General features: G+C 29.5%; 2 protein-coding genes across 3 annotated transcripts; both read left to right on the forward strand.

Annotated features, from left to right (window-relative positions):
* Positions 1 to 47,595: 47,595 nt before the first annotated feature.
* On the forward strand, positions 47,596 to 49,806 carry LOC129960098 (uncharacterized). The gene is made up of 2 exons (XM_056073209.1): positions 47,596 to 48,983; positions 49,748 to 49,806. Exons 1-2 carry the CDS (start codon positions 47,726 to 47,728, stop codon positions 49,777 to 49,779), a joined length of 1,290 nt encoding a protein of 429 aa, XP_055929184.1. The 5' UTR covers positions 47,596 to 47,725; the 3' UTR covers positions 49,780 to 49,806.
* A 1,213-nt stretch (positions 49,807 to 51,019) lies between these two features.
* LOC129960097 (probable nuclear hormone receptor HR3) lies at positions 51,020 to 172,065 on the forward strand. Of its 2 annotated transcripts, XM_056073207.1 has the most exons (10): positions 51,020 to 51,992; positions 144,219 to 144,304; positions 148,542 to 148,683; positions 160,156 to 160,357; positions 163,413 to 163,636; positions 164,270 to 164,391; positions 164,742 to 164,874; positions 166,750 to 166,857; positions 167,623 to 167,739; positions 169,329 to 172,065. In XM_056073207.1, exons 1-10 carry the CDS (start codon positions 51,923 to 51,925, stop codon positions 169,589 to 169,591), a joined length of 1,467 nt encoding a protein of 488 aa, XP_055929182.1. In that variant the 5' UTR covers positions 51,020 to 51,922; the 3' UTR covers positions 169,592 to 172,065. The 2 variants fall into 2 exon arrangements, with proteins under 2 accessions (XP_055929182.1, XP_055929183.1); XM_056073208.1 differs by lacking the exons at positions 51,020 to 51,992; positions 144,219 to 144,304; positions 148,542 to 148,683 and adding an exon at positions 148,940 to 148,956.
* The last annotated feature ends 91,293 nt before the right edge of the window (positions 172,066 to 263,358 follow it).

Genomic DNA, 263,358 nt, shown 5'->3' on the forward strand with positions numbered 1-263,358 from the left:
AGAGTAGGACAAGTTTCATGGTACCCACTGGACTTCATATCACAATCATAAATCTGCCACTTATTTGAGGAGTACTAACTTGATACTTGGTTTATCATTCGACGCACTCTATAAATAGCTTTGTTCGAGGCGCAAAGATTTCATTTCGGGGAAAATACCAGTGACATCAATCTCTCACCTTTCTTCACAGCTTTTAGGTCGTTAATGGACAGTTCATCGAAAGAAGATTCTGGGAAGATAAGTGCAAAAAATGATGGCTATATCTCGAACTAAACCGCAGACATGAGGCTAGTATTAGATCGTTTCCCGATTCAGGACAAAGAGGCTATTTGCAGCATGCCACTGACAGGTCAGCAGCGGTTCAGCATTATGAAAGTTGGATTTGATGTAGCACTTTTGCTTTCCTGTCTTAATCTGAATGAATATTTAGAGAGAAACTTCTTTCTTTTATTACAAAAGAATGTATTTGACTAAGAGAGTCCTATTGATTTTTCTCACTGTAATCTTCAACCTTTTTCGACTGGAGTAACATTTACAAAGAGAATAATTAAATCTCAGATTTGAAATTGTTCAAAAGTATAGACTTCGTTAATGAAACAAAGAAAAATGAAAAATAAATGTCATAAAGAATATTGTACAAAGTTATATACTTTGCTGATGCATCTCCCAGGGGGAGGTAAATATGGGCACTTGCCATTTTCGGGACTAACCACGTTAGAACGCAAACTAAAGAATTGACGGGAAAGCAGTTATTAAGTTATTGTTATTATATTTTGAGAATAAGTACGGAACCTTCAAAACTCAGAAATTTAAGTGCTTTTAAGTTTAAAATTAACAGAATAGAAAATAATTAATATTTAGAATATATATATATGCTCGTGTGTGTTTTCGAAGGGAATAAGACAGAAGAGACGTTATCTTTAGGTCATATCTTTATTTTTTTTTCATAATCAAGTAAAAGTTATTTTTTAACAAGTTTTAAAAGCTTCTTGTTAAACACATGATTCGGAATTCAAGCGAAACACACACCACAACAAGGCAAATATCAGAAAAACCGATCTCATGAAAGCACTTAGAGCTTATATAATTCGAGAAGGGGATTTTACCAAAATCTAGAAGAGAAAGAATTTATTTTAGATGAGAGATTTTCACGTGATATTGTAGTTTCACTTTGTACAATTAAAGTTACATTCCCTGAGAAGCATGGAAATACCAGAAGCCCGAGCAGTTCAGAAGTGCAGTTTGAATCCGAGGGATGAGAACACAATTAATTTTAAGAACAAGAATAAAAAGGTTTATCTTTTGCATGCTGAAGAAACACCCTAGAAAATGTTTGAAAATATAGATTTTTTGAAACTTGTCTGCAAACGCCATGCAATGATGTTTTTCCAATTCATCAATAACATTTTTTCAACTTTCTTTCTTGCACTTTTTAGAAATTACTTCAATTTACATGTTGGGAAAACTCATAAAACGGTAAATGTATATATGTTTAAAGTTTGAGTAAATTCATAACATAAAAATTGAAATAATTTTGAAATAAAAAATCACTTCAACTTTTTTTGTTATGTTAAAATGTTAACATATCAAAAGAAATCATTGTTGGCTATACTAAAACTCATTGTTTTTAACATAGCCTTTTTAGAAAAATCATTAATAAGAGAAAAATAATAGATTAAATAGAAAAATTATAGAAACACTTTACTTGAAACGCAAGAACAAAAAGAATCGTGTTAAATCAAATACACTTTTTGAGCGCATAAAACTTGATGTAAATCTTAAATGTCATAGAAAAAATCCCAAACGCTAAAAGCACTTATTTATCAAATCACTTACATAAAACGGCACTAAAAAGTTTGCGTAAATTTTCTAAATTGAGTGAAATGCTTTTAACAAATGCAGCCCATATGCGTCAAAATCTGATTTTCAGCAGGAAAGCTACTCCGACTAATTATATCTCCAAGAAATTCAGTTGGAAGTCTTAATGAAATTGTAGCAGAAGAAGGGATGCGATCTGTGTACATTCGGAAATAAATGTTACAAAAAGTAATATTAAATGTCAAAATGTATTGAGAAGACCCTAATAAATCTTCTCTTACTGGGAAAGATGCCAAAGACGAAAACAAGAAAGAAAAATTCGATTCAATTCTATTCTAAGATTCGCTAGCTGAAAACTTTGCATTCAGACGTTCAAGTTTTCTCTTTCTTTTCACTCTATACTTCCTTACATGTCTTTCTTCTTTTTCTTTGACTTCCTTTATTTTTTTTTCTATCTTTCTTCTTTCTTTCTTCTCGAAACCAGTGAAGAAAGCTGATGAAAACGTAATGTATCAAAAACTCGCTTCTCATCGAAAAATCATTTAGGGGGGTATTTTTTTTATAGCTGCGTTAACAGCATAACTGCTCTTGAGTTTGTCCATTTCGAAATGTGTAGCTGAAAGAAAGACCTAAAAATATTTTAAACCCTTCCATCTTCTTATGCTTAGAGTGTTTTTGTTTTTTTTCGGAAGCGATTCGATGTTTTGAAAATTGCATCAGTTAACTTTGAATGTCGAATTGTAAATTTTTAATCGAAAAAATTGTAACATTTCATCATGCAGTAGATAATATTAGTGTATTCAGGAAATTCTTTAAATTAAGAAGAATTCTTTTTTTTTTTTCTCTCTTTCTACTTCTGAAGACAATACAATAAAGTATTCTGAAGACAATACAATAAAGTATTCTGAAGACAATACAATAAAGTATTCTGAAGACAATACAATAAAGTATTCTGAAGACAATACAATAAAGTAACATTTGATGAAAACTGTTGCTAATCTTTAGAGCTAGACTCCACAGCTCCGGGAATATTGGACTGCCTGCATATCTTAGACTCAAAACATGCATAAAACTATTTTTTATTAAAACAATATAGACAGATATTCATTGGCATCGTATCTATTAATTTTATTTATTAATCAAAATAATTACGTTTTATTTTAAAGAATTTATCCGACGAATGCGACCAGCAAAACGTATAAGCATCTAGTTTTGTGGATGGCAAAAGAGCGTTAAAGTTTTTAACATTCGACAGTTTTTGAAATTCATTTTGGAGATAGATGAAAAAATAAACTGTCCTTCAGAGAAATTTCTATTTATTATTTATTTTCTTTAAATTAGCTCCTACTTTTTATGATAACATTATAATTGATAATCATTGATAATTACTACTAGACAAAAAGCAGTTAATTTTAATGACTTTTAAAGTTGCTGAAACATGATTTTCCAATCAAAAAATAACTGCATACGTGAAATTTTTCCGAAAAATTCTCATAATTAATGTTTTATCAAAAGATCATTATTAATTATTACTTACACAGCGTAAGTCTTTTAAGTTATTGTGAAGTCTTAATCAATTGTGAAGAAATATCAGCATATATATAAAGGTGAATACTATGACTAGGTACGGATAAAATTCGTGAAACATTGGTGAATAGATTAGGTTCATTATATACCACGAAGCCACAATAATCACTCAGCCACAATATTCACAATATACCACAATAATCACTTAGCCGCAATATTCACAATATGCCACAATAATCACTTAGCTACAATATTCACAATAATCACTTAGCCAGAATATTCACAATATACCAAAATAATCACTTAGCCACAATATTCACAATATACCAAAATAATCACTTAGCCACAATATTCACAATATACCAAAATAATCACTTAGTCACAATATTCACAATATACCAAAATAATCTCTTAGTCACAATATTCACAATATACCAAAATAATCACTTAGTCAATATATTGGTCTAAGTGATCCCAAGGAGCTACTTCTTATTTTATTCAAGTTCTTACAGGTGAAAATCATGATAAAAAAAATGTTATTTTCTGGAAGCAATTGATTTGTAGCTACTCAGCTACAGCATTTATTCAACATTTATATTATTATATTATATTATACAAATTATACAACATTTATTCATGTTATCAATCAGTAGTCAACCATTCTTATGGTTTGATGTTAAAAATATTATTATAATAACTTTTTTAAATTTAATTTTTTACTATACATTTAACTTACACATTATAGAATCATACGTAAAGGTATAGTGTCTTGAAATAATAAAAAAATGGATTATAGCTATTTATAATTTTTAAAAAATACCTAATGAAGCATTGTAGAGTAGATTTTCAATTATGGATGAAATGGAAGCAGGACCTATCCAAATAATCAAATATTCGAATAATTGTCGGGAAAAAGGTTATTTCTTAGAATATAAGCAATATATGCACTTTCATTGCATTTAAATACCGTTGCTTTAACATAAAAGTCTGTTGTTTCTTTGCTTTTATATACTTTTGCTTGGGACGCATTTTTTTTTTCTTTCGATCAAAGCGATCCAGATAACTGGATTTCGAATAACTGAAGTTCTACTTTTTTTAATATATTGCTATTTAAGTTTTAAATGAATGTATCGCATAAAAGATTTTCATTTAAATGCTTTGCAATAACCTATAAAAGATAAATATGAAGCATTACTGATTTTCTTATAAATGAATTCAGAAAATGAGGTTTTGCATAATACCTTAATTAATTAAGATTTTTAACTTGTTTACCTTCCAAAATGACACCTGAGATAGATTATTAGCAAACTGTATTTAAAAAAAAAGGGAAGATTCCTATAAACATTACATGCCAAGGTCTGAGGCCTGGTCAAGCAAAAAAATTAGTATTTTTGAAATAATTGTGATCATCTTAAATTTTGGTTATTGAAACTGAAAATATAAATAGATTTATGGTGAGCTTCTAAGAAAAATGCCCTAGTATTACGTATCACTAGTTACTATTAATGCACTAGTACTAGTATCACTAGTTCTTACGTTTCTAAACCTTTATAATTTTAAGATAAATCGAAATCGAATGAACCTGATAAACTTCTAGTGAAGCTCCATTATTATTGTGCTTTAAGAGTCAGAGATTTTAAAATTTGTAATTGATGCATATTTGCTTAACTTTACTGCTCTTTTGTTTAAACCATGCTGTGGTATTATTTGGTCACTTTTTCCACAACTAACTGTAACTTTGACAAAAAGTATCAAATAAAGTTGAAATAAGTAGAGTAAATAGGTGTTTACTGACGAAATGTACAAAGGAAATGTAAATTTTCTAAATAATACCCCGTTTTAAAGCAACAGGGTGGCTGTTTGGGTCGGCGCAATGATAAAATTTAGATGAAACTTGCATTACCTTACAGCCAGCAGCGTTTCGGCAAGAAGACAGAGTGTGTGTGTGAGGGGGGGGGGGACGTGTAGATGTACCGGCACACGTTTTAGGGCCCACCTGGGAAGGCAGTGAAAAAATATCATACCCCTAATGTCACATATCCACCCTGTGCCACTGGATCTAGCACACCAATCTTCCATATTAAAAATTTACGTTTAAGCCTCCAAAATTAACATGTATCAGTCAGATGCATAGATGGGAATTTATATAGAATGGGCTCGAATCCGAAAACATTTTATTTCAAAGCTGAGATTTTACTGCAAGCCACCACATTCTAAGGATCTAAAAAACCTACGTGCAATAGTGTATTATATAAATAAATCTTATTTAGCAACTATTGCTATTCTTTTTATCATTCCCGTTGCTCATTTATAAGAACAACTCAGCATGGTAAGTTTTCGGTAAAATCTGTTCTAAAACTCATCAGGATAATTTTTCTTTTTTAAACATTTTTAAAAGGCACCTATTATTAACTAGTAAGAAATAAATAAGTTTGATTTCCAGAAAAAGCTTTCAAGTACGTAAATTGAAGGTGAAGTAACTTTCAATTTTCTGTGCAAGATTATGAATGACGTAATTAGGTAGTTAATACCGTAAACTTCAGTTCATTAAACTGAGGCTGCAACAAGCCAGCTCTCCTCAGGGTTTTAAAACTGGTTTACTTTAAAATGTTATGAAAGAAGGTTGTTAAATAATTTTCAGAATTATTTTTATTCTTTTATGCTATTTATTTTTAAAAAGACTGTGAATAAATTTATCAGTTGAATTTGTTGGCAGTTCACTAGAAATATATAAAGCAATTGTACTTGAATAAAGTGAAATAATGATGCCGGTTTGCCCAAAAAATTTTAAATGGCGCATATTGGTTATGAATAAACTTTAATTTGTTTATGTAGATATAAAAGTCATGGCTGAAATTAAAATTAAAATATTAGATTCAATAGTTATTATATTTATTACTCTTTATTTAAATGATTTTAAGTGCTTTAATTATTAGTTAGTTATCTGTGTTAATTCATGCTCCGGATCTGAGCATTGATTAAGTGAAACCTAGACTCTGTTTAAAACCATACTGGTCTCATTCAATCATAAAGGGTCTACTTTAAGTCCAATAATATTCCTTTTATATTACAATGCCGTGTGTCAAAAGTCTCACACAATGAAACATATGAGATTTTAATTGAAACATTTGATACAACAGACAATATATGGCATTTTATGGTAATATACGGCAATCACATATCACTTACAACAATTTGAGAGCAGATGTAGTCAACCGACACAAATGTTTTCCATAAATAAAATGCTTTGGCAAATTTCACATACGACATTTTGATATAACAGTGACAATTAATCCAATGAGACAATCTTAATTTTATTCATTCGCAGTGCTCAATTTCTCTTCTTTCTCCTGCTGCATAATTCGTTTAACTAACTTCGTAGCCAAAGTTCACTGGAAGTATTTATGTTTATCAACTGTGTTTAAAAAGTAACTGCCTTTAAACAATATATAATAATTGCGCTCGGTTTCCACAAAGAAGAATGAGGCAAGCAGCTGAAGCGGTATTTGAACTGGGTGTGGAGAAACTCTCAGTTTTCTGTGTAGATGTGCCTTAGAATTAAGAACAAGATAATTGTGCGTTGAAAAAGATAAGTGTTCCCAGAAAAACGATTTGGTATCACTAATGAGAATCGTATGGCCGTTCTTCAGCGAGAAGACTTTGCATAAAAAAAGGCAGTGGGGAAAGAATAAAAAAATTCCCTCATTCTTGAATTATCGCGACTTTTTTTCATTTGTTTACTTCGTTTGATGGGAACGATAATACTTTAAATTGGTAATTAGCGCTAAACGTTATCTGACATGTTGAAGACAAATTGCTTCTTTGTCATTTCCTGATGCAAGAGTGAAGTATAATCTCCTCCATTCACTCCTTTCTGTGTTTACCATTTTTTTTTATATTCCTTTAGAGAACTCTTTAACTTATGCTAATTGTACCTTGTTTTGAAAGAAAGTTTGGGATCCTCCTATATTTCAATTAAGGAGGGTATATCACAAAATGTACTTCTTAAACTTTGTATCTTTAGAAATCAGTTAAATTTCGCTAAATACCTATCAGGAAAATGTGTTTAAATCTTTAAAAGCATCTTCTTGCAAACCTTATTTAAAATTTAGATACAAATGTTTAAGCATAATGTACATAACGCTATCTTTTTTGCACTTAGATACGTTATTTAAACAAAGTCAAATCGCATAAAATAATGATTCATATAGATTGCATTGATCTTATAACAATAGTTATTGAGAAAATATATTATATCAAATTTTGTATAGTTTAAAAATAATGAGTTTTTATTAAAAATCTCTAAATTTTAATTTTGCTTCGACCTCCATTCACATAAAATGATTTTTGCTTATTGTTTTTCTCACGTTTTTTTTTTTTTTTTTCTGATCAGACAGACAACTGCTTAAGGGCCCTGAAGTCTTGATATTTTTGTTGCAATATTTCCGAGGTAATTTAATTTAGTGATTTCATTTGACCTATAGAAGACATGTACTTGAATATAATACAAAATATTATTGTACAAATAATAATAAAATGTTACTTAAATTTAAGAAAAATATTCTTAGGAATTTTTTAATTTTTAAAATTTTACTTACAAATAAGTGTAGTCTCTTTTTTTTTTCTTTGTTGTTGACTGCCTGATTTCCAAATCTTTAATACCGGCAAATTTCGCATTCGGGTATTCAAAATGCGTTAAAAAAGGGGGTTTTTTTGTTAATTTTTTTACTAATTTGCTTAAAATTACATTAAATTTTTTTTAAAGTGAGATACTGAAACCAACTCTTTTAAAGGTGACCCAAAACAAAACAAAAAATATTTCAGTTTATCGTAATATTTCTTATTTAAAAATTACACAATAAGTTATTAAAGTTATACAATAAGTTTTGAAATCAATAAAAAAAATTAGTTTTGGAAGTTTGAAAGGGTATTGGAAAGCCCCTATATTTAAGTTGCTTAAAGGCATCCAAAAAGTTTAATCCTGGGTTTTCTAAAAGTTCTAAAAAATGAATGGTAAAACAATGCTATCAAATTAGAAACAAAACTTTACTACAAGAGGATTTATATGAAGAAAAATTTTGAAATTTTTGAAACTGAATTCAGTATTTAGATAGCTAGATAATGGGTTGTTAAACATTAATTGAAGCAAGTATGTGGATAATAATACAGAGGAGTCTGTTTGAATTGTAAATGCGGTTCTTTTACAAAGTCATATATCAAGAATAAATAAAATGGGCAAACCGTCTGCGAAATTTCCATTTAAATCTTAAGGATATGTTCATATAGATCATTTAGGAGACGCTGCGATTACCACACGAAGTCGCTTTTTTTGAGGTGAATGACCTGTTTGATTAAAATAAAAAAGCAGAATCTCATTAATACAGCTTAGGTCTCCCTTTTCTCATTTTTTGTGCCTTTAATAAGAAGATTTCTATGCCCAGGTGCAGCAAAGCATGTGTATAGGTTTGTATGAAAATGCAGTTTCAAATAATCATTCTTGAAATAAAACTCTTCCTTAAAAAGGCATTTTATGAGTAAAAAAATGTTATAAAAGTCATTCGAAATGATTATCAAAATTGTGTAACGATATTTTCATATTTATACGTGAATAACAAAAAAAAATCCAACGAAATTTAAATTAAAAATAAATATCAAATTTAATAGTGCCCTATCCCGTGATGTATGCTTGCATCCTCTATATTTTTTTCGTTTTAAAATAATTTAATGACTAATAAATTAAATCGAATTAATTATTGCTTCTTTTACTGGAAATAGGAAAGATTAAAAAAAATTTAAATAAAATTATTTCATTTTAAATAAAATATTTTATAATTTTTTGCAATCCTTAAAAATATTTTAAAATTTAAGTTAAAATTAAATTTAAATATATTTGCCGGGGTTATTTATACAGATTTGCAAAACTTTGGCGGAAAAATAAAGTGTGCAATGTAGAGTTAAAAATCAAGCAGGAAAAAAATACCTAAAATCACATCTTACTGCTATGCTTAGCATTTTTTTCTATTATTTGTATTTTCTGTTATTATTTTCGTCCAACATTTTCCGATGATTTTATGAAAATCTGCATTTATCTGATATTTGATAAGTATGACAAAGTAAATTCCTCATGCGAATTTCTTTTGTTGCATTTAGATCAATGATATTTGTAATTGACTCATTATCCTTTCTCGGAAGGAAAATGTATAAATTTTCATGCTTATACGTTGTGCATTATTGCGCCAATAATGAACTTAAGTTATGCATTATTGGCGCAGATCTTAAGATAATAAAAGCTTTTAGGTTATAGATGCGGCGCTGATTTCATTCTTAATTCTGGTAGTAGTTTCATTTCTCAAAATTCTTCTATCACTTTTCGTTTCGGAATGCTCTTTTGCATCATTTACTCATGTCAATAAAATTACCATTTCTAAAATAGTTTCTTTTGTAGAATACGTTTGATAGTCTCAAAAATTTAAAAATGAAACACAAAAATCTACAGCAATTACGATAAGCAGTAGGAAACTTAAAAACACATGTAATACCTTGCACGAATGCAGAAATTATGTGAATACCTACAAAAAATGGCAGGCTTTGTGCTTCATAGAATAGGGAAGAAAAATAGATTGTAATATAGAGACTTTGTGTTTTTTCCTTTCTTCCTAAAATTTGGGAGAGATGTAAAATTTTGGCAGTAAACTTCCATTTCATTTGGCTTCTTTCACAATTTTCTTTATCTAGGTTGTTGTGATTTTGAAACATCTCGTTTTCATATGACGTATCTATACAGGCAATCAGCCCTTTTAATTAATTTGGTCTAATGTCTGATACAGATCATCATTTCTAATGATACAACTATGTGCTAAATTTCACCTATCTAGTTATTTCTGTTTTTATCGTGTTCAGATGGACATCTATAGACGCACAGACAGGTAGGTTCATGCAGAATAATTTTTAAAAAAAATTTTGTAAGGTCTCATATAAAATTTCATGTTGCCGTTGAGTGTTGTTTCTTATTTTTTTACGGTTCACGGACATTATTTAAAAAAAGTGTTTTTGGGCTTTTATATGTTTTTTTCATTTATTTCATACATGAGAATGTAAAAAATAATAAGATTATGTATCTGATTTACAAAACAAATTTCCAAGTAACAAATATACGATATATTTTATGTATCTGGTATGTAGTCAGATTGTACATTTTGCTTGTTTGTGGGCATGACGTTTGTGAGATTTTCGAAAAAAAATTATGTATATCAAAATTATTGACATCCATATATATATTTATAAATTTGTATTTTTTTTCAAAACATTTCCAAGTGCTTGTGACAATTTTAAATTACATGTATTAGCCATATTATATACACATATACATATTATTTATACCTGCATATAGAAGAAAACCCTGCGTTTTCCTTTTCTAAGTTATAAAAAAGTGTGCCGGTCGAATAAGAGCTGTGAAGAAAATTAAAGTGCGGGAAAAATATAGTTTAAGAGTGTATTAATAACAGCTTTATAATCAAAGCAAGTAAACGTATAAGAAATGTCTACAACAAAAAAGGAAAAGCCGTATCATCCGAGCGAGATGAAGAATCTGAGATCAATAAGTAAGGAACTCAAGTTTTAGAGCTACTAGAAATTCTCGTAAGGAGTAAATAATGAACTTTATTCTGAAACTCCTGAAATTTTGCTTAGAGCTCTCAGTTTTTGGATATTTTTATATCTTTAAAAAAATCTATAGATCCTATATTTACACTTTGTAAGTATGGCGAAAATATACTTTCTGACTATTTGAGATATAATTTATTTATGTATGCTATGATGAAATGTAAAAATTTGTTTACAGAAACAAAAACAAAGTTGTTTAAAATTAATAAATGAACTTTTAAAATTACCGTTGTTTCTCTGGTATAAAAAGGGATTTAACAGAGGAACAGCTTTTCTATATTTCTCCTGTATTTTCAGCAGAGTTCAGTAAAATTAGTAGTTAAAGAATAAAATGTGTGTATTCACAAGCAGTTATTTACATAGAAAACTCCACAAGGCATAAAATATTTATTTGCTGAGTTTTCAAGGATATTGATTATTTATTACATTGTAAGTGTTTTTAAAACTTAAATAGTGTTTGCTAGCATTTCACATGAAAAAAACAGTAAGTTATCTTTGTCAATAAAATACACACGTAAATGATTTAACATTTTAGTATCGATTTCCAACCGGCGATAGTAATTTTTTTTACATTTCTTAATAAATCTTTTTTCCAAACAAATCCGTGAGATGGTTGAAACTTCTTTGAATTTATTTACCGTATAATTTCAGATAAAAATAACTGCTTTCTATCTAAACCGTGATTTTTTTCTTTCATTATTTATTGCAATTCTTCTTTACTCTAATTCATATTACAGGTGTTCTGACTATCATACCATTTGCTTGTTTTACAAATTTTTGGTAATTTTCCGATAATTGTTTATGCTGAAAATTGAAACTTTAAAATTAGGAGGTTTTGTGACAAAATTGAGATCGAAATCCATCAGTTTTAGGATTGATTCGGAAATTACAAACGTCGAAATACCAGCAAAGTTAACTGACTGGTGTATGGAAGAAAGGTTAATATTAAGATATCCTCCCAATGTTCCAGTGCTTGTCCCACTTGGTGAATTGTTTAATTACTGGGATCATGGGGATAAATTTACTGCGTGAGTCTTTATGATATAAAAGCTAATAAGATTTAACATAAAACTGTGTTCATCTTTCCATATAAACTGAAATACATAAAAATACTTTACGAAAAACCGGATTTCTCAATTGCCTTTACTTGAGCTTTGTATATATTAGAAAAACAAATTATTTATATATTTTTTATAATAAATATATTTGTTTTTATAATAAAACAAATTATTACCTGAAATTATTATTATCCACTAGATTCCATTATCATTCACGATGGTCAGTATTAAAGGGCCTGATCTTAAGGTTTCAGGCTCGAGACGTCGAAGCTAAATGACCTCCCTCTGGTGTGGTGGGAAGTCAGAAGAGGGGGGGGGATGCCAGCTCAGGTGTCGTCCTCGTCATCTGTCTGCAGTTCTAAATTTCATCCTAAATTCTAGGTCCGTCCCAAAATAGCCCTAGAGTTGATTTAAAACGGAACGTTAATATAACTGAACTGGTCAGGAATAATTCGTATGTATAGGGACTTGTTGTCTGCTATTTGAGCGATTTTATTTGCCACTTACTTCAGTACTAGATGCGGTCACCTTTCGTTGAAATCCAAAGACTGATAAAATTATCAAAAGTTTGTTTAAGAAATGTCTTTTTGCAATAAGTCGAGATTTTCAATTTGCTAATGACATAAACTAAGTTGTATAAGAATTTTATTTGCTTTAATTAATATTGCAATTCAAAAATGTTCAGTGGATAAAAGAAGAGGTATACAGAGAGTTAATTAACATTAAGTTATGATGTACTGAAAAGTCAGTTTTTTCCAAACATATAATAAATAGTATTTTTTTTACTATGGATCTCAGTTGGAATATTAATAATGGATTAATCAAGGTTCAAATAATTTATTTGAAAGTGATTTATTGAGTTTTCCTCCTTTATATTGAAGAATAAGCTAAATAGAGAGAAAACTATGAATAAAATGGAAAGATTTTGACTGAGCATTTTTTTACAAATAAATTTAGAATGTCTTTTACTGTTTAATTCTCCTAAACAATAACACTAATTTGTAGGCTATTAAATAGCCTGAACTTTTATTGCGCATGTTTGTTTTCGCGCAAATGCAAAGTATGATATCCTGCTCTTGAAAATACATCTATGCACTTTTATTCATTTCATTTTTTTTCCCTCCCTTTTCTTTCTTTCTTTCTTTTTTTTTTTTTTTTTTTTTTTTTTTTTTGCCAATTAAAAGAGTCTTCTTTTTGACCTTGAGAATGAACCAATACGAACTTCTGATATCTACATCCGTATCTTGTATTTCGAAAAATAGGTCATATATTCCCATAAATACCATGAAACATTAAGCCGAAGAGATAAAAAATAAAATTCCATCATCTATTTTCAAAACCTTCCTTAAATTCTTTTTAAGGTACTAATCGCGAAAATAGGATATGTATAAAGCCCATTATAATTGGGTCAAATTGCAGTTATTTCATGAAGCCTTATAAGCCAACCTATAGCCAAAGGGTGTATCCTCGCTTCTGAAGGAAGAGTTAGTTGTGTATTGCGCAACGCTGTCCAAACTTTTCTTTTCTTCAACTTCATTTTACTTTATCTTGAAGGGAGGGGAGACACTTCCTGTCCCCTTTTCAAAAGATTTTTATATTTTAGCTCATTTCGAGAGGTGGGATGCCGTAATGCTTCCTAATGAGCGAATAGTCCTCAAAAGAAAATAACGCTTAAGTCTTAACTAAATGCTGTTAAGCTGCAACACCCCGGCGCCAATTAGGTAACGAAATTTTCTCGAATAAAATGATTCCATCCATAAACAGAAGAAGACAGGAACATTAAAAATTGTAAGAAACAAAAGAAGAAACTGTATAGTTAAAATGATATTTAATATATGATAAAGTCTATGCAAAAAATGGACTGTAAAACTTGTCTCATATTAAAATAAGTTAATAAATTTTCATCCATTTTATCGAGTTAAATATTTTGTTTTAGAAATAAAAATAAATTTTAAGTATTTTCCCTGACATCTATAAAAGAAAACGATGAGTTCGGTTTTTTAATCAATATTTTTTTAGACTTCATTATATCTTTTCTTGAACTGATCATATATTTTGTTTTCTTGCCTTTCGTGTTTGTCTTTAATTATTTCAGTTTAGTCGTCTTAAAATAAATAAATAATATAACTTAATATAATATAATAACTCTTATAACTCTTAATATATAAGGCAATAATAACTTAATATAAATAAAAGTCATTGTGGCTATGTATGCATTTCAGAGCAACTTTTCGCATTTATTCGTTAATACGAGAAAAAGAATACTGTCAACTTTTCAAAGTCGAAAAGTTAATTAAATATTCAATTAATAAGAAAATAATGGAAATTTTACCGTCTTTCAGCAGCAACTTCGGTGCAAATAATCTTACAAGAAATATTTGAATACCAATTTAAAAGACAAAATTTTACCATTTTAATGATATCGATTTTATCGTTGCGCAAAATTTCTTTCGATTGTTGATATTTAAAAAAAAATTAAACGCATTAAAATTAAAGTAAACCTTGAAATATTCTTCCCCTATTTTTTAAAAATTCTTTTATTTCAATGCATTGTCCTACATTTTTATAATATCATTTTGCCTAGTTTTTAATTTGCTTCAACGTATTGATTTATTATGCATATAAATAAATGTATGTCAATCTTTGGAATGTAGAGGAAAAAATGTAAAGAAGCCCTTGGGAGCAAATGAAACAAATGCAGCGTCTTCAAGCTGTGAGAAATCAAACAATAATTTACCTTAAAAAAAAACTTGGGAGAAAATTAATCCGAAAAAATTCTCACCATTATAAAATTAAAATTTTTTACCTTTTAAATGATATCAGTTTCATTTTTGTGCAATTTTTCTTTCAATGTTTATTCATTCCATTGAAAATTTAATAAAAATGGTATCGAAATTAGGCAATTTGTAGGGAAGTACTCTTTTGTCAGACGACGTTAAGACTTTAAACTATTCTACCGCTATTTTTTTTTCTTTCTTTTTCATTTCAATACACAGTCTTAAAACGGGATTTGTATATTGTAATACTTTATATAAAAGGAATACATGTTGCTATGTATTCCTTACATGTAAAAATAATATAAAATATAATATTTTATATAAAGGAATACATGTTGCTACTATAAAAGGAACAGTGTTTACATGTTGCTATGTATGCATTTACGCATGTTCCACGTCATCTCCTTGAGTTGATTTCAACTAAATTTTTCACACTTATTTTTTAAGATGAGAGAAAAAACACTGTCAACTTTATATATATATATATATATATATAAGGTAATACAATATATATAAGTAATACAAAGATCATTTTGAGACAGATTTTGCAATTCTAAGCCGTAATCAGACGAATTTTTTTAACAAAGCCGAATTTACTTTTTTAAATTAATTTAAATAATAATTTTATTCTTTTATATAGCCGAAGACTAAATTTAATTAAATTTAGGTTTCATATATGTGGCGCCTCTGATAATTAACTTGAGAAAAATTAGTCTTAAGATTTCTTACTGCAGATTAATAAAATTCAGTCGATTTTGAAAGAATTTAATCTTCGACCATATTTCATAAATAGCCAATAGCAATACAAATTTTTTCTATGAAAATAGTGCCTCTTGTTGTTTATATGAATAGTTTGGTTTCATCATAAATAAAACTTCTTTAGGATAATTTCAATGTAGCAAAACTATTTCGAATTAAGATATATGTCTTCATTACACTATAATAAGATATATGTATTCATTACACTTATATATATTATATATACACTCTGTGATATATTTTGATTTTTTTAAAGGTTTGAATGAACTTAAAGAAACGTCACCTTTTAGAATATTACATCCACATATTTATATTAAAACGAAATAGTTAAAAATTTTCTTAATCCATTAACTTCTCTGAACATTCATAATGGATAATGCAACAAATATTTGAACACCTTGAGTGGTATTTCCTATTTTCAACAGCTCTGTTTTACTTCCACTTCTCAGAATTTTTCCGGTTCCAACCAGTTTTTGTTCTTCATATCGATAAATCTCCTCTGTTATCGAACCAATTAAAGAACAGTAAAACTACCATTGGTAGAAATGGGCTTCTTCTTCTTTTATTAAAAGTAGATATATTAAAATTGCAGTAAAAATCTATAGTAATTTTAAATTGTAGTTCGGTGATGGCCATTTTAAACTGGCCATGACAAAGAACTGGGCAACATAATAAACGCTTCTAGTATAATAAAGTAGCAAACAATCTAGAAAATGTTATTTGCAAGTGAATTTCTGTAATAGGTAAATAAACAGACAAATAACAAGCGCGGAACTTCTCCTTTGGATTTCTCCGAAATATTTATATAAAAAAAGTACAAATGTATTTAAAAAACATAGTTGCCCATGAATTTTAAATACTTTTACAAATGTAAAAATTAAATTTTATTTATTTTTAGACTCATTTTAATACTGAAAACGAAAAATTGATACATTCAATTTTATTTGATCATAACATTTTCCAAGTTTCTTTAATGTTTTGTGTTTCAAGAACTCTTATTATTAATTTCATCGTTACATTTCACATTATAATTCTGCAATTTATTTGATGTTTTAGACGCTAATATAAAATTAATGCTTAAAACTGCAACGTCATACGTAAGCATTGTTTTTCATATCTTTGAAAAAAGAGTTTTCCTAAAAATTCCAGGCATGTTAAAATGATTTAACTTCTTAAAATTCACCAAAAGCTTTGTGGCCATCTAAGATAATGTTAATCTAAACTTTAGTTAATACATAATTTTATATTGTAATTATAAAATCCTGGTATTTATTTTGTTCCAATTGCGTCTAGCATTAATTTTTATACATATTCATTTATGAAATGTTGGGCCTGTGTTTATATTATTTAGATATTTTAAGGAGTGGTCATAAAAGGTTTATGTTTCAAGGCATCTGCAGCTAAATTTAAAGGTGGAATTAGACGAAGACATGGTAAAACGAATTCCGGAAAAGAATTCCTTCAAAAAAAATTACAAAAAAGTAGCAAAAATCGCCCATAGAAGATTTCGGTGCTGCCGCAATGAAAATATTTCTATTGACATTTATAACAAATGCACAGAAATGGGATTATAAAAAATTTCTTTAATATTCAAGTCATAACAAATGTACATAGAGAAATGAATGATGTATATTATGAAACTCACACACGATTTATCTATTTATTTATTTTTTTATGAATCAACATTAGGCTTTCATTTTCAGTGGTCGGTTCTTACCTTTGTGTGTAAGATTCTGCATAGACCTTTTTATACGGAATTTAATTTTTTATCCTTCCATATTCTGTATATAAAATTCCGTTTTATTCGTTTATTCGTTTTATTTATTCATTAGTTTTAATTGAAAACTAAATGTCTCTAAACAGGAAATGGGGCCAGGTTTGCATGTTAGTAAAAAAATGGCTTCAAGACCCGATTCAACCGAAGAACCGCCGTGTGAGTAGGCCAAGTGTGTACCGAATCCGTCTGGATCAAAAACCCTCTCGCTGGTGTGACGCGGAAAGGGGTGTCAGCTCTGGTATAATCCTTGGCATCTGGCTGCGGTTCAAAATTACGAGCTCTGTCTCAAAAAGCCTTAAATAGGCTTGGAGAGAAGGTGTCATCCTAGGTATCGTTCTCGTCATCGGATACGGTTCAAAATCACCAGTTCTTCCCCTTAATAAACCTTGTGTTGCTTCAAAACAACACATTGTTTAGACTAAAATAAATCCTTCCTATTGCTATGCGTGGATTTTTTTTTTAAATTTTCGTCTCAAGAGCAACGCAATTCAGCAATACTAACATATTCAATATCATATTTTTGTTAAATTATATACGGAATGTTAATTCTTATTTTTTCTTTTTTGAAAATAAAATATTTCGTACACGTTGAAAGAAGTTGAGACATATTTATTTAACACGAAGTTTATTTCATAAAATAATATTTCAACCAATGTAGATCTTGTTCATTGGATTGTTCTGCTATTGTTAGAAATCTGTAAAAACGCAAACAAAACCTTATCTAAATAGTACCTAGGTAGAGAATTAATTACCAGCAAAACCTCTCAAAGGACATTTAAATCTAAATAATAAGTTTCATTTTTCGCAGTTATTTTAACAGTTGAAAGGGTAGATAAAACATTTCTAGAATCTTAGGAAATGAAAACAATAAATGGATTATTTTTAATCTATTTTCATTATTTAATTCAACCGTTGATGCAGCTATCCAATGGCCAAAATATACTGTATTTATCATGTTATAAAAGCTTTTTCTGGGGTAATAAATTTTAAAAAAATGTTGGTTTAAAATATGAACCATCAACAACAACAAAAAATAAAAGCGACTTAAAATGACGTAAAGTTCAAACATCATTTTGACACCTTTTCTTTTTTTTCTTTTATTCCCCCCCCCCCCTTCGTTCTTTCTTCTTTTCAAAACTCAAAATGCCATATGTTACTACGAATTTTTTAAACACCTTTTTGTAACATTTTTATAGTTATCATCTCTCTTTTTCTTTCTTTTTTTTAACACGTCACCTCGCCTCAGGTGAACTTCTGTCGCTTACGGCTACGAAAGGACAACTCCCAAATGTGCTACTAACCTTTCTCATCTAACCGGGTTCAACACTAAAAAAAATTCTAGTTCTGTCTCCTTCGACTTAAAAAAAAAAGCGAGAGAGCGAGATACGAATAAAAAATATGAAAACTAGAAATCAAAGTTTAAATAAAAATAACAATAAAAAATACTTCTTCGTTCAGAAATCCTCTCGAAATATTATCGGTTAAAAAAATTTTTGAACCGTCTTTCATACCCAGGAAGAACGTCTAGGCAGGTGTGCCTCTTCTGATTCGTGAATAAAAAAAAGTAAAATAATAAGAAAGAAAGCGAAAGAGTGTTCGCTGCACCAACATCCTGGTACTAAAAGATGTATCAAGCCCCAATAGTATGGCCCCTTTCACATTTTATTTCGCTTCCTCAACTTTTCGCTTCTTCCATGCCGGAACATAAAGTACAGTGCTTTTTTCCCACGGATTTGGCCTTTACAATGTCGAGCGGTAACCCAGTCTATCCAATCACCTCCTTTAGGGGGGAACCCCACAAACCCCGTCTAGAAGCAAACATGTGGGGAAAGTCCTTTTTTTTCCTTGTGTGCACTTTTTTTCACCTTTCGGGTCTGAAGCATAACTGTACTCTCCGTTAAGGTAGCAGTAACCGATTTCAGGGATTGCGTTTTTGATCTTAAGGGGAAGTTGTAGACATTTTTTTTTTCTCTTCACGCTTGCCCCTTTTAGCAACGGAGTGAATGTCCGCCATATTAAACTAAACGCCCCTCTATTAGATAAATATGAACATTTATAAGAGATAATAACTTAAGCTGCTAGTATTAATAGCCTTATTTCAAGTAGATACGTGTAAATAAAAATCTCAGAAATTTTTGGACCGCGTTTTTATTCCTAAGGAAAAGTTACAGTCTTTTCCCTTTTAGAGTGAATATCCGCAGGCCGAGGTGTTAAATTGTGCGCTTTTTCTCTATTTCATAGCATATGGGCTATTAGCATATGAGAGATTATAAGATAAATTATTAGAGTTAGTAGTTTTGCTTTTAATGGCCCCTTAGATATATGAGGGTCTCAGAATTTCTCTTTGGAAGATTTATTCTGATTTTCTTCATCATCCTTTAGATTCTTAGGAGAAATACTTGCTGGTCATTTTTCCTTCTTATTCTTGCTCCTTTAGGAACGGAATGAAATCAGTCATCTGTGATATTACACTATTGCGAAACTATATATGGAAATTGAGAGTTAATAGCTTACTGTTGTTAATAGTTCTGTTTTAAATGGAACCTTGTAAATATAAGAGTCTCAGAATTTCTTTATGAGACATTTATTCCGCTATCATCGATGGCATTTATGATCAGAAGGGGAAGTTTTTGCTGTTCACTTTTTCTTCCTTTTCTCTCCTCTGTTGTTCCTTTTAGCAAGGGAGTTAACGTCTGCAACCCACGATATTAAACTATATTCCCCTTCATTGGATATCTCATCACTATTTAATCAAGATCTTGAGTGTCACATAGCGAATAATTTTTATTTATACAAAAACTTCTATAGGTAAGCTGCATATGCTCTCAAATTTTTATATATGATCAACATATACTACTAAAACTGTGATCAAAAGCAAAATGACTTATGTTTCATGTGATTCTAGCTGTTGCAGCAAACGTCGTAATGTAAACGTCGTATAAAGGCGATTATGTGTAAATCTGAGAGATAATAAATTAACTTTCTGTTATCAATAGTCCAATTTTCAATGCATCTTTATAAATATAAGGTCACCGAATTTCTCTCGGAAATATTCATTCCGACTTTTCTGTTAATAAGAGGACATTTTTTTGCTCTTTCACCCCTCGTTTTTAACCCCTTTAGTAAGAGAATGGATGTCCGCCATCTGTGGTATAAAACTATACATCCCTCCATCAGATATCTAAGACAATTTTAGAGATAATAAGTAAACTTGATAGCATTAATAATTCTATTTTAAATAAATTCTTGTCAATACACGAAGCACAGAATTTCTGCACGAGAGAATTAAAGTTGCAATATTATCGATAACTCATAGCCTTTTCTTTTCCTAAATTCCCTGTTGCAGAGCCCCTGTTGTGGCTCCCCTTTGCGTTTCCTACCCCCTGTTCTGTTGCAATAATGACTTATTTCTCTCTGTCTGACGCTATACCCTACGCTACAAGCTACACCCTAAATTGAAAATGAATAGCGCCATCTTTGTTGTTCAAAATGATCCCAGTCTTTGCCTCGAATTCAATGTGTAACTACATAAATACATGATAAATATGAAACGGACCTTATTACATAAAAATCTAAACTGTTTTGAGCCTTCCCAGCGTATTTGCTGAACTGGAAAATAACGAATGTCAGCATCATTTCAGTTCAAGACGTCGTAACCAATGCGATCATTCTTCCGAATTTAGCTATTATCATTTCAAATTGATGTTGATTTGCAAATATTGACAATGAGCAGAAAAGACATTTTGTGGATTTGATTTTAATCGGCTCCAATTTTTTTCTCTTCGAGTTTCTAAGACGTTCTGAATCGCACTAATATCAAATTGCATAATGAATGTATTATTGCTAAGCATACATTTCAAAAATATTAACACCTGGCATTCGGGCGCGATTTTCCACTTTTTGAACGTGTAGTGGGCAATTCCGGTTTTTTCCGCATCCTAGTCAATTTGAATATGAATTTCTAATAATAAAATATACGAATACGAATACAACACGAATTTCTAATAATAAAATATACAAATACGAATACAATACGAATTTCTAATAATAAAATATACGAATACGAATACAATACGAATTTCTAATAATAAAATATGCGAATCTCTAATGAAATAAATTAAATTAAACACAAATTCCTTCAAAGTCACATAATGTGAGTTCACTGCCGTCTACCACGCAAATGAAATTACAATATTCCGCTTTCAACGTTTGTTCTTTTCCGGACAGTGATCACAGTCTCCGTCTGTAATGCATTAAGGAGCAGAGATGAAAAGTCGGTTTAATAAGCATAAGAAAAGCACAACAAAAACTTCAGTATGCTCGGAGTTTCGTTATTAGATATGAATACAGAAATGTAACCTGTTACCATAAGTTAAAAAATTATCAACTGAATTCCCATCACAATTTATTTCTCAGTGTCAGCGTATGTGAAAAAATATCGTCATCAAAAGGCTTTAATAAATTAAATGGATAAATTCTCTTTATATTTATTAGCATCATTTCATAAAAGAATTAATGTTTCCTGCTGTTGTGTTGTGAAAGTTTAGAGTGAGGGATATATTCTTTTTTAAGTTGACTATTGTTCAAGATTACGAGATTCATCTCAAAATACCGTTTTGATGAAAAACGTTGCGTTTATCTAAGCTATATTAAGGATTAAGCTCTTCACTAACTTTATATCACTTTTTTTGAATAACTACTTATTTTCAACATTTTATTTTTTATTTGTATAACTCATTTAACGATTTTCAACAAAAGAGCCATAAAAAGAGTGTTTTGATAGAGCTTGCACAAACTTTTTAACGAGATATAGAGTAATTGAAGATGAATTGGAATCCAACAGAAACGCAAGGTGGGAAGTCACAAACACCACGAAAGATTCCTGCGTTATTTTTGAAAGCTGTAGCAACTACGGGTATCTTTATATCCATGTTCTCTGCACTATCCATGTGGGAATAATAATATGTCGTTATCTTTTAGGTGACACTCCAAAAAATAATCTGGGCTAGATAAACCTGTTGACAATGTCGGCCCGTGTGGAACCACCAAATCCACTTCACCTATGTGCATGTTCCGTGTTGACGAACATGATTGTTGAAATGGGCGCAGACCTTATCATACTGGAACCAATTTCTCAGAGCAATGACTGCTGTGCCTGTTATTTATCCAAATGTCAAATGTTTTTGTAAAACTTCTCCTGAAAATATTAGCAATTCCTTTCGTTCAAATGTTCCGGCCTGAGTTACGGGCATCTTCAGTGGCTCACAACTGATCCATAGTATATCCACTATGGATATACTAAATGGATGGATAAAAAAACATTGGAGACTGACAATGCCGTATCAAACATATGCTGAAAGTAATCGTGGGCTTTCCAGTGCCATCAACAGATAAAGATGCACACGATGAAGATGCATAGCGCTATCAATTTCAGAAACTGAACATATTGTTGAAATACCTTGTATGGTTTCAAAAATGAATAAACCGATTCGAAATGTATGATATTTTTATCAAAACTTCTTAATTATTTACTCTTTTAAGTTTGAACCTGCAATTCAGAGAACAGTTAAGATCAACATAATACAAAAGTTGCCGTAAATTGAATAAGTGTAATGAGTTATGATTTTGTGTACTTTTCGATGAGTGACTTCCAACAAAAGAAAAAAGAATGCGTATTTAGCTTTACGTTTTTCCGCCGTGGTAACGGTAAAGCGGGGGGAGGGGGGTAAAACATCTAATAAAAGGAAGCAAATAGAGACAACTGAAAGCAACAAATGGAACTAACAGCAGTGGGAGTGAGGATAAATAAAACATCATGAGATCATCAGAGTCACACGACAGCTACCGTAAATCCAGTTCGGACGAAGATGAGTTCAAAGGGAGTAAGCAATTATGATGGTTTTCCTATAAATCAACCAATGAGAGAACTTCGGTCCTTTCGAAAGCTACTCAATGCGCGCCTCTTCATGTGTCTCTCTTAGTTGTTGATTCATTTTCTAACTTAACTTTCGCTTTATTTGTTTATTTATTTTTCATTTTCGTTGATCATTAACTCTGAGAATGAAAAAATAATCAAATTAAATTAAAAGCTAAAGTTCAAATTTTTAAAAGAATTTCAGAGGGTGCTGTAGCCCAAACGGACTAGCCACTACTGATGTGAAACAAATTATTTTGAAGAATGGAGAAAAGAAATTCGTAATATTTCATATGTTGTGTTCCCTTATGGAAGCTAAAATTTCTTAAAAAAATGTTCGAATATATTTTAAGGTGTTTTTTTTTTCTTTTTGTTTTTTGCTTTAAATAAGAATAAGAAAAGAAGTCAGCGACAAATTTTCATTCAGTAGGCTTTTGGAATAAATGGTGTTTTAGTATGCATTGCATAGGTGTCTGTTATTAAAGTTTTTTTGTTTTGGACTCATTGGCTTCAGTTCAGTTTCCTCTTGAAACTTGTTCCTAACAATTAGGTCGGCACTCGGAAGTGTGATTTGAAAACATTTATCTTATGTCAACCTGTCATCTAAATGCCTACACCCAACTCTCGCCTCAAGACGTGAATCTGATGCACCTTAAGAATATTAGTAGGAAGGTCACGTAGATTTGATAAAACTAATTCATAAACTGAGCACTAGTGACAAATTTTCATGAAAATATGGGAGAAAGGAAAAAATTTTGTATTTCCTCTTCCATATTTAAAAAAAAAAAACATTTGGCATTGTTAAAAAATAAACAGAAGTAATTAAAAATAAAGAAAAATTTTCTAAACTTTTGTCGGATTGTTTTTTTTTTTTTTGTTTTTTTTGAGGGGGAAGTGCAAAGAATTAAGTCGAAACAGAGAGTTAAAAACTAGGGGAATATGAGTCAATTTCTTTCATATAGGCATTAATAGGATAACACGAAAAAGAGAAATTAATAAGGAGTCACAATACTGAATTACTATTAATTAGTGAAACCGGATAAACAATGTTTAATAGTGAATAACAAAATTTCGGAAAATTAACTCTTCAAGAGCTAACATTTTAATATAAAATGCAATTAACATTAAACAGTCTATTTACTGTAAGCTATTTATTTACCTTATAAAAACATAAAAAAAAATATGATACACTTTTTTTAAAACCCAGACGAAGAGTCAATGATATGGTTTCTCTTGTTTTATTTGAAAGGTTTATCAAATCAGTTCATGAAAAAAACCGAAAAAGTATGACAGGTTCTTGATATTATCATTTTTATAAATTCTGTACTGAAACGGAAAAATTATGGTTAGGTGTAAAAGAGACGATATCATTGATTTAAAACGGCCAACCAATTAACATTTGCACTTTCTAATGATGAACAAAACTAAATAGCTAACTGAAGAAAGTTTGCTTTCAACAGGACAGTAGTTTTAACAGAAGAACAAAGATTGGAGATTTAATATAAGGAACAACATAATTACATCTATTACCAAACTGATACTAGTTCGAAATTCTTGTTTTTTGAACAAGTGTTTCTAGCAGTGGTGAAGTACTGGAATTCTTGAAGCAATAGCAGTTCTGTTAATAGCTCGATGGACGGTATCTCTGTTAAGAATATCTAGAGCAGTTCAGTAACAACATATGACGAGAGCTGGATTAAGCTTTGAAGGCGTCCTTAAGGCGTTTCAAATTTCGGGACCCACTTACCTCAACTAAAGTTCCAAACTAGATATTTTTTACTGCTTTTAATTTGATCTCTGACTAGTTTTTAAGAAACAAATATTATGACAAATTAAAATAATCAATATTTAATTGCACTTCGCTTTCAATAGAGTTCGTTTCAATATTTCAAGTATAAAAAATTAAAAATTATTTTAAAATAAAATAATAATGAAAAAATCGCGAACTTTTTTAACACCTAAATACTCAAACACAAAGTTTACCAGTGTAGTTAACTTGAAAGTCAGTCAATCAAGTAGAAAAAATTGATGGTTTGTAAGCTAATTTGAAAACAAGAAACAAATATGTAAAATAACATTATTTTTTTGTTTTTCCGTTTATTTTATTCTGAAATTTAAACTTTTCCTTATTTTAGATTGATTATGTTCAACTACATGGCTTTTGTAAACCAAATGAAATCATAAAACTTGATTATCCTAGAAATACCTCAAAAAGAAAAACCCTCGAAACTTTTGGGGCGTCCAAAGTTGCGAGGCCCCTTTGCAGTCTCTTACTTTGCATATTTGACAATTCGACCCTGCCTATGCTTTTTTTTTTTTTTTTTTTTTTTTTGTCTTTTTGAAGAACTTGGAGTTGCTGTACTTGGATTTATGTCGCTGTACTTATGATTTAATCCTGACGAAGGAACCAGTTCTCGGCATCTGCCAACGAAGTGTTCCGAAAATTTCTAAATCTCCATTCGAAACATCAGTAGAACTACTACTGCTTCAGGTTTTCTACGACTTGGAAACAAGATGTACAAAGCGTTGGCGACTAATTTGAGGGCTTATTGCGACGTCCCCCGATAGCAAACCAAAGAAATGAACTTTCTCCTGCCCCGGAGATAAGATTTTTTGTTGAAGGACAAGGAGTGTAGGAGAGTGGGCAGCTGACTCAAACGAACGCCCACTTCAGATTCCCAGTGGCCCAGAAAGAAGAAAGCTGATTTGCGAGGATTTATAGCAAATCCCCTTTAGTCACCGACAGGGATGTGACAAAGTTAAAAATATCACTACCACCAAAATATTACCACACAATATGAGTTTGAATGTTATTGTTGTATATATATGCTGTAATTATATAATTATCGCTATTAAATTTCCAAATCATCTATTATATTAAATTACAAAATTTGAATAAATAAGGGCGTTATGTTGAAATTTAGACAAAGCGTTATACAACAGCGTTTGGTTCATCTCTGCTATTTTATTTTCTTACATTTAAAACATATTTTATGTTTAAATAATTACTTTCGGTTTTGAAGTTCAATGCAGATTTTAATATAAAATTTCAGTTCTCATTCATTATGGGTAAGATGATATGTATGACATAGTTGCAACGATAAAATCATAAATAATCTCGCCGTCCTATCCTACACGGATATACGATGTATCTGAACGATTGAATCGCCGCAAATTTGTATACGGAAAGCTACGAATCTAACAAAACAGGCCCTGATTACCAGAACCGGAAGACTCTATTACACACCCCATTTCTGTCCCAATTTAAGCACTTTAGTTAAAATTATTTATATTCTTTCCCTTGTCTTTCTAATTAATTTTGAAAAAAAATCATTAGTGCAAACAATTTTCCATTGCTACCAATTTAGGCTGATTTTTCCATTTGCTACTAATTGTAGTCAAACGAATTTACTGAAATTTATTGTTAACCATATTGCTCACAAAAATTAGGAACAATTTTAAAATCAATATAAAACGGTAAAAAAAAAGTATTATAATCATCATCATCATTGTTACATCTTGGGATACATCTTGTCGTTCGTTTTTCTGAAATTCTTGCTTTAAAAAAAAATCAAATTATTCTTTTTTTTAATTGGCATTTTGAAATACCTCTTAATTTTTCTGAGCTGTGTAGGTAATTGTGGGTCAGTGTACGAGGACGTTTCATTACTTTTTTATGTTTATACATTCATTTATTCAAAACTCACCCCCATGAAATCTAGTCCACAGGGTTTAAAATATACTGGAGGGGACAGCATGTTTACACATTAGTTAGACAGTTATAGATCCGAACTGGCTCAGCCTATCCAAAAAGATGTAGGGCTGAAAGAATGGAAAGATGGGAGAAACAGGCCCAATTTCAGCACATCTGGAACAATTTAAATCTTTAAAATGCATAATATAGAAACGAAATATTAAAACATCAAAAACTCCACAAAAAACATTAAATTTAGTGATACAATTAAAATCAGACTATAAAATACTAATGGCACACAACAAAGCCTTAAACAACCAAAGTTTACACATTATGTTTTATGATGTTGTGGCATGATGAAGTCAGTTTTTAGCAGCATAGCTGTACTATAAGTTGCGGCAATCGCAAAATTTAATTCACCCTTGATTTTATTTATTTATTCTGACTATTTTTGATATTTATAATTATTGATATGAAAGCTTCATCACATAAAAATATCATTTAAGATGTGAAGAGATGTAATTTAAACATTACACACACACAGAAACGTACGCACGCGCACACACACGCACACACACACACACACACACACACACACACACACACACACACACACACACACACACACACACACACACACACACACACACACACACACACACACACATGTTTCATAAATTTGATATGGAGATATTGCTGATTATAAAACTAAATTCAAAAGATTTTTCTAAAATAATTTTTTGTTTTATTTATTTCATTTTTATTTGTTTTTATTTTTATTTATTACTTATACGTTTTAAAATAAACTAACGTAGGTTACTGTAAGCACAAGCATAGATTACTGTAAATATTAAAAGTGTTTAATCTATTAATTATTTCATTTTTTTACTTTTCAGTTAGATGATATTTCTGTTTAATAAAGCTGCTATTGTATTCTTACACCTAACAATCTAAAGAAAACTCTAAGTGTTTTCGAGTTGCATGTAATTTTGTATCATATTATAATAAGTATAAATTATTTCTAGTTTAAAATTTTAAGAATTGCATTAATTCACTGTAAGTATGAAGAACAGATACAGAAGTTGAGGAGTTGATAACCAGTTCATAATAATGCCTTCTTCTATTAAAAGCTTATAACAAGTACCTATAAAGGCCTTTCTAAAAAAGTATTGCAGTGAAACCGATTTTTCTGTTTTCTAAGCATCTGATATAGTCTTACTTCTTAACTGAATTCTTTTTCATAAGCTGCATATCATTCCTTTATAATGAATTTTTTAAGCAATAAAGATAGGGACATTTAGTTGTGCAGCCCTTTTGCCAAAAATAATTCATATACTGTTGCTTTCGTTCCAACGCATATACACATTGCAAGTAAATAATAATAATAATAATAACTCAACTGATAAAAGATTTAAGTCAAAATAAAAAGAAACTTTAAAATTATACCAAACCGTAAGTTCCTTACTATAATTCAGAGAAAAATAAACTTTTTTAAAAATGAAAACCATTTTGATGAGGATATACGTAAGAGTTGAATATATCTGATGCTGCAGAATGTTAAATATAAAACCCAATCAATACTTTATGTGGTATTCAAACTCAATAAAAACTTTGCTTCTCAGAAATAGGCAGCATTAAATGGCAACAAAATATGCACAAACAGTTTATAGTTGCGTGCATTTTTTAACTGTTACGTGGTTTATAAATTTGATCGTTTAAAGATGATAAATTTAATTTATCTATGGCAAGAAAGCTTTTTTAAGGAGCTATAAAAAGAAAAAGAAGGAGAGAAAAAAAAACTGATTCACTGATTTAACCGCGAACAAACACTTGAATTTTAAAATTACCCAGCCTAATCGAAGACATTTGGTCACATTAACTATATAGTCCTAGATACTGCAAGTTTGACAGAATTTCTTTTAAAAACTCTAAAAGGAGTGTGACCACAAAGTAGTTTTTGACTGACAAAAGTGATAAGAAGATAAGTGTGACACAAATTCCAAAAGGTCGGGAAATTGCATTCAAAGATTTCCAGTTTCGATAGCCAGTCAGAAGGATGGAAGAATCCTCATGTCTGTGTCTTAAAACTTTCAGCTAGTTTTTTTAGATTTGCTTTATAAGTGAAAAAAGTTTAAAGTGGAAGGATTTATTATATCTCAGTTATTATATTCCATCAGCATCTACTATTTTTCGTTTATTAGTTCTTCGCAGTGTCCTATAACATCAGAATTTTTTGGCAAGAATACGGTAACTTTTTTTTTTTTTTTTCAAAAGCAAGCAGAAAAAAAAAAAAACCCAGTTGTAATGGTCTCCCCTAAACTTTCTCACTCCCTCTCCAATAAATGTGTCATCTTCCTCTTCCTGGATAAAAATGGCAGACCATGAGCAAAGTCGTGAATGACATGAGTGGTCGGATTTTTAGTTTGGGCCTCACTATGAGCGCATTGTGCTTCGTAGTATCGATTAGCTCAAAATTTGATGCGGATCTGTATTTTAGATAATAAAACAGAATAACAAATTACATTCATCCAACTCTTTGCTTTTTGTAGTTATCATGTACACGTGAACTCGGACGGACAGAGAGACAAAAAAAACTTTCTGTGTATGTATTTTGTTCAACATTTGATGGAAATTTACAAATTTAGTGTAAAGATTGCATGCCAAATTTCATTTGAATAGCTCAGAGCCCTTTAGAGTTTTCGTGTTCGCAGATGGACCAAATTCCAAAAATATATTTTTGGTCCCAGAGAAGTCCGAAATATGGATATTTGTCAAAATCAAGAAGCAGAATTTTCTTTGACGATTTGATTTCAATTGAATAAAAGAAACATCAAAAGTTGTAGCTTGTTATCAGAAGTTTTAATTTTGAACTTTTGGCCTTTTGATTAATTTATAAAAGCTGTAATAAAAAAAAGAAACTTCCTTTACATCATGTTCAACTGAACAAGTTTTTCTCTACGATAAATAAGAATATGCGGTTGTAGATTATTTTTTCATTTTTTTTCCGTCATATTTCTATGCACTTTCAGTTGATATGTTTCAGGTCATTTAATATCTTTCTTATGATTCCAAATGTGTATTTGGAATAGAGGCAATTTCTTTTTACTCAACAGAATAAGTTTGTATTGCAACTTAGTGAATAAAAAGACTTTCTCGGGAATTTGTGCAGTTTAAGCGGAATTAAAGGAGATTACGAGATTTAAGAAAGAAATTAAAGAAAGATCGGAAGATAAACAGTTTAAGGAGATTCCATTACAACATCCATGAGATATATTAAAAGTAAGCTTCGATACTGTAAAACTTTAACAATTCTTCTTACACGTTTGAGATATATTTTAAGGAAGTTATAAGATCATGATTAAGAAAAAGAAAAAAAAGCATGAACTGTTTTTTTTTTTATGTCTTTTTAAAGTTCTCTGATTACATTCACATCGCCACTGTTATGTCAAAATGTCATATGTAAAAAATCCCATACAGCAAAAAATACGAAATTTTGATTATTGTAGTTGCTAGTGACATAAAGCCTTTTGTGACACATACAACAGTAACAACATTTTGTCAAATTTGACTTAAGACATTTTGACATAACAAAAATAATATGTTCTAGTTGCTTGTTATACAGTAAAAAATGTCTAGAAAAAATTGTGTTTATGGTACACGACAAAATTAAAAGAATATTAAACATTTTAGGGTGACCTTTAATTGTTTTGCAAGGGTTTATCAGAATATAAATATTTGGGTTTGTTTTCCACTTGACATACATGGGATACTTTACTTCTAAATCTTCTTCTTACTTTCTTACAAGTTGCCAAACTTTACTTCTAAATATAGTCTACTAGATATGAGGATGATATGAACCATTATGATGCTGCAAAAAGTCAAACTTAAAAGGTATGATTCAAAAAATTCAAATTTAATCCCCATATTCAAAGCGTGGTAGAATGCAGTAGTATTTATTCATCGTGAGATCTTAATGAATCAATTTATAATTATATAAATGATTCTATACTTTCATCAATGATTTGGATGACAATTTTAATCTGATGAATTAATTTTTTTTCTATTGTTTTCGGCGCATTATATGATTTTATTTACGGAATTTGATTAAAAACAGATGGAGAACTCACACCGTTTTAGCACTGCATTGCATTGCTCAACATTTATTTTGTTGCCAATGATAGTTCAGAGATTTTAGGGCAATTTCATGGCGTTGATACCGAATCTGGTATCGTTTTTGTAAAACTGATTCTCATTTTCGAAGGGAAATAAAATTTAAATTTCAGAAATGATATGTATGCTGGTCTCTTATCGCATTGAAATTGTTTCAAATGCAAGTCGGTAATAAAATTAAAACAATTCATTAAATCAACTTATTCCTAAAGTGCAATTATCTATAGATCAGAAAATAACTGCATATATAAATTTGTTGAATTGCAGACTCCAGCAGTAAACAGGCCATTATATATGTGTCCTACCCGTCTTAATATTTTTGTTCTTACTTTGATATCCAGGTACAATCTCTTTACTTTTTACTCAATAAAATGCCCCAAATTCTCTAGAAATTTGTCGAAGTGTCTGTAGAAAATCAATGCTCTTGCTCATATTAGCATCCAGTTTTTTAAAACTCTTAAGCATATTTTGCCTTCATTCTTCATAGTTCTCTGCTTTGCAATGATCCAAAAAATTCTTAACAACTAAAATAAAAAAAAAAGCTCAATATTAATCATAAATGCTGAAAATTATGAATCCATCAAGTTTACGACTTTGAGGACCATTAAAAATCTCGGCTAGTAACATTTCATTGCTCAGTCCAGGAATCGTTTCTCAAATATATAGGAAGCATATCTGTATTGAGTGCCCTAACGAATTATTTCATTAAGCCAAGTTTTATATAAAGTGTAGAGGCGGATATCGGCAATTTGCGGCTCTAAGCTAGGGTTTGACGGTTTTACAAACCCGATTTTAAAAAACCGGTTTTTTAAAGTAAATTTGTTACATTTGAAAATATGTTTTCCGGAACGCTTGGATATTCCTCTTCTTCAATAAAAACAAACAAATATTTTGAATTTTATCGGTTGGGACCGATTCGTCTAGCTGCTGAAGGCTTAGGGCGACGAGATGCCAATTTATTAACAAGTGAAGGTATATTTGAATTTCTGTTAAATGAACTAAAAAATTTAAACACTGAAATAAGTTTCAAATTATTATATGCTTTAGAAGAACGAATTCAAAAAAGAAGACCAGTAGAATTGGCAACTCTTTTGCTGTATTCCACAAAACATTTCTAGGTCAGCGAAGAAATCTAGTGTACTTTCTTTAACTTCAAAAACCGAAATTGTCACGTTATCTGGAAAGATATTGTCTAGAATAATGCCGAATTCTTACGTGGAAACCGATTCTGATGAAGAGTAAACCGAAGAAACTACACAACAGAGTAATGTTTTTTCAAAGGAAGCCATGGAAAAATAAATTCATAAGTTTCTTCAAGAACCTGACGGAAAACTTACAAATCCAGAGACACTGAAAGTTGAATTTTCTTTATTTGAGGCAACGAACAAAAGAACAAAAAACTTAGATTTGTTATTTGATGGCAAGAAAACTATAAAATCAAGCTCAGGAACTAGTGAACGAATATTTTCAATTTCAGGCAATATTGTCCCAAAAATAAACTTAAGACTTGGCTACCGTTCAGTGGATATTTTATGTTTTTTAAAATCCTATTTTCTTAGGAGAAATGAAAATTAGTGAAAATAATATAAATATTATTTGAATTTTTTGTTTGAGTTTTCGTTATTTTGTGTAAGTAATATGTATATGAATCCTTATTTTTTTAATATTTTGACTTTGATAATGATTTCTTTTATATATATATATATAAATTAAATATTTTTCCCTGTTCTATTTTTTTTTTTTTTGACAAAAATTCGAAAACCGGCTAAAACCGGTTTTTTGGAAATATTGAATTCGAAAATCGGTTTTTTAAAAAGTCGGTTTTTGTATAAACCCTACTCCAAGCAGTGCGTGAGTCTCCTCTTCTTTTTGACTGGTGGATTTAGTGTCGCATTTCATCAGAATTTTGACATAACAGTGTATTAAAAATTTATTTTTGGTTATTTTTTTAAGCAGACATTCGGTGTTTGTAAGTAATGTAATAATCAATCGAACATTATAAAACAGATATGAGCCTGGGCAATTATACTTGGCAAAATATTAATATTATTTTTATAATTTATAATTGATGTAAATTGTATTGTATTGTATTTTTTTTTTTTTTTTTTGGCAATTTGGCAAATAAATTTTCATTGATTTGCTTGCCCCTCGCCACCAGACCAGATGCATTAGGCAGTTGTCTATTCTGCCTGATGATGAGGTGGGAAAATGGTTTTATTTCTTTCAATCTATGGTTTTTGGATAACGTTCGCCGTACCTATAATCAGCATTTATCTGAAAGATAATTTAACTTTTGTTCCAGTGATCTGTGTGTGCCCTACTCTCTCAGAATCAAAATGAAACAAGGATATTAAAAATATTCGCTTTGTTGTTCAAATAAGAATATGGCCATCTTTTGATCTACACAAATAAGCCAATAAAATTCCAGGCAATAGAACTTTAGAAGAAAATTTTTTTTCTTCAAAAAGAAAGTTTTAGAGAAAGAACCATTGATTGATCGGGCAGGATAGTAATCACTCTGCGTAAAGCATACATTTCAACTTCTAACCGAACTGTCTATAAAATGACTTCATTCTTCTAATTCATACTTTTTGTTAACTTGCTGAAAAGATGTTTAGGGATATAATGCAGTACACAAGTTATTTATATTGAAATGAGTATGGAAGACCTTTTTCCTCTTTGATTCGTTAAGCTATTATTTATCAGGATTTAAAGAATTTTTTCCTTTAATGCAGTTTTGGACCATTCTTTGACTAGTCAAGTTCTCTTATCAAATTATTGAATTCTTCTTCAGAGAACTGCTGTAGTGTGGTAAAGCTCATTTCCGCTATTAAATTCAGAATTCTGTGTATCTTTGTCTGACAAAAGAATATTAATGCCATATCATATCCGCAAATGTCGATCCGCTGATTCCAAATCAGGATATTTCCATTCACTTTTCTCATAACGATTAAAACCTTATACATTCACAAGACAAAAATAACAGATCGTCGGGGTGATTTCTCTTTGCTCTTCCTCTTACTATAGAAAATGGTAGTTCACAGCAAACTTTGTGTGAAACCGAAGACTTACCTTGGAAGGAATCTTGAGATTGTATTGAGTATAATAATCGTGGAATTGTTCATATTCGTTAATATTTTACTTTGACAATCTCTAAAGCGGTATTAAATATATAAATGAAATTAATAAAATTGGCAAATAAAAATATATAAAAATTAAAAACAGCAGCATGCATAAGTAATTGTAATCCCCAGTGAAATATGGAGAATATGCAATATTTCAAAATCCAGAACCAATTTACGAAAATAACTTTGCAGAATCAAGCTGAATTAAAACCGTTAAATTTAAACCGTTATCATTAACTTATACGTATCTAATTTTTACTTACAAATATTTCTCTGCTGAGGATAAATCTCTGCTTTCTGCGAGAATACACAATTTATAATTATAATGAAATAAGAAGACTCGATTTTTTTGCATGAAAAGTCCCTCATTTCCATTTTTAAGGCTCAGAACTAATTTCATCCTATTACAAAAAGGTAAAAAGTTTCAAAAAGAGCTTTTTGATAAATAATTAGTTATCCCTGAAATCGAAAACTCCAAAAAAGACAAAACTAATCAAATCGCTTCCTAAGATAAAATAAAGTTAATAGATTCACTTAATTACGAGAAACGTATAAAGTTGTCATCAACTCATCTTTGCAAATCATCGAAATTCGACCATTTTTCAAGAGCATCGGCAGAGGAGAGAAAAAAGTTGATCGATTCGTGTTCATCCAATTTTTATGGTAGTTTATGGTAAAACTATTTCACTGTCAACTTTGTTGTTTAAGAAACGATTAAAAACTTGTTCTAGCGAAAAAGAAAAAAATAATGAGAGTTATCAGATTCTTACATGGAAATTTTGAAACATTAAATAATATAAGCAGGTGCCTTTTAATTAAAATAAGAATATCAATTTGACTTCGAAAAAATAATTTTCTCTAAATAAGGAGACCATAATTTTTCATTCTTTAAGCTTTTAATGTTTTTACATCATGTTATTTTCCATTTATCAGAAATATTAGAGGCTTGATTCGTAAGTTGACGGAATTGCCTGATGTGTGATATATCTAAGAAAAATGTTTTAGCTGTTCGAATTATTCTTAAAAAAAGGAATCGCTTATTTCTTTTTAGTTCAATTTTTTCATTTTATTTCAACGATGTACTTTAAATGATTTATCTTGGAATGGAATCATTGCTGTGTCCTATCAATGGAAACATGAAATCAACTTGATTGATGATCTAGATGAATCCATCTGAAAAAATTGGCTAGTTTATAAACAAATAAATCAAACTAGCTTACATTATATTTATTAAAATACTTATAAACATTTTATATCATTTTTTAAAAATTCAATAATAATAAGTCATCCTTCATATTCAAATTATGAGCGAAACAAACGAGATCCAGTTGTCTTCATTGTTTCAACCAATGTATTAACAAACCAGAGAAAGTGTTAATTTCAAAACTTTTTCATATACTCCTCCTTCCCAAGGAAAGGTATTCCCTTCCCCTTTCCTCCTGCATAAAAAAGTGGTCCTTGGACAAGGGCGTAAGCACCACGAATGCTAAATACCTTTCCCTTTTTCTTGTTTGTTTTCGGAGTGCTACGCATGAGTGTTTAATCTTCGTAGTATAATGAAAAATACTGAGTGCCATTCGGACACCTCCTTTTTTCCTCCTTTAAAGCGAAATTAGATACAGAACTTTAATTTTAGCAAAAAGATCACATACCATATTTCATTCATATAAGTGGTTGCATGTTTAATTTATCGCGTTAATTTACATGAATGCGGCAGATTTACCTCTGCCGCATTCATGTAAACGCGATAAATTTATGGATTTAGTTCTAAATTTGATACGAATTTTCAATTTAGATGATAAATCAGAGCACCAAATTTTACTCAGTTAGCTCTTAGCCTTTATCGTGTTCTCTTGTATTTGGACAGATAAACTTTAAGGGATTTCGTTCAAAATTTGATAGAAATCTATAAATTTGGAGTAAAGACTAAATAAACAAATTTCATTTGTCTATTTTTTTATTAAACCTCTTTGAATTATCGTGTTCATATACAGAACTCCAAACTTTTTCGGACTCAGCGAAGTCTGAAACGGTTAGATTTCTCAAAATCTCGAATTTTTTTTTGACGGTTATAGTACTCTCGCTTTGTATACTTCGTATACAAAAAAATAAAAAGTATTCTGATGACTTGGAATGCGGAATATTTCTTGGAACTCATTGAAAAAAAATTTATAGTAACTCATTGAAATGAAATCACTATACCTCATGAAGTTAGAAAACTAACAGCTGACGGCATATATGCACAAACGCTTGGTTCTCAGCTGGCTCGAAATCTGCGAACAATATAGTTAGGAAGTGACTACCAAAGTAAAGATTTTGGTACTATTTGATGTGAATCCAAAATGGAACCAGCAGTATTGGTTTAGAATGTTAAAAAGTTTCATTTTTGAGAAATTCTATATTTTTCTAAATTTTTCCTTTTTTATGTATTAATTAGCATATTTTATTTTTTTATTCCATATAGTAGTTGAAATCTCAAAAATTTGATAATCCTATGTTCAAAAAAAAAAAAAAAAATGAGGGCATGAAATTGTCTTTTATCACCAAAAATAACAGCCTTGAATGAATGTATATTGATATGTTTTAATGATAATCAATGGAAATTGAGTAGATGAATAATGATGAAAATTGGAGCGAAATGACAGATTTTTACTTCCTTATATACGAAATATACAAAAAGTAAATATTGTAATCGTCAAAAATTTCGAAATCGATATTTTAACTAATATGCAACTTTCAGAATTCCTGAGTCCAATAAATGCAAATCCTGTTGATACTGCTTTGTTCAGTGGTGGGGAGGTGGTCGGCTGTACGCAAGAAGAAAAAGTCCAAAAAATGCATTTTTAGAATTATGTTTTTCTGTCTGTGGACACGATAAACTCAAAAACGCTTTGAGATAGGCGGATGAAATTCGGTTTCTGGTTTCTACTCTAAATGTGTAGATTTTTGCCAAATTTGGAACAAACTCATTCAGAGAAAGTCTATTTATCCAGTTGTCCGAATATAAGTTAACACGTTAACTACCAAAGCGAACAGAGCTAGAGGAAAAAAAAAATTGTTTATATAAATGGAGCACTTAAAGTGCAGATATATGTCAAATTTGAAACAAATCTATCAAGGGGATTACAGTCTATCGATCCATACTTTCGCATGCATGTGAAAGCGATAACTGAAAAATGCAATGACTTAAATAAATAAAAAAAATTATGTGGTATTATGATTGCAATTGCGCTTCTGTGTCAAATTTTATTTTCAATTGGATGAGAAAAAATTTCCAAAATACACATTTGACTTTCTGGTATTTGGGTATTAACCACATTCCAACGATTAAGCGCCAGAGATTGTACGCTAATATGCTCTTTCGTAACTATTGTTAACAAAGTCATGCGATTAATAATGCAGAAATATATTTATTAGAGAGTATGGGGGAAAATTTTTAGGATACCTCTGCCACTGGTTTACTAAATAGTATATTGAACTATTAAAAATTTTCAATTAGAACTAGATTGTACAATTCATAAAGGTAAAATCAATTCCAGAAAAGAATAGTAAAAAATCAAATTGCGAAGAAGTCTGAAAGCGTGCTCTTATTCTTCTGTATCGCCTCTTTGTGGAATAAAATCGTCCAAAAGCGACAGGCACGAAATTTTAAAACAACAGCAAATTTAGATATTTTTGTTTGCCATTTTTTTTTTTTTCAATATTCAAAGTATTCAACGATATCGAGCTGACAAAAATCAGCTTGCCCGAAAACCAACATAAATTAAGAACAAAAAAAAATCATGTTTAATTTTGAGCAGCATTCCCTTATACAAAATTCAATATTTGATTAATGGCGTAACTATAAGGTGAAAGAATAGCTAAAATGCTTATAATCTAAAATTTCACTAATCCTAGGAGTTAATCCTAAAATTCTCACTAATCCTAGGATCCTAGGAGTCACTAATCCTAGGAGAACGTAGGATAAGTAATTAACTGTTCTAAATTAAAAGCTCAAAAGAAACAATTTTAAAATTAGTGTTACTTTGCAAAAATAAAAGAAGACATGATAAAAATGTTAATAAATGCTGAATTATATCCTTACTTCTTAACTTGATTCAATATAAATGCGCACTTCGCTCAGTATAGCCAACGTCCTGGTTATTGTGTTGTAAAAATCTCAAACCTAATCAAGCCATACTCCTTCTAATTCTTTTTGATTTTTCCTCACTAATTCTAAAGTTCTTTAAAAACAAGAAATAAGCATTACAAAGAAAATTTCGAAATAAAACGCTTTTATAATTATAAATAATGATAAATTCTAAGTGCGCCATTTCGAACATCCTATGCTATCTTGTTACACCAGTCATGTTACTCTAAATGCAACAAATTATTTAACATTGTAAACAGTAAAATATTGTTGCATCAAATACAAAATGCCTGAATTTATTACAATACTATATTAGAATGAAATTTATACTTCCATTGAAGTAACATTTTCTCACTACAAACTCTTCGTGTTAACGAACTGCCTGGTATCTGTGGAAGCCAAAGAAGTCGGAAAATTTGCTGTGTGGGCAAAAAGTCCCCCTTTTGCTTGCACGTGGATTCTTCATAAAAATGAGGAAGCGGGGAGGGGGGAGGGATGTCTGAGGTCTTAGTGAAAGAAAGGGTTTCCCTTCCAAAAAGAGAGCAAAAGAGTTGATCGGGGTTGGAGGGGGGGGGGCTGTAAATGGGAGAGTCAAGTGAACAGAGCCTCAAGGCTCAGGGGCAGAGAAAGGGGTGAACACCTTGCCTTTTCTTAAGGTTGGGTTGGATTAGGGGGAAAAGGGGTTTCTTAGGACTTCCTTCTTTGAATATTTCAAAAACTTCCGGATAGGGTCAAGGCCGTTTTTGTAGATCTTTGAGGACACTGAACTTCACTGCGCGCTTTTACTTTTACGATAAGACTTTCAATATTTGCAAGCCTTTCGGTTTAAGGTTCAACCCTTTATCACTGTCTACTGAAATCGGCTATCGGTTTTATCATAACACTTTCGGATTTCCCGATGGCCTTTTAAGTTGCGGCATTTCGATGACGTTGAAAGGCTTTATATCATCGGGGTAATCGACATTGCTCTAGTGCCCCCCCCCCTATCCAATCATTCATGATTCGATTGCTTTTCAATTTCGTGATGAAAGAGTTCGTGAGTTGAGATGGAAACTCAAATAAATTTAGGTTTCTATCATTGGTAATAGCAGTTTACGTATAATTTTTACGGTTAATTTTAGCAAAAATAAATTAATTTAAATATTACAAGAACGTTAGTAAAAAGCACAGTCCACATTATTCTTGCAAAGATAAATTATACATTCATTTCTGCGAGCTGATTCTGTTAACCATTACTATTCTACCTAAAAATTAAAAAAAAAAAAAATGGAAACTTAAGAAATTGTCCGTCAATATCAAATAACGAATTAAGTTGCATAGGAATTTTTAAATAAAACCTATGCAAAATCTGCTCCGTGATTATATTTTTTAATTTTCACTCTCAATTAAATTTAATAAAACAATCATATCTCAATTGAAACTTTTTAAGTATGATTTCACATTTATGTTGCAGTTAGATATTTTTCGTTTCTTCTATTAAGGCATGGATGAAGAATCTTTCAGAAAGTAATATGGATTTGCAAAGCTTCAGTTTATTTTTCATCCACTTAATCTTATGATACATGAATTTATGAATTCCTCCACTATTTTTGATTTTTTTTTACTTCAAATGAAAATGCTATAAAATATAACTATTCATCTTCATTTTATTAAACTTCACTTATAAGTTATACTAAATATTAAATTTTCAACTTTTAAGCTGCTTTTGTTGGATCTGAAGCTTTCATTTTAGCACCTTAAAATTACTTTTTCAAATTAAATCATTCTGTAAACATTATGCTACGAATACAAACACAAATTCAACTGCACTTTTTGTATATACTACAATGCTTGGCAAGTGCTTAAGAAAAAATTCTAAAAATTTCTAAGGTAATTTTTTCCCATAATACTGTTATCAATTTAAAAAAAAAATGTTATCGATTCAAAATTTACTTTTCTCCGAACCTAAATTTTGACGTATTCTATACCAGAGAGCAAATTAGGACTTCCAGCTTATCTTACTGACTTTAAAAAATTGCTTATCTTTATTTCATTGAAAAAATATATATTATCGAAATGTTACACGATTTATCATCGACAGAGACTCAATTTCGTCATTCAAACAATTTTCAAGATATAATGCGAGCATTGAACTTCAGATGGTAAAGTTTCCTGCGAAAGTTGAAGGCAACGAAGATGCAGGGCGAAGGACTTTGGTTTCTTCATTAAGTTGCTTAAAAAAAAAGCATTTATTGTAGGGAATTCTGACAGCTGGTCTCTAAACATTGCTCTTTTCCCAAGGACAAATTTTCTTATCCAAAGGCTAAAGTTTTTGTTTATATTAATTTATGTATGAGGTCATAACCTTTAGGTCACAGTTTGTTGTGTGGATTTCCACAAAAACAGGATTTTATCTTTATAAACAAATAAAGCAAATAAAATGTTAAGATTATTAACTATAACACATTTTAATATCTGAAGTTTTTTTTTTTTACATTTTAAATATAAAATCACCCTTTAATTAATATTTTCACATATAATGTGTCAAGTCTCGTTTTATTTATTTTATATGGATAATAAATTAAAAGATGGGCATTTATTTAAAGGAAAAAAATTCAGAATTAATGTATCCCAGTTTCTTGATATTTTTGTGAATCGAACTGAGTATTCTGCAGAAATACGATTCTAAGGATCGCATCTCTTTGCACAAATTATTGAAAAAAGTAATAAATTGAGGGAGAAAAATATAAAAAGAGTAATAATTGAGGGAGAGAAATGTAGCAATATTCCTCAGAGAAATTAATCTTTATTAATTTTCTATTAAGGACATGCATTTCTGAAATAAAAACATAGTAATTTAATAAATACATCAATTTTTGTTTTTTTATTAATTTGATTCAATTATTCTATATTACTGTTATATCAAACAATCGTCAAATTTACCGAAACATTTTATTAGTGCAAGAAAATAATATAGGTTAATTAAATCTGCTCTCCTCTTATTGAATGGTATATACGATTGCTGTATGTTGTCATTGATGCCATATGTCTATAGAGGTTTTATTTGCTAGATCGGAGTTTGATGTACTTTTCTTTCTGTGACTTCTGACATACAACGTTTTGATATGACTACGGTAATATGTTTTAATGTTCTAATTTTGACATTATATATGCAGATATACATAAAATATGCATTTTATATCATATAATATATTAAACATATTATATATAACATTTAAAAACAAAGATTGTACTAATACAGTACTTTTAAGAATAAAATACATTAAACCTATTTCAGACATCATTAACTCGAAATATTCTATTTCATACCTTAACTACAGTTTTAAGGAAGCGGCTGCTTTGCTGACAGAATCTGTTGACAAGTAGTAAGGCGAATCGATAAGGCAATTTGCCTAACTACCACAATTTATTATGTTTTTAAGCCAAGATATAATATACAACTTTTCTTTCAATCGATTTTCAGAACTAAAAATAAAAAATAGGACGAGTAGTTTTGATACGATACTTCAAAATAGAAAAATATGCCTTCACAAGTTAGGTAATATTACTCAAGGAAATCAAAGCGAATCGAAAAATCTGCCAAACAACTGTTTAATTGAGAAAAGAAAATGACACTGCTCCTTATCCTAATTCCGCTTTTCTTCTTTAAAGGAAGAATTTTTTTTCCACGTATTTTAGTCCCTTTTTATATTTTTCTTCGCTTCATTTAAGCCTAAATTTGTAATGTAATTACGAAGAAGTCATCAGTGCCGCAGGTAGCAAATATGATCCACGTGAAGAAATAAAGATAGCGATCATAGAATTTTTCTGTTCCCAACTACCTATTTATTCGTTAGAGGATTAATTACAGTACAGAAAAAAAAAAGAGAGAAAAGATATATTTTACTTTCCATCGAAACTTCAGGTGGAGAAGACGCAAATTTATTGAGAGCATTCCGTAATTAACTCATTTTCGAACTAATTTTCTCTCAATATACTGTTACGATGGACGCTTTAATTAGAGCAAAAAATAAGCCTTTAAATTTTGGCTTAAGATTATTATTTATTCCTTTTACAAAACGCATAAAATCAAAATTAAAGTTAAAGTTTGAAAGATTTCTTTTTATAAAGTTGATTATAACTGAAAGCCTTCTTCCTAATTGATTACAATACTCTCGAGTTACTTGGAAAAACAAGCATTTAAATATTCTTGCTTATATGTAAAAGAAACTAGTACAAGTAAGAATTCTATGCTTATTCATTATTTTATTTCTCTAGCTCAACGGTTTTATTTTATATATTTAAAAACCCTCATATAAGACAATCTATTTCATTTTATAATCACCTATAGATTGCCTTTTCCAGACTAACCAAATTTATTATCAAAAATGTAAAACAAATGCTAATTCTGAACTTAAATATTTATAAAGAACAAAAGAATACTCTTAGATTTTAGCATATTGAAAAAGCTTCTAGAAATTTCTGAAAAGACAAATTTGATACACGATTGCCAATGAAGGTACATAAATACGAATATTATTTGCATTAATACCAAAAAAAAATGAATGAAATTTTGATCTAAATGGATATCAACCTTTCATTTTAAGGTTGGTAGTTATAACTGAATAAATTTTTCTTTAAATGCGGTATCATTTCATGTTATTCGATTATGGCATTAACTCATTTCCAGTTACTCTGAAGTCTTAGATACTGCGCTATTTCCCCTTAAAAAAATTTCGGGAGGTGCATTATAAAATAAGATGTTTAGTTTTTGCTTTCTCGTATACAATAAGAAAGTACCGTAATCGCGAAAAAATTCACACACGAATCTCCACGTTGTAGAACCTCACCTGAATTCGAAAGACACATTTTTGGAATTATGCTCCTCTGTGAACATGATAACGTAAACACGTTTGATATGGACAGATGAAATTTGGTACACGGTCTTTACATTAAAGTTTTAGATTTCTGTAAAATGTTAAATGAAATATATTAAAAAAAGTCTGGCAGTCCTGCTGTCCGAGTATAAGTTAACATGTTATCTACAAAACGAAGATGGGTAAAATTTGGTACACAGATTTAACTGAAGTGTAGACACCTATCAAATTTGGAACCAAATCCATCTAAATCCAAGGCGTTGGTCATCTCTTAGTCTTTATTTTCACAAAAATGTAATCACAAGTCAAAAAGACAGTGATTTAAATACATAAAATGTGGAGTATGATTTTGTGACTACAATTGTAATTTGGCAAATTTTGGTTTTAGTCGTTGGGTAAAAAGTCCAAAATGCACATTCGTTCTTCTTGTGCGACTAACCGCCAGCGGTTCCAACGAATTCCAGCGATTAGCCGCCAAACAAAACTTCAAAGATTGCACACTAATACACTATTTCGTAACTATTGTTCGCCACGGCATGTGGTTAATAATACACTTAAATTTATTACAGAGTATACAACAAAGTCTTGGCGAGACCGCTCCTGCTGGTTTAAAATTTTTAAAAAATTGAGATTTAAAAATCAGAACGGAAAAACAAAATGCAAAAATGAACCATATTCATATAGGAATGAAAGAAAGGAAATGGCAAATTTATATGTCGAAAGATACATTAATCATCCGAAAGCCCATTTATGTTGATTCACTTGATAAACATTTTTAAAATAAGTTTTTGAATAAAATAAGCCATATTTTTCTTACATTAAATCTAAACTTTAAATATTAAGAATAATTTGCTCTTGAAATTTATAAAAAAATTGATTAAATAGGCATTTACTTTTGAAATGGATATGAAAGACGGATGCTTAGACGGTAAGATACAAAATAATAAAATTTAAACAATAAAACATATGTAGTGAAAAATCTTCAATACGTTATAGACTATTTAGCTCATAGTTTCAGTATCTTCAAGGAAATGATTAGACAGGATCTGTGAACTTGACCATGATGTAGGATCCTCTGTATCCAAAGAAATATTGCACCCCCTGGTTTTCATTCCACAAAATATCAATCGCTATGAGCTGGATTAGTGAGCACAATGTTTGGAAAAATTCAGATATCGTCATTTCAGTGAGGTGTTGGTGTTGGAGGAGTAAGCTGTCGATACAGATTATGCTCTTTTTTTATTATTATTATTATTATCTAAAAAAGGTTTACGATATCCGGTCCGTACAGATTTCTTTTGGCTACAAAATGATTCGTTTATCAAAAAAATTGGTTAGGCTAGCATAATAACATAATCGAATTGAGGTAATTATTCACTCAATAGAGCTATCAAAATCGTATTTTAGGTGAAAACATTTAATCAGTTAAGATATCCTGGTTGTTGGTGCTTCTGATGCTGATATTACATAAATTCGTACTAGAAAAATGCTTTTTTCATTTCAGTTACGAAAAACGTATCGATCTTTTAGTATCCATGAGCTCTTAAAACTGCATATGGAGTATATACATTGTTACATTCTTAAGCTCTGTCTATTTTTTCTTTATTAATTACCCCTCTTTTACTTCCCTAAACCATTTAGACGTCAACGGTCCACTTAGACGGCATGCTATAAAAATATGGATATATTTATTTATAAATGTAAAACATTTTTTGAAGAAGCAGATGTAGAGTTCTTTAAATTTTTTTTTACTCTTCAGGATTTAACGAAACAATCCAATTCGTATACGTTATCAAGATTTTATTTTAAAGCCATGTCGAACACGGTACAACATATCGAATAAAAAGGCAGAAAGCAGGAAAGAGCTAGCTTGAGAATATATTTTGAACTTATGTAATTTCAGAAAAGAATTTACCGATGGAACGTTTTGGCTTTGTGGGTAAATCCAAGCCCGCTCAGTTCTTAAATTAAGTTACTGTGAAGCCAGAATTTGAGTGATTAGGAAATTATTTTTAAGCATGTAGATGAATTAGAAATTATATTACACTCGCTCCAAAATATCAAAAAGTTTTTATTTTAAATTTGAAATTGTTTTTATATCAAAGAAGATATAAATTATTAGAATAGATTTTTTAAACTATTCTATTTCATGCACATCCCAATAATGAAAAAGGTTAAATTGCGCGTTCACCGGCAATCCTGAAATAGTAGAAAGAGAGCACCGAAATGAGCAGTGCGTTTTTTGCAACTTCGAACCAGGGATTACACGAATTCGATAGGCACTTTGTTAATGAATTGTTGAATCAGTATTTTTAAAAGTTTTGCGAGTTTATCAAAACAACAAATTAAGCAAGGAAAGCGAAAATTGAAGAAATTATATTTTGAAAGGCGCAGGTAAAAAGGAAATCCATACACGTCCTTTCTGTTAACATCAAACATTTCCCTGTTATTTCCCCCCTTCTGTTCTTCAGAAGTTTTCAAGAGTACTTGGAAACTACATAAAGATTAATCACTGTATTTTAATTTTTCACTAATTTCGTCTTATGTAATGAAATGAAATGGTTCTTTATTTAATTATTATTTAAATATTGCCATTAGATTACCATAAAATATTTGTTTCTCTCAGTACTAAAAAAATTGCAATTAAAGGTATCGCCATTATTAGACTAACTCAAGTGTTTTAATAGTTCGCCAAGCAATGAAACTATTAAAATGTCCATCATCTTGAACTGAAATTAAAAATCCTTTATAAATACTTTAAGGAGCATTTATGATGAGTTTGAAGAAAATCGAGCGACACATTTGACAGCGTAATAAATAAATAAATAACGTGACGTAATAAATAAATTTACAAATTAGAATTAAAAGAATTAAAATTACTTAAAACTAACTATTAAAATTAACTAAAGAAATTAATTTAATTAAAGATAAAAAAAAGAATTAAAACTAACTAAAATAAATATTTATGAAATATGCTTTTAAATAATATATCATTTTCACAAAAAGATTCTTAAAATTATATCAATCTGTATATGGTTAATGCTAAGTTAATTGCTTTAATATATTAAACATATTATTGTAATAAAAATAATTTTGGAAGAAGATATATATACAGAATTTTTCAACCCTTTCTGCAAAACGGAGCTCTTCTAGTGATTCACTAATGTTGATCAATTTTGTCGTTCTCTTTTTTTCAATCGATGATTACAGATAGGGTTGCTGACTTCTAAATTTCACCGCACGCAGTGGTATTATCTTCAATATCTGATAACATGTGAGTGCTTTTGTATACCAACACTTTCCTTCCGTATCTCTTTTTATTTTCGTTTTAAATTTATCTTGCTTGCTCAAGGCTTAGGAAATACCTTTTCTCTATTGCGCAATTTTCTAGACTCGTCAAACTTAAGCGTCGCAGAATGCCGGAAATTTTTCGAAAGTGAGCAACGTTTTCTGAAAGTACCTATGAAAGTAAATAAAAATTTTGGAAATACGTTATCATTTTCTTTGACGAATTTTTAATTTACACAGTATGAAATAGCCACTTCTCTTTTTAATAAAAATAAATAAAATTTTGGATATTTAAAACTATACTAAAAATTATTTCGTTTTTAAATATTATTATTGCTTCGATTTTATAAGCGTTCGAGAAGACTGGATTAAAACCATATAAAAAAAATGACGAAAAATGATATTGAATTATAACTCTAATCCAAAATATTTTCGCTAAAATTTTTATTAATTATTTTTTAAAGATGAGGCCTAAAGATTATTTTGAAAAGCTAAAAGGCCTAAAATGTGAACTATACTACTCTATTTAGAATTCTTAATTTCAGGTTTCTTATTCTTATTCTTAATTTCAGATGCTTTAAATTAATAGCTATTGATAAATGATCAAAATACTTAGTTAATTATAAATACCTTAATTATAAAAGTAGAATTTACTTTTCTTTCAAGAGCCAGCCCCATATATGGTAGTTTCTAAAGTATTTTTTTCAGGTTAAAGTCTTATCGTTTTGACCTCTGCTTGGCAATATTTTTTTTTAGAACTAAATTGGGCAACAGTTGGCGTCTCATCTGTTATAACATCAAATAATCTCGTCTTCTAATAAATATTTGTTTATTTTGCAATCTTATTTTGTCTTCTATCAGTGTTATCGTGGAATCGAATTCCATGTAAGTAAGCAAGTGTGGGACCTGATCCAATAAGAGTAAGTTTGACTCGCCTTGAACCTCTCAAGTTCATTGGCAGTTATCTTTTTGTGAAAAAGGTACCTAAGTCATGACATTTTGCAGGCTTTTGGAAAGAAAATTATCAAGTGTGTCGATAGATTTGAGAGACGTTCATGAATTCTTATGATATTTTGATATCAGCTCTCTAGGCCGACAAAGGAAAACGGAAACTATAAGAAGGCCAGCACTGCGAGCAAACGTTTATGCTTTGCAGTATTTAAGGACTGTCATGAGCTCCCTTATCAGACGTCTGCCAGATCCTAAGATGATCTTCAAGAAAAGTGTTTGCAAATATTTCGGTGTTGATGAACAGAATGGTGAAGAAGCTTGGAGAGAAAATGCTGATCGAAAATACAAAAGGAATGGCGAAGGAATTTACGAAAAGTCGGGCAGTTTTATAAACGATAAACCTCTCAAATTATTACGCGAGCCAGTCAGTCTGATTCGCGGAAAGCTCAGTCTAATTAATATAGATGACGGAAAGAATAGCAGTCTCACTAGTGGAAAAGTTATCAATTTAGATTGCGAAAAGAATCTTAGTTTAATTAGCAAAAATGTAATCCCTTCAACGAGCAAAAATCGTACTAATTTAATTTGTGAAAAGATGGTCAGTTTAGCATACAAAAAAGATGTCAATTATAATTGCGAAAATCTAGCCGATTTATCACTCGAAAAGCCTGTCTATCTAAAGAGTAAAATGATAGACGATTTAGTATGCGAACGGGATGTCAATCTAGATAGCGAAACGATCGATATCTCATGCGAAAAAAATGCCAACGTTGCTACTGAAACGGAAGTCATTTCAGCAAACGAATTGTATCCAAGTTTAACTTATGAAATGGTGTTGAGTATACTATGCGCGAATGATATCAATCTGACTCACGAAAATGTTAGCAATTTAGCATGTGAAAATAATCTCAACGGATCCTGCGAAAACGCTATTAAATTAGCGGGTGAAAATAATCTCAATCGAACTTGTGAAAATATTACCAATTTAGCATGCGAAAATAATCTCAATGGAACCTGCAGAAACTCTACCGCTTTGGTATGCGAAAATAATCTCAATCTGTTTAACGGGAACGTAATCGATTTAGCATGCAAAAAAAATCTCAATCTAAATAGTGAAAACGTAATTAATTTAGCCTGTGGAAAGAATGCTAATCAACCATGTGCAAAGACTATCAACAATGGCATTGTAATTTATCCTAGAGTAGGAAGCTTCCTAGAATATAAGAAAAAAGCAGAAAAATCGATTAAATACCCAGTTTTAAAAAGCATCCTCAAATGTGAGAGAAATATTGAACAAACAAAGAAAAAGAAAGTGAGATTTAACAGACTAAAGTATTTTGATGATGGCGAGACGCAAGCGACTGAAGCATCGAAGAAAAAGATGGGAAGAAGAAAAAAAAGGTGCAATTTTTGTGAAGATGACGAGAAGGAAGAAGATGAAATCCTGAAAAAGTGGAAAGGACTTCAATTCCTACCAAGTAATTTTTTTTTTTTAAATTTCACTTCATTTAAAAATTTTGTTGTTATATAGTAAGTAAAAATTAAAAGTTTCTTCTTAAATATATTATTTGAATAACTATCTTATATAACGCAGATATATAATAACCTTTTGACCTACGAATTTATTTTACTTCCTAATTAGATTACACGTCCTATTTGGGACATTTATTGTTATTTTAATTCCTATAATAATATAGAAATATTCAATCATTCCTAAGTGATTTCTGTATTTAAAGTTTTCTAATATTTTTGCTTAATTACAGATTTAAAATTAAAAATTCAGTAATTCGATTAAAATATGTCATTGTATTTGAAGAGGTTAAAGCAGAAACTCATGAATTAAATTTAGAACTTTTTATCTTGAAACAGAAATTCATTATTTACTGTGTGAATTTAAATTCAGCTTTATAGAAAGATCAAAATATTTCAAAATTCAATTTCGGTCTAATGCCCATTAGTTAATTTATTACTACTATAATAATAATTGATAATTTATTACTATTAAAGAGTCTACTTAAATTCAACTTTTGAAGAGTTTTTGCTTTAGGATGTTATTATCTGTAGCCAGTGGACTTTTATTTATTTACAGGTAAAGCATTAGATACCTTCAATTTAAATTCATGTGATTTATTTGTAAACTAAATTGCTTATTTGATTCATGATAATTAATAATATAATATATTTGTTTTGTTATGTTTGAGTATTTAATATTAATGATTTTGCTAATTTTTAAACTTTACAGGTATATTTATTTTGTGTTCGAAACAAGCATAAACAGAAAAAGAAAAAGCAGAAAATAAGGCAAAAAAAAAAAAAAAAATGTAAAATTTCTTGTAACTTTACCGTGAAAGCTTAATAAATAATCAGAATTTACAAATGTTGTTGAGAATCATTTTATAAAATATATAATTGTAAGCATACTCTACAAAAGACGCATCATTTCCATTGCTATTTATTTAATTTTACTGAGTAAAGACACAAAAAATATTTACTTCCAGCTTTTTACATTCATCAAAACAAGTAAAGGTAAGCTCTTAAAATGATTGTAATTTTGCAATAATTCATGCACTCTGACCCAGTAAAGTGTTTTTATACCGACTAAAGCAGATTATTATGCAAGCGAAGTCTCAAGAATAGCTTTTAAAGCAAGTTTTTTTCATCAATTTTATCAATATTTTGCTAATGACTCTTCAGCCGGAAAATTATATTAATGAAAGAAGGAAAAAAATTAATTTAGAGTTGCCATACGTTATACATAAATACGTTCAATTTCTAAAGAAATGGATAGCGAGAAAATGTTTAATTAAATAAATATTATGAATAAATATATTGAGAATGCATACTTTCATCTTATACAAAATATGTATCTATTCAACTTTTGGAAAGATATTAATTTTAATTATACAAATTATCTAGTTACAGTGTATAAAATCGTTTAAAAAGTTCCTTATTTGTGATTAGCTTTTAGTAAATTAAAAAAAAAAAAATCTTAATTAGAATTTTTCCGACATAATTTTAAGGATTTTTGATAATGTTTCTTTATAATTTTGTTAAAATAACAGCATATTATTAATAATGCAATCAACTTCTTTAATGTCGTTTTTGTGTATTTAATAAGTAAACATTACAATGTTTATGTTCAGAATGATGTTCCCTTAAATTAATTCTCATCGTGAAAAGTTTTTCTCAAACTGCCTGAATGATAGGCAAAAACTTTCAAATATTCCATTTTCACAAATTCATGTTCAGTAATAAATTATCCAGTCTGCCCGTTTTGCCCTTACGCCAAAATTCAAAATAGCTCTAATGCCCCGTCCTCTCTGTGTGCTCTCTTCCGAAGTTCGCATCCTCTTCATCCTATTCGAAGTAAAAAAGTTTCATTAGGAAGAAAGTCAGTTTCATCCCACCCCATCCGCGATAGTAGCTCCCCCTTTCGTCGAATGGATTCGTCCAATGTGGCCCGTACACACGAGACTGACGAACGGAATTCAGCCTGCATACGGAAGAAGACAGCTTTCGAGAGCAGGTGGTTGAAAATGTCCTCGCTTTAAACTTTTCGTAACGTGACAACGACCCGACTTCGTTTCAATCCGGAAGAAGAGAAAAACCGCTGAATAATTAGCACGGAGGCGGAATAAACATTAGAACGTCATTCTTCTTTTTTCGACTTGGAATTATCTTTCGTTCTGTTCGGTTTCGTTCTTTTTTTTTTTTTTTTTAATCGAAAGACAATAAATATATCATTCACATTTTTTTCTCAATACCAAATAATTTGTCATTCTGTTGTTGAAAAGGAGAGAAGTTCGACAGTTTTCGCTGCTTCAATTTTATTTTCGAAGTGATAAAATTATATTTGCTTTGATAATTTATAAGAGTGTTTGATGAGACTGAAAAAGAAACTTGCAAACTTTTCGTTTTGTTTCGAATATCGTCCCGCTCGGAAAAGAGTGTGACTGTGCCGTAGTTTGACTGTTTGTGAAGAAGAAAAACTATTTAATTGTGAACTGTTTTACTGTGTGAAGTATGCTGTGACTGCAAAAATTTGAGCTCTTGACTGTGAAAAACTGCAATTAATTCAAAGTTCGACTTCAGCCAGGAAACTGCTCGTTTATGCCGCGAATTCGAATACGGTCTTGGATAATCCATGCGACCAAAATTCTTCTGGCCGGTGTTGGATGAGAAATTCTCCAATTCATTAACTGAGAGGAAGAGAGACAAGACCAAGTTCATTAACTTTTCGATTCGTTGGATTGTTTGTAATCAAAGAAATCCACATTTCGACCCGGCGCTTCACGTGAAGTTTTCGCGCGCTTTTAGTCGCGGAACTTTGTAACTGTAAAATTCATTCAGCGGTTAAAAAATAATAAAACTTAAGGATTCTGTCGTTTTCTGTTGATATTTGGAGGACAAGGAGCTGATGTCTTGGGCAACCAGTTTGCCAAAAGTGGAGGTAGCGCAGCCCCAAACATCCTCTGGATCCATTAAAGGTCAGTGACTTTTTGTCTCTGTTTCACATAATTGTGGATGTCGTTGTGTTCAAAGGCTACGTAACTGAAAGGCGCGGATTATTTATTTTGAATTACTGACTCCTGAATTTAATTCTTTTATCTGAATTCGGTGATGAAAGGAGTTACTCAATATTGTACTAATTGATTATTTAATGCATTAAAGATAGAGTTGCTCATTTTTACAAAACATGACAAATGAATAATCAATTATTATCTTATTTAATTTATAGATATGTTTGATACATACTTTTTTTTTTTGCATTCAGTATTGTTATAGCATAATTTTAAATATTAAAGTGAGATCAGGCTGCATCATGCTTATTCATTATATTTCAAAATTATTTAGAATAAAACTTTTGAAAATACAGGTTTACATTACTAAATATTTTCGTATTTATAAATGTTATTTTTCTGGCTAAAATAATTTTTTTTAATGAAAATTGTTCCTAAATTTATTTTCTCTTATTTAATGATACTTCGTTTAAATAATAATATTATTTTAATTGAATATGGTTTTAATCATTTAATTCAACCGGTACTGATTTTGTAGTATCTTTAATATTAAAATGTAACGATTAATTTTATAAATAAATATCTATAGTTTAAAAACTTAATAGTGAAAGATTGAAAATATAAAAATTACTTGATCTGTTAAAGGATTCTAAATGTTTAGTAAAAAAGTATTTTTTTTTTTTTTTTAAATAGGTACTATATTTTTCATTTGCTCCTCGATATTAGTTATCATTTGAATTTTGTAATGAAAACATGAATATAAAATTTTAATATTAAATATGTACGAATTCATAAACAGGAGTCAGAGATGTATTTAAAAAGTTATCATCTTAGCGAAATTTCAACTTATTTTCTTCATTAAGTTTAACATAATTTTATTATTTCAAGGGGGAAAAAAAGACGGAGAAATATTTGCAATAATAATAATAAAATTTTATGAGTGAGCTGCAGGATATCAGTAATTATGTTTTTTTCCCCCTGAAGTTTTGAAGCGTAATAAGCCATGTGAAATAATTAAATAGCTTTCATCACTAATTTTCCACTGTTTTTAACTATTCCTTATTGGTTTGAATATTCGAAGAAATAAATTTTTTATCAAGTATTTGTCTAGTAATTAACTTGCGATTTTAAATGGAATTTATCAAAATTTTTCACCGCATTTGCGGCACCCAGACTTTGAACTAAACGACATCCATAAGGCTTTACAGAACATGTGACTAACGAAACGCAAACGATTCCCGCAGCCGGCACCGGACTAACAGAAAATTATAGGGCTCTATTTTCTTTAATTGCCGCCACTGGATTTCTTTTTAAAAATGTACATATTTGATAACAAAAGCAGTTAGTCGTTTTTGTTAGTTGTTTTGTTTCTTAGCTGCATGGTTTTTAGTAACGATTAGGTTAATGTTGACACGATTTGTTTATTCTTTCATTTTTCAGAGGTGAATGCAAAGACGTTTTATTAGTTTTTGCTATTAAAACTTATTTGTTTTGAAAAAATTTTATATTATCATTCATTTTATATAACAGTTTTATATTAATTGTGTTGTACATGTCAAACTTCTTTTTTCTTATTAAAATAATCAAGTTATCTTTACAAAAATTTGTTTGAGGGAAAAAATTTTGAAAACTAATGACTTTTATAGTGATTTTGAAATTTTAAAAAGAAATGTATTGATTAAAGAAGGCTATGGGCGAAATTGCTGTCACTGGATTTCTTCAAAGTATTTCTGTAGATCATCTCTTGAAAAACCATTTTTATTGTTACATCTTAATAAAATATAGCAATGTTATTCTTACTTTTCTGAAAATAGAAAATGAATGACATTTTGGTAGAAAATTTGTTTCTACAAGCATGATTTGTAGATTCTTTTTTTTATATACAATTTTGTTTTACAGAATCCTTATATTTCCTTTCGTACATGTTAATTATATAATTTTCTTGATTATTTCGTGATTCGTTATATAATTTTCTATTAATGAATCAACCAAAATTTGAATAAATTTTGTTTGATTTTATAATTGGAAAACAATTTTTTTTTTCGTATTTGTTGTGATGGTTTCCGTAAAACAGATAAGAATTCAGGTTGCTCTAGAATTTTCTTATCTATGGTGCAGATTTTGAAGAATGAATAATGGAAGCATATAAATTATGTGTTGTTGATGTGCATACATACAAATGAAGCATAAATAAATCATCAATGATAATCATTATTGCTTCATCAATTAGAATTGTTTGTATTAAATCTTAAAAATTAATCAACACGTAAAGTTTCCTGCCTTTTCTAAAACACCTCTCTCTTCGCGTAACTTTGAAATCAAAACGACTATTATTTTACAATCTACTTTCGTAGTTTCATTATTCGGTCATATTTTCCCAGAAGCTTATTTCTAATGTATATTGATCGAGACGTGACGTAACGATTATTTTTTATATTTTTTTATTATTTCTTTTAATTAATTACCGTTAAATTATTATTTTTTATTGATTTTATGATTTATTAACATTTTTATTATATAATTTTTTATGAATTTAATATACGATATTATAGAAACTTATGTACGGAGAACGAGGAAAAAATAAATCCGCAAATTTTTTTTAAAAAATGTTTCTCTTTGTATTATTTTATATTTGAGCATCTTCATTTCTTTGTAAAATAAAGCTTCCAATTACTTTTTTTCGATCAGATTTTTAAATTTTTTTATTTCTATATTTAAGTATGGATTTTTTTGTGAAATTTTTTAAACTTTTGAGAGGAATTATTATTACTTAGTGTTTGAATAAAATTTTAAAGAAAAAATGTTTTCTTCCATCATATCTGTTTTTGCTGTATCATCTACGCAATCTGTTATAAACGAGATTAAAATTATCTCCTTGAGAATTTGATGATTTTCGGATTGGCTTATTAAGGTCTGCGTTTCTGACGGTATTCATTCATTTTATTGAGGAAATTTTGGCCAAGTTTGTATCGTGTAGAGAAAAGATATCGAAATATCGTCAAGAAGTTTTATGTCTTGAATTGTCTAAATGAATTTGCAAAGTCTTGGCTCAAAGAATTGCGTTAAAGCACAGTAATTAGTGAACTAAAAATATTTCGCAAGTTCAAAAATGTAAAAAAAAAAAAAAAAAACAGTAAAATAGTAATATCCTAATGGCATTTTCGTAAATTTTTTGAAAACTTTAACAGTTATAATGTGTGCTTAGTTGATACATGCGTTACTATTTATTTTTTCAAATATTATTGAGCTAATAAAGTAATACATGAAAGAGAATTATCGAGAAACATTTTGTTAAAACAATATGATTTTGTTCTATTTAGGACGATATTTTTTATATTTTATTTGAATGGTAAGATTTGCCAAAATTTCAACAGAATTAACACAGCTGCAGTTTCTTTTGCGCATTCTTGAAAGCTTAGTTAATAAGTGAATAATACAGTAAATTTAATTAAGGAAAAAAGAAATAAGGAATAAAGCGCAAGTTAAAACACTATTTTCCTACACTCGTGACTATAGCTAACGATACAATGTTCGAGTTTTTCTCCTTACCGCCGCGCAACGCTCTTTCCTCTTGTGCTTCCCAATGTATTGCAGTAAAAACATCCGCTTTAAATGTTTCGTACTCAACTATTATCTTAAATTTCTAACTACTTAATATTTAGTTTAGTAATATAAAGCAGCGCATTCTAGGGTTTAAATACTTCATGAAGCTTAAAAGCTCAATAAAAGGAAGAAAAAAAAATAAGCTGATATTCTGTCCTTTAATTCTTTAGTTATTATTTTTGTATGTATCCATGAAAGCTTTGATTCAAATGAAGTAGAAATATGACATGTCTATAATAAAAACCAACGTCGCGATGTGTTATCAATCATTATTTAAATTATAAATTCAAAATTAAATAAAATTTATTCGTTATTTATTATCTTAAATTATAAGACTCGTTTATATATTTCGACAGTTTCAAATTCCTTACAAATTTCTCTCACCAATTTTATTTTTTGTTATTGTCATTTAAAAGCATTTTTCAATTTCTAAAAAATGTGTTTGGGCTAATTTATTATTTTTTTTTCTCGTTATTGGACGAGCTTGATGCTTTAAATGAATGTAGCTGAGTCATAATAAAAATGTAATTGATTGAAAAACCCTTAGGAACCTATGGTATAAGAATGTTATAAAGATTATTCAGATAAGATTTTCAAGATTATGATTTCAGATAAGATTTATGAATCGAATCGAAATTTATTTATTTTTATATGCTCATAAACTAATAACTATAGAATATATTTCTAGGGGCTTAAACTTTGAGGGAATCAAAATATTTTCAAGTTAAAAATTTATCCGCCTAATTACCTTCAACAATCACCTACTTAAATGCAATTCGGTAGATTTAAAAAAGGAATGATTAAAACTTCACTACATGTTAAAATTTCTTCTTTTAAACTTATCTACATTCAGCCATTAAAAATTATTTTAAACCTCAAAACTGCATTTCAATATTCGTTTTTTCTGCTACCGTAGCATTGTCGATGTGAATGCTGCTGTTTCTTTTAAACATTGTTGCAAACATTTCGTTTGATTCGCGATAAATTTAGACAGTTCTGAATCACACATTCATTATTGAGTTTTAATGAGCCATTAAATTTGCATCCGACATCATTAGTATTTATTTTATCGTGACATTTACGGATTATTTTATGTCGTGAAATTATTGATGTTGAAGTGGCTTTAAAATTATTGATGTATGCATAATTTATTTTAAATCTGCTATTGCTTTCAAAATGATCTGTAAATATTCAATCTTAACAAATCAATAACACCAGACTTGGTTTTAAAAATTTACTTTGTTACCCAACGGCTGTATTGACGTGATAGATACTAGCATTTGAAATTTTTCATAAAATCGGTATACTAATATCAGCAGTAGTGGCGCGTCTATTAAGGTTGTAGAACTACAGCAGTCCCTGGTTTTTTTTTTTTTTTTTTTTTTTTTTTTACAATTTAATTTGCTTGCTTTTTCTCTCTGAGAATTCTATGCTCTTTGCTTAGTTTTTTTTTTTTTTTTTTTTACTTTGCGAGTTCGATGCTGAAGGAAAATGAAAGAAAAAAAAAGGCAATAGAAACGTAATAGGGAGACAGAAAGTGAAACAAACAAGAAAAAAGCATGTCGGGGCGTTCGACCAGCAGCTCATAAAAGCCCAATTCGCCAACAACTGATTGATTGATCTGGAGATCAAAAGCAACCTTTTCTCCTTTTGAATTTAGAGATACTAGAGAAGAGCTCCGGCTTAGCGCGCGACAAACTGACACATTTGATTTTTCATTTATATATATGTGTTATAATTGCCTGTTTATGAGCTTTGTTTCAATTTTTGTTGTCCGGACAGAAGCGTATTTGGTTTATTGAATATTAATTTTCTTTGGAGAGAAGTCATTCTCGAAAAAACGTTCTTGGACAATTTTCTAAAATATTATTCAGGTGAGAATTTGTTTAAGAAGATATCAATTATTTTTAATTTTTGGATGTAATGAGCAATGAATGTTGCGGATCATTGACTGGTCTTAGAGAGAAGTGTGTCTGGGATGGAAGTACTGATACTTTTATCAGCGGAATCGTCAACATTCACATAATTTTCTTTTGACAAAACTACAAAGAATTTATATCGTATACTGATTTTTCTTAATGCATCAAACTTCATATCTTGTTTTGAAATTTAAAATATTAGGCTAATTATGGATAAAGTAGATTTTTTTTTTCAAAATTGCAATCTTGATAGATATTTTTTGCAGCTCTGTTGATTTCTGAGCTGACGTGTCGCCACTGAATGTCAGTATCAGCTCTCTGCAATCAGTTTGTACATGTGAACAATTTTAACGGACTCCTGAAGAAATATTTCCAACGCCCAATATTTGCATCAAGACAATAATTACTAGCTACTGTATCATGGTGTTTACTATTCTTGAAGAAAGAATACTCACTAGTTATTGAAAATATTTTCAGATGAAGAATGCTAGTTTCTTCCTGCTAACGACCGGATGGCCAGATGGCTATAATGATGCTTAAAAACAGTTTTTCAACACCTCTAAGCCAGATGCGTTAGGACAGTCGAAAATGACTGCATCAAACTATTACTTTGTTATGGTAATGCATTAATTATGACATTTGGAATTATATATACATCTCTGTATTGTAGAAATAATTTTGACATCCGGGGTGTAGTACTAACGATTTTTCTGAATAATGGTGGGTTTTGTTTCCTAAAGCAAGGCATTATGGGCAATTATATAATTCGTGCCTATTTTTTCCCTGAAATTTTACATTAAATATTGAATTCATTGTATTGTATTAAAATATGAGGATAATATTTTAAAACTATATTTTTCAATTAAATAAAATGAAATCAACAAGAATGGTCTCCCGAGACTTTCTCGCCTTCTAGTGTAGGTGCTATCTTCAGACTTCTCATGTACCATTACAAAAATGTTATTCATCCTCTGCCATATAAAAATTGTGAGGCCGTGAAAGCCACGAATGCTCAGATTTTTATTTTCAAAGCCAATTCATGAGCGTTTTGTAGTATAGTAAAGAAACTCAACGATGCATTTTGGACGACTTTTTTTCGATTGATTGAAATCAAAATTTGATCCAGAATTCTGTTTTAATTAAAAGATTACATACCAAATTTCGTTTATCTAAGTTGTTGCGTTTTGAAATTATTGCATTTACATGCACGTGAATGAGCAGACCGACGAATGGTCAACCCCAGGACGTATTTGGTTTAGGTGCTAAAACTGGGTACCAAATTTTATCCACAGCCCTCTTTAAGTTTTGAAGTTATCTTGTTCAAAATTTCTTTCAAAATTTTATAAAAATTTGCCATTTTGATGTAAAGACCGCATTCCAAATTTCATTCATTTAGCTCAAAGATTTTTTGAGCTATCATGTGCATAGATAGACAGATATAATTCGAAATATTTGTTTTTCAGATTCAGAGTGATCTGAATTATGGAGATTCGACAAAATTCCGAGATAGAATTTTTTGACGATTACTCTACTTCCTCTTCGTTTACGAGAAAATAAATATGCTCAAGATAACGTTATTTAATTGGGTTAAGCGTATGAAAATGCGTGAAACTGACCAATTGTATTCTCCTGAAATGTCGATTTAATTGGAATACTTTTAGTATAATTGAGGTTATTATTACTATTGCAATTGGTGAATAAAATAAACTATGTTAAATATTTTCATTTATTTTTCGAGCCAAATGGCCACATATTTCTGTGGTGACTGGCACAAAAATATAGAAAATCTATCAAAATAAATATAAATGAACAAATTTGCAGATTTTATTAATTTTTACGATTTAACCCAATAAAAACTATCACATTTAAAAAGCTCTTCCCGAATAAACTTATATAGATTTACATAGAAATTGAACTTCTGCCTATGGGTTACGGTCATGCAAAGGTCGATGAACCATCTTAAAATAAAATTTATGTTTGGCGGATAAATCGATAGAAAAGCAAAATACTTCACTAATGAATTCCATGATTTAGTATATAATCCAATAATAGGATATTGAACTTTATAGATATCATACTTTCGTCATAATTTCCACGATATTATGATCATTGGCTACCTATGAGACATTTAGCGGGTTGTACTTTTTGCAGCTAGATCCGATCATAGTCCCCCAAAAAAAGTTACCTTTGTAACTTTCTCGGAAATAATATTTTCAACTTTTATTTATTAATCGATAATTTTTTACAAAAATTATCGATTATTATTTTTGTAAAATTTTCGATTTATTATTTTTGTAAAATAAAAATAAAATTGATGAGAATTTATAAATTATTGTGGAATTCAGCTTTTACGCGATTAAAAAAAATACGCGATTGTTATAAAAATAATTTCTTATCCTAAACCCTCACAATTTGTGAATTTCTTTTATAATAAAAATATTTTGCCATCACGCCTTTGGCTGAAATTTACAATCTCGACAGTATTATTCCTTGGGATAGAATTTCGTTAGAATGTGGCTTTTAAGGATATTTCTTGTTCAAAATTTCCCAATTGCAATTTTTAAATTTTGCTGAATTCTAATTTGACGTCTTTTATTTCTTCTGTGAACTATTTTGGATAAAAAGGATGGAATGAGTTTTGACAATAGTCTCTTATATATCATAAGAAATAAGAATTGTAGCATTTAGGCTCTTTATTAAGAAAATGTATAAAAAGAAAAGGGAACTTGAACTACCGCGCGATATATAAATAATGATATAAATCTATAGGAATGAGTGCCATTATCATTTTTTAACTCATGAAGGTTAAATATCTTGTGCAAAGATTTCATCTGACCAAATATGTTTCGAAATTCTTGCTCTTATAAAGGGGATGTTTATTTTTTTTTTCTGGTCACTATTCTATTGCTCAGTATATACCTGGTCTCCATATATAATAAAGTATAAAATTAACCTTATAATTTCCATTCTGAAGTGTCTTATGGCACTTTAATAAATGTTAAAATAATTGACATGTTTCCATAAAGCGACAGAAGTCCAGGCCTGGTCACAGAGTTCTGAAGTATTTAATTTTTTTATGCATTATACATTATATTCTTTTTAAAAAAATATTTCTGTCATTTAAGTTCAAATTAAATATTGTTCTAAGCTCGCCATCGGCACTTGGTATTATATTTAATTGCAATGTAAATCATCTATTGTTCTAGTCTAAGATGCTATTGAAATGCTCTTTGTATCTGCTACGATAAAATGTTTTAAAATATTTCATTGATAGAAAAAAAAAACGATCGAAATCCAGTGCCGGCAGTTTTGCCCAGTGTGTAATTTTAATTATAAGTTGGTTATTCATTTCACCTTCTGTTTCGTCATTATTTTTTAATTATTTTTTTCTGTGGTCGACCGCGGGAATTGTTTGTGTGAGGGTTACAAAACTCATCCAGGCCTGGGCTTATGTCGACGTTAAAAACAAAGGTAAGGAAAATAGCAAAGACGATTATATATGCCAAAAATATTCCAACTATTTACTGAATTATAAAATATCAAAAAGGAGCAACATAAACAAACACTTCAGCAAATTAATACAGAAAGAGATAAAGTGTAGAAATTTATTCCAGGCAATTACAATTATTTTTCACAATCTGCTTAATTCTATGATTTGAAAAACAATTTTTAAACAAAATCTTTATTTCACTTTTTATGAAATTTGTTGTATATATATGCATTTATAAATATTTCCTCTTAATGCGTAGGTTTCAGTAAAACACTACTAGAACTATATACCCAATATTTAGAAAGCTTGCTTTCTCCGTTTAAATTTTTAACTAAATTTGCTTTCATTTTTAAAACAATTTAAATATTAAGGATTAATGTATACATGCCACACAACATCAATCTTTGAATTGATCTAATATATCTAAAAATGCGGTAAATAGTTTATAAATAAAATACCATTCGAATAGTGAAAGAAACGAAAATTCTACATATTAGTATCTATATTTACAAAATAAAAATTTGTTTTTTTGCACAGAATTTCGTTTTTAAGGAATATAAATTTTATGCCATCAAATTAATGCAAGCCAATGGCTAAGAATGAGACAATTAAGCAAGTTCTATTTATATCAATAAACTATTCTTAGAAAAAATTCAAAGATTTTCAGCAAAACATAGGTGTAAATTATTTCATCTACGAATATATGAACAAATTTCTTTCAAATTATATAGTCTTCTAACATTATTAGAATGGTACTGCATTAGAATCAAAACAGCTATCTCATTGTGGATCTTGAGAACTTTTTAGTTATTTAATAACTTATTGTTGTTTAAATATCTGGTTAGCCACATTAATAAAATTGTACTATTAGAGCATTTCTTCTTTCATTGCTGTTTTAATGTCGCAAGAACCTAAAATTTACACACTTACAAAACTCCACAAATATTTTTTCCTTCTAGGTTTGTGTGTTTTGCATTTAAAACTAATGATGAAATTAATTCAATCAATCTTTGGATCTTTATTCTTTTATGAAGTTCTTCAGACCACAGTGAAAAATTGATTACAACTTTATACTTAAATTTTTCTTGATACTAGCAGCTGGACCATCATCTTAATTCGCAGTGGTAATGATTCATAAATCTCCAATCAAAAACAAATACGACCAGTTGCTGGATAATAAATAAAATGGCTCATTATACTTGAGGAGCAAAGAGAAAGATTTCTTGCCGAATAATAATCTCATCTTCATTGAGAAAGTTGCTTTATTGTCATCAGAATATTTATTTGTACCTGGCTATTTAATTATAGCATAGCTTTCTGAATGATCCAAAAATATGAGAGTTATGTATTAATAATTGCGGAAATATAATTTCGCTGGCACTATAGCAATTGTCTTGAATCGATTCCTCTATGTCAGATTTTGAATAACCGTTTTCACTCTTTTAATAATAATCTATATTTAGAAACAAATCAGCATTTTTCGATGTTTAATTTGCATATATGCCTTGTTAGCGTCACATTTCTGTACTCTTAACTGAAAGTTAACCGACGGCAAGCGTATTTAGTAACTTACTACAGGATTAAATACTCAAGTTCGCCTTTGATTCTGAACTTGAACCTTTGATCAAATTACCTCATTGCTATGACAACAGGCCACCATTTTGTTCTTTTAATGACATTAACTAAAACAATAAAAAAAATCTTGAAAGGAAAAAAAAAAAAAAAAAACACGCCAGCTTTTGTGATTCTTTATTTCTTGGTGTACTAGTTGTATATAATAACGAAGTAAGTAGCGAATGTTTTTCTTAATACTTTAGGAATAATTTGTAAAACGGTTTGTTATAAGTAAGTGTTACTGTTTCAATAGATTTTATGCTTACTTTGTATTTGCGATGTATGGCAAGGTGTGTATTATAACTAATTTTAAATAAATATTTTTCTTTCTTTGTGATCTTTATAATAATTTATATTTTCACGTAACATCAAGAATTATAAATTTTTTACATTTTCATAATGGTATTTCAAAACGAGTAAGCTTCTCAATTTATAATGAACGAAATATGGAAAATACGAGAAATAATAAATTATGTCCAATTAAACACTAATATTTCTTATAAAGGTTAACCATTTTTGGAAATGTAGATGACTATCATAAAAAGTAAGAATTGAAATTGTAAAATTTTTACAAGCAAAACGGGAAGAAATTGAAATGAATTTGACTTGAATGACCATGCAACGTATTTAAATGCGAGATTTTTAAAGTTAGATTTCTTACAACCTTTTTATTCATCGATCATTATTTTTTACAAAACATAGTTATTTGAAGTTTTAACCCCTTAACTGTCAAGCTCTTGCTTGCTGCCTTCTATAAAAGTAATCTCCAACTGATAAACGATTGCTTTTCTCTTCATGCTGGCGACAATTATACAAAAAAAAAAAAAAAATAGAGACTGTCAAACTGCTACTAAAGATATATGCCGCTAAATTGAAATATATCTTAAGTATAATTTAAATTTCTATGATTTGGAAACATTTTGCAGATGAATGAAGTATTATAGAAAAACATTTCGTCATTAAGGTAACAACACACAAAAAAAAAAAATGTGTGTCATACGAAAATTTCTGAAAATTGTGCTTTTTGAGAATTTAAACTGCAGTTTAAGCACAAAAATATTTAATAAACTGTCAAACTTTTACCGAAGATATATGCCGATAAAATGAAATATATCTTAAATATTGTTTAAATTTCTATGATTTGGAAACATTTTGAAGGTTAATGAAGTATTATAGAAAAACATTTCATCATTAAGATATAACTAAACGAAAAAATTTTGTTTTATACTGAAAACTTCTGAAATTTGTGCTTTTTGAGAGTTTAAATTGCAAATTAAAGCAATTTTTTTGCACGGTAACGTTTTGTATTTTTGTATTTCTTTATTACATTCATAATTATTTTTTGGAAAAAAAAGATTAGTTTGTAGTCGGCCTTAGTTTGCTTATTTCCCTAAATTCTCATTGACTGAAACAATTTTCTCAGATATCTTGCCAAAAGATAAAAGGAGATTACAAATCTAATGTCGAATAGTTCTAATTCATTTACCATAAATATTCCGTGGTAGAAAATACAAAAGAGCTCAAAAGAATGCTTTTCTTCTTGATTGACTAAGCAAATTGCATTGCAAACTATTACAGAAAAGTTGGTAAAAGTTAGTAATTGGTCTTAGGTAGCTTATTTCTCTAAATTCTCACTGATAGAAACAATTTTGTCAGATATCTTGCCAAAAGATAAAAGCAGATTACAATTCTAATATCAAATATTTCTAATTCATTTATCAGAAATATTGTGTGGCGGAAGATTATCCCTAGAGTATGATACCGGGCTTCATAAAAATAGCTTTGAACTAGAGTACACTGAACCCACACTACTTATAAGACTCAAGCTTCCTCGCTTAAACTCATCGACCGATACCAAAATGTGAGTAGCATGGAGTGCGTGGATTGAGTCAAATCTATCCGAACTCTCTAGAGGTAAGAGGTTTCGCTTTGCGATACAGTTTGCTTTGTCAATCAAGAAGAAAGAGCATTCTCTTGAGTCCTTTTGTATCCCCCCCCTCTTATTTCTTTACCTTTTCTTCTTCAATACCGAAATCCATTGAGAGGGTGTGGCGAGCGTAGGTCTATATTATCTAATAGGTGTCGGTTAAAAAAAAAGGAAAAGGCTCAACTGTTAGAAATAACCGTTTCACAGAAGGAAAGAAAGAACCCTTTTTTATTAATCTCTGGAAGAAAAAACACTGTTGCAGAATTTATACCTGCTTTCACTTTCAAAAATAAATGTATTTGTGTTCAGCCAGCACTTATTTTAAAATTATATACATGTACATAAAATATATACCTTTATTAACTATATTATATATATACCTGTATTAACTATTTTTATTAATTCTAAATTTTCCTCTGAGGCTGCCGATTAAATAAATGATTTGAATAAACTATTACAGAAAGGTTCGTATATAAGTTTTTCATTTATTTGTATTTTTATCATTTGGAAAAATAAAGGGAAAACTTTCTAACACATTATAAACAGCATCATTTAAGTACCACCGGGATATAAAGAATTAAAAAAAGAACGTTTCGCGGAGGAGGTAAACTGAATTCAGCTGTTCAACTGTCATTTATAGCAATTTCGTTTAAAAAACGTTATTTAATTTCACCCAACGGTTCGTTTTGGGTTTTAAAAAATAAACGAAACACCCATTATAGTGATTTGTATACTCGAAATTTTTTTTCTATGTAAATTAATTCAGAAAGACAAGAGAAAGTTTTCGTGCTCTTAATGCTATTTTAAATGCACTTTAATTGGACGGATAATGAGATCTTTGCATTTAGAGCAATCGAGTTTTCTCTTCTATTAACGTGAAATTTCATTGGCACAAATTTTATCATAAATCAAGCACTTCACATAGTAGTTGCAACAAAGAGCTATAAAATAAAGAGTAAGAAAAAAAAGATTTCCTGGAGTAACTTATTTGATTAGATTTTATTAAAACCTGACCATATATAGCAATTTTGTTTCATCCTTTTATTCTGTTTGCAAGTACAGGATATAATGACTTGTACGTGTGCTCATAAAAGCCTGATGGTAAATTATCATGTGTTTTTTCAAATCTTTCATAATGTTTTCAATTTTATTTTTGTGTTCTTTATTTTGAGTCATGATCAGAGTCAGCAAAATAGCATGTGATATTCTTCTTTTTGCGAACAGAATAAAAAATCAAAAGGGATCGGAATGAAAAATTTGGAAAGATGTTCATATTGCATTATATATACATATTATTATTTTATTAAATGTGGCACTACTGTGGTGTAGGTTTACTTGTTTACTTGAAAGCATAATTGCCTCATCTCAAAATCTAGGGATCGAAGGGTTACAGGTTCGATACCGAATTCCTCTTGCCTGGTAGAGGTTTATAATTTTGGTTAAACGTTCCTTCCCTGATGTGGTGTGAAATTTTAGAAGGGGGGGTGCAAACATTTTACTTTTAATCTGACTCGGATTCAAATTCACGCCATTCCTTAGCCTTTGTATAGAAAATAGCTTTTGAAATAAGACGCTAGATTGATCAATCAATTTTTTTCATATTCACAATATTGTTTGTTTCTGTCTAATAGAATCAGTAGTTCATTTTCCAATTTTGAAGTTTAGACAAAAAATTTTAGGTGAAAATGGAGTTATGATTTTTTTTTGGCATTAAAAAATTGCAATGAGATAACAAAAAGCTTTTGGGGCCCTATTTTAAATTATTAATAACGTAATGATAAACAAAGAGTGTATGAATAATAAAACGAAATAGTTATGCCACTTTGACTTTTCTTACTCAAGGTTAAAAAACTAGTGTATTCTAGTATGAAAAAAAATTTATTTTGCGCTCAAGCTTTATATTTACGTACAGGTTTATATCTTTTATAAATTTCAAATAAATATGTCAATAGTACTGCCACTTGTTATATTTATCGCTTTCAACCTTATTAAAACCAAAGGTTATTTACATATTGTTGAAATGGAAAATATCTCTCACTTTTCAAGATTCAGCATTTCCTTCGTTCGAAAAGTGGTCACACGCTGAAAATTTTTAGAAGTCCTTGAGCACAGACATTTCTATCAATTATTATTTTTGTCTCTATGCCGTTATGTGGAATTGAAAATTAGGAAGGAATTAAAGAGACTAATTCGTACACTATGGAAGGCCTGGAACAGTTAATCCGATTGAAATTGGAATTTCCAAATGTTGATGCAATGCTAAAAAGCTCGGGAGATAGATTGCCATCGCCAAAAATTGCCCTATCGATTGACTGCAAGTTCGAATCAAACTATTATATTTTATTTTGTGGCTTCAAACTTTCAAACGTTGATCTAACAAATCAAGTCGGTGTCTGTTCTTAATACTTATTTCCAAATGTTGATGTGTAAAAAGCTCGGAAGTTAGTATATCACGGTTAAATGTTATCCTCTCTGTTGACTGCAAGGTTAAAAGCCTACTGAAATGGTTTATTTCGTGACTTCAAGCTTCAAATGCTAATCTATATTTAAGTTATAATTATAACATAAACTGTACCCTCCAGGAAATCCCGATTTATCCCCTAAATGTCACGTGGCTGCTCTTTCATCTCCATTTCTCATTACGAATTCAAAATGAAATTAGAAGCGAAGATAGTTACAACCAGGATGGCGTCATCACGCATCTTGCAGAATAATGACTTCAGCACCTCTGTCAAAACAGGCCATGTGACTATATTAATTGCAGTAATGACGTTTATAGCTTTCGTGTTTACATTTATCACCTCTTAGAACTCGGGAAAGCCGCGAAGCTATTCATCCGTTCCTTTGACCACTCGTTTCCCGCTCTTCGGTTGAGATCGTTTAACAACCGGCTTTTTTCGCCATTCTCTGAAGCACGTGGTTGCAACTCAAGGCCATCTGAGGAACATCTGTTTCAGCTTTTAACCTGAAAATTGGAGAGGGAAATTAGGATGTAAACCAGTTGGGGATGAACTCTCCCCTTCTCTCCCTCACATCATCAGTTTGTTGGTCGACCCCCCACCCTGTTACGGTCGGATCTTGGCTTTCAAGAGTTAATTATGCTCGCCCTCAGTAGAAATAGGGATTGATGTCTTGGAGCGAGATGCGGAAATGGTGTTTTTTCTTTGTTTTATTTATTTGATGAGTGAGTGTTAGGGAACATTTTGAATCAATAGGTAACGGAGCAATGAATGTCCGAATGACAGGAAAATAGGGGACTTTTGATGGACAGTTAAAATGACGTGACGTAGCAGGATAGGGAGATGAATGATGGTTTTGCTTTCCGTCGATATTTCAATTGTTTTGAATGGAAGGAAGAGAAATGAAGTAAAATAAATGAGTTACATTATTGCATATGAAATGTTGAATGATAGATTGTCTGAAAAAATTAATTTTAGTATTTAATGTGAAACATTTGTTGAAAATGAAACTGACAGATGGCACATTTTCAAAAAGTAGGTACAATTTAATGAAAATGTTTGGTTTTTAGCAAATGGAAATGATGTGAAATAGAGTATGTCGCTAAATACTGTTCAATACTGTAAGAAAATTATACAATATAACAAATACAAATAACAATACAAATACAAATTGTACAATATAACAAATTAATTTCTTTAGCTGATATAATACATTAATATTTAATTATTACTTTTCAGTTTCAATTTAAAAAATAAGTTTCCATTCAATTAACTTCTTATGTAAGAAGCCGGAATTCATTAATAATAAAATTAAGTTATTTTCACGCAAGCTGCTTTATAGCATTGTCTTTTTCCCTATTAGTTTGTGCTTTTTTTTAATTCACGCTTTATTTTTAACTTTACATTGCAAAGGATATGAAAAGAAAATATTCCGATTTATAACGTTAAACATTTGTAAAACTTTAGTCTCCCCCCCCAAAAAAAAATTCATCTTTTTATAATTTTTTTATTATCGATTGCGACATTTCTAGTGCACGATCTTGTAGTATGATAATTTTAATAATATCATCTTAGAATTTGAGAGTAATAAGAATTTTGAAAAACCAGAATGGCATTGAAAATTTGTGAACATTGAATTTTGTGAAATCAGACAAGTTAGTGTCAGTACCAAAAACGAAGTTCAATTTTACTACAAAAGCAAACATCTTTTTTTCTTAAACTTAGATAAATAGAGTACTTTAAGAAACAAACATAGATACAGTGACCAATATGACATAAGAAACTACTACTTTAACTTTTAGTAATTCCGTTCTTTTTTTCTATGAATTTAAAATTTTGCGCCCTTTGTCAATATATTTTGCCACTTGCTTCAGTTTTCCTCAATTAAATAATTGTATTAAACTGTTTTACATCAAAGTAATTTTACAATGAAATTACTGAATTACAGATGAGAAGTGTGGATATTCAAAATTTGGATATCGCCTAAGTGGAAGAAAAAGGAGAGCTTCTAAGGAACCAGAATTGATGAATCAGACTGGGTTACCTGAACCGAAGCGCAAATTTACTTATGATAGTTTCCATCATTAATGACTGTGTAGTAGACAGTCAGCATTAGATATTGTGATTTAATATGGCAAAGAAACTGCTGTCTTATTGTTTGGCAATTTTTATTCATGTTTATTTTATAGTCCAAAATTTATAACCCATTTTTAGTGTATTTTATTTTTATTTTATTAATAAAAGATTTGTAGTAAATTACTATCTTGATAATTTTACAGTAAAAATTCTGAAATTCATATATGAAGATTGCCAGTGATCAATCACTTCGAATCCGTCATTTACTTCGAATTTTCAATGCTCTACTTTTTAAAATTTTCAACTTCTATGGTTTGATAAAATTTCACTAAATATTAAATGCGTATTTGAAATTAATTTTTTAGAACTTTTTGAGTGAAATGTTACACATTTCGTTAGCTTTTGCCTATTTTGAGTAACGTAAACTACCTAAACATTTTTGGAAACACACTGGAATCATTCACAGCTAGAAATTCTAAATTTTTCTCAAAATTTTCAATTTCAAATGAAAACAAAAATGCGAAAGTTTTTTTTAATGAAATTTCTTAATTTATCTCCTAATTTTTATTTGAAATACCAATTTTGAAAACAATTTTATACGGCTTTTAAAATCAGCATACTTATTCCATGAAAAATCCCCATGAGTTTTATTTCCATTTGTTTTCAAATAATTTCCTTTATTTATCAATAAAAATCATTTTTAAATTTGAAAGAAAACCCTATGTTTAAATTCTGAAATTTTTAATTTATTTTTATTAGAAATATTCTAGGTTAATTTTATGAATTTGGTATTGATTTAAGAAGTTCGTCGAAGAAAAATGGTCAATCGAAAGCAATTATTCTTTATAAATAAAATTTGTTTTACAATCAGTTTATTATTAATATTCATTTAACGATCACTTCACAGATTGCGTTGCAGTTCAATGAATGTAAGTTTCTACACCGAGCTCTTTTAAACTCTAGTAAAGGTATTTGTAATGTGACATTTCCCATTTCAAATCAATGCCATCAGTATTACATAACCTCCCAAATTCCAACTGTAGGTGGAACTATGCTGATGTCAGATTTAAGAACCGCCCTTTGTGGTTGTACTACAAGCCTCCCGATTTCGGGCGCTGACCTTTGGGTAATCCCTTTTCGACAAATTACAACTACGTTTGAGTTCCACATAATGCAAAGGGTGTTGTCATTGTAGCTGAACTCAAGACTGCCTGGAAAAATGTTAAGAATGAAGTAAAATTAAGGCGGAAATGATATTTTCACAAGTTTGAAAGCTTGTTTCAATAATATTTATTTTGGGGTAATAAAGAGTACAGAGGTGGAAATTGTTTCTTTAAGTGATGCAGTTGAAGTGAGGATGACGTATCATATTATATTTAGAATCTGCGTGGAAGTAGGAAGAAAAATTAAATAAAATTGAAGCAAGTATTCGTCTAAATAAGAGATATCCTGCGTTTAAAATATTTTCAGTGAAATGGAGATAAAGAAGAGGAACAATAAACGAATGGTAATAAAATGAAGCAAAATTGGAAAGGAATTCGCATTCTCAAAAGTCTGAAAGCTCGTTTGAATAATGTTTATTTTAGAGCAATAAAGGGCCTATAGGTGGAAATTGTTTCATTTAAACAATATAACTGAAGTACGGAATACGTACCGTATTGCAATTAAAATCTGCTTTGAACTAGGAAGAAAAATTATATGAAATTAAATAAATTGGTAGACGGAATAAGAGATATTTTGTATTTAAATTTTTGTAAAGTACTTACGATTATGAAGAAGAAATTTTTTTGGAACGTTTCAATTCGCTCAAACTTTGCACTTACTTCAACACTTTAGTCAAAAAATTATAATTTAGAAAGTAATCATACTTATTATAAGAATTTCTTCACGATAATTTATAAGACAATTGTTTATAAAAATGAAATGACTCAAACTATGACAAAGGCCGGCTATTTTTTTAAAAAAAATATCTTTTATACAAAAGAAAAGTTGAAAGCGGAAGAATTTATTTACTGGACATTAAATTTTATCACTGAAATAAGTCAAGTTATTGTAAAAGTTTTCTAAAAGGGAAGGAAAAAGCGTACTGTAACTATATCCGTTTTAAATTTTGTAATCCCAAATTTAAATTTTTCGTTTTGTCTGATTTTCACGACACATTGTGTTTCTATTTATTTTCATTATTCTCTTGCTATCTGTTGTGGTCCTATTTACAAAGATTCTTTTGCGGTATAGGGTTCAAAAAATTGTAACGCTTAAAAAAACTCGCACTTTGTAAAAGTATTTTAAACAGTTTAAAAAGGCTATTCTGTGTGTTGTAAATTATTATTTCAAATCCTTGGGCTTTGGGCAAAATATGCCAGTTAGGAATACTGTATATGTAGCAATAACATAGCTATAAACGCAATTTTGTAAAATATATAAGTAAATAAAAAATTACGAATGCATCACGTTTATCAGTCTTTAGTATTAAAATAATTAGTATTATTATCCTGGTATAAAAGGGATCGCTTCTTAAAATAATGTGTTCATAGCGTTTTTAGGATTCAGGTGGAAATTGTTACAAAATAAATCTTATTTTTATAAATCTGTTTTTCAATTTAAAAGATTCGAATCCCCTTTCTGTTTCTTTCACGCTTTTAACTGTATTAGCAGATGAGTATTTACTATCTAAATGATCTCTTATCATTTATTTAAAAAATATTCCGTTTTATGAAATCAATTTTCTCTTAGTTGATATTCATCTGTTATCTGATCACAATGGTATAAAATGTTTTAATAAAGTGATTTTTAATGATTTTTAAGTATTTAAAATATAAATTTTCGGGATGACCAATAATATTAAAATGATGTTAATTACCACTAATCTTTGTTTCAGACTCTAATGGAATCCCAATAATTAATTTATAAACAGGAAAAAGTAGGTACAGTCATAAAAAATAGGACACCTCTGTAATTTTTTTTATTATTATTAATCGGGTCCTAACAAATTTCATATCAATGGAAATGACCCGAAGGGTTCAGCTCTAAGTTTGTTCCAGACAACAAATTGATTAACCGAGTTAATTGGCATAGTTAATTAACTCGGTCAATTAACCCAAGATAATAGTTAATTAACTACTGCCTCAACATTTTCCTATAACAGATTTTTTTTTGCTCAATCGATTTGATATCATAAAATTAACTTCTCAATAAAATTTTATGGAATCCTGATGATAATTTTGAAAGTAATAGGGTTTTGAAAAATAACTCTTTCAATGTTAAATGAGCCTTATGAACTTTCGGCAATAATTCGGAAATCAATCTATCATATTTCTCAATTTTTTTCACTCACTTAAAAAAAGTTATCATATTTCATAAAATCACTAAATAAGTGTATAAATAACATAAATTTAATATCTTTTATGAATTTTTGAACATAAATGTGGAAAAAAAGGGAATTCAAACACAGTAAAATTTTTCCATAAGTACAAAGTTGACATGCTAAAATGCCGGAATCCAAAAAATTGTGCTCATAACCTAAATAGTTTTTGAAATATTCACAAAAATTGTAAATTCCCTCAGTCGATCTACAACGTCCACTTTTTAAGGGACCTTTTACAAAATTTAGTTGCATTTAGAGATCTTTTCTTTATGAAGCACGAGTTGTAATGGCCATTATAATATCATTAATAAAATTAAAAATTTTTAATATTAAATTTATTTTCAGATTAGATTATTTTAATTTAACACGAATACTTTTGCTTCCTTTTAAGAAAATAAATATTTTTCTTTTTCACTCAGACGATATAAAATTTGATTGTAGGGCAGACTGATTATAAGAATGTTTAATTAATTTTTACTCTTTACTAGCAGTTGTCGTTTGCAAGTAAATGAAGTAGGGATCCAAAGAAATCCGTATCATTTCTTATAATTCAGCAAATTAATTAACGCTTAAGTAAGGAAATTAATTAGCACCTATTATGTATTTACTCAATGGCTTAATGATGAACACTCATTCATAAATTTCTTAAATTCATTAAGATAATATTTTCAAAATATTTGCAAAATGATTCCTTTAGAGTTATGAAATATTCTCTTCTTTGCAATTACGTTTTTTTTAAACAAAGTTTCGAACCTCTAATTCGAAAAATTGTAGCACTATAATATACTTGGTTCAATCCTTTTTTATTTATTTGTTTTGATTGCGTAACAGAAAGAACGCCCATCACTCTGTCATTCTTACAGTAGCTCTTTATAGTTCTAATTATTTTTCCTTAAGTTTCAAAGTCTCATCACATAGTTACAAACAACATGCCAATTTATAAATATTAACATATTAAAAAAAGACTTAAAAGTATCATATAGTCCATCAAGAGTTTTCAGCGAACTTACGATTTTGAACTCCACAATTTTTCCGTATGGTATGGTTCTATTAAGCTTCTTCATTTATGGGCTTCAATTCAATATATCTTCTCATCTCTTAGACGGATCGAATTAAAAGCTCGATAAAGAACACTTTAGGTGTCATGATTAATCTAATCATCTTCTAATAGAACTGGTATTATAAAATTTTACACAAATATATAAATTTGATGATAAAGCCAGTACAAAATTGAATCAATCTAGTTTTTTTTAAATTTAATTTAATTTATTATGTTGAAACAGATTTAGGCGGTAAGATAGACTTCTTTTGAACCATTTCATTTAGAATTTTATTCAAACTAATAATTTTGTTGTAAAAAACATGTAACAAATTTTATCCTTCTGACATGTAACATTTTTGAGTTAGCGTACTCGTAGCCAGATGGAAATAATTCGCATCTTTTTCCTTTGGACTCCACAGTTTCCCAAAATGTGAAGATTCGCTGAAATCTAGCGGTAATTTCATTTGAAAACTGCAGTTCTTTGCCTTGTTTAATTCGTATAAGGAAAAAATAATATTTAATCCAAATATTGTTTCATCACCATAAATATTACCCTCATGCAGTTCTATAATCAGACAACTAGAATTTCATCTCGCTAATTAACTTTTACTTCCGTAATATTTTCATAATTTAAAATTTTAATTTTAAAGTATTAATAGATAAATATTTAACATTTCCTTAGAACATGAAATGATTAAAATATTTTTATATAAAAATATCAGAAGTGTGATATTTTTATTATAATAAAATAAATAATAAATCTTTAATCCTCAAATAAATCTTTTATCCGATTAACAATCTTTTCAGTCTGACAATAAATTGTCCTCTGTTTAATAAACACGGCTAATTTCATTGCCTTAAAATGATTTTACGATGTACGCATCTCATCGGTCGGCGATTTAAAAATAAAATGGGGTAAACAATGTATTTAATTCGCCATAAGAATTAAGATAGTTGTGAGTTATTTAGGGCTGGATCAATTAAAAAGGCTGGATGAAGAATTTAAATGTAATGGAAATGACTCAATATTTAAATAAAAACAAAAACATAATACTCATATTAAGGATATATCTGAATCGTGCTATTGTTTATTCTTCCAAAATTCCTGTTAAGAAAAACGTCTTATTTTGCTATTAACAAGCTGGGATTTACTTAACATAATGTCTCTGGTGGATTGCCTCTTTTTGATCTGAGTTTTCAGCAAACATAATTAAGTATATCTCGAGAGCTACTGCGAATTTCGGAACGAAATTTGATATGCATGCATAAAGAGGCCCGCTGAATCGAATTATTAAAACGATTTCGATTTTCGTAATGGAAAATTTCGAGATAGTAGTTAATTTACTATGTTAATTAATTCGGTTAATCAGTTTGTCTGTGCCATTAAACCTGTCCCTTTAAATCATTTCCATCAACATCAATCTTGTGAAGAGGCGATAATAAATAACAAAATTACGCAAGTGTTCCATTATTTTGTACGACTGAGCACACATTTGGATGGAAAAAAGGCTCTAAATGATGTGCAGAAAATTATATTTTATGTTATTTCATTTTTAAAAAATCCTAGAGAATGAAGAAATTTAAAATTTTGTACTTTGTTCTACTCCTATCAAATATATTTACCTAAATATTCTTACCACTGACATTTTAAACTAAAAAAAAAAAAAAAAAAAAAAAAGTAAAATTTTTCTGCAATTAGAACCGGCCAACCTCTGAAGATCTTTATTGTAGTTTATTTCAATAACCGCTTCGGGGAAGATCCACCAATATATAGTGCGAACTTTATGTTGATAGCTTGAATATATTAGCAATATATTTGAAGTTGCCGTTGATCGACTTTATATAATGAAATTCAAGGCTTCTTAACTTGGACAGTTTTAAACAGAATGTCGCAGAATATTTTGCTAACTAATACTATTAGGGCCTCAGTCTGTATAAATGTTTGTAATTTTTTAACGGGTACATTTATTGACTCAAGTAGCATAAAACATAACTTTCAACGTCATCTAAAACTTTTTCCACCCCTTCTTCTAACGGTTTGGAAAATAACTACTGGGCCATTATTAGAGTAAACAATCTGTATATACATGCGTCTCTGTTACTTTTCAATAAAACGCACATGAGTTGCAGGGTATTAATAATGAATTACTTGTGAGCCTTACGGTTCAGACATGTTAAAAAAATTGTTAAAATAAATTGTCTTTGTCACAATTTCAATCATCATGCATCTATTCAAATTATGAATAGATGCGTGAAAATTAACAGTTTAGAAATTATGTTAATATTAATTGTTGTAAAAAGAAATTACCATTTTAGATCGAATTTAGGCAAACAAATTCTTCGGCTTCAAATTAATTATTGCTGAATTTTATGGAAAATCCACTAAAGTGGAGAAAAGCAGTTTTCAATCTTCCCGCAATAATGAAAATTAATAAAGCTCCGTTTTAGGTCAACCAAATTAATTGTTTCTGACGGGATTAGTGATAATTTAATTCGGTGTAGGCAAAAGCTCTTTATATGCAGTAATATGAATCAAATTAACCTGTTCTTAACAAGTTTAATACTAAATAAATATTATTTTGGATGGAGTGACGATTAAAGAGCTTCATATTATCAATTATTATTATTATATATATATATTTTTAGCCATCATTTATTAATATTATCTAGCTAATGAAAAAATTAAATTATTTGCAGTACGTGCTATTTAAGAGTGTAAAAATATTCTATTTCGGTATTCTATAAATTGCTGATTATTTAGAAGTGCCGTACTAGTCAATGTAAATAGCTGCATTAGCAAACGTGCCGAAAAAGTTTTTAGAGCCTTTTGAAGTGCAAAAATAATTTAATAATCGCGTGCATTAGCTGAAAGTTAAAAAGTTTCTTTTATCTAGCTATAATTACATTCAAATAAAGAATTTTCCAGGAAGAGCATTCCATTTTTTTTTTTCTATCTGAAAGACTTCACTAAATATCCATTAGTACAGCTTGAAATCTTATAAATGCAACATCTCTTATATTTTTTAGATAGAAATCTGCATCAATCAATGTTTATTACTGTATTTGGCAAGGGAGCGGGAACCTGTTCTGATTAATTGATTAGATTTTAAGTATAATAAAATCAGCTTTATCATTTATGTCTAAAATCCCCTTTTCTTCTCATGAAATAAATGCAATTCTCTTTCACAAACAAGGACTGCAAGTTCAATCTCTTAGGTGCTAAGTGACCCCATTTAGGCGTGGTGAAGGAAGTCGAATATTGGTTAGGAGGCTTTTCTGAATATCTAATTTTATCTCAAAAAGTCCATTTCTATTACTCCTCACGTATTTTTATAGCCTTTCGACAATTAGCAATAAATAAAACTAGTCAAATGTTATTACACAATCCAAACTTGTTTCTTGATTCTTGAAATATATTTATTAGTTTTGATATTAATAATAAAAATTAGTCTGTCAAATGAAAAATCGAGCCTTCAATAATTATATTTTTTGAAGTAATGAAGCGTTTGATAAATTTTATCATGATAATTATTGAAAATGGTTTTTAGCTCGGATTCACTTGAAGGTTCATTATATTTGATATTAAATATACATTACTATAAATGGCCTGAGTTTCGAGCAACCCATGAATATATGCTGTTAAGTTTAATCTTTTGTACATTTTTTAACCTTGGCATTTATGTTTTCTGTATTTTTTAGTACATTAGAATGATGCTTCTGTTCATATATTCTTTATTATTTTTTGTTTATTCTCTGAATCCACGTGGAATTTTTAATTACTCTGTATACACAATTTTATGACGTTCTGAAAACTTAACCCATTAACCGTCGTGCCCGTGAGTCATACGTGCATAAAATTATTGCTTCTCAAACTTTTAAGCTAAAATTAAATCATTTTAAGACGCTATAATTTGATGCAAAAATCACAGAATATCCACAACACATCTCAAATATTCTGTATATTTCCTAAATGAAGGTATCTATTAAAACAGCAGATAAAACATCACAGTTAAAGAGATTAAATTATATTAAGACCCCCCCCCATTTAACTGTCTTCTGTATGCATGAAGAGGGCTCTATAAGGCACAACAAGAACCTGAAAGGAAAACAGGCCGAAGTAGTTCTTTGCTATGCAAAACACTACTTTAAAAATAAATGCAGCTTTTCAAATATATTTTTCTTAAAAGGATGTCTGAAGATACCATATGTAAGAATTGAGAATCGGGTTTGTTTTTATTCCAAGATTTTGGTTGGAATAATGTATACATATTTGTTTATATCGTATTGTATTCCTCCTTGTATTCATCTTCAGCGGAAGATACTGTATGGATAGGGAACTGTTGATCGCTAATGCTGGTGGATAAAATAACGGAAATAATCTTGGCGAAGAAAGAGAGCCAGCAGAAAAAAAATCAAAATGAAACGCACCAATGAAGAATAACGCATTTTTCCTATTCTTTTATTCTTTTCCAGTTTAGATCGTCTTCATTGCATTTTGCAGCACAAAAGATCCCAGAAAAAATTTAATACATATTTTAAACCCTATGTATGGTCTTGACACTTCGTGAAAAAGAAGGAAATCTATTGATTTATTTGTAAGTAACATGCTCTGCATAAGGCATTGATTTCAGTTTTTTTGCTGAGAGTTGTTTATTTCGGGCGTAGTTAAAGGATAGCAGCTCATTTGACTGGGAAAAATGCAATTTAATTCAAATACGGAGCGATTCCTTTTTTTTTTTTCTTTTTTTTTTTTAGCTTTCTTTTTATCCCTGGCATTTTATGCATTGCTCTATGCTCTTGCTATGAAAACACTAAAGATTTTACGAAAGCTTAAATTCAATGAAATGATATCAAGTGATTGAATGCAATTCTATTTTCGTGAAATGATATTTTTCGGGTTATTCATATGTTTTCTTATTCTCATTATGCAATTCAGAATACGTTTATTATAAGAATAGCGATCGCAACAGTAGGATAATTATTTTCAAATTGTTAATTTTATTCCGATAGATTAGCTTTCTATACATTTGACGGTAGCAAATCTTTCAAGAAACGCGCTCTCGTTAACTATTATATTTTTTATTTTGTTAACTATAACTGAAAACTTTATTACGCTTTAAGAATTTCCTTCAACAAATAGAAGCAATTGTTTTCTCTTTTAAAATATATTAATGAACTATGAATTTCACTTGATCTCTGAAATGCTAAAAGTGATTAGTTTCCTTCAGGCACATTAATCTAGTAAGGCCGATTAAAAATTCATATTGGAATTGTAATAAAGGCTTTTATAAGTTTTTTTTTGTTTTATGATTAAATTCATTATATATAAGATTTATTTCACTGTAATTCCCGTAAATGATAATATAATTAAAAGTTAAAAATCTTTCACTGGTCTTTTTTCAAATTTTAAACATATATGTTGAAACCCTAATACGAACTTATAAATTATAAAGCATTACAGTATATATGATCTTTTGGTTAAAGTGAATAATTATTTTAAATATCGAATAATATTATAACTTAGCTACATGTATGCTTCATTATTTTGAATAAAAGAGTTAGAACTAGACTTAAGACCTGGCAATGACGCTAAAGAAGTACCTGGAATCAGAAAGAAAAAAAAAAGTATCTCAGTTCGTAATTTCAGAAGATCTTATTTTAATTAATATAATTTATGGTAGACCCAAAAACAAGACAAAATATTAATGATCTCTATTCTTACCGGGAATTTAGAATACACAGAAATTTGATATCCACCATTTGTTAAATGGGAAATGAAGTAATTGCTATGAATTTATTATTAAAATCCACAAAAACGATTATTCCCATTAAATATTCAAAATAATTCATTAATATAAATTAATAATATAAATATAATGTAAGGCATTAATATAAATAAAATAAATATTCAAAATAAGGCATTAATATAAATTAATAATATAAATATAATATAAGGCATTAATATAACTAAAATAAATATTCAAAATAAGGCATTTTAACTAAAAAATCGTAAACAGCCATGAAAATTTTTTTAGCAGAAAACGAAACAAAAAAATCCTGTTTAGTTGCATTTGTTTTTTATTGCTACACCGAGATCCTCTATTCCTACTTAATTTGTGACATAAAATTTGGTGCTTAAATTTGCGATGTATGAAACGTGCTGTAGAACAATTTTCAGTGCTCTACTTTTGTACATTGCTTTAGTGGAAATCATACTACCATGGTAACTCGACGGAACACAGAACTATTCACATTCCAGCAATCATATAAATTACCGATAAGTCACACTTTTATAACAATGAATTACAAGAAGTTTCACACTTCTCTGCAACAGTATTTCATAAGAAATCAATTTAGAAAAGCGCTACTGCCTCCATTAGCCACTGTCATCTTTAAATTATTCGCTCGTGTTTTCCGCAAATTCTTTTTGATATCTTTGGTTTCATCTATGCAACATAATTAAAGTTCCATTGTATATCTGATATAATATACATGCAATTAATGTAATTTTATTTCCATAATAAACGTGATACTGGATAATTATGTAATGTTATATGTGTGTCCTTTTTTGGACTTTCTTCAACGAGCTCCTGCAGTGGGTTCAAACAAAAGAATTGATCGCGCTAATATTTGTTCCCTTCTTTATAAAACAATGGAACAAAGAAAAAAAACTTTGCTTTTATCCATTGTAACTGATAAAACAATAGAGGAGCAATAGAAATCATAAATTGTTACTTCGCTTCTGTTTTCAGAGCATTTAAAATGAAATGATCGAGAAGCTAATTCCGATGAAAAGTGTGTTATTTTTCACAATAATAATAAAAGGAAGGTTTTGGGTGAACTGTTGAATTTGGGCGGATTCTTTGAAATGACATAATGAAATCTTTCACTAGACTTTTCTTATGTTTTCTTTATTTTTGGATTCTGATTTTGTTTTTTACTTCATATCTAGCTATACAAAAATTTAAATGTAGGAAATTCTTGAAAAGTAAATAATTTTGTCTACCAATACACGGAACGTAGGGTTTCTAATTTTAGGAAAAGGGCCCTCAATGATGATGCAACTTTTTAAAATAAAAACATCTAGGAATATCTGTCTAATAAACTTACTTTTCACATAAACTCCTTCGAAAATGTTATTTTAGCACTTCTTAAGTTCTAATTAAACAGAGTATGCATGTGAGCTTAATGCTGGCGTTTAGATATCTTGAAGAATTAGCAATCACTAAAATTTAGAAGACTTTTCTTTATAATAATCTGGAGGACATTCTTTTTAATCTACAAAACATTGTATTAAAATCTTTATAAGACATTTTAGAGATTTCCATGCTATGATCATTGTGAAAATATTTTACACGGAGAGTAGCAGATAACCTTAAAAGGTCAACCGCAGGAAGTTAAAATCCATTTTTTTGTTTGTTTTTGTTTTTATAATTTTCAAAAGGGAGATCTCCAGAAAAGTGTTTAATCGATATGTTTAAGATGATTGAGAGGATTAAAGGTTAGCGAATATCATTATTTAAAATAGAAGTGTTTTTATTTTTGATGTTAAGGTGTATTTCAAATGAAAAAAAATAGTATCTTATGTATATATATCAACATGACTGTGTAATGGAATTTGCAATGCTAAGACTGATCGAAATTACATCTTAGTATATATTCAGATTAAAAAGAATGAGGGAATTAGAAATCAATGATCTATTAGTAATGAGTGTGCACATTAAAAGTGTGAAACATTATTATTATTATTATTTTTTTTTTGCATTGAAATGCTATCAAAATCAGGTGATTTCAGTTTTAGTCCAAAATCTGAATTATACCTGTCCAAAAAATTTAACTTATAAAGATTACTATAATTATATTGATGAATTATAATTCGGAATAGTTTTGCTTTCTTTTATGATTGTTGAAACCATAGAGAATTCAGCTTATGATTCAAAATTCACTTATATGATTATTTTAGTAATCATGTTAGGGTTTATAATATTTCTACCTTCAGAAAGGAAGATTATTCGCAGAAAAAGAATTTTCATCGGAGTAATAATAAGTAATTTTTTTAAATTTAATTATTATGCATTTTTTTTACTTTAATTTATAATTAATTATTATTATGTTACAGAATTTTTTTTCACAAATTCACTACCTACTGCCTTCACTCATATGGAATAAAAATTTAATTATATTGGTCGATTACCTGTCAATTAAGTTTTGAAAATATTAAAGTAGTATATTGTCATCGAGAATGCATAAGTAAATAAAATGTCAAAATTGCAGCATATAAGGAATTGATTTAAGAAAATCTCAACATTACAAACAACAAAATAAATCAAGTTAAATAAAAGTATAAAAATAACATATACCAAATTTGTTTCCTTATTTTGTCTTCATTATTACGTTCTTTTAGCTTTATTTTTAGTTAGACTGGTTCTGACCTGGCTCTAGAAATTAAGTTCACAGACAAGTGAAAAAAAAAAAGATTATTTAAAGTATTTAAAGACAACTAGAAAATAATCGAGATTTTTTCTACCAAATTTAGATTAAATAAATAGTCTCTGTTATATCACAATGCCGTAAGTCAAAATTCATTCACAGAAAGAAACATACAATTTTTTATTGTTTCTACTAGAACTGCTAACAAGTATGGTACCTTGAGAGCAGATGTATCTGACCTTTACATTTTACATCAATAAAATGTTTTAGACATTTAACGTACGGCATTTTCATATAAGAGTAACGCTATGTCCATCTTCACACTATATCTCATTGTAAATCAATTAAAAGTAAAGCCATTTGCAGCGCATATTTAGCATAGTTAAAAGTGGATGTTACGAATGAGATAACACTGTTTACCATTAAATTTCGCAAAATTCTTCAGGAAATAGCGTCACTCATTTTTTTTATCAAATTTTTTTAATCTCACAATTGAGAATTAATTTTAATCATTTTTTAGGGCTGTAGTTTTTTGCTCTTGTCTTAGCTTCGCCATTTTTCTTAGATACTGATAAGATCAGTTTTAAAAAATATCAGAAACTTTCAGTGCTAATTCCAATTATTGGAAAATCATTAATAGTGGCTCCGCTTAATTGATTACACCTCTCATATGTGGATGGATTCCTTGGCGATGGATGAAAAAATTCCTAAACTTTAAACGTTGGTTCGTAGATCTCATCTGATTTTGATAATTAACGCGTTGTCATTTTAATCTCGATGGTCGAGGTAGTTTTGATCAAGACGAATTAGTTGATTCACCAATGACCTTTGTATTGATGTTCTGAAAAAATGCTTTTTGAGGGTCATATTTTACATTAAAATTTGGGAATATTTAAAAAATTTAATAATAATAAAGTATTTTTTTTAAAATTTAGTAAAATAAATTAATTGTTTTGGAAATAAAAGAGATTTTACAATATGTGTAGTGAAAAGGGGAAACATGACAGTATTGGCGATAAAACCATCATTCGCTGATAATCTTATACTCTATTCGAATGCCATAATAATCGGCATTTTTCTAATAAATACCTGTAATTACATGACCAAATTATGTGATTAAAATAGATATAATTTTAGGTTTAATTCCTTCATGATTTTATTTTACTTCTTCTGAAACAAAATGGCAGTGCTTGAGACTGTGTGTTAGAAATATCACTGATTATTTGATAAAAATATAATTTTATTCTGAAGATGTTTGAGCTCCTTTTCTTTTCAAAAAATTATAAATGAAAAACTATTATTATTTCAAATTATAGGTGTTAAATTTTATGTTTAAAAACTATATCAGAAGCTTAAAATAATATTTTTGGATGGAAATGTAACTGGAGGGATGAACTTTCAATGAAATGCAAGCTTTGTATTCTTTTCTTTGTTTGATATTTTTAGCTGCCACAGATTGTTTTCTGCTTACATCTGAGACAAAGACATAGCGTTTATTATTTTACCAATAAACAAATACGCAAGCCCTTAATCAAAGGAATATAAGCATTCCATAAAATACAATATTAATATCCCTGAATTCATAGCATGATGCTAATGTCAATATTCAGTACGAAACATTTACGATACGAACATTTACGATTACGAAACAGATACGTTTTTAAATCTGCTTAGTTTCTAATAAAATCAATTTTGCAACCAGTCGGAATTCTCTTTTCTCGTGTACTAACACAATATACCTCTTTTATGTTTAGTTTAGTGCGAAAAATAAAATGTCTGTTTCAACCTTTTTCCTTTCACTGATTCATCCAGATCAACAATTTTAGTGTCACAATTATTTGCAAAATTTCATTTATTTATACCATTGAGTTTCTCGCTTATCGTTTTCACGTGAATACAAATAAAGATGATTTTCACACGAATACAAACAGAACAATATACCATTGACTTATTTAAGCCAAAATTGAATGCATATTTTAAAAGCATATTAAAATCCATTCATCTGGCTGGCTGTGTTTTTTACTTTCTCGTATACGAAGGATACAAAGAGGAAATATTGTAATAGTCAAAAAATTCGACCTTGAGATTTTGACGAATATCACGTCTCAAACACTGTGAGTTCGAAAAATGTATTGTTTGAATGATCTCTGTCTATCTGCGAAGATGATAACTCACAAATACTTTAAGTGAGGCTGATAAATATTGGTATACGGTATTTACACCGAATTTATGGAATTCCATCAAATTTTAAACAAAATCTATTTGTATTAAATATGTCTATATGCCCAAAATGCGTTTTTCACAATCAAGGAGGTATTAAATGTGGAGATTCGTCAAAATCTCAAACTCGGAGTTTTTGATTAAAACACTTTCTCTTTTCATATTTCGTATACGAAAAAGTAAAAAGCTGGATGAATAAAATTTAGTACACACATCTGACATCTAAAGTGTAACTGTATCAAATTTTTAACTAAATCCGTCCATGAGTTAAGCGTCTGTCTGTCTCTATATTCTCGGGCATGTAAAACGCGATAATTCAAAAACGTAAAAGCTTATACAATGAAAATTTGTATGTGAATGTGTTATTAAATGTATAGTTTTATACCACATTATGGTTTCAATCGGTCGGAAAAAAGTGTACAAAATGCATACTCAGTTTTTTTCATGATACTAAGAAACACTAAACACATATATGCAATATTTTGGAAATGAAAATCTGAGTTTTCGTGACTCTGCCCAAGGTCCGCGATTTTTTTAAGTGTAGGTGGGATAGCATTTTCATAGGGGATATATTAGAGTGTTTCAGGATGACAACTCTAGCTGGTTAAGTTCTAGCGTTCATATATACACGAACAGACCGAAAAACCTGGTTTTGATTCAAAATTTCGTATAAAAACTACTATTCAAGCGATAAAAACTCATGGTAAAGGTTATATATTTTCTTATTTTGGCTGTTTACGTTTTCGAATTTTCATGTTTATAAACACATAGACGGACAGTGAGGAGACAGACTTTTGTTCAGTTTTTGACAATTGCACTGCGTAGTAAAGTGATAAGAGGCATATATTTTAGAATTCTTCTCATTCATTGATTGTATTCAGAATTTGAAATAGCTGTACAATTTTGGTGTAAATACTATATACCAAATTTCATTCCTATAGTTGTTTGCATTTAATAGTAATAGTATTATTCGTCAAATCGAGAAAGAGACAAAGAATTTTAAAATTATTTTTCTTTCGCCTCATGGAAATCTAAAATGTGAATATTTATGAAATTCTTTCTCTTTGTTTATATATGAGAAATTAAAAAGAAGATATATCTTCGAAGACTTCTGAAATTCTTCATTTTAACTGATTAGATTAACTGATTTTGGTGTAAAAACTATATACAAAATTTCATCCCTACAAACAGGTTGCATTTTATAGTAATCATATTCTTCGTCAAATCGAGAGAAAAGCAGACAAAATTCCACAAAGTAATTTTTCCCAGACTCATGGAATTCTAAAATTTGAATATTCATGAAATTCTTTCTCTTTTTTTTTTTGTTTTTTTTTATATTTCATATACGTGAAATTAAAACGAAGAAATATCTACGAATATTTTTGGAATTCTTTTTAATTTATTCGAATTAGAAATAGATATCACTCGGCAATTTTGCTGTAAAAACTGAATACCAAATTCAATTCCTGTAATTGATTGCTCTTTATAATAATAGTATTTCTTCGTCTAATAAAGAGACAGACAGACACAATTCCAAAAAAATATTTTTTCAGACACAATTCCAAAAAAAAAAAAAAAAAATTTTTTTTCAAACACAATTCCAAAAAAAAAATATATATATATTTTTTCAGACACAATTCCAAAAAAATAATTTTTTTCTAAAACATGGAGATTCGTGAAATTCTATCTCTTCATATACTAAAAATTATAAAAGGTGGGTATCCACGATTCTGTTGCAAGTTTTTTATTTGACATGGAGAAAAAAAACTAGCTAACTTGACATAGTATTCAACCAATAGCCTCTCTGAAAAAAATGATAACTTTTTATTCTGATACTGACCAATAAGATTATTTGAGATTTTTCCAAAACGAATAACTGCTACGTTAGCCGCTTCAATCCGGTTGTATTTTAGTGATGGTACGATATTTCCTGTTTAGTATCAAAATATTCATATTTGATTGGATGAGAATAAGTAATGAATTGTGCGTTATCTATGAAGCTGAAAGTTCCTATAATATAGAAGTTATTTTAGGAACAGTAGGGGGAAACGTTGATAAAACGAGTAAAAAAAATCCTTAGAAAAGACTCTATGACAGTATTGCATTCTGATGACTTATACATGCAAACTGCCAGTGTACTGCTGTGTATTAATGAAGATATTTTCCTATTGAAACTAGCTGTAGTGGTCTCACTGAAACTTTCTCACATAATTTCCCATAATGATCTTACACACCTACCCTCCGTATAAAATTGTAGTTTCGTTAAGGCAACGAATGTCATGTATGACATTGGCGAATAAAAGTTACGGAATATAGATGTTTGACGTAAAAGCATTTGTACTGTACCTATGCTAATATGCATTTTGGAAGCCTTTTTCTCAACCGACGGAAAACAAAATTTGACTTGGAACTATCCTTGTAGTCATAAGATCACACATAGAACTTCATTGACTTAAGTCATTTGCTTTTGCTAGCGTAAGGAAATACAGACCAATATAACAGTCAGCTCAATGACTGATATGGTACAAAAAGAATCTACACGTTAGATGCTAAACTTGTGTACCAAATGCTATCTATCTAGTTCTGTACGTTTTATAATTATCATGTACACTTGTGCTCGAACAGATAGACAGACGAACTTCCTCTGAATGGATTTCGTTTAAAATTTGACAGAAATTCACAAATTTGGTGAAAAGTTCATATAGCGAATTTCATTTGTCTAAAGCAAAACTTTTTTGAGTTATTGTTTTCACAGACATATGGATAGAAAGATAAAAATAATGCCAAAGAGCGTTTTTTGAACTTAAGGAGGTCTCAAACATAGAGATTCGTCAAAATCTCGAGTTCAAATTTTTCACAATTAAAATACGTTTTCTATGCTTCGTACACCAGAAACTAATAAAAATGAAGAATTTTGTAAGTATATAACGACGCAAGAAAGTCATTGACATTTCATACATAAAAAATGATTACAATAAAACAATATATTTCACTCGTTTTAAGAAAACTTCATTTCATTTGTGTTCAAATAACAAAAAACGATTACGATTCTCAAAAACAAAAATCAAACCATATTAGAGATTTTATTCATTTTCCAGATATTATGCAGTTTAAATTTTTATCGATGTATTTCAGTGGTTGCAAAAAATATTATGCGTCTACCATGAATTATTTATTTAGAATTAAGTCTTAATTTGATTATCAGAGTTGCAAAAATTTCTTCAATTATTTTTATTTCCTAAACCAATAATATTTTTTTACAAATTTTTTTCCTTATTATTGAGTGTAAACTATTAAAATTATTTAAATAATTATCAAAAATAGCTATATGAAAAATTTCTTCGGAGTAAAAATGGAATACGGTGCTGTAAACCATTACAGCACAGGGAATAATTTACTCTTATATCTGTAAAGTTACAATTATGTGGTAAAAAAAAAATCACTTAAATTCAATATTGATTATTGGCATTTAAAATATCGTCTTTGCTATTAATTTTTTTAACATTTTTTAATTTCTGTAGGCATGTTTTAAAGAAATTAGTAAATTATGTGCATATATTCACAATATAATTACAAATTCGAAACGGGATAAAACTTATCAATATTATACGCATATATTCACTATATAATTAAAAATTCGGGATGGGATAAAACTTATTATTATTTGGAATAGCAACGTTGAGTTGTGCGTTTAGTTTAGTTTAGTTATATTAACGTCCCGTTGTGAAGCAACACTAGGGCTATTTTGGGACGGACCTCGTAGTTTTGAACCGCGGTCAGATGACGAGGACTACACCTGAGCTGGCACCCCCCCCCCTCTCCACACCGCACCACACCAGCTGGAGGACGTTTGGTCTGACGGATTTAACGTGCAACGTTGTGAGTTTAGAAATGGTAACGGGTGCCTTAACCCTTTAATCGCCGTCTCTGTTTATCATATGGTCATTGAATCCTTGCTTCTTAAGTTAATAATTAAATCATTCACAGACGAAAAACGCAGATATATATCATCCAAGAACACCTAAAGTATTCTATGAGTTCTTAATAGAGTCAATAAGATAGCACATTTTTCGAATTAGAGGGTACTATCTAAATAGATAATCCCTCAATTGTTTTACTTTCTTATTAAGTAATATTAAGTGTTAATCTTACAAACCATTTATGAACCACTTATGAAGTTTTCTCCTTGCCGAATACATTTTATTGCGATCTATTATTTTCAGTGTAAACTAATATTCAGCCCTGTCTATTTTAGTAATAAACAATTATTTTGCTGAAGGCGCGGATTCCATTCATAAACACGACTCCGATCTATTGACATAAACTATTGAACCGTGGCGCGGAATCGATTTCGCTTACTTTAGTGCATCAAAAATAAAATTTAACAATGATGTGAAGCAATTTGGCGGGTCTTTTCCGGTTATTTCTACTGGAGAAACGTTGAAGCCACTTTATGACATTGCCTCAAGGAGACGTCGGCTGCGACATTTGTCAGAAAACATTATCGCTACGATACTCAGCTTCCCTCCTCCAGAGTATGAATTGAAATTTTATGACTGGCTACGCTGCCTTGTTTTCCTTTTTTGCATTTCAGACTCTTGTTTTTAGCATTGCTTTCTGCCTGTGGTGCCTCCAAAAAAGATTTTATTTGTTGATCCTTTTTTTTTTCTCCCTTTCCTTCCAAGCCTTCGAAAATTTTTCGTCTTCACAGTTGGTGGTTCCATGGCAGTTTCTGGAATGGATGTATGGTAAATTTTCGTACTCTTAAAATGAGTGTGGTATTTTTGTACTTTTAAAAGTACCGTTGATATTTATGGCTATAGAAGAAATGTGGGCAGTAAATCTAATTTTTAAGTCAGAAGTTCTGAAATTGATATGTCTACCAATATATCATCTGCAAAGTTTGCTTGTTTTAGAAATTGTATAACTTTTCTCAATGAATTAAATATTTTATTTTTAATACTAAGGTTTTGAGGAGTTTTGTATTCGTATAATTATGAATGAAATTTTAAATCACGTTTTTGACTTATATGTGACAAGAATAAGTAATGCACTTAAATGTAGCTCTCAGGCTCTTCAAAACATTTTTGGTCTCCGAATGAACTCCACCCACTATCAGATCAACTGGAATTTTCAAGATTAATTGTTTTGATTTTTCTTGTATAAATGTCGTCAAAGAATATTTATGCAGTAAAAAAGCCGTGGAAAAAGTTTGAAGAAGCTTTGGTTATATTAACGTCCCGTTTGAAGCAACACTAGGGCTATTTTGGGACGGTCCTCGTAATTTTTAACCACGGTCAAACGACGAGGACGACACCTGAGCTGGCACCTCCCTCACCACACCACACCAACGGGAGGACGTTTAGTCATGACAGATTTAACTTGAAACAGACCCCCTTACACGATGGTTCTTCGGTGGAATCGGGTCACGAACTTGAAACCCTCCGGTTCCGAAGCCGAGACCTTACCACCAGGCCACCGCGGCCCTGAAGAAGCTTTGGCATACAATTGCAATTTGTTATAAATGGAATGTAAGAATTAAAATTGTCAAACATATTAGAAGATATATATATATATTTTTTTCATTGGAATATCATGCATTAAATTTTTGGCCTGATACTGAAGGAAGTAAAGATAATTTTGGGCTTTCCAGAATTATATTTTTGGCAACTGAAAAATTGAAAATTTGATTGCAGTTTAAACTGTCCGAAATTCAAATTTCAGTCGGGGTAGTTCTACATAAATAATTGTGAATTGAATAATCTGCTGTCAATCACTCTGAGCTCTCTGCTTTATAAATCTATCATAATTATGAAATTATGATATAAGAGGCTTCCTATACACTTTTAACCCTAAACCAACGGGAGTGATCTCTCGGACACTTTCATGCATACTCTAAAAAAAAAAAAAAGTTTTATTCTCCTTCCCCCGCATAAAATTCCCCATCCACCAAATTTCAACTTTATAGCTCAAAGCGCTTTGAGATATCCCATTCACAGACGGACATAATGCTAAAAATTTGTCCTTCCACCAAAAATGCGTAGAGGCTTGAAAGGTGGAAATTCATCAAAATCTCGAGTTCCAATTTTTAGACGATTGCTATATTTCGTATATAAGAAAGTAAAAGAATGAATAAAATTACAGATTTATTCATTTTAAGTTATTAGAAAATTTGGATTATTTTATTAAACAAAGATAAGAAAATTCAAGTCAATAGACAATCTTGAATTTACATCTTACCTTTTTACTCAGCATAACGACTTCCATTTTCTTGCATAACATATAGCATATAAAACTACTTCTTTTGAAATGCGACGAAAATTAGAATATTTGCAGAAGTTATGTTAGAAATCTTATTCGAATCATTGATAATCGGCGACTGAATTTACAGAATCTAAACTAGATATTTTTCGAAAAACTTAAAACTAGCGCCGCAGATCACTTTCATGACTGAATAATTTCATTCGGAGTCTCCGAAGTAGTTCTTAGTCACAATTAATCTTTTTCATCTGCCTTCTTATCCCGCTTTAGTCATAGGAATGACAGCAACTGAAAAGGAATAAGTTACTTTTGTTAAGTTACCATGTTACTGTTACTTCTGTCACGGTACGAAAGAGAAACGACTTCTATTTCGTCTGGCATTTAGCCAACGGCGGATTGTCATCATATTAGTCCGATTTAGTTTATAAGAAAAACGATTAGTTGACTACTAACAGGACAATTGTATGCGATTCCTTCTTTTGGAATTCTTATTCCGAGGCCTTTCAACTACTTTGATTTGTTTCAACCATCAGGAGAATTGTAGCAGACACACGAGATACATTATTGACCTTTTTGCTTTACAAAAGGACACGGAAATGCATCTCTTCCGATGGCAAGGGCAAAAATAAAAACTTCGATGGAAATTTGTTGGAAAGAAACAGCAAATCAAAGTGCATTCTGTCTTAACGAAGATTTAGTTTCTTTTCCTTTCATTCCATTTATACAGCGGAAAATGTATTTATTGCTCTTGCATCGAGTTTATTTTCACACTTTCTTAGCATTGAAATGAACATTGAATTATTTGCAACATTGAATTATTTGTGTCCGGCTAGTGCTTCGAATTATAGAATTTTAGATATTTAAGTCTGCAATAAAGTCAAGCTAAAATTTAATTAAAAAAACGTCTTGATATGCATAAGCCTCTCGAAAGTCTTGAAATAACTATAAATGCGTATAGCTTTTCGCCTTGTTTTTCTCATTTTTCGTATAAGAAGTATACAAAGAAAAAATGAGAAAGTATTTTAGTTTTCAAGAAATTCGACGAATTTTGACGAATCTTCGCACTTTAGATATCCGTGAGATTGAAAAAATGCATCTTTGGAAATCTGTTTGTCAATCTGTTTGTAAAGAAGCTATCTTAAATATGCTTTCAGCTAGACAGATGAAAGTTGGTATGCGGTCTGTACAACAAATGTGTGAATTTTTTTTGAAATTTTGAACGAAATCCTTTTGCAGGAAATCGGTCTATCTGTCTATATCAGTTTAAATGGACGCCATAACTACAAAATGTAAAAAGCTGGATGGATGAAATTTAGGACACAAGTTTAGCGTCTAATGTGTCGATCTATATTAAATTTTTAACTAAATTCATCAACAAATTTATCGTCTGTTGGCATGAGGTTTCGCATGCATTGACTTTGTGCAACATTTGATGCAAGGATGTATTGACTTTGTGTAGAATTTTAGCATCTAAAGTGAAGATTATACCAAATGTAGAATCGATTCCGCCCTAGGGTTGACCGTCGGTTAGTCTACGTTTTAGCATGAATTTAAACGTGATTCTCAAATATGCAACGATTGAAATAAATGTAATTTGATATTTTATCTTGTAACTAAAAGTGTAATTTTGTGTCAAAATTTGATTTCAATCGGTTAGAGAAAGGTGCCAAAATACATATTCGGTTAAAATTTTTAGGTTTTACTAAATTACGAAACACAAAATTCCCATATGTGGAACTCTGAAAATAAAAATCTGAGTACTCGTGGCGTCTACGGTCTCTTCCATGGTCTATAATTTGATGAAGGGAGAGAAAAGGGCTGAAGTCTTTATTAGAGAGTATAGAGAAAGTTTCGATGAGATCTTTCTTGTTGGATTTTCAAGGAATAGACAAAAATTTCTGTACTTCTTGCAGCTGAGATCTCAATAACGGTATATGCATTTTACTGGAAAGCTGGAAAGGATTAAGGGAGAGGAAAGAAAATTTCATGCCTGAATTGATAAAAACAAAGTGTTTTGATCGGTTCAAATTTAGGGCCTGAATAAGTTTAAGTATTTAATTCATATTTTTTGTACTCATGTTTTATTATTTACTTAGTACTTCTGTTTAAAAATTTTTCATTGAGTCTGAGGAATGCTGTAAACTAGCGGGAAGTGTAAATGGGGAGAAATCACTTACATTAATACACTATTACTCCCCTTTAAAATTTTTCAAAAGGTCAGAGGAATAATAATGTAAATCGAGAGGAGGGAGTGTAAATCTTGGCAAATCATTTACATTAATTACCGTTTAAACTTATTTTGAGGGGGCAGACAAAAAGTGTTAGTTGGAAAACATTAAAGACTGGAAACTTAAATGTGGAGTAAAACTGTAGTTCATATTCGAACTTTTACTTAATGACTCGGGTGGTTTCAACAATGAACTCTTGTTGAAAATATTTTTGGCTTAGGGAAAAATGCTTTGGAAATCCAGGTTAATTCAAAACTTGTCCACAAATTATTACATAAATCCCAAAATTTAGCCGCTAACGTATCGTCTAGTAACACTTGAAATGAGCAATTTTCGAACCTGATTCTCTGTAAAGCTTGCTTTGCCGTGTTGTATATCTGCCGGTAAGAAAAGTACACCGAGACAAAATTTGATAGAGATACACAAATCGGCAGTATTTAATTTGATCTTTAAAGACACGTGGATTTAACTGAAAACAAATTAAACATATCTATAAAAAATCGATTTTACCAAGTAGTGGCTCTTCATTATATAGTAAAATTCTTCAAAATAAAATCAAAGAAATTTTGAAACTCATTTAGGTTTTTCCATAATTCCTTTCGAATACAATTAAAATATTACAAATGAATGTAAAAATGATAGTTTTATATTTATTTTTTGTGCAAACTCATTATTAAACTTGAAGCTATAATATTTCTATGGGGAATGTTTTATCTAAAAGTCTGTTTTCTGAAGTATAGCCGCGTGCTTTCATTTCGCGTCGAATATTTTGTATTCGTCTTTATTTTTATCATTTATTTTCATTTATTATTATTATTATTATCATTTATTATTATTATTATTATTACCATTTTATTTACATACAGTATCAAAATAAACTATATTCTAACAATCTTCTATCAATATTTTTATTTAATTTTTCACGCACTTTTCTAAATTTTCTAAAATTATTCAGATTTTTTTAAGAAATTGTGATATAATTTTAACAGCAATATAGCTTTTCCATTTTTATAAAATAACCGAATATGCTGTACAACTTTTTTTCGGCATTTACCAATGACAATGATAATATAGTGTAAGTGTGAGCTTTGTTCTTTCTTTTTTTTTTTTCTTCATAAGATAATTATTAGTCGAAAGTAAATTTAGGGAAGAGAAATTAATGATTATTCATAAAAGTTTTTTTTTATATCAGATTTGACGGCTGTGGAATGAATGAATTTGAATAACTATCTGCTATGAATGCGAAGATCGGACGGAATACGTAATGTAAAATGTTGCGCTACCCATTACTACTGTCAGAGAGGGTTTAGTTTAGATAAATTACCGACCAGTTTTCAAGCAACACTAAGACTCTTTTGGAAGGGACTTCGTAATTCTAAATCGCTGTCAGATGAAGAGGACGACACTTGAATTTTTACTTCCTCCTTGAAATTTCTAAAACCATATTAGCGGAATAATACTTGTCATCAACGGATTTAACGTACACCATACCCGCTTTCATGGGGGTTATTTGGTGGAATCAAGTTTCCAACCTGGAGCGCTCCAGCCTCGAAGACGAGATATTACTATTAGGCTACTGCAGCCCGGTTTGCTTGTAGAGATGTTCTGATGCCCTCGGTTTCAGCTTAAGTTTAGCAATTGAAGCTTCTATAACTTTCAATGGCTGAATCGAGAAAGTTCCACCAATCATCTGGTACCGTTTCTTTCAGACGGTCGTTAATTGACTGCAAAAAATGCAAATCAAAGCTTCGTAACTCGGATAATTTTAATTGCAGAAGAATACAACTTCTTCTTTTGCTTAAAACCTTAATGAGTCAAAATTGTAAATATATGACTATCTTTAATAATTTAGAAATTAAATATGGGCCACAATTAAGGTTGATATCCTGTTTAAAAAAAGATGTAGAGTCTTTTTCCTTGTCCAAACTTGATCAAAACCTTTTCAATTTGAGTTGTTGATCAGTATAATTAAATATAAATCTTTATATTACCGGCCCTTTTTTCCCCTTATTCATTTTTGTGACAGCTGCTATAAAAATCATTAAAAATTTTTAAGAATTTTAAAAAATAGGTGTTGTGTATTTAAGACAAATAAAACTGTGGCATATATACATGAAGTCAGTCTCAGAAAGTCAGATAAACCAAAGCATGCTTGTTCGTTCCAACACTTATAACAACAACAAAATGTTTGTAGCATCAGTGATAATTGGATTGATTTTTTTCTTGGTTTCTGTTTTGCTGAGAATATAAAAGTGTTATTAAAACTATGATATTGAGATAGAACTTTTATTTCGCATCTTTAAAATTATTTTTAAATACTTAATTTAACACATTCGTTTCTTGTTGTTTTTTTTTTGTTGTTGTTGTTATTTACATGTAAACAAATAATATTTCTGTTGAACCAGATTCTTTCCAGGTGCTTGTTGCTAAGGTATGAATTGGGATCTAATTTGAATTGTTTTTAAAGTGAAAATTCCTCAGAAATATTTTTAGGAATCACAAAAATTTTAGTGGAAATCAAAATACAATATGGAAAGACTCAAGCACATAGTTGTTTTGTCTAAAAGCGATGAACAATCCAAAGATCCCTGTTTACGCATCAATATGAGCAAAGATGTTTGCAAGTTTATGTTAGTGTTTACGTATCAATATGATTTATGCATTAACTTGCACGTCTTATTTTTTTGTAGGTTTTGATTCATGTTTTCGATGAGTCTGTGAAATAATTTAGTATCGGTATTTCTATTTTCCTTTTTCAATCTAAATGTCTCTACTTATTTATGAATAGTACTTCTAAAGTAAAATATTAATAAATAGTTAAAAAAAACGAGTTAAAAATTTCATAACTAGAAGCGTTTACAAAAGTATGTGTGCTATATGGATAAGGTATTCATATTCTTTTAATAAAATCAAAATGTAGTTTTTAATCGTATACAAAAAAAATGCATGAAAAGCATTATAATCAATTATATATATAATAAATGTAATAGAAATAATTTCTAAAACACCATTTTTAGTATACATTTTATACACCAAAAAAATACTGATATTTTTTAATACAATCTTTTTATTTCATTATTGTAAATATTATGGCATCTTATGGAAACGTTTTTGAAATTCCCTGACATGTGCCGCAACTTGTACTGAATTTTTAAAAAAATTATTATTCAATTAACGGAAAGTTAAGTTTTGAAAAAATTATGATGATGTAGCTTCATTGAAAACACACAAGTGTACCATATTTCAAAACTCTAGCACCATATCAGGAAGTGATTGAAAAATCGATTGCAAAAATCATTACAAACACGAAAAAAGTCGTTATATAAGTGATTAAAAAATGCCACTTGTTAAATAACTTCCTGATTTTTTTAATTATATTAAATCAAAAAAGAGATTTCCTTTCTGCCTTCTAAACAAATTGACGAAATTGAACGAAAACAAAGCAATTCAGGTTTTTTTTTTTCTTTGCAAATGCATGTGTAAACGACATTTGTTTGTACGTTGTGGTTACTTTGTTTCGGTGTGGTCATTGAACCAACAATTATCTCATTTATCAGTGAAATAGCTTATGTGCAATAAAACAAAACAAAAAAATCAGATTTAAGGAAGCTTTGATAACAGAGAGGAAACGATAAAAATAAGCGCTGAGAAACAGAATCCGGCGTGTTATCAGTAAACAACGTTTTTTCTGAAGAACTTCGCGCACTTCTCTGTTAGCTTCACTTTCTCTCCAAATGCGAGTATAAAAGAGGGAATGAAAGACAGTTAAAAAAAGAAAAAGGCAGAAAGAGTCAATATGGATGAAAGCAGCTCACTTTCTTTTGACAAAAATACTTCAAATAGTGAGCTTCTTAAAGATAAAAATCAATATCATTCAGCGCACTTTCGCTTTCGATTCTTATGATTAAAAGAACTGACAGTAATTTATAAAACGCTGCATTGTTGCTAAATCGTGCTCTACTGAGCTTCGAAAGGATAAATAAAGTCTTTGAATTTAAGAATATATATGAGAAATCGTCTGCTACATTGAGTATATCTATGCGTTCGAGAATCAGAAAAGTCTGTCATCTATAATATAATCTTCCCGCGTCGTCTGTAATGCTGGACGGAATTAAAACTATTCCCATCCCCTTTGATCTACTTTTTTTTTTCTTTCGGATGCGCGAATTCCAGCTTCTGTTTTGGTATCTAGCAACTGATACAGTTGTTTTTTATGTTTAAATTGATTGATTTATCGGTGTGCGGAGAGATCTAAGCATGAATAAATAGCAAAGGTCGATGAACTGAGGTCTGCAATTTTTATCATTTCATATCTATGCTGATTCGTTATGTTCTTCCTTCATGGATCAAACTGAAGATTGTTGCTAATATTCTCTTTCAGTTCTTTATTTTGTATTTGGCATTGCATTTTTTTTCTGTTAGTAAATCGCAATTTGTTTCAATACGATTTTAGTGAGTAGTTTTTATTAGATGGTTCTTAAACATTATTGATTGAAAAGATCCCATTGCAAGGAAATGGGATCTTCTCAATACTAATAACATATTTACATATAAAATGTACTACAGATAATATATATATATTTTTAAAATTCCTTAAGCACTTTGCCAATGTGCATGATATTTTCTGCTACAACTTTCGTTAGTTAATTTGTGACAATCAGATTTGAGATATTGTTAGCAGAATAACAGGCCATCTAGATGGGAACTTCTTTTACTTGTAACAAATGAGCTTCGTTATAAAAAATAAACTATAGCCCTCTTAGGCCTTGTTAAATCATTCGTAAATTCAGCTATTACTTTGCATTTAGGGCCCCGCTACATCGTCGTTCCAAGAAATGGCATCGTTACTATTTAAATTAATTATGATAATTGAATGATTTTATTTTATTATCTATTTATTCATCTGTAAGTTAAACCATTACTCCGCATTTAGCGTCAACCTGTTATAACATCGTTGTGGTTTACATGAGTTATTATAACTGAGAGCTTCTCCACAATTAAAAAAGTAAATAATTAAAAACGAAGGCTAACCGACATTTTTAAATCATCTCTCGGTCAAGTCATTACATTGCATTTAATATCTAATTGGTTTTAATAGTCGTAATTGTTTATTTTCCAGAAGTGATGGTTTATTAATATAAACATCTTCTACCCACAAGAAATCTTACTATGAAATCAATTTTCGTTTTGATTCCCTATCAATATTATGAATTTACCTATAGCACACTATAGGCAAATTCATAATATTGCCCAGATATGATTTTTAATAGCCAATCCTATTTTCCTTGTTTACTTTTTTACTACAGACCTTGTTAAATCATCTCTCACCTAAACCACCACATTACATCTAGTGTTACGTCAGTAATAAAGCCGTAATCGTTTAATCCTCAGAAGTAAGGTTTTAATTTTTCACTATCCCAGAAAAAATTATGGTATGAAACGAAATTTCCTTTCGATGGTCAACTTATATAATAGCTCTGCATATAAATATGGTATGTACAGATATGATTTTTAATAACCAATACTATTTATATTTATCCCATCTTCATTGTTGTTTCGTTTAATCGAAAATTCTACATAAAGCACGGTTAAAATTACTTCAAACTGAGGGAAGTTACACTTGTATGTTTATGTAGTAGCATATCCATACATTCTAAAATCATTAGAAGCATTCAAATTGTAAAGACTTTTTAATTAGTAGCCTGGCTCCATGATCTTCTGTGAGATCACCACAATAACCTTAACGCCTTTGCCATTCTTACTGAAAATGATTTGTAACTTTATCAAACATTTAATTCTATTGAATTTTCCTCAGAGATTTTCAGTAATATTCTCAGAAGACACAAACTACTCTGAATGTTAAATGATTTGGATTGGACAACGAGAGATTTAGTAAATATTTATTATATAGAAAAATATTCATGCGAATTCTTTGCGATTTATTTAGGCTCTGAAAATTTGGTGGGTTTGCTGTTTACAAAATGTCATATGTTGCTTTTGAGTAGAACATTTCTACAGTATGAATTTTAACGATAGTTTTAGTTTGATTTTAATGGTTTTATGAATTTACTATAAAGTCCTTGGTGACTATAGACAATGTTATATCAAAATGTCGAACGACAATTTTGCCACAAATTTTTATTGATACCAAACACTTGTTATGGGCAAACTTTATCTGCTGTCAAATTGTTGTATGTGATGAGTTGAAGAGTCACAGTTCAAAAATAAAATGCGTGTTTGGTGGTTCCAACTGTTATATCAAAATGCCTCAGTGTTTTTTTTTAAATATTTTTTTAACATACAACATTTTGTCATAGCAGCAACGATATATTGTATAAAAACACCCTGTACACATTTCTTGAAATAATTAAGCAGAATAATTTGAAAATTTGAAAAACTTATCACATTTTTTAAAGTGCATTATATTTTTTTTAAAGCTCTCAGACTTTATGAATGAATTCTATACTTCGTGATAAATTTCTTTATTTGTTTTTCGAAATTACATATCAAAAATTTTCACGTTTTATCCATTTCACTTGCATTTTTTTCTATTTCGTAACGCAAGCGAGAATGGATATAAAAATCGATGTAAACTTAAGTGGAAGCAAATAAATGAGAAATATTACGTGCTTAAGAAAGTCAAGCATGCAAGTCTGAAAACTTTCGTATTTATTGAAAAAAAAGAAAAAAAAAAAAAAAAAAGACACGTCTGTAACTAAACAAATACTAGAAAAAATAACGTTAACGTTCATTGATTAATTAAACACGGACAATTTTAAATTTACTACAGTTATCAGATATTTGTTAAATATTTTTAAATAAAACTGTTTTCCGTTTTGTTTGTCATGTTTTTTTTTTTTTTTTTTAAGTGTTCAGACCTTACCATTTAATCGATTCATTGAATTCAAAATACTATAATGTTTATAATAATAAATTGTCTATTAAAAACTAAAAAATAATAAAATACTTTAAAAATTCTTTATTTTAGTGCTAAAATAAAAGTGTATTTTTAAAAAATGATTTCAGCAAACTTATTTCTTAAGAGTATCGAAAAAAGTAACAAAATCAACTGCCATCACAAATTTTGCTGTTACCAAGAAATTTCCCTGTTCTTCAAGTAACCTTGATCTGCTTTATTTTCTGGATGAAAAGTTGACCGTAATATTAGGCGTACCTTGGATATCAGGCCATATTTCATCGTCTTTGTCGGAAAGAATTACTCTTATCTTGACTAAAATTTAAATTTAACTATTCTTAATTCGTAAATTTTTTAGACTCTAAATTATTTATAAAGGAAAAAGTTATTGATCTACGGAAATTATTCTATTTCAGTACATTACAAATCAAGTTTTCTTTTTTCTTATATATATATATATATATATATATATATATATATATATATTCTGGAAAAAATAAGTTCTCGGCACAGAAGAATCTTTCGAAGTGAAAGTATATTTCCTGCTTTTTTCTCCTTGTGTCTTATTTACGATTAACTGTAAAAGTTCAGGCTTGCGTAAAACCTATCTTCCTCACCCTTCACCCCACCCCTAACCAATTTCCAAGAAGTAGGGGTGGGGGTGTCGTAAATATTATCAGCGCTACGTTTTTACGACTGTTTACAGGAAAATCTGGAAACAGGAAGTGTTTCCCTGCATTTCTAATTCAATCAGGACAGAACTCTTTTGGACTGCTTTGTCACTCGCTTGACAACAGACTTCGAACTTCGACCGATCCCGCTCTTATCTCTAGGAAAGGGGGTAAAAGTAAATATAAATTGAGGGGTGTAGGGGTGTTATCGAGTGAGTAAGCGCGTCTGGATAAGAGGTTGCGCGGTTTTGTAAGTGTGTGATTGAATTCTAGTTAATCTTCCCATGCGTCTGAATCTGCGAATGCGTATAAAAGGGAGATAAACTCTTAAATTCTACATGTTTAGAAATTTTCGAAAACCGCTGCAGCTCCATTATGAAATATTTTCATCTTACTTGAGTCTGTCTATCCCGATTCACTCTTTCTGTCTGCCCTTCTTTTTTCTTTTTAGAATAGAATATTTTTTTAAAGATACTTGGATTGATGGCGGTCGATGATAAAAATTTTGTTGCAAATATTCATCAGTGTTTCATGGACAGTTTCATATAAAAAACGAATCATTTTTTATTTGTAAAACATAAAAGTTACATGAAATTTTGTTCAGCTTTGGAGTAAAAAAAGTTAAACAGTAAGAGCCAGGTGAAACTTTCCACAATTCAATCACGTGACCTCTCTTCATCTCGTTTTCATGTTAATACAGTAGAAAGGCCAAAAAACAAATGGATTGGCAACTTTTCAAAAAGTTATTTACTAAGAAGAATAAGTTAAAATGATAATGATATGTTTTTCTTCGCTGTATTATTTGTTGTAACAATTAAAACATTTATTAAAAAAATAAACTAAAGCATATTTTCAATATTTTTATTCAGTAAGTTGACAAAGTTTTAAATATATACATAGTCAATATTTGCATAGTATTGTAATATCTTAAATATATTGCTGCAAATATTCTATCAATGTCCTGTCACAGATTTTGTTCTCTATAGATTCTTTATTATTTTATTTATTTAAAGTTATTTATTTATGTTAATGTCGAATTTCTTCGTAGAAACATTAAATAAAAGTTACATTGAAAGTCACTTAAATACGGAGTGCATAAATAATATGAAGTATCTGATTTTTAATATACAGAGATATCAATCTATATACTGAGACTCTCGCTGTGGTCAAATCTTTTTATATAATTTTATTCGAATGAGCAATCCATCATCTTTCTCTCCATTCTTATCCGAAAGTGAAGTATAAAATTTTGTCATCTCAGCTGGCTTCTCATAAATTATTCGCACATTCAGTGGTCATTCTTTTTTCAAATGCTGCTTATTGGAGAAATACTGGATAGAGAAATGGTAAAAGAATAGATTGATGTACCCATTAAGGTTAATTCAAATTTATTCCGATATTAGAAAATACGAATTTTGTTTCTAACTCACGCGCAATTTGCTTTGACATTTTCACTTGAAATTTCATATCTCATTAACTATTTTTCTCTTTGTATTTGTACATATGTTAATGTAGCATAATTCGATTCGCTTTTAAAATGAAGAGCACTTAATGGATTATAAGGAATTTTCTAAACTGCTTTTTTTCTAAAATTTGTCTCGAAAGCATCGGCGGTAATAATGGATGAGTCTTAAGGCCCATCACCGACCACAATACAACCCTTCCTGTAGGAGACACTTCCGTCATTGGAAGGAGTAGATAACTCTATTCGTTACTATACCCACTGGAGTAGCGAGAACCAATCACCATACCGGAAGCTTATTATCCACCTGTCTGAAGTGCCCCACGGGAGTGTTTAAATATATATAAATGTGACAAAACAATGTAATATTACTACAATCAGTGTTTGAAGAAATGCATATGAAAAATACGTAGAATCAGTAAGTGGAAGAGAAAATTTGAATATGATGATGGAATTAATTTGTTGAGGAAAATAGTGACAATTCATAAACTTCTTTCTTGATTCCAGTTTATTCATAAACTGGAATCAAGTTTATAAACGTTATCCAAGTTATTTCTATTAAACGAAAAATTCAGATTGTAATAAAGATTCAAGTTAACTTATGATTAAGAAAAGAATGAGAAAAAGAACATTTTATAATTTTTTTATTTTTTTAATCATTTGCTAGACGTTAATTTGATATCCTCAGTAAGGAATACAAAAAAATGCTATGAATAATGTACGATTAGAGTTAACCCTTTAAAAATATAATTTTTTTCTAGTCATGGTATATTAAAATATTATTAGGATTGAGACTGGCTTGGGAAAAATAATTCATTTACCTTATTAGATAAATTTCATTTGATTAATTCATTAATTTGGTTAATTGATAATGAAGTAATTAATAGAGTCACGTCATTTTGTGTGAGATTAGGAACTGAGGCAGCTAAGTTTCTGTCTTGTTCAAAAATTTGGTAGAACTTATGCCAGCCGATATAAGTTTATACAAAGATTGATGAATTTGTTGGTAAGCAAACTTCCCATGGCTTTAGCGTTAAAGAAGAATTGTCATTAGTTCAAAAGTTTATTTTTAGTATTTTTTCCCATAATTTTTTTCAACAATGGCAACACAGCCACTCTACGAACATATTTAAAAGCAAGAAGAAATTGGTAGAAATTATGTATTCATATTCTAAATATAATGCAAATGAAAAGAATAAATAGTTAGAATTAAATTTGACTGAAGGAAAAGACCAAATGCCAGAAATATTGAATTATATTTGGTGTTTTATTAACGTTGGTTCTTTTCTTTGTATGAAAATAAAGCCAATCTATAACAATAATATAAATCAAGAGATTCATGAGAATAAAATCTGAATAAAGATACAAAAATATTCTGCATTCACGGCAATTTTTCACTCACAAACTTTTTCAAGCTGAAAACAAAATTAGAGACAACACTTTCTTTTTTAACAATTTTCTATGACCATCAAGATTTTATAAAATTGCATTTCCTATTTTATTAGTAATAGTACTTTACCTCTGCTTGAAAGTAAAATCATTCTTCAGCAACAATAGCCAACCACTACATCAGAAACTTCTCATCTCCCTGTCTGAGGTGTCCTACGGGAGGATTGAAAAAATGGAAATAAAAGCGACTTTCGTCTGCATATATTTCACCTTTGTATAGGCGTGAAACTTAGATAACTTGTTGCATGAAATAAATTTAATCCGATATAAGCTTTCGGTTTACCCAGGTCTCTAATTATACTTCATTTTTCCTTTTCTTTCCGATTTTAATCAATCTTGATAGATCGTGTAGAAGTCGATTCAATACATTCGCAGATGTAGGGTTAATCTACTAGGGAAAATAATTCTAAAATGGCAACTTTTAACGCTTTAAACTTGTTGTTGGACATGGCATCGACTGTTTTTATCATTTCAGCTTTAAATCCGAAAATATTATAAGAGGGAAGAAAAGAGCGCTTTAGCCCCTTCATTTTCCCGAATTGTAAATATTGAATTATCGCTGCTCATAATTATAAGCCGAAATTAAGTCAATCAAAGGCGCTATAATTCGATGCAAAAATTGCACGTAATCCACAAACATCTCAAATATTCTATGAATTCTTAAATGAATTAGTGAGAAAGCACATTCTCGAAAGTGGGGGTGCCGTCTAATTAAATCTTGGAAAAGGCAAAGCAGTTAAGGGTGGATTAATATGAAAAGCCTGAAGTGAAGCCCGAAGGAAATTCTATCCTGAAATTTAAGGAACAAATTTATTTGTTACGCCAAACAAAGTAATGATTTTTATATGCAAGGAATTAAGAATTCCTTACTTGTTAAACACCTTTAATGCATATATCAAAATTTTCAATTAATTAAAAATATATATAACCTATTACATTCTTTCATGCACATATTCAAATAAACCGACTACAAACATTGAAGTACTTACTGAGAATTTTATTGTTTGTTTGTATTTCGTGTTTTATGGGGTATTTTTTGTTTCTTGTGAAGTGATTAGTGATAAAATTTGATATTGGCAAAAAAAAAAATCTCTTTTTCATGAAATTTTGAAATTTTTAAATCATATTACGTTAATATTAATCCCGCTGGCTTTCGTACTTTTCACTTAGTTTATTTTCTTGTTGGAAAAGCATATAAATCATTTTCCGATAGAAGAAATGTAAATTACTAAAAACATGCATAAGAAATGCGGGTTTTCCTTTGAACTTTTAATTGCTTTTTTAAAAGCTTGTTTGAAGAATAAAAGCTTAGGAGATTCTTCAAGAAAAAATAATCAAGATAGTTCAGGAAAATGCGGTGAAAAGTTCTATTTCATCGATTTATTGTTGCTTGAGAATTGCCGAGGTGTAGGATAAACCATTTTGAATAGGGAATTTATGAAACCACAATTTTTGTGATTTTCATATTAATAGAGGACCTATACATAAATATTGTTTTCTTTGTTAAAAATTTTAAAAGTTATAGAATATATTTAAAAATTTGAATTATTATAAAGTCAATATTTTTCTACCTTTAATGATCCACCTGAAATTCCAAAGTGTTCAGACACATTTTAAAAGTAGGTTACATATTCTATTCTTGAGTGCATAGTATTTTGAGCTACTTTTTATTTTTTTTAACTTTAGATTAAAAGGATGTTTAGATTATGAGGATGTCAGCATCTGAATCTATCGCGTCTGTTATCAAAATAACCACTTAAGATAGTTTCAAATTTTTTTCTCTCTTTCCAGATACAATCTTAAGATGTAGGAAATGACAAGCGAAAAGATATGGCAATTTTAATTTTTATGTTGCATATATGAAAGTATGTTCACTTCTGAATAAGGAATAAAGATTGAAGAATATTTATTTATAAAATTGTGCAATCTTTTAATTTTTAATTGTCTGATAGAATTCACTGCCAATGAATAATCATATGTACATAAATAAATAATCTAGGGATTGTCACCAAAACAACGGATAAACCCTCTGTGAACTGTTCATTGAATTCTATTATGGCAAAATAGCGAATTTTTTAATTTGCAATTGCAACTCTTGTGTAATCCCAAAGATATTGTGTCATGACACAAACGGCATTGCAGCAATATCTCAATATTTGGAAAGATGTCCGTTAAATGGCTATGACGCAATTTTATGATTCTACTATGACATTTCATAAGAATCATGTTGATATTTCGACTAAATATTTTTTTGTTTTGTCATAAGACATAAAGTTTTTAAATGTTGTATCCTTTTTATAGCGTCTCTGATGATAAATACGACGCTAAATAGTAATTAGGAACGAGACACAAACAATAACTTTATTCCAGTTCTTTAACCTCCCAGCCGGCGTCCTGGCGTAGGGGCAGCGCTTCTTCCCAGTTATCTGATCTTCCCAGGTTCGGGCATGGTTGTTGTTCTTCTTATGTTTTCTATCTTTAAAGTGTATCAATGTGTCCACCTATAAAAAGGGGTTGTGCAAGCGAATGTGACACATGAAGTAGCTAAGTCGTACTTTTGGCCTTAGTCGGCGCTACTGAAAAAACATGAGACGCTTACTCGGTTTAAATCGCTGACAGATAACTGTCGGCAAGCTTGTAAAGTGCCATAAGTCATAACGCAATAATCTCCCCAAAAATTAAGGAATCATTTTAACTATAAGAACTGAATAGCTTATAACCTCTCACTCAAACTGCTTGTTTAAATTATTTCAAAAATTATTGCAGTATTAACACGAAAAAGAGATTCATATTGTCGTTGCAGTCTCATCCCTTTACAGAATATATCTCTATGATGTCAAAGATTTGACGAATCTTAAAATTATTCTTTTTGGAGAGAAGGAGAAGGGGAGTATTCTAATCTAGTCACCATTATATCCAATGCAAAGTTCACTTTTAGCGCTATCACGTAATAACTTGCGTAACTATACAGATTTATCTAGTTCCCGATTTCCGTGCTTTTATTTCTCTATGAGTAATCAAATATATTTTGATAATATTTCAAATTTAAAAACCTCTTTGTACAAACAAGTTCATAGAATTAAAAAAAATATCACATATATTGTTACAAAATACATGAACACTGAAAATAAACAAATTCGATTTCTTCAGAGATCTACGCAGAAACGTTTTTTAACGACTTTACTGTCGAATATGAAGGCCCAGAAGCACGAACATTTCTAGAAATTACGCCGCAAGTTTTGCAGCTTTATCAATATCTTTTTAATGGAACAGACAGATGCTTTTTGTTGACAAATGGGATGTTGGAACTGGATTCTTCTTCTGTGTAAATAGTTTGTTTTACAACCTTTTGTTCAAGTCAACGACTAAACAATTATGATTCATTCTTACAACATTCCTATTTTGTATCGATATTGCACAACTGCACTCTAACTGCTTGATTGCAGCAAATCAGCGTTTTAATTTATATTCTTTTGCAACTTTAAAATAATTTTGTTTCTTTTTAGTACTAATTAATTCGCTGGTTTAGAATTTGTTTTCAAAATTATTTTTTGTAAAATTACGAAACCAGAATAAATTCGTACCTGGCCTTTTTTGGGGGGAAGGGGGGGGGGGGGGCTGAATCTATTCTCAAATAGCCGTATGTGATTTGTTGTATTTGTATGCTGTCGCTTGTGGTTCCAGTTGTTATATCAATATTTTGTATGTTCTGCTGTGTATGATTTTTGACATACGTTGTTTTGATATAACAGTGACAATATTTTTTACTAATTACTTTTCACGGGAAACAGTCACTTTTAAATGCAATACAGGGAGGTTAATCACGTAAGGAATGCACATATTGAACCCACACATGAACGGAAGGTTGATTTTCCATTTTTTTTTAATGAACAATGTTTAACCTATGGTGCTAAATTCATGCATAAAAAAAACCCCATCATCTCTCGTATTCCATGCTATCAAATTCATAGTGCAAGTCAGAAAACTTATTAAAAAATGACATTCCTCTCGTAACTGAAATCAACCAAGCAACTAACAGGGTGCACAATAAGACTTTGATATCGCAATAAATGAACTGAACTGTTAAAAGTAATTAAAAAGTAAAAGAACTAAGGAACTTCCATTTCCATAGTCTAACTAGTATATCAATTTCTTCAGCTTTTTTTTTCGGCCAGGAAATGTATTTTCTGTATAATGGAAAAAAAAAAAAAAAAAAACTTTTTACACTCATAACTTTGACGGACTCTCTTTCCCACTGTCGCAGAATTGTCAAAAGTCTCAAGTCTTGCCCGACCCACATTTCTTTTCACTCTCCAACAGTATCACTTTTTAAGCATCCCACTTTGAGACATGCTCACTATCATCCGATGAATGGGCGATTTATTCATAGTATTTGGAGTGTGGCTGGTATGCACGATCTCATTAAGACTTCTCAGATTTCTTTTCGCTTTTTTTCTTTTACTATGTCTGTTATTTATTTTCTTGACTGTCCCTTTTGTCTGCCGGTGACTTCCGAAGTCTGTCGTTGACCACAATGACTGATTTTTTTCTCTTTTTTTTATGTTGTCATTTTCCGCGCTATTGTTTTGCAAAATAAACGAGTTCGTGGTGTGCCATTTTCGGATAAATTTCACACTAGTTCACTTGTAGATGGAGGATTGATATTATTAACAGCAGACAAATATGCAGGAGTCCGACTTTTGATTCTCAGCCCGACTGAAACTGGAAATCTTTTCTATTTGAATATAGATGTTCGGTTTTCGCTGTCTTCTTTCCCGCTATTATTCTGGCAAACGTTTTATGCAGAATTGTTTTGTTGGAGTTCCTATAACAACACATGCCGAAGTGCAGAAGTTGAGCCTTATTCACTTCCAACTTCAGAAACAGAAACCAACTGGAATCTGAAATAATGTGGCCTTATTGTTCATTTTCCAGATTAACAAATTTGCAGTCTCTGACTTTTATTTGTACACCTTGAAAATATTTTGCTCACGTGAAACTACATCATTTGATGGGAATAAAATATTTACTTCATTTTTTCTTATAAGAAAAATTTCGTTTTTTCTACAATTTGTTTTCTTTTTAAAACTTAATGATTTGTTACAAATTTTTTTATTCTCAGTTTTTGTCTGGATAATTGAAGAAGACGTTTATTAAAGACTTAGGTAAAACCTGTCTTCTTGAGTACATTAATTTATTTATGAAGTTTATGGATTGTAAATTTTTTTCTATACTATTAGCAATTAATAAAACTTTAAATTCATCAAAATATTATCAGTTTAATTAATATATCATTCTCAATTTAATTTTGGATGTCTAAAATTGGCGATATTGTCTTCAATGAAAAACTGAACATCGTTTGAAAGACGAAAATTTGTATTTTTAAAAGATGTGACAATTTTGAAGATACTTGCATGGAAAGTATTTCTTGTATTACCTCTCGAAATATTTTTTACTGTTCTGTTTAAAATACGAAGAAATTTGATAAATTGTGTTGGAAGGAATTGCGTGTTTATGCGCGATCATTTCATACAATTATCAACTGAAATCATAGTTGAGGTTTCAGTTTTTATTATTATTATTATTATTTCGTTTAATCCTTTGCGATACTTTGAGTCTATTAGAGAGCTGGCAAATAAGTTAGAAAATTCACTCAAGATTATAAATATTAGAGTAGGCTATAGGGGAATTTAAAAGAAATTTACAAAGAACCAAAGATAATTAGTCAATGAAATATGTTCAGCGGTATTGGACAGTGGACCGAAAAGAGTTTAAACAGACGCATGGATTTATGCAATTTATATGGAGATTTGCTGAATTTCACTAGGGATTCAAAGTTGTACGGTAAATGCTGATGTGTACGAATATCCTAGTTCAATTCTTAAGTTTTTTTTTTTTTTTTTTTTTTTTTTTTTGTAGAATTTAAATACGTAATATAAATTGTGAAACATTTGCACTGCAAGAAAGGATATATATATATATATAAGAAAAAAGAAAGCATTTTTAAGCTATTTTTTTTTTCTAATAAATCACTCAAAAAATTCCGAAAATTTAATTATAAAACTTCAACACATTTTCCTACTTAACTTCTTTAAGTCTATTTATTTTATGTTATTTATTTCCTTAAAAAATGTTTTTTAAAAGTGAAAAATTGCTCATATATTTGAATTTTTTTAAAATCTAGTTTTTTTTTTTTTTTTCCCCTACTTAATAAAATTTTAAAAATACAAAACAAAAATCAGTATTTATTCGAAACTGCTTCGATGTACAAGATCTTTTTAACTAAAGTCAAAACTTGGTTGGTTAGAAGCTACTTAAAATTTTTAAGAATCACTTTCACCGAGATAAATGTCTCTTCGCAATAGCGATCAACAAAAAAAAAAAAAAAGCAAAATCGCAAATCAAAACAAGTAAGCTCTTTTTTCCGAAGAGAAATTCAATGTGGTAAGTTTGTATAATATGATGTTTTAATTCCGCTAAATTGTGTAAGCGTTGTTTCACCCTAAGCCACTTTCTCTTCCGGAAAGAAAAAGAAAGAGGAGGGGGGGGGAGAGAAGCGAAAGACAAGCGCGCACGGTATCAAACTATTGAAATCCCGCCAAAAAGGAAGGGTGAAGCAATGAGTTTCTACCAAAAATAAAAACTATAATTAAAAAGAAAGCGCTGTGTGCGCCAAGTGTGGCGCGGCGGGCTCACGTCACGAAAGCTGGCGGCGGGGTGGGTCATTGACCTGAGTCACATGACTTGCTAGCCACTTGTCAGTTCCACTTCCGCGTTGTACGTGTCACGCCCGTAGAAGCGCCGCACACTAACTGAGTAACGGGCTATCCGACAATACGCTACGATGCATCGCTATTCATGGCTCAGTTTTCCCAAGAAAGCGAAAATTTTCTCCCTTTTGCTTGCGTAGAAAATGAAACAAAGAGGGTTTCTGCTTTCCCACAATAAAAAGCGAATTACATTAGTGGGGATGGATGCAGGGGAACGAACTTTTTTTTATCGGGTTTTTTTTTTTTTTTTTTTTTTGTAATATAAGGGTATTTTTTTATAACTCCCCCCTCTCCTGAATACTTGAAAAGATGCCACCACCATCGAAATTTTACCCGCACTGTCGTTTGAAAATTCACCCTGCTGAATTGTCTGATTGGATTCAGTTGATATATTGTAGTTTTATGAGCAGGGCTTCGCCTAAAAATGTTTCGCAGCGAAAGACTTGTTTTTATTGACTGTACCAACAGTAAAACTTTCCGCTGAGATTTTTTTTTTTTTTTTTTTTTGCCTGCTTATTTCAAAAATGCTTGATGGAGGGGGGAAAATGCATTTTTATAAATATTTCTCAGCGTTTATCAATATGGTTATAAATTATCACATTAATAAAAATGTATTAAACCATATCAATGCAATAAAATATGACATCTTTCGATATTTTTTTTTTCCTATATTAAAGGTTTTTTTTTTTTTTCTCTCTCTCTCTTCAACTCGGTAGTTGAACAGAACTAGTTTTTCGGTAGCACTATCGTATTAATCTGAATTAGCTTCTAAGTTAATTTAATTCGAATTTTTTCATACAATTTTGTCAAATAATTAGTTAGTATGAAAAAATTTCATATATAACTGATTATCCAAGAAATATTGTCGGCTCTTTGACACACAATCAATTTCAGAATAATACGACTTTATATGTCATTACGAGGATTTACCTTCGCTTCAATTGATTTAAATGTATATAAACTTATTTCCAATAATAAATCACATTCAAGGGCCAATTTAACATTGTCGCGTAACTTAATTTTAGTTTTAAATTCATTATTTTAATAAATGCCTAATAACTTATGTATTTCTCTTGTAACCTTGTATTATCACATAACCGAATAATAGTTCCCCCCCCCCTTCAGAAAAAATTCTGTTAAAAAGTAAACTATCTGTATATAAAACATTAAAAAGAAACTTTCATTATTTAGAGTGGTTTATATATATATAATGAGTTATATCCAATTGATATAGCTTATCGATATTTTAGCTAGGAAATTTCTGATAGCATAATAATTCGAATTTCATTCGTATTAAAAAACTTGTTTTTTAGCGCAAATATGCGAACCTTTAATAATATTAATTTAAACTAAATGGTAGCATATATTATTTTATTATGACGGTAGTAAGATAAAGTCACTGAAAAGTGTAAATTAATGTTATCAAAAAAATGCTTTGAAATTCATTTTTTTTTTTTTTGAAAAAAATCAAGATGTATTACCCCGCATTAGCGTTTTTGTTTTTAATGTACCCCATTGTTTACAGTAATTTTTTCTTTGGTCCCTTCGGTTTAAGTTTTAATGGTGATTCAAGTAGGTGGCTTTCCGTAATTTATTTTTTTCCTCCCGTTCACATCACTACTCTTCTGGCCCTTTAAAAAATGTAATAGCAGGGTTAAAGAAATTTTTCCAATTATTTTTATTTCTTAACTGAATTAAAATTTTTCGGTTAAATTATTCAGTGTTTGAAATTACTAATATATAGCCTAAACACCTAACAAGAAATGTATAAATTCATTTATAAAGAACGAAGATATCCTTATTTAATTTTATTGTCTTTGTAAATGGCAGACAATTTAATTAATTCATGCCATTAATTTCAAATTAGCCTCATTTTTCATAATTAGCCATTAGTCGATCTCAATAATTAATTATATTTGAGTTTGATGTTATTGTTCTTAAAGAACTATCAAGGAAAAACAAATAAGAATAATTCCATAAAAATTTATTAAAAAAAAAAACTTTCAGGGAACTTTGCTTGAGGATGTAGAATTTTGTTCGCTGCAAAAAAAAAAAAAAAAAAGATCACGATAAAATTTCTCATAAAAAATTATGATTTTATTCTTCCAATATTTTATGTGCCAAATCGTATTCATCATCATAAGAAATATTTATTCGGAATTTGTAAATGTTAGTAGCATAATTAAAATCATTTTATGAAAGACATATTCGCATAAAATACCAATTAACTGTTGGTCTTTTGCAAACTTGTTTCAAGAAAATGGACGAATAATTTCCTTATAATTTTCTCCAGTGTCGTGACTTTCTTTGGAAAAATAAGTATCTCAGTTAGTATTTTCCGCTCTTATGTCAGGAAATGTTTGTAATTAAAAAATAAGAGGCAACAATTTGCATATCATGGCTGAACAAAAGAGGAAACAATTTATTTCTCCTTTTCGATCTCATTTCAATTCAGGTTCTAATTATCTGTTCTTCCATACATTAAATATGCATTGATAGTTTGATTCTTTCAAAATAAAAGCAGCTTTCTAAATACAAACTATAAAAATGTACATACTTTAATTTGATAATGGCAGAAGAGATCCCTGACATTAACTTAGACTTAAAATATCCATTTTATCCAAAGGGCATTTTTCCACTTTCATGAAATTTAATTGTATAACATGAATTGAACTAATTAAATTTGATCAAAAATTTAAAAAATAACTTAAAATTTTGCAACAGATGAAAGCAACACTTTGAAAGATTCTTAGAAATTATAAGAATGAAATTGAATAAACCAAAGTCTATGTAGGTTTTATTTGAAAAAACTATAAAATTTATATTCATTCTTTCATTCGTTGTTAATTTCTAACGAAGTCAATATGTGAAAATCCTTTTCTGGGAAATCCGTCGAAGCGTTATTTGAAATAAATTCTTTGTTCAGCTGTGCTCAAATAATCTATTTGCTCTAAGGTGAAAATTATGGACTCATTAAATCGAAGCGATCGAATTCGTAGTTGTTTTGTGTCCCACAAAGGGTAGCAATTAATGTGGAAATCGAAGTACGGTTTCTGCGAAAATTCTTTCAAATGACTTGCGAACATCTTGCGTGTCTTTATAAAATGTAAATGACTAAATATAATGATTTTAGACATCCTGTAAGGGCTCAGTAATCAAAGACGAGGTGAAATATGAGTTAATAATTTGCATTTGGCATCTTGCAAAGTCTAATGGAACTTACCATTCTTATATTGGAAAATGGGAAGATATTCAGCTAGAAAATATCGCATCAAATTTAAGTAACAGAATCTTAAACATGAAGGGTAATTTAAGCTTAATTGAAGATCGATGCGTCTGGTGTTTCTTAGAGTATAAAATATGAATAATCTTGTATTATTAAATAGCAGTAACTGAAAATTTTCTTTACTCGTTATTCCTTTTTTAATACCAATGTGTATTTCATTTCCTTCAGGTTAAAAAGATTGTTGGGAAAAAAAATAGAATTTTTAAATCTAGATGTAAAGAGATAATTTGCTCTTTATTTGATTTGATTTTTACACTCTTCTTGATACATCAACTGTAAAATCTCAACAAAAAAGAGTTTGTCCAGAGTTTCTTTTATACATTTGAATCCTCATTAGTTTTCAGCCAGCAAAAAAAAAGCGTTTTTGAAAAAAGAAACCACGCACGAAAAAAAAAAATCAAACTGGAGCTTGAAATATTAATTTACTTAAATATTATATAATATGAAGAGTACTAGACCATCTTTGTGTTTCTTCTCTTTGTACCCGCATTACTTCCCAGTTTTAACTTTTTAAATCTTTATTCCATTTAAGACATCATTTGAAATATCGCTCTGTCCAATCTTTGTTACAGTAAATGGCCGAAATATTATTAGTTCGTCATCAAAAGTCGTCACAGTTGATTACTTTTAATTGGTTGATATCAGTAAGGGACACGCCACGTGAAAGTAAATAATATCATCAACAGAAATCTGATAGATGTTGTATGTATATATTTTTATTCCAACTAAAAATATAAACAGAAGAGCCAGTTGAATCCTGAGTAAATTATGTAGCGTACTCCGTCTGAGTTAAAATCATCACGTCTGGAATGGCGCCAAAAGGCTTGGGTGTTCTCTTCACCTTTTTACACGATTGGGGATTAGGCACTTTCTTTTATTTCTCTATCACAAAATCCTCGACACATTTTCTTCACTGAAAGATAAGATACTTAGTAGAAGTGTTCCTCTGAATAGGGAATCGCGTGAAAGAACTTTTCTCTCTATAAATGTTCAATTTTTAGGAATAGAAATAGTTTTAATAACTAACAACTTTTATAGCGCATAAAAAATATCGTTAGGTTATAGAAACAAAACATATGGCTATTTTGTATCGAAGATTTTTGACTAATTTGCTTTCTTTTGCGTGTTCTTATTTGAAATGTTGAAGGTGGAATATATATATATATATATATATATATATATATATATATATATATATATGAATATGCCAACCCATTAGATTTATACGAGCAAACGCAAACTGGACTTAGTTTAAAATTTAAGAGTTTGTTATAGTATTCGAAGGTATTTCGCACTCATTATGACAAGTTGTTAATAATAGAAATTGGATACATCCTGTCTTCCGAACCTGATGGTAGATTTAATACTGGTCCATAGAAACTGATAATGAGCAGTCCTATACCGAATGTGCATTGTTCATAGTCCACAAAAATCCTTGAGATTGATCACAGAATAGATTATTCTATATATTTTCCCCGCATTGTTGAACATTACATTTGAGCGACAAAAGACGTCGTCGACGATCGACTTCAAAGCCACTTGTCGACGGTAAACGATTAGTAACCGCTAACGTAGTCTTAAGTATACGGTTTTTGAGCGTAGAAAATCAATATGGAGTGTCGTGTCATGAAAATAATATTTTTAAGCCCTCATTAGTCACATCAAATAAATACATAAGTACTATAAAATGAATGTGAAGAATTAATAAAGTGAAATTTAGTACAATTAAAATATATTCTCGATATTTTTACTAGCATAGTTTTTGACTGAAAGGCCTTATAATAATTTAGAATAGAGTTCTTAGTAAAACCGTGAATGTCCACAAAAAGTTTAAAAAAATGTAAAGTGGGATCAAAGTTGTGAATGTTCCTGGTTTTTTTGTTATCATAAATACTTTTACATTTGAGCTCAATTTGAATGAATTATTTTATTTTTTTCAGAGAATTTAATTGCTCTGACTATATATCTGTTCGAAGCTTTCTGTTATCGCACAACAAAAAGCTAACGTTTCTTGCTGAACTGTTTTTTGTTGTTGTTGTTTAATTTGACTGTAATCATGAACTCTGCCGCGAAAATTAAGTTCTACTGCATTTCGTATAAGATGGGAAGAAATTATTTTTCTACTACTGTTTAATTCTAAAGAATAAAACGCGTGTCGAAAATCTTAGGTTCATATTAAATCTTGGAAGTTGTTAACCAACCGTTTGGGAAAAGCTTTATGTGAATTAAAAAAAAAAGAAAGAAATGTTTCTGAGGAAAAACTCTCCCTGTAGAGAAAAATAATTACCTCTGTGGTGTCATGGAGAATTGCCAGCATGGCTATAAGCGGAATCTTGGATGGGTTCTCTTTCCTATGAGGAATGGAAGAAAAAAATAGAGAATGATGCTCGAGCTACTTTCTGTAGTTTATTGTCAGAAGAATCGGTGACTGAGTACATTGGATAGATGAAACTGATTCTTTAGCGGAGGCTCTTTGCTTTATTTTATTCTATTACGTAATAAATTAAAGTGGAATTTTCTTTCTTCATTTTTCTGTAGCCATAAAGAAGGGGTGATAATGAAGAGACTTTTCCGACGTATTAGAAGCTCTGGTGACTACATTTTTCTTGCGCTTAAAAAACAGAACCCGTAACAGATTTCGATATTCAAACATAAATATTAAAACTCGTCGTAAAGGCTCGTATGCTTTCTTCTTCTTCTTCTTCTTCTTTTTTTTTTTTTTGCATAAATTTCGACAACTTCCTTTATAATTGCTATAACTTTCCATTTATATTAGAAAACATTTTAATGCTATAATATTTTGAGACCGATCTTATATATAGCAAATTGTTTTATATTAATTATTGCCAGCTGATTCAGAATAAGATGTTATATTAAACCATCGTTAAACTTAATGGAACATCGCTAAAGAATCTTAGATTTTTCTGGTTGGCCTGTGATTCCTCCAAAGACTCCTAAATTCTATTCAATTTAATAACACATATAATAATTTAAAAATTACGGTTTATTGAAGCTTTATTAAATGTGCCATTAACGATGGCTATCATATTACTACAACTGATATAGCATAAGTACTTGCTTGAAACGTCTACAGTTCTGTGTTGTCGCTAGTGTTGTATACAATTTGTTGCCAACAATGTGGAAATTGTAGAACACCTGAAACAATTCCTTTTCTATTGATGGAATCATCCATTGCTTAAGAATTTCTGAAACAGTTCACAAAAGAATGCCATTTTTCAAGCATCATTTTTGCTTTTTGGTTAAGCATAATGTCATTCATTTCGATCCAGTACCTCTTGTACCTAGTCATTCCTTCAGAATATGCAGCACATTACCTTGGTATTTTGTTACAATAGAGTTTCAGACCTCTCATTAACACGTGACTCTTTACACGTGACATAACACCTGCTTTTTGATTTAGTTGGACGAGACCATTTATTGGGAGGAAGGCTAGGATTTGAACTAACATGGGGTATAAGCTAAATATGCTGGCTCTATTTTATGTCATGCTTATGAAGCTGCCACTATTAAATTTCCAACTCTTGTAGTTATTGATCAATATTTCAAGAGATTTGAAAGTTTGAGCTTCCGTTCAAAAAAGCAATATTCGATTTCAAATACTTGCATTTATTTAGATTATTTAATCTAAATAATTAATTTTAATTGGTTAATAATATGAGAATGCTCATGATTTTAAAATAAGGAATAAGGTCATGATGTTAAAATAAGGAGTTTAATGCATGTAGCAACTTCAATCAAAAAACGAAATGCAAAATTTAACAAGATAAAAGACATACTTTATAGACCGAGGGAAAATGAAAACGATTTAAGAGCAGTGAAAAACAGTATCAAGAGTATTTGGCAAATAGTCAAATGTTTCCAAAATATTTCAGATTAATACATTTCGTAGTCAATTCGTAACCAATGTGAATAAGGCTGAAATGTTGCAAAATCCTTTGGGTTGCATCTGAAGCAACGTGACTAAGTCCAGAATATCTTTAGATTTTTCAAAATTATAGTATCTTTTAAACATATTCAATTAAATTAATTCTTTTTGTTAACTATATTAATAAAATATATAACAGGTGCTTAGTTTATCACCGGCTTCGGTTGTGTTTGCTTATATTTCACAGAAAAAAATTTAAAAAAAAAGTTGACGAATTGTTCTATCGAATAAGGAACCGTGTAAAAAAATGAAAGTACTTTGAAAAATTTTCTTCCAATCTTTTATTATTCTATTAAATTTCTGATTAATTAAAATTATTTCAAGAATTTTTGCTTTCATGAAAGAATAAAATTATTCTGCTGTTTATAAAGATGGTAAAAACAACAACAATATTAATTTACAATATTGCTATGCGATATTGAATGGATAGCTTTTGGAAATTTTTGTAATTTAGAGGTTCCATTTGCTGATGTGTATGCCCTAGAATATCATTAAACATATCATTTCTGTAAGTTATGGAATATTTTTGCACTTCATTGGTGAGCATTATAAAGATAGCTCTGACAAATTTTACGGGTGAATTCTATTCGGAAATTCCACTGATTCCAAAACAGCCTTCTGAAATACCATAAAAGGAGTCAGTATAAGCATCATTAGGTTAGAGAATCTCACTACTCTGAAGTACGAAAATAGTTTCCTTTCATTGTTGAGTTGATTCATGATAGTCGAAATGGTTATACTTTTGTTCGGTCATAAGGCCTACATTTTCAAGATGCCATTTATGAATCGTAAGAAACAATTTTGAGTTTTAAATTCGCAAGATACTGGAGATTTATCAAAACTATCTTTTATATAATAATATATATGAAATGTTTTGACGAGATATTATTTATTTGCGTTATTTTTTAGGAAAAATCACATCATCTTTTAGGAAAAATCACATCACCTTATTCTCATAGTTTAAAGATACTGGCTTTCATGATTTCAATATTACCAATTCCTTTAATCTCCTAAATTGCAACTGTGTAACTTGATTCGAACGTTTTCAGTATGAATTCTTTTTCTTAATGCACTTAATTTTTTGTCACATAATGTTAAATTGTCGCTTATAATTCGAATTTATTTTACTTAAATAGAAGTTAAAACTAACAAAAAAATTATTTCCGAATTGTTTTCGTTAGTTAAATACGTCAGCACGCTGTGTCCTTAGTATTTCATTATTTCTAACACGTTTTTATTAACTTGCTTTCTGTTCTGTAAATTTTGCAATCGATTTTAAAATAACTTCCCAATGAGTTATAGATTTAAAAATTTAAAAACTTTATACTGGATGACAATGTGATATTAACTCGTTTTGTTGTCTATCTATTTGTTTTTCTGTTCGGTACAAATTTTGAATCGATTAAAAATTTTCACTGCCGATAGAGGGTGCCCTGCCAAGTCTTTAGCTCATCCGCGAGTTCAAAATCAATTGCAAAATTTCACGCCACAAGACTAAAAAGCAAAAAATAATTATTTATATACATTTTTTTAATATACGAAATTTTTAAATCGAATTAAAGAATAAAATAATTTCTCTTAGTTCTCTATACGGCTTTGAAAAAAAATCTGTGATTGTGAAATAAAAGTTCGTTATCACAACTGTTTAGGATAATCTGTACGTGATTAGGAATCTCTATGGGTTTATAAATCTTTTTGGGGCAAGGAAAAATAATTTTATATTTTTTAGTCCGTTTTAAAAACGCAGTATTTTAATTATTTTATTTAAATAATTATTTAGTGAATACCTTTTAAAGCTATAATTTCACTCGACAAATTTATTGCCATGTCATATATTTAATGAACAAAGCATAAAAAAAACTTCTTGTTTCTATAAAGCCTTTAGAGCACACTAGATGGAATTTTATTGTTTGTTTTAAAGTCATATTCTTCAGCCATTGTAATCATAGTACCTGTATACTGTTTATTTCTTAAATAACCTACTTATTTACTGAGATTAATATTTTTAAAACTATTAAAATTTTAAATTATATTTATTATGTTATATCTATTAAAAGGCCTTCTGCTTATTGATGTTAAATGTGTTAAAATTGTTTTGCCTTAAAATAAATATCTAATACTATTTTTAGTTTTAAAATTTGAAGTCTTTTCTTATACTCATTTTTAGACTCTACTTTCTTGAATTCTTCGATAAATCCAATTTTTGTTTATCCAATTTTAATCCAATACGATCATTCCAATCCAATCAATCCAATTGCTCCTGTCAACTTCAAATTAGCCCATTGTATTAACTAGATTTAGTAATGAGATTTAGCAATTTTGTAGCTCTAAGTATTATGAAGTTCTTTTTTAAAGTCTGTCACTGTACTTTCACATTTCAATACATTTTCAACTCAGCTAATGTGTTATTAATTTATTTTAATTTAATTTTTTCTTCAGAATAGTAACTTTGTGAATATGTATTTGTTTTTAATTTATTGTTACCTGCAAAACATCCACGTTTGTACACAATTTAGGAAAACTCGCGGAATTTATGAATAAAATAATAACTTAGTGAACATAATGATGCATGTAAAAAATCTCCAATTATATTTTATAAATTAGTAATGTTATATTATTAATGTTAATTTATAAAATTCACATTTTTTGCAAAATTTATTTATTTGTCGATCCTAAGCAGCTACCTAGTCTGCTTAGTCGGATATCCGCCACTGAGTATATTTTTAAAGAAAAAGAATTACATTTTTCTTAATGAGTGTTTGGGTTTTGCATCATTAAAAACCAACTGACTTCTAAATGCCACTTGAACTTAAATATACACTGAACACTTAAATAGCCATTTTGCCTCTAGTGAGCGTCTTAAAGAATCCCTTGCCTTGTGAACCCCGAAACGGGTTCCCAGTAGAGCGAGCGCGCTTGACCCACTTACCAAATCTTCTGATGTAACGGAACTCAGAGTGGTTGCCTTTTCCGCTTTTCACAGGGGAGACAACAAAGAAGGGGGTAGGTAGAGAATGCATTGTCCCCCACGGGACTACCTGCCATACAGGGGTCGAGTATTAAGAGTGAAAGAAACGGATTTGGAAAAAAATGAATCGCTTTTGTTGTTGAAGAATAAAATCTCGAAATGGTCTCTTAAAAATAATGTCATCGCTGTGGTATTTCATTTTACCAACGTATAAATATCAGTTTATTTATTTTCTGGTAATTAGGTTGGTGTCTACTTTTAATAAAGGACATACGTACTGTTCAATTTGCTTCTGGAATATTTAATATAAAAGTTTTCCGAAATGGATGCATGCGCTATTCCTTTACTACATTTGCTTTTATTAATAATTTTAACATAACTTCAATAGAGGAAATTTGAATATATTAGCTGGCTTAATACGTTTTTGCTGTCATGACTTACTCTTGTGATTTGAATCATGTATCTAATTAGATGACACTTTCTTTGCTATCTCTTAACCGTAGTAGGGTCATCTAATTAGATAAAAAGCCTGAAATAATTAGAAAGTCAATGTGAAGCGCAGACGATTCAGTCGAAAGCCAAAGTGTAAAATTTCGTAGATTTTGCATGCTTTAAATAATTATTTCACAATGATTGGAAAGCTGTACAAATTCTTTTTAAATTTTAATTCTTTATGACCTTTAAATTAAATAAGGATTTTTACATTATGATTTCATTGCAGATTTTTTTCTAGAAGACTCAAAGTAGCTTTAAAAAAAGTCACAACAATAGTTGAAAATTAACTTTATGTATATTGCTACAATCTCAATGTATGTGTATTTGAGATGTGTATGAATTCCGGTATTTTTGTATCGAATTATAACGACTATGCATGGCCTAAATCGTATTTAAGATACAAAACATGATAATTTAATGCGTAAAGAGTGAAAGTAAATCACTCAAGGACTTTTTAAAAACATTTAATTTTCATCTGATTGAATTGGTGAAAGTTGCATCTCAACTTTTGCGTAATATTTTCCGCAAGTTTAATAATCTGTAAAGCCTACCCCCCCCCCTTTTTTTTTTCTTTTATAAAAGAATAAAATTCTGTAAGATATATAAACGTATTGCTTCGAAGTGAAAACACATTGTAAGGTTTCCTTAAACATATTTTGTTGGGTATACACAAACCGCGCAAATTTGTTCTCTTAACCTACTTACCATCGCTTTTTGAATATGTGATTTAAAATAAGTTTTAGGAAATTCTGCGTGGAATTTAATAGTCCAAAAGAAATGAATTCCATTCTTCAGAGAATTATATATATATATATAAACACCCTTCAGTAAATCGCTTCATCGGTGCACACGACAAAGCATTTCCCCCTTTTTTTAAACTTCAAGCAAAATTTCACTTTCTTTCCGAGTTTTGGTGTATGTCCTATAAAACATTTTCACTTTCAGCATGGAGGTGAATGAACCCCAGTAAAATGTAAAGAAATAAAGAGAATATTTTTTTATTTCGACAGTGCACTTTCAGATACTTTTTTTTCATTGATGTCTTCATATCACTCAATTCTTTCCGGCTATGGTTTGATGATCATTTTTGATGCATTTTTGTTTGAATATGTAAATGTTGATGGAAATGTTTGAATAAACTCACTATATTATTCTCAGTTTGTTTTGTTTCGATTTATGTTTTGGATTAGCTTTAAGGTAAACGCACTTTTAGATGCATATATTATGGCAATTAATTCAGTGGTATGTTGTGAAATTAACTTAAATAACTTAAATTATGGCCCATTTTAGTGATTTTTATTTCTGTCTCACAAACTTGCATAAAACGAAAACGTAAAACAATTTTTGATTATAGTGTCATTTCTAACAAAAAAAAAATTAGCAAACGAAGGAAGAATAGTTTTAATTCTTTTAGCATTCTTTATAATTCTTGTTTCGTTCGTTTACAGTTAAAGATCTAAAAATTACTAGCAACCTAATCACTTAAATAGTCTTAAGATAAGCTTTCAATGTGTTACCACTTGATTCTGTTCAAGTTATTATTATGTTCAAGTTCATAATTATGTTCAGGAATTTTGATATTTTTACATATGAATGTCCTCAAAAACAATACACTATCTTAATATTTTCAGAACATAATTATCAATTACCGATTTATTTAATTAAATTGTGGTCCAATTCAAGTGACTGTATTTGTTAGTGAATTTTAGAAAAAAATAATTTGAAGAACTTTATAACATTTATAGCGATGAAATATAAATAAAAGACTATATTATAGAAAATAATTAAAAGAAAAAAGAAAATCTATATATTAGCATATAAATTTTTCTTTTTTAAAACAGTATTAGTTCGAAATAGAAAATTTTCATTTTCGAAATATTTAATATCTTAAAAATTTTCCATTTATCTAAATTCGTTTTTTTAAAAAATCGTAAATTTGTTTTTATTTGTTTGTCGTAATTTTAACCCATATTTTTTAATTTATATTTTGTGAAATGCCTAAAGCAATTTTAACATATTTATCACCTCCAAATAAAATTATACTTATTTTGCTTTCATTAAAATAATGCTCTTAATCAAAATTTAATGAGTGAAAATATTTTAAATATACCTATGTTAATATGCCAACAACTATTAACAATACATTGGTTTGAAAATCAGATTATTGAATCAAAATACAAATGCTAGGTAGTTCGCAAGGGATAAATTTATAGATATTCTAATGAAAAAATGATTATTCCCGGCATTATGATCGAGTACTTCAATTTTTTCCAACCAGATATTCGCATGCGACCAAAGCATAACTGCAGACGATTTCAAATCGTCTGCAGTTATGCTTTGAGACTTGAATAGGCTTTTCAGGAAACATCCTAGGGGCCTTTTACGAGGCTTACTTTTCGAGCATTTAGTGAAGAATAGCAGATGGCGGTCCCGTCGGAGAAAACACTGCCTTCTAATGTGGCCTTTGTTTCTCCTTTTTTCCGCTATTTCCTTCGGTTTATTCCAATTTTTTTCCTTACTTCCTTCCCCTCTTGGCGCTGGGAAGACCCTAACAGGTCATTGACCTACCCTTGCTTTCTCAGAAAAGTTTTTGGGATGGGATCTGTTAGCAAGCCCCGCAAAGTCTCTTTTGGTATTCGTTACAAGGATACACCTGTTGGTACTGGGGCTTCGGAAATCCGTCTCTTAAATATTACTTGGCTGTAGTTGAATTCTTGAGAGAATTAAACTGCTTTTACTTGAGAAAATAAAGTGAAATAGAATTAAAAGTAGTTTATTCCGATACCTTAAATATGAAAGATTTATTCGTTTATTATTATATGCTTTTATTATCAAGCATAAAATTGCACAGGTAATTTTTTTCAAGCAATACTAACAAAATGTATTCAATTTATTTTTTAAAAAATTAAATTTTTCACTCAATCCTAACAAAATTTCTTCAATTTATACAAAAAATAACTTGCGCAATCTAACAAAATTTCTTCAATTTATACAAAAAATAACTTGCGCAATCTAACAAAAGTTCTTCAATTTATTGAAAGAATACTAAAATACATAATTTTAGATGCAATCCTAACAGAATTTTCTGAGTTCATTAAATAAATACGCGAATATTAGTAGGCATATGAAATTATTTGCATATCTGGAAACCCTTATCAGTGCAATCAATTGTTTGCTTTTATGATAGGAAATAAGTCATCTCTTAGATCACTGATTGTTGCCTTTAGCCTCGAGTGAGTTTTGAAAATAATCACTGCGTGCAGGATATCCTCCCCCTCCTCCAAAAAAAGTAGAGAGTGAAATGCCAAGTTTTAGGAATATAACATGAACAGCATTCTTATTCGTTTTTTATCCTGTATTTTCAAATAAACCTACATTTCTGTAAAAATCGAATTTTTCTTTTTTTTTTGGGGGGGGGGGATATGAACTTGGGTATTATTTATTTGATCAGTACTATATTTTCAATTTGCTATGTTTGATTTATATAAGCTGCTCTTAATACTTTAAATAAAATCCCTCGCACTTTTTCTTACTTTTAATCAATCGTTTGCTTAAATGTTTTTTCCTAAAAAATGTGTACACTTACATTAATTCAGTAAAAAAAAACTTGCTATTCGAAATATTTAAGGTTCTTTCTATCTAATATAAAGGTTTATAATTCTAATAAATATTAATTTTTAATTTATGCTATTTAAAATTATAGATATGCAGTTAATGCCTTTTTAATTAAAAATTCAAGAATTTGATTTTTTAAAACCAACGTATTGAAAAATGTATTAAAATGTACAACAATAAAAATGAAAATCGTTCATTAAAAGAAAAAGTTGTGAGCAGAATTTTTAAAACACCCTTCCAAACACAAAATACTTTTTTTTTAAATTATTGATTAACAATTTTAATATTTCTTGCAGTTACTCAGTTTGAAAAATTGCTTCACGAAATCTCTTAACTTGAAACATAAATTTTTCAAAGATAAAAATATCAAAATTTTTATAAAACAAGTTTTTTCTCGTTTGATATAAAGTTTATGCTGGAAAAAACTATTTTTTACCATAGAATTTTTTTGAAGTGAATGCGTTTGGAATGTCGTCGCCATTACGCAAACGATAGAGCTAGCCAAATCGACAATACTTTGAAAATAACAACACAAAATATTATTCTTTTACAGAAAGTCTTTCATAAAAGAAACATTTTATATATATATAAAAAAAGTTGTATGTGGTCCATTACAGTGTAGTATTTTTCTTTTGGGTACAATACTTTCAAAACGATACTTATCTACAAAATATACTGTATAGCGCTTGAAAAAAAAAAAGATTAGAATTCCGTACAATTCAGTGAACAGTTAATATTATATTCTCCCTATCGTTCCAAAATTTTAAATAACTGTAAATAATTCTAAATATCTGATTTTATTTATCCTGTAAATAGTTTCAAATTTTAAACACTCTATGTTTGTCTTTAATGAATTGTAAATTATTTTTATTTCTTCGATGACATTTCATGGATAATTTCAAATATTAATGAATAGGGGCAGAATTCCGCAGAGGAAACTGATGCTTTCTCCAAAAATTAATAAGTTTCATGATTTTTTAAGATGGATGTGCAGTTTTCGAATGGTATGAATTAGGTGAAAAAAAGACTTAGAACCCTCGGTTTAGGGTGGAAATGTTAAATACTTGTCGAAGGAGACATTTACTGTTTTACGCGATTATTTATATTACTTTGAATGTTTTGACAGTATATCTTCAAGTACAACTTTTTTTAATTTATTGCTGAAACGGATTAAGGTGTCGTAGAATAAAATGCGTATTTCATTTGTTTCAAATTATCTCTATGGAACCAGAATATTGACAAAAGAATCACATTAAGAAATTTTTGTTCTAATTGGGAAAAAAATGAGTTGTTTATGAGAGGATTCTTCAAAATAAGAATACGTGTTTTTGACTTATAGTTAAAATCATATTAGTTGAACTACTTGCAGATTCCATCCGTAACCGATATTGGTTATAACTACAGAAACTGAGTGAAATGGAAATAAAATATATAACTGGGAAATATTTTTGTCGCATACTCACATTTTCTTTTATATTGAATGCTAAAAAAGAATAGAAATATAGCTCATTAGGAAAATTCCAATAGCGTATTAGAAAAAAAAAAAATCCAGCTTAACATTCAAATAACTGTAAGACTAGAAAAAAAAAAGAAAAAAAACCATTTAAATAAAATGTATATTTAAATTTCTTGTAGTTACATGCATATTGTATTTATCGAACATAGTTGTTAAAATTGTATTAATCTTTTGTGGGCAATCAAGCCATTTTATGATAGGAAAAGCACATTATTCTGGACAATTCTTAGCAAAAATGAATGTATGCTTGTTGCAATAATGCAATAAAATTAATTTCTAAAAATTTTAAATTTTTTTTCGAGGTTTTTTTTTTCGAAATCAATATGTTTTGTAGCGATAACTTAAGCACAGAGATGGAAATGTAAGTTAATTGAAAATCAAGTAAAAAGAGTCACTGTGGTAGTAAAATGGTAGATATCACTGTGTTCCATCAGTGATATCTACCATTTGTTTAATGAAAACATTACAGACTGAAACAGCATTTTATCAGTACCTTATAAAAAACTGATGTGACTTAAAATCCAGAATTATCTATTTATGTTTATTTTATTTTCTCCTTAAGTAAAATTATAATATTATTAAAAAGCATTGTTATTTCTGATTTAGCTTGGGAAAATATGTTTATGAAATGCTCTTTTTATAAAAAGTATTAAAAAAACAAAAGTTAATTATTCTTTTCATTCGTGCTCAAATTTTAGTTAATGAGTTCAATAAAAAAATTTCATTCTCATGAATTAAACTCTCAGATATAATTTCCACATGCTACATAAATTGAAAGATACTTGAATTCACATATAATTTATAAATCAAATTAAGATTGTTTCTAATTTTAAAAAAATTGAAAAGATGAAGTGTAGAAAAAGATGTTAAATAAGAAAAGATGAAATGTTAAAAAGTCAGCTTTCGCCTAACACTATATTAATATAATATTTTGCATCGGTATATAAATTGCGAGGATATATTCTGTTTCATCCTCTTAGGTACCCTTATGATGTGACATGAGTAAATCATGAGTGTTTCTATGGAGTGAGTGAATTCGTGCTTCAGTAAATCTGGGATTCTCAACAGATGGGTGGAAATCAAGGGAAGGTCTATAAGTAATGAACTGTGAGTGCGTGTGGAATAATGGGCGTGGAGTTAAAATTATATTGGACAGTCCTAGATAGCATTCATTTTCAGCATAGAGCGTCATGGGATAATAGAATATTATTATTAAAATCATTAGCATTTATATATTAAGGAATTAAATATTGGAGTTGTATGTTTCAAAACTAAAACTTTCGGTGCCGAAATCAGCTGGGTCCGCATTAATGTATTTTGTTTTCTCAATATCATTAAAAAAGCGTACATTTTCAAAATTAGTTCTCAAAAATAATTCAGAAGTCATCTTTATCTGAACATAATTCGAAAATTTCCATATATATATATATATATATATATATATATATATATATATATATATATATATATATATATATATAATATATTTGGAAATTAATTCTTTCCCAATCACGGAGGATGGGACTTCGGAGTGTGTCATTTATTTATTTTTTTGGAACCCAGAAAAGATAGCGAGCGAAAGAAGTTTGAGAAGCTCTGATTCGCGCCATTAGTATTTTGATTTATCATTAATCATTTTGTAGTGATGCGATTTTAGATAAAGAGCCTATTTTGCATAAAATGTTTTAATTATTATATATCAGTACTTATTAAACTTTTATCCCATTCATAACAGCAAATATAAAAATACTTGGAATTGTGGAAGGGAAAATATTGATTGTTAACACTTTGGTTTTTGTTGAAGCCTCTTGACTCATGCTTCTGATTCACATTATCTATTTAATTAGATGACCCTTTCTCTACAGCGGTTAAGAAATAGTAGAAAAGGGATAATCTAGTTAGATAGGAAGGCGTGAATCGTAGGCACTGGCGTCAGTCGTAGCAACGACCATGTTTAAAAACTGAGGATTCAAAGAAATTACATGATTATTTCTTGTTTTAAGATTTTACGATGTTTTTCATCTATGAAATCGAAAAAAATACTTTCATGATTCAGAAAACGATGCATGTCTGTAAAAAAAAATAAATTCTTTACTAAGTATTTGATACGTAAGTGTATAAGATAGACGCCTTGCTTTAGTTTAGAATTAACCATCATTAGAGAGAGAAAATTACAAAGATTTCATGTTTATCCATTATCCATCCACCAGTGGATTTGGATTTAAAGAAATTCTTGAGAAACAAAATGCTTCGTCCATTTGATTTTACAGAACTCAAATGGTGATCATGTAAAAAAAACCTTTTTTTGTGAATTTTTATCATTAACTCAAATATTTCAAAACATTGGGAATTGTTTTGACTTACATGTGGTCTTCAGCTTAACAGTACATACCGCATTACTTATCATTTGTAAATCACGTAATCCAAGCCCTATGTATCAGTTAGAGTTAAGAATAAGAGTTAAGAATTAAGAAATCAGATAAAACTGATTATTATTTATTTTAATTTTTAATGATTATGTAATTTTACAAATTTCTTGCGTAGTGAGCAAATTAATATAAGCATTGCATATTTGAATAGAGTCCTTAATTCAATGATAAACAAAAGAGGAAAATGCTAAAAGCAAATGGCTTGAAGAGTTTATAGCTCGCCACTCAGCTTATTAAGTTTATGAAATTATGCAAATTCTTAAAACCAATCTCACTCTAGAAGATATTTTCCTTTCTTTAGAAATAACAGAAAAGTGTATTTACCCAAGCAGCAGTAAGTATTCATTTTGAACACATTGTTGTGAGACCCTCATAACAAATACTAGAATGTATCAATTATCCTGAGCAACGCAACCTTAGAAATGGCACTTTTCCGTATCTGCTTGGGCATAGAAATGCGGAATCCTTAGAACATTCCCTTTGCAACTTAAGATTACACGGCATCGAGAAAGAATAAATCCGTTAATGAATTCACCCATTTAATCAAATGCTAGAGAGAGACTTGAAGAGTAACAATTAAGCGGGCTTTATGCATTCTGTATCATTTTGTGAATTTAAACTCTCACTTTGATTGTTGCAGGGTTATTTTCATTTCACCCGCAGCTTTGAAATTTCGGATCAGTCGAAAATTCAATTTGACTCATTTTAGAAATACATAATGTAGATATGCTTTATTTTATTGAATTTCAAGTAAATAAGTTTTGAATGAATAAATATATTTGAAATTGATGATGTACATATGAAAAACAAGTTCTATGAAATGAGAGTCCAGTATTTCGAAGAAAATAAACTTTTGAATGTTGAATGTCTTAGAAATTAACAGTATACATGAGAGATGTAAGTTCTATGAAGTGAGGGTGCAGTGTTTCGAGGAAATTTAAGTTTTTCCTTCGCCCAGAAATAGCGAAAGCTGAATTTAAATTTTGAACAAAAGTTTATATCCCTTAGTCATTCTAACAGCCGAAACAAAACAAAAGGAAAAATAAGGGAAATATTTGATCTGAAGCGCAGTTACAAATTTGCGAGTTTCGGAAATATGAAGAGATTTTTTTAAAGAAACATTTAACTTCAGTTCTATTGTCTGTCTGCTGTCTATCAGTATTGTCAGTTCTACTGTCTGGCTGGTTGTCCGAGCGCAAGTAAACTCGACAATTAAAACCACAGAGTTAGATAAATAAAATTTGGTGCATAGGTTTATCATTTAAAGTATAAATGCTTAACAAATTTTGAAAAGATTCGGTATAACTTTTGACTGACTGTTTGTCTGTACTTTCGCATGCATGTAAACACTATAAATAACATTCATGCAGCAAAGGTGTTATAAATTTATATCCAATTAAACACTTACAAAGAAGTCGCCTTTTGTTCTACAACCCCATGTTTTGTTGTAAAAATGTCTTGTTTCCGTATGGCTGACCTACATTTTTAATTTGTGTAAGGACTTTTGAAGCACTCTGTATGTACATATACAAAATCTGTTGTTAGTATAAGCATAATTTTTTTTTAGTTTTACTATATTTTATTTCTGAGAGTTCTCATTACATTCGAAGGTTAAATGCAGTACGAAATTCAAAATAGGACCTTTGTATTTAAAAATAATCAATGGTGTATTTTCTTATTTCGAAAATTAAAGTATCGACTCTTTATTTTTAACACTTGTGTTACCACATATAGTGTATTTTTTGACTTTATGGCTGCTATTGATAGATATATTTAATACCTAATTTCTCATAAATTTTCATTAATTTATGATATACTACTAATTGACAAACTATATTTTCTTAATCTATGAATAAAACAATTTTACTGTTAAACACACATTTTTTTTTGTCTCGTGCATATTTTCCTTATTCTGAATATTTTATTTGGTACATACTATACTATATACTCATACTATATATGTTTTAGTGTCCCTTTTTAAATGCTATCGATTTCTTATTGTTTATCATTAGATTTATTTCTTCAGCCTATTTGTTTTTTCTAGTCAACGAATTTAAAAGATATTAGTGACAGTTTCTTTGAAAAAAATTGATACACAATTCCTTCAAACTTATCATTGTCTGTTTGATCAGTCTGATCATTTCATCATGGAAATGGCAGAAATAGTCAGCATTATTTGATTCAGAATTTATCATCATTATCTCATAAAATATGCCGATAGAAACTGAATGTTATGGTTACCATCAGTGTTCAGGTTTATTAAATCGAATTTGTAATTGTTTATTGTATAATCAATCTTTATTATTATGCCATATGGGAGAAGTTATTATTATTATCTAAATGAGGAATTATCAATATGCTGATGATAGAAAATAAAATTATCATTAATGTTGCTTGTTGTTTGCCTTGAACTTACTGTTGTTTATTGTATAATCAATCATGATCATTATTATTATGCTAATAATAGAAAATATTATCATGATCTAATTCAGAAATTTTCATTTTAGGAAATTTAGACGACAGAATTTAAAAACATTATCATCATTGTTGCAAGTTGATTCCATATGAGTTTCTGCTGCTTGCTATTTAATCAATCATGTCATTATTATTATGCTCATGAAAATTATTTTTAATTATCTGATTGAAAAATTATTATCATTATCGCATCATTACGTTGATGGTAGAAATAAAATGAAACATCATTGTATTTTTATATAAGCTTTTTTTTAAACCTTTTCGTGTATTTTGATGCTTTTAGCGTCGTCTTGTGACAAAACTGTCTGTATTTTGCATTGCGTATATCGCTAACGTTAATAGAATTACATAAATCTAATAGCGCTTATAATCCTGTAGACGTCTGGAAAATTGTAGCAATTTCAGTAAATATGAACGCGTTCTTGCAATGAATACTCGTGATGAAATAATTTTTCAATTTATCGTTTATTTCATTGCTGTTAACTTTTACCAGTTTCATTTATTGGTTCAGATGTCTTGTTTGGCCAAACCTTGGTCTAGCCATCTTTATTATTCTATCACAAATCATACTTTCACGTATAATCGAAAGCTTAAGATATAAATCAAACTTAGTAAACAGTCTCTGTCTTATTTTTATTTTCCCTTTTTTCTAAAATTCAAACGTAATAAATGCTATGGCGACTTAAAATTATGAATGATACGGTAAAACGCATACTTCCCATATAAAATTATCATGCTTTCCTATGTGGATTTCCAAACATCTAACTTTAAAATGTTTGAGAATATAAAATGAACATTTCTCAATATATTATGATGAAAATTTCAGTAGACTGTCACCCGATTCTCCCAAATTTTTTTCCTTTATAAAATGATCAGATTAACACACTTGAAATGAATAACTGTGATTTTGCCCCAGTAGAAATACCATCTTAAAATAAAATAGACTTCGCCTTTGAAAAAAACCTTTGGTTTAAGGACAAAATTTAATTCCTCGATATTTTGCAACTATTGATTAATCGCATGCTGAAGTCTAATAAAATTTATTTAGCCACGGTCCAAATTAAAACAAAATGGCGTTAGTTTTGCAATATTTATTAATATATGTAAAATGATGTTGATTTTATTCTTTTTAATTTCGAATTCCTTAGAATCTTTTAAAAAGAAGCACATTTTCATTTTATCTCATTCTTGATAATTTTTTAAGAATTTTGCTGTCCATGACATTCTTGCAGAATGTTCTTCAAAAATTAGAGCGAAGTATCATTAATTCTACCCTATAATATTCGATAGAAAAATTATCTCTCGTTTAATTGATTTTACACAATTTTCAATAAGTGTTGCTCCCTATAAACTCTTGGAAACAAACAGAATTTTTGTTATTACACATAATGTTGTATACAGTTCTTCCTTTTCTGAGAATTATCAGCCTAAAGAGTAGAAAGTAGACTTTTATCAGCCTTTTCTGTGTTGTCAACTCTTTATAGGGACATCCTGGATCCTTTTTCATATGTGAGGTGACGGAAAACAGGGAAAATAGATTAATTTATGGATCCGCCAATTGCTGGCTGTGGCAACATATAGGTCTAGCAAGAAAGTTCTTCAAGCAATATTTGGTATAAGGCTACTTGTTTTATTGGTTTTACTTTCTAACAAATAGCACTCCGTGTAGGATTAGAATACTGCAGAATAGTTATTCTTTTTCTGCCTAAAATAGAAAGTAGAATATTATCAGCCTAGAAAGCCTTATCTCTTTTTTTTTTTTTTTTCTGTCCTGCCAACTCATTACAGGGATATCCTGAATCCATCCTCAAATGTGAGGTGACGGAAAACAGAGATAATACACTAATTTACGGATCAGAAAATCGCAGACCTTGACAAGTACGGGTCACGCAAGAAAGTTCTGGACCTTATATAGTCTCAAAAATGAAGTGAAATATCGTTCATTTTTATCATTGTGGTATTTAGTAATTATAGAGCAACTTGTTTTATTGGTTTTAGTTTCTAACAAATAGTACTCCATGTAGCATTGAAAGTAACAGTACAGTTATTCATTTTCTGAAAATTATTAGCCTTGAAAGTAAATCTTCCGTTATCGAAGGTACATTGAATTCATAAAAAGGGGGGGGGGGAGAAGCCATATCTCCTTTTCTGTGCTGGCAGCTCATTACAGGGACTTCTTGGGTCCATCCTCAAATATGAGGTGATGAAAAGCAGGAATGATAGAATAACCTATGGATTCACAAATTACAAGTGGCGACTGCGCATGTGTCACTCGCCTAAGTTTTTGGCTTCATATGCTTTGAAAAAGAAAATATTTCTGTTCCTTTGTATAAGGAAGCGAAAATAAACCCGAATATCATCTCAGATTACTTTATTTCCTAAATAGCCAGGACACATACATACACATACAAATCATGTTTGCTTATTATTGATTGATGCTTTTCTGGTATATTTTATGCGATACATTTAAATAACTCGACCTGCTTCGTGTTCGAAAAATAGAATTTTATGAATGATTTTATAATCACTTCCTGATGCGCCAGAGCTTTGAAATTTTGTACATCAAGGTTTTCATGATGATGCACTATTTTAATATTTTCAGAGCTTAATAATTTGTTAATTGTTTCATTTAATTAAATTTTGATTCTATACTCGTGGTGACTCCTAGTAAAATATTTGAAAAAGAATTATTTTAAGTTTCCATATTTATAATATTGAATTATAAATTGAAAATTAATATATAGATAATGATGAAAAATAAAATGTCTTTCTTTTAGTACACTAATAAATGTGTGTTTTTAAAAACTGTTTTTATTAATTTTGCTTACATGGGTGTATCTATTCCTGTAGTCTGGAAGAAATCCCTTGTCTAAATATTAGGATGCAAAATTATTTTGAACGTGTGAAATTAAAGTTATGAAATCTATGCCATGTATAACTTTATTTGCATTTATTTGAAGGAAGGGAGAGGGTTATATAAAATTTAGGACAGGTTTGTCTGGATTTTGGTTAGCTAAAGGTTATATAAGGCTATTAATGTTATAAATACTATTTCAAAATATTTGATTTTGTTCAAATATCAATTAGGTGTTCAAATTATTTTTAGTTCGTTTGCAGATATTTCAAAACTTATTTTTCAGTACATTTACAATTAGGTTATTATTTACATCTGTGCGATTTTTTAGTTTGGAAGGCAAAAATTGGGAATTTTCTTTCTCAAAAATGGAAAAAAAAAATTGTTATGAAGAACTGGGAAAAGTTAGAGGATAATACTGGAAAATATACTAAGTCTTTTATTGAAATGTGAAAAATTTCGGAAAACCTGTTACTGTTTGAAGTTACAGGAGCGTTATCAGGTACGTTCCTCTTGATTTCCAATCGTAAAACAACAAAGAGTGAACTTGAACACTTGAATTCGAAGATTTTTCATTAAACTTACAAGCCATGCAAACATGAATAGTTTCAAAATTCTGCATATTTAAGTCGAATAACCGAATTTCAACTAATGTCATGTATTCTCCAGATTTCAGATGAATCAAGTCTCGAACAGGATTTGGAAATGGGAATTCTAAACCTTTTTCTTTTTTTTTATTGCTAAAAATTTTTCGCGTTGAATAAAACTGAAAAAAACTGAATAAAACTAAAATAACAAATGTTCATTTTTGAAAAAAGTTTTAGAATTTTTTTGCTATTGAGATTTTTTAATTTTTTATAATTGAAAAGAACATTTTCTTCTGTTTAATGTCTTCTGAACATGTCTAAAGAACATGTCTTTCTTCTATTTAATGTCTTCTGATTAGGGGATCTGAGAAGTCCTTCGATTTAAAACAACGTAAATAGATACAAGTATTAATATTTATCAAAATCCATTTAATGCTAAAAGATTTACGGATATTAAGAAACGACGCAACTTAAGTAAGTAATCCCAAACATGTGTTATTGAAAGCAAAACCCTAACATGTGTTATTGAAAGTAATCTCACTGTTATTACTCTCACTTTCTGTTTGTTTCGTCATCTTTGTCTAATTCCTTACTTAATTCAGATGATAAAATGTGTTCAAGGTTGCTGTTTTATAAGTAACTTTGAAACTTATTAAGTTACTTATTTATAGTAGACAAAAGATGATCTCCATGAATTTAATAAGATGCATTGAAAATATTGAAGAAAATCTGTAATAAAGTGCAAATTGTAAGCTTAGAAAAATTCGAACTCAAGATTTTGACAAATTTGTACATTTCAAATAGTCCACATAATTTCATTCAAATAGTTCAAATAATTTCAAAGTCCGACACACATACGCGCTCACGTCATGTCTGTCTGGGTGGTATGATTATTCAAAAATGCTTGCTGAACTAAAATAAGGAAATTTGATATGCTGTTTGACATCGTTTCTAGCAAATTCTGGACAAAATCTGTCAATGTGAAGTCAGTTCGTTTGTCCATCTGTGGGCACAATAGCACGTAAATACATTCAGTTATTATCTATCTAAATTCATATGAAATATGAATTTAGATGAAAATGAGTAATTAGATGAAATATGGTTTTATAATTAGGATTACATCAAATTTTAAGCCAAATTCGTCCATGAGTTGACTGCCTCTCTATCTATCTGTACAAACTAGATGGGTGCATTTTCGTACGTAATCTTTACATCAGAGTTATAGATCTATATCAGATTTTGGACACAACTGATAAAAAGTAGGTCTAAAAAATTCAGGACAATTGTCTTCACATTTCTATGAAGCTAAGTATAAAATGGGCTGTATTGGGTAAATATATGAGAATCTCTAAGGCAAACACTCCTTTTTTTTTCAAATCAAGTATTAATTGAAACATTCTGCAAATTGTTTCCTCTTTGTGTTTCAAAATGCTCATCTACTATCTGTTTACATATAAGCAATTGCGTATGTGCCAGTCGATTTTGAATTCTCTAAAATAGGGATGAGATGATAGTTGGTGGATGAGATGTTTATTTTTTACAATGTAATATATAGAGACAATATGCACTCTTCAAAGTAAAACAAAGTAGAAGAATTTAAAAAGAGAATGAAAATTAACATCGCAAAAGAGTCGTTGAAAGAAAAATGTGCCTAACAAAGAGTTCAAGAAAATCGCTTTTCTTACACACTGCTCATCACCCCTTGGCCTAGTATTCTGAAATGAAGAATAGAAAGACAATTCTAAACACCGGTGTTTTTTTTTTTTTTTTAAATTTTTTTTTATTGCTGCTAAAAACTTAGATTGCTATAGTAAGGTAATCTGGTATAATCTGGTATTTTTTTACTGTTCGTTTATTGGTACTAAATTCATATTTTTGTATATAATCTTGCCAGTATCTTTGAGAAAAATACGTGCAATCAATAATTTAATACTGACACCTTCACATAATAAAACTTATGGAACAGAATTAAGTAAATTTCATTTGCCTTGGCATAATACATCATTTAAGATAAACAAATAAACTGAATAATCATTTTTATAAACTGCTCACAAAAATCGTGCGACTTAATGCGTGTGATTTTAATAAAAAACATTTTTATTTTTTCAAAATAAAGTTTATTAATTATTTATAATCACCATTACATTGAATTTTTATGAACGAATTCGATTATACCGATCAACACGCGAAATTCTAGGATTATATTTGCAAATAATGAAAAAAAGAATGAATCAAAGCGCTTTTAATACAATGAGTGAAAGGCTGGAAATTCATTGATTTTCAGTAAACAATTTTCTTACCCAAACTATCGAAAAACTTTTAACAATTGTATTTCGTAGACTGACAATAACATATCAGCGATCATATGATCTAACAATGCGATGCCTTACACGATATTAAGTAATCATATCGGATATTTCGCACGCTATTGTAACTTAATCATTACTACATCCATAATCTCTAAAAAAGTAATATAAGCTCTACGTGTAGCATATCTAAATAGCAATTTTGACAATATAGCTGTAGACAACTAGATAAACATAGTTTTTCTCTAGTAATATCGTGTTTTCTTTCCGGTTTCTCTTTTATTTGTTTACATTTCTGCCTTCTTTCATCAACGCCATCTATGGAATCATCCTGTCAATATAAACGGGAAATTTCAGTGTTCGAATGCTAAGAAATTAGACTATTCTTTTTGAGTTCGATAGTTTCATCTTCAATCTTTATTATTAATAATTAATTATCTTAAAAGTTCTATTAATTAAAAATCATCTTAATAATTTGTATGAGTTGCTGAAATAATAGGATAGTTTAAATCATTTTCTAATTAACAGATGCTTTGTATTAACGATTTAGTTGATGAATTCAAATAGATTAAAATACTATATGCAAACATAAAAAAATTAATTCACATATTTGAACTTGTTAAACTTTGTCAATCCTGATTTCAGTGAAACTTTGATGTTTAAACAAATGAAAAAACAAAGTTATAATCTAATTCAGAGATTTTTCAAAGTTATAATCTAATTTATCTGCCTTTATAGTGAAATCGTTATAGCATAGTGCGAGTGCGAGACTCGATTTCACTGAAATTATGCCATTTGGTCAATGGCGTAGTGATTGTGGTAGGGAGGGGGGGGGGGAGGATAGAGACATAATTGAAGGCTCTCCTAAAATTATATTTTGTTATTGTTTTACAATTTTAATGTCGACAGACGATAAATGGAATAAGGAGATGGAGGCGGAAATGAATATTAAGCCTGGTGCTCTTTATCTTTTCTGCGCCCTGTGACGGTTTTCCGTATAGGCTCTAGAAGCACTCACCTCATGCCTTGTGACTTTGGTGTCATAATCTATTCTATATACATTATAATGCTAATCGATGAAGAACGGACGACACCTCGTAGAAGAGAGGGGGGTTTCAAATTAATTTTCCATCTTTGTCTCATATTGCCAAAATCTGCCACTGGCCACACCACTGCACTTGGTGCACATTAATTTTGTCATTATGGGTCAAATGGCCTGATGTTGGCAGGCTTTGGATTCATGAAGAATCGGGAGCCTTCTCATATGCCGTCCTCGTCATTTCACCACGGTATAAAATTACTAGCTCTCTCCCAATATAATCTATTTTATCTTTAAAAAAATATCAATTTAATAAACTAATCTAAAACTACATTTAAAGTAAAATTTTCTCCATTAAATTCTGACCCATAAAATGTGATTAATTTACAGCAATTTTATTTCACCTAACTCATTCAATGGAATATACTATGGAAAGTGGCCCTAAACGAGACAACACGGAAGAAAATATGAGTTCATATTTTTCGTGTAAACTCTTTAACGACTAAAAAACACTAATTATGTAACTTGCTGTTTTTTAAATAATCTCATTGACTTATTTCCAAATAAATACATTAATTTTTTCTCTTGTCTGTATATCGTGATTAAAATCATCATTTTCTGATGTGTACGTATGTTTACATATATTTCTACGCTTGCACGCATTTGAGGTCCTCATAAAAAAGAAGTTTTGAGTAGGAAAGGAACCACAAGTAGAAAGAGTTTGAGAAGCCTCCGTGCTGAATAAATTTCTTTGATTTATGAACACAATTTAAAGTCGTGAAAACTTCTTTTCTTGTTTGAAAATTGGTCGAAAATGTTTTAAGATTAAGACAGCTTCTGCACAAAATAAATTTTTTTAAATCTTTCAATTGTATTCAAAATGTCACTCTTATTTACACAGTTAATCGTCGAAAAAACATAATGTTTGCTGAAAAGTAGCCACAAATAAAAATAATAATAATAATAACAAAACCTCTTCAGAAAATAAATTTTACTTTCATGAATAACCGACATAATTTTTTGCAACTGATAAAAGTTGTAAGAAGCCTCTGAATTAAATTAATTTCACCCTACTGAATAACCAATAAAAAAAAGTAATTTACAAGCGCTTCCATTTCATCTGATGAAATGTGCAAAATCTCACTTCCGCCTTGATCCGCTGGCACTTAGCATGCGGACCGCAATCGGCTGGGCGTGCCGCTCGTAGCATGCGGGCGCGCGTGACGTCACGTGAGCGAAAATTTACGCAGCTGAGTGTGACGGCGCGAGGTCAAAAAACTCCGTCTCAACAACTCCGCGTTACGCTATGCGTAAGTGTAGATAGTAGGAAAGAGCAGCTATTTTGAGGTCTCTCCACTGAGTCACAGAGCCAGTTATTTCAGATGCGCTTTGGCCGCAGACATTTCCTGCCTTCCACTTGTTCACCCACTGAGGAAGTGAACCTGTTCTTCCGTTATGTAACACTCCCCCCGCTTACAGCATTTTGACATAACGTGCCTTTATTTATTTATTTTGCCAAAAAAATAGTTTTTTGCGGATAATTTTGTTTTGTTGTAGAATCAAAGTGGGTCATTGGTCCAAGAGAGGGATGTTTTTTTGGGAGGGGGAGGGGAGGGGAGGGATAAATATTAGTTTGGCTTTCTGATGGCAATAGTTGTTTGTAAAGGGGCTTTTTTTTCCCCTGTTGTATTCGGTATTTCTTTTCGACTGCAGAATAGGATCAATGTGGGCCTAACTATAGCTACACAGTAAAATTTTCACATATACTATGTGTTAGAATTAAAAAGAAGAAAAAAAAAAAAAAAAAAAAAAAAAGAAAAGAAAGAAAGAAAGAAAGAAAAAATAATTATCAAAATATAGTAGGGCAAGGCTCTATAAATTTAAAAAGCATTTTTTTTTCCTTTGTCCTATGTACAACAATGTTTCGGGCAAAATAAGTAGAAAATATGAAATCTTCATTTTTGTTCGAAAAATTTGATCATGACTCTCAAGTTGGAAGATAAGTTTAGGGCAGAAGTCCGACTTCGAGCTCAAATGAAGATAACACGCACACACTCGCTCGCACAACCCCTTTTTACAGGGGGGTTCATTCACGCACCTCACAGAGATATCACAAGAAGAGAACAACCATGCCCGAACCAGGACTCGAACCCGGAACGCCTAGATCACTGGGAAGACGCGCTGCCCCTTGGCCAGGACGCCGGCGACTTTTTATATAAAAGTTATATTTAAATCGATAAAAAAATGTTAGGTTTTGAGCGTTTGGTGTAAAAAGGACTCCAAAATTTTGCATTACCTAAGGAAGGTGTAATCCGGCCTTGTTAAAAATATTAAAATATCCATAAAAAGTTTTTTAGTATACACTATTTACTGAAAATATACACTATTCTGAGAAACAAATAGATAGAGAGGAAAAGGTAGAAAATAATTAAAATTACAAAATTGTGTTAAATCCAGAAATAAATATAAATATTAATCTGTTACCAGAGAATTTTTTTAATTAAATTTAATAAAATTGTCTTTTAATTGTTATTTACTTTCAAATATTATAATTAATTCTACTGTAAATAAATCTCATAGATTTAGTATCATATTCATTTTTTATTGCTGATTTCCAGTTTTACTATTCTGAAGGTCAAGTAATTTCGTGGTATGGACAGAATTTCAGATTTATTGAATTTCGTCTGCTTTCGTCTAACGGAAAAATTCTGACTGAAATTCGAATGGAAAAATTTACATTACTGCTAAAGCTTAAAAAAATTAAAACATTGATGCGTTATTGAGATGGAATTTCTTTTATCGGTGACTCCACAGAAGATCTATCGACATGTCGATATTGCGATGTGAATTAATCCTTTTATTCACCCAACCGAAATAACTAGGGATCAAGAAGATGAACACTTTCCGCTTACCCGAATAAACTCGAGCGGTTTTATATAAACAGCGGTTAGAAAAACTGCCAAAAAATAAAACTATTTAATAAATTAACTGTAAAATTTGCTTAAACATTTTTTAAACTAATTTTCCAAATTTTTTACTTAGATTTAATAATGAATAAAAGATATAAAATACTCAGACATAAAATAAGAGAAAATTAGGATTCTGAAATGAACAGTATAATAGAAGATTGACATTTTATCAGTTCCTGTCTAACTTGTTCTTTACCACAAAATTACGTTACACCACAGTATGGAAACACTTCCCTGAAAGTGACCTATTCCATCATAGCTAATGGTTGAATGAACGAAAGAATTTGAAAATGCATTCGAAATATATTTACTTGTAATGATTTCTTTCACCAATTATTAAGCATTTATTAATATTTAATAAATGAATAATTCTCTTGAAATGAACATTTTCGTAATGTATTTAAAATGCAATCAAAACTAGATACAGTAGACTCCCGATTATCCGCGCCTGCCGTACTAAGTGTTTGTTTTTGCTTCCAAGCAAAGAGAAAATGCTTCTAAAGCAAGAAGCAAACACAAATGACTGATTTCTTCAAAAAGGTGTAGTTTTACAGTTATGCTTTTGTAATTACGTAATACATTACAGTATTAAAACAGTACATATGTATTAATTTTTCTGTGTATCCTTGACGCCTCTCGTAAGTACAAAGCACTTTTCTATTTTCATTAACAAAATGCATTTTAGGTTTAGTTTTGAGTGATATACTAAAATATTAAGCGTTAGTTAAACATTTCCTGCTGTTTATTTTACGTTTTAATGTACATAAAACGATTTTTCAAAGTTGGAATGACTGTTTTCTCTTTTGCTTACCCGTTTTTAGCTTTTTTCGGATTATCCGCGATTTTTGTTATCCGCGGCGGCCGCGTCACCCAATTCCGCGGATAGTCGGGAGTGTACTGTATAATAAAGTAGATATAATAAATATTAAAAATATTCACGTGGATTTCAAAGATAAGTTATATAAAAGCTGTATTTTTAATTAATGCGTTTGAGTATTTTTAAATAAATTCATAAATAAATGTATTTCATATAATTAAACTAGAAGAAATTTATTACAAGATGCACTGAGGAATCAAAAATTATGATAAAATAATTACGACTTGATTTGGGAAAATATTTAACAAGAAACGAATGCTTTTAATAATGATATGGACACGCTATAATGGAAATGGATGTATTTATGTATACTTTGTAAGTAAATACTTTCAATACGAAATTTAATCATTCACTTATTTAAAAACAGATCTTCCTTTCTCTACAAATGATGATTTCATAGAAACTTTTAATATCGGTTCCTTATTGGTACGAATCCTAAATCGCAAGGTGCAGAACCAAAATTGGAAGCAGGTCGATTTTAATACACCGTTTTATAATGAAACTAAGCCACCCACTTCATCTTTAAAAGAATGGAGAGAAAGAATGATGCAACTGATTTTGCATCTCTCTATGCTCATTAAATTCGTAAATATTGTTTTTTATTTCTTGGTTGGCAAATAAAATGTCAATAAATTTGGAATATGAAATTATTAACTGCTTTGGAAAGGACTGTATTTTATTTCCCCAAAGGTTGATATAGAAATTCTTACTCATGAGAAAAGGCAATGGAGCTGTTTACTAAAAATTGCAGTTCGAAAGGTATTTCTCGTGTAAATTATTTTTTAATTCTACACCCCCCCCCCGTCAATTTACTTGATAGAAAAACTGATTTCATGTAATATTTATTACCTTCTTTGGGCAGATATACTTCTTGATAATCAAAACATAATTCTTTAATTATTTTCACGCCTCATTTTTACACCACGCCGTAAAGGAAGTTTTTTTGATAGAATTTTTATTCGCCCTTTATTTTATTTTTGAAATAAAAATTATCACACATTAATAGGCTTTGACGAGCAGCTTGTACGTTGAGAATATTGGTTGTGTTTATTTTCTATTAAATCTCTAATGCGTTACGTGATGTTAATGACTCTTTCAAAAATATTTTTAAGCGTAAAATTATGACAGATACTAAAGCGGTTTATTTAACAGCTGTAAACTTGTTCGTTTTATTGTGCACTTGAGCCTTCCTAATAGAGTCGAGTCCCATGATATCATAATGCCGTTAGAAATATAAGTGTCTGAGTAATCTGTTCCAAATCGCATGTTTCCTTTTGCGATAATTAATTTCATTTTCTGATCCCTCATGTAAGCTGCACAAATAATAGCAGAAACCTTATTCCTTTGCTTTCAACAATGGGAGAAAATCACGTAATTTAATATCTGATGAAACAATAGAAACGATCTGAATTTCATTTTAACAATACAATCTGTTGTTAAAAAATGAGGCAATTTTTTTTAAAATTGCCAAAATTTATTGATGATGATAATTTTTAAAAATTTTTAGATGGTGCAAACATCATTTTTACGCTATATTGTTTTTGGAAGTTACGATAAAAGGGCTTCAAAATTTAGCTTCATATTTAACTCATAAAAGCTCTAGTTAAAATTTAAAAAAAAATCGCTCCTAGGTGAATATTTCTGTCTTCCAGGTATATCTTGGCTAAATTTGGTAGTTTTAGATGAAACGGTCTGTCCTGTAGACCTCCAATGTCCTCTCTCCCACAACCATTCTTATATTATTAGTAGAGATGTATTCCGTTAAGCTTTTTATTTTGAACGTGCATAAGATTTCAGTTACTCTATAAAGTTAGTTGTAAGCTTTAATTTTTAAGAGGTAATCCTCGTGTTTTGTTTTCTTATTGTTAAATTGTGCTTTAACACTAAGAAACGACTAGGCGGACGAAGGGATATAAGCGGCCTGGGCGCCAGTCCTTGTTGACCGGCGTCGCGACAGAATATTAATTCCTTTGTTTTGTGTTAAAAATCTATGTACGGCGAGAAAGAAAAAGTAAATTCTTCTGGCGCCGTTTATCTGGAGTTAAGCCTTTCTATATTTACTTCAAACCGTCAAAATCAGAGAAATCTATTCCTGTAAGGAAATGCGGATTTCGTGTCGCCATCTATTGTCAATATCTAAAGTTTAAAAGGAGCCTTCGCAAAAGTATTGATTTCTTTTTCGAACCAGTTTATTATTAATAATATTTTTCTATTATTCCACTTTTACAGTGGTAATCACTGGTTTGCGACTTGCGACTCGAGAAGGCTTCTGATAGTATGCTATATATATAAATTTTACTGATAACAATTTTTTTAATGCTGATTTGATTTTATAACTTTTCGGATTTAGTTTTTGTGCAAAATAATGTAAAGAAATATATGCATGCATTATTTTCCGTATTCTAATGTTAAAATATTCGATTCTATACGTGTAATCATTTTAATTTACCTCTTCAAATTTCCAGATTATAAATTAACTATATAATGACAATGAATGTTTTAATCTTTGTCTCAGGTGCAATTGTATTTTTATCACTAATGATAATATAAGCGCAATTTAACAACAACAACAAAAATGTTTTGACAGCATCAGAATCATAAAAAAGTATAATGTCTTTTTTACTTTCGCTTATAAAATTAAAAAGAAGAATTTTTAAAATAAACTTCTTCGTAATTTTTATTAGTTAATGTTGCGCTTATATTTAAAATCTTGCTGAACAAGTAAAATTGTTTCTTCAAACTTGACAACAAAATGATAAACAAAAAAAAATCCAATAGTTTATTTAAGAATATCATAAATCATATACGTGTATCAAACAAAGCTTAACCATCCGAAATAAATTCATTTTTTGGAAAGTGATTCGAATTTATTATTATTTTTTAGATGGGTTTCTTGTAGATATTTATTGATATTCTTTTTCTAATTTCAGCTCAGATTGAAATTATTCCATGTAAAGTTTGTGGTGACAAGTCATCTGGTGTACATTACGGTGTTATTACTTGCGAAGGTTGTAAGGTAAGATATGAAGACCATCAGGTAAGGATAGTCTTATATTTAATCTGTTCTTGTTTATTTCTACATCTATTCATTAAAAATTAGAAAATCGCTTCTACACTCATTTAATATATGTATTTGAAACAACTTTCGAGAATTGTTTTTGCTGAATATTGAATAATTTTTTCATTATGATGATTATTTACTAAATATCGGCACAAGTTGTTTCATGTATTCATACTACTATCAATTGATATAGAGGTTGCTTGTCATCGTGCTGCCATCTACTAGTATAAAAGTAAACTATAAATGAATTATTTGCCTACCATTTTGGATTGACATACGCACTCTGAAATAATAAATAATGTGAATATTCCATATAACATTATAATTTAAAGCCAGTAAAATCTTAAAATATGAAATATATATTTTGTGTGGAGATTTTTCTTCCCTTTATTTTTTCTTCAACATCTAAATTTATATTCTTTATTTTATTAATCTTTTATAATTTTGATTTCTGAATCATAATGAATTTTAAAGATTACACTATAATAATAGCATTGTAATTACATTCCAAAATGTATCGAAATTATAGGGGACTAAATTAAATAATCAATAATTCAACTGATATTATTACTTACGTGCAATAAAGTGTTTTAAAAAACTGTTTACTTTTGTTGTCTATACCCATTGAAATGATATTCTTATTATTTTATGATTCTTAATAGAAATTCTATAATTATTATCACTCATTTTATTTATTTTGAAAATTTATAACATATTTAATATTATTTAGAATATATATTAGTAATAGTATACATATATTTAGTATACATATTAGTATATATTCAATTTCCATTCAAATATTAAACTTTTCATCCATAATTGCATTTTTATTTGAAGTATTGGCAATAAAAATGTATCCCAATAATTTGTAATTAATATATGTTATAATGTAAAATGCCATTTTCGTTTTTATTTCGTGTTTTTTTTTTTTTTTTTTTTTCCCCTTTGTCATTATTTTAGGAAAATATTAGAAAATCTCTGAAGAAGAGATTTCTTTTTGCAATTTTTTTAAAATTCTAGATATTAATGATTTCAAATCAAGTTTTAACTTCCTGTCTGTTTAAAAATAAGTGTTTCGTTATTGTTTTGTTTTTCTCTAAAATAAGTAATGAATGCAAATTATGTATAATGGTTATACTTTATGTATTAGTTACATTTTGCACTCTGAAAGCACTCTGAAGATATTATATTATCGTTACATTTTTAAATTACTAGAACAAAAATATTTACTGCAAAAGAATATTTTTTAATTATGCATGAATTCACATGTCCGGAATGTGTTCAATAAATTAAACAACTTATTTTAGTCCTAGAGAAGGCAAATATGGATTTAAAATTTTGCCAAATGCGCATTATATATGCAGACAGCAACATTTGGAAGATTTTTTAAGCTCTAGACTATTTATATGCAAGAAAAAAAAAAACTAACAAAAAGTTTTTATTTTCTATCTGAAACCAATGAAATTAATAAAATTTCAAACGAAAAATCAGATAAACCTGCAGTTTTCAGATGCATGATGGCAAACATAATAATTATTATCCAGTTTAATTTAATAGTTTAAATTTATTTTATGAAATAAAATATTTAGATTTAAGAATTCTTAGTAGCACTATTTCATAGGAATAGCGTGTATTTGTCAGTTTTATTTTGATTACTATAAGATGTACATACCAACATAATAACCTCACTGCTGATTTTGTGCATACATTTAGTTACATTTGGAAGAAATTTTGTAAATTTTTGTCGGTGATAAAGATGACACCTCATCATAATTAAAACACTTATGTGCTTTTATGACTGGAATAACTAAATATGAAAAAAATCAGGTATATAATTAAATAGTTTCCTATGTCTTAATTGATTTCCGCTTTTTCTCACTGATGTTGATTAACAGATTTATCATTTGAGAAATAATTAATGTAGTTGTGAGAAAATGTGTCTTCAATTTTTGATCAATTGTAATTCGTATTTCTGCAAGTAAATGTTATAGAATTGAAACGATTCATCATCATGATTTTGCTATAGTTTCACAAACTTAATGCCAATTAAATTGGAAAACATGGTATCGTTAGTTAATTATTAATGGTTAATTCACTACTGTTATTGTTTGTTAATTATACGTACTTTATAGTAATCACAGAAATTTCGAAACATCGTTTTATGTTCAGACAGAGTTTTTTTGTTGATCCAGATAGAAATTTGAATTCATTGCAACCAGTATGAACTAATTTGTAAAATCATTGTAGAGAACTCAACCATCTAAAAGCATGGTTTTTCCCGCGCTGTATTCATTGAAAAAACACTAATTTTTTTACCTTTTGGCTTCATCAAGGAGCACTGAAGCAATCAATTCATCAATTTTATATAACCTCAAAAATAACATTCCGTACTTCAAAGACACCGCTGAAGGCTAGTTTAAATAGCTTGCATTATTCAAATTCCTTTAAGCATTTTAAATTCACGAATATTAATAATTATTTAACAATTATTTAATTATTTATTTTATTATTATGTGACAATTCTTACTAAAATCATTGTCTTACGTAAATTGTTTGGTAAGGTGGATCGTAGTAGACAATTAAGATTTCTGTTTCCTTAAAAACTTCCTTTTATCCATATCTGAAATAAAAATATCTAATTATTTTATATTGGCCAATTCTTTTGTTTATTAGATGATGAAAACAATTAAAGTGGTCTTCCTCTCAATTAAAATGAAAAAAAAAAAATCTGTAATTCAAAACGATTCACAGTGGCTATTAAATAATTTCAACATTCCATTCACAATATCTTCAAAGGATAGCGTGCTAATGTTTGTAATAATTATTGTTTTGACAATGTCAACAAGAACAGATGTTGTTTCTTGATAAACATCGGTTAAAAAGTTTTAATAAGTTCTTTCATTTTAACTATCAGTGCACAGTTAATATCAAATAGTAAAAATTTTGTTTCCAAATGTCTTGATGAAAATGAATTGTAAGTATTACTAGTTTATGTTATATCATTTGCAATTAAAGAGCATTTGATTATTTTTAAAACAGCAGCAATCATCTAAATATTTTTCATGAGGTGCATTGTTAATATGAGAGGGTATTAATTTATTAATTATTCATAATTTTCACTTACATTTTCATTTTTACACGCAATTAAATGAAAAAGTTATTTGTTGATGAATTTTATAATTTTAAGCGAAATGCTTATTCTTAAGAAGGAAGGTTATAAAGCAGGATAATTTTATATCACTTAAGGTGTATGTACACACTTGAAATTTCGAAAATCCTTCAAAATATCGAATATTTTTTTATTGCTTAATAATGTTTTCTGGTCCTTTAGCTTTCAAACGATACTAAAATGTTGTCCATATTCGGAATATTTCTCGAGTTATAATTATTTTTCCTGAGGTGCTTTCATTAAAAACCCTAGTTACGGTGTTTATAAAACTCATTTTATGAAGAATGATATTTTCCCACTATGTTGCTTCATTCAAACAACCATAACTCAACAAGAAATTAACCAAATACATCTATTTATATATCAAAATAATCTGTATGAAATAGTGGATGTTTTGTGCCTCAATCAAAGTTATATTTATAGAAATAAATTTTTAATAGCTATTTAAAAGTTAAAATGACAGAAAAAATCTCGCTTTTTCTATTCATCGTTGATGAAAAAATTGTTTTAAAAAAACTATACATTTTTATAACTTGTTTGAGGCAGACAACATCAAAACTAATATTTGGTATAATTTCCAACTAGAATTGTGTGCCTATACAAATTAGAATTTAAGATATCATGTTTCAAAAAATAGGCTAATTAATTATTTATTAATTAATAGCCTATTATTAATTAATTAATATTATTTAATTAATTAATAATTAGTGCAATAAGGTTTTTCCTCATTGAAATGAATTTAAACATATATTAATAACCTACTGTGAAAAAACTGGATTTTTAAAGTTAAAATTTAAAAAAAAATCTTCAAGTGTGTACGTACACCTTAATGACTCATTATACACAGATATAACTTTAAGGCAGAAAATTTAGCCATCATTCAAAATTTGAAATCGCAAAATCACTTCAACGAAGTGCAGTTAGTAAAATGAATCTCGATAAGAAATAACATCTCTGGAGGATTTTCAGCTGGATGCGTCTTTTCAGAGTGTATATAAGTTTGAATTACCCTCCTTTCTGCAGGGTTTTTTCAGGCGAAGTCAGTCCAGTGTTGTCAATTACCAGTGTCCGAGGCAGAAGAACTGTGTGGTCGATCGAGTCAACCGGAACAGGTGCCAATACTGTCGCTTACAAAAATGCCTTGCTCTTGGGATGTCCAGGGATGGTAAGAAGTCATTGCTTTTTTAATTCTGATTTTCAGTTTCATATTTAACTCAGATCACGGTCACAGCATTATACCAGGGGAGTTGTCTCTCCGAATCTTTCTCGCATATTCTGCAATAAATGTCTTGTTCCCCTTCCTCCGCATAAAATTGTGAACTACGAGAACCGCGAATTCCTTGTCTGGTGCCGGTTACGAAATATAGATTTTTGGAGTAAATTTAGCATTTTTATTGAATCTATGGCGAGAATGGTGCTCTTGGGATGTCCAGGGATGGTAAGAAGTCATTGCTTTTTTAATTCTGATTTTCAGTTTCATATTTAACTCAGATCACGGTCACAACATTATACCAGGGGAGTTGTCTCTCCGAATCTTTCTCGCATATTCTCCAATAAATGTCTTGTTCCCCTTCCACCGCATAAAATTGTGAACTACGGGAACAGCGAATTCCTTGTCTGGTGCCGGTTACGAAATATAGATTTTTGGAGTAAATTTAGCATTTTTATTGAATCTATGGCGAGAATATCTATTTTAGATTCCTTTTTGCAGACCAACTGAAATCAAAATGTGATACGAAACTATAGTTGTATTTACAAAATCAAATACCAAATTTCACATATTTAAATAATTGCGTTTGTGAATTATTGCGTTCACTTGCATGCGAAAGCACAGATTGACAGACAATCAATTGCTTGACGGATTTGGTTCAAAAGTTGTTAAGCATCAGCATTTTAGATGTTAAGCCTGTGTACTAAATCATATCCACCTAGCTCTTTTCGTTTTATAGTTATCGAGTACTTGGACAGTCAGACGAACAAAAATGGATTTCAAAAATGGAAAATAAATCTTCCTAAAACTGGATTTCGTTCAAAATTTGACAGAAAAGTCATGGATTTCGTTCAAAATTTACAAATTTGATCATAATTTTATATACCAAATTATAGCCATCTGGCTCAAAGCGTTAATGAGTTATCGTGTTCATAGAATGACAGAGAGACAGATAGACATAATGTCAAAAAGGTGCCTTTTCGAACTAGGGAAGTCTGAAACGCAAAGATTTGTCGAAATCTCGTTTTCATTTTTTTTCACGATTACAATACATCTATATTTCATATATGATGAAGTAAAAAACTAAAAGTGATTTATGAAGTTCGAATTTATATTGAGTTTCCCTTTTTAACAGTCAAATATGAATTTTACTTCACGTGGTCTTCAAATAAAAAATTTTTATTGGCTACTTAATTGATAAAGGGTCGTGATATTATTTATTTACGTGACTGATCATAAATATGGATATACGTAGTTTAAATATTTTTTTCTGTTCCTATTTCGAAAACTTTAAAAATTCCATTTTTCAGGAATTTTCTTTAAAAATTCCTTTTTTTAGGAATTTTCTTTAAAAATTCCCTTTTTTTTTTTTTGCTTTTTTTGAAAATTTTATTCGGAACAGAAGCTAACTAAATTAATCACACTGCGGATGCTCTTACTTTTTTCCTTACAGGAAATAGATTTTGAAAACAGTACAATTTAAATAAAGCGTGTATAGAAATTTAGAATTGTGAGAGGGTGATTTGCCATTATCGTAGTTAAAATCGAAAAAAAAAAAAATCGTCTTGAAGTGGGACCTGATGTTTAAAAAAAATGAAAGAATCCTTGTTAAAAAATTATGTGATATTTCAGTCATTAAATTAAATTAATCAATTAAACGTAATTAGAAATAATTAAATTCCATAAATTAATATAACAAAAATTAATATAATATCTTAATTAATATAACTTTTTTTCGAACCTTATAAAATTCGAGGTTATTTTACTTTTTTCTAAGGTCAAAAGAAATATAATTACCAAAAAAAATAATTTGCAAATGTCTATTATAAACTGTTTTATCATCTCTCGTTATCATTATAATGATACAAACTACCTTATAAGATACTTTATATCATCGTAATAATATAATGTATCATTAAATTGATATAATGTATCAAACTATTGTTATAAGGTATCATTAAAATGATGCAAAGTATCTTATCAGAAGGTATCATTAAAATGATGCAAAGTATCTTATCAGATAGTTTGTATCAATAAAATGTAACAAAGTATCTTTTATCAAGATATTTTGTATCATTTTTTGCTTTATTATTTGACGTCAATCTAATTTAATCTCATTTATCCACATCTGGATAGATAACTTAAATATCTGAAGAAAATAGCGAAATTTTGTTAGGCTGCAACCGCTTGGGATAAACATACAGGGATTCATTAAGAGAGAGAATAATTATTGAATCTTGTTCCAGCTTTATTACTTAAAGAAATCTGCAATATAAATTTTTATAAAATAATTTAAATATAATTTGATTATTAATATCAGAAACATTATAAAATTGGTTCTCATTATTATACTAGCTGGAATGGGCTTACCAAAACTTTCTCGGATACCATCTAATAAATTATTCTAGAGAACGTCTTTCACGGCATTGACGTGCAACAGTTGTGAAGTATTAATAGTTGATTGAATTAATTTAGCCTATTTACTGAATCGATCGTGTGATCTTTGTCGAGTTTTTTGGTAGTTAATAGTAATCGAAAATCGAATCTGTGTTTTAAACGCGTTTTCAATAACCGATTGCAATAAAATATTGACCTAGAAAAAGAAGTTAAAGGGTTGACTTTAACAAATTTGGTTCAAAATTTGCTATGAATCTTATATCTTTAAACAAGTAGTTCTTCTATATATAAAAATTTATTTATTTCGTGTATCTCGGAAACGACTCGAACGATTTCAATCAATTTTTATATTTAGATAATTTGTGTATGAGGAAGTGAAAATCTGTGCAAGTTGTCCATAAGTAATTAACCTGATAAAAATTTGTTATTAATAATTCTGAATAAGTGATAAGAAAAAAACACTTATTGAATTTTATTTAATATTAAGCTCGATAATTTTTCGTTATACGCCATAACTCGAAATGCCCCATATTCAGTTTGTATATAAGGCAGCCAAGGCAGAGCGTTCCCATTGGTTTTTGAAAAGTCGCTTCAAGCAGGGAGTGTCATACACATAAAAAAAATTGCAGTTATAAAGGGAGAAAACGAATTATTTCAAAATTATGAAGCAAACTCATTTTTTATCTTCGATTTTCTTGGGGCGAAACGGACATGTTTGGTAACTTTCTGAGACCTGATTCGATATCGAAAACTTCTTTCTTGATGTTAGAGTCAGTTTTTATTTTTCGTCATCTTTGCTGTGCATCGTTTCACATTGCATATTTTCACTTTCTTCACCATTTCTACGGGTATTTTTACAGCTAATTTATTTATTTTTCCACCTTCCATAAAATTTATTGCTTTGAATTTTTACTTTCTTACTTAGAAACTTTATCTTTCATATGGCACATACTCTCCCTATGTAATCAATTTCGATTTTTTTTTTTTTTTTTTTTTTTGAGGAAAATAGAAAGCACCATTGTTTCTTGTATAAGAAGTATAAAAAAGAGAAAATATTGTATCATCAAGAAATTCGAATTCGAACTCAGCCACTTTTCCGGTCTCGCTGAGTACGAAATCACATTTTCGGAATTATGTCTCTCTGTCTGACCGTGAACATAACTCAAAAACCATTTGAGCTAGATGGGTGAAATTTGATATGATCTTTACTTCAAATTTTGAACGATATCCCCACACAGAAAATCTGTCTGTTTGTCTGAATACAAATGAACACGATAACTATAAAACGCAAAGAGCTAGATGGATAAAATTTAGTACAGATTTATTTAACATCTTAAGTGTAAATTAATATTAAATTTTGAACTAAATCCATCAAGAGATTGACCATCTGCCGGTTTGTACTTTTGAGTCCAAAATGCATATTGGATTTTCTTTACTTCATCACGAAGCACAGAAATATCATATGCGTAACTCTGAAAATAAAAATGTGAACACTCATGTCGTTTAAGTCCTCGTCTAAACTCCACAAATTTAATACTGGAGGGAGGGGAGAAAGTTTGGGAAAGGCCACTTCCTCTTCCTTAGTTAAATTTTTTTATTTTTGAATTCCATATTTTATATTGCTCATTTTAGGCATAAGATTAAAGCAACCACTAATTTATTTTTATTTCAAAGCCATTGTTTCACCTATACATTAAAATCCTTGATCATTCTTTTCGTGGTTGGCCTTTCTGGAAGGGTTTTGAACTGGTTAACTGTTGCGTAATGGATGATAAACCAAAATGAATAATTTTTACTTTCTCCTATACATAGTATACAATTGTCAAAAAATTCGAATTCGAGAATTTGACGAATCTCCACGTTTTAAGCCTCTCAGAGTTCAAAAAACACATTTTTAGAACATGTCCTTCTATCTGTCTGTGACAAATATAACTTAAAAACTCTTTGATCTGAACGGTAGAAATTTGGTCTACGGTCTTTACACCAAGTTTGTAGATTTCAGTTAAATTTTGAGTAAAACCTGAGCAGAAGAAGTCTGTCTGTCTGACTGTTCGAATGTAATTTAACGCGGTACCTACAAAACGAAGAACGTTCGATAAATAAGATTCGGCTCACAGATTTAACATCTATAGTGTAAACACCTGTCGAATTTTGAGCGAAATCCAACCACCAGTTGACCGGCTGTCGGTCTGTATTTTCAGAAACCTGTAAACGCGATAATTCAAAAACGCAGTGACTTAAGTATATCAAATTTGGAATGGGATTTTGTGACTACAAGTTCAGCCTCGTGTCAAATTTTTGTTTGAATCGGTTGAGAATAACATGTCTAACACACAAATTTGATTTTTGGGTACTGTTAACGCATGCCAATGATTAATCGTCATATAACTTGCCAAGGATCACATGATAGATTTAGCAAAAATGCTAAATTCACGCGAAAACTTGGACAGACTTCCAATCGACGAATTTCGTCTAAATTTTCATAGAAATCTACAAATTTTTGTTAAGATTGCATATAAAATGTTAGATTGCTCTAGCTGAATGCGTTTTTATTTTCTCGCTTACGAAGTATAAGGGCATTACAGGAATCGTCCAAAAATTGGGACTTCTAGATTATGACGAATTTCCAATTTTCAGACCTCACTTTTTGTGTTATTTCGCAGCATGTTTGTCTGTTCAATTGTCTGTTTGTCTGCCGGTAAATGCTATAACTTAAAAACGCTTTGAGATAGCAGAATGAAATTTGATGTTTAGACTTATAACCAAATTGTTAGATTTTTCTCAAATTTTGAAAGAAATCCATTCTCAGGAAATCTGTCCGAGTGCAATTGGACCCAATAACTACAAAAGACAAAGATCTAGGTAGATGAAATTTAACATGCACATTTAGCATCATGCGAATTTTAGTCTAATTTTAAACGAAATCTGTCTAGGGTTTCTTGGTATGTAATTTCGCACGCATGTAAACGCAATGGCTTATAAACGCAACGACTGAAATTAATGAGATTCGGTGTATTATTTTGTGACTACAATTATAATACCTTGTCAAATTTTGGTTTCAATGGGTGGACTGCCCAATATTCATATTCGCACAATAGATTTTGTAAAAATGCTATATTCTCGCCAAATATCTATATCTGGTCGTTATTTTTCGTCAATGCCTTGCAAGACATTCGAAGCCTTACCCAAGGTTTACAATTTTATCTAGAGGAAAGGGGATTAGGCCTTTCTTGGAGAGTAAGCGAGAATGTTTCGAGGAGACCACGCCAGCTGGTCCTGTTTACAGGCAGTGAGATAGAATTCCTAAAATACATTTTGTGTGGTCTGAAAAATGGAGATTCGCCGAAATCTCGAGATTTGTGTGTTTACCATACTTTCTCTTTGTATGTTTACTTCGCATACGCGAAAACAAAACAGAAAGATAAGATTTTTTTAATCTGTATTCAAAAATTGCGTATCATTCAAAGATTACCAATATCGCGTGATTAGAAATAAAATAAATCTTTTTCATGTACAAAACTACTTACCATTTGCTTAATTAACTTAATTACTGTAAGTTTTTGAACTACATATATTTGGGGAAGTAATTTAGAAGAGTTTAAGAAAACATTTCTTCTTTTAAGGAATTGTTGTTAAGTAAAATTATAAACTTCCCCACATTTTATCGTTCATTTCCACGAAAAATTTATAATTACTTCCTGTGCTGGCGTACTTTTCAATACGCTTGAGAAAAATTTAGCTTCATTTTTGAAATAATATATTTTTCGTCAATGCAATATAAAAAAAAAAAAAAAACTCCTTTTTCCATAAATGTGTGCTTAAGCGTTTGCTTATTTAAATATTATTCTGTCGTTTTCATTAGAATGTACTTTATTCTGATTTGTATTTGTCACTGCGGTTGCGAATTTTGGGTAAATGCTACTTTTAGGTTTATGCTATGACATTTAATGGATATGTAAAAATAACAATAGGTTATGTAAATTTTGCTGATTGATAGGTCATTGATTGACCTATAGAATTTATAAATGGATAAACAAATATGACCTAGTTCTTTGAATTGCTGACAATTGTTCCATTGTTCTAACATTGAACTTTCTAAATTGTGATTTTTGACAACGTTGAATCATATTGGTAAGACGAAAAACATTCACAGCTTGTACTTACAGCAGACTTTTCAATATTTTCAAGCAAAAAAAAAAAAAAAAAAAAATCCAGAAGTAAATCTAAAAAAAATATGCTGAGCAATTTTTTAGAATTAGTTTCTTAGTTTCTTTTTTTTATGCCTGTTTCTAAATGAATGTATCTTTCCATTTAATTTTCGAATTTTGGAATCATGAGTAAATTTACAATCACGGATCTTTCGCCTTGAAAAGAGGAAAAAGTGGCACCGAGAAAAGTTTTTGTTACATAACATCATCTCATTAAATGTAAAAAACATAATGATTACATCAGAGGATTATAATCTATTGCTGATAGGATATATGTAATAGTGTTTCAAAACGAAATGTATAAGTATGTAGTGAAAAATGAATTGCCGAATTATCTCATTAAATAAACATTGAAAGATCACAAAAATCTCAAAACTTTTGTAATGCCTCTACCATAGATTTACTATGCCCTAAGGCTATAGTAAAACGATATTATCGACTTCAACAAAGAAAGCTTGTTTCGAATTGAATTCTCCACTCAATAGTCATAGTGTCCAATCTCCAAATGCAATTAGATTTAACACCTAAACTCGTTTTACAAGATATATTCCACTCCATGTTTACTAGAAAAAATATTGGGAACACCCTGTTTCATCAGTTGTTTACAGAAATATTTCAAATCGCCGATGTTCAGGCGTCACAGAAGATGTCCTTGCCCAACAACAACTTTCCTGACCCAATGTTTCGAAACTTATTCAATGGGTCTTTCTCAACTGTGGCGCCAGTAATTGATCTAATCTGTTGTCCGGGTGTCATTCTATTCACGTTGATAGCACATATCAGTTGAAACTTCCGAAGAAAATATTTCACGTGACAAAAGTAACTTGTTGTGCACCATTTCGACACACTGTATCGGGGATCTATAGAAATATTCAGCGTGGGTGTCGATTATTTATTCACATTTCAGTAAAAGTGTGCAGCGTCCTTTGTTTCCTACACTTGTTTTAAAGTTCACGTTCATTGGAAGTAAAGTATGGTTTTATTATTAAGTTTTCCTTATATTCAGTGGAATATTCCTTATATTCAGTGGAATATTCTTCTTCGTTTCTGTATTTTCATTTGTATTTTGAAATTAATGTGCGAAATATTTTCACTGGATAAGATTACATTATTCTAAATTCTTCATTTTATGGAATTTCTACATTTACTGTTTTGATTTTGATTTTATTTGAAGGTATTGCCTTTTCAAAATTTTAAGATTTTTATATTCCGATATGCATGTGCTATCGAATGCCATCATATATTTTCATATTCTTTGCTGAGCTCATTGCTTTTTTCTTCTTATTATTACTGAACATTTTTAGGCTTCTATGGCATTTCCGATTCTGAGGATTACTCAATGTAAACCATTTTAAAGCAGTTCCATTTTTAATGACAGGCTTTTATTCCAATACATGTTCATATGCCTCTGAGTTGATTAAAACACCATTTTGCAAATTCTTTTTATCAAAAATTTTCAGCAATTCTTTTTATCAAAAAATAAAAGTTTTAAGAAATCCTATTACATGGTAAACCTAATAAAAGGTATGAGTATTTCAGATTTGAAAGAATAATACATTTTGATACAAGAAACTTACTCGAAGATTGACATGAAAAATTCGACCTAATAAGATCTTGGGCATAGGTACTGCAAGATTTCTGTTTGCTGATTCTGTGGTATACTCATACTCTGTTCTAACCTAACTTGGCAGTAGTGTATATTCTAAGCATGCCGAATCGCAATCGTTTTCAGGGGAACTGGGTTACTTTAAAGTTCAAAGTTACTAGAAATGCAGATCGCCGGCGAAACTTTATCTCGCAAATTTTTCGCCACGTAGTAAATATTTATTAACTTTATTATATTATCATTTTAAATCAAAGAATTAATTCTTTCATTATTTTGTTCAATATTATTCATAGATTATTTTAATAAATCTTTAAAGTTATTAAGTTATTTCATTTCGTTTCATCTTTTTTTTTTAAAAAAAAATCCAAATGTTTTAGTATTCAGTAAAGCATTGTTCAGCTAATGTTTTTCGAAAAGATATCTCTATCCTCGTTCACATCTTTTAAAACTTTATCTAATGTTGGAATCTCATTTCTACGAAAAAATGCATGGATTTTTCGTCGAATACAGGATAATGGAAAATCATCATATTTATTTTACAAGCCTTGAATGTTTACCTACTGAGCCTGGTCGCTTCTTTCCAAGGGTACTTAAAGGACTGGATGCCTTTATTTCTTTTTTCAAGCGGAAAACTGTTCTTTGCGAAATACCTGTAAGATGCGAAACTTTATCAAAGAATTGATTGATAGAATCTTGAGGGTTTTCTTCTCGGAGTCTAAAATAAGCATTTAATATGTTTCGTGTGCTGTACTTTTTATTGGTTTCCCTCGTCTTAAAGGTGTATACAGCGTGGTCGGTGATAACATTTTTTCAGACATTTTAGAAGTGAATAGAAAAGATGATTTGAATAAATATTCAACAATCGAAACAAATAACTACTAATGTGATTAACAGTATCAAAAATATCAGCTTGTAAAAAAGCGAGAATAAAATAGTATGAATGATGATAATAACGGTTACGAACTAAATGAAGCAAAGTTGGCGGTGACTAGGGATTGCAATATCGGACCAAAATTTCAATACCGGTATTCGGAATTTTTTAGATTTTAATACCGGGATACCGGTTTTAATATCGGCATTAGAAATTTTAGAAAAAGAAAGAAAACACAGGGTTTCTTTGTTTTATTTGCCAGTTTTATTAGAGAGTGTAAATATCACGAAAAATAATTTGTAACTTATAAATTATAACAGTATATAAAGAATCACGAAAAAAGTAAAGAAACATATTATTTATTTAAATCACGAAAAAAAAAATGTAAATATCACTATTCAGTCAGTGGTACTATTACAAATTTTTGAAATGTGATCTTAAAAAACATAATGCATCGATTGTACTGTCATTAAGCCTGAAAAGTAATTTTGTGTAAAAATTACAAGCTGTGGAAACCGCTCTTTCGGCATCTACGCTAGTTAGTGATACTGTTAGCAATGCGCGATATACTTTTTCCAAGTATTTACCTCTAATCCCTCATCTTCAGATAAATCGATTTCTCGTCGGATGGTTTTGGATATAGCTGATTTCTATATTATATTTCGGTTCGTTGAAATTTTTTTATTTATCGCTAATTCTAATTTTTGTTCAAGAGAAAATTCCTTTTCACTATCGACATTAGTGTCATCATAATCTTCGATAACTGAACCGAATTCTTCTGAATGTGGATAGGTTTGTGGGTAAAAAATTTTAAGAAAATTTATTCTAAACTTAATAAGATTTGCATTGGCTATTTTCTTTCCTTCTTTTTCATTTTCATTTTTAAAATCATAATTATGTAAATACCATAAGACATTTTCTATTTCGGTATGCCTTTCTTCTGTGCGATTTTTCAATGTAATATATAATTCTTCAGATAATGATGTGTGCTGTTCTTTCAGTGACTGCAACATGAAATTTATTGTTGCATTAGCTGTTAATAAATTAGAATCTCTCAGACATAATGCCTAATTGTCAGTTTCATTGGAAGTAGAGCTGATATAGTTCTGGATATTAAGTCGAATTCACTATCTGAAAAATTAATTTACAGGTTTAATTCGATTATTGCTTTTTGGATTGGATTTCTCAGTTTCACAAATCGTTCCATCATTAGGAGTAAACTATTCCAAAGTGTTTTAGAATCTAATATTAACATATATTCTGTTTTATTTTCAGTTAGCATATATTTTAGTAAAATATCATTTTTTATAGGGGAACGTTTAAATATCTTAACAATTTTTCGAACTTTATAAATTATAGGAAGCAATTCTTGATGGGTTAATATTTCATCCTCATTAGTAATATCTTCAACAATTACATCGTCATTATCTTCATTGTCAATATCACTCTCACTCTTACTCTCTTCAAAGTTGGAATCCGAAGTTTCTATATCCACAGTATTTGGATTCTTCTGTTCTTTATTTATTATTATTTTTTTTTTTTGTAACAATACATCTATTACTCCTAATTGAATTCCATGTGCATAGCACAATTGCTGATTTGCACCAATCAACTTTCCAACTTTTTTCATAATTGTTGTTCCATCAGTCGTTATGGATACAATATCTTCTTTCAGGGATAATACATGTTTCGTTAATTTAGATTTAAGCAATTAATTAAGCCATTAATTTGTTAATTAATTTCGCCCGTTAGGGAGACATAAACACAAAAACGTATACTATTTTGCTATGTTCGCGAGCCCTGAACATATGGTGGAGACAATTTTAAAAATTTCTATTAAATACCGAAAAAACGGTATTTAAACATGTGAATACCGGTATTACAAAATTGTACAAATGGCTCAAAATACCGGTATTCGGTATCCCGGTATTGCAATCCCTAGCGGTGACATACAAGAAAAGCGCGCCATATATTTGACCTTGAAGACCAGTTCTAGAAAAAGCTGAATGTATTATGTCAATCTTTTGGTTTTATTCGTTCGCTTTATTTACAAAATACTTAACATATAAGCACTTCTAAAGAATAACGATTTCTATAATTTGTGATGTTATTTGATAAATTTCTGCACATTTTAGTTATTTTAAAATCAAAATTGATGGGGAACTCTTTCCCATCGCGGAGCGTCACATTTTCTGCCTTTTACGTACTGCCGATGTTAAAACGAAGTAACATTGACTTCATCTGAGCCTTGTAAACTATCTAATACTTTAATATAGTTCCAGAACACTGTAATTCTATTCAGTTTCATTCTTTCTGTGAATCGTAGTTGCATTGTTTGTTTTCAGCGGTTAAATTCGGTCGCATGTCCAAGAAGCAGCGCGAGAAGGTCGAAGACGAGGTGCGCTATCATCGAGCCCAATTAGTCCGTCCACAGCCGCCGCCAGCCCTCCAGGGGCCACCGATGACTGAAACCTCTCCAGACAGCTCGGTTTTTGACCAGCAGCAACCGTCCTCCTCCAATCAGCATGTGCCCTACCTGAATAACGGGTGAGTATCACTTTATCTTTTTCTTTCAAACTTAAGCAGTGTGAAGAATAAAAATAAATAAGAATATATAAGATAACAAGAATAATATAAGAAATAAGAATAAATAAGATTAAGAATAATATAAGAAATAAGAATAATATAAAAAATAAGAATAAGAATAAATAAGATTATAATAATAATATAAAAATAAGAATAAGAATAAATAAGATTATAAGAATAATATAATAAATAAGAATATTAATAAGAATAAATAAGATTATAATAATAATATAATAAATAAGAATATTAATAAGAATAAATAAGATTATAAGAATAATATAATAAATAAGAATATTAATAAGAATAAATAAGATTATAAGAATAATATAATAAATAAGAATATTAATAAGAATAATATAAGAAAAAGTATAAAAATAAATTTATATCATGTTTCAGTTGAATGCTAAGATTCTTGACGTAAATTAGCTTTCGTTATCTGGATAGCATTTACACGCCACATATAAAAATATAAATGCCCTACAGCGCAAATATTTCTTTTTGAATTCAAACGATTGCTTAATATTTTTCAATTGAATGTTAAAATTCCTGATGTAAATAAATCTTCTTAATAATCTGTTTAGCTCTTCCATTCTGTATCAAAAACTATAAAAAGCAAAGTAAAATGTTGAAATTCAATTGATTTATTTTCCTTGAAGTTGTTTGATATAGTTGTTATGTACGGGGTTGTCTTGATAAAGTTGCGATTTTAAAACGCTGTGAATTAAGACCCACTGACTTGAGAGACCTGAAACTTGATATGAATAAGAAAGAATGGAATTGTCAATAGTGAAGAAAAGAAAACAGTTATTTAATAAACGATGGGCAGCATATTGAACATTTATTTGGAGAGTCACAGTTTTCTTGTTTGATGATTTTTTTCATGATGTAACTAAGAATGTTATGATTGTTCCTATGTGCTTTTGATTTTTACAATGAAATAGTAATTTTTCTCTAGCAGACTGTTACTTTGTCGATAACATTTTTGAGTTTTAAAGTTTCGTATGAAATATTTCCCTTTATTTAAAAGCAGCTTTTTCTTTGTGAATTTTTTTTATGGTGACTCGAAAACTCAACAAATAAAATTCCATTGCTTAGAATGTTTTCTGATGAAAACACTTGTTATTCTGACTTTTAATTCGCAATTTACAGCAATTTAAAATCACAACTTTAAGTAAAATGAAAAAGTGTATGAAAAGTGTTGAGTGTATGAAAAAATATTTGTACATTATATTAGAGAAAGCACAGTATTTTTGTTATACACCCCAAATAAAAATTTACTAGAAGTAAGGAAGTGAGCAAACCAGTGAAATTGGTCTAGAAAACACAAATTATTGGATGATAAAATTCCATAGTCTTGCTTTTAAAGCTCAGTAGGAAATCAGATAAAGAAGCCACACTGTTAATGTGATAAAGTAGAAATGATGCGAAGCTCTATTAGTGAAAGTGCTTTTAAAGTATTTTATACAAATATCGAAGATGACGTGAAACTTTTCAACCTAAACATTGTTTTAAAATTTTTAGTTACGCATAACCATTAACTTTGCCTCAGGAATTTGAGATCATACCTAAAATAAATGGGGAAAACTTTAAGCATTACGCCAAAATTCGAAAAAAACTTTGCAGATTTCAATATTTGGCACACCGACCCTCTCTTTTGAAAATATAATGTGTGTAGGGGGTCCACTAAAGTCCTTCTTTCCCACATTTACTTCACAACTTTTGTGGGACAAGTATTGGCAGAAACTTTGTACCTAAGTAGAGTAAAGTGACATGGTGAAATCGATTACAGCAACACCCGGCGGCAAACGGGGAGTGAGCATTCATATCTCGATAACAATACAAACGGAAAAAAGGGGGGAGGGGGAGACAGTTACGAAATTGCTGAGCGTTTTCGATTTAGTACAAGAACACCTTGTGCACATTAATACTAAAAACAAAACGCTTGAAATATATATTTATTTGATCGCAATTTCTGAAATTATGACATCAGAAGACATAGCCAAAAGAAGAAAATGACATTTTTTGGACAAAAATTCACATCAATATTCTTTTACTTGTGGAAATAATTCAAATAAGAGGTTTCCGCTAGCATTGCAGGACTCTAATAACATATTGTTGTTTGTGTTTGCTATCGCTCCAACTAATATGCAGAGATGAGGGAGAGGTGAAATTCAAACAGGTGTTCAAATCTACATTGTAGATGAAAAGGAGCAACTTTAATTTTCGAAACGAAATTAGTTTCTTTATTTAATAATGTCGTGCTTCGCAGCATTAAAAGTAAGCAAATATTATATTTATTTTCATGAAATTCGTTGGCTTTTCCGTATCATATCTTTTAAATACAGCAGAAGAAATGAAGGATTTAATTAATAAACGCAACGAAGTCGGTTGAGAAATGCCATTTTCCTTGCTTTAAATTAAAAATAAGGGAACATCATGTTTTAAATACATTTTATTTATTTATTTATTCTATACACTTATTTTCCACTTGTTCAGAAAGATAAAGAATTTTTTACAACATTTGAAGGTAATAAGCATGATTTTTCAAATGCATTTTTGGGGGCGAGAATAAAATTCATACCTTTTATATTTCTTCACTTCGAAGCCAATAGATAAATTACTTATTATTATGAAATAATTTTCAAAAATGGTAATTCTGATTGCCATTTCCAAATTTCTGTATGTTAGTTTGCCATTTATCAAAAAAAAAAAAAAATTAAGAGCAAAAAATTAGATTCTATTTCCTAAATGGTAAATGAATTAAAAAAGCAATAAATGAAATTCAGCTTTCCCTTCTTTTTTCCTTTGAGGTAAAATGTTTTTAATAGCCACATTGCAGTTTGCTGATCATTTACGAGCAAACTGTAGTAAAATCATTTCAGAATAAAGCAGAAAATTGTATTTTTTCTGATGGTTCAAATTTTTCTTTTTCATCACCAGATTTTGAAAATATTTCTTAATTCACTATGAAATGAGCGATGAATTGCTTAGTTCTTATTCGTTTTTTATTTTATAGGTATAATTACAATGGTGACATGAACGCATATACTCCAAATGGCTACAACAACTACAATAGTAATCAAGGCCTGACGTTTGATCTCTCTAGTACAGACTTTGTAGACAGCACAACATTTGATCCTCGTCAGTTATTAGAACCTATACCTGACACAAGCAGTCTATTGTCTACGATTGTACCTTCATCAGGCCCGCCGGTTGCAAATTCGAATTCTACACACATAGGTAAAATTCTCAAGACATTTCTATTATCTCTTAAGTATGTTTTATTATTTTTTTTATCGGAAGGAATTTTTTGATTCTGACATAATTCTCTCCATTTAAAAAAATATTAATTTACCGAATATGAAATGCTTTCATTTCTTATCAAAATATTTCATTTCTTATTTTTATAGACATTTCTGTACAAAATATGCAACAATTCTTCTTGGAAATTTTTTCAAGAAGATTTTTTTACTGTTTAAAACTCTGATAAGTATTTTTTATTTTCCAATACGGAACATGCGCTAATCAAAGAACTATAATATTTGAGTTTTACAAAGATGGCAACGCTTTCAAATGTTCATTTTTCTTAGATTAAAATAGATTATTTTTGGAATGTAATGTTACTTAGAAACAGTTTTACTAATTTAACTGGTCAATTTTTTAATCATGATAAATGAATTGGAACATTATTGAATTTCATATAAATAATTTATCAAATTTCAAATAAATAAAAATTTATTATTTTATTTGTTGAATTTGTGGCGGAATTTAGTACAGCATAGAAGATTTTCATGGTACAAATAACTATTTATTTTAACGAGTTTTCATGCGAAGTTCCGCAGGACAAAATTTAATTGCATTCTTCATTTTCAGATTTGCTAGCAAGAACGATCTCAGAAGCCTATATGAGAACATGCCTGTACACTTCAGAGCAAATACAAGAATTTATCAGAAGACCACAAGACGTTTCAAGAATTCTATATTATAAGAGCCTGGTAAAAACATTTATTTAATTTTATTTCAACATTTAATTATTATTTGTATATTCATTATAGCGTTGTTGTTGTTTTTTAATATGAAAAAATATTTATCTGATTTTTTTTCCCTTTGAATATGTGATATTTCATTTTCATAAATAATAAGTATGGAAATATTTCAAAGAATTTAAAATGCATATAGCATTTTAATTTTTTTTATTTGTGAATTTAGTGTTTATTTAAGTTTTGATGAGTAGTTTTCTCCATAATTTTTGATTTTCTTGCCATTCTAAAACGTTCTTTCATAACTGTTTACCGTCATCTTACATATCTTCTTGTGATTTAATGACAGAAATTTTTTTTTTCAGGCTCACGAGCATTTATGGTTAGACTGCGCTTCAAGATTAACAGCCATTATTCAACAAATTATTGAATTTGCTAAAATGGTCCCTGGATTCATGAAACTGTCCCAAGATGACCAAATTGTTCTTCTAAAATCAGGCAAGTTTCAGCTTTTCAATTTATTTATTTTTTCTTTGTTAGAATCATCAAATAGCCTTTTTAGATTTGTTTCTTTCTAAACAGATAAAACTTTTTACAAATTTGTACGGATTTATCAGAAATAATAATAAATAAATGGTAGAATTTAAATAATAATATAAATAAATGGTAGAATTTTAGTTATGATTAATTTTCTGTTGAGCATAATGACCAAAAGGGCGAAAGAAGCATTCTAATACTTTGATATGAAATTATAATGTATGTTAATTTAAGATATTTTTTTAGTTTTAGTGCTTAGAATTTTTCAGAAACCTCATTTGAGAGAATGTTGAATTAAATTTTGGCTTATATATTATATTACAAATTATTACATTGTCACTTTCTTCTTAATTTATAATGCATTTATATTGATATATATATATTGCAGACCTTAGGTCAAACTGTCGTAAGCATAGAAGATTCAGAGTGTATTAAGTTTGGAAATTCAACATAAATGGACAATGAGTATAAAACATTACAAGAGAGTTAATTTACTTTGAAAATTGTTCTTATAAGTGTTGTACTTTATTGTGGTAGAACACATTAAAATCGATCTGTTGCTCTTACAAAATTGTCAACTGCATAATCAAAATATAAATCTCATCTTGCAAAATTCGCTTATAGTTTAGCCGTACAGGTTAAATTCTGAAAGAAATGAGGTATGCTAAATATTTTTGCTTCAATAAATTCTGAATTATGCATTTATGCAGTATGATTAGGCATGAATTCACTGAACTACCATTCTTAAAATCGAATGCCAGCAAGCAATTTAAAGATTTTGTAAAGTACTTTTTAAGCTTAATTACTGTTATGGTGATTAAAGTAAATGAAGCATTTTTCAAATTTTCTTTTCAACGATTCTATATTTTTAGATACTTCCAGATTATGTTTCTTTTGACTTATAAACATTTTGGGAAGTTGTTTTCTCCTATAATATTATCATATCTTCGATTTTTAGAAATCCCTAATTTAAAAGTACTGAGACGGTTGGATCAAAACTTTTTGTTGTAATTACTTGCAAATCTCATTGTGTGCTTATGTATTTAGATTTGATGTATAATACTCATATGCAAGAGCGCAAAAACTGATTTTCTAAAACCCCAACTAGGAACAGACGTAATATATTCTGAATATTACTTAGTTGTTATTGTTTTAGTTATCGATGAATATGGCCTAAAGTGCTACTTTGAAAAACATCTGAAGAATAATTAAAAATATAAATAAATAGCTGTATAGATTTTGCTTAATAATTTCTTCCCAACGATACTGGATTTCTAGAAAATTAAAATTAATTGTGGGCTACTATAAAGAATTAACAATTCAAGCCATTTATCTTAAATGAACTTGAATCGATCTCTTCTGCCGATTGTTTTAAATGTGAGAAAAAATAAAAACAAATATGAGAATTGCTGGAAGTTAAAAAACTATCCCTTTTTCATTGATACCTCTGGACTTACAGTGGATAAAATAAATGGGAAAAGAATCTGCTTTGGTATTGAAAATTGTGATTCCTACCATTTTCTATATTTTGAATCTTGTGATTTTTCTTTATTAGCTTTAAGTCCTGCTCTGTAGTGAAATCTCACAATATGATTAGATAAACGATTATAATTTTGTATCACTGAATGTTTCCTGAAGAATATTATTTAAAAATTATGTATTGTATTGCTCTACTGTTTCTGAAGCATAAGCAGAATATTATATTTTATAATACCTGTAATTACGCTTGCAAATGGCACTTTCAATTTTCGCTTTTATATGAGGAACAAATTCCAAAAATATTATTATTTTGTTTACGTTTTCATATTTCACACTGTTTGAGTATTGTTCTTTCAGGTGGTTTTGAGCTAAGTATAATACGTATGAGTAGGTATTATGATTTAGCTTCAAGGTCAGTTTTATATGGTGAAAGCTTACTACCGGTGGAAGCATTTAGTACTTCAGGTTTGTATTTTCTTGTATATTATTTATTATTTATTTTTTTACATATTTTTTACTATAAAATTTTGATACTCTTTTAATAATTTTGCAACATAAAATAAACTCCGATTTTCTGATAATTTCTTACAAAAGCGAAATGCTTGTTAGCTTCATAATACATTTATTTTTATCAATGTATTTTCTTTCAAATATTATAATTAGTCGAATGGAAAGAAAGCCGCAAAGAAATTAGCTTTTGCATTTTTTTTACAGCGTTAATAATTTTAATTAATTATCAAAAATTAAACTTTATTGTTCATATATTTCTACATATAAGCATCTCACGTGATTCAAAAAAAATTTCACAATTATAGCATAGAACATTCTTTCCATATTTAATATTATTTTATCTGAATATTTGGGATATTATAGTAAATTAAAACTTTAAATCATCGAAATTCAACATGTTAGTTTTGGGTGACTCAATGCTTGTGAAATATAATAATTATGTCTTAAACACTATAGTCGTATTTGGGTAATTGGATGCTTATTTAAATCCAAAAAAGGTGTTGAAATTTCAAAAGAACATTTTCAACAAGAGCTCAAAGTTTGGAGTAAGATGAATGATGCTTAATTTTCGACTGAACTGTTACAAAAATGATAGGGAGATTAGTATTTGATTGGAACTTAATTTTGTTATTTTTCTGGAGCTTGTCTACTAGCTAGAAATACATAAAATGCTCAAATACTTAAATCATATCTCTTCAGTAACTTAATTTCATTCAATAGATACAACAGAAGTAAAACTGGTGAATAACGCCTTTGCTTTTGCACGAAGTATTGCTGAAGTGAAGTTGACAGACACAGAATTGGCACTCTACTCTGCTTATGTACTTCTCTCTCCAGGTAATATGATCTTTGTTTGAGATTTTTATTTATTAGTTGTGAAAATAATGTTAGTATGTTAAATGATTACGGCTTAATTGTGCTTTATTGAATAGTGATAAAATTATTATTATGAATTCCGTATGTTAAAAAGCTGAAAAAAAAAATGAACTGAAACACGTTTTTTCTGCTTTGAAACAATATTAAAAATCCCTGAAATTTATTTTAATATTGTTTGATAGCTAAATTACGGGATTAAAGAAACATTTAATAATTTCCAGTTTTAAGTATATGATTTATAACTTAAAGTGTGTGCTCAATATTTTTTTCAAAGTAAATTATTTAAATCATTTGTTTTCGTTAAGAAGTAAACAATTTTCAAAGATGAAATTGTGGTAGTACTTTACCCAATGGCTCAATGGTTTCGAGAAGGATTCAGCGGGACAAAAGTTTAAATCATGTTTAGCAGTACAGAAAGAAAAAAATAAATAAATAACTTTCTTGCAACTGCAGTCAGAATCTTTTAAATTTAAAGATATGTCCTTTATTGATGTTAGTTTGGTGTACTTGTCATAATTCAAAAAAGCAGTTGCTAGTTTGATGATGTCGTGTCCGCGTTACAACGGAAAGGAGGGGGGGGGGTTGCAGTAGCTTCTGAGGGCAGAGATCCCTGAGCACCCGAAGGCAGTAATTGCTAGTTTAAAGGAGTAAAGTATATCTTTAGAAAGAACGGTTAGTATTTATGACTTTATTTACATTAAATATAATGTCCCGAATAGTCATTTATTTTGTTTGAATTGCATGATTAATTGTCAGGATTAATTTTCTATTGTTTTCTTCTATTAAAAGTATTTTTTGCGAGCTATTGTTTAGAAAACATATATTAATAAAAAAAAAATCATTTCAAGAGAAACTTGTTACTGAGTCGTTTGGAGATATGTGTTTCTTTCTTTAGTATTAGTATGTTTAATTTTGTCTTTCATTTTAAAGACTATCCTCTCTTTCTTAAGAATCGTTTTTTAAACTTAACTTTCCTAGAGGAATGGGCCCGAAAGTAAGTATAATTAAAAGTAAGTACCAAAAACAAAACTGAGCAGTTTGATTTATAAGTGAATAGCTTTTTCTCGTTTATACGTTAAACTGCCTATTAATTAATTAGTTATACTCGACGAATTTCTTTAAAAAATCTTTTATATTTAAGGTAAAATGCCAATTAACATTTTTTAAATATGCTTTGATTAAGAGTTTTGAATGCAAAATTCAAAGTTTCTTTTTTTTATGCTAGATGATAAACATTTAATATTTATTATTTTTGTATTTAATATCAGGTTTTATTTTTATTTTTTGTGTGTGAAGACTGCTTTATTTGCGCTGATCTAATTTCACTATGCAATTATCTTTAATTAAAAATTTTCTAGAAATATTTGGCAATCAGAAATACTTCAATGTTCTTATTTTCTTCTTTTATTTAAGCTTTTGAATAGGTTTAGACTGACTTAGATTTATTCCTAATTCTCAAATAAAATCTTGCAATTCAGTTTTAATACAACTTTGCATCCTCTTCATCGATATTTATTACATAATTTCCTTTTTTGCAAATCTTTTTCAAGATCGGCAAGGATTAAAAGGACTGGCTGAAATCCAGCGTTTAAGTAATGCCACTCTGAAGGCTCTCCGTCAGGAACTCGACCGCACACATAAGCTTCCATTCAAAGGAGACATTACAGTTTGTGAGACACTTCTGGCTAGAATACCTGCGTTACGAGAACTTAACATTCTTCACATGGAAGCTTTGGCCAAACTTCGCCGAACAGCACCTCATCTTGACTTTCCAGCTCTTCACAAAGAACTATTCTCAGGAGAGATCCAGTAAAAGTAGTTGCAGTGGAATAAAAAGAAAAATATACACAACGAAAGTTTCAAATGTATCACTAGATATTTCTGTAGTTTGCATTCATTAACAGGTTTTGATAGGAAACTGAATGAATAGTTTGAATGTTTTTGGTGGTAACTTTAGTTGCTTGTTTTATTACTAAGGATGATGTTAAATCTTTTCATAGTCTGAATACAGTGTTAAGGTATTCGAATTTTAAATCTAACCAGCTCCTTTCGATTATAAGCAAACTAATTTAAAATTAATTGATTAATGAAATACAAGAGAAAGCAATGATTATTGAAATCTCTTTTGTTGAGTTAGAATTTTCTTTTACTGATCTTGATCTTTGACTGTGGATGAATGGCTGATGTTGTTCGGGCTTTTCTCGCATGTATTTGTAATTTTTGTCTGGTTGTTAGATTATTCTTCAGCAGTATTCTGGTAATGGATTATTAACTTTTGTTTTATTTGAACTGTTAATATTTAATGGATCGTGTACTTCATTGTTGATTTCCTGCAAGGCAAACTGAAGTGATGAAATGTTTTGCATGCAGGTGTTAAAAATTGCCGGTATTAAATGTGATATGTGTCGAACTCTTACAGCAAATGTGTTTCTCCCTTGAAAGTTTCTATGGTATATTACGGTTAAGGCTTCATTGTACAAAGGGATCATTATGGATACAGAACAAACAATGTACAAACATTGAAAATTAGTAGCTGTAAAACTGCCTGTATCATTAATATTTTATTGACTCATTAATAGGATATTATTATTTATTTATATAGCAAGCATCTATTTTACCATATATGTCAATTTTTTAATGGTTCACATTTTTGCATGTTTTTGTTTTCCGTTTTGACTTTTCATATTATAACTAAATCTGACATGTCTGGCTGATTCCAAAATCGCCAGGGAGTATCGCCATTAAGAGAGATTAAAAATAACATTGTGAAAATTCTGTCCTGTAAATGTAGCACATCAAACTGTTTGCAACATATGCTCCATAGTTACATGCTATTAGGCATCACATCTGATATTAATTACATCATTCTATGATTTATTGCATACTTAACAAGATAGTGAGAAGCCGTTAAAATATAGTTGCCACATTAAAGTTTTTAAAGCTATATATTGGTATTTTTAATGAAATGCACAAGAGGATGTTCAAGTTTTTAAAATCAAATGTTGCAAATTTATAGTGCCTCTAGAATTTTCTAGCATTTTGTAAATTGTAGCTGTAAATGAAATAAATTAGAAGCATGCAGAAGCATTTTAATATGAAGCTCTTGGTGATTCATTTATGTTAATGCTGGTTTAACAGATGCTAAATGCGTTTAAATTAGTGTATTGATGTGTAAATTCATTTTTTATTGACTCTGTGTTAAGGCATATAAGTATTTTTGAAACTATTAAATGAAATATAAAATATGTGTATTCGTGGTATCGACGTATTTCAAAATGACTAATTAATGTTGTTTGTGTTATATTGTAATGGATATTAGATATATGTTTACTAACTACTTGAAATCTTCGCATTGAATTTATAAAGAACGTAAAGGACATAATATATTAATGTTATTTTGTAAGTGAATCTTTTGTAATACAAAAATTGATTCCAGCAAAAAAGAAAAGTTTAATTGAAAAGCATTTATTTCTAAATTGATGAAATTGCATTTACCATTTTTAATAAAAAAAAATGTATCTAAATAATAATGTAAGCAACTTTGTAACAACAAAAGAACTTTTAGAAGAACTAGTAGTTAGTAATCAGTATTACTGTTTTCCTGCCCTTTAATTGGTGCTAATATATTTAGCATTCACTTGTTTATCGAAATAGAAAGTAATGAATTTTGAAATATTCTTAGTAGTATGGAATACAGATGATAATATACTTTGCTACATATTAATTGTTCTCAACACCCGTTGATGAATTTTAAAAATTTATTTCTATTGTTTCTATTTTATAGATTTGTTTATTTCATCAGGTTTTGCAATTATGTTATGTAAATGTTATTATTGGTGGCTGAAGAAATGTAAAGTTATTTTATGAAATGTTTCTCCTGTGGAAAGAAATCTCAAGATTTTCAGGAAAGGGTTTTAATTATCTTTGAATAATTAATAAAGAATGCACTTTGTTCAATAAATTTGAAATTTTGAAGAGTGGTTGTAATTAATATGTACATAAATTACTTTGTCTACTTAAAGATGTGCTGTTACATTTTAATGTTGTGTTGTAAAACTCATGTAGAAAGATAAAATTGTTCATGTTTTTTCTGAATTCCTATTGAGTTTTTCTCTGAATTTCAATTTTGTTTTCTGTAATTTCAAGAGCGCTACGGCTATCTTGATGTTATTGTTCCTGATGATGTTTTGCTTGAACAAGCAAAATACTGTGTATATAGCTGTAAGTTCTTATGGAATTAATAACAGTAAGTGCTGTGAAATATGCTAAATAAGCTTCTAAATAAGTAGCACAAATTTATTGAATAAAAACTATATTTGTTTTTATCTAAAGTACCGAGTTCTTTATTTGTGTGTTAAGGTTTTTGTCGTTTCTTTTCATGTTTATAGTGTTTCATGATATAATTTAGAAGAAAATAATTTGATTTATATGTTGGAAGAAGGTATATTATAAAATCACACATATTAGTTGGATAATTGCTATTAAATGAGATATTTAACATTAAATATGCTAATAATTCAAACTCGGGTTAAAAAGGCTGATTATTAAAAAAACAAAAACAAATACACTATAAAAACCACTATGACTTTTTAAAACTATAAAATAAGGTAAGGTAAACGCTTAATGTGGAAAAGACAAAGCGAATTAAATAAATATAAGCCACGATTTTTCATTGCATACACTAAGGAATATTCATTATTTTCTGCAATCAAAAGATTGGAATTTGTAGAGTTTCAAAGTTATCATTTTAGAAATGATGATAAATATCGTAATTATTATAAGATTTAGTACAAAAAATTTCTGCAACATTTAAAATAGAATAAAAAAGCTTTTCTGCTTTAATTTGATGTTTCCTTCAATAAACCCAAAGAAAGTCATTAAAGATATTTTATGTTATTTTTTTAAATAAAATCTTGGGCATGGTTCTTCAAGACAGAATTCATTGCCATAATTAAACCATTCGAATAGCCATTCTTATCAAATTTTTAATCTTCCCTGGAAGTCTTTAAATAAAATATATTCTAGAGTACTCTGTATTTCTTCAAAGCCCTAAAAATATTAATTTTGCGCTTACCTTCGAAAATTGTTTTGCAATATCTTTGTACGTAAATATAACAGCAACAAGAGCAAACATTTCATAAATCTTTGTGATGTAAAAAATTATTATACCGAAATTTGAATTGATAAAATACTTTAGCGTCTCTAGCAATATCTTTAGTTCTCACTGTTTTAAATTATAGCCTTATTTCGCTTTTATTATTTTCAAGGGGGAGAAACACAGAGCGAGGGAAATCATGTGCATTAAGTAGTATTTAAATTTTATCTGAGTAAAAAAAAAAAAAAATGCTGTAAACTGTGGGAAAGTCAAAGCGGGGTGATATTATCTTAGATGTTGTGATGAATTTGTCCTTTTGCAGGAATAATTGGGAAAAGATACAAAAAAAAAAAAAAAAAAAAGGAGGGGAGACATTTAAAAATTGGATGTTGCGTTATCTCACAAAACATGACGTGTGATGATTTTTGAAGAAAATGGAAAAATTTAGGACTGCAGTGATCAATAAATTTCTAAATATATGTAAAAATATTTAGACAAAGAATTTATATGTTAGAACTGAGATTACGAACTTTTAAACACAGATATCCACTAATGCGTATGCAAAGAGAATTGAGAATTCATAACGAGAAGGAATTTATAATTAGATGCGTGGAGCTTGAGCTGCTACGAGTCGCTTGTTTGCATATTGCGTTTTTTCATGCTATGTTGCTGTCATATGGCCTGATGAAGATTGTAAGCACAAATCATATTTCTGCAAATTGTGAAAACACATATACATTCAAGATTTTGTCGTGTATCGGCAGTGTGGGAACTACGTTGGAATGTTCAAGTTTTGAGCATGACATTGCACCATTTATTCAACTACTTTTCCAAAATCAGATAGAATAAATACAAGAATATTTTTCTATTTTCTTAACAAGAAATAAATAAAAGTGCAAACTGTTTAGACGGTCTGTTTGAAAATTTTTGGAAAACTGGAAAAATCAGAATCAAAACAATGTAATAAGAACTAATACTCATATTCTACAGCTAACTTTATAATTTTAATATTCATTTTAATTAGAATTTATACCTACACATTTTTTGTAAACCATTTTTAGGACTGAATATGTCATTTTCGAATAATTAAGGAAAAAGAGAAAACCTCCTTTTTCGCCACTTTTTTTCATCTAGTAGCCAAAGCTTATTTTTAAGTAGAAGGAATGTTATTTGGAACAATCATACTGGACCCTTACTGAAATGATTAAAGCAATAAAACTTTAACCATACTTTTTTTCATATTTAAAATTCCCGATTCTTAGCCTATGCTCAGATATTTAAGATGCAATTTTCTTAACCTCTGAAAAATTTTGCAGAAGTACAGTAGTACGGGATGTTTGAGATATTAGTTTAAAGGACATAAATATCGACCCTGTGATGACAAAAAAACATTAGTTTAAAATTTTTCCAAGAAAAACGTTAAAATTATAGGTCTCTACATGAAATTTTATTATATTTTACTTCAATCTCTAGAAAATTTCTTACAAAATGAAAGACTATTGAATATGCAGTTCTGAAAATATGCAGAATCCCAACAGAAGCCATGCGGATGTGAATGCAGGTTCTCAAAAAGTAGTCCCCACCCAATAACATCGTGTAAAAGTTCCCTGTTGATAATTCAAAAAGACTAATCCGAGTCAAACAATCATGGTCTCCTGGATCATCATACCATCAAGAAGATCTACTTTGATCCATCCATTCGTTAGCAAATCCATTAATTCTACATAAGAATTTTAAGACACATAGTATGTATTTTTTTTAAAACACAGTGTTTTAGTCTATGATCTGGAATTGAAATCGGAAACATTTTAATAATTTAACTAACTCGCTTTCAATCATTTAAATAATAAGCAGACAGAATTTTCTTATCTTTTTAGTATAACCTACAGTGTTTAATTTTTTCTGTTTCCTTAAGGTATCTTGTTGTCGAGCAGTACTTTCAATGAAAAAGTAAAATTTCCATTATCAAGCTAAGTGCAAACTATTGTTGGATTATAACAGTTTTGGAAGAAAAAAAAAATGTTAAAAGTATTTTAAACAATGCGTCAATTCTTCTACAATTCACTTTGGGTTGCTCTAAGAAATTCTAGATTGCTAAATTCAAATAAGCGACAACGCGCGTTCAAATCAATTTATAGTCTTAATAAATAAATGGGGAAGGGCAAATATCCACCCTTTCTTTTCATAAGGGAATTATTTTTGAGCTAGAAAAATCTGTTTTCTTTCTGATGACTATTTTCGAAAGGAAATCACATGATGAATGAAAAAGTAAACATTTATCATCATCAATACAAAAAAAGTCAATAAAAGTAATTAAATCATTTTATTTTTTCGGTGGTTAATACTTATTTATACACGTCATTATTAGATGTTTTAACAAAATTTAGGGGTAAGAAGGTTGGTTTATAAAGCATGTATCTTTTAATTTAATCTTAAATACGCGCGGAAAGAAGTAGATTAATTTCTTTCCAAATTTTTTTGTGATAAAAAAAATGGTGTAATAATCTAAACTTGAATGTTGAAGAATCACATTTTTAATTAATAATATAATAACTGTTACAGTTTCACGCCGATAGATGGCGTATCTGTTGAGTAAGAAGTTTTTGTTAATTGTTATTATATCAAAACGTTTGGTGTGTAAGAACGATTCTGTGACCTAGACGTGGCACCAATTGTGAGAGGTGTCCTAATCTGTAACAGTCTACCTGAAGAGGCACAAAAAAAAATGTGCCCGAAAATAAAATGGTGTTCACCAGAAAGAAACGAGTTTTATTTGAAGAGAATTACAATAACTATAGAAAATTTTAACTATGTAAATTTTTTCATCGTCGTAGATAAGCCAAATTAAATCAAATCTGAAAGTATTCCATTCTAATTATTGTAATGAATCTTGAATGATGCTAAATTAAAAAAAAAATAATAATTGTGCAGGAAAGAAAATATACGCAATATAACTTTTAAAAGAAATAACTAACAAATGATTTAAAGTATTTTTTGTTAACGCTCTGTTTGCTAAATCATAAAACACTATTTTTAGTGTCCACCTTTTGATTAGCATTTATATTGCCAAAATCACACATAGTAATATTTTCGATTTAAGTAATCTGATATTTAATGAACCTCGCTCGTATAACCAATTTACTGCGGAAGACATAAAAACTGCACCTGAAATAAATAAAAAAATCATTTTATAAAAAAAGGAAAAAAAAAAAAAAGAAAGGATCGATCTTGTACTCGGTTATAATGTTATTCATATTGTAAAATAACACGAAACATTATTCTTAAATAAATATCATTGCTCATATAATTATAAAAAGAAAGAAAATGAAAACCGTAAAAACTGCGCTTGAAATAAAAACCATTTTGCATTAATTATTAAAATTTAACAAGACATATTGTAATAAAATGTCTTTCAAACTGCAAAATAAAACAAAATAGTGCCTACTCTTAAATAAAAATCGTGGCGCAAGTAATTATAAAAAAAATAGAGAGAAAGTAAAAATTTCGTATAAAAAGTCAAAGAATATTGCAGTATTTATAATTCTAAATTGAAAATTGTTTCTAGTGTTTTGAAGTTGAAAAAGTCAATACTTAAATAAAATTCATTCATATTTATAAAGTATTCGATATAGTAAAAGTATTTGGCATATGTATAGTAAAAGATGGGGGGAAAATTAGTCACAGACTTATTTAATATTTAAATGGAGGTTAATTGTAAAATTTATTATTTTGAACACAAGATGGCTGCACGTGTAGATTTATTTATCTATGCTTGAGTGCATGAAGATTGAGTGGGGTAAAATTTTGTCGCGATAGTGCTACCATCTATTGACATTTAAAGAGTTATAAAAAAATTTCATTATAATTTTTTTTGTTGTTGTTTGTAAAAAATACATTTCCCTAATATCATTTACTCTAGGGTATCGTTGCGATAATTTAACGATATTATAGAATATTGTAAATATTGAGGCATATCTTAAATGCACTGAGCAATACTTTTGTGCTGCTTATTTTATACATTTAAAAATCTAACTTTATCAAAGGAGCATCTTCTTGATAATTTTAAATGCGAAGTAAACAAAAAATTTGACATTAATTTGATTCATTTTTTCAACTTGTCAGCAAAGATAAAAATAAAATAGAATCTGCGATATTTTTAAGCTTATATTTAAAAACATTATAACAACATCCGAAATCTAAAGACGAAGTAAAATTTATTTGAAATAAAGCTTCGTCCAAAATATACTGTAAAACCTAATTAGAATTCACAGATCTGAAAGTAGAAACCACCTTTGTGTCATATTGTTCAGGTATGATTCAACAATTTATCATTTAACAATTCAGCAATTTTTGTGATATATTGTTTTAAATACCCTCAGATGAAAAAACACATCTTTGGAAAGTCATTTTTTTTATTTTATAAAAATTTAAAATTACTCATTAGCAAGAAATTAATTATTTAGATGTCTATAAATGAGTACGTAAGTCAAACTAGACAAAACACGTCAGCTATTTAAAAAACAACAACAAAAGATTAGTATGGTGCACTTCTAAAGAGGAAATTGAACGTTTCATCGAAAAATCATTTAATCTATTTATGTTTTCTTTAAATAAGATAATAATAATAATAAAAAAAGACTGTCATTACATTTTTCAATTTTTTTACTTTTATGCACTCACAAAGACAAAAACGAAATATTGTGATTTGTATTAAAAATTTCCAATTTGTTCATATCATAATCCTTTGCTTTCCAAATCAAACATTCTCCAGATTTTACTTGTGATAGCGGTTTTAAATCTCTTTCCAGGCAAGGTATTTACTACTTTCGTTATTTCTATTACAGATTACATCACGAAATTATTCTAATGTTTTGCCAGGGAAGATGAGGCATTAAGCGAATAATGATATAAAACTTCCGATCTAATCGAAACATCACAGCCAACAAAGTTACAACAATATTTTTCATATTTCCATTCTACATTATTATGGATTTTACATATTTCAATTTATTCTTTTATACAAATGCGAATTAATTTCTTTAGTCACGTTTGAATACAGTCAGATACTTCTTTATGAAAAGAATTTCAATCTTAGTGATGTGATATTTTTGGTGACTGGAAGTTGAAACTAAGGGGCCTATCATAAAAGGGATTCACAGCATTTTTGTCTTTTCTCTTTTTAATTTAAATTCAGCTTATTTATTGCCTAACCGTTATGCAGTTGGTTTCAACTTATTTCAATAGCTATTAACTTCAACATATTTTCTTAATTCCATACCAAATATCGTTTTGAAAAGAGATGTTTTCACATTCACTATAATAACCGGTAAATAAATCATTACAAATATAAAATGCTGCAAATGATTCTTGTGAATCAGTTCTCATGCAATTCGCTCTTTAAAGATAGACATTTGACAAATTTTCTTACAGAAAATTTTCTTCATTTGCAGCTGCAAGTCCTATTGTTATTGCTAAGAACAATTTTGGAAGTGGCTAAAGTTTTCATGTCTATTCAAAATCTGCAGTATATGTAATTATGAAAATCATCTGGACTCTAAACGTATCTTTAAAAATTACCAATTAATTATGGAAAATGGAAACATTATTAATTTAAATGAACTATTTGATTGCTATTATTTTGGAGTTTTAACAGATTATTTTGAACAAAAATAAGTGCCTATAATTTCGTTTTTCTGCTTGAAAAAGCTTTGAGAATGGAAAAGTCTGTGAAGTACCTTTCCAAAATTATTTTTCTTTCTTTGTTCAGAATTTATTTTCACTACTTTATTGTTACTATAGAAAGCTTTTATTTTCAAACAAAGACAATTACTACCACTAAAAACTAGCAAATGCAATTTTATATAATTTCGATGGTCGTGGTAGATTGTCTTGAGAAAAAAAAAAAAAAAAAGAGGGAGAGAGAGAGAGTTTTAACTCCAATTTTATTTTCCTCTCTTAAGAAATGTGTGAGTGGAAAGTTGTAGTGAGACTATTCTTGCTTCTCTATTCAGATTTTGTTTTTATGACTCTCATTTTTATATTATTGTTGTAGATGATTTTATTTTCATGCATAAGTACCACCGTTAATAAAACACTACATACAATTTCATAAAATTCCAATGGTACCTTCCGGCATCTAAATCAAATCCAATGTCTTTTTCGTGAGCCAAATTAAATTTTAATTATATATTGTTTCATTTTCATTATATTCAGATAATGAATAGATTATTTAGACTAATTTCATTTTCCTTTTAAGTATGTTCGTAGGGTGGCTCTGCTGCCATTGTTGTAATATATATATATATATATATATATATATATAAAAGCTTTTGATCTAATGATAGCGCTTTATTAATTACATTAGTTATTGCATTTTTGTATCCTTTACCGAGGTTAAAATAAATGACTAAAAACATTCAAAAAATAATAAAAAATTTCTTTTTTTAATTCTTTTCTTAATCACATATTAACCTGAATCTTTATAATAATTTGAGTTTTTCATTAATAACATTGACTTCAATAACATCCAGTTTATACACAAACTGGAATCAACGGAGACGTTTATGAATTGTCTCTATCGCCCTCCACCAATTAATTTCATAATCACATTCAAATCTGCTGTTCCACTTACTGATTCATTTCACGTTTTTGCACACTTTTCTTCAAAAACTAATTGTTGTAATAGCGCATTGTTTAGGCGTGTTTATATAAGTTTAAACTTCCTACGAGGGGCACTTCAGATATGAGGCTGGGAAGCTTCCGGTATGGTGATTGGTTCTAGCCACTTTTGTGAGCATCGTTACGGTTGTGAGGTTAGCTAACTCCTGCCGATGACGGGATGTACCTCCTACGAGAGGGGTTGTATCATAATGAGAGATGGTCCTTAGGGCTCAACCATTGTTCCCGCCACTGTTGCTGTGGCTTCCAGATTATTGAACTAACTGTGTATGCATTCGAGTGGGATGATGTGACTTCATTGTGGTTATGTTTAAAAATATCTGTTTACATATCTGACATATAAACACAATATTCTTCAAATAGTCTTGCTGCTATGATTTGATTTCCACGAACATCGCTTCGTTTCTTTCAATATTATCACGGATCAGACCTTCTTACAATCTTCCACTGCCAATAAATAAATTTAAAAAATTAGGTCATGTCATCAAAAATTAAAAACAAATAGAATCTCAAGAATGAATTTAAATCAAACAGAAGTATAAATTCGACTTAAAATATCTTTCCCGCAAATTTTAATGAAACAGACATTAGAGAATTTGAAAGCAAAAGGTCTAGCGAGTTTTCATATTTTCATTATTGTTCTAGACGATCTTATTTCTTACAGTTAAGTAAAGTTGAATTAAAGGTAAACAAGGATATAAACTCGATATAAAATATTGATTATGCATTATTTAATAAAGAGACATTCTAGAACCTGAAGGCAGAATGTGCAGTGAGTTTGCATCAGTACAGTTTTGTTCTGGGCGATCCCATGACTGACAGCTAAATAAAGATGAATTAAAAGTAAACAAACTTATAAATTTTATTTAAAATATATTTTCTGCAAATTTTAATAGAACAGACTTTACAGAGTCTGAAAGCAGAAAGTGTAGGGATTTTTCACCGCTACAGTATTATTCTAAGCGATTCCCTGACCAACAATTAAGAACAGATCAATTAAAAATAAACAAAGATGCGTTTCGATTTAAGATATCTATCAATTTGATAGAAGAAATATAAGTGGGTTTTCACCAATACATTATTATACCAGACTGCGCTAGGACCTATAGTTAATAGAAAAAAAGGCTAAAATGTATTAGATGTTTTTTCTTAAGTTTTATTGCTTATTAAAAGATTCATGTCACTAATCTTAATCAGCCTACGCATTTCGTTTGGAATTCGAAGAATAATGTCATAACCAATTCATTTAAACACTGAAAGACACATTTTATGATCTCTTTTACTTTTACAATTAACGACGAATAAAATGTAACAAAAATGAACAAAACAAGAGAAAGCTATCAAAATTTAAAATTGGCTCAAACTGAAACTGAGATAGGTTTTATGATTCCGAAAATTATTTTATGGGTTTTCATTCTATACATAATAGCGATAGGGGTAATCTTCATATTTTAGCCCCGGGTTGTTCATCATTATTATTTTTAAAATACCTTTACTTTATAGATCGCGGATGAAAAAAATATAGATAAAAATCTATTGCTGATTTTTATTGATGTTGAAACGGAATCAGTTCGGCATATCTAAGTCATAAATGTATAGCTGTGTGGATTATCTTCTTCAAATGTAGGCCGTTGAAAGAAAGGGGGAGAATATATATATACGTGATAATTTATTGCATCAATTAAAGAAGTTGAATATTTCAGCAATATTCTTCCGATTTCGTGTTTAGTGAGGAATTCCATATCCACTTATTAAACCTTTCTCTAAATGGTTTTAAATTTAAAAGTAGTTACAAAAATTGACAAAATTTTCAGTTTGAAGGTTATATTTACTAGAATTAAAACATTTCAAAGAAAGAAATAGAGAAGAAATTTAGTTAGTTGATAGTTATTTACGCTTAGGGAAAAATACACCATTGTCCAAAAATCAAAGAGTAGGCCAAAAATTCTAATTTTAGTTTACAAAAATAAAATATGAATGAACAGAAGAAACTCATATTATTACCCTTAAATGGCAAATAGGTTTCACTTATTGGCTGATGAATATGTAAATATTTGGAACCACGTGACAGGACTGTAAGCTACACTAGAAGATAATAAGTGAAGTAGGGCAATGTATAAAAAAATAATTTATGCGTTATGCCCTTAATTTAAGGTTTTTCTCTTGTTCTATCACGATATGAATCGAACAGCACATATAGACGATTTTGCCTGTGTTGCAAATTAGAAGATCGTTTAATTAGAGATGTTGCCTGTTAGTTTAGAATTGCTAAAAATGTTAGTGCATGATTGTGAAAAACTTTATGAAATCGGATAGATGTTATAATTTTGATCTGCCCGTCAAAATTTCTCCAAATAAAAATCCTTCTATAGGGATAATAAGAATAAAGAAACCGTCGGATAACTGCAGTTAAAGTTGTGAGGGACTCCAATGCCATTCCAAATGGTGAGCAGAGATTAAACTGTATTGTTTGTTACCTGTATAATAATTAGGTGCGCTCTGTTGAGTATTTCTAAGAAAAAGAAGTGGCTATGAAGCCATCTGGTGGACTCAACACAGAGACGAAATATTCTATTCATATATGAAAACAGATTTTATTTATCTTTCGATTCAAGACGCCAGATAATTTAGCGAGACTTCAGAAATGACTTTTAGTCTCTTAACATCTCAGTTTTTTTTTAAATTTATTTTTTATTTAGTGGAGCTATGGTGTTCACCATATATATATATATATATATGGTGAAACAGCTGGTCGCCCAAGGCGACTAGATTGTGAACAAAATAAAAAAAAAACCCAGATAATTAGTCTTATTCAAGTCATATTAATTGTTTGCATTTTTGTTCTCATTAGATGGCATCTCTTTCGGGAATGTGATGTCCTTCTCTCAAATATGTGGAATTTTTTTTTTACCCAGTTATGGCATCTTAGAATCATTTAATTTCAATTTATATGTTCGAAAGGCGAACATTCATTTCTCATATGACGATCTTGGACAACAATTGCAGTGAATTATTTAAAATATTATGTACTTAAAAAGGAAAAAAAAAAAAAAAAAAAAAAGGCGAATTCGGATGCTTTCGAGATCTTTTTGTAAAAAAAAAAAATGTCTATATTTTGAAAGCATCAAGAAGTTGTTGTTAATTTTAAAAAAATAAAACCTCATCATTTCTAATCCAAACTTTTAAAATACAGTGCAGTATTAATACATGAATAAAGTAAATGAAATAAGTTCTTGAGTTATTAATGACATTAAAATTGGATCATAAATGTTATGAATTATCGCTGTTAATGATTTGTTTGCTCAATGATGATAAATAATTAATAAGCATCAAAATATGATAATCAATTTAATTCCAACTTTTCAGAACATATAAAAAATTATAGTGCGTAGATCTGATTTTTTAAAGTGATACATTATGCTATACTCGTTACAAAAGCTTGATCACTGGATTCCGTTAAAAAATGTTGTCATAAAGCAATGTCACAAAGGAATAGCACACGTCAAAATCTAATTGGTAAACGAAATTCTTATTAAATAATCACCATTTAAGTAGGGCAAGTTGGTTTATGACATCAACCCTCCTTCAAGTTCTTCCTTGATTTATGACATAGCTTTTCTCTTCTTCGCAAAAATATCAAAAGTGCCCGAGGATTCGAGGAGATTTATTGCAACACTACGCATGAGGTTTTCACATGTTACTAAGCTTCAGACATTTTTTATAGCATCTATTCGCATTTATATACTCGGAGTGAATTATATTCTATCGAAAACATTGGACCACATCCGGAGAAGTGAGGGAACAAATTTGGAGAAAAAATGAGGTCAAAATTAACCTTTGAAGAGTTTTCTAAGGGGGAGGGATCCCCCGTACTGTCGTCGATGGAGATGATACACTTTCGATGATTACAGCGCCGGAGAGGGGGTCCATCTGAAAGAGAAGATTCTTTTTTAAAAATTTCTGTTTTAGCTGAGCAGAAAAAAAAAAGTAAAAGGGAGTGAGCTTCTGGCATATATTTCACAAAATGATTTTCTCAGTGTTTACTTTCATTACACCATCACTCTTATATGACAATAGGCGAAATATATCAAAATATTTTAATTATGAAGAACAACAGCTTAGATAAGCCACATCTGCTTTCAAATTGTAGCTTATGATATGTGACTGTTGTATATTATTGCAAAATGTTACATGTCGCTAGTAGATTTAGCAGTTATATCGAAATGTCTTTTTCTTTCTATGCATGGTTTTTGACTAATGACATTTTGATACAACAATAACAATGATAAAGTATGCATTTTTAAACAGTACATCTTGCGATTCACTACAAAACTTACAAAATACAGCTACAGTTAAATATCTTATATGAGATTTCGTTCGTCTAGTTTTGTTGCAATTTTGAGTTACTGTGGTCTCACATACATGGAGAGATAGACATAGATGTCACCCAAATTTTGATGAAATTCCAAAAATTCGAAATTAAGATTTTACACCAAATTTTACTTTTCTATATATATGTTTTTGAGTTATTGTGTTAACACACATACCGACAGATATACATGATTAAAAAAATGTTACATGAATTTTCCAGAAAAATCTGAAAAAATTCAAACTCAAGAAGATTTAAATCAGTGATTTCGTCAAAATATCGATATTTAAGTTTTTTCCGTCTACAATAATTTCTCTTCGAAATGAATATTTTTGTAGAGCAAGGCTTTTGTAGTTTTTCCCATTCGGACCCAGATTTTGGTAGTATACAAAACACACTGCGATTCTATTTATGAAACACAAATGACGAATTCCAGTCTATCAATGTTCATATGTGTAAAAAAAATGGAGTATTAGTTAATGATAAATAAAAATAAATACATTTAAATATATCTATTAATAATATTTTGACTAAAAAGTTTTAGTTCAATAAGATACATTGATTTATTTTTGCTTTGTTACATTAAAAAAGTTGATTGAAATTCTAACTGCCAAAGTCTTTTTGAAATATGGAGACATATTAATGAGTCTCTTCTTGGGACTCATGAATATGTCTCCATGTTTAAGAAATGCTAAAGAGCTTATTAACTAACTAAATAAATATAAACGAAATAAAAATCACTTCATTAACATAAGAATACTGGTAATACAAGAACAATAATCCCTGCATGTATGCAAGAAGAAAATAGCAAGACTTTTGAATAATTATAAAATAAGTAACAAAAGGATTTTGCAAATGCCTAATTCAAATAATGTCAAAAAGAATAATCAAGTTTTGACAAACTATATTAAAAATAAAAGATTTAATTTAGCATAATTAAAAATTCAAATTTAATTTACAATAATTAAAAATTCAAATTTAATTTAGCATAATTAAAAATTCAAATTTAATTTAGCATAATTAAAAATTCAAATTTAATTTAGCATAATTAAAAACTAATTAATTAAGAAATAATTCATATCTTTTAATAACTTGCTGTAAATTATTTAAATAAGGTTTGTGATCCATAAACCCATAAACAGATATGTTTTAAAGAGATGAAATTTTGAAGATAGTACTTGCTTTCATGGACTTTTCAGATTATCATGAAATTTCGAAACTCGTAATTAACACAAAATCCAGTGATGCATCTTCATGTAAAACATATTTTTAAAAACACTTTTATTTACTTTTATTTTTGCCATGTTTGTAATTTCGTAATAAATTTTTTACTCTTATCTTGATTGCAAGCGTTTTGAAATTTTATGCTCTTGTGACAATCCTTGCTGACGACGCATAGCAGTAATGTAGCATTTTTAGAAAGTAATAATCAATTAATTAATTAATTTAATTTAATTTTCATTACTATTGTTGACGCCAACTGATAGAGGATTAGAAAAAAAATTATTTCAAAAATTTATAATAATTATAATAATGAGTTATAAATTAATGATTAAAATATAGAAAATGATCTAAATAAAAAATCTAATTTTTAATACCTGAAATAATTGTGTTTTTAAAAACTGCTTTTATTGATTATATTTTCGAGTTACATTGTCTTTGCCTTATGAATCTACATATTTTAAAGTTATTCAAATTTATTAAAAAAATGTATTGCCTTTCTCATATATGTTATTAGGAGGAGAAACTGCGACAGTGACTGCGGTACCGATAATTTTCCTAATCATTTTATAAAATATTTCTTTTTCGGCAATGTAATCATTTCGACAAAAATATTTCTTTTTAATTTTTGGAAGTGATACGGATTTTCTTTTTTAATGTAGCACGTCAGTTTTTGGTAAATCAAAAATTATGTGATCGCAGTTGTATAGAAAGGTAATAATAGTGTCTTTGGAGAAGTTATATGTGATACTAAATCGCCGAAACTATAAGACATTAGTTCAAGAAATAGGTAAGAATTTCATACAAGTTCTAATAGAGTGATATAAAATTTCTTTCTAAAAATGTAAAGACAACAATATCAAAATGGTGGAAATAATTATATTTACTGTTTTAAATTCCAATAATTTTTCTTATATATTTTTTTCTATCCGAAATATAGAAGAAATATAATAACCGTCAAAATTTCCAACAGATGTTGAAAAATATCCACGTTTCAAATCTTCTTGAGTTCGAAAAACATATTTTTGGCATTATGCTTATCTATTTGTGGACACAACAATTTAAAAATGCTTTGAGCTAGATAACTGAAATGAGGTACATAAACTTCCGTTGACGAAATTTGATGATTTAAATTTTGAACAGATTAATCTGTTCAAATCTGTCTACCCGGCTACTCAAATAAAAGTTAACACGACGAATACAAAGCGCAAAAAGCTAGGCAGATAAAATTTGATACACGTGTTTAACATCTAAAGTATAAATTCTAATCAAAGTTTGGACAAAATCTGCCAAAGGGTTGACAGACTGTCGGTCTGTACTTTCGCATGCATGCCAATGCAATAAACGCTAAGACGTAAATCAATGAAATGCAGTTTGGTATTTTGTGACTTCAACTGTCACTATGTGTAAAATTTTGGGTTGAATCGGTTGGCAAAAATATGTCTAAAATACGATAGTTGCAGTAAAAATGCTACATTAGCGCCAGAGATCTATTAGTTGTAATTAATATTCGCCAGTCCCATTCAAAGCTTTCGTGGTCTTACCCAGGGTCCACAGTTTTATGCCAGTAGAGACGAACAAGACCTGTATTGGAAAGTATGCAGGAGTTTTTTACTGGTTTTGTTCTGGAATGGCACATTTTAGAAGGCAACTACAGTGATAATACCATGGAATTGTTTGATTGTACCATAGCGTACGCATTAAAGACATTTTAAAAATGTGGCTGCGAAACATAAATAAGATTGCTGCTCTTTAAAATAATCATTTCTGAAAAAAAAGTGTTACGGTCAATGTGATCAATCGGTAAATATTAATATTAGCCAAACTTTTAACTCGATTATTATTAATAATAATCAATTCATCACATCGACCGTAAAATTGTGTTCAATGCGATTACTTTTGCATTTTTTTTTTTTTTTTGAATTTCTTCACATAGGTTGACTGAAGCGCCCTTGAATTTCGACCCTGTAAAAAATGTGTATCAAGTTACATTTTGTAGTAATGTTAAGTCGTGACTGATATTGGGCATCGATCAGAAATTAATAAAGAAGAAGTGATTGGGGGTCAACCCATTTCACAGAAAGCTGATAATAATTTGAAACTTCCATCAGTGATTTTTTTTTTTTGTTGTGGACAATACTTGCATACATTTTTGTAAAAATAGCGCATACATTCAGGAAAGCATAAAGGATTTATTAAAAAATCCCAATTTTTTTTTTTCGTATATTTTCTTTGTTTATATCATGTACTGCTTTCAATTATACGAAATTCGTAGAAAACATGGCAATTCGCTATCAATATATTAAAATGGAAAATAATTACCTTGAATATCCTAGGAAATATGAGGATTTGTAGTAAATAATTTTTAATCGTGCATCTGGGAAACATATTTTTTCCCATAATTTCAAAACTAGATTTTTAGTGTAGTTTTTATATAATTTATATAAAAACTACGATTTGAATAACGTAAAGATACTGATATTGCAAAGAAATTAATTTCAGTTACCTCTATGAGACGATAAATGATAAGGCATTTTTTGAAAATTAATATATTGTAAATTAATCTTAGAGTAGTAGAACTGAAATGTATAAATGTCAGAAATATATTACATTTTGCAAAAATATGCATACCCTTGCGGACTTATAAATTCAATATCTAATCAAAATCACGGCAAATTATACATCAAGCCATAAGTATTCGGATCCTTTTGATTAGATAATATATTTGATCTTTAAGAATGAAAGATTTTGTAAATATCAGCATTAAGCATATATGTCTTGACATGTTCAATCGTTAAATTTAAGCAACATTGGGGAGAGGAATTTCAAAGCTTTCTACAAAATAAACAATATATAAATTAATTAAAAAATGTCTTAGAATATATTTTCTAATTTAGAATATAATATATTTTTTTTAGAATTTAGATTATGAAATAAAATTTTTAACCAGTTAGTTCATTTATTATTATTACATGATAAGCAAATATTAAAAATGAATAAACAAACAAACAAAAGAACCCCCACAATTTTAAAGAATACCTTCCTCTGAAAAAAAGCATGAAAAATAATTTTTATCACTCAGACTAGATTAGGAACTTTAAAACAAATTTTTTTTCCCACTCCAATCCTTCAGATTCGAATTTAGAGTGCATTAATTTTGCGGCTTTTCAGAGAGTGTTTTCAAAATATGCAGGCAAAATAACAACAAAAAAAACCCATTTAGATTTAAAATATTTCAATAGAATTCAATAAATAATCTTTTAAATTTAAGTTAACAAAAGTTTAATTAGCAAAAGTATTAAGCTACTTTGTTGTTTATTATTAACTAGCCTCCGTATCCGCGACTAAGTTTGTTCTATGAAATAGTAATAAATATATATAAAAAAAAAGCTAAGCACATATACTTGTAAGGCGTACATAAAAAGTCTTAAAACATTAGGTCATGCATAAAAAATGGAATCGATGAAAATTATGCTTAAATTGATTTTGAAAAATTGATTAAAAGTCAATGAAAATCTGTAAGGTAATGAAAATGAGGTCACTATAAAGTTAATTTTTTGAATTTCAATATGGTGTAAAAATATCCGCTGAATTGTTCAGAAGTTATGAGGAGAAACCTAAATTCTTTTAAACTCTATTTCACACCTTTCAGAAGGGCACAGAAACTTTTCACTAATTCATTTAATCTTTCTATGTGCTTTGCATGAATGCTAAATTTCGTTTGAATCAGTCAAGGGATGTGCAATTGTATTAAGGTTCAAACAAACAAACAAGCAAACGGACATTGAGTTATAAATATATAAATTAATATTTCATTAATATTTTTCCCAAATTATTTCTGCAATTGACACACAAAAAATTCATTGAAATTTGGAATATAACCTCAGTCGAAAAGTGATCACGAAAGTTATCAGTTTTAAAGAAAACAAGTATCAAGATGAGTCGTTTTCCTGGATAACAGTGATTTTACATTTTTGATAATTTTATTTCGTTTTATAAAAACTATTTCAAAAAGTCAACTTGATTTAGAACATTTCAAACAAAATTCAGATGAACATATTTAACTAAATTTCTTTTCGCTCATTATTAAGTAATGCTTTATTATACTATTTTTTCCGGGTTATTTGTGCTATTGAATCGAGGAGAAAGAATATCCCCATTCAGATTTGCAGCGAGGAATATAACAATAGAGGGAAAGCAAAAAAGTTTAAAGCAAAACCCAAGATTCAAAAAGTAGGAAAAATCTACTTTTCTCCTAATGATGAAATGCTTTTTTAATTAATCATTGTTATTGAGTAAAAAATTACGGAGTTTACTTTTACAAAATTGTAACTAACGCTTGAAAAAATTGTTTTATGAAGTGACTTAATTTCTTTAATTAATTATCGCTGTTTCAAAAACAATTGCAAAGCTGCATTTACAAAATTGCATCTAACGTTAAAAAGTGCTTAAATGAGAATGTTGTACACACAGAAAGAAAATTGTCAATTAGCTAAAATTATATTGCTAATAAATTTGAATTGTAATTCATTTGGAATGGAAAGAGCAAGGAGATTTTAATAAATAAATAAAATGGAAATGATCTACTAAAGTGATAAAATGAATTCTCTCAGAAGTGGATGGTAAGGGAAAGAACTTCATTCACTGTTTTGAAAAATGGCGTCTTAAATCATTACAGATTGATACGGGGCTCTCTTAAGTTACTGTCATCATTTTATTTACTTTACTTTTTCCGCAAATGAGCAGTAAATTATAAATCTTATGATGCCCAAACACAAAGTGAATTATGTCCCAAATGTTTTTCGCCTATCAGCAGAGGTTTAAATTACAGAGTAGCGACGCCTCAAAAACTTGCCTTCTCATCATTTAGGTATCAATAACTCCTTTTAAAATGTTGGCAATATTTTCTCAGATAACAGATTTTGACGGGATGTCTCGATTACTAACTTGATTGGTTCATCAAATCGTTCACAGATTCCTAAGTCCTAGCTCGTGTTCGAAATCGCCTTGGCCTAATAATTAACCAATAAATCATGTTAACTCTGGTGCAGGTATCTTGATAAAGATATACCATTCTTTTTTGAGGTGCAAGTTGCCGTTCCGTTCCACCAATTAGCAGGAAAGAAGGAAACCACTCCCACTCAAGTGCTCATCCTAGCCGAACGGCAGTCTATCAAACATGATGCCAGCTTGATTCAAGGCATTGCTTGCACCAAGGCAGAGTTGGCCATTCTTCAATGATTTTCCCTCACCCTGAAGGGGGTTTATTATATAGAAGAGGAGTCGTTCATTCCTTTTCTTAACTGCCAGGAACTAGAGTTTGACAAATGTTGCGGTAACCTTTTTACTTCATACCATTGACGGAAATGTGGCAATATTTCTTTTGATAAGTTGGTTTCTTTGAAGATCCAAAGGGAAATAATGATTTTTTAAACCAATTGGTACTTGCATCAAGTGATTAATTTTGGAACTGATGTTTCGGTAAGTAAAATTTCAACCCAGCTTCCAATATGTTGTTTCAATTGATTTTATTTCTAAGAAGTTGCATCGTTATTATTTATTATTGTATTTAAATATTAAGTGTCTTTATAAAAAAACGTGTGTGGAATTTTCTTTGCCTTCCTTAAAACCAGTATGAAAAATGGTCGAAATAAAAACTGGAGATTTACACGAAGGTTAAGCGAAAATATGCACAATCTGTTTACTTTTTTCTATTAAGATCTTGATTTCACGATTTAATATTTCTGGCCAAGAAAAAAATAATGTAACCTTTTATTAAACAGAACTGTTTCAAGCCATAAAGATAACCTCAAACTTTTGTTAATTGTTGAATTTTAACTGAAACCTCTCATCATAATAACATATTTTTTAAAAATTTTATTTTAATTAAATTCGTTAAATTTAAGAAGGAAAGTGAAAATTCACCAGAGCAGGAGGAGGAAAGAAATATCTCGTAGCTGAAAGCCCAGCGAGAAAACCTGCCGTAACTCTACGGTCCTCAGTTTAGGACTCTATTTTCGAATAAGTTGTATTTATCCAAATACAGTATTAATATCAAAAGGTAAGCTTCCAGAGGAGAGTTCTAACAATAATACTATTACAGGTTTTTTTATTTTACTACAATCCTGTGCTTCAATTTTTTATTATATATATATATTACCCGTTTCAGTTTATTTACGCTTGGGAAGTTTCGGGACTATTAGTTGGAAATGGGAAATATTTAACAAGATAATTTTTTTTTTATCTGTTGTGGTTTCTTAATTGGAAATTTTTCAGCAAAAAGCTACTCTTAATCTTTCATTATTTCGAATTTATCTTCCATATCAATTTGAATCACGCCCTCCTTCCAATATTTTTTAAAATTCTAAATAAATAGCAACAAAATCCTTTTTGAGTTATTTATTGTATATATAAAGAATATGTAAGAGTTAGTTATCAAAATGCTCTTTGAGCTATTTAGGGTGATATTCAATATTGGTATAAACAGAATGCTTATTTTCTCATTTTGGGTACAATAATTATATTTTACTTTTTTCGTGTCTTCGTGTTTAGGATCTCTAAAGCGGGCAGATAAATATTTATAATGTATATATATAAAGCAACAACTATCACATTCCCAACAACAGTTTGGAAATCCTCATAAAATGGCAATCTAAAAGAGAGCAAATTAGCAAAAGAAGAGAAAATTACTAATAATTATATTATACTTAATATCAAAACCTTTCTTATGAATCACTGAATTCTTAATATAACAACGGAACTTTTCGGGATGTTTGGAGAGAAGACCAGACTAGTTGACTCGCATCACCCATCAAGTCTTAAACTAGTCCAGACTAGTTTAAGACTTGATGGGTGATGCGAGTCAAGTTATGTACTTATGAGAGCAGATTTGATACTTCCCAATCATATACCTAATCCCCTCTCTCCCCACAAGAACTCGTATGTGTTATGTACTGTGTATAACGATAGTCTGAAAAACACATAAATATAGTTTCATAGATTGTCAGAATAAAGGAGACATCTCCCCACTTTTTACATACTGCTGTTAGGACTTCGCTTTTTGATAATATTTACTCGTTTCACCCAATTAATCATATTTCAATTTTTTTCTGAAACTTCTGCTTGTAAAATTTTAAAATCAACTATGTATATCGGGCAAAGAACGGCCCTTATAGAAAGCGATTATCAATGATTTTTATAAATATATAACGGCGAAATTTTTTAAAAATTTATTATTTCGATGCTATTAATAATAAATAGTTGACAATGGGGAAATACTATTGTCCGTTGAAAAATTTTACTTTTATTAGATTACCTTCTTTTAACATTTTAAAATTATTTAACCCTTTATTTATCGACGGTACTGTTTAAATCCGGCTGATATCTTAGTAATATGATTATTTTTTTCTAACAGTATTTAAAAGAACACGAAGAGAGTATTTCCAATAGAAAGAAGTATATATCAACTAAAAACATCATTAAAATTATTTTAATTATTAATTAAATAAATTAAATTATTTAAATTAATTAAAAAGTGTTTTTTTTTCCTTCCCTGGGTTTATTCTGTACCAAAACTTAATGGTTTAAAAATTATCTGAAAAACGGATGGTAAAATAATTCGGTAACTAAAGGGTCAATGAAATTAACAGCATTTTAAAGTTTTAATATATTTTTATTCATAAAAGCATAACTTTCATTCACAGTTATTTGCCTCAATTCATTTTTATACTATACTTTAACATTATAGTGCGGGCAAGCAATACATTAAAACGCTTATTCCATAAAAATACATTCGGTATTCAGAAATAATATAAAATTAATTCATCGGATTGTTTTAAAAAGTTTAAAATAATTGGCGCGATGTCTATGGATGAAGCAATAGAAATTATTTACTTTTATGCATTGTCATTTTAACTCATTTCAAGAATACATTGATTTCATTTTTTTTGTTTCATGGCAGGTTTAAAATAACATGAAAAATTTTAATTACTAACAATTATTATTCAAGCATCCATTCTTTGAATGTTTCATAGCCAGTGTTTGTAAATAATTTTACATACCGCTTCATTATCAGCAAACAATGAGTTTTTTTGTGGGGAGGGGGGGGGGAGGAAATTCCATGTTTTCCTTTAAATTATTATTTGGTTTGCTAACATTTAATAGTTTCAATAGCAATCAGTGCATAGGAGTCCTTGCATAGGAGTAGCGCATCTTCTCCTTGATCTGGGCGCCCCGGGCTCGAATCCCGGTTAGGGCGTGGGTGTTCTTCATCTGTGTTCTATCTGTGAGATGTGTAAATGTTCCCTCCCCCCAGTAAAAAGAAATTGTGAAAGCGAATGTGTGAGTTTCATCTTCATATGAGTTAGAAGTCAGACTTCTGCCCTCGGGTGTTCAGGGGTCTTTACCCTCAGAAGCTACTGCACCCTCTTTCCGTGGTAACGCGGACACGACATCATCAATAGCTTTCTTTTTATGGTCATTTCAAAGTAGAACTTAAATTATAAAGTCTCTGTGTTTTTTATTATTATTTTCTCGATTACAATATTACAATTAAGTTAAAAAGACTTTTCTCGTAACTGCATATGCATGTATATTTAAGAAATTAGATCAATACTGCTTTAATCAATAATAAATAAAAATAAATGGAGTTAAATAATTAGTGAGGAAATTCCGCAAAAGTAAAAATATAAAAGTAAAGCACCGCAAAAGTAAAAATATTTTCTTCTTTCTAAATGTACACGTTTTCTTCTTTTTAAATGTTCACGAACCATTTTTCTGCCTCAGTGAAGAGATTTTGTGCGAGAGTCTCAGTGAAGAGAGTCTCGTAATTATTCACTTTTATTGCACGCTTATTTTTCATCTTCAAGACCTCATAGATATAGGAAAAAATTACTATTCTGTGTTTGAATGAATGTTTAAAAATGAGATTCAGTCAGGACACAGTTAGAGTTTTTTTTTTTTTTTTTTTTTTTTTTTTTTTTTTGTCATAGGATTATGAATTTCAAACTCCATTCCATCAAAAATCAGCCGCACATTAGATTTAAGTTTGCTGTCAGTCTGCATTAAGTATAACACAAAACACATGGTTCATGACACAACAGTGCTGTCCATTTCTGCCTCAGACGTTCAGTATTACAAGGTCCTTCTGGAATATTCCTCCCAGATTCAGAGCCTTTTGTTAATTCAACAAATCAAATCAAGCAATCAATAGTTTTGCAATACCTTACTATATGAGCATTAGGGTAAATGTAACCGCTGAGGCGTGGCGCAATGCAACTACTTTTATCTCATATAATTCTGCAACCTAAAGATTTATGTTAGCATTTAGACTTTATGGGAGTTTTAGTAAGAGTAATTTTACCAATCAGAAGCTTTTCATCAGATCAACTACTTCTTTCTAGAGAAAAATACACTATCAAATAATAATGTAAGATTCTATTAAATGATACGATTACGAAATATATTTATTCTGATTGTGCTCAGAGTTATGGAATTAGAGATTACTCCTTGATCAGTAATCCCCATCTTAATAACTACTGCTCTTGCGCAAGTTGAATGCATCAAGTGTGAAGAGGTGAAATTTGTATTCTGCAGCATCTTTCTCCATTGCATCAAAATCCAACTTGCTTCTTTTTCTCTCTGTAGAAAGAGGAAGGATTTCTATAGTCCTTTTTTTTTTTTTTTTAATCTAAAGGAAGAAATCACGAAACAGCAATTTTGAGCGATTATTCAATTTTTCACTCACATCCAATCAACTTGATTATACGCTTTTCATGTCAAGCTTTACTTTCAATCATTTTAAATCCGTTTCTTGTTACCTATAATAATATGTAACTGTGATTGGCATTATGAAATAAGCCTTAATTCGATTACCTTTCTTTTTTTCTCTCCGATCAATGCGGTAGCCTGACGAAAATCCAGATTAATAATAGATTCCAGCTATTCGAATTTTTTAATCCGTAGATAGCATTATATAATATCTTCCTTAGAAATATTATTATAAAAATGTTGAACAGTTTGTTGTAATTTGATTATTCAAAAATTATGAGAAAAAAAAATCGAGCAACTGTTAAGGGTGGAAGATTTACACACGAAACATAATTTCCAAAAATTGAATTTAACTAGTACCCGTGTTTTCCAATGCAACATATAGGCCTGCTTAAACTAACAATGCTTTAATAATTTGCAGTATTTTTCTGTTTATTCTTATTTATGAGAAAGAAAGAATTAAGCAACTGCTAAGAGTAGAAGATTTGCACACGAAACATAATTTCAAAAATGGAATTTAACCTTGTACCCGCATTTTCCAATCCAATAAATAGGTTTGTTTCACTAACAGTGCTTTAATAATTTGCAGTAGTTATCCGTTTATTTTTATTTATCCATTTTTTATATTTGGTAGACATGTCTGTAATGGTTTAATAATTGGATTGATTTGTTTTGGTATATTAATGCCTTGTTATTTCATGATTCAAAGAGCTGGTTTGAGATCACTTTCTAAAAATTACCCTAAAGGAAAAAAATATTAATGTGTTTATTTCATTTTATAAAGCAAATATAACTGGGAGCGAAAATAAATAATGTGCTCTGACTTCATTTTATCCTTAAAACTTACTACTCTTTAAGAATTTTTGGTACATTTCTCAATTTCATATTTGGATTCATTTGCTTAGGTACATTAATGTTTTACTATTTCATGATCTAAAGAACTAATAAGAGACTTTTATGACATTCACTGATGAACTAAAGGAAAAAGAGAGGAGGGGATACTGAAAGACAAAGCATTATTGAGTCCCTTTCTTTCTTTTTAATGTCAAATATGACTGCATTGCAGACGAAGAAGAGTAGTATGCTGTGGTGCCATTCATTCTTACTGTGCGATTGATGGCACACCAACAATACCTGGCCAAATGGGTTAGAATGGGTTATGGTTAAGAAGAGTGAATTGGAGGAAGGAGGTTTTGGATTCTATTTTTTGGTTGCGCACTTAACCAGCTGTGTATATATATAAATTTAAAAAAAAAAGCTGATTAACCGATTTTAGTAATAAATTATTCTCTTCAATCGGGATGGCTCTTTGAGTTTTCCATCAAAGTGAAAGATAAATGTGAGCTGATCCCTCCTGAAACTCTTCCAAGTTGACAAACTACATCTTACATATCGAAGTTAAGTCAGACTTCTAACTTAAATGCCACCTTAAGTGTTCCTAGGTCGATTTAACCGACAAAACACTTCTCACTTACCTTTATCGCAAATCCTCGATTCATGGACTTGACTAGATATACAAGATAAAAGTGGGATTAGACGAACCTTAATGATAGTGATCAAGTTCACAAATTGGCAAGTGAAAGAAACAGAAACCTGAAAATGGGTCATCTAGCATTATCCAAATTCAGTTTGTGCAAAGCCTATTTAAGCAGTCTAAATGAAGGTATATATTTTTATATAATTTGTTTCTTACTTATACTTTTAAAAGGCAATAACATTCTAAAATTCTTTAAAATCACTCGATAAAAACAAAGAAATAGAAAAGAGTTCATTTCTCTTCGATTTAAAATAGTTTAAAATTACTTATACACCTCTATAAGGATGCGCTTGATGACTGGTGCCTAAAGAACAAACGCATTTTCTTTAAAATAGAGAATTTCTATTGAGGAATTAAACAGAGGACGCGCAAAGACATTATAAATTGGAGGAAAGAGGGAGAGAAAGACAGACAGATTAACTATTTAAGTCATAATGAAAAAAAGTTTTATATTGATATCAAAATAAATGATTCCTCTTAAAAAATCCATGTTGGCATGAGAATAATTTTAAAGGCATGAACAATTTATTATTCAAAAACTCACTGAAATGGTTTGTGGAGAATTATTTTGCTTTAATTTTGATTTTCACTCTTAATCAGTTAAAAGAGTGACTACCATTGCTTTAAAAATTATAATAATTCTAGTATTTTTAAAAAGCTTGACTTCTCTAAAGCTCATTAGCATTTTAGGTCTTTTAAAACTGTACATTTCAGCTAACCAGAAAATTTCAAAACTAGGAGCATTCATCATAACCAAATTTTATGGAGGTCTATGTCATTTAAATAGCTTGAAAAAAGGAATACTCTCACAATTTTGAGGCAACAATCATGTCTTCCACTCCATTCAGACCAAAATCAATGCAGCATTTTTGGAAGTCGCGAATGTGAAAACAAAGCAACAAAAAACCCAAATCTCAAGTCATTAGTGAAAATAGTTTTTACGATTTTATAATCTCCGCTAGTAAAAACGCTGGATGATAGCAAGACTGAAGATTTCACTCCCTGAGTTACGCAGTAAACAAAGAAGACTTTCTATTGGAGGGCACGCACTAGTAGAAAGATCTACCACTTAAACGTCCAGGAGGTCTTACTTATAGATTGACAGTAATTATCGAGCATCCTAAACAAGCTACGTGTTCAGAAGAATCTATCAGGAGACAAATCTTTTTCGGAATTCTTAATGAAAACACTTTTCAACAAACAGTGGGGGTTTTAGAATCTTGCCACCTAATGAGTCGTTAAGTGAAAAAAATATCGAAGATACTTCAAGAATCGCAGATAAATTTTCCTGGGAAAGCAAATGCCCATAGAAATAATTTACAGTTCCTATCAATTTCGGAAAATCAGGTGAACAGTTCGGTCTGAATGAAAGGACAGCATTTGAACACTGCAGTTAGAGTTGAATACATGGTAAACGGAGTCCATATTAAACATAATAAGCTGATAACGTATTTTAAAACAACTGATTTAACTTCTAATTGACAGAGGAGAATGATATTTATATACACAATAATATCAATGAACAGAAGCTTTTAAAACCCACGCAGCATCCGAAAATTCAGGACAGCTAACAAGAAAGGTAAGCAACATTATTTGTATTTATCATATCAAGAAATACAAATGTCATTCAGTCTTTTAAATCGTTTTCTGTTGCTCATTAATTTTTCTTTCAAAATATAGCAATGGAATTTATTTTTTTAACTGCTAAAATTGCTTTTCTTGTTTTAATTGGAAAAAAAGTAATCATTGAAAACTATTTTGAAAATTTTATGCTGAATTAATCAAAGATATTAACTAGATATGTTATAGGAATGGAATCTCATATGTTGTAAACCATTTAAATAGACTAAATTTTTAGTTCTGCCAGATTATTCATTTCTCAATTGGTTACGCTTAACATAGGAAATAATATTTATTTTGAAGTATAACGAAATCTATTTGTACTATACTAAATGACATTGCAGTGGATGGAGAAAGAGGAAAGTCAAATGTGACCAGGTGGCGAAAAATTATACCATGTACGAGGCGCTAAATCAAGGATGACAAAAGGAGAAAAAAAATAATATGTTGGCTTTGATTATACTTAATGGCAGCTCTATCTCTATCGTAAAGAGACTTCAAACTCAGTTTTTCATAGAGATGTTGCTATCATTCTGTATGGGACATTTAATGTATTCAAGATTTAATTGAAAAAATATTTATTTTTAAAGTCCTTAATTCGATTAAATGATGATATAATTAAAACCAGACAAAATTAAGTAACAGCCGTTTGAATATCTTACATTGAAATAGTTAATTTCTGAAAATGTTTGTCATATAATGCGCATGAAAACTTGATTATGAATTTAAAAAATAATTTATTCACTAAATCATTACTTAAGAGGCGTAATTAGATGGGGAAATTTTATTTGTTCTTTTCTTTCTGTTCAAATGGTTTATAAGAGGTCTCAATGCGATAGTAATGTAAACAGAAGACATGAATTATGCAATACTGCTTTTACATTTAAAAAACGACATGAAACAAGTTATAATAATTTCAAAATCGTTTTTAGTTACCATCTCATTACCCTATTTGATCATGTGCAATAATTGCGCTTCTGTTATGAAATATTAGAAAATGATATAATTTAATTTTGTGGGGATACTAATGTATTTAAATGTTGCTCATATTTTTTTTTTTTTCGTTTTTGAGATTATTATCTTTTTGTGTATGTCTATTGATTTAAATTATTCTCATTTTCTAGAATTAGTATTGTAAAAACAGATCTTTAACATACACAGCATCGCCAGCCAGTGCTTTCAACTTTTTAAAGCAGATAGTTTACCAGGAAGCAAGCCGGCACATATTATTGCCGAACAAAAAGGATAAATCCCCATAGATGTGTAGTTAGCGCCTAAAGGTTCGATTACTTGCATAGCGACACACAATGTGGTCAAAGGTTATGTAACACTGAAAATTCAGGAATGTTGCGAACCACTTAAACTATCCTTAGTACTTTCTAATCGCAAAAGCTCACAGTTTTTACAACCCTTGGTGAAGACCGCCTACCAATCAGATAGCCTTCTTCCCCCAAAAAGCCGAGATTAGTTTCGGTGGTGATAATTGTCAATTGACAAGAACTTGCTTGCCCCTGTGGCGAAAGCCGTCTCATGGTCTGTCAATCAGATAAGTGACCGTCTTCGTGACCTGCAAAGAAACGACATTATTGACCTTTCTGATGGGTGACTGTCGTATTTTTAAGGCTTCCGCACCTCTAGCCGATAGACCAGCTACCGTTCGGCTTCCTTAATGATATCCCAGTCCAATGATAAACGAATGCACGTTGTTGTATTACGTGCCAATGAACGAGTTATCGTGAGCTGGCACGGACGGTTGCGAGCGAATGAAATGAATGGTCGTGGGGTCTGTTGAAAGCCCAGATAGGGGTGGGACATTCTTTCTCCGACAGATAGAGGATGAAGAACTGCCAAGTAAAATGGACTGCAAAACAGCAGCTGGAAACAGACTTTATTTAAAAGAAGGATCTTGCGTATCATAAGTTACAGTATTTTTTTTTTTTTAATGATAGTTAATTGCAGTTTTTTTACTAACAAAACTATCTCAATCCGATGTGCATTGTTGTATAGCCAACAAAAGAACTAATTATACATAAGAGTTTATTAAATTATTACTTTTCAAGACTTTGATATTTTTCGTAAAGACTTTCTAGACTTATGCATATTTTTATGCCTTAGTTATTCGGCTAGGATATGTAAACGATATTTATAAAAATTGATGAATACAGCCTTGGATTATAATAAGTTTAGAAAACGATCACTTAAACTTTTTTCGGAATCCTTTCAGATTAGATTAGAAAAAAAAAGTTTGTTACTAAATTACAGTAATTAAATCCGGCCGTTCGTAATTATATATATACTAGCCGCCTTTGGCGACCAGCCGGTTCGCCAATCTTAATGTTCGTTAAAATTTTAATAATTAAATATTTTATGCAATTTCTACTTTAATAGCTTCTTCATCAAAATATTTTAAAACTTCAAATTTTGATTATCATATAATTCATTCATAATATTATAAAGGCCTTCAGTCATAACGTAATATGTATCTCTCTCATTTTCTGTTAGCACCCGTAGAATTTACGCTTTAAATTAAAGTGGAAAGAATTTATCTTCAATTAATATAATAATATTTTTTACTGAAACAAAGCATTTTTTTATAATCTGATTACTGATAATAGAGTCACTGAGCGTTTAAACTTTATGGGCACTAAAGTATATCTTTCCTAATTTATGTAATATCTCAAGAATTTGTCAACAAAAATTTCTCAGATTCATCATGAACAGATCGATTCATTAACAATGTTTAATTTTAAATGCATCAAACACTAAGAAAATAGAATGAATCGTTTAAAATAATCGGTCGAAAACAGGTTTAAAAAACTACTTAAAAAACGATGTACTAACGATGTATTGTATTATGTAACTCACATAAATACAATTTACTTACAAAAGCATGCAACTAACCTAAAAATAATTTAAATCGTCCGTTGATAATGGTTGTCATGGCAACAGTCGGAACAGAATGCGCATGCGTGAATTTTCTTCGCCGGTTACGTAACGCAAATACGTGATTTTTTCTACGCCATTTGGGGTAACGCTATGCGGATTAGAAATTTTTAATTTCCTTTATTCTGTTTTATTTTAATTCAAAAGCACTTCAGAATGAATGTGAAACATGGATTAATTAACAATGTTTAATTTTAAATGCATAAAACTTTAAGAAAATAAACAGAATCAATTGAAATAATCCGCCAAAAAATTTTAACCCTAGCCTCATTACTGTTGGGAGAAAAAAAAACTGAAGCCTTTCTCGTTTGGCGCTGGGGATAATGGAAGATTTTTTTTGGCGGAGAAGTTGGCGGTGAGGAAAATGAAAGATTTTTTTTGGCGGGAAAGTTAGTTTTTAATTAATAATTAAAATTCTAATTAAAAATTCGAAAAAAGAAACCCCAGGTGCACATTCCCGACCTCCAAGGTATACATGTACCAAATTTGGTAGCTGTATGTCTAACGGTCTGGCCTGTAGAGCGCCAACACACACACACACACACACACACACATTGAGCTTTATTATAAGTATATATATATATATATATATATATATATATATATATATATATATATATATATATATATATATATATAAGATATTTATAACCTTTATTAATTTCAATTAAAAACTCAGTTATTTAATTACTACTTCATTTCACTACTTCACTTACAGCCTCAATTATTTTCATTAAATTACTACTTCATTTTAAAAAACTATAAGGAAAATACACGGACACATTATTTTTAAAAATGTAATTTCGGAGTTTAACATGTGAAAGTAAGGAATAATAGTCAGTATATTGAACAAGAGGTATCTCCCGATAATATACTCAGTTTTTACGTATTTATTATTCACTTAGTACTCATGGGTTAATTAAATATAATTATCAGACTGCGATGGTAAATCATCGCTTTGAGTATCAGAGAAATACATGTCAAGGAGTGATTTCTTTAAAGATCGGAAAGCTATGTTATTCTAGTCTTCTACTTTCTAAATCTGTAGAACTTAAATCAAAGGATCTCACTTTGATGTTTTGAGAGACTTGATTTCTTAAATGAGCTTTCCGCTGTAAAGCCAAAAAGCCGCTTTGAGATAAATCTTGTAATTTTATTAATCTTAATTAGACAACAGATGGTACAAAAATCTATCTTCGAAACATAGGTGTGAGTTAAAATTAGAAGCTTGTTATGCCGGCTGCCGATTACATTTTTTAAACAATAGTTCTGGCTCTAATATATTCGTGATACACAAGACATTGATCAAATAAAAATTAATCAACAAATAATATGATAAAATCAAGGCGAGCGTATAAAACCATAGCATTTTATTATTTTTCGATATCTGAAAGATGAAATGCATCAATATAAAGAAGATAACAAGACTATAAAACGGCTGTAGTTATGAATTCAAGAATCTTGTTTTGTTTGACTCTAGTTGACCCTATTTTGATAGAAATCATGTGATTAGTTCATGTAAGAAGCTATTCAGAAGAAGAATAACTGGATTCATAGATATCAAATATATATTCTTATCTAATGTTGCAGATTAAAAGAAGAGCACATAACCATTCATTTCCACGCATTCTTCCTTTTCTTTGATTCGCCAAGAGCTCATGCTAATTTAATTCCCCACATTTACTACAGTAGCTGCAACTTTACGATTCATTTAGATTCTTCTTCTTACTTTGACCCAGGGATAAATGATCCTAAATGTCTTTCGTTATTAATTTGAAGATTTGTCATTGCAAACAGTGGCATCGATGTCCTTCAAATACCTCAATCAGGAAGTTAGAAATTCTTAACCAGACTGTAAATCACTTGAGAAAAGTTTTAGCATCGCAGCAGAACTAGTATTGTGTGTCATACCTCAACCTTTTAGTCTAGGTTTTCATTTTACTCATTCTGAAGGTCTAAGTATTTGTTTCTTTTAATAAATGATGATATAATGCGCTAGATGTGACAGGTGGTGCTTGTTTCGGAAAGCTACTTAAATATTTTTCTCGGACAGAATGAGTAAATCTAAAATGTTTACGCAATATACATTCTCGTTTTTGAAACTATGACGGATTTAAGCATTTTGAGGTCCCAGGCAGTGAATGTTATGATTGCCCTCTTTTAACGACTACTCAGTTTAATCTCACATTTCAAGAATTTTTTAACTTATTCAGTATGATGATGATTTAATTTAGTTTCATTTCTTATTTTAGTAGCTTTGTGAAGATATTTATTCTTTTATTTATTTATTTATTTTATATTTATAACATAGAAAAAATGACGAAAGTAACAAAATTCTAGAAAAATTAACCATAATCATTAGTTTCTTTACGTATCAATAAAGATAATTTGTAAATAACGAATTTCAAATCAAATATAACTTTAGTTATATTTATATTTTTATATATATTTTACAGTACCAGTCAAGTGGAATATAATATATATAATATAATTAATTAAATAAGTAATTGATTTTTCAGTACATTGTAATTAAGTAAGTAATTATATTTTAATTTGTTTAACAATGATTTGAATAGTTTAATGTCAACACACATAGTAGTCTCAATATTTCATGTTTCATAACGTTTGTATTTTTTAAAATAAATTTATTTATTTGGCAATAAAGCTAATAATACTTTTTAATCGACTTTCTTGCGAACTCCCTCCCCATAGGCAGATGCCTATTCTGCTTAGATGGAAATCGGTCATTGATTAGATGCAAATAAAGATAAATATATTGTAATTATGAAAAATTCGGTTTCGAGATTTTGATGAGTCTCCTCGTTTCAAACCTCCCAGACAAATATAATTTTTATTGCGACTCTGTCAAGTTAAACTAACCGTCTTAATATAAATAAAAGCCATTGTGGCTCTGTATGTATATCCTAAATATATGTAGTACATTACATACATATAGACATACATAGTATATGTATGTATATCCTAAACGATTGAGCTCATTTCAGCCAAACTTCGCACATTTATTCGCTAAGACAAGAAAAAAAATACTATCAACTTTTTAAATAACAAAAGTGCATTAAATATTCAATTAATAAGAAATTAACCGAAAATTTACCGTTTTACTGCAGTAATTCGGAACAAATAATCTTACAAAAAATGCTTTAATACCATCTCAAAAGTTTTACCATTTCCATTTATCAATTTCACTTTTGTAGAATATTTCTTTCCTTTGTTGCTATTTTTTAAAAAAAATTTAAACGCTTTAAAATTAATGCAAATCTTGAATTATTTTATTACTATTTTTTTAATATCTGTTTTATTTAAAATACGCGTCTTTTTGCCAGTTTTCATTCGTTTCAACGCATTGGTTTAACTGAGCCTGAAAATAAACATAAATTAATCGCTGAAATGGAGGGAAGAATTAGGAAGAATTATTAAGACCTTGCGAAAAATGAAACAGACGTAAGTCGATTGCAATGCTTTAGTCTGTGAGAAATTAACCAATATTATGCCTTTCTTCCTCAGAAACTTCAGAGGAAATTAATTCGAAAAAACTTACATCATCATAAAAGTTTTACCTTTATAATGATTTAATTCGGATGATTTTAAAATAAGGAAATTTGTATATAGGCACAACATAAAGACTTTGAATTAAACCTCTACTACTATTTTTTTTTTAATTTCTTTTTTATTTCATTGCATATGGTTTGTAAAGGGATTTACATACTAAAATATTTTACACAAAAGGAGTTTCTATATTAAAAACATTGTGCATGAAAAAATTTAATCTCGAACAACGTTGTGTAAATCAGCTAGTTCTATATAAAATTTCAATAAACCTTATCTATGTAAACGCCGTTAAATTTAAATTTTTCTCATGCTTTTAAAATAGAAGTAATTTTGCGGTATAAATAAAGCAAAGAATCTTCACGAATTGTGGTTTACAAAGAGTTTAAGGTGATCAGATACAATTTAAAGCGTAGCAATTTTGTGAAGCGGTTCTTAAGACTTCACAAGTTAACTTAAACGTAGCCGGAAGGGAAAAAGCAACTCCCTACAGCTCGAAATTTTCTTTTCTTTTTTCTTTTCTCCTTTCTACGAAGGCGAAAGAATTACTTCAATTATCTTAGACTACATCTGAAGAATGCTCGTAGAGAATGTGGATCTCAGATTTTAAGATCAGATTCAGATCATTAAGTTATTCCTTCACAGCTGGATTTAACTTTATTTGTCCTCCTTTTTATTGATGATTTCCAGTAAAAACCTTTTTTGTATACCTTTCTTCCTATTTTGCCATAACAGACCATGTGATAGGACAAAAAAAAAAAAAGTCTTTAATTTTTTTTGTCTAAAAGGCGCCTAACTAATTGAATTCGTTTTTTAAAATAACTTCTTACTGAAAATTCAGAAATATAAGGGAATAAATAAAACGAAAAAAGTAATATCCCGACATGCTTAGATGAGATTAAACGATTTTTATAAGCTTTAAAATCATCTTAAAGCAAAATCAAATTAAATAAAATCTTTAAAATAAATAAGCTTTTATTATTTATTATTTTTATTTATTTATTTATTTTGCCAACTTTTTCAAGAGAACTAAAATTTGCTGAAAGACTGATAAGACAAGTCTAGACGTAAAATATCTATATCCGATATTTTACATCAATACCAAATAATGTTTAAATTTTTTTTAAAAGATGCATTTTTTTCTGTTATTGGTTCAACAATTACTGACAAGATGGGACAAATTTTGCATTTGAAAAGATGGAACGTGGAAAAACCATCAAAAAGATCAAAAGCTTTGAGAAGTTTAAAGTTTTCTTTTATTTCTACATTTAATGCCATTAAAAGGCTCTGGAATAATATTAATCCCAGTATTGAATAATCATGCTAAGAAAATTATATAAGTTTTGATTTCAGTTATATGCTTAAATAATTATTAAGTTAACTATTCAAATAGAAGATTCATCAGATTCTCTCTAAAAGTATCCCAAGTAAATAATTTTTATTCGAATTCTTCAAAGGAATAATATTAGGTAAAAAACAAATGAAGCAGATAATGTAGTAAGAAATTCAAATACTTGTCTGATTCATCAGATATCCACTAAAAATAAATAAATAGTTTTGATTTGAATTCTTAACAGATAAAAAGCATGGAAAGTATAGAATATAATTAAAACTATTGATATCTTCTAGGCTGCAATTTCGATATTTTATTCGGAGAACCTAACAACTTTCTTTTAGAATTTTTTTTAATTTTTTTTCTTAAAATATATAAGTTTGGGATTTTTACAGTAACATTCCTACCTCTGTAATTAGATACAAAAAAGAGTTCACATTATGGAAAATCTATTGCAACTGACAGGTTTGTTCCTCATATCGTTTTTCTAAAGTACTTAAATCTATCAAGAATCCGGAAACTTTTGGCAAACAGCAGGGCCATCAGATACAGAAGGTCAAAGAGCTTTTCATAGAATGGACTGAAAAAAAGAAGTGCTGTATGTTGCAAACGCGTAAGTTCGCTTAGTAGGTGTGAAAAGCCGTAAGAAATCAAATTACCTCTTTACGCCTGTTAATAGCTTGGAGATTGGGCATGCTTCCTTTTTTTTTCACCACTCATGTAATATTCATTGTTGAGCAATCGGGATTGCTCAAGATAGTAGGGATCAAAACCTTTGTTGAAAGATCTATGTTCATCGACAAAATTATGACACCCCTTCCCCAACCTTCTTGAAATAATTTGGGCAGATGAAAAAAGAAAGGTAATAGTATAGCTAAAAAAAGGTTGCAGTAATTTACAGCAAAGGGTGCTGAGAACATCATACAATTATTTTATTAGCAGACCTCTATCAACATTAGCCCAGTAATACTGTAACTATCCTGACCGAACAGTTTTTCTTTTGTCAATAAAAAAAAAAAAAAAAATCCGATGGAAGAATTACGGTATGGACAATGAATGAATCTTAAAACTAAAAGGGAATTTGCCAATTGTCTAACTGTAATTTAATGAATGTGGCTGCGCTTCCAGTATAATCATCATCTTTGAAACGTAACATTATCGTTCTGAGTGCTTTCCTCTTCAACGGAATCAATAAGTAGCGCTATTAAGTATTATTATGTCAGTAGAGGATCTTTGCTGTGCCACCCACTTTTGAGTACTTCGACTTCGTATATCCGGAATTTTAGCTGAACTTGTAAGTGTGAGGGTGTGTCAGACTTCAAACAGGATTGCCGAAAGTTGACGGCGATATATTTCTTTTCGAGCATTGGCATGAAAAGATGCAGACTCATACTTTTATTCACATAAATGTAATTTTTAGTTTATCAATTCGAAATATTTATTGAGTCGAAATAGTTTGACTAAGAAAGCATCTACAACGTTATTGTTCCTTTTAATGCACAACTAACCAATGTGGGCGATTAGTTGTTCACAAACTTTATTCATAGCATTAAGTTAGCCATCTAAATCAATTTCTATTGGATTGTATTTTAATTATAATGAATTATGTCTTCTAGAAAGTATTATTTTAAATTATAATACGATAAATGTGGAACAACTGATTCGTTTGCTATGCTTGCAAAATGATGATCGGCGAATTTGTTGAGACTGAGATGATTCTGCCAAAGTTTTAACTTACGTTACTTATTCGTACGGTTAAGGGCAAGCAACCATCTATGGCGTATGAACTTTCGGTCATGAACTTTCACAAAAAATAAAAATTGACGAAACCTTTTGCGTGGTTGAGGTTGGAAGACTTTGTCATGGTTTTCACCCTTAGGGGAACAGAAAGTGAAGAAATGTTGAGATTTCTCTGGAAAGGTAAGGGACAGGCGATCAGTGATGACCTATCTACGGGTCATCATTTAAATTAAAAATGTCAAAATCGGATCTGTGGTTGGATCTGGACGTCTGGTTCCTTGGTATTGCCAATTATTTTAAATACATTGATATTGTAGAATAGTTTTCATTGTCAACTATTCAATAAGCCATAAAATATTATTGAGAATCTTTTTCCAAGGTGTATAGATTTCAAATCAAGAGCTTCATTGCTATTAACATTGATGAAATCTTGTTATAATCTTAAGATTTATACAGCCATTTGTCAGCTGAAAATTTTGCTGTGATCAATATAAGAGCAATTGGCTGTGATCAATATAAGAGCAATTGGCTGTGATCAATATAAGAGCAATCAATATTTTCAGAGCAATCACATGAAAAGCTTGAGATTGATCCTATAAATAAGATAAGAAAATTTATCAAATCTTGTTGCCAGTAGGAGCGTAATAATAGGGAATCTATTTATTGCATATACTCGAAGTAAATGACTTTATCACATTCACACGCGTGATTGGGAAATAAGAGAATAAAGATGAACAGAATCTTGTTGCAAATACTGAATTTTTCCCAATCTGTATAAATTTTAACTTTTTAAAATTAAAGTACTACTAATATAATATTGAATGTTTTTAAAGTACATTTAATTTATAAAATTTAAATTTTAAACTTCATGTTGCTTCAGAATTCAGTGGTGTATATTTAGATATTATAATCTCTATATATAACACAAATCGAATTTCAAGAAACAGAGAAATAAGAATGACTTTCATAACAAGTATTTTTTTCATCTCAGCCTCACAAATAAGGCATTAAAATATTACTATGTGGGTGTTGTAGGATTTATTATTTTAGCGTAGATTATTTCATATAATAAACTAATCTGTATTTTGATGATCAGTTTGATAAATTTAAAGGAACTGAAACATTCTCTAAAACGATTCTCGTACAAATTTGAACTGTAAATGAATCAGCCAAATTCAAGCAAAAATTATTTGCAAATTAAAATATATTAATCCTATTTTAATTAAACTATTTATATTATACATATTTAATTAAATGCCTTTTAATTAATTTAATAACATTTTATAGATATATCAAAACATACAGAAAAAATGCTATTTTTAATTATAAAAACACACAAATATTTGTATGAGATAATAATAAAACACATAAATAATAGACTTAATGCACTCAATTATCGGCAAATACAAACCACAAAACAGTGCGCTCGGAAGAAACAATTCCAAATAAAAACATTCCAGATTTAACATAATCTGTGAATAAAAGTTTAATTATAACAGTGAATTTATTTTCATTTTAATGCTCTTAAAATGCACATTAAAATATATTGAATATCAAATGATTTGAAATATACAAGAATTTTTCATTGGAAATAACTTTTAAAAATATATTATTCCAAAATATAAATATCAATAAATTTCATAAATGCATAGCACTCATTCATATTGTTGTATAAAATTTTGTTTCTATGCAATGAAAATAATGTTATCGAGTCGTACTTAAATTTTGTTTTGTAAAAACACAAGGAATTACATTTTTTTATAGTAATAGCTTTTTTTCTTGGTATTTTTTATTTTCTCATACACGAAATATGCAAAGAGAAAGCATCGTAATCGTCAAAAAATTCAAACTTGAGGTTTTGACATATCGTCACGTTTCAGATCTCTTTGAGTCCGAAGAACAAGTTTTTGGAATTATGACTGTCTTTCTGCGAACATGATCACTCAAAAGCTCTTTGAGATAGACGAATGAAATTCGGTATATGGTCTTTACTCCAAATTTGTGGACCTCTATCAAATTTTGAACAAAATCCATTCAGAAGAAGTCTGTCTGTCTGGCTGTTCGAATATAAGTTAACAGGATAACAACAAAACCAAGAGGGGCAGATGTATAAAATTTATTACATGTATGTAACTTAAAATGTAGATATCTCCCATATTTGGAACAAAATACATCGAGGGGTTGATTTTTTATCTGACTGTGCTTTCACTTGTATATGAACGCGATAGCTCAAAAATGCAATGGCTTATATAAATGAAATTTGGTACGTGGTCTTGTGACTACAATTGTGCTAAATATCAAAGTTTTATTTTAATTTGTTGGTAAAAAGACGTCCAAAATTCAAATTAAATTTTCGGGTAATAATACCAATAAATAAAATACATTCAAACCAATTAATAGTACACATTTCCAAATTCGGTGAAGTAAGTCAATATTTTACGTAATAAAAATTGTAAAATTTCATTTTTGACGATACAAAACGTCACAGTTGTCTTAAAACAAAGTGATTATTATAGATTTAACTTAAAATTTCAAACTATACTGGAAACTCAACTGTGGATTAAAAATTAAACGAAACATCCAATTAGCAAGCAGCCTTTGATGAATATCAACACCGAACAAGTTATATAAATATAACTTCAATTAAGACTTAATAAAATAACTTCAATTAAGACTTAATAAAATAACTTCAATTAAGACTTAATAAAATAACTTCAATTAAGACTTAATAAAATAACTTCAATTAAGTCAACATAAGCGTTATCCTCATATGCTGGAAAGAAATGAAGAGAAGAAATGCTTTTGTTATTAATAATTTCTTTCAAAATTGGCATGACACTTAAATTAAATTGAATTCCTTATAATTAGTTGATAATTAGAAAGCAATTTACTAATTGAGTGACAAATATTTTTCTTTAATTTAATGCATTTTCAAACTTTTAACAGATGTTATTTCAATTTTATCAGTTAAAATCCAATTGTATTAATGTGTATTGCATTAAAAAAATGATTTTAATTGTAGAAAACTATATAGCACTCGTTATAAAATGTACGAATAACATTTTGAATCATAACTTTCTTAAACGAATTTATCAAAGCTTTTTTTAAATCGGTTGAAGCCTTAATCCATAAAAATAAAAACTTTATTATTACTTTTTTTAATCCACTTTTAATTTTCTGTACGTCATAAAAACTAACCGAGTTTATGGTCATTGTAATGATATTGTATGTGACATTAGCCATCCAATATCAAGAACGAACAAACACAAAAGAGTCTTTGTGATCAAATTTACAGAAGTGAGTTTTAAAAAAATAAGTGCCTTCTTCCCATATAATTAACGTCAACTGCAATAAATTCCTGAAAATTCTTAGACATATCAATATTGGAAGAGAATAAAAATAATAAATACCTTTCTTGCACGTACACACATATAGATCGTTATAAATTGCGCCTCGAAGAGGTGATCCCAATCTGACAAGTTGTATTTGTAAAACACCGGGGGACACTTTATAAGATGTCTTACATCTCTTTCGCAATTTTTCATTATTTGTATTTCTATCTCGGCTTGCCTTACACGTAGTTTGAGTGAAAGATGAGGAAGTGACGGAATCGTTCCTAATTATAGGCATGCACACGCTCATTTTATACTCTTTGGCCCAATTGGAGAAAACGTCCATCCTCTGTTTTTAACCGACCAATGTTTCGACGGCACTGATCGATTTGACACTTGACAGCCGAAATTCAGTAATTGACTGGGCCGAGTTGCCGTGAGAAGTTAATGTCAACAAAGGAGCCGTCAAGTTTGGGTTGGTAAACCAGCGCCTGCCAATTTTTATTAGCCCTTCTGCTTTTAGTAGCGTTGTTCTGACGGCGGATTTGCCGGTAGAGTTGAAAATAGTTATTGGTCTGATAGCTTTCGCGGCACTGATTCTGTCGAATGATTTTAGACGTCTCTTTTAAGTTGTTGATTTCTCAACTGTCTTAAAGGCATTTAGAAAATGAGCAAATGAACGCAAGAATTTGAGTTCCGAAAGAAATCTCTCTTTTCGAGCACAACATCCAATAAAAACGTCATACTTCTCAGTTTTCCAATTTCTAAAAATTTTTTAAATCGATGGTTACATAGAAGTGTATCCACGAAAGTTTCCAGATTTCTAAAGCATTTATTGTTCCCTAATTGCTTAAAATTTAACCATAATTTCTGAGAATTTTGCTATAGAGAAAAATTTCTTGCAACACGCCCTGATATAAAATTAAAGAAAGTAAAAAGAAAAGTAACCTTTTCTAAGGATTCAGCAGTTGAAAATAGATGAAATATTTAAATATTCGATATCTGCTAGTCAGCAAAAAGAAAAAAATGTCAGAAACGCTTTTTTTGCTTGGTTTGCAATTTTTATATATGTATTATCTAAATTTGCTTAACTTTATTCTCTATTTAATTAAAATTCTAGTACTATATACAGTTTTCGTTATATAATCAGCACTGACTTATAAGCACTGAGTGAGCTCACTAATGAAAATAATGCTTGGATTATCATGTCAGATAATTTTATAATGATATACACAGTTTTTTCGCTTAACTTAAAATTTCAGGAATAGATGAACAGTCCTTTATTGATCAGTTTGCTAACCAATGATAAAGATTTCGGAAAAAACCCAATCCAATTTCAAAAAAAAAAAAAAAAAAAGAGGAAAAAATCGAAACATCGAAAAATATCAATACATCTGTAACATTTTTAAGAAACAAAAGATACTTGTAATAAATGCAGAAAAAAAAGATGTAAGCAATGCGGACAAGTTATTAAAATAATGATTTATTGAATCATTTCTTTATCAGTTCCATTCTTATATTCTCATTTAAAAAGCATTCTTATATTTACATTACCTTTCATACATAAAAAAAGACTCCTAATTTAAAAACAAAACAATTTAGAAGTCTTTTTACTAAACAAATCAGCACTAAAAGAAATTAAAATGGGTTAAAAAACGAAACAGCAAAATTTCTGAGAAAATGAATAGATGCACTCAGCGATCACTTTGATTTTATTTCGTGTACACTGGAATAAAGATTTATTAGAAGTAATCTTAGAGGGTATATTGTCCCATTGAGTAAGCAATAAAGAAAGCCTGATGAAAGCTTTTACGGCTTTTATCTTCTCTTAATGTCTGCCAATTCATCTTCTCAGTCAAAGAAGGCGTTGATGACTGATATTTAATGCCATTACAAATTGATTTCGGTGTCAAACATACATTTTCAGAAATTGCGCACTCATGACAAACAACATTAATCCACTGTCTTTCAATGAGAAGAACCTCGTTTTGTTTTTTAACTGAAAAAATTCTCAATATTTCAATTATTAAACAGATTTTGTTGCTTTCTTTTACCAATTTAAAAAAAAATTATATTAAGAACTGGAGATTGAACTCATAGCCTTAAAATTTGGATTTTTGTAAATTCTATTCTATTTTTATTTTAACGCAATGAATGTTTTTCACATATTTTACAATGAATCAAAATGTTACCATAGAAAAGGTAATAAAGAAATTTATTTTATTCCTGAAATCCGTTTTAGTAGTTTTTATTCTATATTTCAGAATAAATGTTTCAGAATGTAGATCTGGTTGCAGATGCAGTTTTCTGAAATAATCTGTTCTTTACCCACTCATTTTTTAAAGAATTTCTATGTCGACATTTTTTGAAACTAAAAGCATAAAGATTTAATAAATCAAAGAATATAATCTTTATCGCAAAAAAATGTGGTTATGATTTTAAATCCCCCCAAATAAAATTTAAAACTTCAAAAGAAGTTCCCAAATTTATCAAAACTTAAAAAATAAAATTTCCTTGAGTAACAATTTCAATATTTTTTCGCCTTGGACTTTTCCAAACAATTGGTAATAGGAGAATCAAAACTTTCACAAAATTTAATTACTCTTCATCAACGTTTATCTCTGACATTTCGTGTCATATGGCTCCCTCACTGACGAGCCCACTAAAAAATATCACCAGAAAACCACAAAAAGCATTCTGTGGTAAGTTGGCCATGATAGAGATACCTCTATCCGGATCCTGACATCCATTAATGGTTCAGCCGTCAATATGTAATTAATAAGATCTATAAAAGTGCTATTTTCCCAGCTTGCATTCATAAATTAACTCCACGGGACAGATTGTGATTAGTCTTATATGCCACACGGGCGAAGGATTTCATTTCATCATGAAACGGACAGTTTGATTTATTAGGTGGTTCAGCAATAATTACCGTCAGCTATGGTGCCCCTTACAGGAGCAGAGCCTAATTCTGTGTTCCCTCTTGCCAGCGCCTGCGGGGCTTGGGGTGGGAGCTCTAATCCTGTTACATCATGATTTTTCACCTGATGGACTTGCTGGAATCCATACCTTTCCTTTCTCACAAATCAATCAGGTGTCTCCTATGGCAAACAAGGTGGTTTGGGGTTGGCATTGGAATCACGAGTTCTTTCAGACACTAATTCCATCCTTAATTGCAAAAGGACCAATCAAGGAACTAAATGATGCTGTAACGTATTGGATTAAAAATAGATAATGACTCCATGTATGTTATATACCAAGGCTTTTCAAGTTCGATTGGATTGTTTGGTTTTAAGCTATATGTTCGGAAGTTCTCCAGTCACCAAATATATTTGCCATTCTGTTTGTTTACTTCAGCTTTTAAATTTTTTTTTCTGAAGGAATATATTTTTAGTTGGCTTATGAATTAGAAACATAAAAATTATGTAATATTATTTTATTACTTTCCTCTTTTTTAAATATAAAAAAAGAAATTATGTCTTCATAAGGAATGTGCGGTTAACTTTGCACTTTTAAAAAGTACAAAAGTTGAAATATATATATATATATATATATATATATATATATATATATATATATATATATATATATATATATATATATATATATATATATATATATATATATATATATATATATATATATATATATATAAATTATCTGGACCAGTTTTCATTCATCAATTTCAAGGAAAGCAATAATAGTAATATGTTCAATAATTTGAGAAGATGTATCGCATTTGTGAGAATCAAATGCGATACATAAAGCTGAAAAAATAGAAAGAAAATTCTTTAGGTGAAATCAGCTATTATAAACTTAATTATTCAAATGTTATACTATGTGATACAACATGGTTAGCTCCAATCTGATTATCCCTCACTCTGTTTCAAATTAGAGTCATTTAAATATCTGATCGGCAGAATATGTTCTTCGGTAACAATAATTAACGATTCCTGAAGTGCTTGCTGCCTACATGGTGGTTATTTAATGTCTGTTATCAACACAATCCAAATGTAAGTCATCTGTCCTTGGAATTATTAGGTACTTAGGTTTTATTAGGTACTTCCTTACAAATGATCATCTAGTATAAATAACCATTTGGGAAATTTATTTTGTGTTTATTCTAAGTAATTTGAAGTGAAGCGATGTTTTCTTTCACCCTCGACAAGAATCTTACGTGCTTGTAAGATCTGTGCCAAATAGAGTACTAAACAACAACAATTGATTATGAAGTTTTCAAAATCTATCCTTGCTTGCACCAAAAGAAAGCAAAGCAGATCCAATAATAAGGTTTTTATTTTTTTTCAAATGAGGAAGAACAGTAAAAAAAAATTAAGATGATTTCTATTTTAATAATTTTCATTAAAAACACTGGCATTTACTTTTAAATTTCTATTGCCTTTCTCGCATTATATTCTTGTTTGAATTTTTTTTAAGCGCTAACTATTTTCTGACAATTAGAAAAATTCTTAAATTCCTCCCTGGGTATGTAACAGTTGGTAAAATAAAGTTGCATCAAACTTTAATTCTTTAAAAGGTATGATAGCATTCAACAAATAATGATTAGTTAGCACTTTGATGAGTATTATATTAAACATGAAATAAATAAATAGAAGATATTTTCCTTCATTTTAATAACTGAAAAAAATGATTGTTGAAAAAGCAGCCGTTGAAACAAATCAAGCAATATCTATCATGTGGTGACTTGTTTCTTTTGATGTTTTAATCAAAGTCATTTTGTTTAAAAAGCTATGAGTGTCTTTAAAGATTATACGTATTATTTAATCACAAGTAAATTATACTTGCTTTAATATTTGTAATTAAAATAAAAATTCAATAAAATTAATGAAAATAAAATAAAATAGAATAAAATTAATTTAAAATAAAATTTAACCAAAACTATAAAAAAATGCAAAAACATTGTTAAGTTTTCTATCTTTTAGCTAGTAAGAATATTTTTTATAAACAAACATCAACAGATAATCTATAGTTATAGAAAAAACTGAATGACATTATATATTAAAAACTTTTTTCGCTGCCATTTATTATATGTTAATTATTTTGTATTTTCATGTTGTAGTGAAAATTTGTTATCAGTCTAGAAAATGGCTGTCAAAAGTCGATTTTTCATATTAAATGTATTTTTTTCGATATCATGGTTTGAGATATAATTAAAATAAATACATATTTGCTTTCAAAAATATATAATTTCGTATATATATTTTTTAATTATCATGTAAGATTAGCCTGATTAGAACAATAATAGCTATGAGTATTTATCGATTAATCGAACAAACCTTTTTCGAATTAATTAGATATTTATGAAAATAATAATAAAAGAATTGAAAGAAAGGGAAATAAGAATTTAGCAGCGTATAATTTTTCGTTGCAAAACAAAAAAAAAAAAGTCTTAATTCCTCGTTTTTCATACTTTGAAGAATTCTTTATTTCTAATTGCCTATTTCTAATTTTTAATTCATTTTATGACATATTTTTCTTGGCATGAAATTATTGGGCAGTCTGACATACATTCGTGTAACTATAAAATTCAAGAGTAACCGAAAAAAAAAAAACACAACATCAAATTAAATTCTACTCTAAAACGCATAAGACATGCAATACCACGATATTATTAACTGCAATCCCTCGAAAAACCTTAAGAACACAGCTAAGTCTTAACGATCTCCTCTTTATAGTGAGATTCCAGTGAAACTTTTCGTTAATAAGTTACCCGGTGGGCATAAGGCAAATCCGAGATCTTTTTGGACCCATTTTTTGTTGGTGGGAACGTAGGTCATGCAGAGTGATGGATAGTCGTTGTAGAGGTCTGAGAGGTGAAGCTTTATCCAATGAGTAGCCACTTTTCAACGCGCGACCACTTGCTATTGTTTCCATTCTACAACAGGTAAAAGGAAAAGTCAGAACCGAGGCCGTGGAAGATGGATGTGATACGTACACTAATTCGTTAAGCTGTGCCAAGAACTTGCTAACCTTGTTAGTTACACTATCATTCTGTCTTTTGTAGTCACGTCAGCTTCAATGATAAAAGCGAGGAAGTTTGCATACTATTAATTTGTTCTGATTAATTAGTACTACAGTATGATTGATCTTACTGAACTAGTGCCATTTCGCAAGTTGTATGAGCTTCCGGTTTCGTTTCCGCCCTACATTTTTTTTTTAAAGCAGAGGTTAAATTAGGATTTTTAGATGTTACTCAAAGTATAATTTATTTCTTTTTTTTCTGTTTTATAGTTTGAATCAGAACCGTAGTGATTTCGATGCCGTCTATATAATACTGAGGTGACTTTCTGAAAATATCAGTCAGACAGTGGAACAGTGATTAAATGAAATTTCTTCAGTGTTTCTAAAAACATATAAAAATATTGAAGAATTATACTAAACAATGCTTGATAAATTTATTAAAGCTTTTTATGTCGAGTTTTCCCTAGTCCATAATAGTAACATTTTTTTTTTAATTACTGCTATATGGATGCCTTAGAAGTAATGCATAAAATACATTATTTAAAATTAAACATGTTCAAACTTCTTAAATCATAACTATGTTATTTTGAAATCATTTCAAGTTATTTTCAAATAAAGCATTCAAAAGAAATTAGTTAAGTGCGAGGTCTAATATCGATGTCATCCTTGGTATATTTTTAACATCATTGCTTCGATCGCTGTCCATGAATAACAAAATGATGTCGAAGATTCATATTCATTAAAACTATACTTTTCAGAATATATATGCTTTGACATAAGTTTTAAAAATGTGTTATTTTTTCAATGATGAAATCGGTAACTAATATCACTCAGTGCGCCATATTCGGAAGAATTTCTTCCAGCAGTATCGTTGGTTTGATAGTAGGAGGGGAGTGCAAATTATGTTGCAGTGAGCTTCTCAAATCTACTTCCTTGCGAAAATGCAATAAATGAAAAGCAAACATCATAGAATCTATTATACATCAAGGCAAGTTGCTATTTGCTTTCATACATTGCTGATTTTCTGTTTTTCAGAAACTACCAGTAAAATTAAACTGACAGCAACAATTTCAGCCTCTGTTCAGTTTGATAAGTTAAAATATGGAGTATACCTGAAGCTTATTGTAAAAGTCTTAGCATTTTCATCAAACGGCTTGAATGCTGAAAATTTTAAGTAATAACTTCCATAGTTAAATAAGAGATGATTCTGAAAGAGATTTTAAAATAGGAATCATTTGTTTAATATCAGTAAAATAATAAAAAAATAGTTAATAGATTTATATTTCTCTAGACTTATCAATTTTCTTAAAGAAACAAACGATTTAAGATTTTTAATAATTTGTATTAGCCTTGATATTATGATATTAAATTAAATTGGGATAACTGAATGATGTCTAATCTTAAGTAGAAAATTCATAAAATTTTAAAATCCGGTCTTAAAGTTTTACAATCATATATTCTCATATTAATAAAATGACAAGTTTGTAATTTTGGATTGACGATTAAAAGTCACAAACAAAAATACTTTTTTAATATATCGATAAAGGAAAAATATGAAACAAAATCTTTTGAAAAGAATTTGCAATTGAAACTATTGAGCTTACTAGATGAGAAAGTACTGCAATCTTTTCACAGTAAATAACATAAAAATCCATATTTCTTTATCTTTAAAATATCCAGTTCTTTTCGTTAAACATTAATATGATGTTTTAACTAAAAAATATTAATTACAAAACCTTTTATAAATATTTTTTTAAAAAAAAGTGGAGCACATTTTAAATCATCTTGTTTCAAAGCGAAGGCGGCAAAATGAGTAGGTCGGCGCTTCAAATTCTAGTACAGACGTATCTCAGCAGAGCCTTAAGCAGTTTGCAAGAAACCACCATTTTTTAAATACATTCATAGCCCAAGATCATTCAAAACTCAGCGCATAATCGCCGGATGGTCTTTAAGAAGATTCCCGTCAGTACCTTTACAAATTCTACGTGATGCTGCATGATAAATGTAGGGTAGAGATTCTACAACTGGGGTTGTGTGGCCTATTCACCTTTCCGGGAGGGTAAGAATAATGGATTTGACTTAAATAGGTTTGGAAAAATTGTGGCAATGTTCGAGGGATCAAAGTCATGCCGGTATCTGCATTAAGAAATGGTAGCATACGCAAAGACATAATAGCCATCTGTATGTCTGTATTCCGTTATACAAGTCGAAACCGCACCCATCACTGCTTTCTGAGATTCAATCAAATAATAAAGATGCTGGATATCGGAGGGGTCCGCTGGGATAAACCTGCCTTCATTTACTATGTATCGCGGCGAGAAAACCCGAATTTGACACCCCAGACAGCGCGAGAGTTGATGACTTGGCGCACACCTAAATGATGAGACATCCACCTCTAACATATTATCCGAGGTACCATTTGTTTACAATGCCATTTATAAGAGACGTATCTTCGGGTGTGTAAAACATAAACGGCCGATCAACAGTCGATTAGTCACGTGACTGGGTATCGCATATCGGGCCACGCGATGACTGGCAAGCACATTCATTTTCCGCCACTCCCTTGAACATTCCACTTTTTGCGGTGACAGTTCGATTCGTTGGCATCATTTGGAAATCAGTAATATATGTGAGCATGGTAAGTAACGCGGGCGAAGACTTGCCGGGGTGTGGAAAGTCTCGCCCTCCTCATTAAGTACCGACCGATTGGGCTTTTGATTTTTATAAGCTTGATTGGAGAGGCGAGACATGAGATTATTGGAGGTATGAATTTAGAATGGGCTATTGACTCGACTAAATCATTCATTCTCCAGATTGGGTTAATGTTGATTTCGCTATTTGCCGATAAATAATTTAAAAATTTTTTTAAACCTTACTCAAATTATCAGATGAAAAAAAAAAAAAAAAACATTTGATCTCATTTATTAGTATTATGAACTGACTCTTTGAAACTAATTCTTCTATTATTTGCGTAAGATAAAAAATAATAAAATGAAAGAGCATTGAAAAACAGTTTTTTGAGGCGTAGCAGACAATTTTTAATGAAAATTTTGAGAGACAAAATAAAATGAAAGCGTGAGGCGTAGAAAGGAATATTCTAAGTAAATTGGAATTTTAAACGTATTTACAATGGTTTCTAATTTTTAAATAATAATATTTAGGAGTTATTTGTCTCTTATGATATTCATTACGGCTTTATATTTTTCTCCTATTCTGCTTCTCATGCTTTTTATATTTTTATCGTAACCACCTGATTTTTGATAAAAAGAATTATTTTTCCTGTTAACAGCATTGTTTTAAAAGTATTTCATATTTATAATCTTTTAGCTTTTTATTTCAGTCTAATTTAATTTTTTGAAGGGAAAATAAAACAGTAAAAAATGAAGACCCAAGTGATGAATGATACCGACTTAAAAACAAATATTTTCATTGTGTTTAATCAACAAACCTGCTCACGTACTGAGAGATATAATGGCATTTTCAATCGAATTTATTTTTATTGGAAAGTTGGAAACATTACACTGAGTACAAAGTCTATTGCTGTACGATATATTAATCCAGTTTTTCTTACTTGGTGCATCAAGTGCTGCGCATACAATTCGAAAATTTGTTACTTTTTAACGACAATAAGATCGAAATTGTTTACTGAAAATTACATAAGTATTAAAGAAAATTGTCAGCTGATTTTGCTTAGTCTGTATTTGATTTCTCGTTAACAATACAATTCTTCATGTAATTGTTTTACGTTTAATTCTTTGCCTTTAACATTATTATGTTTTGACGACTAATCACATTGATTATGAGATGTAATAGAGATCTGCTAGAGAGAATCCATAGATATTTAAAACAATAGAATGAGTTATCTGCTCATCTACATAAAAATAACTTTTTTTTTATCTTCTATAAAAAGTTGATTTTGACGAATACGAGCAATGCATTCTCATGAAATAAAAATGACATTTTTGTCCGCCCAACGAACACAGTTCTGTCGCTTTCGTAGAGGCAATAAATTTTTCATTCGGTAATTAAAGCATTTAATCAAAATGCAACACATGCTTTCCAAAAATACACACTTGAAAAATAAAATGTCACTGTTTTTTAAACACTGTAATTATATTTATTTTCATGTCGTCTACTTGCAGAATAAAATATCATGTTCGATTATCCCTTCAAATATTGCCGATTGATGATCAAAATGCCGACTCAGGATAAAATTGGTGTTTGTGTCATCCCCTTATCCACCTTTTCCATGTTCCTGATTCTATCTAAACATGAAGAAAAATAAAGCTATGATTTAACAAGAATTCATCGTCCGCTCATTTACCAAAAGTTCCATATCATATATGTGTATGTGTGTGAGTTGTAAAGCAATTTTTGCTGAAATAGGCGTTGAATGAAGTTATTTAACAATTTTTTATTAGTCATGGTATGAAGGAAATAGTTCAGTTTTTTAAAAATCATTTATCATGATTTCTTTGTCAAATCCACGACGAACGTACCGCATCGTATCGATTAGGAAGTCAAATAGCAAGAAGAATACACCATGAGAAAGCATTTTTAACATATATAGCTTCAGAAAGGAATCTATCGGCACAGTGTTTTTTTTCAGCATATGTTAAAAAAAGTCATTATAAGAAATGAAATCTTCCACAAATCAGAAGTGAAGCCGAAATAACTTTTAAAATGTAGATAATTAGAAATTATTGCACATGTATAATTCGAGATTGATCAGCTTTCAAAATGATTTGTTAAGCCGATGGAGCATTTCAGAACTGCACACCGGAATTCAGCCCATTAGCTGCCACGATTCCCATTTGGGGATTTTGGAATTTTACGTGCACCTCTTGGTGCCATAAATGTATCTGAAACGCCTGACAATTTAGTTTCATTCTATATATATCGGTCAATATTGTGTGTAACCGAAAGTGTATATTTTGTGATTCGTTTCTTTACAACAAGCAAACTTGGAAATTTGTCTGTAAGTTGAACGGAACAGAATTGTCATATTTGAAGCATTGTATTTATGTTTTGGTTTTTATATTATGAAATACCATATATAAATAAGTAGTTTAGAGGTTATAGTAACGATCTGTTACTTACCCAGTCTTTTGTTTTTTGATGGAAGGATTTTATTGATCATTTTATAATGGTATCCTTTTTCAAAAATATCAAATTTTTTCAAAAAAAAAATCATAATTTGAATATAATTATACTGCTGCAAAACTTTTTCTGCATATATATAACCAATTCGGTTAAATATTTAAAAAAAAGTTTGGCAGTTAACAGATTAAAGAAGGGCCTTCCAATTTTGAAAGTCTGTTTTATTACAATCCCGAATTACATAAAACTGGGAATCGATTTGCTTTTGCTACTCTTAATTTTTTATTATTTAGAGGATAACTTTAGGTTCAGATAATTTTAAGAACATTTATTTTGATTATGATTTTTTTTAAATCTAAGTCCATAGACAGTTAAAAGCTTTGTTTCCATGCAGTGGGATCTTCTTCATCCATAATTTTCACGAATAATCAAATCAAAATAAATTTCTAAAATCTGTTTGAATATTTACTTGTAATAAAGCTAAATGTGTGCTTGTGAATGCGTATATGTGTCGGCGCTGCACAGATTAGACCGTTTGACCTAGAGTTACTGAACTTTGCACAAGTATACTTTGGAGGATAGGAATGTGCACCTCTGAGCTATTATTTTGAAATTTCAATTTATAATTTATCAATATTTTGGCTTTTTTCCTCGATAACTTTGAACATCCTATAGTACAAAAAGGATTCTTACTCCTTCTTTAAAATTCGAAAAACTGTCTTTTCAATAATGCCATTTTTTTGCCGTATGATTTTTTTTCTACATTTAATCAGTTTTAAAAAACTATTTTAAGTACATTTTCCAACAAGTATAAAAAGTTGCGTAAGAATTCTGAAGGAATATTAAAGGCATCACGAACGATGACACAAAAACATAAAAATTCTAGAAGAATATCAAAATTATTGATAAAAGTCACTGCTAAAAATGCAGACATTTTTTGTGTGCTTATTTTACATTCCAAATTACTCTCGGCATTATTACAAAAATAATGAAAGGTGCAAAATTGGGGAATTAAACTTTTGTTCTTATCAGAAATCATTATTGGCGAAATAGATTTTAGGAATGCAAGTGATACATTTACTTAATTCTGAGAAAAATCTGAAAAAGCATTTATATTTATATTTAAAATGGTACTAACATGAAGAAAAATGTCGCATTGTTTTATGTTAGAAATTAGGCTGCATGCTTAAAAGGCTAGAAATAGCTGAGCATATCCAATTTTTAGGAATTTTAGTGGAGCTTTTAGAAAATAAGGGAAATGCGAAGTAAAATGAACAGATTTCTAAAAAAATATGAATTATATATCTATAACAATTCAATTAAACATATTTTGCTGCAGAAATTGTAAAAACCAAATTATATAAAATATTTAAATAAAAGTTTTAACGACCATTAATCTCGGGAGCCAGCTAGTTGACCAAAGACGCCTAGTATAAAATAACAAAAATTGCAGGCCTCAGCTCACTAACTTTTGCTGAAATCCAGTATAAAAGTATGTAAATAAGTTATGAAGTTTATTTTTTATATAGCTAATTTTTATTCATGCTTAGTTTTATTCGAAACATCGATAAATCACTCAATTTAAACATAAAAAAATACTGTCTGGGTTGCTAGACGCCAAAACAAAGGTTGCTATTTTGCTTCCAATAACGACATAAACTAAATAAATTGGGTTATTTTTTAATCCACCCAGCGTAACAAACGTTGGTAGTTGAATATATGCACTTATTATTAATTATAATGAGATAAATACCGTGCAAGGAATAGAATATAAATTCAGAACACGTACACAAATGTTTACTTTTACTATTTTAAAAGACTTAAATAAATAAATAAATAAACCTTACTTTCATTTTTAGAAAGAAGAGCATTTTAGATTAACCTTTTTTAGACTAAACTTTCAAACTTAGAGACCTTTTTTAGACGGAAAAAAATATATGAAACTATTTAACATGAAGCTATTTGAGTTATTTTATTTTCTCATTGATATAATGTTAAATATGCATTTTAAGAATCCATCACTGTAAACAAATCCTCTACATACATTTTAACGTCCATTATCTGTATTTTTTGTGCTTGTTTACGCATTGAATTATGACTTGTTTCCTTTCTTTTTTTTTCATCCTATCTCTCTCTCTTTTTTTGTTTTTTTGTTTTTGTAATGATAATAAGTCATACAAGCAGAGTTCTTTACATTGAATCACGTACATTAACATATCCAAAGTAATCTTGAATGCATTTTCCCTCTTTCCTATCTTACAGTGTTTGATTAAAGATAAAACAATATAATTAAAACAGAGAATGAAAGTTCGAGTGCAAACAATGACAACTGCTCTCCAGTTAAAATTAAATGTAATGCTATAAAACAAGCACTAATTACTTAGGCTTTCCTCACCTTTATTGCTACTTCAGAGTGATTGATAATGTAAAGCTTTTGTGAGCGTGTGCTTCATTGGGTTGGGACTCAAGGTCAGGATGCTTAAGGGTACGAAAGAAGCGACGTTGTTTTTGTTTTCTGTACATTCATAAATATTCAGGGTAAGCAACACATTTCATCGTAGTTCACCCTGAATTTACGAGTTAGAATGTTTAAAGTTCACGTTACTTTGATTTACAATACTTTGCAGGCTATTAAAATTTCTATAAAATGCTATTGATTCGGAGGAAATCAATACATTTCAGAAACATAAACATAACATAGTCGTAGAAGGTTGGTTTGGCGTCTTAGTCAATGGTATTTACACTGCGCTACGAGCTAGCACAAGTTACAGAACAGTTGGAAAGTTTATATTTTTTGCTTATTTTCATTTGTGGAAGATAATAATTAGAACTATGAAAGGATTGACATCAGTTTGAGTCTGTTGTTTTTAGAGAGAGATTGGATAAAACATAAATATCTTTGCAATAAGTTTTTAAACACTTTTTGCTTATTTAATAGCTTTTTAAGTCAGCATGAAATCTTCGGGATGAAATATAGCACTTTCTCTGAAACCATTATAAATTGTTTCATTAATCCATATTCTAAATCCAAGCAATAATGTATTGACATTCAGACTTCTACAGCATGAGATAATTTAAGGCGATTATCTTAGTTATCTTTTGTTTTTTATGATTGGTCAGTTTCACTTATTTATATCCAGGATTTTTGATTCTATTGTGCAAGTGTGCAACTATTTTTTTGATCAAGAGTTAATGGATCAAAGAAGGTATTTTCAATAGACAAGTTCTTCTTTTCTTTTAAAATTTAAATTCTCCTTTAAGTTTTTTCTCAGGATTTTAAGCATCTGAGAACTGAAGGTATCCGGATTTTTTTTTTATTATTTCTTCGAATAATAGCAGAATTTTGAATACGACATAGGAATCCACCCAAATATCTTACAATACTCCTTAGTGATTATAATGAGTTTCATAAGCTTATTCTTCCCATGAAGAGGCGACAGTTATTTGCAAGAAATAAATACTATACAGAAACTAGAAAGAGTTTTTTAAAAATCACGTTTATTTATGAATTTATGAACTGTTAATTTTGACTTAATAATATTGAAAGACTTCCTACAAAATATCGCTCTTGAGGCTATTTTAACTTTTTCAGGAACGAGCTTTTTTAAGCGAACAGAGAGATTTGATCATGCTTCATTCCTTATTATTTTTAGTATTATTATTATAATTATCGATAATTATTCCGTGAACCAAGAAAAACTGGATAAATAATTCTGAATATTTATCTGCCAACTTTTACTATTTGTTTATTAATTTTAAATTAGAGAAAAAATAAATGTATGTGAGTATTCTTGGAGATGTTAAAAGTCAAATGCAAGCTGTAAAGTAAAATTTGGAATTGTTCTTTTATTATTTTAAAAATGCTTTTATTATTTTCCATCAGTAACACGTAACTTTGATATTTTTTCCGGTATGCACATAAAGTCCCAGCAATCATTTGATAATTCTCCAAGAACTAGACATCATGATATATATCCAGCTAACAGGTTAAAAAGCTTATTGTGTTCATCGCCGTTCTTGTTTCAAAGGGTGAAACATGACATCAGCTATTTATTTCGAAACTCCTTTAAAATTCTCTTTTTTTAATAAGAAAATGTGACAAAAATGTTAAACAATTTAGAGTTTTGATACTTTAAAACACTATTGCTAAAAGCTGGCAAAAGCAATAATGCGAAATGCCATTGAAAATTGTGAGGAAATTTCGTAATTTTGAGCAATTATTATTTGAGTTATAACTTTTTTTTACTTTTCGGAATATTAAATTTTCTGCTTTCATATTTTAAGCTATCTCTGCAATGGAGTAGGAGGTACCCATAGTAATAAATCATAAGAAAATGAGCAAGTAAATTGCATTTGCATTCTAAGTACTTTACCTTCTCATCCTCACACTTTGTCCCGAATACCTTTGCTTTTTCCTTTAAAATCTATTTTATGATTTCCAAGAATGTAAATGTTTGAATATATTATAGTTGGAAATATTACTCCCACTGATATTTCGGCAATCTAATTAACATTAACATACCCTAGACAAGGAGACGTTGGTTTGGAAAGTCCAATTCCTTTCAATTTCAGCTTATATTTCGTTTCTCAACAGGCAGGGAAATCTTCCGTCGAATGACTGTTTTACAAAGCAGTTTGTCTAAACACGTGATATTCGCCATTAGTTTCCAAACTCTCTGATTTGATACACAAGAAACTATTTTATTTGATTCTCTTGAAACTTTCTGATTTGATTCAAACCACATGTTTCCCACTCGTTTTACTAATTATCCAAATCGTTAGTAAATGTTCTTCGAAACATTCTAAATTCTGCTTTTCACTGTAAGTATCGTCGTCATCAAAATATTTAATTTGACCAGAAGCTAACCAGAGAACAATTTTAATAGCAAGGCGATTGTGAATGTAGAATTATTCTCTTGCCTTCGTCTTACTTCAGTTTTGTCAGATTATTTGCACACCCATTTTTACTTTCTTTTTTAAAAATATTTGTCTGTGACAAAGATAACTCAAAAATGCTTTAAGCTAGATGGATTAAATTTAATATATGGTCTTAACACCAAGTTTGTAGTTTTCTATCAAATTTTGAACAAAATATATTTCGAAGAATTCTGTCTGTTCGGCTGTTCGAATATAAGTTGACACGATAACAACAAAACGAAGTGAGCTAGATAAATAAAATTTGGTACTCCGATATAATAACTATATTATAGAACCTATCAAATTTTGAGCCACATCCAACAAGCGGTTGATTTGTCGGTCTGTATTTTCAGAAAATATAAACTCAGTGATTTAAATATATCAAATTTGGTAATGATTATATGTAATAATAATAAATCATACCTTCTGCTTGGTTTCTTTAGAAACAATAGTTTTTGATATTCTACTTTTTTTTTTTTGCCCCATGGCTCTATAACGGTATCAGTTACTTGTTAAACTGAATGTTTCAAAAAGTAGTTACAAAAATATAGATATTAAAACTTAATAATGTCGCACACAAAATTGTCATGAATATATCTGTTAGGCTGTGGTTCCTTTCATAGATGAGTAGAAGTTTAACACATCGCGCTTTCAATTTCTGTTCTCATTATTTCGGTTTCTGCAATTTGAAGTTATTTTCAATAGAATATCTGAAGATTCTGTACGCCTGGTTCAAGCTAAAACTGGAACTGAGAGTTAAAAGTTGTCCCAGATGTTGTCCATTATCCCAGCGACGTAAAAGAGTAAACAACTGGCTAAAAATACTAGAACATAAATCGATACTTCTTTGCAAAAAAAGTAAATCGTATTTTTAGAGTTTTTTTTTTTTTTTTTGTGTGTGTGTGTGTGTGTGTGTGTGTGTGTGTGTGCATTATTAATGAATGTTTTGTAAATATGTTCATGTTGCTCGGAGTAAGTTTTAAAACGATATTAAAAATTTTCAAAATCCAGATAAACATGTTCAAGCCAAAGAACATGTTTATATTTTAAATTGTTTGTACTGTACCTCATGTTAAGTGAAACTCCTCAAGATCCCTAACAAGATTTGAATATGATGGAACAAATATTTTGAAGAAGAGTTTAACAAAAAAAGTTGCTTAAATATCATGCATCAAATTACATTCATGCACGCGGCACAAATAAATTACATATGTGATACAGAAAAAGTATCAAAGACCTTGTAAAATAGGCAGTGAAATAAAAGAAAATTGTCTATTCAGAAAACTCAGAGAAAAACTAAAAATTTAAATAACATGTAAAGGCATCACGATGCGTCTGGAAGGTGAATTTTCAAACATATTTACAGCTAAGATTAATTACGAAATATTACCTTACAAATGATATTAGCTATTCTTTGCCCTGACCTGATTAGGAATCTATGTAAATATTTTGCACGTTCTCACTCATCGGTTATAAATTTGAAAGATATCTTGTTTTCTTTCTTTGACCGATAAGGTTCGCAAGTTCGTTAAAAAAGCAAACATCAACGAGTCGAAGAAACGTGAACGAGAAAGTAATTATATATATATTTTGTGTATAAAATGACAATAATCAATTTTAAAAACGGAGGATTTATTCCTTTTAAAAACAAGTAGAGAAATTAATCGTCTTGTTAGTTACAGTAAACTAATGATTCGCTTTTTATGAATTGTGAAATATGTAATTCGATTAGCATATTAAGCTGAGAAATCCACTTATTAAGAACAGCCTACTAAGAAAAAGTAAGAAAAAGGTTATTACTGTGACGATCTTTGAGGGTGCTGGGATCTAAAGGGACACTCCACACATTGCAAATATGAAGCCGTATGTTGCGGTTCTTCGGGGAAATGAAACAAATGAGAAGAAAATGGTTATCTAAGTAGTACAATTAGCTACGTTGCTGAAAGATACTTGTATCAGGAGATCGCTAGGATAAGTTTCAAGGCTGATACTAACCAAGAAAAGTCACATGAAAATATGTTAACTAACTTACTGAATGCTCTTCATTAAAGATTTTTCACATCACCGAGATCCCCATATTAATTATATCACAAATATATGAAATCTTCTAGGAATAGAATTACTATTATCTTAAACATATCGATAGAAAAAAGACACGGTAACTTAAAGAATAGATATGCCTACATTCGAAATAATAGATTGCCACAGTTTTTACTTTGAATTACTAGTTGATTACTTTCATTACTAACTATTTTAATTCTTCATTAACTTTATTTTCGATATTAAAAAAAGGAGGAAAGCTTTTAACCGCAAACTTTATCTTTTAAGTCCAATTCTCTTTCTCAGGATTTGTGATAGTAATTACTTATACATATATGAAGATTTAAAAAATACTGTAATAGTCTCAAAAACTCGAACTCGAGATTTTGACGAATCTTACGTCTCAGACCTGGGTCCGGAAAACACATTTTTGGTATTATGTCTGACTTTGAAAATGATAACTCAAAAACGCTTTGACCTGGACGGCAGAAATTCGTTGCATAAATTTATGACCGAATTTGTAGATTTCTGAAATTTTTTTAACGAAATCCATTGAAAGGAAGTTTGTCTTCCTGGTTACCTGAAAATAAGTGAGCACGATAACTACAAAACATAAAGAGCTATATAAACAAAATTTGGTACACGGATTTAGCATCTAAAATAAAGAGCTATATAAGCAAAATTTGGTACCCGGATTTAGAATTTAATATAAAGAACTATATAAACCAACATTTTTTACACGGATTTAGCATCTAAAATAAAGAGCTATATAAACAAAATTTGGTACACGGATTTAGAATCTAACATAAATAGCTATATAAACAAAATTTGGTACACGGATTTAGCATTTAACATAAAGAGCTATATAAATAAAATTTGGTACACGGATTTAGCATCTAAAATATAGATACTTAGCAAATTTTCAACCAAATCCATCAAACTGTTGACCATATGTTGGTTTGTACTTTCGCACGCATGTAAATGCAAAAACTCATATCAATGAAATTCGGTATGTTATCTTGTCAAATTTTAATGTCAATCGGCCCTTCAAAAAGGCGTCTAAAGTACATGTTTTCGCGATAAATTCAGTAAAAATGCTAGATTCACGCCATAGATCTATATTTCGTAATTGTCGCTCACCAGTGCCATGCAAGGTATTCGTTGCCTTGCCAAAGGTTCACAAATTGATGCAATGGTAGAGGGATGAGACTATTATTGAAGAGTGGGTGAGAAAGTTCGATTGACCACTCCTGCTGTTTCTTTTCTTTTTCTGGCAATTAAGTCTCTGAGTATGCTAGATGGAAGATTAAAATGCAAAGTGTACCGAGGAGTCAAAGCTACTGAGTTTCCAAAAGAATTATTTCAAAATTTCTCTTTTTACATTACATGTACGTATATACTTTTTACAACAATGTCAAATTTTATGTAAAAAAATAAAAAGATCTTTATGTGGTTTCCATAAAATCCTTTTCAATAATCTCGGATATTATATTTAATTTGAAATTAAAAAAAAAAACCTTTGAAGCAAAATTTTAACTAATTCAGATAATTAAAACATAAATTTACTATATCAATTATGTTTGTCAATATATATTGTGCCCGTTTAAACGATTTATACATACTATTATTATATCAAATAAAAATTATCGCATAAAAATATCATAAATATATGCATAATTTTGAGAATTTTTATTTTACACAAATTACATAAGTTATCAGAAAGGAATATTTAAAATTATTGGAAAGGAAGTGTTTATAATAATTAAATGAACCTTAAATCTCACAGAACTGGAATTTTCAACAATTCATGCAAATTTCTGTTTACCGAAATCTCTCTCTCTCTCTCTCTCTCTCTCTCTTTCATAAATCTCATACTTTTTTCCAGAAAACGCATAATTATTGCATTTCAAATTCATTTCAAGATTCTAAATAAAAACTTCTTTTATAAAGACTATGGAAATGAAGACGAAAACAATTACTTGTGTTAAACATTCAAGCAGCTTTTAGTTTAATACGAAAACGCCTCATTTTAAATTTTATTAAGTAAAGTTCATTTCTACTGGTACGGCTTCTTAATTTCAACACATACATTGTAAATATTAAGAAATCCACGCTGACACATTAACACATTTATGCATGTAAAATAAGACCGCTTTTCACCTCAAACAAATACCCTTCAAATAAGATATTCAAAATTTGGAATTTTACAACAAATTTATTTATGAGATTACAAATGAATTCTTGAAATATTTGTAGGTGTGTGAATTATATAGAGCCGAATTCGTGAAGAGTAAAATGCACATTTATTTAAAAACAGGGTGAAATCTTTGTCGCATAAGCTTACACAAAGGAATAATGTTCATGCTTTGAACCAGACGCAAAGATAATAATAGTACATAACTGCATAACTCAAGGGGAACTGCCACTCACTCCACAGAGGGGAAGAGTTCAATCAATACATGTCAGGGAAACGTCATATTAAACTCTGGTTTTCATTTATTTCCCTCGCTTAATCTAGTTGCTAGCCAGTGTTGACAACGTCACTCAGCAGAGGCCATTTTGTATTAACTTTTATCGATTGCATCCAACAATATTAAATGCTAGATTTATTTTAACATTTCTATCGGAAAAAATCTTAGTGGCCATAATAATCCGAAACTAGACCATCTTAATGTGGCAGATTTCTTATCAAGAAGATATTGCTTACAATTGTCTGATAAAGCATTTGGCACTGTCTCAATGACCATAGTTTATTTTACTATTAAAGGATATCATTACGTTGTACTATACAGACTGATTATTCGGAACCACAGAATATTTTGGAATAAAGAATGGATTAAATTTATATTCCCCTACGAAATAATCTAGATGGCCATGAGAATTGTAATCGTTTTCACCATTATCTACTATGTGGAAATCTTTCACTTTTCAGTGATTAAGAGGCTCTTCCGCCATTTTAGTAGCTTTCTCAATCAATGCAATTTTCGCCTTGGTACTAAACTGAAACCTAACGAATAATAGGGCAATATATTCTACTGATTATAGTTTCTTTATTTCTTGTTCAAATGAATGAGGATGCTTGCAGAAATACTAAGTAAAATTCAGTTTACTTATTTTTGCTGCATAGTGTAGGTTTTCAGACATACTCATTTATCAAGCACTGACCCACTATTACAAACGTCTACGCCCATTATTACAAATGAAAAAATATTTAAGTGCTCATAAGTCACTTATGAATAATGCAAATAATAACAACATTCGACATCGTCTTTTATGACGCTGCATTATTCTCATAATATTAAATAAATATGAGTTTATTAATGTTCATGCCAGAACTAACCCTATTTAGAGACGAAAAGGTTGGCAAATCCTTTTAAAACGATAATGTGTTTTAAAGACGTAAACGGACATACACAACAAACTATATGAACATGATTTTTGTCGTTACTTTTAATGCACAAAAACCTACTTCTAACGGATACAGTGCAGGCATCCTTAGAATGATTAGAACGGGGTAAAAAGAATAATAATCATTACTTATTTCTTTCAAAATATTTTTGGAGTTCACAAAACATACCATCGATCTGAAAACATTATTAGCTCTTAAAACTACTATAGACTTCGGTTAGAACATTCTTCCAATCGCTTTCTGTATCTAATTTTGAAAAACAAAGCATTACAACGTTAAGAATCTTGAATAAAGAAAAATTCTATTTTATTTTATGTAAGGGCGATATTTTATATTATTTATGGTTTTAGATCTCATTCATTCTTTTTTCAGCTTTTCTGAAACTCATCTGTAAGCAAATCATAGAAAATTTGAAATCTTTTGAAACAACAACTACAGAATATTGGAATGTTTATTAAATAAAACTACGTCTGATTTTTCTGCTCTACTGATATATGACAGATATGAAAAGCATAATAAAGATATGCTTTCTAATTTTTTCCTACATGCGGTGACTCTTTGATAAATCGATTTTTGATTTATCTATCGAGGTAAATAAAATAACTTACGATTAATTGCCAAATGTAATAAAATAGGTAATGTGAAAGAGAAAAATACCATTCGTCCGATTTTAGGGTTAATTTAAAAAATTAAAATAAAGATATAGAACTGATTGACCGAAACTGATCGCATCTTGATTTGAAAACACGCTATAATTAGCATAAATTGAAATCTCAATTTTGGAATGCACTCAGAATCATATCAATTGCTTACATACCACACCAACCTGTCTGATTCACGTCGACAGCTTTTGTTTGCACCCTTCTCAAGCCCTTGGCAGATTTTCGGGGCAATTGGGTTTTAAAACCAGATAGCTCCTTCAAAGGATCCAAAACTCTGTCACATATTTAACAAGGAGCCGAAAGTACAACAAACTCATAATGCATATGATTAAATCATTATTAATAATGTGGCTTGTTTTGACCATTGTATAAATGGCCTAAGTAACATTATCGTTTTTGATATTTATAAGACTGAAAAAAATATTACTCTGTTGATTTTCTTGTAATGCCTTATTCCACAATTTATATAAAACACTTTGCATTTTCAATGCACTGGACGCTCGGGTTTCTGCAAGACATGCAAATGTTTGCAGGGAATTAATATCCTCTTCAAAACCCATTGAAATGATGCAACAAAAATGCAATCCTTCTGAGTACTGTTTTCGCCATTTTTTTTTTTTTTTCACTTTTGATGCAAATACACCTCAACAAACTATACCGTAATTGCTCATTCAGATATAAATCAGGATATGTCTGATTTACATATAAGCTGAAATATGTTTTATTATGCTTTAATGTTTTAGGTATACTAGTGGGAATCTAAATCATGAAGGTTATCTCACAAACATAACGAGTATTTCTAAAAAGAAATCTTCAAATAGAGCTTATAAGTGAGCTTTCAACTTTTCCCCCGTTTGATTGTAAGTCAATAGTGCTTGAAATAAATGCCAGAATGGTAGTTTTTTCTAAGCCTATAATTCCGTATACCATAATAAATTCTGCACCAGATGCTTTCTAGAAATAATAGCATGAATTAGTTGACAAATGGTTTTTAAATATTGTTATGGCTCTTTACCTAAACCAGGTCATTAATCCTGGAATCCATTTGGATTATCAACAGTAAACATTCTGGTTTTAGAGAGAACTGCTATTAGTTATTCATTGTCCTCTAAACAATTTTATCCCACTTGGCACTTCATTATTTTTAAAGGCATAGGATTTATTATTTATTACTTTATTGTTTAATAGTTTTCTAGATGTCTGCGATGGATATTTCATTTATATAATGGACATGATTTCCGTCAATGGGACATAATTCTTTTTTCAAGCTCAAATATTCGACAATTCTCGTTTTTTTCAGCTTTTTTTTACTTTTTTATAATGAAAAGTTATTGAGCTATAGATTCTATGTGATAAATTCGTCCATATAAAGAGAAGGAAACTCTTTTCATTTTGTAAATTTCAATAAGTAGGAAAATAAGAAAAATTATGTAGCTCCTTATGCTGTGCCTTTCAGGAACATGCAATTATGATTTTTTGTCTCAATTTATATAACATTTGCACAATATATTTAAATAAATAATAATAGATTCTATTTAATTGTATTTTCTTGTAGTGAAAATAGACGGTGAAAAATATTTTACTTTGAGCTTAATTGATGGCGCTACAGAACGGATCACTTGTATGAGGTTTATTTCTTAAGCGTCAAACATTTAATTGATAAAATAGTAAATCATCGAATGATGCTGAATTTCTAAGAAATTATATAAAAATACAAGGAAGATAGAGACTATCTCTTACAGTATTCATGGATATTGTACACTTATATTAAACATAAATTGATTTTCATTTTATTCAATAAAATTTTATTTGCTATGCTGGGGAGATTTTAAAAATTCAGGATTTAAAAATATACTGAATTTTTTTAAAAAAATCAATAAATTTTCAAATACACCATGGCGAATTAAAAAAAAAAATGCCTCTTCTAAATTTTGATTGCTCTTTTACACGTCGGCAATCACGCGATGCAGTGCACTATTGAAGATAGTATTTATTCATCTGAATATTATTTGCAATTATAATACATAATATTTTTAAATTTATATCTTTTAAATTTAATTTATGTTTTTACGAAAAGACATCGTGTCTTAATGTTCTTTCTAACAGAGTTTTTAGTTCCTTATTAATGAGAATAAAATATACAGGTATAAAAGTTCACTTGTTTTCCAATAAGTTCACACATCACTATATACTAAAATGGAAAATTAATGATTTCAGAATTCTTTTTGGAACTTTTAACATTTATAATAATGATTTATAATAATCATTATAATGATGATTTATAATGATTTTATAGTACTTTTATTAACAAAATTAATTAAATCGATTATGTACAATTTATTGTCAATAGTATCTCATTGCTGAGTTAAGAAATAAAGAAAATATTTACTTAAGAATCTTTATTTAAAATTTAAAAAATTATATACACTAAATAAGAATTTTACTTAAAAAAGAAGTTTTAAATTTTGTTTTTGATAATCGCCGCTATTAATGTAATAAACAAAATACCGTACGCACGCTCTGTTTAAGCTCTCTTTGGTAATCTGCTGTATAAAATCAGCCAGACAGAAGCCGTGGATCTAAATCCTGTTGAATAGAATTAATGAATTTTCCCTAATCTAAAGTGGAAACTCAATTGGAGAGAGCGGGCAGCACGAGCAATTGTCAGTTAAGCGAAAGATTGACGACTTCAAGGTCTTGAGAAGCCGTAGGAGCATGCGTGGAAAATCAAATAATAATACGTTGTCTATGAGTACACCTGGGCCTTGGATCAGTCACGACATAACACTGACCGCAGCAACTTCCCCTCGGCACTTAGCGACACACATTACAAAGGGATTGATCGAAATCTTGGGCGCCTCCTTTTGCATCTTCAATCATTCCTCTGCAGCATCCATGTTACATCACTGCTTATCTCCCAAGAGATACGTTAAATTAAATTACTTGGGGCTCCATAAGCGCTACCTAGAAAGGAAGGCTCTTTCTTTTATTTCTTCCTCTCTCTCTCTCTCTCTCTTTCTCTCTTTCTTTCTCTTTCTCTTACTCTGTTGATCCAACATCTGCAATTAATCCCTTTGAAAGGATCCCTGTTGGATATTCTATGTGAATTAATCTATGAAATAACAGAGTAGCTGATAACCGATTATTTATACTCTGATTATAAGACTAATTTTTTTGTGAAATGTTGGAGACATGCGAAATATAGTTTTTTTTAAAATACATTATTTGGTAAAAATTAAACCTATACAATCAAGACTGTATTTACAACTTCTACACACAGTCAAACTCATCCATAAAATCTCATGAAAATCGAATGAAAAAATTTTGTGCGACGTCTTTTCTATTTAACTTTGTCATTTTTATATCAAAATGTCATATGAAAAATTTGTCAAAACATTTTATTGATGCAAAAGATTTATAAGCGACATTTGCTTCCAAATGTTTGCCTGTGATTTGTGATTTCTGTATGTTGTTACAAAATACCGAATCTCACTAGGGTTTTAGCTGTTATTCAAATTCTAATGTTTTTCCGTTTCTAGTTTTTGACATGCGATATTTTGATGTAACAGTGGCGTTACATCACGTCAAGATCCATTTTAAAAGGTGGTTTTTGCCATTCATTTATTTTCTTGAGAAAGTCATTTGAAAAGTTTCTTATAAAATGTTGTACATGAAAGTATCTGAAGATGAGAATAATATTCTTTGGGAAGCTTGAGAAACCTTCATATTCCTCATACATGCAATTTCTCTATTTTTGACATCTTTAAAATTCGAATAGAAGTGACAGTTTTACAGCTTAAAAAACAAGAATTTTGAAACTTACTTTAAAACATCATTTTCCGAAATTTTATTTTTTGCCACTAAAAAAAATATTGTTATAAATAATTTGACTTAAAAATGAATTTTTTTTTCTTCATGAGAATAGCTATACATTTTTTTATATGGATAGCGAAAACTCTTATAGGTGTACCTAGAATTAAAGTGCTAGTGAATCGAATTCAATTAAAGAGCTTTGAATACTCTAAAAGATTCATTAATGGGAATTAAGATTAATTTTTGAGTTAGCAATTTGCACTTTATTTAGTATGCAAATCAAATGAATAATATGCCATTCTATTTGTCAAATGAATGAAATATTTTAAATCAAACATGAAAACAATATTAGAATATGACATCTTTAATTTGAACTACTCAATAAATCCATCTTCGTCCATCTACTACATTTCAATTTTAGACAAAATATTTTAAAAAGATACTACGAAGCAGTTCTTTAAAATGCCATAAATCTTCCATCTCCAAAAACAACTGCACACTCTATGAAGTGTGCATATATATTTCCTAAGATCTAGAGATACATTTCCAAACTGGTTAGAATAAATAGTATTCTAACCAGTTTTCTTTCATTCAATCCACGCGTTAAAATACAGTTTACTCGTTTATTGTACTTTTAGAATATCCATTCAGTATTGGCGTAAGACGAGGAATTTACAAACTCATCTCGTGACATCTGGAACTCGTCTTCTGGAAAGAAATTAAATTAAAAATGAGAAAAAAAGAAAATAAAAGTTTTAATCAAATTTAAAAATCTAGAAAGAAAGTTTGATATGAATGTGAGATAAAAATTTAATCATATCTAAATATACAGATTAAGCCTGATTATTATAAATTTCTAACATACTTACCAGACTTCTGCAATCTTGCAAATTGATGCTATTTTTTCCCTGAAAAGTAAAATATAAAAATTATTTCAAATTCTTACTTACAGTTTAAAAATTCAAGCTAACATCACATAAAACCCAAGATAAGTATGACCAAGACATGCTCCGACAAAAGAATAATATCAAACCAAATGATAAGGCGCCGTTTCGTTGTTATTCTCTTTTTATTTTTCAATAAACTCATCAATAATATGATTGATTACCTTAAAATGCATACATTTTGATATACTAACTAGCATATCAACTCTTTATTTGTAAAATTTTTTTAAAATTTTATTATATTGATTAATTATTTAATTATGTTATCTCAATACATAAATTTTATTAAATTTTAAACAAGGTTACAGAAGAACTTGATATTTTTAGGTGATTTAAGATAAAATGTTTGCAACTTGTAATTCTTTAGTTCATAATGTATTACATACTTTAAAAGTTTTCTAATGTTTTTATGGTTCAGTAATAATTTTTTTAAAAATTTTAATATGTTTTTATTATATATTTATAAACAACATTTAAAATTTTATTGCATGCTTTAATTTTGGAAATTTACTTTTTAGAGTTTTTATCTTTTGTGCGTTTGATGTTCGTTTTAAAATAAAACTCTATAATTAAAGTAATAAATAAATAAAAAGTAGTTATTAATCATTATTAATTATGGAATTTATTTGTTCCAGTTTAAATATAGACTTCTGCAAATACATTTCTTGCCAATTTCCTACACCCAGAAACGCTTAACTAAGATAATTTAAAATACATGACAATTTAAATCTGACTACTGCCGCCTATCCAGATTCGAAAAGAGAAAGAAATAGCTTCGAAAACACGATTCAGACATCTCCCGACAGAACAGAAGACATCGGAAACGCAAGATAATATGTCTTAATAAATGACATGTCGTCCCTTTCCCAGTCCGTTAGGATAATGCCTTCGCGGCATCCACTTTCATCATGCCATTGGATACATATACGCGAGATAACTGTAATCAGAAACGATTAAGTTGTCTGCATATGTTTGCTGCCCACAGATCAGTTATGGATTGACACGATAGTGTATTGATGGTAGTTTTTTTTGCATAAAGTAGATGCTATCAGTGTAGATCTCTGACTCAGGTATGATTAATTTAGAAGAGAACATAGAAAATCCCCCAGCTGCTAATTTATTTCTTTTCATGTCGAAATTAATCAACTGCTTCAAAATGCAAGTAGATAAATCAAAAGCTTAATCGATAGTGGTATGAAAAGCGAAAAGATTTCGTGCTTATTTCAAATGTGGGATGTTTCTTCTTTTATAACAGGATTAATATAATTTATTAATTGGATAGATTTATCTAATTTGAATATCTTTTTAATCTGTAAACTGCTCAGTATATATTTAAAAATCATTTAAATTGACCAAAGACATTTGAAAGAAAAATATTTTTAAGTTTGAAATAATCATGATTTCAAATTACGAATTCAACTTTATGTAATTTCAATATAGAGTTCTAGCCTAACTTAACTAATCTAATGAATATTATAATTAAAGGGTAACTAATCGATACATGGTATAAAGGTATCTGAGTATTTAAATAAATGACAATTAATGATCTCAGTATTCATTATTGTCAAGAAGGAATTAAAATACTGCACCATTTTAATTTCCTGCCCGTACTGATGAAATGAAAGGCATGAAGAGATAAGGTGTTATAGGATGATAACAAACGTATGTTTACATTGTAGCTCATAATAAATACATGACAATTAGAACAACCTGAATTTAAAATTGAAAAGCAAAATTGACATTTTATACCAGTTTAAATTTTAAACGTGTTTACTAATCATGAAACTAGGCCACAGTGTTTTATTGAAAAAATAGCAATGTATTTTGAACACACACACACACAAAAAAAATAGATGCTATGGTATAGAGTAGTGGAGGTAGTCCACCCCGAGTAGTAATTTTTGGGGGAAGCAAAATTTTACAATAAACAATAATAATATCTTATAATTTAAACTAAAAATTTCAGCCATTGAAGGTCATGAAATACATGTAGTGGAATCTTTATAGGATTTCATGGAAACAAAAAATAAAAATGCTGAAGTAATTTTAAACATTATTTTGAGCAAGCTTGAAACTGAGAAAATGAGTCACAGAATAGCCCAAGCATTTTTTTAACACTTTGGGGAGAGAGGTAAAGGGGAGCTAAAATAGAAGAAATAAAAAAATTTCTAGTAAACTCCTTTTTTTTTTTTTATCTAGCGACAACTAAAATAATAATTATGAAACGGAAAGGCACATTTCAAAGAACATCGGGAGGCCAAAACAAAAACTGGGATTTGGTTTTAACATAAATGGCAAATAAGTAAATAAATAAAAAATAAAATCTATAGGCCTTTTAAACTCCAAAATGAGCTGGGATTATCAACTTGGTCTTTAGATCTGACAATAGATTTGTTTTTACTTTAGTTTTATGGTGCAAAATTCATTTGTGGTTTGCTTTGCCAAACTCATTCTAGAAGATTTTTCTATAGAATAGGTATTGAATTAAGACACACAACAAAGAATTTCTCTGATCATATTTCTCTGTTCCATTTTGAATACAATTCCGAAATCAAAATAACCGAAATTATTTTCCCTTTATTTATTAAACAAACGTCCTGTTTTGAAGAAACAAGATGATTGCTTGAGGAATGTAAATTTAAACGGTGGTCAGATGATAGCGATGGCACTTCATGCGCTACTGATCTCCTTGGTCAGTTGGAAAATGGGTGTTAATCTAAGTTAACTGAAGTAAAAAATATGCACACCAGCCCTCCAACATCGACACTAGGATACTCCGATATTGTTTTTGTAACCAAATATTTCAGAAAAATATAGAATTTGTATATATATGAGAAAGGGAGAGAATGCTTGCCTCGAGCAATTAAATGAGACAAGATGTTTGACAAGAATAGAGAATATTATTTGAAGAATGACACATTTGACTTTATCGAGCTGGATAAGATTTATCAAATGATATTACTTATATTTCATTATTCATTTTACTTCTTTTTCCCCCGATCTATTAGATTTCTAGCGCCGAACAAGCTTTGATATCTTATTAAAAATATTCGAAAGTGAAAATTAGAAATTTCGCAAGGGATTTCTTCTTTTTAAATGAAATCACTAGGTTGATTAAGACAACTCGCAAGGTTGACTTGACAAGTTCATATCATATCTGCATAGAATCCGAAGATATTAATAGCTTATGAAAATGAAAACAGTAGTTGTTAAACAAGAAAATGCTATAGAAAGAATAATTTTAATGTATTTAAATTAAGATCAGTTGCGAAAAACTTGTTTTACGGTAACGCATTTATCAAACAAGAACACTTTTGCATACTTTAATTAGTTCATATGTTATCGATATAGTTCATCAATGGAAAATTGCTAGATTTATACTGGGAAAGATTTATTGCTTTCCTAAATTTTCTTTTTATTAACTAGTTGTACAGTAGTTTTAGAAATTAAAAATGATGAATGAAAATGATTTAAAGTTAAGCGATGTTTTATGAATTAAAAAATGTTTTCTGACATCTTAAAATTTTATAGAGAATGGTAAATGTGGTAAATTTCATGGAGAATGGTTTTTAAAAACATTTTCTAGTCCTTATTTGAATGAATATGTGAAAAATATACAGCTTAATAAAGCCAAATATAGTTATCCTGAATTAGATTTTACAGATTAGTGCATTTGTGTTTTATGACATTTTTGCATTCTTGGATGAATTTTGAAGATAATGTTTTTAAGCCGTTTTTAATTTAATTAATTGAATGAAAATATAAAAAAATGTACAGAGTATATTTCTGTAATTATCATTAATTCAATCTTATAATAATTTTCTTTATTCCTCTTTATTTTGATAATTTTTCTCTTATTAAATATTTTTAATAATAAAAATTCTTATCTCATTAGATAAGAATTATCTCATTAAAATTAGCCGAATAATTGTTTAAAGGACTGAATTAACACAAAATTTTTTACATCTTATAAACGTAAATCAATGATATTGCACAACTTGTCATTCATCACATCATTACAAAAATTCAAAAGAGGATAAATTATATTTCATCAAAATATAAAAATAATTATTATTAAGTTTTAAAGACGAGAGGTAAACAATTTTGAAAATTAATTTGATTTTTTTTCTTCTGAACTGTGTTTTTAATTAAGAAAATTTTATGACATACTTTTTTAAATAAAGATCTTGTTTCAATTTAAGATCTACTTCACGAATAAAAATAAAATTTTATGTTCTGTTGAGAAATAAAAAAACACAGCATAATTATTTTATAAATGAGTTAATATTTAATGGAGTTTTTAAAAATTAATTTATTTTTCTTCATTTTTTTATATCCAAATAATTTCTCATTTAGCGGAAGAAATCCAGTTTTGATTATTTAGAGGTTTGAATGAAGAGAGAAGCGGAAGAGATCTTTTTAATTAGCGAAAAAAAGCTTTTATCGATAGATTCCTTGGAACCTACTTTATCGGGAGAAGAATTTTCTGTAATATACTTGAAAGGGGAACAAATCTAATATGATTTATCGTTGGTGTACGAAATATAATGACTAAGTTACATGAACCAAACTCATGCCTCACAATTTGTAAAAAAAAAAAAAAAAAAAAAAAAATCAAAAGTGCCGAGGCTATTTAGCAATAAAATCCTAAAATCAATTCACAGTTTGAATGCGAACCGAGGATTCTTTTAACAAGTAACCTTCCATTTAACGGTGTAAAACGATGAATGAACCCAAGATATTTGATGATCTGAATGCGTAGAGGGAAAAATAGATCTTTTTTAACTCTCGAAAAAAATAATTTATTGATAGATTATTCCGAGTCTCCTTCATCAGGAGAAGAACTATTTGTAACGTACTTGAGAGGGGAATAAATTTATAAAATATGACGAAATTATATAAACTAATCCAAAAAAAAGTAAGCGCATCGCAGCTACGCAACAGAGGTTGAATGTGAATCGAGGATTCTTTTGATAGGCAAATAGCCTTTCGTTTAACGGGAGTAAAACGGTGAGTGACCCACAAGTATTTGATAGTTTGAACGTGAAGGGGGATGAAAGGGATCTTCCTAACTGGCGAAAAAAGTCATTTATCGATCGATTACTTGGAGTCCACTTCATCAGGGAAAGGGGGAGAAACCAGGGCAGCATCATAAATTACATAGCCCCGATCTTTTTTCTTTTTTTCCTTGGGCATTTTCTTGCACATCCCCTTAGAGATATTTCAGATATGGTAGATTGAATCTCACAGGCGGTGAATGGAATTACTTGTGCAAACAAGTGGAAGAAAAAAAAGCACTTCTTGTTCAGAATTTTCCTATAAGAAGCTTGAAAGCGGATCAAATCTGATGTACATATTTGTACAAAAGATGACCACGAAGCTGTACGAACTTAAACTAATACCACAAGACTTATTTCGTAGTGTTAGTCTTTTTATATAATTTTGACTTCGTTTAGAAATCAACAGATAGAGAATTTTTCTGTAGAGAAATGATATAAATGAGTAAATAAAAATTAATTATGCCATCAAAGTTTAAATAATTCTTGTCGGCTATAATTCTTAAATTAAATATTCTCATCTCAAATGTTTCTTAAATTTTGTTTCAATACAGAAACTTGATTAATAATTTTTTGAAAATCTTTTGTTATTTGTACTATTATAATATACAAAAATGTCTGGTTAAATTAAATGTTGCTAACTTCCGACAAATTATGATGACATTGTCAGAGATCAATGCAATTACTTTCAATGAGTTCGAATATTTAATAGTCACTTGTTGGTAAAGATAAAAAGAGTCATTTAATTATTTCTATCACTTTGCAAAGATATGGATGGCATTTCGTTCAAAAATATCGTTGAGATTTTAGAAACGATTGCAAAGCTTATATATTGCTTGGCTATTATAATAGCCTCCAGTTTCCTTATACGAAATTGTTACAACAATAGATTTGTGCTTTAAGAGATCAATGACAGATTATCTTTTAAGTATACTGAGAATGCACACAGAGAATGAAAGAGAAAATTATTGTTGAATCGTTTTTAGCTGTAAATTGAAACTAACCATGCTATTTATGAGAATATATGCCTGAATAAAAATGTGTTTGATGTAATGGGATAACCAGTAACAATGCATGGGTCCTGTGATATGTTCAACTCCGACTGATGCAAAAGTAAAATCCTTAATTTGCAATATTAAAAAAGGGGAGTGGGGGAGAGAAGAGCTGATTTGCTTGTTCGTTGACGCATTATTTGGTCAAAAGCAAAATCCGAACCACTTGACTTTGATTATTTTCTGGAAACTTGTCTGAGATAGGTCCATATCAATATCATTTCGATGTTATCTCCGATTCAATGATACTCCTTTGACGACTTGATACTTCAGGTATAGTATTTAAATGAAATTCCTTAGTTCTTGAATCATATTAACAGTAAGATAATTATTTTGTTCATTAAAGATAATGCCAAAAAGGTCAATGACTAGTTTTTATATAAAGGGATCTGTTATTTTACAGGTATTATATTACTACATTTCTTTAAAAATATTGTTTAAGGAACATCATAAAAATTTTTTAAGGGAAAGTCGCTACTATAACTCTTAAAATTATAATGACACACGATGTAGTCTTGATACCTTGTATTCTATTTAATTATTTGTACTGTATTTGTCTTATCTCGAGTCTACGTTCTAAACACAACTAAGAAATGCCGCCAAGTTTATAGCATCAACTTGAATTCGTACATTGCGATTTCCACCTAAAGTTTTGGAAATTAAAATGTTCGTGAAATTATTTCTTTGAAATTCTCTTCTTACCATGAACTTCTTGTGTAAGATAAATACATGGGACGCTGAGCTTAACTTGACAATTTTCTTTTTTGTAAAATCATAAATAAAATACTATCCTATGTCTCGTTTTAATTTAAAAGTGAAATCTAATTGAATTGCAAATGCGGGCTTGAACATAGGAAAATTGCATTAGAATTCGACGCCCTAATGTATAGTCACATGTCAATCCACTCATGTATAGTCACATGTCAATGTTTCTTTGTGAGAAAAATTGAGTTTTTTTTTCTTCAGGAAAGACACCTATATAGATAAACTTAAAAAGCAAAACCTAATCTAAATATAAAATTTGATCCAAATCGTTAGAGCAGTTTCCGAGATACACGAAATAAAATTAAATATATACAAGAACTGCTCGTTTAAAGTTATAAAATTAACAGCAAATATTTTACAACCAAGCCCTCTCTTGCTTTTGATCGGAAGTACTACAGATTGCAGCCTAAATAAATCTCAGCTTGGTAATAACTGAAACACTAAGTAAGAGGACTCAGGAGAAGCCAAGAATTCGGGGGGGGGCGGTTAAGGGGGAGAGGCAGTTAGTCCTTGGTCATTTTTAATACACCTTAATACTTATTCAACAACTGCAATAAAAATATTTAACACAAAATAAATTATGATTTTAGCATGTAGACCTCTTTTATTTTAGTTAACATATAACATTCTGAAACTTCAAGAGGCTCACATTGGAATGGGCGTGGTAATTTTGAACTGTGGTCATATGACTCAATATCTGTAGAAATAACGACTTCACCTATTGTATCCTTACTACTTCAATTGTGTGAATCAAATCTACCCATCTTATAAAAATTATGAAATGCTTTTTTTATTAAATATATTGAGCTTTTCTAACACAGTTTATTTCTCATTCAACAACTGCGACGAGACTATTTAATGTCAAAACAATTCGCATATTTAGTAAAAGAATTATTTCGGTGAGATTAACTTTAAATTTTCTATGTTTAGAAGAAAACTTTTTTCTAAAGAACCTTGTAATTCTGAACCATGTTAATTGCACCAATAGAGAGAATGACCCCAACTGTTTCATTTTTATTATTTCTTCATGACTGAAATCTGTCCAGTTTTAATCAGGTACATATAAATTAAGAAAAATATCTAGCGGATTTAATAAATGTGACAAAAAGGAATGATATGTTAATTTACAGAAAAATTTTCGAAATAAATCTCATCTTTCTAAATTTATCTGACGAACACGAGTGAGGTTATCAATAAACCCCGGAGAAGCATTTTCTTTTCTTCATTTCTTCCTTTTATCTTTCCAATCCCTTTTGCAGAAGACAGAAATCTGATGAAAATCGCTGTATGAAGAACTCATCACTTAGCGGATAAGCATCGCCCCACACGAACGCCATTGACAGGAAGACGTTCATTTAGTAGAAGGTTCAACCGACTGACAGCAATACGACCACGGTCCATATAAAGAAAAAAAAGTGCATTTCGTAATGAGGTGTTTTTGTCGACTCAATACCCTAAAACGCTTCGTACTTGGAATCGGCTCTTTTTATACTGAGGCGTCAAAGTTGTGTATGGTAAAATCTGGAAATGTAATCTTGGAAAAGGACGTCTCTAAAATGAGAGAGAAAAATGTATTTCCTTTAAAAAGTATTTAATATATTAATGAGGTTTTCGATATAAAATGGATCTTTGCATATTTATAATCCTTTATTTGCATTTGTTGCAAAAACTAATTTATTAAACATTTTTGTTTAATTTCAATTGCTGCATGTTAGTAACGATTGAATCTTGTAGTGGTTTAATTTTCTCACTTCCTAATGATTTAGAATTTTGAAATTTTATAGGCATGTGTATTCTGGATGATAATATCTCATTTTAATATGTTAAGGACTTAACTAATAGTTAATGATACATTTTGTCAGCTCATAATTAAATTTTTATTCTATATTCTTGACGCTACCTGACAGTGAATTTTAGAAAAAAATTGATTTCAGAATCCCATAATAAGAATGATAATCAATTATAAATTTAAAATTAGAAGTAACTAAAATAAAAAATTCTACTTTAGTGCGCTATAAAAATTTTGTTTTTAAAAATGATTTTCATGAAATTCATTTTTGTTTGAAAACTGTCTTAATTTGCTACTTTTTTTATATCACAACTTCTTTATCTTGTGTGCAGCCGACCACCCCGCCGCCACTGAATGAAGCGGAATTGACAGTTATTTCGCAACTATGTCCCACTTAAAATAATTATCATGTATTATAATATGTAAAGAGTTAACAATTACCATTTTTTTATTTTTATGCATTGAGATTTAAACAACTATATATCTCAGCGTTTAGATTTAATATAAAGAAAAAGAATAATATTTATCTACTAGTTTTAGAATAATATTTTCTAAGTTTGTCTTTTCTTGTAATTTAATATAAACTTAACGGCTAAGATAAAAACTTTCTACAATAACTTTAAACCCAGGCAAATAGATAAACTGAAACTAAATTGATTTTACCATGATCGATTTTTGATGGCATATTTATTTTGGCATGTAAATGCTTGGCGAATTAAAATTATTCTTATTAAGCAGTTAGTTTTCATCATTTTAATTATTATTATTAAGTTTGGATTTGTAACTTTGGCTTATTTTTTATTGCGTGAAATTAGATTAGTTTACTTTAATTGTTTTTGAACTTTTATTACTTCTAACAGATTCACTCTAGAGCTTCATAAGCCTTTCGCTTATAAGGTCGTTTCTAATGTTTAAATCGAAATTCAGAACATTTCACAGTTACATTTGAAAGGAAATGAAATTAAAAATTAATAAAATTAATTTAAGGGATAAAAGTTACTAAAGTATCTCAGGGACTTACTTCTTAAGTATTTATATGGATTGAAATAACCATATACAACCCAAACTGGCAACGGAGAATTTTAGTTAGAAATTAAATAAATTTCTAGATCAAGGGATTTAATGGCTCTCCCATTTACGATTGAATGAATATTGATGGATTTTAATCTATCTTGAATACTTTATAATCAACCAAAAGGGATAAAAGCTAAAAAAATAAAGATGAAATTCCATATAAAATAAAAAAAACCAAAATTTATAAGTTCATTTGATGCGTTAGTAATTTAACAACTCATTATGTAAAATAAAAAAGAAATGCTAAGCAATGAGTTCAAATTATTTCGTATGTACACAAAAAAAATCATCAAATCGGGGCTGATTGCTTGATACTGAGAAACAAGGATATCGGTCATATCAGCTTATAAGTACTAACAAGTTGTAAAAATACATCTCACATGGCAGATCATAGAAAGAGTTCCTATATGTCAACGTGTTATTAAGAGAATCAGGAAGTAAATTTTATTTCTTGGTGACTTAACGAGGTAATGTTGCGTGAATTTATCGATATAATAATTATTTTATCTAATTTACTAAACGATATTGAAGAAATTGAGAAGAGAAAATCCTCTAAAATAATAAAGGCTTTCAGAATTTGAAGAGCAGTTCTACAACCTTTTTGACCTTAGCATTCCGTATCGCGACACCATTAGAGGTCTTGGTCCATAATTTAAGAATAGTTTATTATTATACCTAGCAATGCAAATGTAGAGATTACAATTCGATTGGCACACAAGGTAGTATTCTTATTCAAGGTTACAAAAAGTTACAACTGAAACAGACAAAAATTAACTGGAAAATCTGATCGTGAGCGACATACAAATTAAGCAACTTGAGTATATATATATATTCAAGCTCTGATTTGAATATTCCCCAGACATGTCTGTCTTTATGAACACATTTTTTCAACCCTTTTCTAAAGCATTTAACTTCCGCACATTCATTCTTCTTTTCAGTTTTTATTTGTCAAACACTCATCTGAATCCTTGGCTACTTTCAAATAAACCATGAACTAAGCAAACGCTCCTACTTTCATTTCGTGAAATTGTTTCATCCTATGCACTACCCTATTTCGTCGAATTCTTTGATTTAACCTTACAGGAACATTATGCGTATTAAACATTTATAATCTTTGAATTTTTAAATCAAAATTCAGATTAAAAATTAATATGAAATCAGTGCTTAACTACATTACTACCATACTTTATGTTTTTCTACAGATTAGAAGAATAATGTTAAATTATCGATGTAAGCACTGGAACTTTATATAAGGGTACAAATAAAAAGTTCCATAAACGACGGGAAAATTTTAAAGAGGGAATGTAAAACCTGATAATGCTGTGATATGATTACGTTCAAAAGAATTTAGTAGAAAATAATATAAAGCGAATGAATTAAAGCAGATTGTAAAAAGATGGATGGCTCTTGCGCCATACTTGAAAAGAATTGCTTGTGATTTCCTCAGTTGTGGAATTCGAACTAGATAGCTGTCTTGTGGGCCGCTGGCAAATTGATTAAAAAGATGTTTTAGAATAGATAAAATATTTAGAATAATATTAATTTTTTGCGAAGTAAACCTTGTCAGATTTGTATGTGTGATAATTAGTCAAGTAAGTTCAATTAGTTAATAAGGTATGTATAAACACAGAAATTCTACATAATTAATGCGATTTACAAACATGAATGCCGGAGTACTGGCATAGGGGTAGCGCGTCTTCCCCGTGCTCTGGCGTCCTGGGTTCGAGTCCCGGTTCGGGCATGGTTGTTCTTCATCTGTTCTATCTGTGAGATGTGTGAATGTACCCCCCTGTAAAAAGGGGCTGTGCAAGCGAATGTGATGCGTGAATAGCTAAGACGTACTCTTGGCCAAGGTTGGCGCTACTTACAAACAAGAGACGCACCCTCGGCTTTAAATAGCTGACTTCGTCAGCGAGCTTGTCCATGGCAAGTGCTATTAGAAACAACAACGACACAAATATGAATGCCGCTCAGGCATGAGTCAATAAATAAATAAATCCATATGCATTTTCACATAGTTATTAAAATTTTAAAAAATCAACCTAAAATAAATTATTATCAGTAATTGAGTTAAAAGTGTATTGAAATGGAAACCAAATTGATCTTTTACTTAAAAAATGGACCTCACAATGTGCTTTGGACAGCAAAATGTATAAATTTTGAACGGATACGTTTCAAATTCTTTTCCAATTACTTATCGTTACTATATATATAGAAGCAGATAGGAGTAAGTTCATATAGCCTATTAACTTATGCCTCCTTTATTTACAAGCGAATTGAGAAACTTGGAGAAATTTCGCAATAAAAAAGTGAATTTATTCTCAGTAATGTAAACAATCTTTTGAAAGACAGTCTTTATGAAAATTCATTACTTGATGTTGATTAGAATCCCACTTGAACAAGCATATCTAACCACATTCATGGATTTGGTCAAAATTCATATCTATGCAGCACTGATATAGAATGACGTATATCCGATATATAAATGTAGATCGCCTTGCAGGAGGCCTTCAAGAGAAACTGAACCACATTTGTGTTTTTTTCCCCTTGGAAATTCAGGAAAACCTGCAGAATCAACACGACAGAAATGATTGATTCCTTGCTAAAGCGCATATCACACCTCCCAATTTTTTTAAAAATAATATCGCATAAGAGCATTGCATCGGATATCACCTGAGTTATGCTGATGAGAAAACTTCCGATATAATGGCCGGTTCTCACTTCACCTGTGGCTACATTGAAACTGGGGAGTAGAGTTACTTTCATTTCCATGATGGAATCTAATGGCCGGTGATGGCCATTAGGACTCAATTTTAGCTCCCCACCACCGTGTTATCGCGACGACGAACATTCAGTTTACCGTAGATGCCTAGGTAGGGTTGGATTAACTTTGATATGTTTAGCCAATAACTTCTTCCCTTCAGAGGGACATCACGGTGAAGGCGGTTTCATCTTATCTAGGAATAAAGTACCGGATTTCCATTACCTTCATTTTGATGACAAGACGTACCTCTTGCAGGAGGGGCTCAACATGGCCGATGGAAGCCCTTATTATTCCACCTCTAGTTACTATGTTATTGTCGCAACAGATCTTGTTCAGTTACATCCTTGATGCTTTAGCAGAGAGGTTTGCCATTATTCTCGAAATATCCACAAAACAAACAATTAGAGAACGTCTAAACTACGATATACTACTTCATCAGATCATAATGGAAAATTCGAATGCTCCTCTTTCATAAATAATATTTACAAAAAAAATCTTTATGATCAATTTTTTGTTTATAGTTGATTTCCGAGCACAGAGATGACTCCTTTTAGTTGAGAAAATGGAGCTTTGTTACACCAAGATGATCAATAGTCTCATAGGAAGAAAGTAATAATTACCGATTTCGATATGCTACCATCAATTACGAAATCATCAATTATTCATTCTGCTTTTGAGAAATACAACAACTTCTGCCTCCTCTGTGAAAGGATACAGAATACTAAGTGCTGTTTAAAACTCCATGTATGAAATTATTTATTATACCTCTTAATCAATTTATTTGGTGTTATTGCCCTTTGATTTTATTTCATGATAAAAATATTCGTCTTATTTGAGTTTGACATTCTTTTGTGACTATTTTCTTTCACTGAATGGCGAATACAAATGGCGTTTTTAAAGAATCATTTTGTGCTTGCAGAATATTAAAGAGAAGCCAACCTGTCACCTCTCATTTTTTTTTCCTTTCATGTTTATTTATCCTATGATTAAATCCAGTAACGACAAGCCGAACGCATAATTAATGAAGAGGGCTATACAAAGTATTTTCGAAATAAGATAAGACTATTAAAGTAACAAGATATGATACTCTGTAATTATTTTATCATTGCTTTATTTCTCTATTGTGCAAATCTCGCTTTTCCGGATCTTTAAAATTAACATTCAGTTAGATGGAGTGACATTTTGCGTTTGGTTATACTACGATTAATACAAAGTATTTTCGAAATAAAATTAGAAAAAAGGGATGTTGAAATACAAAGACATGATCGTCAGTAGCTACCTCATTGTTGTTTTTTCCCCAACTTTATTTTTGTATCTTTTTTCAGTCTTCAGTATTTATATTTAATGAGATAGAAATATATTCTGACAGCTAAAATACCATAAAAGACATAATATGTGTACGAAAACTCTTTGGATTCAAAACAATGGTGCTACGACACCATTTATTTCACAAAACATCTTCTAGCCACTGGCCTTGGGAGTAGCAGCATTGAATAGCCGTAATACATACTAGGTGTCCCATCAAGACATCCCAATTCTGTAAGCCAGATTCTTTGTTTGGAATACATAAACATTTCCCAATGAATTGTACCTATAGTATAGAATATATTGTCATAGTTTCTGAGAAAAATATGACATTATATCTTGTGCATAGAAGAAATTTTATTGGAAATATGAGCATCAATATTTGCATATGTTTAAGTTGGAAGATGTCCAAAATGTCCACGGCGCATATCGAGTAAAGAATTACTAAATGCACACGCTGCAGCAGCATGGTGTAAACAAAAATACATGCAACAGGTAGACCAGCAACTAAGTCGCTTTCTGTAATAAATAGACCCCAACAGACCAATTCTTTCAGAAGGCGCTGCACGAAAAAATCCAGAAGTGTCTGGTGTGGTGATCGTGTTGTCTATAAAAAGTCTATAAACCTCCATTCTTCGAATCCAATGGTCTGGGTATACCATATGCAGCCAGTCACGTACCGTAGATCTGAAATATATTGAAGCCCTATCATGTTGAAATCATAGGCGTATAACGCCACTAAGGGCAAGTCATCCAGGAAAAAGGTTAATACTTCATGAAGAAATGCCATGTATACCAGTTTTCCAGGATGATAATAATTCGATTCTTGCAAATACAATAAAATATCGAAATATCTGATACTTAAAGACTTTATTTCATTAAATTGAGTAGAATTTAGAAAATGTCAATGTTTTGTTGAATCTCAGTTAAATTTATGTAATACTCTATTGCCCTTTCAAATAATATCAATGCTCAAATAGTTTATAATGATATATCTTGAAAAGCAAAAAAGATTGAAGGAATGCTTCAACAATTTTTAAAGATTAAGAATGAGCATTAACGTCAAAAATCTGGAGTTAATGTGAAAAGAAGGAAAATATCTGTTTTAATAACAACTGGATAAATATTTACTGTTATGTAACTCGTTTCAGATTGTAAAATACGAGGCAATAAAATATTGATCGAAATTTGTACGAAAACTGGCATAAACTGTTATTATTTGTAGAATGAATGATAGCTCTTCCGCAGAGTGGAAGGTTTCTAACAAAAAGGGCATTCTCTCTTACTGAGAAATACTTTTTGCTAAGTTAAACGCATCAATTTTCAAAATAAGAATTTAAAAAATATATTAATTGAAATCTCTACAAAAAAAAACTGCAATAATTTTCAAATTTATATTATGTCATTATTATTAAGAAATAAACAGGAATGGATCATAATTCTTTTCCAGAGACTAGAAATTCATGTGAAAGTGGAACATTGTATTTTACTGGCAATGATACATTGTTCTTATCATGTTAAACCTATAAATTACCAAATAAAATACTGATTGAAATTTCTATAAAAAGTGAAGCAAACGGCAATATTTCAAGATTAAATTAGAATTTATCATAAGTGTTTAAGAGACGATGAATTCGGGTGAAATGGATATTGTGTTTTGCAGGAAGAAAAGAAGTAGTTTTTATTATATTAAAGTTGAATTACTTAAATATGAAGGAATGAAATATTCCTTGATACCCCTATAAATAATGTCTGGTCTCTCAGTAAAAAAATCCCGTAACCAATGATTCGGCTGATGCGAGGTGAAACGTCACGCCTACATGTAAGAAAATCGTGTTCAAAACTTTTCACACATTTATAAGTGAAGACAAACGCCTTAATTAGCTCGCCTTTTTATATGGTTATTAATGGCGGGGCGATGAGGACCATTAATATTTTTAGAATGGATGTCTGTTTCAGTGTCGTCTTTCATTATCATCAATGAATTCACTAAGAGAGCAACGATATGGTAAAATAGTAGGCACGAGGAAGGTGCGGAAAACCTCAAAGCCCCCTGAGATCTGATCAAGATAAGATTTGGGAGGTATTCTAAGTGCATGGCGGAGGGGGGCGGCTTAATGTTTCAGAATCGTGCGCAGTCCAACCTGAGATCTTTCGCACCTACTACCGACAGGGAAGTTCGCCCAAGACAGAGTTGGTGAAGGAGCTTTTATTGTTTTCAGGTCTTAGATTCCAACCGTTCTTTTTTTTTTTTTTTTTTTTTCAACAGTCAGTGGTAAGTACCTGAAACGGTAAGTAGTTCAACACGATTTTTGAAATACCTAAGCATTTACACCAATTTTGGTTGGTGTTAGAATAGAAGGACCTCTGGAGTAAAAAAACTAACGTATAATAAAACCGTTTAGTGTTTCATAATTATAACGATTTATTAAGCTTAATTCTTAATTTATTTCACTTTTTTTTCTCTGTTACATGGAGAAGTAATGTTGATATTAAAGTCAATATACTACGAATATTTTTATAAAAAATTTATTGATAGTAAAATGTCTTTTTGATAATAGGATAATAATTTGATATTAATAATTGATGATAATTTTTATTTAAACTCTAACTTTTGATGAAAGAACTTGGAGTTCCAAAGCTACAGCATTTCTTATTTGTTGTTAGGAGAGGAAACTTCTGAATTAAGAAACGAGCCTTTGAGAATACCAATCATATTTAGAGCTTTTATAATAAATTTTTTATTATTTTTATTGCTTATTTTTCTTTTTATTATATGAATAAGTAATGGTAAAAGGAACGCCATTATACTGGCAATAATTTTTACGGAAATGCTTTTTATTATTGAAATCTAATCTTGGTATCACGATATCGAAGCTTTCGAGATTAAAAAAATATGAATCTCTGACGAAGCTGTTTAAAATTCTGAAATTAATTGACTTTTTTAAAGCTTGATGCTAAAGTTTTCGTGCAATTATTTTCTAAAATCGATTTTAAATGAAAAAGGAATAAAAATATTAAAATTAGTAAAAATCAAATAATTTTTAAAAACCAAAACGCAAGTTCCTTGATTAGATTTAAACTTGAAAGCATCAAATCATATATGTTTGTTAGAAATGAAATTTCTATAACGCGGTCCCATATGACGTAAATTCGTAAAACGAATCTAAAAAATTATGATGTTCTCATTGAATGCAATAAAAATCCGTATTACGAATAAAATAAATTTAACATTTTCATAGATTCTTATATTTACTTTCTCGTATAAGAAATATACAAACGGAAAGCATTCCAATTGTAAAAAAAATTCGACCTTGAGATGTTGACGAATTTCTTTATTTCAGATCTTCTCGATTCCGAAAAACACATGTTTGGAATCATTTTGTCTGCAAACGCAATTATTCAAAAGTGTTTTGAGATAGCCGGAAGAAATGTAGCTTCTAGTCTTTACACCAAATTTGTAGATTTCTATCAAATCTCGACAACATCCGTCAATAGGAAGTTTGTCTGTCTGCAAGTGAATGCGATATATCTTGATTTTTCCTTCCTTCCTTGAAATCAGCTGGCATCAGTAGTACGGAATAAGAATTTGATTAAATTGATAATAAAGTTCTGAACATATTAAAATAATGTATTTTTTAAAAATACACTAGTTGCAGCATTTCATATCTCTAGTATATTAAGAAATAAATGAAAAATCTGCTATAAATTTTTAACTTTACAAACATGAAGCAAATGAAGCCCAAAGGGTCTAAAAATGTCACTTATAAAAAGCAATCAAACCCTGCTGAGTTAGAAAATATCTGAACATGTTTTTTACACTTAAATTAGAAATTTCTCGAATTATAGATGTTTAAGTCTTCATTCTATGATAATTTTAATAACCATTCCCAAAACATCATCAATTACATATGGGAATGTCTGAGCGCAATATATTCTTGAAGGAAAGTAAATCGCATCATTTTCGAAATCTCTCGCTCCTGTCACAGCTGTGCACCATCCATGGGATGTAAATAAAATATTTTTAATGAATGAGACATGAATTTTGCATGCAATCAATAACATCATTTGCCGTTTTGCTCATGATTGGTAAAAATTACAAAGGTTCTTCTCTCGAACACTCAAATTATGTACACAGTACATGCAAGATTAAACTTTGGCTCTGCTATTCAGGAATCCCGTACCACATTTAATGCTGATGATTTTCGCTCCTATCATACGGTTCCACTTTCCAATAGATTGGATTGAAACATTTTTTTTAATGAGATGCGAATTTTACATTCACTCAAGAACTTCATTTGCATTTGACTCATAATTGGCAAAAATTCCTAAAGTTCTTTTCTCAAACCCTTAAATTATGTATATTGCATATAAGTAAAACGTGATTTCTACATTTCATGAATTATCTACAGCAGATGAATAAGATGAAATTGATATTACATCTTCGAATAACTGGTTATAACATATTTTAACTTTCCCATCTTGTATTATTTTGGCATATATGAAATTAAAAATTTCTAATTTGTATTAGAAACATGAAAGTTTCCTTCAGTTGCACTTCAAATATTTTATACTAGCTGTCTTTGGCAACTAGCTGATTTGTCGGGAATACTAATTGTTTTTAATTTCAATTCAATCTCTTATGCAGAACTTAATGTTCATGATTTACACCACAAAGTATTTTTATGCATCAAATTATGACAGAAATTAAACCTGTCTTTTGTTAATAACCTTACACCTGTTTTTTATTGTGTACTTAAACATTTCTATTGGAGTCGGATAGAACCCTAATGTTATTAAAAACTTATATATCTTGGCAATATATTTGAAATTGAACATTGTCTGTTTAGGTAATAGAATTTCATTTTTGAATTCATCATATAAATTATTATGCCAAACCTTGCACTAACCACTCGTATAGAAGTATGAACCGTCGTCAGAGTGAGAATAACTCGCATCACACTATTATTATATCCATCAAGGAAGAGAGAACCAATTACTACTGGAAGCTTCTTTTCCCTGTACCTGAGATGCCCTTGGTGGAATAAGATTAATACATAACCATAAAGGACTTCATCTTCCCAGAACTAAATAAACAGAGAAAACTGAATGACCGTGATGAAACAATTATGGAGGTGAGAACGAAGCTTGAGGTCTAAGAACCATCACCCGCAATTGTAAAAACCTCTTGTAAGAAATACGTCTCGTCATTGCAAAGAAGTAAATGGTCCCCATAATATCACCGTACTCACCAAAGAAACGATAACCAAACTATTTCAGTACCTTGTCATCCCCATATCTAAGGTGCTCCCTCCAATATATTAGTGATATATAATCATAGTGGAGTTACACCCGTCTTGCCTAGATGCGAATTTAATTGAATGATCTGAAGGCTGTGAGAACAAAAAGACAGGAATTTCGGCTGAATCATAATGGCCATCACCGGCCATGATATATCCCCTCCCTGGAGAAGTAAGTCCCGTCATCGGCTGGAGTAACTCAACCCCACACTGTATCACGTCCTACAAGAGAAGGAGAACCAATCACACTGGAATCTTCTCATCGCCATCTCTGGGATGCTTCTTGGTGAGAAAGAGTAAAATCACATCCGGCACTAGACCTTCTGTTAAAATCTGAAGACAATCTGCCATAGATAATAATATGCATAATCAGTAATCTGCTTGAACTCATGATGATGACAGTGCGAATGTTGTATAAACCTCTCCCTAAGAAGGTACATGTCATCACATAAAGTCCTTCATGTTTTTTTAAACGAGTGTTTTGTTTAAACTAACAAATATATCATGAATATGTATAAAATCTTCCATGTTTTTAAACGAGTTGTTTAATTTGAATCAGGGGATTGTTATGAATGCATATGTTACGGCCAAAGCCCGAAATTGGCCAGTTCGCGGATTGGCCGGCCAATTCGTGATCTCGCCAACGTTGCTGTAAACTTACCGGCCAATGTCCGATCTTTTCTTGATTTCGGGCTTTGGCCGGCCAATTCGCGAAATGGCGTGGGGCGATCTGCCAAAGTAGGGAGAAAGGAATCAAGAGCAGATTGTTTTACACCCTGTTAAAAATGAAGTATTTAAAAATGAGTACTTCTGTGTATTGTTTTTTTTAAGTACAATTGTTTCAGAAACGAGTTCAAATATAAGTGACACCTCTGAGTTAAAAATAAGCTTGTAATATATAAAAATATGATCTCGTATTATTCTGTTCTCATATTAAAGCCGTAATAGAAATTATTCGGCGAATGTATATACTGTAACAACGTGATAGCTTAAAGATTAGATTTGCACCCTTCAAAATAAACGAATTATATCTTGAGCAAAGGCGTTGCGTATCGTGTATCAATACAAAGGCAAATTGAGTATTCAGTTTTCAATTACCTTTAAGGGTGATCCTTAGTCTTTTTCTGCTCCATGGACCTAATGTTAAAGATCCCAAATCGCTTTGTCTCCCGAAATATCGCTTCAAAGAATATGAAATTTTTTGCAAAGGCAAATAGCAAAAATAAGGGCTAATTAAAACAAATATGAAAGACAAATAGTTTTGTTATTAATATCATTTAAAGACATTTCTTTGTTGGAGCCATCTGTCGAATTTCACCTACAACATGTCCTTATTTATATTTTATACATAAATGTCATTATATTTATTTACCACTAGTCGCCTTTAGCAACCAGCCGGTTCACCAGTATTAATGATCGCTAAAATTTTCAATTAATGTAACTTGTTCTCTTAGTAGCTTTTTCTGCAAAATATTTTTGAGCTTCATATTTTGGTAGTTATATGATTCAGTCGTGCATTTATGTAGGCCTTAAACAGTTATGTTTCATTGTACTATTTTCTCTAATGTTCTGTCAGTATCCATAAAATTTCTACTTTAAATTAAAGTGGAAATGTTAAACTGCAATCAATATAAAAGCTTTTTTATATTTAAGCTAACCATGTCTTTTTTTAAATATGAAAATTAAAATCAGAGTCGTTTGGCAGCGAAATTATATGTGCACTGCAGAATAATTTATATAATATCTTAAAGAATTATTCAACAAAAATTTCTCAGATTCATCGTAAAATTAATTTTTTACTTTCAAAAGGACGATGCAAATAAAAATATTTTATTTTATTTCAGTCCATAAATGAACTTATGAAAAAATTACGAATTTTAAATTTTACTCAATCTTTTGGTCCCAAGTAATCATATTCTACGAAATACTCTTGACACCAACTTTTAAATAAATAAATAAATGTCCTTATCTTCTGCGATGAATCTGTCCTATTTATGAAGTTTTTATGCATCAGTTTTAGAACAATCAACATTTTTATAATCACAGGCAAATCACTGTCGAGAAACCCTGCAGAGGATTAGCGTATCTTCATAGAGACAATCGGTGAAGTAGTCTAATATCGCCAGTTTTTATAGAAGAGTGATATTGAAATGTCATAAATGTCATAATTGACTAAAGTTATATTAAATATAATTATTTAGTTCCTTTAGCCCATTTTTTTAGCAAACGTATGCCCCAAATTAGCTGATGGTCGCTGATTAGAATGATTATCCTAAGTATATTAAACTATGTTTGCCTTAAATTAAATTGTTTTATTGAATTAATAATAGGTATTGTCAAAGCTCATAGAAAACTTTTCCTCCTTTTACTTTTCAGAAAATATCTTATTTCATTTTTTTTTTTTTTCATTTTATACAGACACCTGCCAAAAATTACAATTTTGTTTATTAAATTTGCAATAATAGTTGATTTATTTTTTAATTTAAACTTCTATTAATGTGATGGCAACACGTTGATAAAAGCTATTTTTTTTAATCTGACGTGCTCGTGCAGATTAAATTTAAGCATAATTTAATCTAAGCATAATTTATAAATTAAATTTTAAGCTTTAATTAAAAAAAAGCTTTAATTTGAAGCAAAAATCGATTTTGTGTTGTAATATTTTCTGGTTATAGCGACAAAAAGCCGAAATTACGCTTAATTTTTAATTAGAATTCTAATTAAAAATTTTAAAAAATCGCTCCTTGGTGTACATTCCCGACCTCCAAGGAATATATATGCCAAATTTGATAACTGTGTGTCAAACGGTTTGGACTATAGAGCGCCAACACGCACACAAACACAAACACACACACACACATGCTCACACAAACATACATTAAGCTTTATTTATAAGTATAGATTATCACATCGGGCTTTGGCCAAGGATTCCCGGCCACTTCGTGAAATGGCCAGACAAAGTAGAAAATACAATATTAAAAACAAGTATTTCGGACTTTGGCCAAACCTCTTGGCCAGCTCGCGAATTGGCCAGCCAATTCGCGAACTGGCCGTACTTCGGGCTTTGGCCGTAACACATATAAAATTCTTCATATCGTTTTATCTGAATTGGAAGGTATATCGTGAGAAGACATGTCATATAAAATCTTTCAAATCATTTTGAAAAGACATGAAATAGGCTGCAAAGTTTCGCAGTTTAAAAATAAATTTTGAATCTGCTCATACATATTCAAAGGAGCAGATAATATCTTATTATTTTTTCAGGTGAGTTTGTACAGTTCTTGTAATACCAACTTAAAGTCCTGAAGCTCCTTTTGAATTCAGCAAAATGTTATCTTCCCGATAGTATCTTTTAGAACTAGTAAAATAACAAAAACCATGAAGTATTTTCAAATACTTTCTAGATTTAATTTTATTAAGTCACTTCTCAAAGTTATCAAAAAATGTTACAGTCCTTCTATCCTTTTTTAAAAATTCATTTTTTGGCACACTTTTCTAATAAGAACGAAACCCATAAAACTGGAATACAGCAGCAAAAGGATTAGTAACTACTTTTATAATAAATGACAGATTTCAAGAGAAAGATTAATTTTTTTAACAAAACTATCCAAATTCATCTTGTAAGGATTCAATAGAATAAAAGCAATTGAATGCTTTTAAGCTTAAAAGTAATTAAAATAAGTAATTAAGTATGTAATTAAAAGTGACGTCTCTGCTTCGAGTTCAATTTTCGATATATGTATTAAATTAACGCATTCTTTTCAGGCTTAATAATAAGACGAATGTCGGTTAAATTAGAAAAGATCTCGTTCCTTTTTAAGTAAACAAATACAAACACTCAGAATAATTGTGAATTAAAATATTAAAGAAACTTGCTTGATATAAAAGACATCTAATCCAAAATTCTACCTCAAATTCTTTCGCATTAGAGATATGTAGAGATTTTCTTTAATTTTTATGCTTGATGTACAAAATTTTTAATTCTATTACGAGTTTCTAATAAGACAAAACTTAACATTATCGTGCTTAATTCTAATACAACATCGACTTTCAAATTTGTCTCACAAAATATACTTCAAAATTATCAACAACTAGATAAATACAAACGTTGATCAAAAAAATAAAATTAAACATACTAGTACAAATATTCAAATAATAGTATAATGGAATAGTATTGTTTCATGAATTTGCATGGCAAAAGACAGAGTTTTAAAATCAGGCATTTTCCGAGTCCAAATACTCGTTAATTCCTCCTTATAAAACGAAATGAAAACTTAATTAGAAATTATTATTAATTTTTCCTTTTACTACTACAACCGATTCTGCGAGAAGATAAAAATTACGATAACTTATAAAATCAAATAGTCCTTTAAATAAGATTTTCGAAAATTGCATATTATATCCATCCATATGTATTCTCCCTTACAGTAAGTGTTCCGAACTTACAATAATGTGCAAAGTTTCTAAAAATATTAAGGACTTTTTTTAAATTTTTTTTACGCAGAATTACTAAACCCTTTTTCATTCTTCGTGAATTAAATTTGTATATACCAGCATAAACTTAAGTAATGGCACTCTAAAATTCATGTCATTTGTTTCAACAGCAATAACTAGGTTGCTGAGGTAAAATAAATAAATAAACCTGTGAATTCAAGTAACATGAGTCTCTCCTCATAACAACTAATATAAAGTAAAATACGATCCCATTTTCTTTCCCCCTGCTTTTTTTTTTATCATATTGATTTGAGGGGAAATGAAACTTGCCATTAGTTATAAAATAATACGCGTTGTCATCCAATCAGAGATTTTTTTTTTTTTTAAATGAAGGGAGTGGGGAGGCCAGAAAGAAAACTTTCCAGCATCGGAAAATAACCCTTAACCAAAACCAATGCACTGCTGCAGACTGCAGTAGTCGCCTGTTACGCTTTTTCTTGAGTTCTTCATGATAGGTTGGCGGACGCTTATCGCCACCAAACTGCGCAAATTCCTTCGGCAAACTGTTGACACCAAGTTCTCGTAAATCTACTACTTGGGATGCAGTTTTTCTAATTTACTGCCTTCACTGAATAAGCTGTAGAAAACAAGTGGAAATCATAACAATCGACTCGTTCAGTGGAATCCGAGGCCAGCAGACGGAATTCACGTTTTCTATTTAGCATAATTTTGGCACTCTAGAAGTTAAATACGTAATTATTTTGTTATCTGGAAGAGAAATCGGTAAGTGTTTTTAGTGATTAAACTTTTTAAGAAAGCACCAGGGAAGAAATATATGAACTGGACGATTTGTATATTCAGTTTTAAATTTCGATTGCTTATATATGTTTTCACATCGCAAGGCTCTTTTAGAAGCATCAAGTATGTTGTTCCTGCTGATAAATTACATATTCCGACCTATACTTTTTTGGTTTTTAATTATAGTTTTGGGTCAATATTATCACGTTTTAAATAATGTGGAATGTTTTTTTGAGGTAATACGGGGCTGTTTACCATTTCGATTGACTTGGAAGAAAGGAAGTGTACTCTAATGGCTCATATTGATTAAAATCAATAACAGAATTCCCCAATTATTTGTTCTAATAAATATATAATTATTATTATTCCTGGACGTAATATTGTCTTCAGATTTTTCTTATCTATAAAAATATTTGTATTGAAAAATTTTCGATTCATTTTGAAATATGTTGGCGATTCTTCCTTCTCTAAAAGTATCTATCCTTGACCTAGAACAAGGTTCCTTTTATGAAGCAATTCGACACTAAATACAAATTTTGGAGACAAAAAAGTTGATAGCACGTGTTTTTCTCATACTCACAAAGATTCAGAAAAGCATATTTGTTACAAATAAATATATATTAAATTATTTCTTCTTTCTGTAAATGAATGCTACATCGACCTATTTTTTCCGATTTAAATGCATGCTTAAGACCATTGAAGATCATGAATGGAGCAGAGGATTTTTTTTTTCAGTTGTAAAAGAATTTCGAGTGTAAAAATGTAAAAAGCATTGCTCTCCAACTAGGCTTTAGAACTTTAAGTTAGGGCTCGAAATGGGGTCGAGTAGAAGATTTTCTGAGAACGAAAAAGTTTGATTTTAAAGGCTTCGATCGAGATTTTTAACACCGTATAGCAAAAATATATTATAACGTTAATCTGACACATATTTCTTTGAAATTTACCATACAAGTGTATTGAATTAATTTCCTTTATTTAATAATTTATATTTTATTTGTCTATCAATCCTTATCTGTATATATATATATATATACAGTACACGAAATTTTTTTAAAAAAATAACCGCACGGGAAGGAATAGTTTGTGAAACCATGTATGATAGATACAACGTTGAAACAATTCGATTTAAAAAAAAAAGTGTGAAAGTGAACTTTTACAGGCCCATTATTTAT

Source organism: Argiope bruennichi, chromosome X2 (genome assembly GCF_947563725.1).
Source record: "Argiope bruennichi chromosome X2, qqArgBrue1.1, whole genome shotgun sequence".
Classification (NCBI taxonomy): domain Eukaryota; kingdom Metazoa; phylum Arthropoda; class Arachnida; order Araneae; family Araneidae; genus Argiope; species Argiope bruennichi.

Excerpts from the sequence above, each read along its gene's own strand:
- LOC129960098 (XM_056073209.1), top strand. The coding sequence starts at position 47,726 with ATGAGCTCCCTTATCAGACGTCTGCCAGATCCTAAGATGATCTTCAAG. Across the intron at positions 48,984-49,747 it reads AGGACTTCAATTCCTACCAA|GTATATTTATTTTGTGTTCG; the intron begins GTAATTTTTTTT and ends TAAACTTTACAG.
- LOC129960097 (XM_056073207.1), top strand. The coding sequence starts at position 51,923 with ATGTCTTGGGCAACCAGTTTGCCAAAAGTGGAGGTAGCGCAGCCCCAA. Across the intron at positions 144,305-148,541 it reads TTACTTGCGAAGGTTGTAAG|GGTTTTTTCAGGCGAAGTCA; the intron begins GTAAGATATGAA and ends TCCTTTCTGCAG. Across the intron at positions 148,684-160,155 it reads TCTTGGGATGTCCAGGGATG|CGGTTAAATTCGGTCGCATG; the intron begins GTAAGAAGTCAT and ends GTTTGTTTTCAG.